This window comes from Thamnophis elegans, chromosome 1 (assembly GCF_009769535.1).
Source record: "Thamnophis elegans isolate rThaEle1 chromosome 1, rThaEle1.pri, whole genome shotgun sequence".
In the NCBI taxonomy this organism is placed as follows: Eukaryota; Metazoa; Chordata; class Lepidosauria; order Squamata; family Colubridae; genus Thamnophis; species Thamnophis elegans.
The window spans coordinates 159,482,604-159,707,577 of record NC_045541.1 but is presented as its reverse complement, the minus strand read 5'-3'; the positions used below and the strand labels follow the sequence as shown (position 1 = coordinate 159,707,577).

General features: G+C 41.4%; 3 protein-coding genes across 7 annotated transcripts; 1 reads left to right on the top strand and 2 right to left on the bottom strand.

Annotated features, from left to right (window-relative positions):
• The first annotated feature begins 959 nt into the window (after window positions 1-959).
• ATL1 (atlastin GTPase 1) lies at window positions 960-46,575 on the top strand. 2 transcript variants are annotated; one of them, XM_032237910.1, is made up of 15 exons: window positions 960-1,506; window positions 17,176-17,423; window positions 18,517-18,651; window positions 22,922-23,026; window positions 24,728-24,778; window positions 25,959-26,015; window positions 28,928-29,020; window positions 32,285-32,423; window positions 36,763-36,890; window positions 37,672-37,728; window positions 38,930-39,001; window positions 41,287-41,718; window positions 44,484-44,498; window positions 45,478-45,611; window positions 45,961-46,575. In XM_032237910.1, exons 1-14 carry the CDS (start codon window positions 1,473-1,475, stop codon window positions 45,589-45,591), a joined length of 1,680 nt encoding a protein of 559 aa, XP_032093801.1. In that variant the 5' UTR covers window positions 960-1,472; the 3' UTR covers window positions 45,592-45,611; window positions 45,961-46,575. The 2 variants fall into 2 exon arrangements, with proteins under 2 accessions (XP_032093801.1, XP_032093791.1); XM_032237900.1 differs by having other exon boundaries at window positions 45,478-46,575.
• Window positions 46,576-47,384: 809 nt separating this feature from the next.
• SAV1 (salvador family WW domain containing protein 1) lies at window positions 47,385-65,047 on the bottom strand. 2 transcript variants are annotated; one of them, XM_032236786.1, is made up of 5 exons: window positions 64,614-65,047; window positions 59,667-60,110; window positions 50,422-50,692; window positions 48,413-48,556; window positions 47,385-48,158 (listed from the first exon to the last, which is right to left on the bottom strand). In XM_032236786.1, exons 1-5 carry the CDS (start codon window positions 64,705-64,707, stop codon window positions 47,957-47,959), a joined length of 1,155 nt encoding a protein of 384 aa, XP_032092677.1. In that variant the 5' UTR covers window positions 64,708-65,047; the 3' UTR covers window positions 47,385-47,956. The 2 variants fall into 2 exon arrangements, with proteins under 2 accessions (XP_032092677.1, XP_032092687.1); XM_032236796.1 differs by having other exon boundaries at window positions 64,649-65,047.
• A 6,807-nt stretch (window positions 65,048-71,854) lies between these two features.
• On the bottom strand, window positions 71,855-201,892 carry NIN (ninein). Of its 3 annotated transcripts, XM_032236754.1 has the most exons (27): window positions 201,727-201,892; window positions 175,862-176,068; window positions 161,397-161,478; window positions 146,881-147,050; window positions 131,128-131,167; window positions 128,638-128,825; window positions 127,573-127,722; window positions 126,322-126,489; window positions 122,193-122,329; window positions 120,548-120,688; window positions 116,498-116,672; window positions 115,017-115,127; window positions 112,853-112,942; window positions 111,065-111,197; window positions 109,935-110,056; window positions 105,300-105,811; window positions 99,650-101,695; window positions 98,070-98,139; window positions 95,522-95,737; window positions 95,132-95,245; window positions 94,816-94,938; window positions 94,400-94,513; window positions 92,532-92,678; window positions 90,014-90,190; window positions 83,162-83,362; window positions 74,633-74,746; window positions 71,855-73,185 (listed from the first exon to the last, which is right to left on the bottom strand). In XM_032236754.1, the coding sequence occupies exons 2-27, from the start codon at window positions 176,045-176,047 to the stop codon at window positions 72,979-72,981; spliced, it is 5,934 nt and encodes a 1,977-aa protein (XP_032092645.1). In that variant the 5' UTR covers window positions 176,048-176,068; window positions 201,727-201,892; the 3' UTR covers window positions 71,855-72,978. The 3 variants fall into 3 exon arrangements, with proteins under 3 accessions (XP_032092645.1, XP_032092663.1, XP_032092654.1); XM_032236772.1 differs by lacking the exon at window positions 71,855-73,185 and having other exon boundaries at window positions 74,746-74,829; XM_032236763.1 differs by lacking the exons at window positions 71,855-73,185; window positions 74,633-74,746 and adding an exon at window positions 80,354-80,869.
• Between the last annotated feature and the right edge of the window lie 23,082 nt (window positions 201,893-224,974).

The window sequence follows — 224,974 nt, the reverse complement described above, 5'->3', positions numbered from 1 at the left end:
TGCCAGCTTAGTATCATCTTCAAACTTGGTAAGTTCCCCTTCTATTCCCTCATCTATGAAGTTAGACTTTATGCAGATATTGAAGAGTACTGGGACTAAGATGGAACGTTGTGGTACCCCACTGATTACTTCCCTCCATGTAGACTTAGTCCAGGGATCAGCAACCTGTGACTCTGGAGCCGCATGTGGCTCTTTCATCCCTCTGCTGCAGCTCCCTGTTACCGGTTGGCTCCACAATTGATAGGGCTTTCAGTTAGGACAAGTAGAAGAAAAAGGATGCCACGCTAGGAGGAGACTCTATGATGGGGGAACCGGACTTCTGGTCAGCTCCAGAATTGAAGGGGGTGGCACCTTCCATTTAGGACCTTTGTGGCTCTTTGAGTATTTAAGGTTGACCGTCCCTGACTTAGACCCATTAAGGACTACTCAATGATTCCTTTATTTGGAGCTTTTCTTTCAATGGGGACCCTTGAGGTCTTAGCCTGAAGGAACCTTCCTTCCTCCAGGATTTGGAATATGGGTGCATCCTAGTTGTAATTCTTTTCTCATCTCTGCCTGTACAGATCCTAACTCTGCCTATAATTTATATCTGCAAAGCCAGGAATACTGTCCTGGGAGCAAAGCTTCTTAGAGTACAATCCAGCCACTGAAATAAACGCGCAACATTCTCAGCTGCTGACAGTCAGGCTTATTCTTCTATTTTCGCCAGCTCTGCCTGCCCTCTGCGCTGCTTTGTATCCTAACAGTTGTAAACTATTAGGGTGGGGACCTGCGCCTTGGTGATCTCTCGAGTGCTGTCTTCGCACACGGATGGTGCTAGGCACGTAAAAACAATGCAGCCTCCGTCCGTACCCTATTCCAAAGTACAAAATACGGGTGATCAGCCGGGCCAAACAAGCACGTGAGTTTCGCACGTGGCTCCAGACTCTTTCCCTCTGCCAGTCCTTAGAGCCCCGGGTCCAAAATAACAGGCGACGCGTCTCGGGCGACGCTTTCCATCTCAGGGTGTGCCCAAATTCCGCCGCACCGGTGGGCAGGCGCATACTGGTGCCGCGCCCCGCGATGCGCGCGTCTTCGTCCGCAGGTGCTCCGCAGCGCTATCAAGTCGTGCGGATGGTGCGCGCCGGGCTGGTTAAGAAGGGAGTGCGGTGTTTTCTGAGCCCCGGCCGGACGCGTGTGCGTGGGGAACCAAGCTCCGGCACGCCGTCGTAGGCTCTCTCTTTCTCTCTCTCTTTCTTTCTCTCTCTCTCTCCCTCTGCGGATCCGCGTTTGCGCCGGACGCGTCTCGGATACTCCCTGCACCCTCCCGCAGGAGATGCTGAGCTGAGAGACGCCTTTCTTAGCCAGGCAGCGGCGGCGGCGGCGGGTGGCGGCGCTTTCCTTCTTCATCTTAGCAGCAGCGGCAGCCACCGCCGCCGCCTAGAGCCCGACGGATCCGAGAGGCAGCAGGTAGCCAGCCGGGCGGAAGTACCATGGCCAAGAACCGCAAGGAGAGGAACAGCTGGGGTAGGTGATCGGGACGAGCCCCGGGAGTGGGAGGGCTGGCCTGGCTCGGCATCTGGGCTACTTCCATCCGTCGCTGGTCGAGGGCCTGGGAGCTGCTGGGCGCAGGGCAGAGTCGGCCTTCCCCGCCTCCGCCCGTTGCATGCTCCACCACGCCTTATCGCCGCGCCGGGACCCTGCCCGGGCTAGGCGAGAGGTGGCGAAGGGTCTCAGACGGCCCCGGCCATCGTCCCCCCCCCCCCCCCCGGCCACGGGCTGGACTGGGCTGGGCTGGGACAGAGGAGATTGCTGCGTCTCCGGACCTAACGGATTTCGCTCCTGGCTTTATTTTGCTCCGTGATTACCCTCCGTTTTTTCCTTTGCTCCTTGGGCTTGCCCCTCTCCGGGAGTGGGGGTGGGGGTGGGTGGGCGAAGAGAAGCGGAAGGGAGACAATGGGGCGAATGGTGAAATACAGCTCCCGCTCCGTTTCATTGCCACGATCGTCGTCCGCCCTCTTTCCAAACCGTTAGAAGGGGGCGGATAGGGTGGGGTTTGCTTCGCTTTGGTTTTGATGGGTCTGTTCCACCATGGGAGGGTCTCTGAGCCTACGTTCAAAGCTGCCTTCCTCGGTATGGAGGCAGCAACCTCTTTTGGGGATCTTGGGAAGGGTAGTCCCAGCACATCTGGAGGCACCGGTTTGGGAAAGGGGCATCTAGCCTTCTTGTTTACAAATGGGCACAAAATAAAGCAAGTATGGCTGTTATTTATATTATGCCAGTTGCCTTACTGGATTCGGAACCCTTCCGCCAAACAGGAAACTGGAAAGCAAAACCTTACACTTAATTCGGATCAGGAAGCCAGTTTTCCACATCAGGAAGAATTTTTCTTTAGACTGCAGTTTTATATGCTGTGGGGAGAAAGAAGAAAACGAGTAGTTTAATTTATTGGAAATCGGCAAGGTGTGGCGTGCACACATGTTTAATAAATGTGAGTGAAAACCTAAGCATTTTAGTTAATTTGAATCCTGCCTCTCTTTGGAATTGCTAAAATGGCTAAGAAGATACAGGTAATTTTTAAAAGCTTGTGTTTTTAAAAAAATATGTAGGTGATATCCAATGGATAAAGGATAATTCAGAAGGTAGGGATGAAAGAGGATAGAAACATAGACTTTAAAGTTTGGATGGATGAAAAAGAAAAGGATTCTTAATGTCAGGAAAAATGCACATAAATAGGATGGGCAACAGTAGAATATGTGAAAATATTACCAGTGAACTGAGATTGGAATCACTTCCTAAGTGAGTCAGCAATGTGGCATGGTGGCAAAAAAGACTAACATAATTTTGAGTCCCATTATTAGAATTTCCCAGTCATACCAAGTCAAGGTTTCCTTTTTTTATTAGATCCAGTTATTATCTGGTGAACTGTGGCTGGTTCTGACACCCAATTTTATAGGTTAATAAAAATTCCTAGTGAATTTTTATGGGGAAATGTTAAAGGACCTGACAGTGTATAACATGAAGGCCAGAGACGAGAGACTCAGCCACTCCCTACCCGGACGATGCAGGAGTGTTTTTCATTTTTAATATGACTTACTACCATATATTTTATAATGATTGCTTTTATAATTGTTTTATTGATTGTTGCACACTGCCCAGAGTTGCTTCATTGTGAGATGGGCGGCCATATAAATGTGATTAATAAGTAAAATAAATGAAGACATGATCATTCTCTTCATTCTCTTTACCCAGAAAGCAGAAACTTTTAGATTTAAGTTACAGGTATATATATATGCCTAAGATGCAATACAGCACAGGTTCTAATCCCAGTAAGGGTATGGCTAGCTGATGAGAGCTAAATAGCTTGAAATAGATCTATACTAGTCTCCCTTTATTTATTTATCAGCACAAATACAACACACACACACACACACACTCATATACATACACACACACATATATACACATACATATACACATACATACATACATACATACATACATACATACATACATACATACATCTGTTGCACATTAAGGCTGTGTTTGCAAGATACAATAAATTACACAGTACTTACCTGTTCTAATCTATTGTTTTGTGCAAATCCAACCCATATGTTTAGTTAAGGGTTCTATGTTTTGTAGAAATCTGAAAAAATCTGTTATGTAATAAATCACGGGCTAGCCTCATGTAAATCCAGCCTAAAAGAAATATATTTCTCTTTAAATTGTTTATAACATTGACTATCAAAGTCTTTCATAGGTATACAGTAAAATGATAAAACCAAAATTAATACCAGAGATATAAAATGAGCAAGTTTTAACATATGTTTGTTTCATTTGGCTTAGCAGAAGAAAAAGCTAGTACCCTCACTCTGGGAAACCAAAAAGAATTCTGGATCCCCTCCAGGTGTTATTTCAAATGATATATCTTCTACTTCTGGGGCAGCAAAGCCCCATTCACAACAGAGTGATCCACTATCTCTGGCATAGTGATCCCTTGATCATTAGAATTCTGTTTGGGTTAAGGCACCAAGGTAAAAACCAGGAGTCCCACCTTAGGCATGAAAGCTGGTTGGGTGACTTTAGGCCAATCATTGCTCAGTGGCCTCGAGAAGGGTGGCAAATAAATTTGATAAATAAATTCTAGTCCCGCCTTAGGCATGAAAGCTGGCTGGGTGACTTTAGGCCAGTCATTCTCTCTCAGCCCAATGGAGAAAACAGAAGGAGAAAGGTATTAGGTATGTCCATCGTCTTGAGCTGTTTTTATAAAATAATAAAGGCAGGATATAAAATGCATGCATACATACATACATACATACATACCGTACATACATACATGGTTAATCCAATGTGTTACTTCAGGCATTATGGACTTTCTCATTAATCTGAATTAGATTTTGGTATCATTGATAGCTCCCAGCCCCAATTTTTTTTCATGATATCTTCCAGGGAATTTCATAGGAAAAGCACTGGAGAAAAATAAAGTCATAAGAGATTCCATATATTTGTCTCTATTTCAAGGAGCATCTGTCTAAGATGAAATTGACCAGAAGTACAGAATGGAATAGAACAAAACAGAATTCTTTATTGACCAAGTGTGATTGGACACACAAGGAATTTATCTTTGGTGCCTATGCTCTTAGTGTACATTAGGAAAATAAAATACTTTCGTCAAGAATAAAAAGATACAACTCTTAGTGACAGTCAAGGGTTTAAGATAACAGGGTTACAATCACAACCATTCTCTGAGATGGTTGTGAACATCACTACTAAAAGGTCAAGAAAAGCAAACCTGATTCGGGCTCCTCTTTTAGACTGACCAAAACGGGTTTAGTCCAACCTGAAGCCAGTTTGAAAATATTCAAGATAATCTGCCTCTCAACTGCTTCCTCTAAATGAGAAGCCGCTCTCTCGCTCTCAACTGCCATGGAAAGTTAGAGACAGCAAGCCTATAATTTCACCTCTCAGAGGGGACTCCAATAATTATCTCCTTTAAGAAAGGAGGCATCTTGCAGTTTTAATGTTAACAAAAGCAGATCTGATAATCTTGTAATTTAAAGATACAAACCAGGTTGGAAAGAAGAGAGATTGTTGGGTAAATGCCATTCAACCGCAGAATCAGTTATTTGCTTTGGTTCTTGCTAAAAATCAGGAGGGGTAGGTTAGGTGGTCATTTGCTGGAAATATTCTGATTTTAGATTTCCTACTTGTGGTATTTTTATTTACAGTCTATAAACTAGTTAGATATAATGCATACAAATGCAGCTGAAACAGCCTTAAATTAAAACTATCTAGAATCAAAAATAAAATAGTAGCATCAACAGAGAAGAAAAGGAAGTTACATTAACCCCACGGCTAAGAGTATAAAGCATTAATCTGAGCTGTACGAGCCTTCACCTCTGACCCCCCCTCCATTACAGATGTAATTTATTTATTATTACCTTGAATCTGCAGCAGTATTTTAATTAGCAATCTGAACACATTTAATATTTTAAAATAGGTCTCCTGTGCCTCCCAGGGTCATCTTGTAACCTGCCAAGGAAGCTTTAGCTATGGAGTGTTTAACAGTGGCTCAACAGTTTAACAGGAGGAATTATTATCATTATTAATTAACTTCATAATGGCCACCCACTCCAACAGAAACTGCATGCATCTACACCTTATATTTGTTGATTTCCTAATAGAGCAGGCATTGAGTTATCTATCACTGTATATGTAAGCAGATGTATATTTCAGATATATATAATATATTTTTCGGAGTATAAGATGCACCTTTCCCCCACTAAAAGAGTGTGGAAATGTTGGTGCGTCTTATACACCAAATAGGGCTATTTTTGGCTTCCTGAAGACCCGCCTGTGCATCCCAGTTTTGTGAAAAACAGGCTGTTTTTCACCAAAGTGGGGACGTTTTTGCCTTCCCCCACCCCTCAGAAGCATTCTGCAGGCTTCAGCAGGGCTGGGGGAAGGTCAAAATGCCCATGTTTTGGTGAAATACAGGCGAAAAATGGGCCATTTTTGCCTTCCCCCAGCCCCCAGAAGCACTCTGCAGGCTTCAGCAAGGCTGGGGGAAGGGGAAAATGCCACTGTTTTGGTGGAAAACAGGGACATTTTTGCCTTCCCCGAGCCCCACTGAAGCCTGCAGAGTGCTCCTGGGGGCTGGGGAGGACAAAAACATTTTTTCCTGACTTACCTCTTTGAAATCTTGGTGTGTCTTATACACCGGTGCATCTTATAGTCCGAAAAATACGGTATATATCTATGCTATGTTGCTCATCAAAATGAATGGTCGTCTTCTGGGCTTCTTGTTTTCATCTCCCAGTGTAAACTAAAGCTCTGATATCTAAGTACTAAACTAGGCCAACCCTTGTTGGCTTTCTAGGTCAGCCTGAGGTTGCTGAGCCATTGATTGAGATACAAGCATCACCATGTGTTTGGTACTCATATAACATTTCTTAATAAACGAATAAATAAAAGTCTTGGCTAGCCGGTGTTTGTCTGGTACCTTTAAATCATAACTGACAACATTTTTGCTCCCATGATCATATGTCTTTGAGTTCATCTCATTCCCAACCCATGAGTGAGATCATCTTCAGCCATCCTTAGTGTTAGTGAGACTAGTCTTTTCCCCTTTAAGCCCAGATGGCATCAGAGTGGTATTTATTACTCATTCCAAAATATACTGCTGTTCTTCCAGTCGCTGTTTAACCTAATTTTGCTGCTGTCCTCCTAAAAAGCCAGATATTGTTGTGCTGATAGTCTATTAGAAATGCATAATATCACATGACAGTCCTGGAAATGCTTTAATTCTTTTGGCCTTCCTAATTTAGAAAAAAGCAGAACGATGGAGATAAGTCTGTCCTTCCTTGCCCTGTGCCTCCCAATCCATCGACACACACATGCATGCACGCACACATGCACACACACACACACAAATGTATAAAGAAAATAGGAAAGGGACCCTAAATGACTCAGCTGTCTTTGTGGTTTTGAATTGAATAGAGTACTTTATTTGCCCAAGTATGATTAGACACACAAGGAATTAGTGTCTGATGCAGAACCTCCAGTATGCCTGCAAAGCAACAGAATCATCATCATCATCATCATCATCATCATCATCATCAACATCAACATCATCAACATCATCATCCCAATAAAAAGGGGGGAGTAAAGAATATAATAATGATAAATATTATAGCTACAGCTACATGGGTAAAGAATCCACTGGAATTGGGTGTCTAAAAAATCAGATAGATAATTTTTTAAAATTAGTGATTGGCAGTGTACAGTCTGATTCGCCCCATTTCTGCTGCAGCAGCACTGTGTTTCGGAAATGATTTTTTCCTTCCATTGCCTGGTGATGTTTGCCTATTTATTTATTAAACAAACATATAACTGCCCGTCTACCAAAGGCACTCCTGTTCAGAAGGGAGAGAATAGCAAAGCCAAAGGACTTAACCAATTGCTTCATTTAAGAAACACTGGAGACACATCATCAGAACAGATCTGTTGGCCAACACGTCAGGACAGAAACAATAGAAATAGGATTAGGATTGGTGATAGGGACAGCAAATTTCATGCCAATATAGACTTCTGCTAGCTCAAGTATAATGACATGGTATTTGGAAAGACCTTTAGAGTTAAGATATGTTACTGGGGTCTTCCATCAATATTGTCCAGATGTTGTGGGACTACAACTCCCAAGATGACTAGCCAATATGATCTTATTAAATCAGGAAATGTCTCATATAGATACTGGATATTGATTAATATGACGAATCGGATGCAAAATGTGGGAGTCTCTATGTGTCCGTCCATCCACCCACCCATCCCCCTATCTATCCCCCTTCCCATTTTCATAAGTTTTAAATTTTTGTATAATATTTTTTGTACATCAAGAACATTCCCCCAATGGTAACATCTATAAAACAGTGGAATAGTCTAAAGTTGTAGGTTCTCCATGCACGTGCATTAAGAAGAATCTAGATGGACATCGCTTGAGGAAGATTTAAATTGATTTTCCTGCACATTGCAGAGAGTTGGTCTGAATGATCCTTGTGGTCCTTTCCAGCTTTACAATTCTACAATTCTGTGATCCAATTCAAAAGATTGATATATGTAATTCATTGTGATCAGAATTTGCACTACATTACTGTGCAGAATGCAGCCGTTCATGAAACCTTTTTGTAAGAGAGAGGAATAGGCGGCAAATGTGGATAGGCAGCAGGTTATGTAGACAGTCAAATGCAGTCTTGAAGCTTTAAAGCATAATGGTGTCTTTAAGGAGTTGAGAGGATGAATCAGTCTTGGCATTGTATATAGAGAAAGAATCATAGGGCTGGAAGGCACCTTGGAGGTCTTCTGATCCAATCTCCTGCCCAAGGCAGGATTTCTTATACCATCCTGAACAAATGATTGTCCAAGAATTAGGGAGGTGACCTCTAGGGAAATGGGCAAGAAGTATTATATAAATGAAGAGGACTAAAACATTCCTTAAACCTTTGGAGTAAGGTAATATACCACCCAGCTCTATATTTCAACTCTTGGTGATCCAAGTGATGTTGTGGCCAGTGGCCACCATTTTATGGTGCCTAGAGGCTGTGGGAGCCTGGATGGGAGACAACAGGCTTTGACTGAACCCTGGTAAGACCGAATGGTTTTGGGTTCACAGAGCTCTGGGATCTGGGACTTTGTCATCTTTGATCTTCTCCCCAGAAAGACCTGGTCCACAACTTGGGGATTCTCCTGGACTCGCAACTCCTGTTCGAGGAACAGGTGGCAGTCTTGGCTAGGCAAGCCTTTGCATAAGTTCATGTTGTGTGCAGTTGCCGCCTTTCCTCGACCAGCATTCCCTGCACTCAGTCATTCAGTCCCTAGTCACTTCACGAGTGTGGACTACTGTAAAGCACTCAACATGGGGGCTACTCTGACGAGCATTTGGAAGCTACAGCTGGTGCAGAATGTGGTGGTGTGGATAGTTTTGAGGGCCTCAAGAATGGCCCCTCTGACACCATTGCTCCACGAGCTGTACTGGTTACTAATCCGCTTCCATGAGCAATTCAAGGTATTGGTGATCACCTTTAAAGCCATTCACGGCATGGGTCCAGGTTACTTGAGGGACCCTCTCACCCTTCTGGGATTGTGTTCTGACCGAGGCTTCCCAATTAATTTGCTGTGAATTCTGCTCATTCACAGCCGGCAAAGTCTTTCAAAGGAGGATTTATGGTCACAGACTTTATCTGGTTTGGAGAACTGATAGGCTGATATCTGCAGAATTTGGCAAGGAGTCTCAGAGAGTCACGTCCACCTGTGGCCTTATTCCCAAGTCAACCCCTGTTCTTTAGCTATTCCATACATCTGGCAATTCTGTGCATGTGCACACTGGGAACAGGCTCCAGCTGTTCATTTGCCTCATTGATGTCTGACGCTGAAGGCAGTCGATAACTGACATACAGCTCTGCCCCCCTCTCTGCCTCGAACCAGAGCCCTCATCAGACTCCAGGACTGGCCCATGTTCCTCCCCAACCTCCTCACTGTCCAAATCTACTGCCAGCTCCACTGGGCGCTGGCGGACCACAACAGATTGGCCTATACCACTCATATGGGCAGGAGGGCGATGCTGGAGGTCCCATTAGTCCGAGTATTCTGGCTGGCGGGGTCCAGAAGAAGGGCCTTCTCTGCTGTTGGCAATGCAGATGGTTGATTGGGTAATAACAGATCCCACGATTTGTTTTTAACTTTTTATGTTTCAGATTTTAGGTACTGTAACTGTAAGCCGCCCAGTTACCCTTTGGTAAGATGGGTGGCCAATCAATCAATTATCCTGATTCACAGGGATAGAAGAGGAAGAGAATATAGAAACAATCAGGATTGCAAGATTCTCTTCCTGTGGAGTCTATTTCTTGATCTGCTACTTAGTGCTACATCATAGATGGAGATAGGATTTCCTGCATGGTTTTATCTGAGAAACTCATAGTGCAACAGTGTCAGTGGTGGGTTTCAATTTTTTTTAGAACTTCTTCTGTAGGTGTGGCCTGCTTTGTGGGAGTGGCTTGCTGCCATGTGATCAGGTGGGAGTGGCTTGCCAGCCATGTGACTGGGTGGGAGTGGCTTGCCAGCCATGTAACTGGGTGGGTGTGGCCAACTTGTAAAATGTGGTGAAACTCACTTAACAAAACACTTGCTTAGCAACAAAATGTTGGCTCAAAAACTCTGGCATTTGAAGCATGCAAGTCTTAAAGCTGTCAAGTTACAAGATCCTTGCACCCCTAACCCTAAAAAACCCCAGGGGTGTTCAAACTTGACAGCTTTAAGACTTGTGGACTTCAACTCCCAGAATTCCTCCTCTCGCTCTTCATCTTGATGATGTGCAGACGGGCGGGGGAAGGGAGCTGGAACCGGTTCTAAACGGCACTGTAGATTTGTGGAACCTCTTCTATAGAAGAGGTTAGAACTGGCAGGAATCTACCCCTGAACAATGTGTATGCTTACCCGGGTAAATATATATTTTTGTGGGTATGTGGGAAATGTTTAGTTAATTTAAAGTAACATGATTGAAACTTTACCCTCATGGTGAACTCTTTATGTAATCATAATGGCATAGTTACTAAGAACTCTTAGTAGTTAGCTGAACTCTGCCAGCTGAAATATGTGAATAATAAATAGCAGCAGTTGCTTGCTTGACAGCCTTGTTGTTTTAAGGCAGTATTTCTCAACCTTGGCAACTTTTAAGATTTGTGCATTTCAAGTCCCAGAATTCCCCAGGCAGCCAGGAATTGAAGTCCACATCTCTTAGAGTTGCTGAGGTTGAGAAATACCCAGTGTTGGAATATATATTTATAGCTCTAGGTTGAGCTGTGGAGTCCTTGGTGCTCTCTGAGCCTGACTGTTTTCTTGCAGGCGTTTCATTATCAAACTGGGCAACATCATCACTGCTCGATCAGTTCTAGCACTGATGATGTTACCTCATGTGGTAATGAAATGTCTGCAAGAAAACAGCCAAACCCAGAGAGCACCAAGGACTCTACCAAGGAAATGGCTAAGAAGGTTCTGTTTCCACGGTTCTACTCCATGTCTTGGGACAACAAGCAGATCTTCAAAGATTTTTGCAATGTCTTTAGGGTGGGAGCCACATCTATCCCTGGGAGGACATCACCCCAAAGGAAGGTAGCACCACAGTTCATCCTCATTTAGCTACTACGATGTGGGCTGTCAACTCAGCAATTGCTAAGTGAAAGCACAACTGTGTTTGTGATTTTACTTCAGTCTGCCTTTGCTTTACAGATCTACGAAGGACATATTGTACATTTAAGGATTGGTTGTAAACCCCAAAGGTATTTTTCTCAAGAGACAACTGGACTTTCTGGTTTTTATTTGAAGATGTTTCGCTTCTCGTCCAAGAAGCTTCATCTTCTTCATCATGGTTTGGTTTGGGACAACCATGACCTGGTTAACTGAGAATCTCCATAGACGATTGGTTGTAAAGTTACTTTTTCATCACCATCGTAACTGTGAACAGTTGCTAAATGAGGTAATCACTAAACAAGGACTACCTTTAGAGAGGCTATGTTTCCTAAGTCCTGATAGTTCAGATTGATTAATTGAAGGGTTTAGGTTTAGGTTTTATTGGACTTATATGCCTCGCTTCTCCCAAAGAACTCAGGAACTCAGTACAACATAAAAACACATATGACAAAAGTAAAAAAAAGATTAAATAGAAAATCCCATAACCTTCAATTGACAATTTAAATCAAATTTAGGATTAAATTAAAATTGACAATTTAAAATTAATAATTTATTTTATTCTATTCAGGCCAGGCCGGCTTGCTGGAAAAGCCAACTTTTTAGGGCGCGCAGGAAGGACCTGAGGTTGGGGATTATGCAAAGCTCCGGGGGCAGCTCATTCCAAAGGGAAGGTGCTCCGACAGAGAAGGCTCTCCCCCTGGGGGTCTCCAGCCGACATTGCCTGGCCGACAGCACCCTGAGGAGGCCAACTCTGTGGGATTGTACTGGACGGTGGGAGGCTACCGGTGGCAGTAGGTGGTCTCACAAGTACCCTGGGCCTAAAGCATGGAGCGCTTTAAAGATCATAATTAACACCTTGTTAATGGGACCTGCAGTGTACCCACTCTACCAATGTGTATTGAATGGGCAGAAACAATCAGAGTTAGGGGTCCTTTAGATAAACTGGTCATAAAGCCTTGGGGGGCCTTTATAAGTGCAGCACTAACCCCACTACATAATTAATATTTTATAAACTGCAGTGGCGCAGTAGTTAGAATGCAGTAGCGCAGGCTACTTCTGCTGCCTGCCGGCTGCCTGCAATTTGACAGATCAAATTTCACCACGCTCAAGTTTGACTCAGACTTCCATCCTTTTGAGGTGGGTAAAATGAGGACCTAGATTGTTGGGGAAGATATGCTCACTCTGTAAACCATTTAGAGAGGACTGTAAAGCACTGTTAAGCGGTATATAAGTCTAAGTGCTATTGCTATAAGTAATAGTCGGCAACTAGAATCAGCAGCTGTGACATAATTTTGGTGTTCAGCTTTAGCATGCTGATGATAGGATGAAGATTAGATTTGCAAAAATCATGTGCTCTGTTGTTTAATATTAGGAAATGGTTTCTTTTTTTACAAACAAAAAATGAAAGTAAAGTATTTGGGGAATGGGAACTCATCATGCCTCTTTCCCCATCCTGCCCCCTTGGATGTTTTTTACATCGCATACTAGCAGCTGTAGTACTAAGGAAGAAATGCTTCTCTTTCTAGCCAGGCATCCAGTGTTAATTCCTTTGAAACAGTTGTCAGGATTAACAGAATTCTTCCCATAGTTCTTATTCCTCCTTCTGCTTCCCCTCCCTTAAACATGCAGCTGGGAAGGGAGAAGGATCTGCTTGCTTTGCACATAAACAGAAGAGAGAGAGAGAGAGCGAGGGGAAAAAATAGAAGTTAAATTGCACAAATTCTGCATAGCTGAAAAAAAATTGCAAGTGTGCTATGATATTCTTTAGGTAACAATGCAGTATAATATTTAAATTTGTAAGAGGTGCCTTGGTGGACAGCATGAATACAGATAACTCTCAACGTACTACCACAATTGCACCCCAAATTTCTGTTGCTGAACGAGATCTTTGTTAAATGAATTTTGCCCCATTTTACGAACTTGCTTGCCACAATTGTTAAGTGAATCACTGCAGAGATTAAGTTGGTAACAAGGTTATTAAGTGAATCGGGCTTCCCCATTGACTTTGCTTGTCAAAAAGTCACAAAAGCTGGTCATATGACCCGGAGACACTGCAAGCGTCATAAATATGAGTCAGCTACCAAGCGTCTGAATTTTGATCATGTGACCGTGGAGATGCAATCATACGTGTGAAAAAAAGGTGATAAATCATTTTCAGTACCATTATAACTTTCAAATGGTCACTAAACCAGCTGTTGTAAGTCAAGGACTACCTGTAAAAAGCTCTTCACTCCAGTGCCTTGTTTCCAACCATAGGAATCCATTTTCTTCAGAGAAAGGCGGTTTATTAGTATAGGACTTCCAGGTGATGGTATTATTAGCTATATTGGTTGGAGATTCCATTTTCAATCAGTGTTTTTCTCTTAAGCAATTCTGAAATGTAAGCTAGTTAATATGCCCACTGTTATGTAGTGTGTGTGTTTGTCTAAGATCCTGTGGGATCTCCAGATCCACACAGACAAACAGGTACTGGCCAATAAACCAGTTATTGTGGTAGTAGACCAGAACAAGGAGACAATGGTGATGATAGATGTAGTAGTGCCAAGTGACAGCAATATCAGGAAGAGGGTGTATGAGAAGCTAGAGAAGTACCAGGGCTTGAAGAAGGAAGTAGAAAGAATGTGAAAAATAAAGTCTAAAGTGAACCCAGTGGTGGTAGGAGCACTCAGGGCTGTGACTCCTAAGTTGGGAGAGTGATTCCAACAGATCCCAGGAATAAGATCAGAAGACTCTGTCCAGAAGACTGCAGTGTTAAGAACAGCTAAGATACTGTTAGCCATAAATCTCAGCTAGATCCTGCCTTGCCCAAAGGAAATCCAGGCCAGAAACATAGATTAATATCTCTTTACTTATGTTATGCCTAAGCAAGGACAGGCGGCTCATAGAAAAGAGGTGAGGAGCAACGTGGAATCACTTTATATACAGTTCAGACATCTTGAGTTTGGAATGAGCGTTTTCATAGGTTAGCATCATTCAACTCATCTGTGATATAGCACTCATACTCAGTAACTTTATATATGCCATATAATATTTCATAGCATCCCATAATATTCTTAGCTCAATCTGGTTAATGCTCATCATGTTTAGTGGTGTGGTTTCTACATTATAACGAGGTACAATGTGTTTGCAAGTTTCTAAGAGTTCAGTCCTTGTCTTTAGCAGAGTTGACTTAATTCTTATCAGACTCCACATTCCTCATGGAGAATTTTCTTTGTTACTTCGAAGAACTAGAAATATTAATCAAAGACACTCCTAATTCCTGAAAACATTACTCAAACAACCCCCCCCCCCTTCTGCTCCCATCAATACTGCATAGAACCCTAAAACTCCCAGGCCTCTGGTAAGAAGATCCAAGATTGAGGAAGACACAGATCACCCCGAGAAATGAGATGGAAATTATTTTATATTGACTGCTATATATTTGTGCCTTTGAATCAACATTGACTCCTGGTGATTGTCTGATGGACACTTCCCTGTAGTTATTTTCTTGGCAAGGTTTTTCAGAAGTGGTTTGATTCCGTCCTAGGGCTGAGATGGTGTGGCTGGTCCAAGGTTGCCCAACTGGCTTCATGCCTATGGCAGGACAAGAACTCATAGCCCGAGGATACCTACCTACCTACCTACCTACCTACCTACCTACCTACCTACCTACCTACCTATCTATCTACCTACACACAAACACACACACACACACACACACACACACACATTTAATTATTGTATGGCATTGTTACATTGGCCAGCAGACCACAATGCTATTGCAGAGTAGTAGTTGTGGCTGCCAAGGTACCAGAACCTGCCAAGGTTCTGTTGTAGGAAACACTGTCACGCTTCCCAAGATGTGCCACAGGTGGGTGAGTTGACTTCATATCAGAAGAAAAATGAGGAGCTCTTCCTATTGTGTCATCCAATGCCCCTCCCTCCCTGGAGCCGCCTTGCAAATAGACACTGCAGCTGGGAAGGTTCAGTTGACAGAAATTTGACTGCCTGCATGGAGTGCCAACTTCTCTTCCCACGCTAGAGGTACCTATTTATCTACTTGCATAGAACATACTCTTGATCTGTTATTTGGCTGAGGCGAGTGACAGGAGTTTACCCTGACAGGCTTGAACCGCCAGAGCAGAGACCATCTCCAGCGTCATTAAGCCACTGAGCCACTATGTCTCTTTGGAACTTGGGAAGATAACTATTCAGTGTTTAGGCAGTTTTTTATTACATAGTAATCATGTATTAATATAGCTGCATGTAAGAGCCTTGTCCCTACATTATCCTAGTGCAGAGCTTTTTAAAATCCTTTTTTCTACTGTATTTGCCTGGGATATATTATTTCAATGTAAACAGCCAGACTGTGTTTGCCAATTTTCCTTGTCTGGTAACATTTGATAGTCTCTTGTTTGGTTGGCATGATTCCCCAGCCAGAACAACGATGCTTCTTTATTTTATTTATCTGACCTGCCAATTTATAGGCAGACTTCCTGAGCAAACCTTGAGGATATGGTGTTATATGATGAATTTTGTTTGCCTTCTGAAACAAATGTGGGGCAGTGGATTTTGTAGGAGAGAATCCAGAGGTGGAAGAGAGTTGCTGCCTCTTCATTTAGCTGCCAGATTTCCCTAGCAGCCATTGGTCTCAGGCCATTTAAATGTCTTCTTTCCTGCATCTGAAACAAGAAAAAAAATCAGATCCCAAGGCCTCTTTTAGTGATGCAGAATGCAATGTCTATTGTAGTGGCAAAAGCTGGGTAGAGAATGAAGGTGAAATCTTGGATCCCCAACTTCTGAGCATCCTTCAACCTCGGAAGAGCCGAGGTGGCGCAGTGGGTAGAGTGCAGTACTGCAGGCCACTTCAGCTGACTGCTATCTGCAGTTCAGTGGTTCAAATCTCACCGGCTCAGGGTTGACTCAGCCTTCCATCCTTCCGAGGTGGGTAAAATGAGGACCCAGATTGTGGGGGCGATATGCTGACTCTGTAAACCGCTTAGAGAGGGCTGAAAGCCCTATGAAGCAGTATATAAGTCTAACTGCTATTGCTATTGCTTCTAACTTTTAAATCACTCTGATGTCTTTGTGTTTAAGCACAGAATATGACTAATGTAACAGAAAACTAGCAAGAGATATTATTAGACAGTAATATGATCTGTAAGTAAAATTCAGCTGCTAGTCTATTCCTGTAATTGTCAGAGGGAATTTTCTCTCTCCCTTGAGGCAGCCAATTGTTAGGAAGGCTTTAAACCTGTCTGGAGGATAGTAGCTAAGCATCTTTTCCTTCCCTCTGCTATATCCTTTCTACCTGCTGGCCCCCAATGCTCCTGTGACCTGATATGTAAGAAGCAGTGGTGGGATTCAGCCAGTTTGCACCTCTTCAGGAAAACCGGTTGTTAACTTTCTGTGCAGTTTGGTGAACTGGTGGTTGGAAGAAATCATTAGGGCGGAGAACCAGTTGTTAAATAATTTGAATCCCACCACTGGTAAGAACCCATGTTTGGTAAGTCAATGTACAATTGTCAGGCTTGGAAGCCATCTTTGTATTGGGCCTCAAGCCTGCCACATATTCAAACATATTCTACTGTGGGAAATTGGGAAGGGAGATTGTATGGAGCATGGGAGATATGTAGCCATAATAACATTCCTTCTCAGAGAATCAAGGTCATTTTGTCCCTACACCTGGACTGACATGGATGGGAGGAATCTTTCTTCACGGCAGTGGCTGATTGGAGCATGTGATGGACATGTGGGTGCTGGGTCAGGGTCTTGAACTTTCAAATGGGTGTGGAAAACCTGGAAGCTTTCAGAATCACATGGCTTCTTTAATACATTTGAATTTTGAGGAACATCTAGCCTCGGATTCTTATTTGATAGAGGATGCTATTTGGAACCCTGACACAGTGTTAGCTTAAGCCTCTATATAACCTCATTGGGATGTTGATCAGACAATGGTTGTCTTAAACACAGGTGGATTTTCGGAAAAAAGCTATGAGTGGAGCTCAGAAGAGGAAGACTCTGGTGGGAAGGCCCACCCCGTACAAGTGCTTATTGTGAAGGATGATCACTCCTTTGAGCTGGACGAAGCTGCTCTCAACCGCATCTTGCTCTCCAAAGCCGTCTGTGATCGGGAGGTGGTGGCTGTGTCCGTGGCTGGGGCTTTTCGGAAGGGAAAATCATTCTTGATGGACTTCATGCTGAGATACATGCACAACATGGTAGGTTTGCACTGGCTGCTGTAGAGTGTGTGGCCTCCTCCTTCATGCATAGGAACTTAGTACACGAGCAAGCCTGCAAATTGCAATATAGAGTATGTCTGACTTGCTTTTGATGCAATTAAGAAGATGTAATTAAGTAAAGTGCCCTTGAATACTAGATTTGATACTTGAGAGATGAATAATGAGAATGTCACAAGGGACAAGATGTGTTGTTGCGGGTAGGAAGTGGGATTCGTCTGCCAGAATCCATCCAAACTGGTAGCAAAACTTCATGTTGGGATTCCACATGTTGTGCAACTCAGGATGCAGCATAGCTGTGCATGGCTATTTGTAGGTTTGTGCAAAAGTAATTGGTACATTAAGATTGGGAGAACAATAACCTGCCTAAGTGTAGCCTGTGACTTAGTTTTGTAGCTTTGCATCTGTGATTTCATAACCGAGAATTTCTTCAACCATTTTACATACAAGTAGAGATAATCCTCTGTAAACTGATGAATCATTTCCTGACATGACCAGCCTGGTGGGGAAATCTGAAAATTCCAATTAAACTTTTTTATTGCCTATTCGAAATATAAAATTTAAGTTCTTCTGTAGTAAAATGCTTCATCCAAATTGAAATGGGTCTCATCTTACTTCTCATTCAAATGGACAATCACTGAAAATGCCCAGCTACTAGGTCAGTGATGGCAAACCTTTTAGACACAGAATGTTCAAACTATGCACATGCCCAAACTGAAAGGTTTGTGCGCATGCGTATGCGCAGCAGAGACCCAGAGAGGCGGGGCATCCCAATACTGGCAGCGCAGCAAGAGGTAAGATCTTTTTCTTTCATGAGCGTCTGTTTCATTGTTTGCAGGGAAACAGAAACTCACGAAAGAAACGCCACGGAGGCTTGGCCTGGGCCTACGATGCACCTGCCAGCAGAGAGGGTTCTGCGTGCCACCTCTGTTCACATGTGTCATAGGTTATTTGGTAATTGTTTGGTTGCTAGCTGTTTGGGGACCACTAATACTAGAAATAAGCTATTGGGCTAAAGAAACACGATTTTTCCATGGCTCTAAGGATAATAACTTGCTTGCCCCTTACTTTGCAGGAGTTGGTTGATTGGATTGGGGATTTTAATGAACCACTCACGGGATTTTCTTGGAGAGGTGGATCTGAACGGGAGACAACTGGCATCCAGATTTGGAGTGAAATCTTCCTTGTGGACAAACCAGATGGGAACAAGGTTGGCGATTTATTGCGGATACTCATAACCACTGCCTGGTATCAAACCAGCTGTGATATATTGAATATGTTATAACGCTGGCTACAGGTAGTCCTCAACTTACAACCACAATTGAGCCCAGAATTTATGTTGCTAAGTGAGAAATTTCTTAAGTGAGTTTTGCCCCATTTTATGACTTTTCTTGTCACATTTCTTAAGTGAATTACTGGAGTTGTTAAATTACTGACATGGTTGTTAAGTGAATCTGGCTTCCGCATTGACTTTGCTTGTCAGAAGGTCGCCAAAGATGATCACATCACCCTGGGACAGTGTAATCGTCATAAATTTGAATCTGTTGTCAAGCATTTGAATATAAATCATGCGACCATGGGATGCTGCAACGGTCCTAAATGTAAAAAATGGTCATGTCACTTTTTTCAGTGCCGTTGTAACTTAGAACTGTCACTAAACTAACTGTTGTAAGTTGAGGACTATCTGTATATAGGTAAGACTTAAGTCATAGGCAGGCAAAGCACAGTGGGTCATTTCATTGAACACACTAAATTAGAGCTAAATTTTGTTATGGCTTAACATAATGTGTGAACCCAACCATTGGTTTCCTTTTTCCTAAACTTGTTTACTATCTAACTTTACAAATACAAGTTTTCAGAAAATCAACCTTATTGACATTATTGGTATCAGTTTACAACCACTTCTTTTTTTTTAATTAAATGTTTTTTAATTTTAGTTCGTTTACAACCACTTCTATTCTCCACTCTGCTTTATCTTCTTCTATATATATAAAAATGGCTGTGTATGTATGTTCCAGCATAACTCTGGAATGCCTCAAGCAATTTCAATCAATCTTGGTATGCAAATGACTTACTCTCTGGAAACAAATACTGTGGGGGTAAGACACCCATAACACATCTCGTGGTGTGTGTTCTATTACAATATATCCTGTTGTGCCTTCAAATGGCTTCTACTGTACTGCCGTAAAATGGCTTCTACTGTACAGTGCAGTGGAGTTGCTATAGTAACAGCTTCACAGTACTCCACAAGGGGGCTCCCTCTGGTAAATCCAACATTAGAAATTATGTTTGGTCCAGACATTTTCTCCATATAAATAAATACCCGGACAAGGTCAGGTTATCAGCCCGATGAACAAATAAATTCTTGAATGAACCGGAGGATATGTAGAGTTGGAGTGGAAAGGAAGAGAAGAATTGAGGATCCAGATCCTGGAAATACATGCAAAGGTGATGGACAACATGTGAAAAAGTAAATATCAACAAAACAGAACCTTATCATGAGCAGAGCTGGAGTAGGGATGGGAAACAACCTAATGACAAGGCTATAAACGTTAGTGCCAAGAATTGAAAGTAATATGTGGCTTTAATTCAGATCATCATCATAAAGCCCTGTGGGTGGAAAATGTGGGAGGTCCAGAACAACGTCTCTGAACAAAAGGGAGGGGTATCCATAGAGTATTGTAGTAGGAAAATACCACCAGCAGCTGAATGGATAAATGTGCAGCCTCCCTGGCAGGAACTGCTGGATCTGACAGAAGTTCAATAACTAAAAATGAAACTTGCTCAGGGTTGCCTTTATAAGGGATGGAAGGTAGAGTGCATCATCTAATAGAAATCCTTGGCCATTGACACTGGAACCAACTCTCAGTCCAGGAGGAAGAAGGCAGAAAAGCTTAAGGGGCAGGAGGGCACAAATTAACATTCTAAGAACAGCTGGCCTGCAGTTCCATAACAGATATCAGCCTTTTGCCACACAAAACAGGAACATCTTAACTATACTGGTCACAAACTCAAAAATATGTTCAACTTCTGGCTAAATTTGCCTTCTCTGATAAGTTGCATCCACAATGGAAACTCGTCTTTGGTGCATTTAGAAGACATTATGTCCTATAAACCTGCAGTATTAGTTAGACATTTTTTTCCTTTGTAAAGTTACAAACCTTACTTGGCCAGGAGGCCATTTTGTAATGCCTTCATAAGCTCACCTTTTGAAGGTTGGCAACTCTTTTATTAACTGAGCCATGGTGGTGCAGCGGTTAGAATGCAGTATTGCAGGCTAATTCTGCCGACTGCCAGCAGTTCGATTCTGAGGGGCTCAAGATTCAACCTTCCACCTTTCCGAGGTCAGTAAAATGAGGAGCCTGTTTGTTGGGGGCAAGATGCTGACTTAGTAAACCGCTTAGAGAAGGCTGTAAAGCACTGTGAAGTGGTATATAAATCTAAGTGCTATTGTTATTTTTTTCCCCCACTGCCCAGACACTGTTGAAATAGCAAGCCTCTCCTTCCTTCTTCACTGGATCCCATTGATAATGGGAGGAGTATTGCCTCTGATTAGCCTGAATGGATAACTTGATCTGGGGAGCCACTAGACGTTTTTCTAGCTTTATAGGTAGCATCAAACAGGGGCATCCGTAAAAGGTAGTCAGCAAAGTGGTGGGTGTGACTGGATAGATGAAGCTCCACCTCTTTTATGTGCATGGCAGGTATGCACAGCATATTAAAAAGGGGTGGAGCTTTGATTGGCGAGATATTTGCCTTTGCGACCAATCCTGCAGACTTCTTCTAGTCTCTCAAGGCTGATTGATTGTACATTTATTTTATTCACACAGTTGTTAACTCTTTTTTTAATCAAAAATACCCAGAACGTAATAGTGCAAAGCAAATCCTTAAAAAAGTAGAAGACTGGAAAGAGTTAAAAGGAAAAAAGAGAACCATAACAACAATGACAACACATTAAATGATATCATAGCATGAAGTGAGCCGAAGGCTGGGAGAATCAGGAGGTGATTAATTGACACAGAAAACTAACAAGCCCTGGGGTGGTGCCAGATGTAATAAACCAGGAGGGAATTCTATTATTTAGGCTCCTGTATGAAAAAAATATATTCTCCCTTGAGTTGTCACGTGGCAAATCTGGCAAGTGCAGCACCTTTTAGAAAGCCTTTTGTCTTGACTTCAATTTCTAGGCGTGCTCAGAAGGGAGATAATCTATCAGCTATCCAATCCTATGCTACATACATCTTTGTGTCAGTGGAACAACTGGCCTCCAGAAGTTGTGAATGCTCCAACACTGGAAGTTTTTAAGAAGAGATTGGATAACCACTTGTCTGAACTGTGTAGGGTTTCCTGCATAAGCAGGGGGTTGGACTACAAGACCTCCAAGGTCCCTTCCAACTCTGTTATTCGGTTATTCTGCATATCTTTGCAAAAGGGGATACCAAAAGTTTTGGCCTGGAGGCTCCTTTAAAATTTTGGATACGTTTGAGGAGTTCACAAAATGACCACTAAAGGTGATCTGCTTGTTCACAAAATTACTGCCCATCGTTGTGATGGCCAATCACAAAACATCCATGAACCAGGTGGTGAATTAACCTTCCAACTCACACATGCTTTCTATTATTCAGGTGGGATTTTGTGGGACTCCAGACCATGCTTGCAAATAAGTAAGATGCTGAAGGCTAATTTGCTTATTTATTGGATTTCTGTGTTGCCCATCTCACTAATGCAGTGACTCTGGGAAGCTTATAATACAATAAAAGTTAAAAAGTGGAAAATGCTTTGTTCTGTAGTAGATCAGTTTTCTATTTATTTTTTTAAACAATAAAAAGAACTTTATTAAAAAGTCAGATGGACCGGGAAACTAGAAGTCATCCAAAAGGCATATTTTGCATACCATATTACTTATCCCTACATTAACAATATTGTCAACTTAGCTTAGTAGTGTATTAGTAATCAGCACAGCATCTTTGGAAGAAATGCAATTAATTCATAGTAAAATGCCTTCTGAGCACCTCAGCCTATATTCCTGGGTGATATAGATCAGGGGGAGTCAACCTTTTTATACCTACTGCCCACTTTTGTATCTCTGTTAATAGTAAAATTTTCTAACCGCCCACCGGTTCCACAGTAACAGTGATTTATAAAGTAGGGAAGTAACTTTATAAAATTTATAAAGCAGAGTTACAGCAAACCCCTACCGCCCAGCATGAAAGCTGGAATGCCCACTAGTGGGCGGTAGGGACCAGGTTGACTACCAATGATATAGACTATCTCTAGCCTTCCAAATAAGAGATCCATAGAAAAACAATAGCATCTTCATTTGTTGCAGACAAAAATCTATTGAGAACATTCCTCAAGTGAGTCAGATTTGAAGTTTTCCAGTGCCATAGCACACCTGAAGCCAAAGGCTTTTATTTTTTTAAGCAAATGAAGTGCCAAGGGCCTCATCTTGTATTCTCCTCTCTCTCATGTTTTTACAGGTTGCTGTACTGCTAATGGATACTCAGGGTACCTTCGACAGCCAGTCAACACTGCGGGATTCAGCCACCGTCTTTGCTCTGAGCACCATGATCAGCTCCATCCAGGTAACAGACAATGGCAGTGGAAATGCCTCTGCAGTGTCAAATGCAGTGACTAATGCAGTGACTTATGATCATTTCTCATGCTTAACAACCATTGGGGGTTATGGGGATGCCCATAGCCGTCTGATCAAAATTCAGACGCTTGGCAAGTGACTCATATTTAAAACAGTTGTAGTGTCCTGGGGTCATCACCTTTTGCGATCTTCTGACAAGCAAAGTCAATGGGGAAACCAGTTTCACTTAACAAGTGGGTTACTAACTTAACAATTACAGTGATTCACTTAACAATTGTGGCAAGAACGGTTGTAAAACGGGGCAAAATTCACTTAACAAATGTCTCGCTTAGCAACATAAATTTTGGGCTCAATTGTGGCCCTAAGTCGAGGACGACCTGTAGTATCAGTGATGGATATTGACTCTATAAAGGCCATATAAGAGAGCCAGTTTGGTGTAGGGCAGTGGTTCCCAAACTTGGCAACTTTAAGACTTGTGGACTTCAACTCCCAGAATTCTCTAGCCAGCTCTTAAAGTTGCCAAGTTTGGGAACCACTGGTGTAGAGGTTAGAAACCAGGAGAGTGTGAGTTGTAGTCGTGCCTTCGTCACAAAGCTAGTTGGATGACCTTGTGCCAGTCACTCTCTCTCAGCCCTTGGAAAGAGGCAATGCCAAAACCATTTCTGAAATTTTGCAGAGAAAAACTGCAGGCGCTTGTCCAGGCAGTAGCACATCAACATAAGGCTTTCTCTGTTCTTCTACGTGATCCCAGGGTAGGTGAGGTTTCAAGGGAGAAACGTTAAGGCTGCAGTGCTCTTTCTAGATTATATGCCTTTTACTGTCTTACTAAGGTTGAAACTATTCATTATTTTAAAAAATAGAATAGAATAACAGAGTTGAAAGGGACCTTGAAGGTCTTCTAGTCCAAGCCCCTGCTCAGACAGGAGACTCTACACCATTCCAGACAAATGGTTGTCCAGTCTCTTCTTAAAAACTTCCAGTGTTGGAGCATTCACAACTTCTGGAGGCAAGTTGTTCCACTGGTTAATTGTTGTAACTGTCAGGAAATCTCTCCTTAGTTCTAGGTTGCTTCTCTCTTTGATTAGTTTCACCTATTGCTTCTTGTCCTACCCTCAGTTGCTTTGGAGAATAGCTTGACTCCCTCTTCTTTACGGCAGCCTCTGAGATATCGGAACTCTGCTCTATCATGTCACCCCATATCCTTCTTTTCATCGAACTAGACATTAAAGACCTGCTTTTCGCAAAATCCAGTGATAATTCAGTGCAGGAGCCAGAGCATGTAGTGTTTTAGTATCTGAATGGAGACACAGGGATGTGTGACTGCAAAATGGTGATGGTGGAACTGCTAAATTGCGATAAGTTCATAGGAGTGAGCCAAACTATATGATAGATGGGGTGAGAACAAAACAGTTACATTGTCATTGGTTTCTGGTTTGGACTGATAAGATCTAATTCAGTGTTTCCTAACCTTTGCTCCTTACAATATGTGGACTTCAACTGCCGGAATTCCCAGCCAGCATGTCTTAAATGTCTTAAAGTTGTTAAGGTTGGCAGACATTACTCCAAATAGAGACCTCTTTAGGAGTACACATAGGTAGCAGGAAATAAATTGCATACACACAGAGCATGCAAAGAAGATAAGAATTTTCACAGCCATTTTTACACAGTTCTGGCTTTGTTTTGTATTCAGGTGTACAATTTGTCACAGAATGTACAAGAAGATGATCTTCAGCACTTGCAGGTAACTCTATGCTGCTCACCCATCTCCTGCTCTGTCCCTAAGAGTTGGACAGTTCTATTTGCTATAGTTTGCTATAATTTTGTACAGAAGTACTGTTTGTTCTTATGGTACAAAGATATACAATTGTGACTCAGCATTATTACTATTTATTCAGCTAGTATTTAATTAGTTTTGATGATTTCATGTGTTTATTTACTACCATTAGTCTTGTTATTGCTAACAATATCTTTGTGACCAGGCCTGGGAATAGTAATATCCCAAGGATAGATACAGATTAACAGAGTTGGAAAGGACCTTGTAGGTCATCTAGTCCAACCCCCTGCCCAAGCAGACCCTACACTGTTTCTGACAGACGGCAGTCCAGTCTCTTCTTGAAAGCTTCCAGTAGTGAAGCTTCCACAACTTCTGAAGGCAACTTCTGTTCCATTGGTTGATTGCTCTCACTGTCAGAAAATTTCTCCTTATTTCCAGGTTGAATCTCTCCTTGTTCAGTTTCCACCCCCTATTCCTTGCCTGGCCTTCAGGTGCTTTGGATAAAGGTTTTAACAATATTTACACATCAGACAGGTTTCTTGTACTTTTAAAGCAGAGTTCGGCCAAATGTTTGACGTATTTAATTTTGTATGCAATCTTCAGCGTTGCCTTTATTGCTGTAAAAGGATAACACAGAAGTCCCAACTTCAGCTTTGTGGTATCTTCATTTTAAAATAATACATTAAAAGGATTCAACCATATTGTAATCTATACACCTTCAGTTTCATACTTAAAAGCGCTGTTTTCAATGTTATGGATGTCCAGATAAAGACGATAGCTTTTGTGGCACCTTAAAGGTAACAAATCATTTAACTGTAAAAGTTTACAGACTGGAGTTCATTGACACACTCACATTTGATGTGTCTGATCGAGAGAAGTGTCATCAGCAAAAGCTGATGCCATACTAAATTGACTAAAGTGAGTTAAGGTGCCCGCTCCCCTTGGTGCTCTTTGTGGTTTTACTGATTTAACTTATTCTTTAGGGGACAAAAGAGTACAAGCACTCTGAATTAAAAGCAATAGAAGCAGTGTAACGTTCAGTTCCAATTTAAAAATAAAGCATTGTGGTTAGTGCAATATAAGAAAAACTATTTGTTAACATGCAACTCTTGTTTAAAATCCCCTCCGGGCTTCCTCCTTGTTTCAGCTCTTCACAGAATATGGGAGGCTAGCCATGGAAGAAACATTCCTGAAGCCCTTTCAGGTAAGAAGCTAATCGGGAGATTTCCTGTGCAACCTGCAGAAGTTATGTTTTATTACTGAATGGATAATCCTGAGGTTGCACTTAAACAGAAATGGAAACCTCAATACTCTGAAGAGATAACTCAGTTCTTCAAAATGACCACTTGCCTTATGGTACGGCTATATCAATAAGTTGCTATTTAGTGCTGCAGCATTATGCACCAATATTATTCTGGTGTTTTGGATTTCTCAGTTCCCATCCAGCACAGGCATGTTCTACTCTCCCATTTTCTATACAATTCTGAGCTTTGTGGGTCTAGATACACCTCAGCATCTGGGATGTGGAAGGAGCAATTTCACACAACTAATTCAACTCGCTGCTTAGTGCAGAAATCTAGATTAAAGTATTCCTGGCAGATGGCTATCCAACCTCTGCTTGAATACATCCAGTAAGCTCACCCTTTTCTGGATAATTGATTCCACTGTAGAACTACGTTAAACCTGCCATGCCATAACTTAAGATCATGATTCCATGCCCTGTCCTCTGCAATGACAGACAACAGATCTTCTTGGTGACAACCAGTGGCAACTGCAAAATCTTGATGCTGCTTGAAGGTGAAGACCACATTGTGAAGTGGCATCGTAAGCTCTGTCTGTTTTGGGTGGGTGAGCAACATCATGACACACACTGAAAAGGCCAGGGCTTGCAACATAGTTTAAATCAGCCTGTCCCTCTTGCCGCTCTGTAAGTCGCTCCCTGTGACATCCAGAGCACTGGAGGCAGATTCCTTGCGTGTCTATTCCTTGTGTGTCTGTCACACTTGGGCAATAAAGCATCCTGTCCTGTCCCATCCCATCCCATCTTATCCTATCCTATCCTTCCAGTCCATAAAAAGCACAGTCCTATCCCCCTCATTCATATTTTCTCAAGGTTCAACATAAACAATTTTCAGTCTCTATCAAAGGACTTCATTTCATCCCTGATTATCTTTGTTGCTTTGACTTAAATTTTTAAAGTGAGAGGCGCTAATAAGGTAATCAATCAATCAATCAATCAATCAGTCAATCAACCAACTAATCATTCAAAATGTTTAAACTGACCAATAGCTGCAGCTTTCTGGGAGCTTTAAAAAAAACACAAAGACATAAAAATACAATTGGAGTTAAAACGTACCCAAACAAAATGCCATAAAATACAAAATAAAGATACTATATAACCGTGATGGCAAACCTATGGCACGGGCGCCACAGGTGGCACACGGAGCCATTTTTAAGCATGTGCACGCTGGCCAGCTGACTTTGACCTTCTTTTGAGGCTGCTTTTCACCTTCTGGAGCCTTCAGAGAAGCCCCCTGAAGGCTCTGGAGGTCAAAAATCGGCCCTAAAGGACAAACCGGAAGTCACCATTCCCGAATTTCCGGGTTCCCTGTAGGTCCATTTTTCACTCTCGGGAAGCTTCAGGGAAGCTACTGAGGCCGTCGGGGGGGGGGGGGAGGCTGTTTTCGTCTTCCCCAGGCACCTAGAAAGCATCTGGAGCCTGGGGAGGACAAAAAGACCACGCCAAAAGCGGGGGCGGGGGGTGGTGATGGTCGGGTGTGCATGCGCGCAGGGGGAGGGGGTCACACACATAGCATTATGGGTGTGGCAGGCCCATGCATGACCCCCCTGTGCTCCATCCACTTTTGGCACGGGAGCCAAAAAAGGTTCGCCATCACTGCTGTATAACCTAGGTAGCAGCAAATTGGTCTTCAAGATCTTTAAACAATATTAATTAATATACAAGTGGAATATGGTTCAAATATAATTCAGTATTTAAGGTGGGATCTGATTAATGCAGAATATGCTGGAATTATGAATTTCCATGATTTCAACACCATAGTTCTGTTGCTTCTGATGTTTCAACTATTAATTTGTTTAAAAGAACCATAAGTTCAAGTCTGACCTTAGCCATGAAAGCCAACTGGGTGACTTTCATCTCACAAAGCTGTGGGGAAAATAGGAGGAGCAAGATAGGTTGGATATTTTCACCGCCTTGAGTTATTTACAAAAATAATAAAGGTGGGATTGTTGTTGTTAGTTGCAAAGTCACATCTGACCCATCATGACCCCATGGACAACGTTTCTCCAGGCCTTCCTCTACCATTCTCTGGAGTCCATTTAAGCTCACGCTTACTGCTTCCGTGACTCCATCCAGCCACCTGATTCTCTATTGTCACCTTCTCTTTTTGCCCTCAATCTTTCCCAGCATTTGATTCTTCTCCAGTGAGTCCTCCTTTCCCATCAGGTGGCCAAAGTACTTGAGTTTCATCTTCAGGATCTGGCCTTCTAAGGAGCAGTTAGGGTTGATCTCTAGGACTCACCGGTTTGATCGCCTTGCAGTCCAAGGGATTCACAGGAGTCTTCTCCAGCACCATAGTTCAAAGGCCTCAATTCTTTGGCACTCAGCCTTCCTTATGGTTCAACTTTCACAGGCATACATTGCAACTGGAATAAACATAGCCTTGACTATACACAGTTTTGTTGGCAGGGTGATGTTTCTGCTTTTTAGTGTGCTATCTAGTTTTGCCTAGATGTGATAGGTGGGATATAAATAAAATAAACAATAATAAATTTTCCTTTGAGAAGTGGCATCAAAGAGGCCAAATTTTTGTTTCTATAAAATCCCATATTGGTTGCTTTCAGTAATGAAATTTGAGTGTATATCCAGTTTCCTGGATAGAAAGTTAATAAATAAGCCCAGTAAATGTTTATAATTTTCAGGAAACAACTTGCTACAAATCAGCTAATTTCTTTAAAATGAAGCAGTTTATTTATACCTCACATTAAACAGATAAAAACAGTTGTTCTATACCAAACAAGGCATTTACATGAATTAAATGTTTTTGTAGCTTCTCATTGTATTTATTTTGCTCTTGGTTTTTATCACATTTATAGTCTCTTATTTTCCTTGTTCGTGACTGGAGCTTTCCCTATGAATTTGCTTACGGGGCTGAAGGTGGAGCCAAATTTTTGGAAAAACGTCTCAAGGTTGGTGTGAACAAGTTGAATGTGTTCTTATTTTATTTTCCAGCTTAATGGATACCTGTTAATCAGCTCAGACAATAATAAAATAATCCTCACAGATTAAGGTTATCAAATTAATCTAAATTTAGTTAAGATTAAATCAATTTAGAGTCGTTCTTGCAGAGGGGAAAATCAATCCCAATTTTAAGGTACTGTTGTTAAATTTACGGCAGAGGGCAGCAGAGAGGAAAAGCCTCTAGTTGCAAAGTCACGTCCGACCCATCGTGACCCCATGGACAACGTTTCTCCAGGCCTTCCTCTGGAGTCCATTTAAGCTCACGCTTACTGCTTCCGTGACTCCATCCAGCCACCTGATTCTCTATTGTCACCTTCTTTTTTTGCCCTCAATCTTTCCCAGCATTTGACTCTCCTCCAGTGAGTCCTCCTTTCCCATCAGGTGGCCAATGTGCATCACACTCTGTGCATCACACTCTGTGTGATGTTTACACACACTCTGCATCACACTCTGTGTGATGTTTACAGCCCCTTAACATGCACTCAATTTTGGTGGCATGACTGGGGGCGGGGGGGAAGTGAATTCCTGCACTTCTGAGATGAAAAGGTATGATTTATTTTTTTTGCAAGCCTAAAATAGATTTTGTGCAATTAAAAGAAAAAATGCAGCTTCTCTCAATGGGAATAAAACTGGAAACTCCTAGCCCCATTCCCTCTGAAACAAGTTAACCCCTGATATAGCCTTTGCACGATCTCTTTGCAATTCCAGACTAATTTTCTCCAGACTACTATATAAGATGCACCTTTCTCCCCCCAACCAAAAGAGCATGGAAATGTTGGTGGGTTTTATACACCTAATACAGCCATTTTTGGCCTCCCGAAGCCCCGCCCCCACATCCCATTTTTGCAGAAATCAGGTGAAAAGCGGACAGGTTTTTTTGCAAAAATTGAGGCATTTTTGCCTTCCCCCAGTCCCCAGAAACAATCTGCAGGCTTCAGTTGAAGGCAAAAATACCCTAGTTTTTGCGAAAAATATCTTTGGGGGCGTCTTTGCTTTTCCTCAGCCCTGCTGAAGCCTGCAGAATGCTCCTGGGGGCCAGGGAGGACAAAACCTTTTTTTCTTACTTACCTCTTCAAAATCTTGGTGTGTCTTATACACCAGTGCGTCTTATAGTCCGAAAAATATGGTAGTTTTTATGTCTGTGGCTCACAGTGAGGAGCGTAGGACTAGACCATTTTCTTTAGCTAGACCACACAAGGATGATAATGATTTTGGCCTCTAAGAAGTCAAGAACTATGATGGCAAACCTATGGCATGTGTGCCTGAAGTGGCACATGGAACCATGTTGCCTGGCACGCGTGACGTTGCCCGTTCCTCTTCTGGGTTTCTGGCGCATTTGCACACGATGATCAGCTGGCCTTTGTGGGTGCGGCAGTGCTGGAATCTGGAAGAGCTGGTCTTCCATTTTCCGGAGTGAGCATGCATGCCGGCCAGCTGATCAGTGTGTGCGCATACGTGGCAGTAACCAGAAGACTTGTTGGTCAGCAAGAATTTCATTTCCCGACACACACATGCCCCCTGGGCAGCTCCTCTTCCTTGTTGTGGCCCAGACGAGCATTCGCCATCACTGGTCTAGAAGATACATCGATTGGTGTGTGATGATCTTGTCAGGTGGACAAGGTTGAATTGTTTTAAGGTTTGGGATGGTTAAAATATGATCAATTACATTAAAATATGAACAAGCTACATTAAGTCTTGTGAAAACCAAATGTACAGTATTTATTTTGCCTTTCTTAAAGCCAAAGAAATCTTAAAAAAACGGAAAATCATAGTCTTAAAAATTGAAATTTTGCTATCTAAGATTATGGCCCAGTCTGTAGAGGGCACCGTGGGCTTTGAGGATTGCCTCCAAGCTGTGAGATGGTTTCTGCTAAATCTTTTGTCCAAAAGGTGATGCATGAAATAAGAGATGGGTAACGAATCCACATTAATGAACCTGTTTTTCAAAACATACCGTGTATTTCGGAGTATAAGACGCACCAAGATTTTGAAGAGGCAAATTAAAAGAAAAAGGTTTTGCACTCTGCAGACCTCCCAAAACCAGCCTGTTTTTCACGAAAATGGGCCTGTTTTTTCTGAAAAAAGAAAGGGCATGCATAGCCTTTAGGAGGCTTATGGAGTGCTCCTGGGGGCTGGGGGGGAATATTGAGCAAAAAATGGCCAGTTTTTTGCTCATTCCTGCCCTCCCCAGCCCCCAGGAGCATTCTAGAAGCCTCCTAAGGCTATGCATGGCCATTTTTGTAAAGAGGCAGGGTTTCAGGAGGCAAAAATGCTGTATTCAGTGTATAAGATGCACCCAGATTTTCATCCTTTTTTGAGGGAAACAGGTGCATCTTATACTCCGAAAAATACATGCATTATATGCAACTGTGCAAAAGCACACTAAGTACTTTCTCCAGCTACATGGTGAGAAGGTGAGGATTTCTCCAGCTACATGGCGAGAAGGTGAGGATTTCAGCTGCCTTCCTCAACCAACGTGGAGGAATTTGGGCCTTAAGTGCTGCACATAGGATTTCAGCAGTGGCAGGAGGGATGAACCTAGAGGGAATTTGTCTTCTACTTGAAGATAAATAGAGGCTGGCATTGATTCAAGAAGGTTTTCCAGGGTACAGTTTACAGCAGTATTTTTCAAACTTTATGTGTGTATGTATTCTGGCTAAGGAATTCTGGGAACATCTTAAAGTTGCTCAGTTTGAAAAAGTTTGGCATACAGGCTACACTTTGAAAGGATCTGTCTATGCTATTTTTGTATACAGGTAGTCCTTGAGTTACAACAGTTCAAAGTTACAACATCACTGAAATAAGTGATTTATGACCTTTTTACACACTTACAACCATTGCAGCATCTCTGTGGTCACATGATCAAAATTCCTGTGCTGATTCATATTTATCACGGGTTGCAGCGTTCCGCGATCCTGTGATCATCTTTTGTATGTCACCTTCTGACAAGCAAAGTCAGTGGGGAAGCCAGATTCATTTAACCGCCATGTTACTAACGTAACAGCTGCACTGATTCAGTTAACAACTGTGGCAAGAAAAAACAGACATGGGACAACATTCACTTAACAACTTAGCAACAGAAATTTTGGGCTCAATTGGGGTCGTAAGTCGAGGACTACCTGTACCAAGATGCAACAATGGAATCCCCAGTTATGAATAACAGATTTGTACTTGTCCTCCTTAAAAAACAGTAAGTGTTGGCTTGTTCCCAGGTTTCTGGAAACCAGCATGAAGAGCTGCAAAATGTGCGGAAGCATATACACTCCTGTTTCACCAACATCTCCTGTTTCCTTTTACCTCATCCGGGCTTGAAAGTAGCTACAAATCCCAATTTTGATGGGAAACTCAGAGGTGAGTTCATTGGCATTAGTAAGAAACTGAGATGAGAGGAAGAGGAGGGAAGGAAGATAGAGAGAGGTAAGGAGAAGAAGATGGAAGGGAGAAGGAGAGAAGGAGAGAGAGTAGGAAGGGGAAGAGGAAGAGAGGAGTAGGGGAGAGGGAAGGGAAGAAGGAAGGGGAAGGAGAGAGGAAGGAAGAAAGTAGAGAAGGGAGGGAGGGAGAAAACAAAGGGAAAAGAAGGTGGTGTGAAAACAGGCGAGGGATGGTAAACAAAGCAATCCAAAAGATATGTTATTATTACCCTGTAAATGGAATGACATGTAAACGTGAATGTATACCTATAATTGTATACAGGGAACAAAACAAAAAAAAAACTTTTCAAAAAATAAAACACAACCAAGCAGCACAAAAACTGAGGTAGAATTCACAGCTACCAAGTTGGAGGTGTTGTATCAGAGACCAATTTGAGGCAGGGTTTGCAGAAGTGTGTGTGTGTTTGTGTGTCTATGGCTGTTTTAGGGATAACATTCATTTTCAACCAATCGGAATAGAGCAGGAGGGGACCTTGGAGGTCTTCTAGTCCAACCCCCTGCTCAAGCAGGAGATCCTATACCACTTCAGACAAATCACTGTCCAGTCTCTTCAAAACCTCCAGTGATGAAGCACCCACAGCTTCTGACAACAAGCTGTTCCTCTGGTTAATTATTCTCATTTCTCAGGAAATTTCTCCTTGTTTCAGGTTGCTTCTCTCCTTGATTAGTTTCCACCCATTGTTTCTTGTCCTACCTACAGTTTTTTTGCTTTGGTAAATAAGCTGAGCCCTCCCTCCTTTTTGTGGCAATCTCTCAAATACTGGAATACTGCTCTCATGTCACTCTTAAGTCAGTGGTGGGTTTCAAAAATTGCTCAAACCTCTGTGGGTGTGACCTCCTTTGTGGGAGTAGCTTGCTGCCCATGTGACCGGATGGGAGTGGCTTGCCGCCCATGTGACCGGATATGAAGATGCCGACGACACTTGTCAGAACCACCATAAATTACCTCACACACAGCACTGGCATGCATAAGAATATGATGTAAACTTGTTTTTTAAAAGGCATCTTTGGTTTGCGTTAAAACAACTTCAACACACACAATGTTCTGATTGCACCACAAACGCAGTAGTCATCCTTACCTTTCACAGAGGCACTGAGTTTTATAAATATGAGCATGATAGTGTAGAATAATCATATCCAAGGACCAGTGGTGGGTTTCAAAAAAATTTGGAACCTCTTCTGTAGGTGTGGCCTGCTTTCCGTGTCCGCTGGTGGAACCTCTTCTAACTGGTTCGGTAGATTTGACGAACTGGTTCTACCGAATAGGTGCGAACTGGTAGGAACCCACTTCTGCTCTTAGTCCTTCTCTAGACTAGGCAAACCCAAATCCTGCATATTTCTTCATATGTTTTAGTCTCCAGGCCTTTAATTATCTTTTTTCCAAAATTTCCAGCGGTTTTTTTTTTTTTTGCAATGTGGTGCCCAAAATTGGATGCAGTATTCCAGGTGTGGTCTTACTAAGGATTTATAAAGCAGTACTAATACTTTACGTGAATTTGATTGTATGCCTCTGTTTATACAACCAGGTATTGTATTAGCCATTTTGGCTGCTGTCGCACCCTACTGGCTCATATTTAAGTGACTGTCCACTAGGATTCCAAGGTCCCTCTCACAGTTGCTGTTTTGGAGTCAGATTTTGCCTAATCTGTACTTTCATTCCCAAAAGAGAATGAAACTGACCAGTTATGATTAGATGGACTTCATGTTCTGCAGAAAGAAGATAATGGTAGTCTCCAGATTTTTTTCTGCTTAATTAATTATACCCATGTACCTTTTTTCTTAGATGAGATTTATGCATTATTTGTTTATGTATTTATGTATTTAAATTTGCCACCCCTCTCATTAGCCAAAGAGACTCTGGGAGCCTTACAATGCCATAAAAGCATATTTTTAAAAACATTAAAGTTAACCCCAAATAAATACAGCTAGTCCTCGACTTACAATCACAAGTAAGCTCAAAATTTCTGTTGCTAAGCAAGAGTTTTGCCCCATTTTATGACCTTTCTTGCCACAGTTGCTAAGTGAATCACTGCAATTGTTAGTAACGCGGTTGTTAAGCAAATCTACCTTTCCCGTTGACATTGCAGCCATCATAAATACATGCCAGTTGCTAATTTTGCAATGGTCGTAAGTATGAAAAATGATCATATGTCAATTTTTTCAGTGACGTTGTAACTTCAAATGGTCACCAAACAAACAGTTGTAAGTTGAGGACTATCTGTAAAGGCTAAAAACCAAGAGGATGAAGCCATATGTGGGTGGGTTTTTATATCTCACTTGACCAACTATTCCCAGCATAGAGCGCTTCCATATCAGTACCCCATGTCAACCAGAAAAGCCAGGATTTAAGGCACTTCTGAAAGGACATAAAAGAGATGGATCATACCTCTGGTGGCAGGATGTTCCAGAGGTCACGGCAGAGAAGGCCAATGGGGTCTAATGGAGGCCTCTTCTGTAGGGGCAGGTGGGGCGAGCCCAGAGGTGGTATTCAGCTGGTTTGGACTGGTTCATCCGAACCGGTAGCAGAAATCACGGGTGCTCTGCCCACTGTCCCGGCTCTATGCTATCCTATTTAGGCATGTTTTTGAGTCTGGGCACCTGCGCGGAAAGTGCACGTGCGAGCAAAGCACGCAGAAGGCAGGGTGAATGTGCGGAAGGGGCGCGTGCACCTCTGGAGCGTGTGAGCACCCGGGTGGGTGTCTAACCGGTGATAACAAAATGTGAAACCCACCGCTAGGCGAGCCCATTCCATTGGGGTGAGACAATTCCTCAGATAATTTGTACTCTTCTGATTGCCTGATTGAGAGAATTTCTCTTTACCCATTCAGATACCTTCAACACGATTAGAGATTATTCCTTAAGGGAAAACTATGACCTCTACACAGAAGAGGAGAACAACTCAGCAGTATCATATAGGGACAAGGTTTACTTCGTGATTGAATTAGGTTTCTGATTGGGCCATTCTAACTGGCCTCTGGGCTCATGGGCATCAAGCCAGGTTTTGCAAAGGCAGTAAATTCTGTTGGCCTAAGAGACACATTTGTTGATAAATATTTTTCACGCTAAGGGTTGCAAAGGGGCCCGTCTAGTAATAAAGTGACATTATTGCGATAGAGATTTCAACGGCTTTTGGAGGAAAATAAGAGTCTGCCAAGTTGTTTGGAGAAATGCCATGTCTCAGGCTATGCCATGGAAATGTCCAGGGAAGGAGGGGACCTTTGAACTGGTATTTGTTGGTATTGTTCACTCCTAATTCCCAGTATAACATTAAGATGGGCAGGGATCTGATAGTTCTAACCCTCCAGGATTAATCTTCAAAGAATTGTGTGATCCTAACAGTCACGGCCATCTCCAGGTAAAAGTTTGGAGGATGTAATAGATAGTAGATCATGTCAGAAGGTCCACCAATAAAATACTAGTGAAGACAATCCAGACTAGGCAAAAGGAGCATGGTGGCTGGCTGGGCTCACCCATTGCATTAGCACTTAGACTTATATAGTGCTCCATAGTGCTTTACGGCACTCTCTGGGAGGTTTACAATGCCGGCATATTGTCTCCATCAATCTGGGTCCTCATTTTGCCAACGTCAGAAGGATGAAGGTCTAAGTAAATCTTGAGCTGGTCAGGATCGAGCTCCAGTCTATGGTCAGAGTTAGCTTGTAATACTGCATTCTAACCACTGCGCCAACAAGTTCGATATGATCTGCTTGGTTTTGGCTTTGCTTGTTGAATCAACTTAGCCATTTCGGTTTGTTAAACCATGGTTAATGGTTTATTTTGAGCCTGGCCATTGTAGCTCCTTTAGCATGCTGTAGTTTAATTCTAGCACAATGTATGAACCAAACCGTTCTTGCAAATACGTTAATGAGCAATTTGTCTTCTGATTGTCCAAACTTCTATTATTATGTTGACCATCTGACCCTGATAAAACTGACCATCTTTAGTCAAATGAAGTAGGCAATGTCTGCTATTGTCCTCCTGAGCTCTTCATCCCCAATTGGTACTGTGGAAAAGTTCATATAAATGACATTGTGTTGTATCTGCCTTGATATCTTATTCATGGATAATAATTAAAAATTTGTTGACAGAAAGTGTCCTAAGTTGGGAGAAAGTATTTTGGACACTTTGATATAGAATTCATTATTTTGGTTTAGATCCTCAATCATTGGTTCACTTTGGAGTCTCCTGAGTTCTTGGGATTTCTAGTATTTACATTACAAAAGGCACGCTCATCAACAGGGTTCATGTTCCCCTTACAGAAATTGATGATGATTTCATCAAAAACTTGAAAATCCTGATTCCATGGCTATTGAGCCCCAAGAGCCTGGATGTCAAGGAGATCAATGGAAATAACATCACCTGCCGAGGCCTTGTGGAATATTTCAAGGTGAGCTAAAAGTATAAAACAGAAGGCTTTCTGGCTTAGGAAACCTCCATTTTCTAGGGATCAGTGGCTAAGGTCCTCCGCCATCTCTATGACAGTGATGGCTAACCTTTTTGTCATCGCATGCCCAAACCCATAATGCAATGCATGCGCGACACCCCCATGCTCCGCCCCCTACACATGTGTACATGACCCCCTCCCATGCTTCTCCCCACCCCCCTGCACTCTGTTTTGGGCCTAGCAGGCCTCCCTGAAGCCTCCTGGGACCAGAAATGGGGCATGGGGCGTGCGGTGCACCCCCAAACCCATGTGCATGCATGCATATTTCCTTTCCGCCCACATGTACAGCAGAGACCTGAAAATCAGCTAGCCTGTGGTGCATGCATGGTGGAGCTGAGCTGGGGCTCTGTGGGAACAGATTTCTCCAGAAACAGTTTAGAGCTTAAGCTCCGTCAGATGTGCCTGAAGTAGAATTTTACCATCTCTAGTAGCATAGCTAGTAATTAGAACTGCTATGAGTTGCACTTAAATCATCTGTAGAAGTCACAGCTTTCCCATTCAATAGCTTAAAAAAACCAAGGACAGCACTTTAAAGTTATATTTGGAATCACCATTAACGGCATAACATCTATGACATAGCAGACGTTATATGATTAATATGGTTAATTAATATTGTGACTCTACTAGGAACTTAAAAACACTTTTGATATAATATTTTATGAGCAAATTTTAAATGAAGTTCCATATATCACTTGGAGGTTTTTTTAACTTGTTTTTCTCCCAGGCCTATATTAAGATCTACCAAGGAGAAGAGCTCCCTCATCCAAAATCAATGTTGCAGGTAATTACTGCATTCTGGGTGCTGGTGGGTGGGTTGGGAATGTATGTGTCTATCGGGAGGATAAAGCATTTCCCCCCTATCAATTCCTATCAATCACGAGAGACGACTTAGAGAGAGATGTCTCTTGAAGATGTGCAAGATGCTCAGATCTTACACTTCCCATTAGTTTGGGAAGGGCAGTACATTAATGGAATTGAATACAGTAATGGGAGAATATTATGGAGAGCATACTATTATGTGTAAATGGTGGTCATAGTGATATCTCTCTTTAGAAATATGCAAAAACACTCACAATTCAATCTAGTCTTGCTTTCAGAATAAACCGTAAACCAGTTTTCTTGATGCTTTGCTAATGTATAAGGGCGTATCCGCATGCTTTTTTCAAGAGGCAACTAGACTGTCTGGTTTTTGTTTGAAGATGTTTTACTCCTCATCCAAGAAGCTTCTTCAGTTCAGAGCTCAGAACTGAAGAAGCTTCTTGGATGAGAAGTGAAACACCTTCAAACAAAAACCAGAAAGTCCAGTTGCCTGTTGAAAAAAGCACCTTTGGGCCAACCATGACCTGGATGACTGAGAATCTCCATAGACATTTCCCTTATCTCAGTTTTTCTCCCCTTTCCATCAAAATTGCTAAACAGTAAGGAAAAAAGCAGTCTCTGCTTTTATCATCAGCGCCTTAACTGATTAACTGAGGACTAGAGGAGAGATTTTTGTGGAAAGTAGTTAATTAAAGCATCTAATAACCTCTTCCCAGGTTAAATGTGCATTCACTAGGAGAGAAAAGGGATTGTGGATGGAAAAAAAAGAGAACTGATTGGAGTCACCCTGAAAGAATTTTTACAAGTAGTAGAGAAACTGTTTGTGTACTATTTGGGTGCTTATTTATATAAGATTTAGATTTATAATCCCCTGCCTTTGCTCTAAGAGTTCAAGGCAATGTGCAAAGCATTTCTTCCAAAGCATTTCTTCCAAAAAGCACTTTCCCCCTTGTGCTGAGAATGATTCCTCCAGAACCATCCAGGAATTGACATGGTTTGCTTGATCCTGACTTTGGGCTTCCCTGACGCTTTAGGCGAAAAAGCCTCCTTGCTTGCAATTAATAAACTCACAGAATTTTCCAACTGTTATGGTCAATGGCCTCCTGTTTCCATAGCAACATTTTTTCCCCTCTTTGTCCCTGTTCCCCATTCTGCCTTCACAGGCCACTGCAGAAGCAAACAATCTGGCAGCGGTTGCCACTGCAAAAGATACTTACAACAAACGAATGGAAGAGGTAAGGCTTGGATTCTGTCCCATCATTTTTCTAAGGAGCCGTAGCTCTTTCACTCCATTTAAAAGCCTTGGGTAATTCGAGGTCTTCTGAAGAGCAGTGTAGTTCCAAAAATATGTGTTCTGGATCTCAGGGGAAGGTCTTTGAGTTTTTGTCAGCCCCCAGAATTCATTCGACATTGCTGCCTTAGGTCGCCCTGTCCCTAAAAGTCACCTGAAATCTTGTGAAATAGAATAGAATAGAATTCTTTATTGGTCAAGTGCGATTGGACACACAAGGAATTTGTCTTTGGTGCATATGCTCTCCGTGTACATAAAAGAAAAGACACATTTGTCACAAATCATAAGGTACAACACTTAATGATAGACACAGGGTACAAATAAGCAATCAAATCATACTAGGAAACAATCAATATAAATCGTAAGGATACAAGCAACAAAGTTACAGTCATGCAGTCATAAGTGGGAGGAGATGGGTGATAGGAACGATGAGAAGGCTAATAGTAATATTAATGCAGACTTAAATAGTTTGACAGTATTGAGGGAACTATTTGTTCAGCCAGAGTGATGGCGTTCAGGAAAAAACTGTTCTTGTGTCTAGTTGTTCTGGTGTGCAGTGCTCTAACGTTGTTTTGAGGGTAGAAGTTGAAACTATTTATGTCCAGGATGCGAGGGCTCTGTAAATATTTTCACGGCCCTCTTTTTGACTCGTGCAGTGTACAGGTCCTCAATGGAAGGCAGGTTGGTAGTAATTGTATTTTCTCCAGTTCTGATTATCCTCTGAAGTCTGTGCCTGTCTTGTTGGGTTGCAGAACCAAACCAGATAGTTATAGAGGTGCAGATGACAGACTCAATAATTCTTCTGTAGAATTGTATCAGCGGCTCTTTGGGCAGCGGCTCTTTGAGTTTCCTGAAGTTGGTGCAGAAAGAACATTCGTTGTTGTGTTTTTTTGATGATGTTTTTGATGTTAGGTGTCCATTTTAGGTCTTGAGATATGAAGGTCTCTACTGTTGATACTGTCTAGTATTGTGAGAGGTGGTAGTTTGGGAGGGTTTCTCCTAAAGTCTACCACCATTTCTAAGGTTTTGAGTGTGGTCAGTTCCAGATTGTTCCGGTTGCACCATGAGGCTAGTTGTTCAACCTCCCATCTGTATGCGGATTCATTGTTGTTTTAAATTAGACCATCACTAACTCCTGACTTGTATATATAAAATACATCATATAGAATTAATATGATTAAGAAAACACAATCAGATCTGTAACTACTTGTACTGAAATACTTTATCCCTCTAAAAATGTTGAACAGCCTGTTGCAACTCATTTCACTTTAGATAATCTGCTTTGGTCAGACCCTGTTTGAATCCATTTCCAAATCCTGCATTTTAAGAAGGTTTCAAAGATAGTAGAACAAGTCAGGCAAGGACGGTGAAGATGATCAGAGCAGTAGAAATGAAGTCTTATGAAGAAAGATTTAAAGAGCTAAAGATGTTAAATCACTACAGTATCGAAAATGAGAAATTCCATGAACTCAAGCATGGATGTCAAACAGATCAAGGCTTGTTCCAAGGGAAAGACGTACAATAATGATCTTTCCTTTAAATGTTAAGGGCAGTCCAACAGTAGAACTAGTTATCCAACATTTCCTATTACTTGATGGATTCAAGCAGAGCATAGATAAGACATTTATTGGGGATCTTTTAATTGCAATTCCTGTACTGAGCAGGAGAGTGATGGCCTAATTACCGTATTTTTCAGAGTATAAGATGCACTCCCCCCCCCCCAAGAGGCTGAAAATTTGAGTGTATCTTATACTCCGAGAAGCTTTTTTTCAACCCTAATGAGGTGCTAACAAGTGAAGCTATCTCTCGGGGTTCCCCTGCTTTTCTCATTGCTTCTCTCTCCAATTATCAGCTGTGCTCCAGAAGCTGTTTTTTATCCCCAACCAGGGATAAAAAGCACTTGTGCGCACGCTCAAAACCAGCAAACCTAGGTGCTGAAGCTGACCAGACTAAGGACGCTAGCCAGATGAATACTTGGTAGGCACATTCCCCCCCCCCATTTTCCTCAACAAAAACTAAGGTGCGCCTTATACTCCCAAAATATGGCACATGTGTATAAGCCAGCTTTCTTATCCTGATGAATTCAAATTCCCAACTGGAATGACTTTTTCATACTGTCTAGGACTTCTGGGAACTCAAATCTAACAAATCTTGTTGGATGCCTCATTTCTTTGGTCGGGTTTACCCTCTGGTGTTGTTTTTTTTTAATGCTTTACTTGCTTGTTTCAGGTGTGTGGAGGTGACAAACCTTTTCTTGCACCCAGTGATCTTCAGAATAAACACCTGGAGCTCAAGGAAGAGGCAGTCCGGCAATTCCGTAGTGTGAAAAAGATGGGAGGTGAAGAATTCAGCCGTCGGTACCTCCAGCAATTGGAGGCAGAAATTGACGAGCTCTATGTCCAGTATATCAAGCACAACGACAGCAAGAACATCTTCCACGCTGCTCGCACCCCAGCCACACTGTTTGTTGTCATCTTCATCACTTATGTCATTGCTGGTGTCACGGGCTTCATTGGATTGGACATCATAGCCAGTCTCTGCAATATGATCATGGGGCTAACTCTGATCACCCTTTGCACATGGGCATACATCAGATACTCCGGGGAGTACAGGGAGCTGGGGGCCGTCATAGACCAAGTGGCAGCAGCACTCTGGGACCAGGTAAGAGCTCACTAACCATTCTTGAGCCTTAATGCTAGCGTTCCTAACAAGCCTCTAGTCTCCCTAGCCTAGGTGCAGGGAAGAAAGGGGCCCAAAATGGACCATAGTGAAGGCTTAACAAGTTTGAAAACTCTGTAACAATGAAGAGCTTCTCTACAGAATCAGAGGATATAAGAGAGAAGAGACAGATGGTTTTCTGTGCAAAACAATATTTTATTTATTTATTAAACATGTATGCCATCCAACTCCCAATGACACTAGGCACTAGAACGGATATGCATGACTCCATCTTAAAGCTGACTACTACCTCCAAAATCTGTGCACCTTTGAACTAACATTTCAAATATTAATACTTGACTGAGCCTTTTCTGATCCAGAGTCTTTGGTTCCCTTACTTGGCTACAATAAATGGGAATGATGGAAACTGAAATCCTACATTCTGGGAGGACAGCAGTTTGGAGAAACCAATAAAGGAGAGTATTTGTAAATCAGGGTTGAAATGAGGTGTCTTTGGTGCTGAGTTTGTTTGTTTTCTTCAAATGTTTCATTACCAAACTAGGTATAAGCCGCGGTGGCGCAATGGATAGAGTGCAGTACTGCAGGCTACTTCTGCTGACTGCCGGCTGCCTGCAGTTTGGCAGTTCAAATCTCATCAGGCTCAAGGTTGACTCAGCCTTCCGTCCATCCGAAGCCAGTAAAATGAGGATTGATTGTTGAGGGCAATATGCTGACTCTGTAAACCACTTAGAGAGGGTTGTAGAGCACTGCAAAGTGGCATATGAATCTAAGTGCTTTTGCTATTGCTATAACATCATCAGTGCTAATAAGGAGTGGAGTTTGCTCTCAGTGACCCCAGCTTGGAGGTTTGCTGTGCAAAAAGAAGTGCTCTTTTACATCACAGGAAATAGTTGCATGAAGACTATGAAGGAGATTTAGAGGGCTGAAAATCACTAGTAGGCATCATAATGGTAATGAAAAGATCAAAGTCAAGTAATGTTTGCTCTCTTGACTTCTCCAGGTAAGATTTAGAAAGCCCTAAAGCAGTGATGGCCAACTTTTTTCACCTCGGGTGCCAAACATGCTATCGCGCATGTTTGCCTGCCCACCCCCATAATTTAATTGCCTCCCCATGCCGTGCCTCCTGCGTATGTGTGACACTCCCCCTGCACCATGCATGCGCGCATGGCTTTCTTGGAGCCTGGGGAGGGCCAAAATGGCTTACCCTGCCCCCTGGAGGCCTGTTTTCTGATTTCCAGTGGGCCCGGTAGGTCTGTTTTTTGCTCTTCCCAGGCTCCAGAGGCTTTCTAGGAGTCTGGGAAGGGCGAAAAACTGCCTAACATGCAAACTGAAAGATTGGGAATGGACTTTCGGGTTACCCGTTGGGCCATTTTCTCCCTCCAGAGGCTTCAGGAGGTTTCCCTGAAGTCTCTGGAGGGCGAAAAACAGCCCAATGCGCAAACTGGAAGTCCATTCCCGAACGTCTGGTTTGCACATTGGGGTGGTTTTTCGTCCTCGGAGGCTTCAGGGAAGGCCGAAAATCTAGTGGCCTGTGCACACATGTGGAGTTGACAGGGCAACGCCTTGCGTGCCCTCAGCAATGACTCCATGCGTGCCATGGGTTTGCCATGACGGCCCTAGAGCCATGTCTTGGTGACTTTAAGATGGGTGGACTTCAACTCTCAGAATTCCCCAGCCAGCTGTCTCAAAGTTGCCAGGGTTGCGAAACGCTGCCCTAGAGGCTGCTAGTCAATATGAAGAGAATGGATTTACGTTCTAGATATTAGAACACATAAGGCATCCATAAAAGGCTCTGGTTATCTTTTCAGTAACTAAAGTAAAATATTTAAAAGCAAATGCATCTCTGATCAGAAAATCCTTAACAAAAATCATGTCTACATATGGCATTAAAGCAGAGGCACATAGAAATCAGGATGCTTTGACGTTTTCTTCTTGTGAAGACCAGTGTTATAGTGCCTGTTTTTCAGCTGGCCCTTCTCCTGTAACCTGAATTGGTCAAGTTGCTTTCTGAGTAATTGCTATTGGTTTAAATATCACTCCCAATTTGATGGTGTTGAAAGGTGAATTATTATGGAACGTTAAAACAACAAATGTATAGTGCATGCATGTATTTGGATTGTGCTCAAATTCACTAGTCTTGCTAAAGAGAGCTGAATAAATAAGCAAGGGTGACAGATGTTGCCCAGTTGCTTGACAGCTATAGCAAAGAGTATTCTAGTCCAACAGGTTGAAAGTTTGTTTGGATTATGTTCTTGTGTTGAACTAGGCTTCCTGGGTTTTAGTCCTTGCATAAATATCTATGCATGATGCACTTTAGAAATCTTGTCTTCAGATCTTAGGTTTATCTCTTTATATGGTTTATATATTATTTTCCAGGCAAAAATCATGAAAACTATGTATTTAATAATCGGAACACTCTGGTTCAAGAGGCTCCCCCAAAAGAAATAAAAGAATAAACAACAAATATATAGAATTGATGTTAAAATAATTAAGTCAATACTTAGCTTAAATATAGAAAGGCTGTGTTGCTAATAAATAGCTTTTGACTAGAACTGGCAGCTGGAAAAATGAATGAGGCAACTTTATATGTTTAGTTAACAAGAAGAAGAGAAGGCAGAATAAACTGAATGCACCCTCTCCAGACTGCTTCAGGATACAGTGGAATTGGGAATATAAATGCAAGGACATCTTGTGTTCTTTCTCTCACCTTGTTTCTTTCTTTCTTTTTGCAACTGGCTTTTCTGCAGGGCAACACAAATGAGGTAAGCCAACTTATTGTTATGCAAAAGCAATTCCTTCTCTACCAGTATACATATATGAATGACTGTGCATGTGGGTTCATATTACTTCAAGGTATTTGTACTACCGATAGCTTTAAAATCTTTCCCATCATAGGCTGGAATTTGGAAGGCAGCTGCAGAATTTGACTGCTTGCCTCATTTTGGAATTCAGATCAGAGACCAAAAAAAGCCTGCTTAATATACTGCACAGCCCATTGGTACAAGCAGATTGTGCAGCAAAACAAGTAGAAGGGCCCTGTGTATCCATTAAACCTGCTGCTTTTTTTCCTGTAATGTTTGCTGGGAAAGGATCCAGGTCCCTGATGCTAGAGGAAGCGGGGTCAGCTCTCTAGAGCAGTGGTCCCCAACCCCCGGTCCGCGGACCGGTGCCGGGCCGTGGAGTACCTGGCACCGGGCCGCGCAGCAGCTGGGGGCCATGATCGCTGCAGCGGCCGGGGGCCATGATCGCTGCAGCGGCCGGGGGACATGATCGCTGCAGCGCAAAGGCTCCTGGGCCGTGCGCAAAAGCTCCTGGGCCGTGCGCAAAGGCTCCAGGGAAGAGAGCCCCGCGCAGGTACGCAATCAATGTGTCGTCGCGAACAACGCCCCCCCACCCCTGCGCGCGCTCAGCGGGCCACGGTAAAATTATCAAAGGCTGACTGGTCCGCGGCGATAAAAAGGTTGGGGACCACTGCTCTAGAGAATACCATCCCTGAAATAACTTAAAACATCAATTCCTCTGGCAAAAAAGCAGAGTTCTGCAGCCAGTGGAATACATGTAGTTGAACTGAGGAATTTGCAGTGTTTTCACATTTTACATAAATTCTATCAGTAATTGAAAAAATAAAGCAATAGCTTGAGATAAAGGATTGAATACATGCAGCATGCCTGTTTAGGAGTAGTCCGCCAGGAGAACAGCTGAAAACTTTCCCTCTCCTGTTTTTTATGTTTTGGTTTTCAGGCGTTGTACAAACTTTACAGCGCAGCTGCCACCCACAGACATTTGTACCATCATGCTTTCCCTACAGCCCAAAAGGTGGAGCCCAAGGAAGGGACAGAGAAGAAGAGTATGTAATCCAGAGGCTTTCCACAGAGGTGCAAGAAATACATCATTCAAACACGCTAATCACTTCTGCATCCATGTACCAATCTCTGGCACTCCTCAACATGGAAGATGGAGAAAAATGATAACTCATTCACTCATGCACCAATGGCTTAAGTGTGGCTGCTTTAATTTGGACAATGCCCTGCTTGAGAGTGGATGAATCAGCATGACTGTCATTTTCTTTTTAAAAAGGATGCTGTGACTTAATTTTGCTGCAGACTCAGTACTCTTTGGTTCTCTAGAAAATGCTGTTACTTTCAGATCTTTTTAAGAGCATAAAGCCAGAGCCAGAGATGCTAATTGTTTCTCCTTTCACACCAGATTTTTTTCCCCTCACAGCTGAGCCACGCCATCCCAAAGAAGCAAGAATGGGATGTAGCAGCAGTGCAGCTGACGATCATGCACACAACTGCTTGGGTGGGGCTTCTCTGAATCTGAGCCCTTTGAGTCATTAAGACCATTTAAGGCTTTCTGGGGGTGGGGGAGACTCTCTTTTAAGTCAAATTCAACTCCTGGTAACTTCATGGACACATCCATGCAGTTTGATGAAGAGAAGTATGCAAATTAAACCTTTATGTGCACTTAGAGGGTTTTGTGAGGCAAACCTGATGAATAAAAGTAATGGTCTGCCTGTAAACTGTACACTTATTTAAGTGGGGTTATCCTAACATTGCCCAATGTACACCTAAAGGTTTTGATATGCACACTTTTCTTAATACAGCTTATTCACTTGCCTTCTCTGAAGTTGCAGAAATTTCTTTTGCTATAATATGTTAAAGAGATGGAAAAGCCTTTTTTAACATGTCTTTGAAAATTCCACTGTATATATATATTTGTTTAGTGCATAAAGAGTGTTCCTAGTTTTATTATGTTATTGTTGATTAAAAGTTTGTTCCTAAGACAATTACCTATTTGTTGTTTTATTAATTTCTAAATATTCATGCAGAAACTTTCCTATCTCACACTAAATACAAGAATTTACACTGCATCTGTTTTACTTGCAATAGTTGTCATTCTGCTTTACTTAACAGCAGCCTCTGGAGGGGGGGGAATCTCCACAAATTCTTGAAACAACAATCAAAATTGAATTGTGTGTGGTTCAATTTTATCGGGTGAATTTAGGATTAATTCTAGTTAGATTTTTGCAGCTCAGTATGTTACACAAACACAAACTCAGACTATGAGGGAATCTTATGGAACATGGCATATATTAATCGAGAAAATGAATAAATTCAGTAATCTGGCTAACTATATTGCACAAACATACCCACAAGGCCTATGAACGGTGTTTTGTCCTACATTCCCACATCTAGAGGCATTTAAAGGTAAATTTCTTCAACATGGGTAATGAATGCAATCCAATTTGGGCTAATCGATCCCACAGCACACTTCTTGTTGACAAGGCAAAAAAATATGAAATTTAGAAACAATATATTACAAATTTAAAACAAAAACATTTATTTTACAAAAACATGTCATAGAGGAGTCATAAGCAACAATTCAGAATGAAAATAGATTAGTTGCTCTGGAGTTGTAAATGTAAAACTACTTTGCCACCAAATAAAGGTTTTATAAAACTGTTCACTGCTATCTAATTATGATAAAATTTACTGCATATGGCCAAGACAACTCATGTTTATAGTTACTTAAAAAAAGCTGGTCCACTCCTTACTTGCCTGGAATACTTTGAAAGCTACAAACTGCTTCCACCAGCCTACATATGGCATTTCCTCAAACATGCCCAGTAGCAAATCAGAACAATGTTGAACAAAATAAGGCAGTAATTTATTAAGTGCTTGGTTCAAACAAAACTTTCAATCTGCAAGGCAGCCACTGGAAAAACCCCTATGTGTTACCTTGTGTATGAAAGCTACAAACTTTACAGTTCATTTGCTGCAGCAGAAGTATATCTTGATCCTCCAGATACAGGACCACCTGTGAAATCACCAGCTGTGCAATGGGAATTAGGATTTCTTAAAAACATGTGCCTACTTTCAAGAAAAATGTGCAATGACATTTCCCATTTGAAAAAGGAAATTTTGCTCCTTCAAAGTAGAACCATTTGCTAGAAAAACATGAAAGACAAAATAATTACAAAGTTGTTTTTGCCTTTTTCATCAATAGTGGCTTTCAGAATAGGAAACTAACTTTTTATACAACAAACAGTTTGTATTCAAAAGCCATGATGCACAAAGAAGATAATTACAAAAGGTGCAAGATCCAGGGAGAAGCTGCCTTTTTAACCAAAGCACTCATTCACGATTTTTAAAGGGGAGCAAAAAGTCCCTAAGAGTTCTAATAACCTTCATCAGTGTCCATAGCAAAAAAAAGGAGCTTAGAAATTCTTGCTGTGCTGCTGCGCATACCACTGCTGCCTTTGCTTGCGATTCTCCAGTTCCATGAGGAGGGCATGACGATATGCTTCATACAACTTCACAATCCGCTCCAGTTCCTTCATGAAAAGCAACTTCAGCATTCCCTGATATGTATCCAGGTCAGCCAACTGGAAGAGTTCCCATTTTAGTATGTGATCATATCTGGGAGAAAATGCAGGAGTATATAAAACAAACATAAAGGAAAGGCTAATATCACAGTGTGTCAGAAACAATTTAATTTATAAGACTATACTGAAGTGTCCAGTCAACACATCCCACTACATCAAAATGGATTTAGGGAGAAGAAATATTTTTGATAATTTATACTTGGTATCTTTAAGGTTCCAACGTAAGACATTTGTTATAAAATATATTTATCATCAGGCATAGGAAAAAAAAGTTTAAGCAATACTCACTTCACAGGAGCCCTAGCATAGACTTGCAGCCAGTCTGGAATCTCTGCAGTGTGATATGGATTGGCAGGTACAAGGACAGGCTGACTTCTGTCAGCTGGCTGTGGTTGATATGTCACAGGAGGTGGTTGGTCATAACGGGGGACGCTGCAAAGGGACACACCAAAAACCAGACACCAAATATTTTTATCACAATCTAGCAACGTATGTGACCAAGAAAACATTAAATTGAGCAAGATGTGACTAGACAGATGTGCCTGAGGCTGAGACTTTTAAATTCTGAACCAGACTCTTCCAAAGACCAATCACAGGTCTTCTGGTTTAAGCAAGTGATTAGAAAATGGATAGTGGTTTCTTATTTGTATATAAAATAAACCACACTTTCAAATCAATCCTGACTCCTGGTGACTCAGTGACTCATATAGTTTAGGGCAACAATATGAAAGTGGTTTTCAATGGTGCATTCCAAATTGTTTTTAGAGCATTCAAGTTTGGTGTTGACTCTCTCACTCAAGTAGTAATGAAATCTGACTCTTCTTGGCTTTGGGGGTGGGGGAGGAATATCAGCCTATACTGGTTAAGTGCTGCCATTGAGTCATAATTTAAATTTACTATTAATTTCTATAAACTCATATTTACCCATCTGCCTATATACAAATTATTCAAATATATACAGTAGTCCAATATGTCTAACCAAGCGGATTTAAAACAATTGATGGCAGGCTCAAAAACCAAGAAAGACGCATGGTGATTCTTCCAACCTGAGTTCTTTATTGTTCTTCACTTATAGAATCTTGCCAAAGTGAAGAACTCTGCTATCTGCATCTATCATATACTCTTAAGAACTATTAATGGGGTGACTGGCTTCAGCCTCTTTCTCTCACACTGGATCTTTTTCTCTATCTGGATTGAGCTGCCACTTAGGAATGTACCCACTCCTTCCTGGAATTCAGCCTTCTATATTCCATCAGATGTGCAGAATTTCTGTAATATGCACAAGTACATATGAGAAGGAGAACTATTAATAATACTAATAATTTATTAAAATTTATGTGCAGCCCATCACCAGAAACTCTGGATAGTAGTTATTAATTTGTCTTGTTAAAGCTCCAATTACTAATAATATCAAAGTTAAAATGACATAAATCTAGGAGTATTAATGTAATAGGAATCATTTTCTACCACAGGATTTAAGCATTTTGACTTGTGCGCTGTTTTTAAAGACTTCATTTTGAGGCAATTATAAAATTAAACATTAAACATATGTAATTTCTGATCTTTCTCAGAAATTCGTGGGGATTTATACAATTTTCAGTATGACTAGATTTCAAGAAGGATGCTCAGCAAAGGTGTTCTCTGACCATGCAACACAGGCAATTTTTGAAGTCAGTGCTAGACCTGGAGCCCTGAATTCATTTCAGTTCAAGTTTTCTAATCTAGGTTTGGCACACCACAATTCTTTCCATTTTAGTATTTTCTGTTTGTAAAATAAGAGTATTGGCCTACTCCTTTTCTTTGTCAGAGTAAATAAATAGATATAAATATTTTAAAATATATTCTTCAGAGTTCAATAACTGTGTAGAACAGAGATAGAGGTAATTGTATATAATGCCAATTTCTACATAAGCGAGTTGGGGGGATTGATAATAGATACCTCTTATTAATAAATTGTTGGGTATTCAATATCTAGTAAATTAAAAAGTTTGGAAATATTCCATTTTTTGAGTGAAGGAGTTTTAAGCTTCAATTGTTTCCAAAAATGCTAGAAAACCATTTATATTCATGGGATATTTTCTGAAACTTTATACCAAGCAAGAATGTTTTGCTCAATCAACTTTAACATGTTTTGTGAACAAACATGCAAAAATCTAAAATTTCTGGTATTATTTACATAGTCTTTATAAATTAAAGTAAGAGAAAATACATATAAGCAATAAAGAAATTGATTAACTTGTAGCATAGTTATTTCTATCTATTCAAACATTCTATAGTGAAGATCACAAGTATATTACCTGGGAGCACAAGGATGTTTATACTGTGCTCTTTTATTGATGTGGTCAACATAATACACTCCAAATTCAGCCGATTCAACACGTTCCCATCCTGGAGGCAGCCCTTCTCGCTCAAGTGGATGGCTCCAATGTGTTGTGTTAGTATTGTGGTCTATGTAGTACTTTCTTCCTCTAAGAGTCCAATCTACTGACCAACCAGGAGGGAGAGGTAAATCTTCTGAACTGTGATTTGTTAAATTTCCTAATGAAGTTGCAGCAACCCTTCCAATGCCTGGAAAAACCAAGCCAAATGGGGTATTAATAAACCAAAAAACATTTAACAGTGTAATTTCTTTCCTCAGAAAAGCAGGTTGTGATCAGTTCCACAACGTATACCTTTGCATCCTGTTTACTCATGTAAATGTTCCTGTCTGAAGAATGTATTTGTGATCTTTTTGCTTTTAGAAATTCACATATACTCATCATTAACTATGAAAAGTATATTTTAGTCAGTTTAATTTTTGATGATTTTGTTGACAAATGTTGTAACAATACATTACAAATTGTTGTAACAATATATTCGTGATTTGCTACTGCCTTCTTCCAGGATGTTTTTGATTTCCCAGTCTAGCCTAAATCCCAAGTATTTCCCTAGTAGTCTCACAACTAGGTACTAACAAAGCCTAAATTTGTGTACTTTCTAAGCCCAATGTAAGCCAGGGGTTGACCATATGACAATTAATTGTGGATCAGAGTTTACTTTAGCACAAGCTTGCACTTGGAAGAAAAGCTTAACTCCCCTTCACCCATAAGAAGACTCAACAGCACTGAGGACAATGTAAAGGACATGGTCAAAAATATAAAAACTTCTAAACTAGATAAATGAGCAGCTAAAAAGGAGTTTTCAAATGTTCCATTTCAAATGTTTTCCAATAAGAAAAACAAAAACAAAAAGATACTTGAGGTCACAAATCATATAGAACTGATTATCTGGAAACAAAAGGGTTTTTATTGTGGAGTTAGTTTTCCAAGATGTCAGAAAACTTGGAACCAAAGTTTTCCGAGAAATTAAGAGAGACAAAATGAAAGTAGGGCTTCCTTTGGTTTTAGGCATGGAGTCTCAGAAAAGATGAAGCATACAAGGCTTCCTTAGCCAATATCTAAGGAAAGTTTAGTTATTGGCTTAACTAAACTTCCTGTAATTTAGTACATTCTATTCCAAACAGCATCAATTTTCTAAGTTGACAGGGAGAGGAGGTTCTTTGTTCTCATCTTCTCATCTTTGTTTGTCTTCTACCATTCTCATGTGAAAAAGAACAGAGATATAATGGAAGTCAAAGAAAATAATACCGGCTACCTGCAGAAATAATGTTCTGCACTATTGCTCTAAACAAGAGGACTAGTTGGCTCAGGTTTTCCAGAGGAAAACATTGATGGCTGAAAGAGACTGTTGCTGTAGAGCAGATCAAATCACTACTCTTATCAATGACAAGCCCTGCTAGGTAGACCAAACCAGGAAATCAATTCCACAGAAAGTCAAAACTTAGCTTAGAATAGAACCTTGCAAGAATGATTTTTACCTCCTTCACCTTCTTATAGTCCCATGAATCAGCACCTGCCTGACATGTTTCTGAACATTAAATATTACCTCAGGATTGCTTCAGCTCCTTTTTCCTAAGTAACATTTTTGCATATGTCTGTCAAGGTCATTGCCCTTACTTTCTACAGGTCGTGATCAAGCCACAAAAACCACGGGAATCCTTGTTAGCTTCTCCCCAGGTATTTGATTTTAAGGAGAATTTGACTTATTTTAAATGCTGGCAGGAATTATGAGAACCTCTTAGCTTCTTCGGCCAGTTTAGAAGGAAAAGAGAAGATGGGCAACACTTCAATCAAAGCCTTTGACCAATTTTAGGGAGGGGGATGAAAAAAAGCAAAAACAAAATTGCTGAAGATCCATCTTACATGTTTTAAAAGCTTTAATTATCCAAACCATTAGTACAGTAGTCATCATGAAGGGACAGGGCAACCATGTTGCAGACATTGGATGACACCACTGAGAGGCTAAAATGTATAATATTGTGATTATATGAATTGTTGCTTCCAGGAAATAGTTATCCACTCATTTGCACCTGGACAGCTCAATAATATTGCAACTCTATATCACTCCATCATGAGATGCTTCTTCTCCTCCTCTTTTACTACTTGAGGTGTCAAAGGAGATACAAAGTTCTGGTTCTTGCTCTTCTGGCAGCCTCAACCACTCTTAATTAATGTTGTTGTAGTGTAACTTTTATGTTGCCTCTCCATTTTCTTTCTGGGTCCACCTTGTGTTCTTTGACCTCTTAGGGTGGGGATAAATATGCTTTGTATGAGAGGTTTCTTTATGCTGATTGGTACTGCCTTTGAAGACACTGCCTGATGTTAATGCTTTTTGGGGATGTGTGGTCCATTAAGTCACTTAGTATGATTTTCCACTTTTTTAAGAGTCATGGTGGCTGTTTGCACAAATTCTTTTCTTCCTTGGTAGATAGAAGCTGTGAGACAGAAATATGAGCATCTGGTTTGACTTAGAACAATCTCATTCTCTTACATGAGATATTTCCAAGAGTGCTTCCAGACAAGACTTTTGGTATGCAAAAACTTCATTCAAGGAATGTTATGGTGAAGGAATTGCATCATCTTACAGTTGTAACCTATTCTATTACAAGAAGTTTCCTGTTTTTTCCTATCTTTTTCTCACCAGAAAATATCTTGTTCAGCGAAAAAATCCAAGATGCATTTTGACTGAAGTGTTAAAAGGGCATCCATTTGAGGACACTCTAAGAAATATGTAGAATCTATTGCTGTATGTTCTTGGGAGTACTAAAATGTCTCCTAAATTTGAAGAGTTTCATAATAAGGACTAGGGTAATTAGGTAAAAACTCCTCTCTACTATAATCACTCAGCAAGTGTGTGTTAGTTTGAAAACCCTCTTTTAGAACTTTTGCCTCTACAAAATATGAAAACACAATTTATGGTTATCTACTCAACATGGAATTATATTTTGGGTCATTCTAAGCCACAGAATGAACGCTTGAGGATATAATGAAGTCTGCCATTTCTTCTCATTTTAATATGTCTACTCTGTCCCCTTATTTCTACAGAATAGACAATCCATATTTTTAGTTTCTGTTCACTCATACATTAACTGCTTATTAGCCAATGGTAAAAGAAACAATCTACTTCCAATCTCTAAAAGATGCAAATTTTCCTCTTTTTTCTTCCAAACTCTGAGACCAGAATTCAAAGTAATTTCCTGCCGTTTCAATGAAACATCTTATTTTCTCTTATTTAAGAAGGAAACCATTAAGAAGGAAACCATGAGAGATCAGGAGCACTAGCTGTGGTTTGGCCTTCCTTTCCTCTGTTTTAATGTCACTGTTTTCAAACCTCAGAATTAAACAAAGGCAACCAGACAGCCCAGCAATTTTTCATTTTGTTTCCACTGTCAGGCCAGCCATACCACCGAATTCCCACAATAGAAACCCTAGTGACACCAAAGTTGCCCATGCTTTTTAAAGCTTATATTCTATGAAGCAACAAGGAAGGAAACCATCAGAGTCCAATAAAAAGTGATGGGAATAATTGGATTTTGAGATCTGACAATCTGAGTATGCTATATACCAAGCATATTTTCCCAAATAAACCAAAATACTACATTGGACTTGCCACAGTAGTCCTTTTTCTACCACAGCAATAGGTATCCTAAGTGGGTATTTCTCTCCCACTTTCAGCCCTTTGACGTAGGCCAGATCAGGAAACACATTCCACAGGAAGACCAGAACTATACTTTATTGAGAAAGGCTATAATAACAAAATCTTAAAGTTCAGTTTTGCTACTCCTCTTCTCCCTCTTATACTCTTAGTGAGTCAGAGAGAAATTGTGAGTCTCTTCTTATTACTATCTTTCCCATTTTACCCTTGTTTACTTTATGGTTTCTGAATATTTATTACAAATCCATCTCCCTAGCTCTCTATGCACTCACTTCAAAGCTAGAACTAGGAGAATTTCTGGTGTTGTTTCCTGTGGAATGAGGTAACTAATTTCCCAGCTTTGAAACAACTCAGAAAGAGATCAGAGAACAGTTTTAAAAAGATATAAAATTGTTCTGTAGTGGTTTAGAGTTTTTGGATTGACGCAATATAAAAATCTTGTAATTAAATGCTCTTCCCCATAGATGTTTCGTCTTTTTTTGTTAATAAATTCTGAGTGGGCTTGATGCCCTGTTTTTGATGTAGAAATTTTTTTTATGTCCTGTTTTCCTACAGGGAAGCCAGAACATTTTAAAATGAGACATACCAAACCCCTATCAAAACTAAGGTCAAAGGTTTCTTTTTATGCTTGGTCTTGATTAGGCTGCATCAAATGGGTCAGATGTTTTGGATTTAGAATCTATTCCAGTTTGTGAATAATAGTTTCTTCTGGTAGCTATATTAGGCACCAAGCGTCTGAGAATTGGGCACTGTCCAGGCTAATATTTGATGCGCTGAAGTATTTGAGCAGGTCTAGAACTGGATGAGGAAAAATACACAGTTTAGGAGCAAGGAATAAACATTTCTCATTGCCTATAGGGCTTGCACTGTGGTCCAGGGACTATACTCTGTAGAAAGAGAGGTGGTGGGATAGCTAAACATGGGCATAGCTTCTATTGTCAGCAAACCCCTCAGAGATTTGGAAGGAGATGAGGTTCTGGATCTCCCAGGCCCAGGAATTTATAGACCTCCTGAGCAAGAAAATCTGAGACTCAAAGGCTGCCTGTAGGTTCCCTTCCTCAACTGTTCACACTCTCTCTTATCTGAATGGATTTGAAGGGAAGCATCACAGTGATATCTAAGTGGCTTGCTTCTTGCTTACTACAACAGGAGCAGGGAGAGGGATCTGAGGAAGTGTGACTGCAGATGAGAATAGTATACTCTTGCAAAGGATGGTGAGGGGATTGGGCAACGATGGGACTCATGGCTGATGGCTTTGGAATTGCAGCTTTTATTGAAGTGAGACTGTGCACAGTTGCCCAATTGAAAGATGAACCTTTTGCTCACCCTCTGCTATTAGAAAAGGACTCTGATGCATTGGTACCTGTGAGTTTCCTAGCCCTGGGTTTTGCTCAGGAAAAAATGGAAAACAGAAAAGAAATCAAAATAAAGTGAAGAAAAAAATATATGACTGATAAAAGATAGCCAATATTGCACATATTCTCTGGAGTGTGGGAGGAACTGAGAAAGGAGCCATCTCTTTCCTTTAGGTCTCCAGCCTTCCCTCTGGAGTGAACAGGAATGTCTTGGTTTTCTTACAGGAAGATGAGATTATATATAACATAAGGGAAAACTACAAACAATTTGCCTTGTTGAGGCTCAGAAATTCTTCAAATAAAACCTTCTTTTGCAAAAAGGGGAAGTTAATTGACAATCTCATCCCTCTCTCTCTTCAAACTGCTCCAGACAATTTGCAATAAGATACGATGAGTACATAGTAACAAGTCAACATACCCAGTTGACTACAATGTAATATGTGTTGTACTTTAGACTATGGGCTTCCCAGGACTACGATTCTATAAGTGGTAGTCCAACATTTATTGCATCCCATAAGCACAAACCACATTAAAAAATCTGATGACATGTTTTGAAGGAAAAAAATATATTTCTGAGACAAATATTTTTTTACTATCTTTCCTCAGATTCAAAGTTTGGTATTTTTTACTTTTCAGTACACCATTTTAATAGCAGTTCCTAAATTGTTAAACTGTCTCCTTGGCACTAAAACCAGCTCTGTGCTTAATATTTTTTGATAAAAGTTGACCTTTTAATATACAAGCACAAATAAATCTTGCTAAGCGAGGGTAGGCAACAAGTTGCTTTTATGCAATCTGCCAGAACCTCAAGTTCACACTTCCAATAAAATCTTTTGTTTTTGGCAACAAAATGACCCTTTTTCAGAAACATATTTTCAATTCTTTCTTTTCCAAGGTTCAGATCATAATGGAAGTAAAAGGGCTCTGAGAGGCAAAACCAGACTGCTGAAATATACCCATTTGATGCAGAGAATAAATGATATACTTTTAATATTTGGGCAGTTAAAGTTGAGAGTAGAATTACCTTCCCAAAGTCTTCATTCTCATCTTTTAAACCTCTCTAAAACCTAAAAAGCATCAAGATGTTCACTCCCATTTTTTTCCTGTTGGTAGCATCATGGCCTTCTGTAGCCTGCCCTTGAAGAAAAACTTGACTTTTGGCCTCTCAAACGTTGCCTATCTCTGCTCTGGTGAAACAAGTCATCCAGTAGAATAGGCCTCAACATGGGGAAAGCTTGAAAATCCCTTTTCAGAGCTATGATTCTGTAACAATGTAATCTATGAAGTGAACAGAGCTTCATTTAAGTCCTATTAATATACAGATTCTGATTAAATAAACCACACACAACATACTGTACTATCCTCTTAGCTGTGGTCACCTGAACACATGACCACCACATTCACTCTCTTTGTTGGAAAAAAGTATGTGCAGTCCTACAATAAGAAATTATCTTAAAGGGGCGTTAGATGTTCCAATCAATGAGATAAGCATGAGTTTAAGGGTTCCTCTCCCATTAAAAATGCACATACATCCCATTTTTCTTGTTATGTCCATGGATTTAAACCCATAAGTATATTTTCCATGCCATGCCTACGGATATGAATCATTTTCCAATCAAAATTTCTTAAATTACAGAAAATAGGTTGTCAATACATTTGAATCTGGAAATGACTATAAGAATTGTCAAAGTATTTGGCCTCCATCAATCCATGATCAATAGATAAAATATAAATAAAGAAAATATAATACCAATGTTACTCTTCCAAGATCAAAGGATATAATACCCCAAGAAGTAGCATTCAATTCTAAGTTGACAGCAATTTATCTGCAGGTCACTTTTGCATTATATGATGTTGGGTTCATGAGTCCATAATGAAAATACTGAACAAGAATCACATGTATGAGAAGAGAATACTAATGCTCTCCAGAAAGCACATTGCCACCCATCTCAAATTTGCAAAAGTCCACCTGAATAATCCAGCAGATTACTGGAACAATGTTTTACAGAGAGATGGAAAAATTAATGAAAATATTTATTGATTAAAGTAATTAATGCCAATGCAGGTGCTACCTATTAGTCTAAACGTCCAATGAGAGGAAATACTTACAAAAATTGTATGCAATTTATATTTTAAAATGCTATTAGCAAAATATTAAATTAAAATATATCAGTTGTTTTCCCCAAATTAAAAATCTTTCATTTTATTAGTTTAATATATTGGTTCAATATTTTCAATAAGGAGATGAAACACCTATGGAACAGCTTGCCTCCAGAAGTTGTGAAAGTCTTTAAGAAGATGTTGGATAGCCATTTGTCTGGAACAGTATAGCGTTTCCTGCCTAGGCAAGGGGTTGGACTAGAAGACCTCCAAGGTCCCTTCCAACTCTGCTATTCTATTGTATTGATTCTGGAATATAACCAGAATCACTTTATAACCAAATTTAGATGATGCTCAGGCCATATTATAGGAATCAGAGCACAAAGTACTGCTAAGAATTATGAAAGTCAGTCATGAAGATAAAAATGAACAACTCAGTTTTAAGCTTCAAACATATAACATACTAAAAGGTTAAGAAAGAAATATGCCGTGGAGGCATTGGGATAAAAGAATCACTAGCATGTCTAGTAGAACAAATAAATTTTTTACATTAGTTCTTAGTTTAACAAATTTAAATCAGAATGATAAAGCCTATTTTTTAGTCAAGCAAATACCAACAAGCAAAACACAAACGAGCTTAAGAGAAAGATCTTTTCAGAGCTGGTTCCTTTTTTGGCTGAGATTCTATTGGCCTGAGATTCTATATGGCTCTTAAAAGGGGGGCTCTACATGGGGCTTCCCCTGAAGATGTCCGAAGACTACAGCTGGTCCAGAATGCAGTCGTGCGAGCGATAATGGGTGTACCGAGGTACACCCATGTTACACCTATCCTCTGCAAGCTGCACTGGCTTCCTATTGGTCTCCGGACCCGCTTCAAGGTGCTAGTCGTTACTTTTAAAGCCCTACACTGTATTGGACCTGGCTACCTGAGAGACCGCCTCCTGCCATTTACCTCCCAACGACCAATAAGATCACACAGGTTGGGCCTCCTCCGGGTGCCGTTGACCGGACAATGCCGGTGGGCGGCTCCCCGAGGGAGGGCCTTCTCTGTAACTGCACCGGCCTTGTGGAACAAGCTACCTGCTGAGATCCGGACCCTCACCACTCTCCCGGCCTTCCGTAAAGCGACCAAGACCTGGCTGTTCCGGCAGGCCTGGGGCTGTTGATTATTCCAGCCCCATTTGATGAAATGGATGTTGTGTTGATTTTAATTCTGTAATTTTAAATGTTTTAAATGTTTTTATTTGTTGTGAGCCGCCCAGAGTCCCTTGGGAGTGGGCGGCATACAAATTCCATTAAAGTAAAGTAAAGTAAAGTATGATGGCTCAGCAGTTAAAGACATTGAGCTTATCAGCTGGAAAGCTGATAGCCCGGGTTCGAGACCTGAGTGTTGTGCAATGGGGTGAGCTCCTGTTACTTGTTTCAGCTCCTGCATATCTAGCAATCTGAATGCATGCAAGTGTGAGTAGATAAATAGGTACCACCATGGTGGGAAGGTAACACTGTTCTGTGCGCTTTGGCATATAATCATGCTGGCCACATGACCATGGAAGTGTTTCCAGACAATGCTGGCTAAGAAAGGGAGATGAGCACTGCCCCCTAGAGTCAGACATGTCTAGAAAGGGTAAACCTTTACTTTTACCTTTGAAAAGGGTCCATGGGCTCATTAAATGATGCTAATTACACCAGCTCTTTGAGATCATCTCTTATCCATATTAGTGGAGGAAATGCCAAAGCCTTTCAATTCAGATCCTCTTAAATACTAATAGGGTATTGTTGTTGTCCACAGCTGTCACCCAAATTTTTGCTGTTTCCACAATAATTTGACTCTTAAGTCAATGGATCAAGGTAATGTTAATAAAAATACAAGCGGTGATTAAACATGGCCACAGTTCTTATGTGACCCAATGCAAGGCAGCTTCAGATGTTGGTATGTTCAATCATATCAATTCAATTCTACTAGTAAACGCCTAATATATATAGTTTAGATGTTTTTAAATAAGAGCCAAAAAAGAAAAATAGAATTATGTGTAAAAAAAACCATTGATACTTGCCTGAACTGTGTCTTCCCTGATTTTGTGACATCCTTTGGATGAGGTCAGTATTACGTTCATAGTATCTATATTCTTCTTGAACATGATCCTCCAGTTGATGTCGTCTTTGATCATTATAAAAGTGACCAAAATAGTAACGGGATCCAGCATCTCCATTTTCAGTAACCGAGTTGGCCTCTGTTAAAAAGGACTGTGAAGATAAGCCATATTCCCGAGGGACCTCAGCTAAACTCCTGGCAAGGTAGGAAGGGGCAGATAGCCTGTTGCTTTCCCGCTGTACTATTTCATGAGGAGGTCTCTGCACTGGAGTCCTTAGGAAGCTCTGATGTCTGGAAAGGGCGCCGTCCCCACCGGCGGAATAGGCAGAAGGCACTGGATCTGGAAGACAGATATCTGTTCGCCTTGGAATGGTTGGACCATGACGGATGAATGAAGGCATCAGATCTGTAGCAGAAAGTTATAGTAACAATAAATTCATAGAACGTAGGAAATTTACAAATGTTAATGAAGAGTGGATACGTTAAATGTTAAATCCTGTAAAACAAAAAGAAAGCCATGATGTCCTTTATATGAACATGAACCCCAAACTGCACAATTCCAACAACATTCTAGGAAGAAATCTCAAGGTATTTAAACTTTGTTTCAAGCTTGTAATGCTGGAATCAAAGTTTTTAGCAAAAATTTAATATTATTTTCTTTAAAGTAAGGTTATATATATATATATATATATATATATATATATATATATATATATATATATATATATATATATATATATATATATATGTATATATACACTACATTGCCAAAAATATTCGCTCACCTGCCTTTACTCGCATATGAACTTACTGTAAGTGACATCCCATTCTTAATCCATAGGGTTCAATATGAGATCGGTCCACCCTGTGCAGCTATAACAGCTTCAACTGTTCTGGGAAGGCTGTCCACAAGGTTCAGGAGTGTGTTTATGGGAATTTTTGACCATTCCTCCAGAAGCGCATTTGTGAGGTCACACACTGATGTTGGACGAGTTTACGTGGCCTACCATTTCATGGCTGAGTTGCTATCGTTCCCTTCCACGTTCTTATAATACAGTTGACTGTGGAATATTTAGGAGCAAGAAAATTTCACGATTGGATTTGTTGCACAGGTGGCATCCTATCACAGTTCCATGCTGGATTTCACTGAGCTCCTGAGAGCGACCCATTCTTTCACAAATGTTTGTAAAAACAGTCTGCATGCCTAGGTACTTGATTTTATATACCTGTGGCCATGGAAGTGATTGGAACACCTGATTCTGATTATTTGGATGGGTGAGCGAATACTTTTGGCAATATAGTGTATATCTTATATATCTTAGTCAATTTCACTTCTTCATGAATAAATAACATGGCCAGGTCAAAAGTATCCCACTGCAACTTTATGAATCTATCATAAACATGAATGCCAAATTATGTTCAGGACATTTGTGGGATGTTCTGAAATAGAACTTGTACTTTCTGATATTTCTGGAATCATGACCCATTAGATAGCTAGATTGTAGAGTTTTCCTGATGTATGTACATACATTGTTCAATATAACATGGTTGTTATATTGCATTATATAATGACTTGCTTTACATATCATCAGTAAGTAATTATAGGTACTTTTACAAGACAGGTAATCCCCCCCTCCGCAAACTAGTCAAATGTTGGCTTATCACAATATGTAAAACAAATGATAATCATCTATGTTTATTTCTGAAATTAAGGAATTACAAGCTTCATAAAAATTGCATTATTGAGATTTCTACTAAATTTAATTATTTACTATAATTTCAATGTATCATAATAATGTAGCATGAGCTAGGTATTTTGAAACAATGAGACTATTTTGGGTTTAATATAAATGCATTACTACTGTCTTATGAATATTACTGATATAGGTTTCTTACTCTATAGGGTGAACTTGCTTAACATAGTGCCCTTATGTTGGACTATAATTCTCCAAACATTCAGTTATGAGAATTTGTCAAAGAAAATGCATAGTAAAGTTAACAAGTTAACAACTTTTCAAGCTTCAGGAGAAAGGAGTCTTCAGCCTTCCGGATACTACTGTATAGCCTAGAAGCTAAAGATATTGGAAGACTAAGGTTCAACAACATTTGAAATCCAGCAGATTCTTCACTCCTGGCCGTGATTCTCTTAGATGAGCCCTCTTTAATTTCCCCTCTATCATAATAACTAACTCTATCTAGTGTTAGGTTTGCTCAACTAAGTTTTGAGCAAACAAGTTTTATTTACATTCTTCACACTTCTGTAACCTGATATGAAGCAGTGCAGAGAAGACCTTTTCCTACATGTGAACTCAAACTAAACCAAAATCAAATTTTCCTTTCTTAAAAATCAGGACTAAGCACCACAGCAACATAATAAATAGTTTAATAAAAGAACCTCAAAGGGTTATTTTAGAAAGCAGTAAGAAAACCTTTCTTTTTTATTCTCTAAGGCAAAATAAGTCAAATTATTTTAGCATCTATTGATTAACTTCATCTAAAATAAAAGTGAATAACCCTTTTTTAAACCCTTGGGCCATAATTAGTGTTTGTGAGTAGCAATTAAGGTCTGCAAAAAACAACAAAAAAACAACAAAAAACAACAACAACAGTAGTGGTGAGTTTCATTTTTACCCATACTATGCCATTTTAATCTTCAATTTGTCCCCTCAAAATGGTAGGAAATTATGCTATCAGTTTCAGATAATGATGGTCAGAAGGAAGTCTGAGTGCTGCAAAAATGGGATTTTATAAATACATACAGCCTACACTCACAGATTTCTATACAGTACTTGATGTAAACCTATTTCTAGCTTTATTAATATTAAATGTGACTCATTTTGCCTCTCCTTCTCATTTGTCAACAGGAAAACAGCCACTTTCTAAGTTATATCAACCAATATTATGCCACAAGGCTAAGGGCAGCATTGAGTAGTAATTAATGTGAAATTCTTGTAGTGTTATCTCTTTTGTTACATGTTCTTTAAACTCTGATCAGACAGACTTCTTGACTTTTATACCAAACTCAACCTTTACCACTTCCCGTAAAAGTTTGAGCCAAGATAGAACTTAACTTTCTAAGATAAAAGAAAGGGATCTAAGCAAGCTATTGGAATACAGTCAATTATTTATAGTTATAAAATAATTGTTGATTATCCCTACCACAGCCAGTATCATGTAGGCTTTCTGAAAATTGTAAACACATTTCCAATGAATAAGATTTATTTTTGAAATAAAAAACTTTGGCTAATTCGGATTAGCCAAACTACCTTTCAGGGCATTCAGGATTCAGAAAAAAATATACTGGTCCCTACCTAGGTTCTTTTGATCAAAGAACTTCAGTTCAATAAAAAGTTTTTATTTAACGGTTTACGCTGATAGATAAACTCCAAAGTCTGGCAGGTGTTTATTCCATTTCACTTACTGCAAACCATTGAAAGTTTATGGAAAAGAAATAAAAGCCATCCTTGTTTCCTGCTAATATCAGAATTGTATCATCTCTGGGCAAGAAAATTTAATTCAAACTGCACTTTTGTAACTTTTTATTTTATCAACTCAAGCAAGCTTCTGCAATTTAACTGTGCATTGTAAAAAAAAAAAAACTCATTTCAAATCAGTTCAGGCTATGTCCTGCTCAGCTTCCCTGGTGATACAGACCATAAATATGAGAACCCATGTGAGACTTAGGTATGATTAAGAAGATATGGAAGGTATAGCCTATAATCATCACCAGCATCTCTCCCCCAATTTATTCAAAAGAAAATTGTTCTCCCCCTGCAAATGAAATGAGATCACAGCCACAGCTGTTTTCTCTCCAAACCAGAAAGCTTTAGGTTAACCATGCATAATCCTTTAAAGATTATAATAAGGTGACAAGCTAAGGTCACATGGCCTACACTGGGCCTTTGAACAAGAGCAATTTCACTCCTTAAAGATGTGAACACAGACACCAACAACTACAGGTGATTTAAGACCAATTAGTTTCCTATCTGTGCCTTTAAAGTTCTGACAGGGGTGGACAGACTTCAGGCTTGGCAATTATACTTTATTTCCCCCTAGGGCCCCAAAACATATGAAATACTGGCTCATTAGACATATACTCAGAATTCAGAAAAAAAGGGTCTTACTGAGCATATTTCAGCCCTGGTATTTGCCAGTAGTACCAAGACTAAGTTCACAAAATATTCGACTTTAGGTTTCCCCTCCAAGGAATGGTTTTTTTAAAAAAAGAGCATCTTAATATATATATATATAGTTCCCTGATTGCTTATTTCTACCCTATGACTATCATTAAGTGCTGTATCTTATGATTCTTGACTAATGTATCTTGTCTTTTTATATGTACACCGAAGAGCATATGCACCAAAGACAAATTCCTTGTGTGTCCAACCACACTTGGCCAATAAAGAATTCTATTCTATTTCTAATTTTATTCTATTTTTATTCTATTCTATTTCCATTCTATTCTGGTCAAAAAGGAATACTTTGTATTTGTTGTTATAATTAGAGGAGTGAGAACCAGCACCCTCTACTGATCTAACGTTATCTAAAGCTTTTCCAAAAGATCTCAAGTCTTTTAATCTTTTTTTGCTTTTATTTGCGGGAGGAAAAAAAACGCTTTTTGAAGCAGCTGTCCCTATTTAAGAAATGTAGAATGGCTTAAGTAAAGCTTGCAAGAAGAACTCGGGATGTAAAGGTAACTTAAACGTTGGTCTCTTCCGCCACCATTGTGTAAAAAGTCAACCCCTCACCTTGGAAGAAGCATCCCGGCGATTTGAGATCCCCCCACACACCGCCCCCTCCCCCTCGGCCCATTCTTCCCCTCAGGTTTTTTTGGGGGGGGGGTGTCTTTCCCCCTTCTTTTCCCTTCCTCGTTTCTCCCCTTTTCCCCCGACCAGGTCTCAAAACTCACTGCGGAGCAACGGGCTGGTCTCCTTGATCACGTACTTGCCCTGCACCTCGCCCGGTTTGGAGAGGTCGGAGCGCGTTTTCTTCCGGGACAGCATCCCCTTCCCCTACGCCGCCGCCTTCACAGCCGCCGGAGGAGCCACCAACGCCGCCGTCCCTGGGCGACTCTTTCTCGGTCAGGATCCATCGCCGCCCTTCGCCTTTCCTCCCCCCCCCTCACCCCTCAGACCGGCCAAGCGCGCGCACCACGTCTCCCTATCCCGAGCGCGAGGAGGAGGAGGCGGGGGGGGGGAGAAGAAGAGTCGGATGGGTGGGACAGAATTCTAAGGAGGCGAGTGCGCGCGCGCCCGCTCCCGACCCGCGCTCCTCTTCCCTTCTCTTTCCTCGCAGGCTACTGACTAAACTTTCCGTTCCCGCCCACAGCCGGAGCTCTGAAGGAACCGCGGCTGCTCCCCGCGCAAGGAACAATGGGAAAGGCAGCGCTGGGAGCGTTGAAAGCTGAGGAGGGAGGGAGAGGGAGAGAGGGAGAAGAGCAGCTGGCAATTGTGGAGGGCGGGTCCGCTGAGTCAGTCTGGCGTACTAGTGGTTCAGGCACCGGGCTAGAGATCGTAAGTTCTTAGCCTTGCCTTCGGCATGAAGCCAGGCGGCCAGTCACTCACTCTCAGCCCTAGGAAAGAGACAATGGCAAACCACTCGCAGGGGGAAAAAACCCCAGAACAAAACCAAACCTGGCGGTTGGGAGTGCGCCACCTCATGGCCTGGAGGGAAAGGGCTTTATATACTCCCTCGTGTTAAACTTTGGAGTTCCCTGGCAGTTGGAAGCAGCTGTTGCTGAAAGGGACTTCCCTCAGGTGGGACAGTTTGCACAAACTGCAGTGGGAAAACGGTCCCAGTCCCTTTAGCCTTTCCTAAAGCTTTCCCTAAAGTTTTCCTAAAATTTGTCTTTGTGTTCCAAGCCTGGGGTGACGAATGTGCCAAGGGTTTCGTTTGCTGGCTATATTGCCAACTGGGCAAGTATCTTGCTCTTGTGTAAGTGAGAAGTTTTTTTAGTGTTTTTGTTGGTTTCACTTTTTACGGTTTAAAAAAAGTTTTTAATATTTCTGATACTTATTTTTTGAATTGTAAACCACTCAGAATCGTTGACTGAGACGGGCGTCAGCAGAAATGGAATAAATAAATATCTTTGTAGTTTTAATCTGTGACATTGGAGGACAACATTATAGCCGAGAGAGTGGGACACGCTCTGTACTGAGACCAACAGGAAGACCCAGGGTTGTAGGTTAGACTGTTAAGATTTGGGTTTTTTGAAATGAGATTTTGACACTGCTGGTGGGCAAAAACATAAACGAAAATGATACAGATGTGCTCGTGTAATTTACTAAGCTTTGAGGGAGTCCACTTGTGGGAGTCTTTGCTACTTCTGAATTCTTGGGGTGGGAAAAAGAGGCATGTTGAGGAATATTGCTGCTCCTACCCTGTAGTAAATGTGTTCAAATAAAGTCTGTATAACCATGATTTACTGAATAAACCATAATTGATTAGGTTCACAAGTCAAGCCATAAACAATGATTTACTAACCACAGTGCCTGGGTGCACACTATGCACTAAGCTGCAAGCAAGCAAACAAACATATGACAATATCCAGTGTGAATTTGCTCAAGTAACTCTGACAACTTATGCAGGCATATTTGTGAGCAGGTTATGCATTTGCTTTACTATCTAGTTGTGTTTGTCCATATACTTCCCCCAATAAACTCAAATAACTCAGTTGGCTGGGTTCTCACACCTACTAAGACAAATCAATATTTTGCATTACACGCTAAACGTCTAGTTTGTAATTTATTTGCTATATTCGTGTAACACATTCAAGCAGGTGTGGCATATGGGTTTTAATGCCTTGGCAAGACTGCTGGTCTATTGCCATGAGCCAGGATATAGAATGAGTAAAAGGAGCGAAGTGACCAATTTTTATCTTGAAGGTGAGCAATCACAAGGGCTGATGAGCTGTTGCAATGAGATTTGAGACTGGAATCCCATTGATTGCCTGGCATATAAATGTTGAGGACCAGAGGTCTGGGAGAGACACCCACCTTCTCAGTTGCTCGGGGGCAGGGGGGGTGGGCGAGAATGGTGGATATATTGCTGGCCTGAATAAAAATTGGAGAGAGAAGACAAGAAAAAGTCACTGCATTAGTGGTTGGAGAGAAAAGTTGGAAAGAGAAATTACGTGTGCACAGCAGTTGTTGGAGAAGAGTGGCTTTCCTGAAAAAAGGGAAATGAAAACAGAGAGGGACAGAAGCTCCAGGCAAGATGAGAAGGAGGAACCCAATTGAGTGTAGCCAGTAGCTTCATCCAATACCCAAAAGGAGAAGGATTGGTTGTTGGTGGCAAAGTCCTGGTCTCTGGGAAAGGACTGGGCAGAAGATCCTGAGAGAGGTTTTTCCCTCAGTGGAGGAGCCAGCATTCAGCTGAGCATTTTCATGCGGTCAAGTTGTGCTGCACATTGGACAGTAAAATTCCAGCTACATTCTCCCCCCTCTCCCATTATTAAGCCCTCAAATTGGGGAGGGAGTTGGAATGAAGATGAGAGGAAAACAAGGCTGTTAGCAGGAGAAAGAGAGAGTCACTGGGTGGGAGACTTAGGAAGAAACCTGATACTGGGTAAACAGGATCTGTGTTATAAATACTTGTTGTACATAGCTTCACTGTAAATAGTAAAAAAGCATAAAAGCCTCTGATCTAATTTTTTGTGTCAATTGCCACCCTTGCCAAAACACAACATATCTTCAGTTATGCAGCAAGTCAATTGAAACACAGCAGCTTCATTCAAATATCCTGTTTCCTGGAAAATAAGACCTCTACGGATAATAAGCCCAATTGGGCTTTTGAGTGCATGCGCTAAAATAAGCCCTCCCCTGAAATACCGTATTTTTCAGCGTGTAAAACACTACGAAGTATAAGACACCTAGCTTTTGGGGAGCAAAAGCTGTTAAAATTAATGTGATTTCTGGAAGTATAGTTATTCTCTATTTAAAAGAATAGCACTTTTTAAAACAATAGCATTGGACCTCTTCAGATCAAGCATTTATTTTAAAAAGCTTCTTCATTTTGTTAAGCTGTCTAGAATAATAATAAAGTAGTCTTTAAAAAATAAGTCTAATAATTTGAACATTCTATAGGCATTTATAGTTGTTGACTTACCTCCTTGCAGCAAACAGCAAAAAAAATCTACCTCTGCCTCCCAGCAATTTGCCCCGTGGAGCAAACAGCAAGTTTCACTTTCTCCTGATCATCAGTTGTTTCAGGCTGCAGGGATTGCTATAGCCTCGTGATGGCAAACCTAGGGCATGCGTGCGCTGGCCAGCTGACTTTGGCCTTCTTTTGAGGCCATTTTTCGCCCTCCAGAGGCTTCCCTGAAGCCTCTGGAGCATGAAAAACTGGCCCTACAGGCAAATCGGAAATTCAGGAATGGACTTCCAGTTTGCTGGTAGGGCCAGTTTTAGCCTTCCGGAGCGTTCTGGAGCCCTCAGAAGGCTTCCCTGAAGGCTCCGGAGGGCAAAAAATGACACTATGAGCAAACCGGAAGTCACCTTCTTTTAGGGGGAGGGAGATGCATGTTATACTCTGAAAAATACGATAAGCCTGCCCGGAAAATTTTGCACACAGCAGCAGCCATGAGGTGACCAAGCTCACTGCCTCCTGCACCTCAACAATAATAAGACCTCCCCGAAAATAAGGCCTAGTGCCTATTTTGGGGGTCAAAAGAAAATAAGATCCTGTCTTATTTTCGGGGAAACACTATATGTTAAACTTGTTTTATCTTTATTTGTTTTGGGGAGGCTTACTTGATTGTTTGAACTCAGTTCATTTGCTAATATAGTATACACTGTAGTGTATGGTGTATTGTTCAAGCCCAGAAAAATGGATTAATACTTTGGTTAAATGTATTATGTGAACCCAGCTATAGCCATGGTTTAGCTGTCTCCCAACTAAGGTTAATGCTCTAATGTAGTGTTTCTCAACTTCAGCAGTTTTAAGATGTGTGGAAGTCAACTCCCAGTGTTTCCCAGCCAACAACATGTTAACACTGCCAAGTTTAAAAAACATAGCTATAATGTCTGCACTCCTCACATTTTTGATCCCATCTTGAAGCACAGGTCAGAAAAAAGGCAAGAGCTTCAAGGGTGGACGTGTTGATTCAGCAAAATCCCTGAAGAAAGAAATGGTGAGCTATTTCCATTTTGTCAAGAAAACTATACAGACACATCCATGAATTGATCAGGAGATGAGCTGAACTCCCAGGAGACTATACTTTGCAGTGCCAGATTGATACCAGAAATGCAGGGCCCAGCCTGTATGCATATCTGACTATGCAGATATACCCAAAGAAGAGGCCTTAACCAAGGCATCATGAAATATAAATTCTGTGAAGTGATGGCAGAAATAATGGGAGTAAAATAAAGCTGCTGCAAAATAGGAGATCAACAATATAAGAACAAAGTTTGATTTTGCGTATTTAAAATATTTAATACTGTCCATCCTCCAGTTATTTTTAGGGCAATGTACAATAGAAACAAAATACTTTTATCAAATACAAATCTGATAAATGGCAACATTAACCTCAATTAACAAATCTGAGAGGCAATAGAACCTATAGAAATCCTATGATGCTGGTTGAGACATCATAGCAAGATAATCTGGCAAATAGAATGCCTTACCCCATTGCCTCAAATAACATAGCATTGGCATCAGTCATTTTTTGGGAGGAGAGTTTTCAAGTCCACAGGATTATCCATCCTTCCTTCACGTCAGAGTCTACTTTCAATTTATCCTCACAACAATCACATTGTGAGGTAGGTTAGACTGAGATACTAAGTGAGTGCCCATAAATGGGAGTGATCGTGGTGGAGTAGGTTTCCATGCTTTCAGTTTAGCATTTTAACCAGTCTACCATACTAAGTTGCTTTAGAACAGGGCTCTCCAAAATTGGAAACTTTAAAATTTGTGGACTTCAACTCCCAGAAGTCTACAGATCTTAAAGTTGCCAAGTTTGGAGGCCCTTGCTTTAGATAAGAAGCTTTGGAGTGATAAATTTCCATATTAAAAAAGAAAATAAGTGAAAAAAGAGCTTAGTTTAGTTGAGTCAGGTTTTCTTTAGTCCCATGCAAAACAAAAATAATGGCTGTGTTTGGATTTACCATTTTTATCACCTAATTTTCTGTGCACGTGCAACCCTTTGGGAACTATTGTTCAAAGTTCAGAGAAGTGAGAGACATCATGACTCAACCTGATGCTCTCAAAATACATTGGAAGTGCAACCCCCAGCATTCTCAGATACCATGCTAAGAATCTAAAGGATCTTAAAACATCTGGATTGCATCCAGTTAGGGAAAGTTGCCTAAGGGCAGGAATCAGGCTCCTGAACTGCTTTTTTCTAGCCCCTTCTGTATACCCATCTCTAATCACAATTTCTGGAAATTGCTGGCATGGTTTTCAATTATTTTGAGATGGGAAAGAATCGGAAGGTATAGTGCAAGCCCTGAACTGAGTGTAAGATAGTTAAATATTATTTAAAATAATAATTACAACATTCTCTATCCTATTCCCCACAGCAATAACCTCTCCCAGGAAATTCTGGTCCCATCCATAAAAAACCTGTCCATTCTAGCTAGTACTAAATAAGAATTACAAAGATTGATTAGTTCTTTCCTCACGTGTTCTTTACAAAAACCAAGTGCATCAAAATTGTTTGGATAGAGACCCCTGACCTTTTTCTGATGACCATTATTTCGTACAGTATAAGGAATTAGGTTTCCCTCTACAGAGGTGGAATCAGCATACTTTGCATGTAGAAGGAGCTAGGGTAAGGCACAATTGTCTAATTAAATGTTCTGTGGATATTTTGGTCTACGGCATACTTTAGCCTTAGCCTCACTGGTTGCAGTCAGGTTATAATTGGTAGTGTGGTAAAAACAAGTCACACATTCAGTGTAGCTGTAGCACGGAGAAAGCAACTACCAGTATTCTTTTTCCATTGCTGAAAGACAATGATTGGGTGATTAAGAATCCACATGTATAAATATAAACTCTGACTACAATGAATCACAGTAAATCCAGAATGTCAAATATGAAATTGATGTTTAAAATAAAGTCATGAAATTTAAAACAAACCAGCCAAATAATTAGGCAGTCCAAAATTCATTGCTAATCACTTCTGGTTTCAAACAGAAGCACTCTCTTTAAGAATGCAATTTTTTTTCTTCAAATGTACATATGAGAAATTTGGGTTCCTGAAAATATTAGTAAAAATACAAGCAGCATTTAGATTTAGTATCTGAAGGTCAGCTACTTCTCAGCCATGATGTTTATAATGCTTAATAATCATATGAAGCTTTGCTGTTGTATATACAGACTATTGGAATTTAAGATTCTTAAGAGGAATGTTCTGCATGCAAAGAATGTTCTACTACGATCAACTAATAGCTTGTCCTGCAAATCAAGACATTTTTTCCTCTCCTCTGCAGACATTAACACAGCTGTGTGGATGCTGACAGTAGAAACCACTGGTGCCAGATAGCATCAGAATTTTTGAATTGTTTAATTCTTTGTTTTCTCATCAGTTTGCATACTATATAGCCCTATGTTGAGCTTAAATGGACTCCAGAGGATGGTAGAGGACAGGAAGGCCTGAAGGAACGTTGTCCATGGGGTCCCGATGTGTCGGACACGACTTTGCGACTAACAACTAACAAAAACAACAATATAGCTCTATGTCACAACTTTTCTATAGTCCTTGACTTAGCAACTACAAATAGGACCAGAATTTCCATTGTTAAGAAGGGCAGTTGTTGAGTGAGTTGTGCCTGGTTTTATAACTTTTTTTGCCATAGTTGTTAAGCAGATTATTGCAGTTGTTAAATGAGTTTGACTTTTCCAATTGATTTTGTTGGAAGCCAGCTGGGAAGATTGCAAAAGGCAATCACATGACCCTGGGATACTGCAACCATCATAAATACATGCTGGGTGCCAAGCACTCAAATTTTGATCATGTGACTGTTGGAATGTTGCAATGGTTATAAGTGCAAGAACTGATAGAATAGAATAGGAATAGAATAACAGAGTCGGAAGGGACCTTGCAGGTCTTCTAGTCTAACCCTGTTTAGGCAGGAAACTCTATACAATTTCAGACAAATGGTTATCCAATCTCTCCTTTAAAACTTCTAGTTTTTTCTCAGTGCCATTGTAACTTCGAACAGTTGTTAAAATGAATGGTTGTAAGCTAAGGATTACCTGTACAATTATCCCTTTTCTGCCTTACTCATTCAGACGGTTTTCTTGAGGGTGGGACCATTTGAGGGTGAAGAGATCTAGCTGTAGTTTCCCTTAAGAGTCAAGCTGCTTCTTCTGATGTTCCTTTGATTTTTCTTCTCCATTTCTGATGTCCAGCTACTTTCTTAACTTTTCTTTTCTAGTGTTTGTCAGTTGAAAGGGCAGAGAGTTCCTAATCTAACTATCCTAGAGACTGGCAAAAAGGCGATGTTTGTACTACCATTGTTCCTTTGAATGGATCTAGGAACACTGAGAGGATGTACACTTTTCTAAATTTCCTTCAAAGTGTGGTTATAGTACTACTGTCTCTAAAACTTCAGCAGAGGGTGGAAGTTTCGGGGTATGTCTGCCATTCACATTCTGCTTTAGCCATTCAGGACAATGGATAAAAGGCTCATGGAAAGTGAATCAGTAGTATGGTGGATGGATAAAATCTCTTAGGCCATGGTGCCTCCTCACACCATTCAAAACTAACATGCAAACCCCAAAAATATAAAGTAAGGCACTTGGGATTTATGATTGGTGTGTATCCACACACAAATTAATTTTGTGTTTTTGACAGTAGTAGTGAGATTTCTTTTGAGCAGAGCCCCAAAGTTGCAACTATCAAAATGCAGCATTAAAATAGATGAAATGTTCACCTTTCAATAAAGTGCATAATTCTGCATAAATAGGTAGTTATGTTTAGGGTCTTTCCCCACCCCTGAAGTGCTATCCACAGCTTTCGGGGACTATATCAGCATGAAATTTGCTATCCAATTGCTCATCCTTATCCAACCTGTATTGCCTTTGCTTCAAATCATTTTGGTCATCTGACTTTCCCCTAAAGTAATAGGTAATACAGTAAGTCTATCAGATTGTACATGTGTTGAGCTGTACCTAAAGTCAAAATAAGTAAGGAAATACTATTTTAACACTGGTACAGTTAAACATGACTTAAGAAGTTTTACACATAGGCTGGGGATGAGATGAAGGTAATGCCTTGCAATAAATGGTCAAGACATGCTTGCACTATAGTGAAATGCAAGTGTAGAAAGGCACTAAGATCCCAGCTGAGCTGATGATCCTACATTGGAGGTTAGATTTTTGATTATTCTGCTAAGATTATCTATTTTTTCTTCTAGCATATAGTTTTTCTTCTCCTCCATCTTCTGCCTCCGTTCTGTCATCTCCAGAGCTTTTAGCAGCTGAGCGTTTTCAACATAGAGATCCTTCACCATTTCATCAGCTTTTGTGTTTCTTACAAGCTGAAACATAGTTAAGAAAAGGTACATAGTTCCACATATGTAGAGGACAAAACAAAGAAAGAAATCATGCACTTTCTGGTTGTAGCTAAATTTAGTATTACTTTTTAAGCTGTCATTGTACAGCAGGGGTGTCAAACTCACAGCCTGTAGGCCAGATGCATCATGCGCTGGCCATGCTCACTACCAGTTCAACGAAGGGGGAAAAGTTGCGATACATCACGTGATGTGTCCTTGTGAGTTTGACACCCCTGCTCTAAAGGGTCTTAGTCATCCTTTTGTATATTGTCTAAATACATCTATCTACTAAATGTAGATAAATGGTAAATAATACCAAAAATATCTGAAAAGCACTTTGATACAATGGGAATACGTAGAAACTGAATTTACCAGTAATAAACAGTTGCATTAATTTAAATAGTTTAGTCTAGTGGTTAGGATCAGGCTAGAAACTGGAAGACCATGAGTTGTAATTCCATCTTAGCCATGAAAGCCATCTAGGTGACCGTGGGCCAGTCATTTTTAATCAGCCCAACTCACCTTACAGAATTGTTATTGTGAGGAAAATAGGAGAAGGAAAACATATCAAATAGGTTTGCCACCTTGAGTTGATGGCATATAAATAAAATACATACACAAAATTCATTATCATTATATTTTAACTTTCCTAGATCTGTGGGAAGTACCAAATTTAGTCAAAAATATTGCATGGATTATCTGTAAATAGCAATAATGCTTTAGCTACTATTTTCTCTCCATAATGCCATGTCTAACACAAGTGTTGATACAAGTGTGTGCCATCTAGAATAAATTGCCAACAGTTGATCATTCAGCACAATTAGAATGAAATAATTTGGGTCTCATCCACTATGAAGCCTATTTATATCTACATAGGATTGGGATGAGGTCTTTTGACATCAACTTCAAAAAGTCTCATTCTGCAGTTACACAATATAGTGAGCCATGGTTTGCATAACCCTTGTTTATTATCTAAACCACCACTGCCTCCTTTTTTCAAATCATTCTAAGATAAGGATGCATTACTTTGTCGAGCTCGAGGAGTAGATATGATCTTCTGATTAGAACATGTGGTGACTATACTCCAAAGTGTAGTAAATGGAGCCAGGACAAAACCAGACTTGATTTCATTTTGTTTAAAGGTATTTTTGCCTGATTCAAATTACTATTTATAACAATATTTGGAAGTTCTAGGGAAGAGAACTTTGAGGTTTCAGAATCTGTCCGGAACAACATGCATCTGTATGCTTGGCCATACATTGATTTACAAACCATAGTGCTAGCTGGTTTCAAACAACACATTGCCAAATCTTATGGTTTAGTGTGAACCCAGCCTTAGATTGTAATGTTATCTCAAACCCTGTGTAAGGAATCCTCAGGTATCAACTATGGATCATGGCCCATTCACTTAGAAACCACTTAGAATGCTCACCTGTTCTTTCAGCTGATTGACTTTATCTTGGAGAAGCTGTTTCACAAGCCTCAATTGTTGCTCAACATCCATCATGCGTTTCTCCATAGTCTGTAGTAGCTGCTCATATCCACCCTGTAATGGAGCATGTGTGCATGAAATCAAAATTACAGTACTCTGAAGATCTTGGTGATTGGCTGTTCTTTTTTCAACATAAGCTTTACAGGGGAGAAAAAAATTGAAAACAGAAGACTGAGAAATAGTTGGGTTATTTGTACAGATAAAAATGATATTCTGAAAGCAAAGCAAGCCATAAACTGCACCCAAAGACACAGACTTCTCTATTCTCTATGTGATTCTCTATTTCAAATTTGCTTAGTTGTTTATTAGATTTGATATAATCAAAAAACTCGTGGCAGCTGACAAGATCACTGTAGATTAAAATGTCCACAATATAATATTAATGGGGAAAACCCTATATAGAGAATATAAATACAATACATATAAAAATCTATTAAAAACAATGTTTAAAATGAAGGCAGATGGTAGCAATCACTGCAATCAGCTTTCCCCAGAACAGGAATGTTGCAATACAGTAGTTATCAAATATATTCAGATCCAAGAAATCTTTTTAAAGGAATGGGCACATTCCAGCCTCTTTCAAGATGGACATGATCCATGCACACAGGGAAATTGCACAAAACTGACTAGCTGGAGGGTTTCCCATCAAACTGAATGCATGAAGGCTTTACAAATATTCCTTTGTGCTACCATTTTTCCAGGATGTACCAATCACATGCTCTACTTTTCAATGTATAATGAAATGATCTGGGAGTGATGTTGAGAATCTGAAACTAAAAAAGCTTAAAAGCCCAATTGGATCAGCCCAAAGTCTACTTCATCAGCATCTCAGTGAATCAGTAGTACAGTGGGTGGATAATAGATGAAACCTCTTAAGCCATGGTGCTCCTCAAACTTGAAGGCAGTAGCTATTCTTGCTCCTAAATGGTATCCAGAGCTAAAGTCCCTAAGTCGAGCTTGACTCCAGTGATTTAAAGTTTTCTTGTCAGCAGTGTTTGAATGGTTTGCTGCTGCGTTTTTCCTGACTTCATGGTCAAGTCTATGGCCTTATACTTCCTGGTAGCCTCCTGTCCAAGTAGTATTAAATCTAACATTGCTTGGCTTTGCAGGAGCAACATAGTAAAATAGATACTGTCAAAACTACACTGCTTCTAGAGATATAGGGTGTGTGATAATTGTCAGTTCCTAGCAATTAAAAACTCACAAGGAATCAGATCCAGATATAATAAAAATATGATTGCAATATATTAAATTTGGACAAGAGTTAAGTTTCAAGGTTGCATTTTTGTAGTTATCGTTATTGTGCAAACCCATCCTGCTTGGTTAAGGTGGTGTTTTGTGAAATCAGAGTACAGTGTTCACTATTCATATCAAATGTGTTGTGGAAACATATCCAATGGTCATCTTAATTATATGGACACCATGCCCTTCAAAATCTTTGCAGAAACAGGGGGAGCTGAAGCAGCTGTAGTGTTGTTTTTAGATGGGCTGAACAATTTCCGCCTGTTTGATAGTAAATCCTTCAACTTTCTACTTAAAGCAACAGTCTTCTTTCATTGATTTATGGAGAGTTGTGTTGGTCTGAAGGGTCTCCAGTCTGTCATGTGAAATTGAACACTTTTCTAATAGCAACTTTGTTTGAAGTGAAAAGCTTTAGCAGAATTGGAAGGGAAGTTATTTCAAGTAGCAGTTTCGGATCTTGTGCTGCATTCACATAATACATTAGAACCAAACTAGCTAACCACATTTTAATTTAGCATAATATGTAAATCCAGCCACTGTGGTTAGTTTATACATTCAATAGGCCACAACTGAGTCTCAACTATGTTTTACTTAGCCATATTATGTGAACATAGCTCCTCTCTTGGCAGTAGGCATAGTCATGAGACCTCACAAAGGAATTAGCACTCCCAGAGGCCATTGCATCATTTGAAACAACCTTTTTCATCAAAAGTGCATTATTTGGTAAAAAAAAATCATTTAATTGATTCCAAACTAAGTTGTCAGACTCTTCCATTTTTCATCAAACAAAGCAGAAATAAAACAGAACATAAATTCTGGTGATGAGCTAGATCAGCAATTCTTTCCAGTGTAAACTTTTTAAAAAAAAGCTCACTTAAAACTATTTATATTTATCTAAAAACCTGTTGGATTAAGCACAAGTCTCCATTATAGCAGTCAGCTAGATCTCTGGAAGGAATCTCCAGAAAGAGTCTCAAAGCAACTGGCTCTCTGACTCATTATGCACCAGCAGTTGGTATTGTGAGAGGAAAATAATGGGGACCCCCTTCTAGCACAGTAAAGTTTGGGGAGCCTGAATTGGGTTCAATATTGACATAAATTGCCTGCTGCAAGTATAAATGAAAATTTGTAATCAGCATGTGCATCTGATGAAATGGTAGTTGACATGGACACCGTAGTTCCATATATGCCAAAATAAAGGTGGGGAGGTTATGGGAAAAGAGGAAGTGTATGCTTAAGTACATATACAAATAGCCATGTTGTAACATTGAGGTTAAAGGAATGGAGCACTGCCACTGTTGCTATAACAGTATGGACAGATTCCAAAGATCATGTAACTTGTGGTTTTAAGGTATAAAAGACAAAGCTGAATAATGGGAGGTCCCTTTTGACTGCTTGTCCGATTGAGCCTCATTGCAATGTGATGTAAGTGCCTACAGTAAAGGCTTTATGTTTGCTATGATTTAAATTCAAATAAATCTCTGAATCCTAAAGTGAGACTTTTGTGGTGTGCGGTCTGTTCAATTGTTACTAAGGGCAGCTATGCTCATAATGAAGTTTTCCCCCCTGATAGTTTTCAGATACCAGTATGTAGTGCCTATGATTCTAAAGGGGAATATAGACTTATTCTGCATTAAATTTTCCAATCCTTTTTTCTTCTTCAATTGTGTCCAATTCTCTGAGACTATCTTGACAAGTTCTCGCAGTTTTGCTGGCAAGGTTTTTCAGAAGTGGCTTGCCATTGCCTCCTTCCTAGGACTGAAAGGAAGTGACCAACCTAAGTAGTTTTGTGCCTAAGGTAGGACTACAACTCTATCTCCAGGTTTCTAGCCTTAACCACTACACCCAACTGCTCTCAATCCGCTTTTAAAACATTCAAATTAGCAGCTCCTGTTTTATAATAATGTTTATTTAATTGATAATTTTGATCATTTTGGTTAGTCTTTCTGCATCCTTTCCAGAAATATTATACATTTGGTGAGATGTGGCAGCTTTCCACCCATCATATTCCAAGTGAAATCACACCCCGGATTTTGTACAGACATTCTAAAAGTGTATGGATGTCATAACATAAGTTATTTTTTCAGATGCTTTATCCTAAAGTGTATTTATCCTTTGTATAAATAACAAGAGCCAATATTTTAATTCAACAATCTATACTCAACCCACAATTTCTTTTCCTTGCTATGTATTATGTAGTTGTCTATGTAGATAGGATTTCTGCCCAAATTATCTAAATTTTGTAATTAAATTTCAGTGTTTATTCATTATGAAGAAATCCATTTGCATTTTGCTATCAGTTTTTATTATTGTAACTGGGAATAATTTGTTGTCATGAATAAATTTGCCTATAACAAATTGATAGCTGTCTCATATGAATATCTCAGATTGTTAGGCTTTTCTAAGATTTTATTATTGTCATATCTTATTAGGATCCCATCCAATTCTGCCATGAATAAAGATTAACTATTACAGATCTTCATTTCATTCCCACTACGGGTATTGGATTTAAAATTACAGTCTTTTAGCCTAGCTGCTTTATTTTGTTACCCTTGAATTTATCCTCAAAGATACAGTTGCTTCAGCTGAATCAGAGTCCTTGGGTTGGTTCTTTATTTGAAGGTTTTATTAAGAACACAGTTATTTGAGAGACCACCTCTCCCCAATCACATCTATCTATCTCATCATGAATGGCAGGAAGGGCATGTTGCAGATTCCATCCAAGGTCATCTGATGGGACCCAAGAGGAGTATCTTTTCTGCTGTGGCGCCTATTCTTTGCAATATCATTTTCTCCAATGTCAGATTTACTTCATACTCTGGAAGGGCCTAAAATCATGGCTTTGTCATCTGGGATCTGGTAACATAGTTATAGAACCCACAAAGTAGTTGTCTTGCTAGGGAAACTGAGTGTACTTTTGTTGAAGATTGTTTCTAAACAGTTTAGATCGGTAAGTAGGTAGGTAGATAGATAGATAGATGATTCTGTGTTTCCCCGAAAATACGACAGGGTCTTATTTTCTTTTTATCTACAAAATATGGATTGGGCTTCATTATGGGGGGTTTATTGTTTTGGGGTTGCTCTCTTGTGAGTGGGCTCCCAAAGAGCCGGGCAGCCTCATGGGCGAATGGCTGTGTTGCGCTGTTGCAGCAGCGCAACACAACAGCCTTGAAGCGACCACACTCACGAGCAGCCACCCGGAAAACCCCCTTTGCAGCCGGGCAGAGCGCCACTCACCGACCCAGTAATATCCCAAAGGCGCTAAGCCGTGTGGTGCTCTGCCCAGCTGGAAAGAGGTTGCGCGAGCATTTGTTCTGCCTCCAGCTCGCGTGCCTCCCTGCCTCACCATGCCCAACTCTCCCTGCAGGGCTGGGCCAGGGTGCCGCCGCTGCCGTTATGGCCTCACTGCCGCCATGCTCCAAGCATAACCGGCTTCCAAACTCCGGAGATCCGCAGTGGGGCAGCGGCAGCCTTGGCAGTGGGGCGGTGGTGGCGCCCTGGCCCAGCCCTGCAGGGAGAGTTGGGCATAGTGAGGCACGTGAGCTAGAGGCAGAACTAGTGCTCACGCAACCTCTCTTTCCAGCCAGGCAGAGCGCCATGTGGCTTAGCACCTTTGGGATATTACTAGGTCGGTGAGTGGCGCTCTGCCCAGCTGCAAAGGGGCGTTGCTGGGTGGCTGCTTGTGATAGCAGCTGCCCGGAAACCCCCTGCTACAGCTGGGCACAGCGCCACCCACCAACCTAGCGGTATCCCAAGGCGTCAAGCAATGTGAGCGCCTTTGCCCCCTCCCCCCGGCTCCTGCAGCTTTGTGCCTTTGGGATATCGCTAGGTTGGTGAGTGGCGCTCTGCCTGGCTGGAGGTGGGGTTGTCCAAGGGGCTTATTATTGGGGGAGGGTGTATATTTTTGCCCACAGGAAAAATATGGCATGGTCTTATTAGGACATGTCATAATTTTGGGGAAACACGGTAGATAGATATAGATACTAGCATTGTTGATACTAATTGCAACCAGGGTTTCAGACTTGAGTATTCTACTCATAATTATAGATAGTATAGTTATGTTGTAGACTCATAACTATAGATAAAGCATAGGACTTTCTGCATATAGAATATGTGCTCTACCACTGAGCTTTGGTTTTGTCTTAAAGTGGGCTTTCGAGACTTGGCAGTTCTCTGATGTGTGATTTTGTCTCTCAGAAATTACTAAAATGAGTATTGCTAAGAATTCTGGGAACTAAAATAGGCACATCTGGAAGTTGCCAAGGGAAAAAAATATTGCCTTAATTGAACTTCCATGGCAAAATGACTCAGCCTATTAAATACTCCAGCTTCTTCAAGGAATGTATCCAAAAACTCTATTAATTAGTAAGACAAAAAGACAAGGAGATATTTTAAAAAAGCGTATTTTATTTATCCAGTTACAAGCCTCAAAGTTTTGCTCTTTCCTTGTTTAAAAAGTATTTATACATCTTGTACAAAATTTTGTATAAATAACCCAAAATTTCTTCTCCAAATCCAATATATAAAAATTTTAGTACCATTTGTTTAAAAAATACAGTATACAATTGGTGGGGGAAAATAAGTTTTTCTCTTTCCAAACTCCTCTGGTTATTTTTAAATAGCATAAATAATGAAATTGACATAACAAAATTAAAAACATTTAAAATAAAAAAGATGTGATTCTTTCTTTCCCCACTCCCCCTCATAAAAATAGATTCTGACACAAATAAATAAAGGATGGGGGGAAAATACAAGACCATTTTTTTTAAAGATGATTTTAAATTAACAACAAATGCAATTTGATCCCTGGGTTTCTCAGCTTATGCCAGTTAGTGTGAGTAAGGAATGCAGTGCGTTAGAAGCCAAGGGGTGTCAGAGATGACCAATCCGCCTGTACGTATCTGCATGCAATGATCGTTGCTCCGGAAGCAAAGCCTGGGGAAAGAAGGCAAGGAGGACACACTTGACCCGCAGGCCTTTGAAAACAGCACATCACACTTAAGCAGCACAAACACTCAGTGCGATTTAAGCATCATATCAAGACAGACAAACACAAGAACTGCAAAGGGCTGTGAGATTAACTTTGAGGACAGGACCTAAACTGTGATCAGAAGAGCCGTGGTGGCACAGTGGTTAAAATGCAGAATTGCAGGCTAATTCTGACGACTGCCAGCAGTTCGAGTCTCACTAGCTCAAGGTTAGCCTTTCATCCTTCCTAGGTTAGTAAAATGAGGACCCAGATTGTTGGGGGCAATATGCTGACTCTGTAAACCACTTAAAGAGGGCTGAAAAGCACCGTGAAGCGGTATATATGCCTAAGTGCTATTGCTATCAAAGAAATGGAGTCCAAAGCAGAAATGTAGTTTGAGAAAACATGTCAAACTTGACCCTCCACAATTCTTTTATGAATAAGATGGATGTCAGCCCTTCAAGTAAGACCAGACTAGGAAACTAGAAAAGTTATGAATTCTACTACTTTTATTATACAGTTGCCTTAGCAGCCTCTGGCAAGTCTGAAAGCACCTCCCCACTCCCTGCCTTTACCCATAAGATTTTTTTTTTGGAAGGGAGTTAAAGTGAATTGTTTTCTCAAATTACATTTCTGCTTTGAACTCAAGTTTCTTTTATCTGACTTGGTTGCCCGCTCTTCCTTTTGTTCCTCAAACTTATTCTCACTGCCCATTGCAAAAACAAGGAAATCACACATACCCACATAGGTCATGCATTGCAGACAGTAGTTCTTTAAAGACCAATAGCTCTTTAAAAAGAGCAAGCACCATACAGCCAATGACTCTTATTTTCTGACATTGGGGTGAGGTTCATTGCCAATTCTAAGCCTCAGGCTAATACATCTCTTCCTCTCTTTGCATGATCACCCCATTCCTTATTTGGGTCAGCTGTCATTTATTGTTACATCCAAATTAATCATGCTGATCATTTACACATGTTGTAGTTTGCCCACACTACAAAACAAGAAACCCGTTCAAATCTTGCTTTTCAGTTAAGATTTAGAGGAAAATGTTAACCAAGGATCTTATTCTAGATATCATAGTAGTCATAATGGTTTATCCAAGAGATGGAATCAGCCATAGAAAGGGAGGAAGAGGAGGAAGATGCAGCATAAATCTCAGATGAAATTCAACATTTCAGTGTCAGCTATATGTTAAGCACAAAGCCCTTATCCTATCTTCCAGCATTTCATACACAGAAGCTAGAATACGATAAGCTAGAATTATTGCTGTATCCTCCATTTCTATTATTACATTTTATCTATGATTACTTAATTTTAAGACACAGATTAGTAGTGATATGTCAGATTGCTAGCATTTTGATAACTAAATAGTGCAATAAGCAGAATACAAGAAAGCCTCCGGTCCATTTTCTAGAACTGGATGGAAGGGAGAAACCTGGGGCCATATAAATGTTACTAAAGAATAATTATCATGCATTTTGAGTAACTAGTAGGCTTGCTAGGGTCAGATTAGAATTGGAATCCAACGTCTGAATGGCTACAGATTGTCGGAATTTTTCATTATAAAAGATGTAATCATTTTGGTGCAGAGATACTTTGCAAAATGAAAAGTTACCTTATGCAGATTGCCCTCATGTTAAATGATTGCCATGAACATGAGAACTGAGAAATTGAACCAGCAGCTTAGATTTGCACTGAATTGTGCTGTACAGGTAATCCAATAAAAGATTTTGCTCTTCCAATTCCGTTAAAACTGGTATCTTACTTTGTGCACTTTTAGGAACTGCAAACTGGATCTTGTACAGAAGGGTTCAACTAAGATGGTCAGTCCTTCAAAGAATGTTGAAAAGAACTGGCTATATTTAGCTGGCAATAGATTAGACTCAAAGGAGATATATGGTAGTAGTCTTCAGATATTCATAGAAAGAAAGGAATGGGCATGATCTCTGTCACTGTGGTAGGACAAGAACCAATGAGATGAAACCATAGAGGTGTAAATTCAAACCTGGTACTAGGAGAATAGAATAAGCTGCATCATAAGTGGCATGTTTCCCTTCCTCAGAGGTCTCCTAACTGATATTATGATAGCCATTTGTCCAACGAGAGCATGCTTTGATGCAATATATGGAAAGATTATATCTGTTGCACTAGAAATTTGAAACTGGCATAAACAGAGAAAGGGACATAATGAAGAAAAAGTGAAGTGGTAGATGACTAATCTACATTCAGTGAAGAAGAAACAAACTGTAACATACCTGGGGCATGTTCGTTTCCAAGGGCCGATTCTCAAGCTCCTCCTGCAGGCGTTGACACCTCCTCTCTGCCTGAAGGAACTGGTGCTGGAGCTGCTGGTATTGTTCAGACGGGACAACAGGACATCCTTGCTGCTGGATCTCCTGCAGTTCTCGAGGGTGCTGGGGTGGGCTAAGCATCATGCTGGAGTTTGAGTGAAGCAGCTGCATCAGAGAAGATGGGTAGGAAAATATAAGAGAGATGCCTCGCAGTCTAGACCAAGAACCCTTTCTCATCATATGAGCATCAAGATCAGTCAGGAAGAATGCAAAGGTGGACTCTCAGGAACTGGTCTAATGTTCCCTTTAGTTGTGTGGGCAAATTTAAACCATACAAATTTAATCTACTTCACACTGTTGCAGCCCATGCATTAAGATCTTGGCAAAGGAGTCAATGAAGGAGAGGGAGAGAAAAGGAGTGGGGATGAGGGAGAGGAAAGGCTTCTCACCTGAGATCTAGGCCAAACAAAAAAAATCCTCAACCACCTTCTGCCATGCTCCAGACCAAAGAAGGAATGGAGTTGTGGGAAAGAAAATGCTTGCTGGTATGGAGAGATACCATATTGCTAACCGTGGGTTTGTGTCTCTCTTTCCCCTCTATTTAAATCTACCACTAGCACAACCCTTTGCAACACATTGTTCCATACTAGCCCTGTTCCCTCCCACCCACACACATTAGGTTGCTACTTTAAGGCACTTTATCCAATCAGGTGCCTTCCAGAAGTATTGAACTAGAGTTGCCATCAGTGCCAGACAGTATTGGTCAAGTTGACTGGGGATGATGGAGTTTCAGCTGAACGCATTTAGCGTTTTTGTTAGGGAAGTCTCTCTGAAGAGCCAGTTGGGGCAGATCATTCTGAAGAAGGCCTTCTATGTGATTGTTCAGCCTCAGTCTCAATACTGACTAGATGGCATAGAAACAGTCTTTAGGAGGCACCAATAGAGCTGGTGCGCACATCCATATATCCCTAAAGATTTATTTTAATATAAATAAAATGTATAACATTTTTATTAGTCCTTCTAACTTATTAAGCTTATTAAGCTGAGAAAATAAATTTATGTTGAAGACATTCACAGTAAATTGACAAGGGAACAAAAAACCCTTTCCAGTTCTGTGTTATGATCCCCAATTCTGACATTACCAAGGCTAAAAGCAGTTGACCCTAGGATGTAGCTTAAAAATAATTGATTGCCAAATGTTATTAAGAATTTAGCTCCCCATCCTCACTCCCCAGATTAGATTGCAATTGAATATATCTTTGCCTTAGAATGAATGGTATTAAACTCAGCAGGCCTACTGAAGAGAAAACTCTAGGATTACATTGATAACTCTAGTTGGGAGATTTTTCTCATTATAAAACTAACCATAAATTTGCTAATTACAAACTCAAAAGTAATCCTTTTATGTTGTGAGCTCTATAGGGAGCTGCAGTTGTAAGGCAATACAGCAATATAATGAAAATAGCTTTTAAAGTGGCAGTGAATTAAAATATTAATATTAATTAATATTAGAATTTTGAACAATGTGAGAAAGCTTTTGGTATGTTATTTATTTGCTAGCAGCTTTTGTCCTGAAATATCAGAACCAGCTTATGGTACAGTTTTATACAATTTTGTATAACTAATATGATGTTCTATGGTTCAGCTGCAACTTCCAGAATTCCCAGACAAAGTTCCCAGTCTGTATTCCAACACATTTGGAAATCACCAGGTTGGTTGCAGTTGCATTAGAACTATTACACAAAAATAATACAAATCAATATTTGTTGAAATTCAAATATGAAGCATCAGATAAGACATTTATACTGTGTTTAATCATGAAGGTTATGTGATGATTCAGTTGGGAAAAATCACCTACATTTACTTCTTACCTGAATTACATAAACAATCTTTTATGTGTCTTTTTGGTTATGGTAGAATGGAGGACTAATGAAGTGGAAAGGGCATGTGCAACTGTTCTCTTGCATGCACATCCAGTTCACATGCTCTAAACTTTGTGGAAAACCATACAAGCTATCAACCACCATAATCATCAGCAGCAGCACAACGTTCATGGGAAATTTAGCTGGAGCTCCAAATTTAATACAAATTGGAGAAAGATTTTGTAATCACAATTAACTTACAAAGAATGTTTTCCCTGAGCGTATGGCTCACTTGGGTTGTACAAAGTAAAGAAACATAGGAGAAATTATATAGTTTGGAGATCATAAAAGATCAGTAAACTGGCCATGCAAATGTCAATCTCACTATTCCACTAAGGGCATGCAATTGGGAAACCATGGAAGGAAAAACAATTCCAGTTATCTCATGAAATAAACAATCCATCCAACAATTAACAAAAAATGGGGAAAAAAGAAAATGGAATCTCAGAGCCACTTTTCATTTTTTTCCCTGAAATTTGGTTTTGTATTAAGCATCCTGCCTCATATTCTTGGAAAGTGCAGACTTTAAAGATAAGCCTTTTCTCATTCTTCCTGAAACTAGAGAAATTATTTGCCTATTTCCCCTATGATGCTTGAACAAGACCATTAATATTGCCATTAAAATGAAGAGTAGCTCCTTCAAATGAGGCAGGTTATTGCCTTGAGGCTCAGGACCAAGTATGTAACAAATGAAAGGAAAGATGAGATGGCAGGTACTAGGTAATGTCATTTCTTTTCTCTCCATGCAGTGGGATTACAGAAGAAAAGAGTTGGTTCTACCTTCACACGTTAAGTCAGGCAGAGCACTGCATTCGTCTCTGCTAGTTCCAGCCACCAAGGTCTAGGCATAGGTTAGCCAGAAAGGAAGAAGAAGAAAAACACAAGATGGAGAGACAATTATGGGAATCAAAGGGCAAAAAGGGCCAAATAAAACTTGCACGGAAAAAGAGTAATAAAACACAAAAAAAGAAGGACTTTTTCAGAGAAACAGAAGAGAGTTGCTGGTAGGACATATAAATGGAGACTCTCTTTTGAGACTATTCTCTTCAAGAGACTATAGGCTGGGCTAAGTGTGTCCTGCACATTTAATATGCACAGAACTCAGCTTCTTAAGAGATCTGGTTTGAGTTAAAAGTAAGAGCAGGTTTCAATATCTTATGGCTGATGGTTGAACATGTGAAGAGATGTCCAATTAACTGTCAGAAGCAAAGGGCGGATGGGAGCTGAATCAACATTTCACTCTTCTCGTGGTCAGAGCAGCAATGGATTGGATGGTCTTCCAAACCTTGGGTGACTGTTGGCCGTACATACAGTAACTTGTAGAATCAAAATAAATTGGGCAACATGTTTCTTTTCTGAATGCATTTGGATCGCAAAATGTTCCATTTTTGGAGACAAAATTTTGATTTAAGAACTGATTGAAAGCAATTGAATTTTGTGCTATTAAAATTGAGCAGTAAAATATCTGTTCCCAAAGGGACAATTTAGATCTTTTTTGTGATTAAAATTGAAAATGAAATACTTGAGCTCCGACTGCTAAGTTTAATGAAACTATTTTATGTTGAATCTAACTTTCAAAACACCATTTCTCTTCCCCCAGTGGCTCCCTTTTCCACAAAAATATTGATTCATTACATTTATATCCTTCCAAATTCAAGGTGACTTATTTTAAGGTCTTCTATAATTTTATTATTTCAATCACTCTGAGGAAGTAAGATTTAGAAGGTACATAAAAATAGCAGTCCCTGCGGATTTTACTCTGCTAGTCATTGCAGACTATAGGTGTGGTGCTTGTCTGTTTCAAGGCATTGAGCCAGCACTGTATGAAGACTGCAGTCATGTGGCCAGCATGATGTCATGGAGTGGTGTTAATTTCCCACTGAAGTGGTACCTATTTATCTACTCGCATTTGCGTGCTTTCAAACTGCTAGGTTGGCAGGATCTGGGGCAAGGACAGGAGCTTACCCTGTCGGGTGCACTCAGATCTTGAACCTGGGCTGCTGGCTTTCTAGACAACAAGCCTAGTGTCTTAAGTGCTGAGCCACCGCGCCACCCTTAGAGCATACAACTAGCTCAAAATCACTGAATGTTACCCACAAGCCAACAGGAATTGAAATCTGGTTTCAGCTCTGCTCACATCTCTTATGGCAAAATCTACATCGGTGAAAACTGCAAGGTCAGTCTTACTCAAGGCTGAGAAGGTTTTGTTCCTTTGCTGAGTGTCAATTCCTAAATCAAGATAGGTTCAGCTAACTCTTCTGCCATTTTGAAAATCTCTGTTGGACTAACCTAAAGATTTTAGTATCATTTTAGAAAAAAAAGTGGCATGATTTCATTTTAACTCTGCCAACCAAGATAACAAAACATACCTCCAGGTATAGTCAGCCTGTAACCAAATAGATCTTTTCTTATAGTCAGTATAGTCCAACAAAGGCTATCTAGCAAATTGTCTAGAACTTCATCATAATCCTTAGAGTTGCAAGGCTTATAGGGATAGGAATTAAATATTGTTTATAAAGCTTTCATCCTTCCAGTAGGAGATTACTGGCACATACAGGAATTGAGAATATAAGATCCCCAGCTTAAACAGGTCAAAAGCCTGCATGGTCTAGATTTTATAATCTTTCATATGTTGCTTTGGTGAAAAGAACCAGAAATGTATATTAATCTCCTTAATCTAAAGTATAATCATCATTTCGCCAACATTCCCGGATCTCCAGGAAATGAACAAAGGATATGGCAGCAGTATCCTTCTCTTGCTTCTGACCTTCTATAGCAGTGTTGGGAAACCTTTTCTGCACCAAGTGCCAAAATGAGCGTTTGTGTGCACACCAGAAACCAGAAGAGCAGCTGCCTGGAGCGCATATGCGTGCCAGGAAGATGATATTCCGGTTTCTGGTGCACGCATGCGCACTGGCCAGGTGGTTTTCGTGTACACATGGCATCATAAACCGGAAGACAAGGTGGCCAGTGCGCGCACATGCTGGAAACTGGAAGATCATCTATCTGGTGCGCGCATGTGCACCAGGCTGCTTTTTCAGTTTCTGGTGCTCCTACGTGCGTGAAGACTAGCTGGGCAGCCCACCGGAACCCGGACGATCAAAGGGCGATGGCTTGCATGCCCGGAGAGATGGTTCTGTGTGCCACTTCCGGCATGCATGCCATAAGTTCACCATCACGGTTCTATAGTAACCAGTATAGATTATTTTTGATCATAAAGATACGTTCTGTCATGGCTAGTAGCAGTTGCTTGATGGTCTATATCCCATTGTCTACGTAGTGATAAACAGCCATTTGGTTGGTTATGGCAGAGACTGCAGCTAATTAGCCAGCTATAAAAACAATTACTAGGAATAGTTGCTTGTGTTTTTGGAACACAGGAACTAGTTTGACTGAAGCTATCCATATGTCCCAAAGAAGTGTATTATAAAATTAAATGGAACTAACAAACTGTTTATAATTTGACAGATTTTGAAAGATGGAATAAAACTAAGTGATAAATTCAAAGTTTAAGATAATTGCAAAATGAAAGTGCATTTTCTAGGCCAGCCTCCCCCACACCTAAAACTGATCTTCTGTAGCTCCTTCTGTAGCTCTTCTTTAGCCATTCACATTCAGCTTCTCTTGCTCAATGCATAACTGGCTTTGGGATTCTGTTGCTTGATGGTTGGAATAGTAGATTCGAGCTGTCATATTTGGCAAGAGCAATAGGTAAATAAAATCAATGTCAGGCAAGCTGCAAAGCATCAGACATGCATTTAGGTCTGATTGGTAATATTCTTATTTATCTAAATTTAAATATTCTTTCTTTCTTCCTCCCCCCCCTCTCTCTCACACAAACACAGAACAGAGGTAAGAGGAGATACATTGGGACCTATTAATACATCTAAATGATTTACTGGACAACAGATCATAAAAGAATATAAATCCTTCTATTCCCTACCATCCAATCAGACCTGTAGAAGATTCTTGGATGAAAAGCAAAATGTTTTCAAGAAAAAACCAAGAAGGTCCAGTTGCCCTTTGAAAAGCATCTTTGGGGCAACCATGATCTGGATGATTGAGCATTTCCATGGACCAATCCATGGTCCATGGTCCCCAATCCCTCGGCTGCAGCCCACTACTAGGCCTTGAGCCTTTTGGAACCAGGAACCAGGACGCAGAAGTGGTGGGCGAGGATGTGCAACACATCCCCACTTGGGCAAATGGAGCTGTGCGAGACTTGCCCACAGAACCATCCCCTCTCCCCCCCACTCCTGCAAAAGGTTGAAGAACTCTGCCATAGACAAAGATCAGAAAAGATTCCCAAATCAAATTAAATTCCCACACTTAGTATTCATTTACGTAAGTGTATGTGATGTGGGACCTCCCTCTTCTCCCTACAATGTTGCCTCTAGTGATAGAGGGGAAACCTTGCAGATTGCACTATGAACCAAGGTCATCAACAACAGTAGTAGCAATTGTGATTTTACTTTTCTCACTGCAGATTCATTTGAATCCTTGCAGCAAAGGAGTTAAATTCATTACATCATTGTATTAATTGCTCTGTATCAGTCCCAGGTCCATGATAACTTATTAAAACAGGCCTAATACTCTTTATGAAATAGGAATAGATTTTATACAGGAATGAACAGTAATTCAATCTTGTGGGATCTATCCTTCTCATTTATTTAAGCTCACTAAGCAGAGCCTGGTGCAAAAAGATATAGCTGTAAAGACTCAAATGGTAAATCATTTTAAATATCAGAATCAAACAAAACTAAACGTCAGCAATTTTTGGTCAATCTAGTGCTGGTCGTTCAAATATCTAGAAAGAGACTTGATCGGCTACCTCTGAATCTTGGAATAAAGCGGGCTGCCTACATATTACTGCTTGACAATTATTCCAATTCACCTTTTCCCTAGAATGAGATAGTTCTGATTTGGCACCCTGGAATTCCCTCTGCCGCTGCTCGCTCTCCTGCCTCAGAAGCTGCTGCTCCTGCTTGATCAGCTCCAGTTCACCCCAACAAAGCTTCTTCTGCTGGTTCTGTATCCCTGATGAATGCACGGCTGCTTCCAGGAACCGACTCTGAAGCAAGAAACAAGCAGACAGCAAAGTCAAACTTATGATACAAGCTAGGAAGATGTGCAGAGGCTTGGATTCAAAGCCACTTCCTACCTTGGCTCATATGAGCAAGTCGCTCCCTCTTAACTTGGCTACATTCCCATAAAAAGAATAAGAAATAAAAAGGGCTGCCTTATAGGACTATTGGAAAGGCAAAACAAAAGTGAACTTCTGCAATTAAAGGTTAATATAAGTCATGAGCCTACAACAAGTAAGTTCATTTGGAACTTATGGTGAAGAATTTTGAACGGGATGGAAATAGTTTGAAAGTGTTCTATGCAATCAAACCCAGATGGGATGCACATAATTGATAAAAAGTGAATAAACATTTAAGAAGTATATGAAATCATTTTAACATTCAAGGTGAAGGGTATGGATTGGCAACTGCTTATATCCATGGAACAAAAGAAATGTGGAAATCAATTTCTCACACTGCTATCCATTGAAAAAAGATAATTATGACATGTATCTAATTTGAAAGAAGGCACACATGTTATAGTTTAATCTAGTTTAGAACTGAAGAGATCTGGATTGAGGCTGTCACTTGATCTGAAAGCTGCTTGGAATCCTTAGTAGGAGGAGCTAATCGCTTTGTCTCAGTCTAACCCAATGCTTTCTCAACCTTGATAACTTGAAGATAGAGTTCAACTCTATCTTCAACTTCAATTTCCAATCCTCTTTCTGTGCATTTCTGGGGAAGCCCATACATCTTCAAGTTGCCAAATTTAGAGAAACACAGGTATTTAACCTACCTCACCAAATTCTGGCTGGGGAATACAATACAATAGCAGAGTTGGGAGGGACCTTGGAGGTCTTCTAGTCCAACCCCCTGCCTAGGCAGGAAACCCTATACTGTTTCAGACAAATGGCTATCCAACATCTTCTTAAAGCCTTCCAGTGTTGTGGCATTCACAACTTCTGGAGGCAAGCTGTTCCACTGATTAATTGTTCTGTCAGGAAATTTCTCCTCAGTTCTAAGTTGCTTCTTTCCTTGATTAGTTTCCACCCATTGCTTCTTGTTCTACTCTCAGGTGCCTTGGAAAATAGTTTGACTCCCTCTTTGTGGCAACCACTGAGATATTGGAACACTGCTATCAAGTCTCCCCTAGTCCTTCTTTCTATTAAACTAGACATACCCAGTTCCTGCAACCATTCCTCATATGTTTTAGTCTCCAGTCCCCTAATCACCTTTGTTGCTCTTCTCTGCACTCTTTCTAGAGTCTCTACATCTTTTCTACATTGTGGTAACCAAAACTGAATGCAGTATTCCAAGTGTGGCCTTACCAAGGCATTATAAAGTGGTATTAACACTTCACGTGATCTTGATTCTATCCCTCTGTTTATGCAGCCTAGAACTGTGTTGGCTTTTTTGGCAGCTGCTGCACACTGCTGGCTCATATTTAAATGGTTGTCCACTAGGACTCCAAGATCCCTTTCACAGTTACTACTGTTGAGCAAGATACCATCTATACTGTACCTGTGTATTTCGCTTTTCTTGCCTAAATGTAGAACCTTACTCTTTTCACCATTGAATTTCATTTTATTAGATAGTGCCCAATGTTCAAGTTTGTCAAGATCCTTCTGTATCTTTAGCCTATCTTCTGGAGTGTTGGCTATTCCTGCCAGCTTGGTGTCATCTGCAAATTTGATGAATAAATGAGAGGAGATCTCCATTTGCCACCTGGGGCTCTGAAGAGAAAAGATGCGGTATACCCAAACTAAACAGATATTTTTCCAATTAGAAAGGACTATCTAATCCAGATTTTTCATTTACTCTAATGGTAAAGACAACTCTGAAAATATTTTGATTTCAATCCAGCTGTGTGAATAATTGAAGAATGAATTGGTTTAGAATATTTAATTAGTGTGAGGTATTCTGTTGAACAGCTATAAAGCATTTCATGCAGCTATTTTGGTCTCATGGTAACTGAACAAATATTAAAATTGTCGTCATTTTCCTAAATCTTGCAATGGGTTTAGAAAGAGTGGTACTATTGTGTGTGTATATCATTTTTCATTACAAACAATCTTGAAGCAGTTAGCAATACTTATAGAACAGAAAATAGAGAACAAAAATAATTCATCAAAAAGAAATATATTAATTAATCAACAGCAGGAAAAGTCAGCATAAAAAGGTGGGTTTTGAAAGGATGCTTAAAAGATGTGAATTTATTTAAACCTGTCAACCCCTGTTTTTAAAGATGTGGGAAGACTTCTGCTTCTCAATAGCAGCCCATTTCTCCCTTAAATAAATATCAGGATGACTCAGTAACTGTTGAAATCAGACCCTCCCATCTGTATGTACCTTCTCATTGGCTATTTGCAGTTGCTTATTCAATGACGTCACTTCTTGTTTTAGATTCTCTTTTTCCTGCTGGGTGACCCTCAGGTCTGATTTGAGCCTGGATACCTGAAGGCTAACATTTTGCACAATATCATCGAAATTCTGGATCTAAAAGGGCCAAAGAAAAAAGAAGTTGGGGGCATGAAATAGATTCTATTCCAGCAAAGATAAGCTTTTTCCACACACTTGTTCCCTGCTCAATCAAAAATTGTATATACAGAATACGTATTTCAGGTTGAGAAAACATTTTATAAGAGCAAAGACACTTTCTCTGTTCTTGAAGGTAAAGAAACATGGGTGGTTTCTTTCCTTTACAGCAACAGAGTGTATAAAAACAGTTCTTGTTCTTGAGACATTTTTCAAACAGCGAGGCAATTAAGATAATGCAGAATAAACTCTTTCAGTACAGATGGGAACTGAAAGAAAAGATAAATCAGAACCAGCCAGCATGACCTACAACATTTTTTTTTAAATTATGAAAGGAACATATAGTACTATGAAGGACATTTTATTGCTCAATAAAGTTCATCTTTAATTGGCAGTTAGAGAATCCATGGATAAGTGCATAGGCAAGAGTAGAGGAAAAAAGAGTACTTTTTAGTTTATTGTGGAAGCAAGAATAGAAGAATAGAATAGAATAAAACATGTTATATTCCACTATTATGTTATTGTTAAGAGATGTTATTTTCCACTATTAATATCAGTACTATTTTTAATATATTGTAAACAGTGATAACTATTGTTGATCTAGGACTATAATAAAGTTATATTCTATTCTATATTCTATATTCTATATTCTATATTCTATATTCTATATTCTATATTCTATATTCTATATTCTATATTCTATATTCTATATTCTATATTCTATTCTATGCTATTCCATTAAATTCCATTCCATTCCATTCTATGTAGAGATGTCCATGGATAAATGCATAGGCAAGAGCAGAGGAAAAAAGAGTACTTTTTAGTTTATTGTGGAAGCAAGAATAGAAGAATAGAATAGAATAAAACATGTTATATTCCACTATTATGTTATTGCTAAGGGATGTTATTTTCCACTATTAATATCAGTACTATTTTTAATATATTGTAAACAGTGATATCTATTGCTGATCTAGGACTATAATAAAGTTCTATTCTATTCTATTCTATATTCTATTCTATATTCTATTCTATTCTATTCCATTCTATTCCATTCCATTCCATTCTATATAGAGATGTCCATGGATAAATGCATAGGCAAGAGCAGAGGAAAAAAGAGTACTTTTTGGTGTATTGTGGAAGCAAGCCAGTGGTGGGTTGCAGGTGGTATGGCCCAGTACGGGCGTACTGAAGCCTGCCTGAAGCACCGGATACCGTTCCGGTAAGGTGCTCCGGAGGGCCCGCCCGCCCGCCCAAGCTCACCGGTCTTTTAAGTCTTCAGTGCTTCCGCGCATGGAGCATACACTGCCTGCGTGACGCTTCGCTGAGCAGCTGGAGCATTGCGGAGGCGCTAAGATGCATGGGCATGCTGCACGTGAGTGCATGCACACTGTGCATGTCCATGTACATGCCGCCAGGCCCGTTCCAAGCATACTGGTTGGAATGGGATCCGGAACCCACCACTGAAGTAAGCAAATGTAAGGGAACCAAAGGTGCAATGATATTATTGTTCTTCTCCACAAATATGTTGATCTAATGCTATGAGAAATCATTGTTGCAGCATAACTGCACAGAATCAAATGAATTGTTAAATTCTAAGCTAACTAGAAGCCATTTTCATCAACATGTGGGCAAATGTACAAACAGTCTAGATCCATAAGTGTTTTAACAGGACAATAACACACCTTGTCTTGTGATACTGCCATTTGTGCTTTCAGATGCTGATTCTGGTGCTCCAAAGATGAGTTCTCTTCTCTCAAGGAAGCAGTGAGGCTCTCTAGGAAAGCCACTTTAGTTGCCTGCAAAGATAGTAAAGCCCAAGCAGGACTGCTATTAGTATCTATAGTCAGCTACCAAGACTCTAGCAGTCTGCAAATGTATCAATGGTGTCCAACCTTCAACAGTTTTTCTTCTGGCTCAGCAGTCTCAATACCAAAGTAATTGGATCTAATTATGTTTGTGAACCCCTTGAGTTGCCGAACTATCAGTGCTCTGCAACATCTTAATGAAAAGACTAAAGCACAGACATCTACAAAAGGGAACCAAGAAAGGCCAAGTGGGAAATGGGCATCATGATGTAAATTCCATTCCTCACCCTCACCTTCTCCATGTACCGGTTCAGTTCTTCACTGAGGGCTTCTTTCTCTTTCAGTAGCTTCTCATTTTTCATGATGACACTAGAAATCTCATTCCCCAGCTCAGAGAGATCCAGGCAACTGGGTAGCTATGGAAAAATCTCTGTTTTAATTGTTGAGGTGAGTATGTTTAAACTGCATTCAAGAATTTCTCAATAATGTCTATGAAATGTGTGCAGCTAAATGGAGTATACAATTCAGGGATGACATTCATAAACTAACAGATTCCTAGAAACAGATATCCATTCCCTTTGGGAAGAAAGGCATTCTGCCCACCATTACCTGTTTTACATTCTCCAGTTCTTCTTTGAGGAAATGGTTCTCCTGCTCCAGACCATGAACCTGAATTCTGAGCTGAGCTAGCTCCATTTCCAAGGATGAGACCAATGATGAGGACTGGAAGTCAATTGAAGACATTTAAATTAAATTTGAAAGTAGAGGCAAATACCCTTTTCAGAAAGCCTCAAAAAATTGTTAATTTGCAGCTTAAGAATTGTTAAGGACGCTACACATTGAAATAGTAATAATAATGACAATGATGATAATGTTGGCAGGTATTATTATTCTCAAAATATTAAGAGGAAGGGGGTGGGAGGTCAATGATGACGCTCAAACTAAGATCTGAATCTGGCATCTCACTTTGGTTCTAATACTCACTGCAGCCTCTTGTACCTGAATTTTAGAGGTCTCCAATTCTTCTTTGAGCTGGGAATTCTCTCTTTCCCATTCTTCTGACATGTATTTCCTAGCCTCCTTTTCCTTTTGCCGAAATGTTTTCATAAGCTGTTGTTTAGAATCTTGTACATCTGCTCGATTTGGAGAGTTTCGATGGCCAAGTTCAGCATTTTCCAATTCTAATTGCTGATTCCTGGCTTTCAGTTCAGATACCTGATTAGGAAACAAGGATCCAACAAAAATCAATAGTAAGAAAAATTTCCTTGGACAAAGGAAATCATTCTTTTCAAGCCTCTTTCCTTTTGCAAAATAATTCCAATGGAGAAGGGAATGAAGGTTACTCTTTAGTCAACCATAATTGGTTTCAGGATATGAGGAGAGTTGGGCCATACTGTACTCTCTTGAAAAAGCCAGCATTGATTGTAAGTAGTTGAGATTACTGTTTATCACTTTAACACAAATCTAATATTCTCCCAATGAACAGAATTTTATTTTACCTTTCTTTGTCCTGGACCTCTAGGATTCATGCAGTAAAAAGCCGGCATATAAAAAGCTATGTGTGCTCCTGGAACCATGATGCTGAACCTGTGGCACACGGGAGCCATTTGTTGGGGCACATGAGGTGTTGCCCTGTCAGCTCTGGCACACATGTGTGCGCTGGCCAGTTAACTTCGGCCTTCTTTTAAGGGCATTTTTTGCCCTCTGGAGACTTCCCTGAAGGCTCCAGAGGGCCTCTGTGGGTGTGTGGGAGGCTGTTTTCGCTCTCCCAGGCTCCTAGAAAGCCTCTGGAGCCTGGGGAGGGAAAAAAAACGAGTCCCTCATGCACCAAAAGCGGTGGGGGGGAGGGTGGGTTGCGCACATAGCATTATGGATATGGGTATGCCCACCCACGACCCTGCTGAGGTGGCGCAGTGGTTAAATGCAGCACTGCAGGCTGACTGCTAGATCAGCAGTTCAGCGGTTCAAATCTCACCGGCTCAGGGTTGACTCAGCCTTCCATCCTTCCGAGGTGGGTAAAATGAGGACCCAGATTGTTGTTGGGGGCAATATGCTGACTCTGTAAACCGCTTAGAGAGGGCTGAAAGCCCTATGAAGCGGTATATAAAAATCTGCTATTGCTATTGCTATTGCTGCGCTCCCTCCACTTTTTTGGCACACGATCCAAAAAAAGAATAGCCATCACTCTCCTAGAACAACACATGATACACCTCTGCTCTGCAAGTTGCATTAGTTACCAGTTTGCTTCTGGATCCAAATCAAAGTGGTGGTTTTAACCTTTCAAGTCCTTTATGGCATGGGACTGAGTTATCAGAGGGACTGCCTCTCCAGATTACATTAGCCTGTCCCAGTAGGTATAGCAAAGTAGGCAGGTTGTGAGTAACATCAGCCAAGGATCTTCATTTGATGGGCTCCAGAAGATGTGCCTTTTTCTGTCATGGCAACTGCCTTATGGAACATTCCCCACCCCCTGAAATTAGACTAGTTCCATCCCTGTTTTGATATTCCCCAAAGCCCTCAAGTCTTAGCCCAAGTCTGAGGCTCCCATGTAACCTGCTCAGATGGCTCCATTGTTGACGTGGCTAGTTTTTTCCTCCTCTTCCTGTGGTTTATATTTTCATGTTTATGATATTTATTAATAAGGCTTAAATTTATGTTACACATTTTTTTGTTTTTATTTACTATTCTTGCCGATTCTTGCTTTCTGCCCAGAGTCTCTTTGAGATGGACTACGATATAACATTGACCAGAAAAAAACTTTTTTTAAAGTGCACTTTGAAAAGAGAAGATTTAACTCATGAATCCTATCTTATGATGACCAAGCATAAAGCCGGGGAATAGCCAAGTTCCAATCTGCATATTAGATTGGAAGTAAAGTTCATATTTGATCATATTAGCACTTTGCAATCAGTGAATTTTATAGTCATTAATCCCCTTTCTCAATCACCTTTGATTCAAAATCTGTATTTTATCTCCTTCATAGACCAGTATAAAATTAATAATATAACAGTCACGCTAAAATAAAATTCATGACTGGGAGAAACATGGAAACAAGGTCAACCAATGAATAGGCACAACAACTAAGTCAGCCAATGGGAGCTTAAACTGACCTGAGTCTGTGCAGAGAAACAGAAACTTAAGCTGCTTTAAGAAGTAAGCAAGCAGTCTGTCTGGGCTTGTCTGCTGAAATGAAGCTAACTGCTTGTGTTTGCCTGTAACTCTCCTGCCTTGTGTTTACTTGGAAGAACCACCTGTTGGTATTGTACATTTATTCATCTATTCTTAGGTATATAAAGAAGCTAATGAACCCAGCTGAATCAGTTATCTGTGTGTGCTTTTTAGATTTGATTTTACTGCAACCAAATAGAAATATAAATGGAACATCATGATAGAATTTAGGTAAAAATAAATTAAAATATTAATGTAAAATTACAGATAAAGGGATGAAAACTGGGAAGGGACCTATAAAATTACAATCAGTTTTACAATTCATCTGAATTCAGGGTTTTTTGGCCAACAAAGATTGCCTAAATGTAGAAAATCCTACCTGCTTCTTCAAGCTTTCAGCTATCTTCTGCATGGCCATTTTCTCCTTCAGCACGGTCTCTGTTTTTTGCCTAAAAATGCACAGTACATAGAACCATCACATTCAACAGTATGGCAATTTTCTCTCAGGTAGGTCCATCTGGATACTTTGGGGCTGAATGGGAAGCTGTCTAAATATTTTGGAAGGTGAAAGGGGAAGGTTGCTGCTTATGTGGGTGAATATAAACTATCAAAGCATCTCACAACAGCTGAAAGATTGTTTTAAGTACAAGTAGTCCTCGACTTATGACCACAATTGAGCCCCACATTTATGTTGCTAAGCGAGAAATTTAAGTTGAGTTTTGCTCCAGTTTATTACTTTTCTTGTCACATTTGTGAAGTGAATCACTGGAGCTGTTAAGTTAGTAGCACAGTTGTTAAGAGAATCTGGCTTCCCCATTGACTTTGCTTGTGAGAAGGTTGCAAAAGGTGATCACATGACCCTGGGAGATTGCATCCATCATCAATATGAACCAGCTGCCAAGCATCCAAAGGTAATGGGGATGTTGTAATAATCATAAGTGTGAACAATGGTCATAAGTCACTTTTTTCAATGCCATTGTAACTTCAAAAGGTTGCTAAATGAACTGTTGTAAGTTGAGGACTACCTGTATTAGGTTATATATTGGAGATGATTCTTTCATTTAATAAGGCAATCTCATCCTTCCTGGCAGTATTTTCCTCTCTAAGATGCTCACATCTGGGATGCAAAAATATAGTCTTTAGGATACTCAAGATTCTTCGAACTATTTCAGCCTTAATTAGTTTGTTGAAATGCATATTATTTATGCTTGTGGCAAGTAGCATCCTCTAGTTAATCTTAGATGATTTTAAAGAGCCAAGCTTCTAAACTTTATTAGTAGCTGAGTGGGAGACCACTAGGAAATTCCAGATCTCTAGACCAGAGTGGGAAGTTGAAATGTTCTGTAGCAAACCACTGTCATATTATTGCCTGAAAGACCACCATTATCATGTCTATAAAGTCATCAACTTGTAGGAAATTCTGCTCTGATATTATTTTATGATGCAGGCCATCAACCTGCAAATATGTTTTTCTTACTATATTGTTAGCAAACAAAATAACTTTATAGTACAATGAAATTATGTTGAATCAAAATACATTAAATGTGGTAATGGTAATCAGAATTATGATCATTTAAAAACAAGGAATTAAGACAAGGAAGAAGAGAAGGAATGATACAACAGGTGTTATTGAAATGCGGATATATAAAAGAATTAAGCTAAGCAGTAGACAAAAAAATGATTGCCTCATGCAATTTGCACAGCTCCCAATACATAAGCCTGCCGTCTAAACAATTCAGCTGTCTAATACTCCATAAAAGTTATACGGTTATTTATTCTTCAAATCTCTATGAAGTGTTATTAATTCATGTTAGAAATCACACAGCCTTTGTCTTCTAGGCAAAATTAATCTATATGTTAATCCAAGTCATGCGAGGTGGACAATGAAGTATTAGGTAGTTAGTTCCAAAAAGCAGAGCCAAGTGGCAGGATTTAGACCATGGAAGGATTCCACATTACCTCAAAAACTCAATCTTCTGGAGCTGCTCATTGTAGGTGCTCTGCAAACCATGAAGAACAGCATTCAGACTCTCTTTCTCCTGAGTATGGGTGCCTTTCTGCTTCAGGAGCACTGCTATTTTCTCTTTGAGCTTCCTGTTCAGCTCATGGAGCCCTTTCCTGTCCATTTCGGCATCTTTGGTGACATTCTCACAACGGCCCAGCCGTCCCATCTTCTGGGATTGCCGAGTCAGCATGAGCTCATCTAATTTGCCAAGCTGGCTTTGCAAAATCAGCTTGGAAGTCTGCAGGTTGGCATTTTCCATCACCAACTGGTCCTGTTTCTTTTCTAGGCCTTTCACTTTCTGTAGCAGTTGCTCTTTCTCCTCCTTAAGTGTGAAGCAGTCTTGGTTGGTTTCATCTAGCCTGGACTGCAGGCTTATAAATATTGGCATGCATCCCTCCAATTTATTGTTACGTTCTAGCAATTTGATTATCTCTGTTTTTAGGGCTTGGTTTTCCAGTTTGAGTTCTTCTGGAAATTGGTAAAATTTAGGTCCTATTCTGGAGTCTGCGTCTTCCACCATATCCATATCCCAAAATTCCGACACTACACCATGGAGGGCTCCCTTGTCAGTTCTAACTTCTTCTTCATGCTCTGCTTCAAATAAAAGAGAATAGGCACTTATTTCCTCAACACTTAAATCAGTATCCAAAGCTTCAGCGAAGAGCATTTGGTTTTTTGTTGCACTGCCAGTAGGCAATTTTTCCCAATGCAAACTTCCCCCCTTCTCATCACTTCCACACGGCAACACATTAGGCTGGGGGATAGTTTTAAGGATCTCCTCAAGCTCCTTCTGAACCTGTGAAGCCATGTCTTGTCGAGCATGAGTTGCTTGATTGCATTCAGTTTCTAGCAGAACGATCCTCTCCAGAAGCTGATTCTGTCGCAGCTTAAGGGCTTCATTCTCTGCCAAAATTTCTTCATAGTCCTTCTGCAAGACATGTGAAGAAGTCTCCATGGTTTCTTCAACTGTTGTCCCTCCATTTGTCATGTTTGGAATTGCAATCCGGTCTAATTTTTTCATTCCATCTTCTGTTGCAACTTGGCTGCTATCATTGTCAGTCACACTTAGGAGCTGAGCATCTACAAATATTTCTGGAATTAATGGGATGAATCCAGGGTTTGGGGTTGATTCTCTTTCTGGTTCTTTCAAAGAGTCATCCATCAAAGAGGTAGTTCCTACACTATTTTCTTCTCCTGGATGTTGAACTATTTCTTCTTTTGAAAGAACATTTATCTCCTTTCCAGAGTCCCGGTGCTTGACGGATTCCAGAAAACTGCTTCTTTCTGCTTCTTCATCCTTGTTTAAAGAAACAAGATTGCTTTGCAATTTCGACTGACATTGCAATTCCTGCTGTAGACATTCTATTTTATTTCCAAGCACGGAGATCTTTGACTTCAATTCATTTTTTTCTTCTGTTGCTCTGCTGGGCATCTCTTGCTTCCAATACTCCAAAGTCTTAGAATTCTGTTCTTCTTGTTCGTGTGCAAATTCTGTTTCCAGTCTTCCGAGCTTTTTGCTAAGTTGCCTTTGTTCTTCCTCTGATGTTGGCATTTCTCCTCCTTTCCTTAGCTCCATCTCATGGCTGGATTGAATCTTCAGAAGTTTCTCACGCAATTCCTTTTCTTGCTTTTTCAGGTCCTGAACTTCTTGTTGAAGTTGCTTTTTCTCCAAGATCAACAAGTTCACATGCTCCTTGTAATTTGTCTCTAGAAGGCTCTTGTCTTGTTCCAGTAATGAAGAGATGGCTTTCTCTTTCTCCAGCTTTTCTTTCCATTTTGCTTGGTCCTCAATGCCTTCCTGGAGAATTTCATTTCTTTCAGATTTCCATTGGGATTTCTCATCTAATTGCAGCCTGGAGAGCTTAAGCAATTCTTGCTGATGCTGCTCCTCAACTTTATTTATGGTTTCCTCATACTTTCTTGCAAGTGTTTGTTGTTCAGCGGTGAACCATTCCTCTCTCTGAAACATTCTTCCATTATACTCATTTTCCATTTTTATCCTAAATGTGGTCAACACAATACATTACTGAAATCTCTACACATTCAGGGACAAAGGATTGTAAGACCACCTACTGTACTGGTTTTTAGTTGTCTTAGACTTGGAATGCAGTTTTAGCCACAAATTGCAACAATGGCCATCTGTAATTTTTAGCCTGGTATTTTTTATTTTTAATCCTAGTCTGATTAATTCCTGTTCCCTTCTTATTTTTCTTTTTCCTTTTAAAAATGCACTCATGTTGAATCAGGTTACAGGTTAAGAATAATGACCTAGCAAAATAACTATAGATTTTCCTAATACAGGATACTCTATTTAATATAATAAATTATAATCTAAGGGGTAAAATACATTTGAATGAACAGATTATCAGTTTAGAGTACAATGATCTCCTAAATAGCCTGAAAACAATCCAAAAAGAAAAAAAGATTTTTGTCTTCTTAGGTTTTTTTCATATTTATATATTACTGATGTTTAGAATTGCTGAAATGCATACTCAATTTGTGACTCACAAAAAGGGCCAGCCAGATTTATTGGACCAGTAAAACCAGAAGTAAGAGATGCTAGAAACAAAGGATGAGCATCCTGAAGCCCCAGATATGTATAAGACCAAGAGTCCCATCCAATTGCCAAAATTGTCTGTACGGTTTATTTCTTTATTCATTCTTTGCTGAGATTAATGGCCAACCTGCCTGAAAATAATTATGGGTGGCACACAAAAGAGCCACATTCAATACAATATAAAAATAATACAAAGCAATAAATTAGGGACTAAAATAACAAACAATGAGTAAAAATTCCCCAAGGAACATGCTCCTAATTAAGTGCTTGATTAGATCCAGGTTTTTAAGGCTTGTTGGAGGACAGCAGGATTGGAGCAATTCAATTTTTAGATAGGATCCAGAGCAGGGCTCCCCAAACTTGGCACTTTAAGACTTGTGGACTTCAACTCCCAGAATTCTCCAGCCAGCTGGAGAATTCTGGGAGTTGAAGTCCACAAGTCTTAAAGTTGCCAAGTTTGAAAACCTCTGATCCAGAGGGTAGGTGCCGCAACAGAGAAGGCATGCTGCCGAAGTCACATCACATGGAATGGGTTTTAAGGATGGACCCCTGGAGCACGGCTCCTTTGGCAGAGTTTACCAGTCAGGCAGAAGCAACAGGAGAAAGGTGGTTCTTCTGTCAGGTTCTATGCCATGAAGGGTTTCATAGATCATAGACAACCCCTTGAATTGTACCTGGAATTATGCCAAGGTGTGTTTATAACTGCCATGGATGTTGTATTCTGGCCCAGTTGCAGCTGCTAAGTATTCTTCAAAGGCAACTGCTTTGCAAGTGTCTATATATAAGATGACTATAAGGTGTTGCCCCAGTAGGTTAATTGTGGTCTCTGGCCACGAAAGTCTTCTTTGCTTGCTGTAAGCCAGGGGCATCAAACTTGCAGTGTCATGGTGGCATCGCATGATGTATCACTTTTTCTCCTTTTGCTAAACTGGGCGCTGGTGTGGCCAACGCATAACTCATCAAGCCCACGAGTTTGACAGCCCTGCTGTAAGCCATTTCATGCCCCTATAATGTCACTGGTCCTGACTTTCAGTCTATTGCACCAGAGGCCTCGAGTCTCCTATAGACTATGATCTTTAAGACCCTCCCAAGTCAAGAATCCCAAAATCAAGACTGCATGTATTGAAAGGCTTATTAACTACGTTCACAGTTAAGGTTCACTTGCCCCCATTCAGTTATCAATGCAGGCAACAAGACCAAAGGAAATACTGTAATCTTGAGAAAACAAGGCTAAACTCCCAAGTCAAAGGCCTGCTGACTTAGGACTTTCCTTTCATTCTGCAAAGAAAAGAAGGTGGATGCTGGGGATGTGATACAGATTTAGAGGCATCAAAGGCTTGACAAATATTGTCAAATATCATCATTTGGATCCATTCACCCTTGCTTGGGGATTTCTGCCATTTATATGGCAGAGCAAACAATCAGGGTATACAGTCCATGAGATACTCTATTTATACAGATCAAACTGAACAGAGGCACCAACATCTGATGATTAAACAAAGCAGTATTGTACCACTACCATAAGTCAAGACTTATTTTCTTAGTTGCTCTTACTACTACTACTACTACTACTACTACTACTAATAATAATAATAATAATAATAATAATATCAGCCTGTTTTAAAGCATTGAGAGCACATTCGGGGTATCTATAATACCTTCATGTGTAGCCAGTCTCAAAACCCAATTTATTACTTTTCCCCCTTTATTAAGAAGGTCTGTCTTCTGAGCTGATATCTAATCTTTGACAGTGACTAGAATATTGTACCAGTTGTAATAACTGTAAGTAATAATGTCCAAGCAAGGGATATTGATGTGAGTATGGTTCTCAGTTTCGGATAAAATATTAATGGAAAATTAGTAGTATTTAAAAGAAACTAGCGGTCCCTTTAAAATATTAATATATGCTGCACGTGATGGGAAACTACAGATCCTTTCACACGGATGGAAAATGTCATTCAATTGTTCACAACCAATTTTGTCAGTAGAAGTTGGAACAATAAAAGGTATCTCACTAAGATCGTGTTATTATCCCAGGGATGTATAGGTTTAGATTCAAAGCTCGTTTTTGGAGGTGGAAATGCCCCATTTAAAAACAAACAAAAAATTTTTATCGCTCAAGACAGGAAACACTTCAAAACTAAAGGTAAAGGTTCCCCTCACAAATATGTGCTAGTTGTTCCCAACGCTAGGGGGTGGTGCTCATCTATGTTTCAAAGCTGAAGAGCCACCGCTATCTGAAGAAGTCTCCATGGTCATGTGGCCGGCATGACTAAATCCCGAAGGCACACAGAACGCTGTTACCTTCCCACCAAAGGTGGTCCCTATTTTTCTACTTGCATTTTTTACATGCTTTTGAACTGCTAGCTTGACAGAAGCTGGGACAAGTAACGGGAGCTCACTCCATTACGCAGCGCTAGGGATTCGAACTGCTGAACTGCCGAACTTTCTGATGGACAAGCTCAGCCTCTTAGCCACTGAGCCACCACGTCCCTATACTTCAAAACTACGTGCAAAAATAGTGATTTGTTATAATGATATATTGAATAAACTGTTTAAAATATGCTTTATCACAATTCAATATATATGTAGATGTATATGTAATTCAATGCACCCCACAAAATATACAAAGCAACATATCAATATAACTAATGCAGATACAATTATATACTCTTGAAAGATAATTATACTGATTTTTTAAATGTTTTGATATTTTATTTGTGCACTGCCCAGAAACACTCTGTGAAGGAGATGGGCAGTTAACAAAATTTGATGAATAAAATAAATAAATAAAAATAATTTATCAGATATAAATACAATTACGGTTTTTCTTGCTTTCCCCTACTGGATTTTTCTAAATCCTAACTCAGAAATCTTCCAAAAGGTTCTGCATTTCACTCATTAGCAAGGATATGATTTGGCTCCCATTAGAGAACTTAAGCTACCCAATGCTTACCCCAGAACTGCAGTTGTCAAGAGTTCCTAAGATAAAATGGTAAATTCAAGGTAAATTCTATGCTGTTGTTAAAAAAAAAAAAGCTACTTACTTTTGTTCCTGGAGCTCTCGCTGATGCTCTCTTAGTAGCTCTTGTTGTAGCTGCTCCATCTCCAGCGCATGCTTCTCCATCACTCTTTGCAACTTCTCATGGAAGCCATTTTCTAGCTCCATTTTTTCTTCTTGGATGGCCTGTGCTAAAGTTCTCATTCTTTCTTCCAACCAGGCTTTAGACTGAATCAACTCTTCCTTCTCATGACTAAAGTTTTCTTCTGCTTCTTTCAGTCTGGTTTGGAGCTCCCGCTCGTGATCGATCTTCAGGCATTCTATCAAGCTGGCCTTCTCATCCATGCACATCTGGAAACTGTTCCCTTCAACATTCTGCTGGGAGTTGGCCTGCCTCAAGCTTGCCAGCTGTCCCTGAAGCTCGGAAACCTGGACTTGCAGACACCCAACTTGTTCTTCTAACAATTGTCTCTCCTGACAGTACTTCTCCTGGAGGTTCTCTTGCCCCTCCTCATAGTTGGCCTTAGTCTCCTCAAGCTGCTTTTCATAATGGCATACCTAAGTGAAGGGAAAGATTATGATTAGCATTTCTGCACAACTCAATGGAAGCACTGCACAAACAATTCCAGTTTGGTTCAATAGCAGATATAACCGAAAATGAACGTGGCCTCCACCACTCGTAACCGTTTAAAATCTGTTCAAAAGAGGGCAGATTTCCCCAACCTGGAAAAAGGCAGACTTTCCCAATCTGATACCCTCCAGGTGTGCAGGAAGCCTGTCAGGTCTGGAAGCCATCTTTTCCATTGGGCCTTCAGGCCTGCCACTTTTAATGCTGTGGGGAAATGGGAGGGGGGATTATATGGCGTATGGGAGATATATAGTCATAATAACACTCCTTTCTCAGAGAGTCAAGGACATCTTGCCCTGCACCTGGAGGGGTGTGACTGGGAGGCATCTCCAGTTGGTACAGTGTCTGATTGGGCCAAGTGACAGACATGGGCTTGGACTTTTATTTGGGTGGGGAAAACCTGGAAGCTTTCAGATTCAAGTTTTCCCAGATGTGCCAATATGAAATCTCCAATAAAGTGGAACTTTGATCCTTGGAGTATTATTTCATTGGGGGTGTTACTTGGAACCCTGACAGTATAGTTCTCAATATGTCCAGCCAGCATAACTTTTATAAAAGGTTCATAAATTTTCAATTGCTGCTTGGAAGCTGCTAATGCCAGCTATCATTAGAAGAATACTTGAAGATGCAGAAACCCAGGGAATCAGAGAAATCCTCAGCATGAACAGAATAAAACCTCTTTGTACGTTTGCCCAGCATTGACCTCTGCTAATGACCATGATGGACAATGAACTATTAGGATGATTCTATAGTCTTATAAAACTCATACAGTCCATCCAGTGGTGGATTCCGGATCCCGTTCCAACCGCTATGGTTAGAATGGGCCTGGCGTCATCCACATGGATGTGCGCAGCGCGCGCATGCATCTTACTACCTCCATGATGCCCCAGCTCCTCAGCAGAGCGTTGCACAGGCGCTGTACATGCTGTGCGTGTGCGCGGAAGCGCCAAAGACTTAAAAGACTGGTAAGGAGCTCGGGTGGGCGGGTGGGCGTACAGCCTGCAACCCACCACTGAGTCCATCTGAATGGATAGGTGCATGGCTAAATAACAGGATGTTAGAACAATTATGTGCCAGGTATAGGAGGGGGCTTTATAGAGAGTGTGGGTGGTATATAGCCATAATAACATTCTTTCTCAGAAAGTCAATGTCCTCTGGCTCTGCAGCTGCGATGGGGAGGCGGGGAGGCATTTGTTGTTTTGGAATTGAATTGAATTTTTTTTTTTGAATTTGAATTTACTTTATTTGTATGCCGCCCTTTTCCCTGAGGGGACTCAGGGCGGCTCACAATTCAAGGGAAGGGAACAAAACAAACAAAATTACAAAACAAAAGACCATACACAGCTAAAAAACACAACAATCATACCATTCGGAGTGGGGCTGCAAGTCTTTAGCCCCAGGCCTGTCGGAACAGCCAGGTTTTAAGGGCTATGCGAAAGGCCTGGAGGGTGGTAGAAGGTTCCTGATTGGATCATGTGATACATGTGGGTGCTGTGTAGGTGCTTGGACTTTTTTTTGGGTGGGGAAAACCTGGAAGCTTTCAGATTCAGGTTTTTCCAGATGTGCCAATATGGCATCTCTAATAAAATGGAACTTTGAGGAACTTCAGGCCTCGGAGTCTTCTTTTGTTGGGAGTGTTATTTGGAACCCTGACAAAGGAGCTCTGTAAGAAGAATGCAGTGGTTGCATGTACTATGCAAAGCATTTCCATTTTATACTGTAGCATACTATTTTGCTTGGTGCATTTCGCCTGTTTACTCCTCTCATTATTTTTCTTGAAAACTCTTTCAGGAATCAAGGAACTAAATGACAACTTTTTGTAACTATTGATTAGTAATTTAGCTAACCTCTTATTTTAGTTGGGAAAATCATACTGATTGGTGTGTATCTCTAATTAGCTGTGCTGGAACTGAAAAATCTATTAAGGAGATAACTGTATTCAAACTTTCATTCAATAAGCCTTCGTAATTGTTCTAACAGAGTTTCCTTTTGTGGTGATTGTGTCCATGAGGAACAAAGATGCCCGAGAGAGCAGGAAATAAGTACTCTATACTTTTGTCTCCCAAGAGCTACTTTATGAACAGCCTATCTTCAATAATAAGTTCTCTGCTGATGAATCTCCTAATAGCAATAGCAATAGTACTTAGACTTATATACTGCTTCATTGTGCTTTAAAGCCCTCTCTAAGTGGTTTACAGGATCAGCATGTTGCTCTCAACAATCTGGGTCCTCATTTTACTGACCTCGGAAGGATGGAAGGCTGAGCCAAGCTTGAGCTGGTGAGAATCGAACTGCTAGCAGTTGGCAGTATTAGTCTGTAAAACTGCATTTTAATCATTGTGCACCATGAGTCTTAAGTTTAATTTAGAGGTCTGCAAAGGATAGTCTTATCTGGTGATCCATGAAACCATCATCAGTTCTCTGAAGCTTCTGATCTTCATTACAAGCACAAACGTAATAATATCTCACCCCCACAACATTACATTAATTTGTCCTATAACCCATATACAAAACCATAAACATTTCAGTTCTAGTGTTAGCAAAAAGTCTATAAAGGATGCCCAATTTATACCAACATGTCTTATTTTAACTTTGGTCAAACAATCTTAATTTTGTCCTTTCTCTTTCCCATTTTGAAGATTTCTTCAAGACATAAACCTTCTTATCTAGGTCAATTTATTTGTTTGTCATTTGTACTTCCACTTTAGTTGTTTTCTAGTCCTTTTTTAAAATTTTCCACTACTTCTGCCATTTGTTTTCTATTCTGATATTTCTACATCAGGCAGAGATGAAACTTTCTTTCATCTCCTTATCTTGTATATCCTCCCACAATTTCTCTTTCACACCAGTAATTTCTTTCTTAATATCTTTAGACATAATCTAGTCATAGATGTATACATCGTTGCTGAGACTGAGGTGTCTATTTTTTTACTCCACTCTTCAAAAACCTGCTGAAGCATTTCAAATATCAAAGCATTTTCTATTATTTTTCATGTTTTAGTGCTGATGAAAGACACTTTTTCATTTCCCCCCCATTTTCTACTGGGAATTTTTAGTCCCCTCTAGTGTTCAGTTTCCAAAATCATAAAGTCTCATGTTGCTGTTTTGACTTAATGTAGACTAAACAAGTTGGTTCCCACAAATGTGCTGTTCATTTCTACAATTATTTCCAAAATCTTGTAGCCAAACTCCCAATTTTCTATTGTTCCAAATCTGTCTGGCCCTTTAATTATTTTACAACTTGCTTAAATCAGTTTTGAATTTAGCTGTTTGTATAAACTTCTAATTTTTTAAGTTCTTAAACTGATTATTTTTTTCTTTTATTCAAAAATGAAGGTAAACTCACCAGATTTCTTCTCAAACTTGCTATTTTGAAAATCTCTAGTGTCCTTATGATAGTTGAATAGGCAATTTCAGAAAATGGTTAGAAAATGAATTAACAAACCCAGTGTCGGAGTTGAGAGCATGAAATTTCCCTTTATCTCTTGGTGTTCAAACCACTGCCTTGTAGTTTCTTTATTAGTGGCAGCTATCCAGAGCACAAGTGAGCCATGGTGGCATAGTGGTTAGAATGCAGTACAGCAGGCTACTTCTGCTGACTGCCATCTGCCAGCAGTTTGGCAGTTTGAGTCTTACCAGCTAAAGGTTGACTCAGCCTTCCATTCTTCCGATGTCATAAAATGAGGACTCAGATTGTTGGGGGCAGTATGCTGACTCTGTGAACCACTTAGACATGGCTGTAAAGCACTGGGAAGCAGTATATAAGTCAAAGTGCTATTGCTAATGCTATACTCTATTTTCTCCTTATTTAAAGAAGTTATGTCTATTCATTAGTCCAGTCTTAGCTGCAGATATTTTCATTCATTTGGATACTCCTTAGCTCACCACTAATCAACCAGAAGCTCCAGAAAGCCAAAAATGTAATTGTCCAAAAGAAAACTTTAGATGATGAAAACAACAGATTTTAATTAAATAAAAACAGATCCTGGGAAAATATAATAACAATCTCTGATGCAAGCACTTCAGCCTTATGCTAAAGTGGGGACAACTTACTGTGTTTTCAAGCTCCAGCTGCAAGTTGTAGATATCCTGGTGCAGCTGATCCTTTAGTTGTTCAATAATTATTTCGGCTTCTATGCTCATGTTTAGACGGCTGCAGTCTTCAGGAGCAGGCTCTAAAATACAGGGTAGCAAAAAAGAAATGAAAGCCTTTTGGACAACTAGCCAATGATGGATCACATAGACGTAAATATTAAAACATTACTAAGTATTAGAAAACTGCCCTCAGCAGCACCAATCAAGGCACTTGACAGTCTTGTTAGCTTAATCTGCTTAATCCTTAGATCCAACAACTTTTGCGTATACTGCCCTGACCTCCCCAGACTCACACTCTTAGGGATTTGCTCACTTGCTTTAACTTTTACCTGAAGTGTTGGTACTGTTCTGACCTAGGCTTGCTGAGAAAGCATAAATTACAATCTTAGTCCCCCAAACCCTCTTTTATTTATGTGTATTATGGTCATTCACAGCCTGCAAGGCTTCACAAACAGTCTGTGAAGATTCTGACAGACGTCTGCTTGAGTTGCCACAGTCTTTCAGGAGAATGTTGATAAGCACCCACCTTATCTCCCTTGAAATGCTGCCAGAGACCTAATTGCCCATTAGTTTCGCAAGGCCAAACTTAGCACAGAGTCTAACAGAACTTCTCAGAGCTTCAACAGACCACATGAATGAATTACTTCATGCACTGGCTCAAGTCCCGTTTGCTCCTCTTTTATATCTTATGGGAGGGGCCAATCATCTCCAAGCCTTACTCCCGAGTTGACCCTGTTTTCTTAATTGTTCTTGCCTTCGGGCAGCTCTGCACATGCACACACTGGGAACAGGCTCCCACTGTTCTTCTGCCTCGCTGATGTCAGACTCTGGAGGCAGCACATAACTATCAGATGGCTTTGGCCCCCTCTCTGCCTCCAACACAGAGCCCTCATCAGAGCCTTCCCCAGACTCCAGGACTGGCCCATGTTCCTCCCCAACCTCCTCACTGTCCAACTCTGCTGCCACCGGCAGACCACAACAGGTACACTCTTGCAATATTGGCTACAGTGTCCTTGGAAAGACGATTTGATTGGCCCCAAAACAGTGCTAACTCCCTCATAATATATAGTAGGTAGGACATATTGTACCTTGACCACCTTGCATTCCGCCGTCGTTTAGTTCCTCATAGAGAGAGCTTTGCAGTGAAGGGCGAATAATTCTGCCTTGTATCTGATACTCTTCCAGCTGAGACTGAAGCTCATCTATGTGATCTTGAAGTTCCTGAAAACCAGATGCAATCTCATCAGGAGCAACCCAGCCAAACAATCAATTGGAACAGTAATATTCTTATGAACTGGGAGAACTGAACAGCAGCAAATCCACATGTATTTGCATAAGAGGCTGGAACTGAACCCTGGCTTGAACAGAACAGAACAGAATCTGGAAGTTTTCTAGTCCACCCCCCCTGCTCAAGCAGGAGAATCTATACCATCTCAGACCAGTGGCTGTCCAGTCTCTTCTTAAAACCCTCCAGTGATGGAGTGCCCATTATTTCGGGAGGCAAGCTGTTCCACGGGTTAATTGTCCTCACTGTTAGGAGGTTTCTCCTTAATTCCAGGTTGCTTCTCTCTTTCATTAATTTTCAACCATTGTTTCTTGTCCTGCCCTCTTGTACTTTGGAGAATAATTTGACCCCCCTCTTCTTTGTGGCAGTCTCTCAAATGCTGAAATATTGCTATGTCACCCTTAATTCTTCTTTTCTTTAGACTAGCTAGACCCAAAACCTGCAGCCGTTCTTTATATAGTCTCCGGGCCTTTGATCATCTTAGTTGCTCTGAAATAGAGCAATTTGGGAACTAAGCGTTAGAGCCATCTCTTTAACTACAGTGTATAGCTGTCTGGGTAGTGACATGTCTTAAGATCAACATAAAATGAGCAGCTTTGGAAAAACTCCTGGATAAGTTTCAGGTCAGGATGAAGAACCTTCTGTTCTTGAATGGCTAGTGACTTTAGAGGTATTTATGTATTTCTTTATATCTCACCTTTTTACAGAAGGCAAAATCTAAGTACATATTAAAATAACCATCAATATTAAAATGCAACCGTTAAAACACCAAATGAAAGAGAGACCTTTTATATATTGCTTAAATGATGAGAGGGTAGAGTAAATGCAACTCTGGAAAGAGGATATTTTAGAGCCTGGAATGTGGGGAATGGGAGGATTTATATTCCTTGCAGGCATCTGGGCATCTGCAAGGATTGTAAATCCTCCCATTCCTCACCATCCAGTCAGAACTGAAGAAGCTTCTTGGATGAGAAGTGAAATGTCTTCAAAGAAAAAGAAAAAAAGTCCAGTTGCCTATGGAAAAAAAGCACCTTTGGGACAACCATGACCTGGATGACTGAGAATCTCCATAGACAAGTTCTATGACATTATTTGAAGGGTCTAAGGATTGAACCAAACAGACTCTCTGGATGCTTGGTCCATGTCCATACGGTATTCCTGGTAACAGTATAGAAACAGTTCTCCATTGCCTTCTTTTAGGCTGTTGCTTCAATTCCTCTATCCTAAAACCTTGGGCACTCATGGGAGGCTGCCATTAAAATCCTAATTAGGTCTGACACTTTAGTTTTTGGCGGGGCTCAAGCAAGGCTGGCTATGTGTTGCCATTTGGGAAGTAGGTCAGTCCTCTTCTCTGTAGATGGTGGGGTGGGAGGAAGAAACGAAGCTCCGAGGCTTGCCTAGTCAGCTGGCCATTTCACATCTGGAACACGTGATGAGGCTTAATCTTGCTAATTTTGTAAATCTACTCACTTTGATAAAATGATCTCGTAGCTCTCTTTATGCATGCATCAAGAAAAGTGGTTCACTGGAGTCTCTAGGCCTAGGCCTTGGAAAAAACCTTACTGTCTTCCAGCTGAAATTTCATTCTTACCCTGCACTGCTGCTCGTATTTCTTCTTCATCTGACTCAGCCGCTCCTCCTGAAGGAAGAACTCCGCACTGCCAGGATCGAGGTCTCCAAACTAGAATCAAAGAACACATGGTCATCTTCTCCCTGCCTTTGACAGCCTGTTTGCCTCAATGGTACAGCAGTTAGGTGATGGTCCAGGGAATGAAACTTTATTATTGGATTTGAAAGGAAACTTGGTGCACTGAATAGAGGGAGGGCACCCATGTCAGAGTTTATAGCAGCAATCACATCCAGAAAGTACACACAGGTAACTGATTCAGCAGGATTCATTAACTTCTCTTTATATATATATAACACATGAAATATACAATACCAAAAGCAGGTTTTCCAATGTGGTAGCAAAAACAAGCAAAACACAGGTAGAGAACAGTTTCAGTTCAGAGCAGCATACTAGTTTAGAGTTCAGCACAGCCTCAGAGCTTTAGTACAGAACAGTTGAGCTCCTTGCTGTCTCCTTGCTGCTCACACAGCAAATACTGTTTCAGTTTCCAAGCAGCCCTCATTGGCTGACCCAGTTGTCACGTCTATTCATTGGCTGACCTTGTTACCATGTCTCTGCCAAGTCATGAACTTTCATACACACTGACAACCCAGCTAAGGGATACTGCTTTAGAAACTATGTCAGAGATCACATCTGGAGGTGTGCAAGGCAAGTGCTGCTACCAGGATATTTATACTGGTAGCATATAGACATATGTAGTATTTAATTGGTTATGCACTTATATGGCTGTCCATCTCAAACTCTGTGATTCTGGGTAGCATATTAAATACTACATATAGTGAATTATAAATAAATAAACAACACATATAGTCCTGACTTAATGACATTAACTAATTAAGTAATTGGGACTAGAATTTCCATTGCTAAGTAATACAGTCATAAAGCACAATGGCATGTGACTGCATCACTTAGTGACAGCAGTTGCGGTATTTCCACTTGCTGTCATTCAATGAATCCCACTACATTGTGAAGCGGGATGGTCATCTTTTGCAAGCTCCTGCTGGCTTCTCCATTGACTCTGCTTGTCAGAAGCCAGCACTGAAGGTTGCAAATGATGATCACATGACTCTGGGATGCTACAAGGTCATAACTGCAAGCTGGTTGCCAAGCATCCGGATTGCAGTCATGTGATCATAGGGATACTGCAGTTGCGACAGGTATGAGAATGGTTGTAAGTACCACTTCTTCAGCAATGTTAAGTTCAAGCAGTCGCCGGATGAAAAATTTACAACTCACCCACTGCGCCCCACAGTATGGTGTATTTATAGACTGCAGTAAATAATAAAATAAAATAATAAAATAATAAGAAGTTTACATGGTAATTTGTGGTTTCAAACATTACCCTCCACCTGATTACAAAAAAATACACCATGAAGCTCTAGAAAATCAAGACTTGAAGGACACCAGAAAAAGTGCCTCTCTAGGATGAACCACTCCATATTTAGGGTGATGGTAAGAATACGGTCCTTATTCTTGCAGTCATTTGCTAAAGGGGTTGAACTGGTTCTTTGAAGTGATTGAACTGCAAGTCTGAAAATATAGTTCCCAACATCTTTGCAGTTTCAGATGGCCGAGTGGACTTTTATTGTATCAGTCTTACTATTTAACTTTCAAAATCTCTGCATCATTTCCTTCAGGTTTGTTTGTGCCAGATTCATCCAGACCAGGGGTTGGCAACCTGTGGCTCTGGAGCTGCATGTGGCTCTTTCATCCCTCTGCTGCAGCTCCCTGTCACCGGTCGGCTCCACAATTGATAGGGCTTTTGATTAGGACAGGTAGAGGAAAAAGGACACTGCACTGGGTGGAGACTCTATGGTGGGGGTATTGGACTTCTGGTTGGCAGAGGAAAAAGTATGCCGCACTAGGAGGAGACTCTATGGTGGGGGTACTGGACTTCCAATCGGCTCCAGAATTGAATGGTGGGTTTCTGGTTAGGACCTTTGTGAGTCTTTCAGTGTTTAAGGTTGCCAATCCCTGATCCAGACCCAAAGTCCTTATTAATTGCATTTTAAAATCTTCATAAAGTCAAGGGACATTTGTAATATATTCTGGGGTTTTGCTTTCTTCTTGTCCTAAAAGCCAACCTCCTCCTGGAATGCTGAATCAATCACCAACCACTTCTTACCTTGTCTGCTAAGACGTTTTCCCAATTATTCTGCAATTTGCTCATCATGCTTTCATACTTCACCAACTTCTCCCCCATTTCCAGGAGCTCATGCTCTAAGCGACTGTTTTCCTAAAAAGAAATCCAAAGGGTCTCAAAAGTCTCCCGTTTGGTTCCCAAACAATACATAAAGTGATCGTGTTTTTCCTAGTTTCAATTTTCTTCACCCTGATATTATTCACAATGTCTGGATTTTTCATGCAGCCTGACTGAAAATGCTGGTAATTATAGTTCTAATAAATGAAAAGGGCACTAGATTGAGTGACTTAGATCAGAGTAGGCAATATTTAAAAGGCTGCTATGCAGGTCCAGAGGAGTTTGAAAATCTAAGGGAATGCACTGTATGTCTTCATTTCTTGCTCGGTCTCTGGAGGATCATTATAATATTTAAAGTGGAAACCCCTTGCCTTGTTCTAAAATCCAATTAAGTGCCTTAAAATTAACTTTCAGTTCATGCATTCAAATGAATCTGCAGATGCCGCATGGAATATCATGTTAGAAGAAGGTCTTCATCTTTCCCATCCCGCCTCTTTTCCTTCAAACCCCAGAAGAATTATTTTTTGCATAATTTAAAAAGCCGACATCAAGCTTTTTAATAAAATACATCCGTCCAAATGTCAGCCCATTGATTGGCACATTAAAAATGAGACGCATGTAATAAAAAACGTCCACATGGAGAGGCAGGCATTCATATTACACTGGGTATCCTTTTTAAGGAACTGGGTTATTTTAAGCTCTCAGATGCATGTACAGTGCTTAAATCAGGGGTGTCAAACTAGATTTCATTGAGGGCCACAGCAGGGTTGTGTTTGACTTCAGGGGAGGGGGCAGGGTGGGTATGGCCAGAGTGGGGGTGTTGGGAGTGCCTGTGGTGGCCCAACCTCTCTGCCAGTGAACACAGGCACCAGAGCCCCGTTTTCAGCTGCCCTGGCCTCCTGCAACCCTCTGCCAGAGAACAGAGGGTTACAGGAGGCTGGGGCAACTGCAAACGGAGCCAGTGAGCCCGTTGCAGCCATCAAATAAATCTGAGTGTGGCAAAGTTATTTAATATACATCAGGGGTGGGTTCTGCCCGGCTTTACTGCCAGTTTGCTTGTGCACAATTACAATTGTTCGGTGCATGTACAGAACTAAAAACACAAGATGGTGACAGCGGCGACCGGGGAACCGGTTCATGGGCGTGGCAGGCCTGGATCACTGCCAGTTCCAGTGACCCAGGCTGCCATACCACTACCAGTTCGGCTGAACCAGTAGGATATACATGAAGTAATAAGAATTACATTTAGATAATTTTTATTTTAATTGTTGTCATGGTCCTGCCTCTTTCTTTAGCTGGCCCGTGTTTACATGGGAATACTATGAAGTTCCCTAAAAGCATTCATAGGCCAAGCATGGTCTGTGGTATGAAATAAGTTGGCCCTCCTGTTTTAAGCCACGTGTTACCTTCAGTGTCAGAGCAAGGCGGTCCTGGAGATAATTCTCTTCGATTTTCATCTTCTCTACCTCCTGCTCCAATTCGGCATGTTGCTTGCTGGCCTGCTGCTGTATCCGCTCGCAATCTTTCTGGAACTCTGTTTTGAGAGCTGCAATACGATCTTTGTACTCCTCATCCAGCTTGCTATGCACACAGATTAAGAGAAACCAGGGTTTGAGTATTGGAAATCAGTGGTGGGCAGCAGCCTAACAAAATGTCATAGATTCTGTGGTAAAGGTTCCCTCGCACATATGTGCTAGTCGTTCCTGACTCTAGGAGGTAGTACTCAGCTCCGTTTTAAAGCCGAAGACCAAGAGCTGCCTGAAAATGTCTCTGTGGTCATGGGGCCAGCATGACTAAATGCTGAAAGCACACAGAACATTGTCACCTTCCCACCAAAGGTGCTTCCTATTTTTCTACTTGCATTTTTACATGCTTTCGAACTGCTAGGTTGGCAGAAGCTGGGACAACTAACAGGAGCTCACTCCATTACATGGCGCTAGGGATTCGAACCACCAAACTGCTGACCTTTCTGATCAACAAGCTCAGTGTCTTAGCCACTGAGCCACTGTGTCCCTTTAAAATTCAGTGGTATTTATCTGTAAAATGGTTGGGATCTTCTTGATAATGTAAATGGCCTCATAAAATAATCCCAGGGCATCCTCACCAGAGAGCCTTTAAAAACAAAGTTCTGATTCCCAAGAGAAATTACACATCTGGATTTTTAAATGTTTGAAACTATTATAGAATCCTGGATCACCTCAAGACACCATGTGGAAATTTGGATGAATTGAAAATTGTATACAGGTAGCGCTTGATCACAGCTGAGCCCAAAATTTACCATTTTTTTCGGAGCATAAGACACACTTTTCTCCACCCTAAAAGAGCGTGGAAATGTTGGTGCGTCCTATTCACCAAACAAGAGTCATTTTTGGCCTCTTGAAGCCCTGCTCCCGCATCCCATTTTTGCAAAAAATGGGCCATTTTTTGCAAAAACAGACTTTTTTGCCTTCCTTCAGCCCCCAGCAGCCTTCTGCAGGCTTCAGCAGGGCTGGGGCAAGGCAAAAATGTCCCCATTTTTCACAAAAAATGAGGCTTTGTTGCCTTCCCTCAGCCCCCAGCAGCCCTATGCAGATTTCAGTAGGGCTGAGGCATGGTATGTTGCTAAGTGAGACTTTGTTAAGTAAATTTTGCCTGATATTATGACCTTTCTTGCAACACGCTGCAGTCGTTAAGTGAGCAACATGGTTGTTAAGTGAATCTGACTTCCCCATTGTTTTTGCTTGTCAGAAGGTCACAAAAGGGAATCACACGACCCCCGGATGCTGCAATCATCATAAATATGAGTCAGTTGCCAAGCACCTGGATTTTTGATCACATGACCAAGAGGATGCCTCAACAGCCGTTAAATGTGAAAATGTCATAACTCACTTTTTACAATGCCATTGTAACTTTGAACAGTCACTAAATGTGTTCTACCATGTTTTCCCGAAAATACGACCTGTCCCAAAACTAATGCCTTGCCACATTTTTCGCATGGGCAAAAAACCCCTGAAAATAAAAGTGCCACCGCCGGCTGCCACCGCCACACTCAGAGCATAACTTCCAAACTCCACAACTCGGCTGCCAAGTCTTCCAGCATTGGAATGCTTTAGGAATGCTCTCTATGGTGGGCTGGCTGCTGGAAGACTTTCTGTCCGGAAGATTCTCTGTCCGGCAGCTGGCCCACCATAGAGAGCACTCCTAGAGCGGCTGATGCTGGAAGACTCGGCAGCCAAGTTTTGGAGTTTGGAAGTTATGCTCCGAGCGTGGTGGCGGCGGCGGCTGTGCCGCGGGAGAGCTGCGCAAGGGTTTGGTGAGGCTGGGGGCGGAACAGGTGCTCGCGCAACCCCCCTCTCCAGCTGGGCAGAGCTCCATGCACTGACCTAGGGGGTATCCTGAATGTGCCAAGCCGCGGGAGCTGGGGGGCGGGCAGAGCACCATGTGGCTTGGCGCCTTAGTGATACCCCTAGGTCAGTGAATGGCGCTCTGCCCAGCTGGAGAGGGGATTTGCCGGGTGGCTGCTGGTAAGCGTGGTCACCTCATGGCTGCTTCGCCCCTGAGACTGTGCCCGGATCTTCGGGAGTCCGCTCACAAGGGAGCAGCTGCCCAGCAACCCCAAAACAATAAGCCCTCCCTGATAATAAGCGCAAGGCCATATTTCGTGGGGCAAAAGAAAATAAGACCCTGTCGTATTTTGGGGGAAACACGGTAAGTTGAGGCCTACCCATATTCTATCATGGCTGCAAATTGTCATATTTCTCCGTTTCTGCCTGCTTCTTTGCAGCTGTGCTTTTCTTGAGATTTGCTTAGTCCCAATCCAGTTGCCATTTTGGAAAGCTATTAAAACCTGATCCTTTCAGAAGGCTGGTAAATTGTGAGGTCGATCTTTCTAATATATTTTCATTAAATGTCTTTATTGTACTTCGGTGTGTAAAACGGTTATGTATTGCCATTTATTATAATAATTTGTTTTTCATCCTTGTTAGTAAATATGGGAATGAAAGCAAGTCACTTGAAGACTTCATGCATATATTTTAAGATTTTTTTCAGATGAAAAATTACATCACTAATAATCAATGATTATTTAATTTTGATCCTGGGGGTATAAGAAGTGGTAGAAATGGATTTGGGGGTTGTATGCAGCACATGGTCTTCCTACCTTCCTTCAAGGGTGTTACGAATCTCAAGATGTCTCATCCTGCAGTTCTTAGTCAACCTCTCTACAAATACCTTATTTTTTAGACTATACGATGCATCGGAGTATAAGACACACCAAGATTTTGAAGAGGCAATTTTTTTAAAAAAGATTTTGCATTCTGCTGGCCTCCCAAACCCTCTGCATGTCCATTGTTTCGAAGTGGGTGGGGTTTAAGGAGGCCAAAAATGCTGTATTCAGTGTATAAGACGCACCCAGATTTTCACCCTCTTTTTTGATGGAAAATGGTGCGTCTTATATTCTGAAAAATACAGTAATGTCAAAAAGCTGAAGATGTATCTCCACAAACCTACTTCCCAGTCTGTTTCTAACATTCATGGCTTAGTTGAACCTATGGCCAGTGTTAGAAATGTAATCTAACAGTTGGGTTGGCAATATATAAACCATGGTAGTAATACTGTATGTAAATGCTGTAAATGTGATTGGTTGCTGTTTCCTCAAGCGGCCATAAGATGGAGTCACAATGACTGTTATTTACTGATTGTTAGATGCTGATTGTTGGATGATGGTTGTAGATGTGTTGTGTATTGATCAGCATGAATTACTGTGAGTTTTGCAACTGTTAGCGACTTTTGTGTACTGAACTGTTTATATGATAGAAAGAAGGACTAGGGGAGACATGATAGCAGTGTTCCAATATCTCAGGGGTTGCCACAAAGAAGAGGGAGTCAAACTATTTTCCAAGGCACCTGAGGGTAGAACAAGAAGCAATGGGTGGAAACTAATCAAGGAGAGAAGCAATTTAGAATTAAGGAGAATTTTCTTGACAGTTAGAACAATTAATCAGTGGAACAGCTTGCCTCCAGAAGTTGTGAATGCCCCAACACTGGAAGTCTTTAAGAAGATGTTGGATAGCCATTTGTCTGAAATGGTATAGGGTTTCCTGCCTAGGCAGGGGGTTGGACTAGAAGACCTCCAAGGTCCCTTCCAACTTTGCTATTGTATTGTATGATTCTGGACTGTGTTTGTTGGATCACCCCTTAACTGCGAATGTTGATGACTGACTGTCTTAACCATGTATGAATTGGACTCTGCATACCTCTATTTCTACAGAAGTACAACACTATCTGTTTTATAATTCAGTGTCTCCGTATGCTGGTTTATGTGGTCTTCTACACCACTCTCACTACGCTTCACTGCACACACTCGTTCTCCTAACGGGGAGCTTACCTAACAGCCAGCCTTGTCAATTGTTATTTCAAGATACCTAGCAGCCCTTTAAGTCACAGTGATTGTGAGTCCTGAAATAAAGGCAACATACCTTAGGTTGTATTCATTTTGGCGTTCAATGGCAGCATGATGGTCGTCCACTTCGGTGGCCATTAATGATGCTCTTTTCTCCACTTTCTCCAAATCCAGACGTAGTTTGTCCTTTTCCCTTAGAACCAGGTCAGCTCGTTCTCTAAAAAATAAAGCTCGGTTGTCAGGTAATGCTGGCTGAATTTCCCAGCAAGACAGAGAAGATAATAGTTTGACAATTTCCAAGCATACTTGTATGAGTATGTCTACCTGGATGCACAAATAGCATGTTGAAGTTTATAAATCATTATTCGACAACTAGTGGAATCTTTCAGGCTGTGAGGTTATACTAGAAAGCAAGGTCTAGAGAATCACTAGAATAGAATGGAATAGAATAGAATAAAAAAGTTGGAAGGGACCTTGGAGGTTTCTAGTCCCACCCCCTGCTTATGCAGAAAATTCTACACCACTTCAGACAAATAATTGTCCAATAGCTTCTTAAAAACTTCCAGTGTTGGAACATTCACAACTTCTGTAGGCAAGTTGTTCCACTGATTAATTGTTCTAACTGTCAGGAAAATTTCCCCTTAGTTCTAAGTTGCTTCTCTCCTTAATTAGTTTCCACCTATTGCTTTTGTCCTATCCTCAGGTGTTTTGGAGAATAGTTTGACTTCCTCTTCTTTGTGGCAATCCCTGAGGAGTCAAAGTAGGTTGGCAGTGATAGTGATGGGAGAAATGAATATGCATGAGTCTACATATGTTTATTTGCTGTGGTAACAGAATGGCTAAGAAACAAGAGCAGCAAGTTAAGAAAGTCTTGCTTCTGCTACAAATGGGTTACTATTTAAAAGAGTTCTCTTCCCTTGCCAAAAACCTCTCTGATTCTGAACAAAATGTTGCAGCCAGCAGGTTAGCCCAGTTCAGAGCTTTTGTAAAGATAAGAACTTGCCACCTGTGCCAATATATGTCTGTGAGTGTCAAGAAAGTGGAAAACATGAAGCTCCAAGACTACAGTCTGCTAATTATCTCCTGCCCCAATCATTTAAGGCAATGAAACACAGTTATGGATTTCAACAATCTTTAGGAATCAAACCCAGTTTAGAAAGTAAAGGGATGTTTCCTTATTATCTTCTTGCCTTGGTCAGCTTTGGCTTCTACAGAGTTTTCTAGGCCTTTCATCATTTGCTTTGTTGCAGTGCCAAACGAGTCAAGGTAACATAGTGGTTCAGTGCAGGCAAACTCTTCCCACAGCCTGGAGTTTGATCCTGATGGGATTCCAGGTTGACTCAGCCTTCTATCTGTCTGAGGTCAATAAAATGAGGACCCAGATTGTTGGGGGCAATATGTAAATAATACATCTTCATTGTGAACCATCCAGAGAATGCTGTAAAGCGCTAGGAGGCAGTATATAAGTCTAAATGCTATTGCTGTGCCTTGAATCTCTAGCTGAAGACTTCATCCAGTAGGAAATGGGCCTCTGCGCTTAGCATTCAAAGCCACAAGGCAATTCTGATCTAGCACTTGAAGAGATGTTCTGATTAAAGCTTTGTCAAAGTGAAGTCCTCCTTGGGAAATCTCCCCCCCCCACACCTTACATTTCAGGATTTTGTTAAAGCTGATTTACTATCTCCATCTCATTGTATACATATTTATGTTAAGATACTCACATCAAATGCCGAATCTCCATTTTGAAAGCAGCCAGTGCTGCTTGGTATATCCCATTCTTTGCTATGAGAAGCTCATTTTCCAGGGCGAAAGTCAGTTCAGCCAGGTTAATTTTTCCATCCAAACTGAAATCTAAGGCCTGAAAGAAAGTTAGGATGGATAAAACATGTCAACTTTGATAGAAGAGAATATTTGTAGCTCAGGGTTAAACTGTGGGATCCTTGGTGCTCTCTGAGCTTGGTGGTTTTCTTGCAGACATTTCATTACCATACAGTCTGATTATGTTACCTAGTTTGGTAAGGAAATGTGTGCAAGAAAATCACCAAGCTCAGAGAGTACCAAGTACCGCACATGTCAGTTTTAATTTTTCTCATTTAATTCTATCCATGTAGGAGATGTGGCCACGGGTGAGCTGCTACGGGTTCACCCTAAAGTTATGGTCGGTTTGGAGAACCTCCAAATCCCACCCTTGGCTTTCCCCTCCCACCCCGCCCCTCCCAGGAGTCCCCACGCATCCCATTTTGGATGTGAGGTAAGTTGTCTGTGTGGAGGCTCGGGGAAGGGGGAAACGGGCCTCCCAGAAGTTCCGGTAGGCCAGAAATGGGCCTGTTTCCAGCCACTGGAGGGCCTCCAGAGCCTGGGAGAAGCTGTTTTTGGCCTCCCAAAGACTCGGGGAAAGCCTCCGGAGCCTGGGCAAGGCAAAAACGCCCCCCCCCCCCCCAATCCATGGTGCAGGAGGCCAACTAGGTCATACCCATCCCGCAACTGGGCAGAGAACCTGTTGCTGAAATTTTTGAAGCCTGCCCCTGGATGTGGCTCAACTTTCTCCCCCAATCTGTCCCTGGAAAGAATGAGATGATACAAAATTCTTTCCCTTCTTTTTAGGTCTCCTTTGCATGCAACCCTCCACTCCCCCCCCCCCCCAAGCAGAACAAAACCCTCTTATGCCAGAGGGGAAAAATGTTTCAGCCTATTATCCCTTTTGTCTCTTCTGTTTTAGAAGAAGTCAGAATGGTAGCAAAGGATAAGAAGATGCAGGATGCCATTACAAGAGTTGTTGATTTGTGACATGAACTATATTTCGGAAGACATGAGTGGAAATATAGAGTACAAATAAATAGTAAGTGGGTTTTACTCAGGATCTCAGTGCAGCCTACATATCTCAGCAGTTCCAATAGAACTTTTACAATTTTTGAGGTGGACACCAAATGGATAAATTTTATGAAAAAAGCCCTGGTTAATTTGTTTTCATGGGCATCATCTGTTCTGCAGATCGGATGTTCCCTTTGCACAAACATGCAGAGCTCAGCAGCCAAATATATACTTAATGGATTCTGGGCACAGTTTCATCTTGTTGTGCCTTCATAGCACTATAGGCATAAAATGGCTGCTCTTGAAAATGGTAGACTTACCTCTGACTGGAATGGACAGATGAGGAAGATCCATACTTTCTGCTTGCCCCATTGCCACAACCTACCACTCACTGCTTTATTCTTGGACAAAGGCACCTCTCCCCATCATATGCGTTTTGTATCTCTACTTTAAAAGTACTATGTAAGTCATCTTAAGCCCTTCCAAGCAGATGGTCTTTAGCGCTCCATTCCCATATAGTAATAACTCTGATTGTCTACAGTAGTTGGCATACCCCCTCCACTCCAGCAGCTGATTGCTGCCCTATTCTGCCATTTTGCCCTGGCTCCAATCCTCTCTGCTGGTCAGGAGTTGACTTTTAAAAATTATTTTGCAGTTGATCACAGTGATGGCCCATCAAGTTGTCCTGTTGCTTCCCACCCTCTAACCAAATGATTTTCAAACTTGGCAACTTTAAAATGTGTGGCCCTCCACTCCCAGATTTTCTGGGTGTGGAAATTCACACATTTTAAAGTTGCCAAGTTTGAAAAAACATTGCTCTAGAACAGTGGTTCCCAACCTGTTTTTGGCCATGCCCCACCTAAGCATCTTTAAAATCCTGATGACATATAATTCTTACTTTACTTAAAAAGTGAACTCTACTCATGTGGAGGAAGCCTAAAAGGCCATTGAGTTGGTTTAAACAAGGTTCACATTTCCCTCATTAAAAATCAAATTGCCCCTCTGTGGGGCGTGGGTCCCACGATGGGAACCACTGCTCTAGAAAGTCATTGCTCCATTATAACCTTAGTACTTTTAAGTCGCTGCCCAGATCAAAACATTTCATTTTTGCTTTCCAACCCCTATTCAGAGTATTTGAGAGACCCCCTGCTGCCAATCACCTCCAATAGACCGATTAGATCCCACAGATTAGGCCTCCTCCGAATTCCATCCGCTGCCCAGTGCCGACTGGCGATCATCCGGAGAGCCTTCTCTGTGGCTGCTCCGGCCCTCTGGAACGAGCTCCCCGTGGAGATTCGAACCCTCACCACCCTCCAGGCCTTCCGCAAAGCCCTTAAAACCTGGCTGTTCCGACAGGCCTGGGGCTAATGAGCTTTTGTCCCCCCTCGAATGGTATGGTTGTTATGTGCTTTTAAATTCTGTATTGTTCTGTTCGTCTTTTTTATTCCTTATTTGTACCCCCCCCCCTTGACTTGGATTGTGAGCCGCCCTGAGTCCCCTTGGGGAAAAGGGCGGCATAGAAATATAATAAATTCAATTCAATTCAATTCAATTCAATATTTCTCTTTTTTCTTAAAACTGAATGCACATGATGGAATAAAGCTATAATGTTTCAAAAATATTATTTTTGCTTCTATGATGCTGACTTCCTTGCCATAAAGCTTATTTGGACGTACAGTTGCGTGTAGGAATGAAAAGACAATCCGTTCCTCTTGCTTTGATTACTGAAGCCTCAGAGCACTGATGGTACAATTTTTTGGGGGGGGGGGGGGGGAACGAAAACAGAAGAACCTTTGTTTGTGTCAAGGGAAGGGAAAGCCATCCATGTGCAAACATCTGTGAAAGCTGTCTCCTACCAAAGCAAAGGCATGGAGACTAATGGGGGAGGAATAATTTCTAAACAGTGCTTCTCAACCCCAGCCACTTTAAGATGTGTGGACTTCAACTCCCAGAATTCCCTAGACCAATGATGGCGAACCTTTTCAGTACCAAGTGCCCAAACCGGAATGTGCATGCATGTGTGTGCAAGTGCGCGTGCCGCAGTGCCAGAAACCCAAAGAGCAGCTGGCCGGTGCACATGTACACACTGGCCAGCTGGTCTTTGGGTTTCCAGCACACACATGCGTGCTGGCCAGTTGGTCTTTGCATGCACTGGAAACCTGAAGATCAGCTGGCCAGCGCACGCATGCCTGTTTTTGGAGTGTTTTTCGGGCATTTTTCAGGGTGTTTTTCAGGCTATTTTTCAGGCTGTTTTTGGCCTGGAAAATGTTCCAAAAATGACATAAAAATGCCCTGAAAAACAGCCCCAAATGGCCAGTTTTTTGGTTGTTAGGGGGGCTTTTTCTCACCATTTTCTGGTGCCCTCGAAGACCAGCTGTGCATGTGCACACTGGAAACCAGAAGAGCAGCTGGCAATGGCCCGTGTGCCCACAGAGAGGCCTCTGGGTGCCACCTCTGCAGGGGTGCCATAGGTTCGCCATCACGGCCCTAGACAGCAGGCCGGCTGAGGAATTCTGGACTTGGAAATCCACACATTTTAAAGTGGCCTAGGTTGAGGAACACTGCTCTAAAAAGAAAAGGCAGGCACAGGGGCTAACCAATGAGGGTTGTCTTCCCTGCACGGGTGGGAGGAACAAGAAAGAGGGGAATAACCAATCAAATCCTGTGGTGCTCACAGCCCTGATTGAACATCAATCCAACTGCATGCTGGGCTGAAATGTTTAAAAGAGGTTCAGAAACAGCTGGGAGTTGCATAGGAGATGAGCAGCTTAGACTGCAATGGGGAATTCCCCTTGCTCACAAAGGCCTGAATAAGCCACATTTTAACTGCACCACATCAGTTCACCGAGAAGCCCCGGGGTGTGTAATTGTTGGGGAAGATGAAAGCTTCCTGACAAAGAGCTCTGAGCATCCTCCCCAGATTGAAATGTGTGGCATCCCATTAGACTCCTTTGTAGATTTTGAATAGTACTTTGAATTTGCGGGTCAGATATATTTCTGAAACTGCATTAGTACCCGGGTAACCGAGGAATACATTACCTTCAGGATCTCCTGGCTATTCTCTATGCCTTGTTCTTGCCAAGTGTCAAGAATTTGTTCCACTGCAGCATAGCCCATCCCATCATCCAGGCTGGAAAAGACACGGAAGCTGATTGTACTTGTCATTGCTGAGGGAGGGGTGGTACGTCTCCCACTTTCATCAAAGGCCTGGAAGTGGGCGGGGGGGGGGGAGGAGGAGAAGAGAGAGAGAGAGAGAAAAAAACATGCTTTTTTCTAGCCTGTAAATTGTGCCCTCTGGGGGAAAACCAATCATGTCAGGACATTAATCTGGAATCTTTCTTCTTGATGGACTTGATTTCCAGAAGGCGGCAAGTGTTTTCATTTGAGCATCCTTCCTCACCCTCCATATTTGTAATGGTATAGCCCAATTGGTAATGGTATATCAGGGGTTTTCAATTCAATTGTATAGAATGTGAAGGATGTGTGTTTTTGTTTCATTTTTGTAGTTTTCTTATGTATGATGTACACTGAAGATGGCATTTAATTTTGTTGTACGAGCTGCAATGACAATAAAGTAAAGTAAACTATAGCCCAGAGAGACCTCACCTCTCAGTAACATTTAAGCTATAGATATGGATTTGCCTTTCTCGGAATAAATCCAAATAAGCAACCCCTGAGCATATTTAGATTTTCCACTTCTTGCGGCTTTCTACCCTTCATGCAAGTGGTGGGATTCAGTGAGTTCGCACCACTTCGGGAGGACCGGTTGTTACATTTCTGAGCAGTTTGGTGAACTGATTGTTGGAAGAAATCATTAGTGCAGAGAACCGGTTGTTAAATTATTTGAATCCCACCCACTGCCTCATGGACAGTTTAACTGATTCTGCTGTACATTACAGAAAGCTGGACTAGATTAGTGTTTTTCAAACTTGGCAACTATAAGACATGTGGACTTCAACTCCCAGAAATCCACAGTCAGCAGTTGAGGTCCCCACATTTTAAAGTTCTGTCTTTAATCGTTTAGCTAGAAGTGCTATTTTCAAAACAAAACACAGGAAAACTTGACCTAGATCACACGTGTCAAACCCGATCGCATCACGGGATGTCACATGACTTATTGCAACGTTTTTTGCCTTTGTGGAACCGGGGTGGGTGTGGCCTGCATGTGATGCATCTGGTCTGTGGGCCGCCAGTTTGACACCCCTGACCTAGATTGAATTAAACGTGGTTGGAGAGCAAAGCAGAACGTTTTAGTGATGTGCATGGAGGAAGCACATTGAAAGCACTTACCTGCATAGAAAGATGCCGTTTCAACTGCCTGTATGGAGTGGAAGCAGAAGGTGGGAGAGGCTTCCCAATTTTAAAGAGCCCGTAGAAAAAGTCTTCGATGCTCATTGTACCATTGTTGTGGTCCAGGTTGCGAAATACTTCCTCCAGCATCTAAGAGGAAGCAAATGTTTCAAATTAGTTAAAATGTACATGGGTGTGTGTGTGTGTTAAACATCCTAGTATAATTCAGAAAGTTCAGTGTAACTGAAATTCACTGATGCAGTCTGAAACCCAGAAAAATGAGACTAGGGAACAGCAGGTGGCAGCATCTGGCTAACTTCATCTGGGCTTAGGTAAGGTCGATCTTGGTTAATACTTACTATAGATGGGGAACATCCTGAGAATCCCAGGGCTGTAGGGCAGACTGGGGAGACCCAAGGCACCCCAGAAGACAATGACAAACTCATACTGTTGCTAAGGAAACAGCACACACGCATCCATGAAATCATTGAGAATCAAGTTGAACCCAAAAAGACTTTCCCTATTTTTAGGCTTACTGAACTCAGTCTTAAACTTGTTGTAAATGCTAAACATCTAGCTGAGGACAGGGCTATTGTTGCACAGATAGATCTGAATTTGTGCTATTTAAGGAATGGCTTTGTAACTTTGTTTTCATGAGAATTCATCTCCGAGATGGTATTCAGCCGGTCCTCTCTGGTTCGGGTGAACCGGTAGTGGCGATACCCCTGAACAGATCGAGGGCAGAATGGTCATTTTGTTATTCCCTACGGGGAATTTGTATTGAGCCCATTGGAGGCTTAATAGACTTGCTTTGTTTCACGTTCTGCAAAAATCAATGGAAACCAAGCCACTGGTGATTTGCTACTAAGTTTCAGCAAAGTGCTGGAGAACTATGGCATTTGTTTAGGGGGCTGCCTGCAGCCTATTAACTTCAGAATGTTTTCCACAAACCATGAAAATACATTTATGTTTAAATTTGCAAAGTTAAGAAAATAAGAATGACATTTCCCAGCAGTTATATTGACCTAGGGTAGGACAGGGTAGGGCAGAACCCTCATTAAGTACCTGAGTGTCAACATTCTGCAAACCAAACTGCTCACAAATGGAGACAAGCTTCTTTCTGTTCAAGTGACCATCTCGGGAAATTCCAAGATCCTTGCAAACCTCATGTAACTTCTCTTCTATCCAATCCTGAGAGGGGAAGATATGTGGAGATGTACTCAAGTCATCAGGATTCCAGAACCTCAACTGGCCTAAAAAAGAAAGCAACAAAGCTTGATTTGGGAGAAGGGAAAAACACACACCCTACATTTGAAACGGGAAAAAGAGGAAAGACCACAAATAAAATTAGTGAATCTTTCAAGAAGTGTAAACTCAATGTTCTCCCTGATGTTTTCTAGTTATACTAATATAAGGACTATTGCTCTTCCTTACTGCTTATTTTAAATAATTTAAACATCCTACATTGTTTATTATAGAGAGTCAGCACTATAATGTCTAATAAACCAATTGAACAATTAAAATAAAGATATAGTTTAAAGAAAACATTTTTGGTGTAGGTTAACCATAAGTTCTTCTAACTGTCCTTAAGTTAACTTCTAACTAGGGGTGGAATCCTACCAGTTTAACAACCAGTAATGTGGAAGGTGATTACAGAGGAATCACCCTCCACATTACTGCTGGGGAGGAAAACAGCTGAGGCATGGCAATCCACTCTGCAGCGCCAATCAGCTAGGCTTCAGAAAAGGGAAGATGGGTGAGTAGAGTGCAGGGGCAGGTGCTGCTCAAAGTCGGAGTGAACCGGTTCACTCCCGGCTGATAGTCGGAGCTACCGGTTCGCCCGAACCGGTCCAAAACAGTAGAATCCCACCCCTGCTTCTAACTTAACTGTCATGTCCTTCTAACTGTGGCATGAACAGCATCATACAGCTGTTTCATACAAAGTTTTTTCATTATGACGTTGCCTTAATCTCATTTCTAATTCAGGTAGAGATAGTTTAAAATTGCTTTCTGTTGTTCCAAGTTTCCTCTTCTTCTATTCCTCTTCTTCCAATACTGCTAGTTGCAGACCTAATCTATTCTATTAAAAATTTAGTTGATTACTGTATTTTTCGGAGTATTAGATGCAACTTTTTCCCTCAAAGAAGAGGCTGAAAATCTGGATGCGTCTGATACACTGAATACAGCATTTTTTGCCTCCTGAAACTCCATTCCTTTTACCAAAATGGCTGTGCATAGCTTTTAGGCGGCTTTCAGAGAGCTCCTGGGGGCTGGGGAGGGCAGAAACGAGAAAACAATGGCCCATTTCTTGCCCCCCCAGCCCCCAGCAGCACTAAAGGCTATCCATGCCCCTTTTTTTGACAAAAAACGGGTCCATTTTTGTGAAAAATGGGCCGTTTTTTGCTCGTTTTTGCCTCCCCAATCCCCAAGTGCTTGCTGAAAGCTTCCTAAAGGCTATGCACGACCATTTTGGTGAAGGGGCAGAGTTTCAGGAGGCAAAAATGCTGTATTCAGTGTATAAGACGCACCCAGATTTTCAGCCTCTTTTTTGAGGGAAAAAGGTGTGTCTAATACTCTGAAAAATACGGTAATCAACTAAATTTTTAATAGAACATTCTAGGTTAGGTCTGCAACAAGCAGTATTGGAAGAACAGGACTAGAATAGCACTCTAACAAGCCTCCTAAGGGCTATTCATGCCCTTTTTTAAAAAAGGAGGGGCAGTTTTTGCAAAAAATGGGCCGTTTTGGGGAGGTTTGTAGAATGCAAAACTTTTTTTTTTTTAATTTTCCTCTTCAAAACCTTGCTGCATCTTATACACCGGTGCGTCTTGTACTCCAAAAAACACATTATGTGCTGGGTTCTGCTCAGCTCCTATGGGCCACCGTGCACAATTCCATATCTTCCAAATAACATGCAGATCAGAACTAGTGATATGAACCTATTCTAATCTGCCTTCTGCTCAATATAGATACTTTGAAGACAGATAGTATCTGTGATGGAATATAGTGGGGAGGTGGATCTCCAGGAGGGAAGAGGTGCATTCCAGAGGAGTAATAGACAACTCAGTCTGGATGTTCTGTGTATGTGAGAGAGGGTGAAGACAGCCCCTCCTTAACAGTTCATAGTACATTGTAGATGCTGATATATTAGCATGCCCTATCTACAAGATTTTGTGTGAAACAATAAAGAACTAAGCTTGGAAGAATCTTCATGTATCATTTTTGGTTTTGGGCCTGACAGTATCATTAACATATTGTTCAAAAACACTTGACAATGTCTGAACCAAGAAAATTACTTTATTGTTGCATCTGTACTCCGTTACAATTAATTGTACAGTCTCTAAAATTATAAATAGAATGAAAGGCAGAATTATAAGATGTAAAATAAATGGGGTTGCAACAGCAATTTTGAAGCTCTGAAAAGTTAAACACTTTTTAAATGTGGAAAATAAATAAAAACGTCCTCTTCTCCCTGCTCCCAAATCAAACCATCCTTCTCCCAATCCATTTTCTATTCCATTTATTTGAAAGGAAACTGGTATCATCTTCTCTTACCTTCCGCTTCATATTCTTCACTGTCCTGTGATTGCCAATGCTAAGAAAGAAAATAAGATTTTATTTTAATGCAGTAAATATGTACACACAAAACAGGAATAAAGCAAGCCCATTAATCGGTTGGTCAATCTGGTGACACTTTAAAAATGTAACAGATAACTGGGATGAAAACCAAACAATATTTTCCTACTCCAGATGTAGATGCATTTAATAATGAGAGCACTTCAATTCATTTAGCTAAGGAAATTAGATTCTTCCCGATGAAAATGTTTGTTTCATGGTATTTTGAAAAAGCAATTCCACAATCAATTATACACTACCAATAATAGAAATACAGGTAGTCCTCAACTTACAATGGCACTGAAAAAAGTTATTTATATTTGGTTTTCACACAGCAGCATTCCCAGTCACATGATCAAAATTCAGGGGCTTGGCAATGGTACTTCCAATGGTTGCAGCATCCTGAAATCATGTGATTGCCATTTGCAACCTTCTCAGCTTCTATCAATGGGGAAACCTGGATTCACTTAATGACTGCAAGATTTACTTTATAACTTTGGCAGAAAAAAGGTGGTATAAATTCAGGTGCAAATCATTTAACAGCCACCTTGTTTAGCAATGGAAATTCTGGTCCCAACTACAGTAGTTGCATCCCTCTGCTACCCAATCTTTTATCTCTGAATGTTTCATGAAGATTTTTGACACAGACCTTTCTGATTCTCATCTCAAAAGATTACATCTCATTTTAACATTATTTGCAAAGCAGACTTCAAGTTACTTTCCCTCTCACCATTCCCAAGCTGCTGGTTATTTACGCAATAACAGTACATGAAATACAAAGAGCCAACGTCGCAATGCTACGAACGTGCGGTCTCGATGCTTCGAGACCGCAGCCGATACTTTTGCTGCTGGGTGGTCCAATCACACCTAAACCGTCCCGAAGAGACGCAAAACGTATGTCCCTTTGAAGTATATCTTTAATCAGAGAAAAGTGAAAACAAACGTTTTTGTGAATCTTATGTGTAATTTTATTAATCTTTCAAGCTAGAGCAGCTAAAAATTTTTTGCATTTACTATACATGGATGATTTGAAACTCTATGGAAAGTCAGAAATAGAAATCCAATCATTGACAAACACAGTCCAAGTATTCAGCACCAATATTTCAATGCAGTTTGGCATGGAAAAATGCGCCACGGTATCCATAAAAAGGGGCAAAATCACTGCATGTGAGGGAATTGAAATGCCCAATGGCCAACTAATTAAATGCAATGGAAATGAAGCCTACAAATACTTAGGCATTCTGCAGTTGGATAACATCAAGCATCGAGAAGTAAAAACTATTGTCAGGCGAGTGTACACCAACAGAGTTAGGAAAATTTTGAAATCTAAATTGAATGGTGGAAATACAATCAAGGCCATAAATACCTGGGCAATACCAGTTATAAGATACACAGCTGGTATAGTTAACTGGACACAAGCTGATTTGGACATTTTGGACCGAAAAAACCAGGAAACTAATGACAATGCACTACAGTTTACATCCACGTGGTGATACTGATAGACTGTACCTGCCCCGAAAATCAGGTGGCAGAGGATTATTACAAGTGAAGCAAACAGTTGAAGAAGAAAAACATGCACTGGCTGATTATTTAAAAGAAAGTCAAGAACATCTATTAATCGAAGTAAAGAACAAAAATCTACTGAAGGCCCAACAGACGAAACAAGAATACAGAAAAGATGTGATAAAATCAAGAATGGAGAGTTGGCAGAACAAAACACTGCATGGCCAATTTCTGGGGGGAAAAAAAAGATAAAGTGGACAGTGAACAAACTTGGTTATGGTTAACAACAGGTACATTAAAGAAAGAAACAGAGTCACTAATCCTGGCTGCGCAAGAACAAGCTATCCGCACAAATGCCATTAAGGCCAAAATCGAAAAATCCTCTGATGATGCCAAATGCAGACTTTGCAAAGAAGCTGATGAAACTGTTGATCACATACTCAGCTGCTGTAAAAAAATCGTGCAGACTGATTATAAATTGCGGCACAATTCAGTAGCACAAATGATCCATTGGAATTTGTGCAAAAATTATAATATTAAAACAGCAACAAACTGGTGGGAACATCAGCCTGAAAAAGTCACCGAAAATCAGATGGTCAAGATCTTGTGGGATTTCCGTATACAAACCGACAAAATACTGGCGCATAATACACCAGACATCACACTGGTTGAGAAAAATAAGGTCATAATCATAGACATCGCAATACCAGGTGATAGCAGGGTCGCCGAGAAAGAACATGAAAAAATCGCAAGATACCAGGACTTAAAAATCAAAATTCAATGACTATGGCACAAACCAGCAGTGATAATTCCAGTGGTAATTGGCACACTGGGTGCTATTCCAAAAGCACTGGAATTACATTTAAAACAGTTAAAAATTGACAAAATCACCATCAGTCAAATGCAAAAAGCCGCACTGCTTGGATCTGCATGCATATTACGAAAATACGTTACGACGTCCTAGGCCCCTGGGTGGGGCCCGACTAGTAACCAATGCCAAATCCAGCGAAACAACTGGTCGCTGTGATACAATTGTATAATAATAATGTTATTTATTATTAAAGTTAAAGTTTTGATTATTAGGGGGGAAATGTTATGATATAGGATATAGTCAAATAAAAGAGGGATAAGAATAATAACGTATATATAGATATGGATATAATATAATGAAACTGGATGTAAACTTTAAACAATGATTTGGAAAGGAGGATTACAAAACTTTGCTATTAAATATTATGGATGTTTAGTTAGAATAAGGATTTAGTGTTAGTGGAGGATTCTAGAAATAGTAACTGAAAGGCCAGTATGTGGTTATGCATTAAATTTTGGTATATTTTATGATGAAGGACGCTTAAACAATTATAGTCAAATGAAAATGGAGATATGATGATGGTGACATGTATAAATATTTGAGTTAAAATACTTAAGTTAATATGAATTATGTTTATTGACTGGGGAAGAGATGCACGAAAGTCTTTTTGTAACCAACTGATACACTTTCTATAGCATGTAAAGAAGGATGTTGTATTTGTTTTAAATAAAAAATAAAAAAATATTAAAAAAATACAAAGAGCTCAAAAAGGACCTGTTTAAAAAATAATCTTTCAGATAGGTAAAGATAAAGGTTCCCCTCGGATATTTATGCGAGACGTTCCCGACTCTAGGGGGCGGTGTTCATCTCCGTTTCATGTGGCTGGCATGACTAAACGTCGAAGGTGCACAGAATGCTGTTAACTTCCCACCAAAGGTCGTTCATATTTTTCTACTTGCATTTTTACATGCTTTCGAACTGCTAGGTTGGTAGAAGCTGGGACAAGTAACGGGAGCTTACTCCGTTATGTGGTGCTAGGGATTCGAACCACCGAACTGCTGACCTTTCTGATCAACAAGCTCAGCATCTTAGCCACTGAGACACCGCATTCCAGTCTCTGTCAGATAGGTGGACACAATTAATACATATGGATGTTTGCTAAATAGGGGGACTAGGTTGTTTGTTTTCAAGGAATTATGTGCCTCAGATTTGAGAGAGAAGAGATGGGCAACCTTGATATAAAAGAAAAAAATGGCAGGAGAAGAAAGGACGATCATGCTGGGCATATTCCCCACCATGCCATTTTTTTTTTACTGACACAGCAATAGCACTAGCACTGGCAATAGTACTTAAGACTTATATACCATTCATAGTGCTTTACATCACTCTCCGAGTGGAGAGGTTCTCACTTTACTGACCTCAGAAGGATGGAAGGCTGAGTCAACCTTGAGGCAGTCAGGATCGAACTCCTGGCAGTGGGCAAAGTTAGTCTGCAATACTCCATTCCAACCACTGCACCACCACAACATTTAGGACACGCAAGGAATTTTTCAACATTCCCATTTGGCAGAGGGGAAAGCCAAGGAGGCACATGCCCAGGGAGCAGCGTTCTTACATTTTCAAGAACAGCTACTACATTATACACTATATCCTTGCCCCTCCCCAATCAAAGCCCTAGGAATTCAAATATACAAAGAGCAAAACCAACGTAGCCCTGGCCAGGATTATACAATCTATTCAGAACCTGAGCATGAGCAGTAAAAGGATATTCCCCCCCCCCCCACAAAAGGATATAGAACAAACAAACAGGATTATTACAGAGTCCTAGATTATACAACTTCACATGGCATGGCTGGATTTAAAATGCAGGGTAAATTCAATTTAGCAGATCTTAGCAGAACAGACTCTGCATGCAACAGGCCCAATTCTGGCGAGAATTTGCCTTAATGTGTCTTCATGCATATGACACAATTTGTGTAATTTTGTGCCACTTTATGTCATTTATGTAGATTACATAACAATGGCATCGTGCCAGTAATGAACGAATGATGTAATATGAAAGTATTTCATATGTAATGTAAGTACATGTACAACCGGCAGCCTCTCTCTCCAATTAGCCTATTAAAATGTTTCATGGTCCTGTGGGGAAAAAGCACACCTTCCTGCGGATAGGTAAACATCACATCTCTTCCCCTGAGAAAAGCAGGCAAGAGAAGAAAGTCGTAGCACAACAAAAATAAAGGAAGGAGCTGAAAGAAAAATTCTGTACATGTGTGCGCTGATCTACAGTATAGAAATTTACCAGTGCTGTCCACAGAAGGTTAGGAAACCCCTCTCAGCTTCCTGCACACACAAGAAAGATCAGACAACCATGACTTGGATAATAGAGAATATCCATAGACATCAGACAACCAGATGTTCCTGTCACCATCTAGCAAACAAGCCATCTAAGGACAGGGCTGAATACCAAGGCAAGATCTCTGCATTATCAGGACTCTTGAGTCCTTCTCCTTCATTAAATCCATCAAAAAAGCATTAAGTGGTGTAGGAAGTTAGCACCCATCCCTCTCCTAGAAGAATAAAATATTCTAGGAAATATTAAAAAGACAGAATATTAAACCTCCCTGGATGAGAAATGGAGAAACATATTTTTTTAGGCAGGAAGCAGACTCAATCTTAAGAGCCCCCACCTTAGCCCACAGCAGATGTCAGCACTTAAGAGATAGAGAGATAGCTAGGTCTATTCATAAGCAAATGCCCAGGATCCAACAAAGGTAGGATTAGCTCTCTACCCATTTGACAACAAAACTCACCACATGGCACTTGGGGAGATTACATCATCCAATAAGATTCAACGAAGCTTGGGACTCAAGCCCATGGGGGTCTGACACCAATCAGAATACATTTCTTACACTGGAACAAGAAGCTCCAAGGTGGGGCACAAGAGAAGGTATAAATCTCTCTTTCTCTCCCACCCACATGCTTTTTCTTTGCCCATAAAACCCCCCACATGGTCATGTCCACCGTTAAACCATCTTTCCAAGCACTCTCCATGTTTCCAGAGTATTCCTTCCCACTTGGAACTGAACCCAGATAGACATTTCTTCCAACAGTGGCAAAAGTTTCCATTCATACAGGAAAGAAAACAGTGGCAAAAGTTCCCATTCATACAGGAAAGCGGTGGCTCAGTGGCTAAGACGCTGAGCTTGTCGATAAGAAAGGTCTGCAGTTCAGCAGTTTGAATCCCTAGCGGCACGTAATGGAGTGAGCTCCCGTTACTTCTCCCAGCTTCTGCCAACCTAGCAGTTCTAAAGCATGTAAAAATGCAAGTAGAAAAATAGGAACCACCTTTGGTGGGAAGGTAACAGCGCTCCGTTCGCCTTTGATGTTTAGTCATGACGACCACATGACCACGGAGACGTCTTTGGACAGTGCTGGCTCTTCGGCTTTGAAACGGAGATGAGCACCACCCCGTAGAGTCGGGATCAAATAGCACATATGTGCAAGGGGAACCTTTACCTTTACCCGCATTCATATATACAGCAGAAAAGAGGTCCATTTTTACATGAAAAAGTCATAGTGGGGAAAGGGATGAGACCAGTGCACTCTTTGACTCCCTTTTACTCAGATCCCCCTTTTACTCAGATTTTCCTGCAAGATTTAGACCCCCGTCTTGTTTTGCAAAGGGACAGGACCGAGGAGCAAGCAAAAGCATTTCTACTTTTCTAATATGCATGCTACTTCCAAACTACAACAGGAAGAGTGAACTCCGTAACTAATCCCTGCCAATCTAGAACTAGAACAAATGATTGCTTCAAGGATTTGGGAGCTTGTTTTTTTTCTTTGGGCTCAACATCTGTCATTCCATATGGAGAGCTTTGGGCTGTAAGAATCTGACAGTAGCGAAGACTCAGCCGATGTGACAAGTAAATGGTTGATTTATTTTTAAAACAGGCATCAAAACACAGTTGTAACCGAAGTGATATAATATCTCCCAATGCAATTCTAGGAGATCTGCCTCTGAAGCTGTTTATGAAGCAATTCACTGTTTATATCCACAGCTGCAAAAAAAAAAAAGGCCCGTATAGTCAACAGGATATTTAGGTTGCAGGGTTTTAAAGCAGCATCTCAGGTATATACAGTATATAAAAAATTAAAATTAGATTAACAGAGTTGGAAGGGATTTTGTGGGTCATCTGGTCAACCCCCCACCCAAGCAAGAGATCCTACATCATTTCTGACAAATGGCAGTCCAATCACCTCTTGAAAATCTCCAGTGATGAAGCTCCCACAACTTCCAAAGGCAACTTCTGTTCCATTGGTTGATACAAAGCAAAAGAAACAAGAAATTGAATCTATATGAACAACAGATCTGAGGGAAGAATGGCAAAGTGCCAGGAAAGGTACTAATGCCCTAAGGTAGGGATCTCCCCCAACTCCAGTCCATGGACCAATACCCATCTGTGGTCCATTAGGAACTGGTCCATGCAAGTGATTGAAGCTTCATCTGCACGTGTGTGGGATCTAGGTAGTGAATGAAACCACGCCACCCACCCACCCCCGGTCTGTGGAAAAAATGTTTTCCGTTGAACCTGTCCCTGGTACTCAAAAGCTTGGGGACTATTGCTTAAGGCAAAACTGAAATCATGTTTATCCTTACTACACTACGAGAAGAATAATGATCAGGTCCCCTGCCTTTAAAAAGCTCTGTATTACAGTTTCTGTTATTCATCATCTGAAAGGCTGAGAAGGAGTTGAGATTCCATCATTGCAACCCTCCCTGTTCACAGGTGTGTATGGATGAGAGAACGGTTGCAAGATCTTAAGTCTACAGTGGATAGAGAAATAAAGGGACTGAACTCCAACTCATCTGGGTGGCATGAGATTAGAAGAACATATCTTAGATCACTGTTTCTCAACTCTAGCCATCAGAAGGGCATGATGGGTGGGGAATGCTGGAAGTCCATACATTTTAAAGCTGCCAAGGTTGAGAAATACTGCGTTATATTATGTAATTACCTCCGGAATGGGACTGTTCTCCTCGTAACCTTCGCCACCCCTTGTTTGCTCCCAGGGTTTCTCCCCCAGTCATTCACCTTTACCATTTTGCCTCCACTATTGGACCCTAGCTGTTCGTCCTGGACAATGGGACCCAGCTTCTTCTGTCCCAGGCTCTTCGTCACAGGCCTTTGGGCAAAATACTGTTCACCCCAGGCCTTTTGGGCTCAAGAGACAGTTAGCTACCAGCCAATCGGAAGAAGGGAAGGGAGAATGAGAGAGGGAGGGAGGGAAGGAGAAAGAGGAAAAAGGCACAAAGAAATATTCCCCAACATTTTGGGGTGGGAGGATTGCAAAGGATTTTCTAGCTATTCCCCAACATTTCCGGGTGGGGGGGTGCAAAGGTCCCCAACATTTCGGGGTGGGGGGATTGCAAAGGTTTTTCTAGCTATTCCCCAACATTTCGGGGTGGGGGGGTGCAAAGGTCCCCAACATTTCGGGGTGGGAAGATTGCAAAGGATTTTCTAGCTAACATTCCCTCCCACCCCCAACATTTCGGGGTGGGGGCTGCAAAGGTCCCCAACCTTTCAGGGTGGGGGGAATGCAAAGGATTTCCTAGCTATTCCCCAACATTTCGGGGTGGGGGGGGTGCAAAGGTCCCCAATCTTTCAGGGTGGGGGGAATGCAAATGCAAATGATTTTCCAGCTCAGACCCGAGGCAACTGGAAACTCGACACAAAACACTTTCTCCCTCCCCCCTCTCTCTTTCTTCCTTCCCTTCCGCCGATTGGCTGGCAGCTAACCGTCTCCTGAGCCCAAAAGGCCAGGTGAACAGTATTTCTCCCAAAGGTCCATGCCTGGGATGGAAGAAGCTGGGTCCCATTGCCCAGGACGAACAGCTAGGGGCCTAACCGTGGAGGGGAAATGGTAGAGGTGAATGACTGGGGGAGAAACCCTGGGGGCGAACTAGAGGTGGCAAAGGGTACAAGGAGAACAGTCCTAGACCCCATTACCTCTGACCATTCTAGATATTAATGGGCTAGTCTTCTCAGTACTAATGTTTTGGAAAAAATCACAATAAGGTCTTTGCACATGCTTCACAAAGAATATTGTTTGGGTTAAATTGTAAGAAGGTATAATCTTTGGCTGTATGTACTGTAGTTCCTCCTTCTGTTCATCAATCTTTTTCTTCAATGCAAAGAGAAATTATTTCATTAATCCCCCGTTTTTCTACTTTGGCAAGCACTTTATTTTTATTTTGGGTTATTTTGGGTCAAATTGTAAGAAGATGTAATCTTTGGCTATATGTATGTACTGTAGTTCCTCCTTCTATTCATCAATCTTTTTCTCTTTCTTCAATGCAAACAGAAATTATTTATTTTATTAATCCCCTGTCTTTCTACTTTGGCAAGCACTTTATTTTTCCAAAACAAAAAAAAATGGAATGTAAAATACTAAAAACATATATTCAAATTAATAATAAATAGATTCTGAAATCACTGAATGGTTTAAAACCTAGTGAAAGAGGCACAATGAAAATGCTGTTCCCAGGCAGATAATTTTGAGACTATGAATACAAACCACCAGCTACAAACCCCTCTTCCCTGGTTCATAGGAAGGCTGTAAGAAAGAAAATAAAAAGTCTCCAATCCAAAATACATGGAGATATATTAGTTTTAAATTAAAAATACTTCCCTTGTTGAAATTATTTCTCCCCCACCCTTTTCATCTCAATAAATCTTGCTAAAGGGAACTTTACGAAACACACATGAAAAATAATCCATATGGGCAACTAACAAACTAGCCTGATTACTGTATATCTTTTAGAAATATTCTATTGAAAGAATATAGAGAATACAGATAATCCTCGACTTACGACAATTCCTTTAGTGACCCTTCAAAGTTACAACGGCACTGAAATAAGTTACTTATGTCTATGTTTCACGTATACGACCATTGAAACATCCCCATGGCCATGAGATCAAAATTCAAATGGCTGGCCACTGGTTCATATTTATGACGGTTGCAGTATTCCGGGGTCATGTGATTTCCCTTTTGCCACCTCCTGACCAGCAAAGTCAATGGGGAAGCCAGATTCACTTAACAACAGCTTGCCCCTGTTAAAGCACTACAGTGGATTCACTTTACAACATGGCAAGGAAAGTCGTAAAATGGGGCAAACTCACTGAACAAACGTTTCACTTAGCAACCTAAATGTTGGGCTCAATTGTGGTCATAAACCAGGGCTACCTGTACAATTCCCGAAGGAGTGCATTCATCGCCTGGAGCAATGCAAGAGGGAGGTTTTCCCCTGCATGTCAAAAATATTACCATATTTTTTGGACTATAAGACACACCCTTTCCCCCCAAAAAAGAGGGTGAAAATCTGGATGCGTCTCATACACTGAATACACCATTTCTGGCCACCCGAAATCCCACCTCCTTCACAAAAATGGACATGCAGAGGTTTGGGAGACCTGCAAAGTGCTCCTGGGGGTTGGGGTGGGGGGAGAACAAGTGAAAAACGGGCCGTTTTTTGCTCGTTTTTGCCTCCCAAGCCCCCAGGAGCCCTTTGCAGGCCTCTCAAACTCTCTGCATGCCCTGTTTTTCACAAAAAAAATGAAGCATGCAGAGAGTTTGGGAGGTCTGCAGAGTGCAAAAACGGTTTTTAAAAATTTACCTCTTCAAAATCTTGGTGCATCTAATACTCCAGTGCGTCTTATACTCCGAAAAATATGGTAGTTAGTTTTATATATGACTAAAATCAATTGACTCTCCATAGTTTTCGAACATTCTTAATTTTAAATGTAATTTAAAATGATAAATATAGTAAAATCATTTTTTAAAAATGGCTCTTGTGTCCTGTTGACTCCTGGCAACTGCCTGGACAAATCCCTGCAGTTCTCTTGGCAAGATTTTGGAAGTGGTTTGCCATCCCTCCTAGGGCCAAGAGGATGTCACTGGCCCAAGGTCACCCAGCTGGCTTCTTGCCTAAGGAGGGATTAGAGCTTTCACAGTCTCTAGTTTTCTACCCTGGTTCCTTAACCACTACAGCAAATTAGCTCTTAAAATCATCACATCCTATCACATCACATCACAGGAAAGTAAAACAACGGGATGGCATTAATTCACCCTGGGCAACATCAGCTGTCAAAAGCCCCCTATGGAGCTGGGCTGCCACGAGGAGATCTTTAAAATAAATTATTTTGCTGATCTTAACAATCGGAGAGGTTTGTAATGGGAGATGCAAAGCCTCAAACAGGCCCAAAGGTGTTTAGATATTTGCAACTTGCAGTGAACAGAACATTGCAAGAAGATGAAAAGAATGTGTGAAATTCCAGAAAAGTGTTGAGGATAATTGAAAAAGAAGAGGGAAGGAAAAAGCAGGAGAAATAAATTGGGGGGGGGGGCTTTTGGACAATGATGCTCTGGCCATCTTCCTATCAAATGGATTTCATCAAAGAGCACCCCCCTTTCCTATGATATTCCGAAAGTCCATATCCATAGTAGGACAATCCACACACCTGTCAACCTCAACTTAATTTTGATGACCAATCTACACAGAGGGCAAAACTCTGGCAAGTCTGCTCTTTTACAAGCATCTCCACTTCCCCCCTCCCAATTGTATTAAGGGCCCCCCATTGTATCTGGATGCTGCCACACCAGTCTCAGCTGGCAGATCTCTTTTGCACACACGCTTCCTCATTACCATACCCCATGCTCAACAAGAGCTTCATTGTGAAGGGAAGGCAAATGAGGTCAGAGGTCACTAAACCCAAAATGGCTGCCCCCAAAGGCAAGCCAACAGATTGCAGCTAAGACAAAAGGGGACACTCTCTATGGATTCTGTGGACCATAAACCTCCTCCTCCTCCAGCCATGCCAGGTACTCTCATACAGGCAGTTATTGTTCTGCAGCTGGATGAGGGTCACACACATTAGGGAGGAGGGGGACGTCCTTGCCCATGCGAGATTCCAGGAATATATTACTTTGATAGACCCAAGCCTTTGCTAGCCCAAAGAACAGATGGCTGAAAGTTTCACAATGACCAAACTCAAAACCTACAGAAGCATCTGTGGTTCAGAATTCCTTAATGCAATCTTTCCTCCCTTCTTTCAGGGTTCCCTCTTTCCACCCGACCATCTGCCGCCGCATGACAGCCTTTTCTTCTCCCCCGGAATATATCATTAATTAAAACAATCAAATGCACAGATACCATGCTGCTATTTCGTGATGTCCAGGCACTTAGGCTTTAGACTCTGTGACACAAATCTAAAAATCATGCCCACTTGATGTAAAAACGCATCAGCGTCTCTTGGTTGCACTGCACTTTAGCGAAATATAACCCTTGCTGATTCTGAAAATTCTTCAGACATACGGTTATTTTGCATTTTGATACATTGAGTGAGCCATTCTTGATGCACGCTGACCTTGAGTCACATTTTCCTTTCAGCGGGGTTGTTAATCCCTAGCTAAATGAAGCCATTGTTTATGGCTGTCTCCAAAGAGAGAAAGAAAAAGCAAAGTTATCCCATTCCCCATCTCAGCAAAACCAGGAGTTCTTTAAGATCTTGTAGTCAAAAGGTCTATGCTTAGCTACAGGGTCGAAATGCCTACACTTAACTCGGATTATTTATTTTGTAATAAACCTGTTATGGAGTTATATTCCAGATGCCCCAAGCAATCACAATAATGTGAAATGTGTGCAGCTTTTTAGAATGATAAAAAGACAAAGTGCCTTTAAATGAAGCTCAGCTCCTATTGCACTAAAAAAAAAAATAGCCCTGGGCTTCTCTATTGATCTTTCATCCAAGTATTAACCAGGCTGATCTTGCTTAATTTCTGAATCTAGACAAAGATATCCAGCTGTCTTGTACTCCTATTTTACAATCATAGGACACCAATCTCCCACCCAACGTCTTAAATCAAATAAAAAATGTACACATTCAGCAAGATTAACAATTTAACAGTTGCATTTCACCAATATACTACACCAAATTATCTTTAAGCAAGATTATTTTTGGGGTGATTTTGCATGTTGTGCATACTCAGCTCCTTTGGTTAGCATATGAGCCTGCGGAAAATATTGTGCCAACTCATACAATAGATCAGTCCAACAACCAATTAAACATGTTGTGCAAATTCATTCAAACAGTCTAATTGCTATGCCAAATCTTATAATTAGAGATTGTATATTTAGGTTGCTGGCTCCTACAGCAAACAAGCAGAGGCATGGTTTTGTGCACTGAATCGTCTTGTGAGCTTTCCTGATGACTTCTGTCTGACCACTGCAGTGCTAGGACAGCTGGACTTTATGGTAATTCTAAAAGACCTTGATTATGTTTCAGCAGCTGACAGCTGAGAGAGAGAGAGAGAGAGAGAGAGAGAGAGAGAGAAAGAAAGAAAGAAAGAAAGAAAGAAAGAAAGAAAGAAAGAAAGAGGGAGAGAGAGTGAAGGAGAGAGATCGAGAGATCTGCAAACATTTAGGGGAAAAATTCCTAATGATAAGAACAGTTTGACAATGGACTCAATTATCCAAGAAGATGATGAGTGTGTTCAAATGGAAACCAGGCACACATCTGTTAAGGATGCTTTAATTTGGATCGCTACACTGAGCAAGGGTTTCTCAATGCCCTAATGGCCCTTTCCAACTCCACAATGGATGGATGTGGTTGTAAAAAGACCATTCCGTCATTTATTTCTTTTTCTTACTCTTCTATTTGTTAGATTTATTATTGGCTTGATGTATAGCCTACTTTCTTCCAGAAACTCAAATCATATAGTGCATTCTGTCCTCCAGTTTTTCCCCCAGAATAATCTTTTCAAGTAGGTTGGCTGAGAAAGAGTGTCTAGTCCTAAATCATATAGTAACCTTCCATTACTATGAGGAGACCATGGATCTCCGCAAACCTAGTTCAACATCTTCACTGGGACATCAGACTTACTTATGATTCAACTGCAGCAACTTAGTACTTGGCTGAAACAATATTTATGGAATATTCTTTTGGCTCAACTTTGTCTTTCCTAAAGTTGCAAGAGGACTATGCTCAGTGGTTACAACTGTGGCCTTTGTCCAAAGATAATCTTTCCCATAGCTATCAAAGAGATCGCTAACTGTCCATGGTCCATGTGCAGTTCCATCAGTTCACTCTTGGCAGCTAATAAAGTTCTCTTTGAACGCACTAAGAATTCTCTTAGTTTGCTTCTGGGCCCTCTGGATGTTCTTTGCAAAGTAAGACTGGAACTGCATTCCATTTTGAGGGAAAGGATAAGCACAAACAAGGCAAGAAGAAATTCACCATAAGTTTAAAAATCACTAGTCATTGTCCTGGGCCATAGCTCCATTCATACTTGCCACCATTTTGTGAGTGCTCATCCTCCTTGAATTTTGGAGGTGCCTAGGAGCAGAACAAGACTTAAGATGGCAATTCCGGTACTAGTGACTGACCAGGACCAGGTTAGTTTTTTTTTCCTAACTGTTGATTGCCTGTTGAAGCATTTACCAGTTTACCTTTTTTCTCATCAGCCGAAGGTGACAGTAGAGGATGAGATGGTTCAATGGTGTCATTGATGCAATGAATATGAATTTGAGCAAACTCTGGGAGACAATGAAGAGGCTGGCATGCTATGGTTCAAGGAGTTGTGAAGAGTCAGACATGACTTAGTGAATGAACACATTTTCCTTATCAAGTCTACCCAGTTTGAACAAGCAAGCGGGTCACATTATAGCCATAATTCACTTATGATTCTTCTGTCTATGATGGCAAAGAGATAGTAGAAGATAAAGCCATCACAGGGAATATTCCGAGGTGTTCTATGACTGAATACACTCCAAAATGAATCTTGGGTACCATTATGAGTCTCTGCATCACCTTTTTCAGAAGAATGACTGCATCACCTTTATCAGAAGAATTGTATATATGTGCTTGTACACAAACATGGGTTAAAATATATGTGAGAATGTCTATCTACTTAGAGAGAGAGAGAGAGCTGCTAAGATCAGTAATGTAACTTCCAATTCAAACAAATACTTCCTTGATCTCTCTTCATTAATGGGCATCACATTCCCATTGTACATGAGCCTCAAGCAGGAATGGAAGTACAGCCCAAGGGATCAATTCTCCCCATACCACTTAAGAGTGGATCTCTCTTCATTAAAGGGCATCACATTCCCATTGTACATGAGCCTCAAGCAGGAATGGAAGTACAGCCCAAGGGATCAATTCTCCCCATACCACTTAGAGTGGACAACATCCTTGAGCAATCTGCATTTGCACTGAAGGCTTGGTTTTTCCCTCCAGCCATTCTTCCAATGTCCCTGACAAATGCTGGGTCATCATGAAAAATTTATAAATACCTGACCTGGGGCATTAACAAAAAAACAGTCCAGAGAAGAGCTAAGACCTTTCTCATCTGCCCCAACCTTTAAACTATTTGCTTTAGAATCTTGGCAATCTTTCAGTAAGATCTTGATATTTGCTAAGTTGGATGATTCTCTGGCATTTTAATACTAGAAAGAAATTGGACAGCAACTAGATTCCATTTGTAATGTATTTTCTACATGAACAATTCTATTTTTAAACTTTTCACACTGAATGCGTTTGATTTTCAGGCATTTGGACTATTTCTACCCACTTGACCTGTAAAAAGAAGCAGCTGCGATTCAAGGACGAACGTCTTGACACTAAGAACATTCAATCAGTGGAATAGGTTATTGTAGGAAATGTTTTATTTCCTTCACTAGAGCTTTTAAACAGGCTAGAAAGCCATTTATCAGCAATAACGTAGTGAGTCCTGCAATATGCAGCAAGCTGTACTTGAGGAACTCTTAGGTCACCTGCAAGTCTACGGCTATGTATCAAAGCAAACCTCCCACATTTGCAAAGTCCTAACACAATATTATTTTCTCAAGAGTATAACTGTGCCTCTCTTATGAAGTGGATCAGGATCCACGCAGACCTATGCCATCGTCGCCTGTGGGTTTTAAGATGCAACATAATTATGTTGTTTTAGTTCAACTTAAGTTTCTCTACATTTGTATTTTCTACTTCGTTCTTAATTCCTTTTTTTAAAAAAGTTTTTTTTCAATGTGCTTTTCCAGGGTGCCTATAAAGCCAGAAACTATAATGAGCTGCAGTATGAAGAGATGGACTTTAGGAACCAAAACTTTTGCCCCATTATCCACAGCACTTTTTCTCAACTTCAGAAACTTTGAATTTATGCATGCTGGCTAGTGAATTCTGGGAGCTGAAGTATCTTAAAATGTCATAATTCTTGGAAGAAACATTAAAACGCTTTCCACACATGCACACAGAAGGATTTTCAATCTCAGATCCAGACTCCCTTCTCCCCATCCACTTGGCTTGCTTTTAAATCCTTACCTCATCACAGTCATTGTTGGAGAGGCGGGAGGAGAGGGCATCCTTGTTCAAAGGTTCAATCACTGTCACCTCTGCAAATTCTTCCACGGATTGCTGGAACTCTGGTAAGGATCGCCTCCCATAGCGCTTTCCATCCTTGATGTATTTGGGCTGGGCTTCAGGTGAAGAATCTAGAGATGAGATGGCATCCATGATGTTAAGAACAGAATAGACTTGGCTGTAGCCTGTCTGCAACAGCAAATAGTGTTTCTCAATCTTGCCCCCTTGAAGATGTGAGGACTTCAACTCCCAGAATTCTGAGAGTTGAAGTTCATATGTCTTCAAGAGGTCAAGGTTGAGAAACGCTGGGTTAGATTTGTTCTAACCTAGGCTTCCCAAGAGCATGAAGCAAATTCCTGGTCCCAACAAAAACCCCTTTTATTAATTTACTGTGAATTCTGCTCATTCACTTCCAGAAAAGTCTTTCAAGGGAGGATTTATTTACAGTCACAGACCTTATCTGGATTGGAGAGATATCTGCCAAGCTGATATCTGCAAAACTTGGAAAGGAGAGTAGGAGAGTCACGAGCCAATTAAGCAAACTAATTGTCTCCTGCAAATTCCACTCCCCTTTCGCTTCTCTTTTATTTCCTCTGGGAGGGGCGATTCATCGTTCACCTGTGGCCTTAATCCCAAGTCAACCCGTTCTTTAGATGTTCCCTTCGTCTGGCAAGTGCGCATGTGCACACTGGGAACAGGCTCCTGCAGTTCATCTGCCTCACTGATGTCTGACTCTGAAGGCAGCTGATAACTGGCATATGGCTCTGGCGCCCTCTCTGCCTTCGACGCAGAGCCCTCATCAGAGCCACCCCCAGACTCCAGGACTGGCCCATGTTCCTCCCCAACCTCCTCACTCCTCACAGCTCTGCTGGCTGCTGGCTGGCCACAAGAAGATTGCCAGAAACTGCTCTGAATTGCCAATCAACTTGATGGAGTTGATTAAGAGCCAAGGTGGCGCAGTGGTTAAATGCAGCACTGCAGGCTACTGCTAGATCAGCAGGTCAGCGGTTCAAATCTCACCGGCTCAGGGTTGACTCAGCCTTCCATCCTTCCGAGGTGGGTAAAATGAAGACCCAGATTGTTGGGGGCAATATGCTGACTCTCTGTAAACCGCTTAGAGAGGCCTGAAAGGCCTATGAAGCGGTATATAAGTCTACTGCTATTGCTATTGCTATTGCTATGGCCCTATAAAATTTATTTATTGAATATAAATAGATAAATGCATGTCTTTTGTTCACCTGGCAGCTTACAATTGGGTTGAACTGCAACACCTCTCATCCATAGTCAGAATAGCCATTGGGAAAATACCACACTAGAGAAAGTTATTCCAAGGTAGCGATTTTGGTCCTATTTTCAAAAGGGTGTTCACAAGATTTAGCTTTCTACTGCATGGTTGTAGTTCCCGTATTGATTTTTTCGGCACCCACCCTGCGGATATCATTGTTTTATAGTGGAATGCCCTCCTACAGAATTACAAGTGGGGCAGAGCCTTGGCATGGTAAGTCGAATCTCTTCAAATGAAGAAGGATGATTTCTCCCTCTACTGTGCCATATTTTTTTTATTTGAGGGAACATATCATACAGAAGAGCACTGAAAAAGGGTTCCACCACAAAACCGCGTTCGACTAAAGCGCGCTCGACGAAACCGCGTACCTGACGTCATCACAGTGCGATGAAAAAAGCACACTGTGAACGCTAAAGCTAAAATTAACCCCTAAACCTAAACCTAACCCCCCTAAACCTAACCCTAAACCTAACCCTAACCCTAAACCTAACCCTAAACCTAACCCTTAACCTAACGCTAACCCTTACCCTAACCCTTAACCTAACCCTAACCCTAACCCTTAACCTAACCCTAACCCTTAACCTAACCCTAACCCTAACCCTTACCTTAACTTGAATCGGCTTGCTTTCAAAGCGCTTTTTAAAGCGCCCTTTTTTCTCCGCGGTCGCTGATGAAGTCAGCAACGTGGTTTAATCAGGAGCGCTTTAGTGGACCGCGGTTTTGTCGTGCCATGCTGAAAAAGAATATTGCTTTTGCTGCTGTAGTAAATCTCGCACAAAATTTAACTTCTGGAAAATCACAATCCCAGACATGTCTAATGAGTGCTTCATCACCTACACTATCAAATAAGCAGTAAAAATGCTAATGCAAATATTTATTCTCTTCTGGCCCTTCTTTTTTATGCATTCTTGCCACTAACTCATGAACTGTCACTTCTTCACAACAGCTGCATTGTAGGGGACTTTCTGAGGGAATCTTCCTTCCTCACAGCTTTACTTTATTGGATGTCTCCTTCTGTCATCTGCCAGTCAAAATGTATCACCTCCTCTCTCTTCAAAAGGGTCAGATGGTGAGTGTAGGGGAAACTCATTGATTCTAGGCATTTAAGTCTCTCATAATGAGAGATACCAGGAAATCATTTCACAATACACCGGTTTACAGTGTGAAATATATGTTCTGTAAAGATACTATTTTAGTGCTTATAGCTCATTCTGTGTTGCAAAAGGACCTGTCGATATTACAGAACAGCTGCTCTGAAATTCAAAATTGAAAAAAAAGGGATCTTGGGGGAAAAAGACATGGAAGAAAGGGAAAGAAGTAAAATAAACAAGAGTGAATGCAGAGCAATTTCAGGAAGATAATTTTTGCCGGGTTTGAAAAAAGTCAGTAGATAATCCCTCAACAACAAAAAAGAGAGGTGGAAGCTGCTTGGAAAAGAATGAACACAATCAGGCTAAAGAGTGTCATAGAATTGAACTGAACTATGAATTAGTACTATGTGAATACTGATTAAATATATGAGTGACTGTTATGAAAGAAATACACTGAAATAGCTTGGTTGTACACAATGGCTGAATGAATGAAGATCAAATCATCAAACAGGTATATGAAAGAAAAGTAATTGATCGAGGAAGGACAATTGAAAATTCAAGACTGAAAATTGTTGATGAGATTCTGATAAAGAAAATGAGAAGTTGAAAGAACAAAGTGATGTATGAATATGGGGAAAGCAAGCATGATTGGCAAGAATACTTAGGAATAGTATGGTAAATTATATAATGAATGCCATTGCTGTAAAATAGGTATAGTGGATTTCCTTTCCTTTTTTCTTATTTCATAAATTTAATTTCTTTGGCTTACTATTGTTTACCCCTTTTCTGTATTTCACATATCATTGCTGATTCTGAAGGAAGGATTATATATCTCAAGCAAAAGACAGAGGTACATGGTGTTACATTACGCTACACTACATTATACATTATAATAATAGACTAGATCTACGTACATATACATCTGAGTGAGATAAAAGGCAGTATTATACTCTCTTTGTCCATGTAGCAACCACATCTTTCATCAGTGCTGCTGATGGGACAGCATATTTATGTACTGTATGTGTATGCAACTCCCCTCCCTTTATTGATAACTCAAGGCAAAAGACACCTAATACTCCTCCCCTAAACAACAACATTGTGAGGGAAGCTGGGCTGAGGGAGATTGACTGGCCTAAAGTCATCCAGTTGGCTTTTGTGCCTAAGGTATGACTTGTTCTGACCTGTTCTGCTCTTGCTTCCCAAGAGCATGAAGCAAATTCCTTGTCCCAACAAAAACCCCTTTTATTAATTTACTGTGAATTCTGCCCATTCACTTCCAGAAAAGTCTTTCAAGGGAGGATTTACAGTCACAGACCTTATCTGGCTTGGAGAGCTGACAGGCCAATATCTGCAAAACTTCTGCAAACTCCACTCCCCTTTTGCTCCTCTTTATTTTCTCTGGGTGGGGCCATTCATTGTCCATCTGTGGCCTTAGTCCCAAGTCAACCCCTGTTCTTTAGCTGTTCCCTTGTCTGGCAACTCTGCACATTCACACACTGGGAACAGGCTCCAGCTGTTTGTCTGCCTCAATGATGTCTGACTCTGAAGGCAGCTGATAACTGGCATATGGCTCTGGCCTCATCTCTGCCTCCGACACAGAGCCCTCATCAGAGCCTTCCCCAGACTCCAGGACTGGCTCATGTTCCTCCCCAACTCCTCACTGTCTGAACCTGCTGCCACTGTCTGAACCTGGCTGCTGGCGGGCCACAACATGACTAGAACTCAGTACCTCAAGGTTACTAGGCTGGTGCCTTAACCACTAGAGAAAACCAACTCTCACTTCTTGCAAGTATGATACATCATTACTACTTTCATGAATCTGCTGCCTGAGGCAAGTCCCCCTCTTTATCAAATGGTGGGACTCATTTTAACCAACAGTTTCATCCGACATCAGACATTAAGATCTTATCCAGGAACCCCGGAAAGCTTCTGTCTTTTTGGCATTAAGCAAATACATTTTTATTTACTCAATCCTTTAATCTCCATCTGCTCTAAACCTTTTAGTCTTATTTTTAGCATTTAATTGAGATTTGCATAAATTCTAAATGGCACTGACAGCTCCGACCCATAAAAAAGGGGAGATAGTAAAGTTTTATTAAACATGACAACGCAAAGGGAAAACTGACGATGGTGTTAAGATGGCTGCAGTTTCAATTCCAGCGGTTGTATAAAATATCAAAATGTATGAGCTACTTCACCAAAAGAATGTATTTTAAAGTACACTGAATACACATCCATATTACACGTATACCAGTGATTTTATGCCATGTACTGTGGTTGTACTGATGATTAAGATGTGATTCAAAATTAGATGACGTTTCATTTTTAGAGAATCCCAAAGAAGGCTGTCGGGATTTAAAGCTAAGTAACAAGAAGCATGTTCAAGCACACTGAGGAACATACGAGGGGCTCATATCCAACCTCTTCATGTCATCTTGAATACCCTTTCTATATAGAGTCTGCTCAAGACCTTGTTAGTGGAAATGTATTCTTTAGCTTAGCTATGCAATGAATTATAAAATACACAGGAACAGAAATCCTTTGATAACTCTCTTCTCATTTCCCCTGGATTTCTACCCCATCCATACATATTGCAAACCCTGGGGAATGCAAGCGGGCGCTTGTGTTTGAAGAAGGCAATTTTAACAAGGTTTCCTGCAGCTGGGAGCCTGGGCATAAAAGCCATAGGAATGAAACACAGAGATAGGAAAAATCAGAAACGAGTCGAGCTGATTAATAAAGACCCAGAAGAACAAAAGCAAACCTTACCATTACCATTAAAGCTGGGCTGCTGGCAACTGCTTCCCTACCACTATCATCTCTGGCATGTTAGCAATGGCAAGTTCTCTCTGTGTCCCATTCCTTTTTTCCCCACCTTGCTTTAGAGAGAAACTTATTAGTATGGTAGAAGGGATTCAATAGATATGTAAGAGCACTACAGAATTAGATCTGCTTCAAAGCTTTCTAGGTTTTATTCAGTGAATATACAGTACACAAAAACTTACAAATGATGCCAACATGCCCTTAATAATTATCACACTTGGACACATTATCTAGATTAATGCTTCAAATTAAGTAAGATTTTTTAAAGCTACAAGTTGTTCAAAAAGTCATCAAGATCTCGTTCGGAATTACCGCTAAGCCACTGAACCAATATGTGGCTTCATACAAAGTTTGAAATCAGTCACAACATAAACCACATCAATAGACAGGTATCTTCCACATAATTCGTAAACTGCACAAAGTCACCTGGGTGGCAAACCCAATTTAATAATACAAATAATAATTATTTTTATAAATAAAATAATAAAAATAATATGTGTGACTGGTTTCAGTCTTTGGATGATGCTACAATATTGGTTCGATGGAATAGGTGAGCCCCACCTATTATGGCTCAGCTGGCATTTAAACCAAATTCTACACGGACGAGAGTTTCCTTGCTTTTGAGTTGGGTGGCCATATAGATGTCATTAATAAATACACTGATGCAGAGGTTCTCCAAGAAACTCTGAATTAATGCCCAGAATATGAAAGCCCAATGAAGAACACACAATAGGCTGAAAAACTTTTATTCTGCACAGAAAAAAGGACACAAGGAGATCTCTCCCAAATTTGTGTGTCTCTCACCTTTTTGCCCACAATTTTTATAATGGACAAGAAGCATTGAGTTACACTCCCATGTTAGTATCCAATAAGGGGTTGTTTTTGCCCACTTAGCAAGTTACAGTACATTAATCAGCCATTTTACACGGGGCTTTGTCAAGCAATTCAAGCAAATCTTTCCCATACATTCTATATGAAAATAATTTCTCAAAGCACAATTTCCCTTTCCTATATCTAGGTTCCTTTTTCCTTCTGCATCTATCTTGCCCCATTATATAGTTGGAGTTGTGCGTCTGCAAGCAGGAACATAGACCATAAAATATCAGAGTTGGAAGGAGCTTGGAAATCTTTTTTTTTTAATAAATATTTTTTTATTTCCATTTTCATAACACACACTCACATGTATACTATACATAGCCCATATCATATAGTATTAAATAATAATTACATCAGTTCCTTTTGTCAACAATGCCCCAGAAAAATAGAAACCCATTATAGCTCTTCTGCTCTCCATACACCTCTTTCTTCTACCACCCTCCAACTTTCTATCTTCCCTCCATCATCCTTTCCTACTCTACTTCCCTTCCTTTCTAATGCTCCTCTCTCTACAATCCACTCCTCCTTATCCTTCTCATCTTCCACCCTTACCCTCTCTACTATCCTTCTCTTCCCATATTTCTTCTCCCTTCTGTTTTCCACTCCCTCCTCTTCTAGTCCAACTCTCTTCTCAAGTAGGAGAGCCTATACCAGAGGTGGTATTCAGCAGGTTCTGACCAGTTCTAGAGAACCAGTTGCGGAAAATTTGAGTAATTCCGAGAACTGGTAAATACTACCTCTGACTGCCCCCACCCCCATTTATTCTCTGTCTCCTGAGTCCCAGCTGATCGGGAGGAAATGGGGATTTGAAGTAACCTTCCCCTGGAGTGGGGAGGGAATGGAGATTTTACAGTATCTTTCCCCTGCCACGCCCACCACTCCATGCCATGCCCACCAAGCCACGCCTATATAACCGGTAGTAATTTTTTTTTTAATTCCACCACTGCCCTATACATTTCAGACAGTTGGCTGTCCAGTCTCTTCTTAAAAGCCTCCAGTGATGGGTTACCCACAACTTCTGAAGGCAAGCTGTTCCACTGGTTAATTGTTCTCACGGTCAGGAAATTTCTCCTTAGTTCTAGATTGCATCTCTTCTTGATTAGTTTCCATCTAATGTTTCTTGTCTTGCCTTCAAGTGCTTTGGATAATAGACTGACTCCCTCTTCTTTGTGACAATCCCTCAAATACTGGAATACTATCACGTCTCCCCTGGTCCTTCTTTTCACCCTCGCACATATGTGCTAGTCGTTCTGACTCTGGGGGGGCAGTGCTCATCTCCGTTTCAAAGCCGAAGAACCAGCACTGTCCGAAGACGTCTTCGTGGTCATGTGGCCGGCATGACTAATATACAATGACTAGTAAAATAGGAATATTTCTAATACTGGGCTTGGTTTTTTCCAACCTTCTCTTTTCTAGGCCTTGTGTATAATGAAAGTGTTTATTTTAACCTTACATATAACTAGGATTACAATATAATAAAATTAATTATTTGGAGTAAGTCCTTGGGTATCACAGAAGAGTACTAGATGTTTTGAAAAGGTAAGAAGGGATACTGAAAGAGTGAAAGGAAGGAGAGGATTATTTTTCTAGGCCTCTCTTTCCTCTGACCAAGACTGAGAGGGAGGTTGGCACAAACAGGTAAGCCAAACACCCTCCCCTCCTTGTGGCTTTTGTTAAATATAGATTTTCTGTCTTAAAACTGAAATGAGGGACCCCAAAGATCATTCAATGGACAGGGGGGAAACCCTCCTTGATGTCAGAAGCCTTGGGCTCCTGCCAGCATTGCAGCTGGAATCTAGCTGAGATCAGAGGCAATTGTGGTGTGGGGCGAGGTGGGGGGCTTGTGGGCTCAAGTGCATGAAATCAGATCTTAGTTGGGGAATTTTTTGTGGGCTTCCACCCAGCTGATTGACTACACCCCTCAAGCAGCCATTGCTGGAGGCTATGCTTTGTTATGTATCAGCATCGATGCCAAGGCTTTTCCATCAGGACAGCCCCCACCCTCCGATATAACTATCTCCACATACTCAGCTTTGCGGGGGTGGGGGGTGGAGGCCGAGCAGCTGTGGGGAAAAAAAAAAGCTCTTGATTTCTGAGCTAGCCAGGGTCTGGCCATGAAATATTTATGCCCATCCCGCCGAGGATGATGAGCTTCACATTGCTTTTATTTCTCTTTTATCTTTTAAAAAAATCCCTCAGACAGCCGTGCCAGAGATTATAAAACAGTCATACGTTTAAAAGGTATTTATTATTCATAGCTTTGATTGGTTTGCTTGCCAGATTTTTCCCAGAGTGGCTTTTCGGGGATAATGCAGCTTTTCCAAACCTGGCACTCAGCCGCGCGGTGAGCCCAGGAGGACCAGCATGGCTTTTTTTCTACACTGGCTGGGAATCCTACCAGCTGTATTGTCAACACACCTGGAAGAGAGGCAGGATGGGTAAGGCTTCCTAAAACCAACAGAGATTCTCCTGGAAGCTGCTGAAATGTTTACTCTCCGTAGGCAATTAACAGGACAAACGGAAGTAAGAAAATGCAGGGAATCCTGAACTTATGACCACTATTGAACCCAAAATTTATGTTGCTGAGCAAGACAGTGTTAAGTGAGGTTGGCCCCATTTTATGACCTTGCCACAGTTGTTAAGTGAATCACTGCAGTTGTAAGTTAGTACCACGGTTGTAAATGAATCTGGCTTTGACTTTGCTGATCAGAAGGTCAGTAAAGGTGATTGCATGACCCCGGGACCCTGCAACCATCATACATGCCTGCCTCACGTGATCATGATCACATGATCAAAACTCAGGTGCTTAGCAACTGGCATGTTTGTGTGTCCCAGAGTCATGCGATCACCTTTTGCAACCTTCTGACAACAAAGTCAATGGGGAAGCCAGATGCTACAATGGTGTAAATGTGAAAAATTGTCATGTACTTTTCGTTGTAACTTCGGAGAGTCACTAAATGAATGGTTCTAAAATGAGAACTACTTGTACTTAGCTGATCTTAAGCAGAACTTAATTTTATGGGGTCTGTCCATTGTACTCTGGGCTGGGCTGGAGATAGGCAAGGCAACTGTGTTCCTTCCACATTATTTTTTGACTACAGTTCTGCTTCTCCCCTAGCTTTTCATGTAAGAATCAAATTCCAATCCATCAGCACTCAAATTTGGCAGCGGTGGTTAACAGGTGTTAAACAAGGCATAGACATATTTGGGTAATATTGAAAAAACTGAGCAGGGTTGAATGTGCTCAGCATCTGGATGAAAAACCACGGCTTTAGGCTAAATTGGGAAGTTTAAAAACCATAGCTGAAGATAACAGTGGAACAATAATTTTCTATGATTGCTAACAATATTACATAGACTTGTCCATGAATCCCCTGGAGCTGTCCTTGACTCAAAGGAGATTTTATGTTACTAAATAGATATGTAGCTCAGAACAAGCAGACATTGTATTTCAGAAGAGCAGTTGTATGTGGTGACATATTATTAATGCTAGCGATTTTCAGATCTTGCTGTGCGGTGCAGCTCATGGTTGAACTATGGGTCCTTGGTGCTCTCTGAGCTTGGTTGTTTCTTACAGATGTTCATTACCAAGCTAGGTAACTCATCAGTGCTAGAAGGGAATGGAATTGCCCAACACTGACAGGGCACGCTCAGAAAGATTGCTGAGAAGAAAGTTGACAAGAATCTGATCAACTAATGGTCATCACTGAATTGATGCTAGATAAGGGCCAACAGAATTCAAGGGAGTGGGGATGAACCTGGACTCTTGTGGCAAGCAAGGACTCTAGATTGATGACACATTAACTCCACGCTCCAGCTCTGTCGCCCTTCTCTAAAATAATATAATCAGGTTTTTACCACCTTGCATGAGGAAACTAGGACGTTAACCAGGTTTTTGATTAATAACACCACATTTGCCGACTTCTAGTGCAATGTTATTTTTGCCTTTTTGCACATGTGTCATTCCTTTATGTGTGTATGCGCACATATGTGTATATGTTTGTTTATATTCAGTTTTCTTCTCACCGACCCTTTGGGTAAGTAGTTATCATAGATGGCTTGTACTGTCATTCTCCTCTGTTGTTCTTCTAATAATGTCCTAACTGGATCTCTTCAAAGAATCCAAACTAATAGCAATAGCACTTAGACTATATACCACTTATAGTGCTTTACAGCTTCTCTAAACTGTTTACAGAGTCAGCATATGCCTCCAACAATCTGGGTTCTCATTTTACCCACTTCGGAAGGATGAGTCAACCTTGAACCTGCTGAGATTGCAGTCAGCTGGCAATCAGCAGAAGTAGCCTGCAGTACTGCACTCCTAACCAAGGCACCATCGTGGCTCTTATAACTTTCATAAACATTTAGTTGTTTCACAATTCTCACAGAACCCATGGCTTAATTATAGTTTTTTCCTTACAATCAGCAGCATTACTTTGCTTTAGAAGAATTTCACAGCTGCAACTAATAGCATTGCGGCTTGGAAATACACTGTGCTCAGCCCAGCCTAGAAGCATGACTGCCATCACTGAAGCATTGGGGTGGGGAAAGAGCCAGCATGCTGGGGCGTGGGGGGGGGATATCTGGGAGTTGAAGTCCACACATCCTAAGATTGCTGAAGTTTGGAAGTTTATTGACATTTGTATGTCGCCCACCTCCCTAGGGACTCTGGGAGGCTTCCAGACAACCAAAGGAATATATATAAATTAAAATAGAAATACAATTATTTAAAATTCCACAAATATATACTACTTAAAGTGGGGTTTGGATGCTAATCAACAGCTCCAGGCCTGCCGGAACAGCCAGGTCTTAGTGGCTTTACGGAAGGCTGGAAGAGTAGTGAGGGTCCGGATCTCAACGGGGAGATCATTCCATAGGGCCGGGGCAGCAACAGAGAAGGCCCTCCCCCGGGGGGTTTTGGCCAGCCGACATTGACCGGCCGATGGTACCAGGAGGAGGCCAATCTGTGTGATCTTATCGGTCTTTGGGAAGTAATGGCAGGAGGCGGTCTCTCAGGTAGCCAGGTCCTAAACCATGTAGGGCTGAGATTGAGAAACCTTGCTCTGGAGATACCACAGCTCAGATAATGTGGTTTAGCTCTTGCTACACAGGAGGGGCACCACCTCTGCCCTCTTGCTGCCATATCAAAACAAAGGAAGGAAAGCACATAAAGTAAGCCTTGGGAATTCTTTCCAACTCTTTTCCAAGCCATAAGAGGCATTTATACTTTCCTGTGTAACTAAACAATGTGACTATTTGCACATGGATGTTTTTTTGCTCTTCCCTCACATTGTTGATTTATATCTGTATGCATGTACAGTGTATACAGGAAAGATTGCATATTGCTCCACCCTGGGATGTGTGAATGGGGAAGAGGAAGGGGGGGATCTCCCTCTCCCCTAGGGATGCATTGGGACATTTTCTTTCCTTGCATTTTTTCCCTCTTCAGCTTCTGGCCAGATTCAACACTTTTTTAAACTCGGTCTTTTTCTGCTTGGCCAATTCCGTTTGCTTCAAAGAGTTATTCCCTTTGATGGACTGGCCCAAGACCCTTTTCATAATTTCCTTCCAAGATTTTGTTGGGTTGGAAAGAATAACAAACACCCACACCTCTGAAGCAGTACACATGCAGCCATTACAAAAGGCACCGCTTTGTCTGTAGTCGAGTGATGATCGATGGAAAGTTTTCAAAGGGCAAGAAAAAACACAGCACCCCGCAAAGAACAATAAAAACAAGAACAAGCCTGAGTCAGACCATAGGCAATAAAAAAACTAGAACAAGATGACCATCAAGATCAGTAACCTCTTGCGAGGCTATTTGGTTTCATGTTGTAATAAATCTAATAGTAAGTAAACAACCAATTCAGAGAGCACAAAGGATTCCACAGTTCAGTCTTTAAGCAATATATCTTCTCTATATTGAAGAATACTGTTTTTCACCCTAAAGGTATTTCCCAAAAGGTAGCTGGACTTTCTCGGTCATTTTCCTTGAAAACCCAAAGGTGTAACTGGACATTTTTTTTTCTTGAAGATGTTTCACTTCTCATTCAAGAGGCATTCTCAGTTCTGACTGAATGCTGGGGAATGGAATCAGAACTGAGAATACTTCTTGGATGAGAAGTGAAATGTCTTCGAGAAAAAAACAAAGTCAAGTTGCCTTTTGAAAAAGCACCTTTGGGACGACCCGTGACCTGGATGATTGAGAATCTCCATAGACATTTTCCTTGAAATGTTTCACTTCATTAGAACTGATGCTGCTTCTTGGATGAGAAGCAAAATGTTTTCAAGGAAAAAACCAAGAAAGTCCAGTTGCCTTTTGGAAAAGCACCTTTGGGACAACCATGAGCTGGATGATTGAGAATCTCCAGAGACAAGACTGTCTTTGTGTTACAGAATAGTTGCCTACAATATTTAACATCCTAATATGCACCACAAGGCTTCCATGTGAGCTGGAAGTCATTCCACATTGGCTTCTTGTAGATTTGCTGGTCAAGTCATGGACAAGCAAGGTTAGAAATTATGAAAAATCAAGACTTCCATGAGCAGAGTTTGAACATTATGCTACCAAGATGATGGTTCCTTTGAGAAAATGATTCTTATTAAAGTTTTAGCTTGAGTGTGTGTGTGCATGAGAGCGTATAGTCTATAGCCATGATGGCGAGCTTATGGCATGCGTGCCACAGGTGCATGGGGAGCCATATTTGCTGACATGAGAAATGTCAGCTCTGGCACGCATAGCCGGGGGATGCCATTTCACTCTCCCCAAGCTGCAAGAAACCTCCAGAGCCTGGGGGACGGTGAAAAACAGGCCCAACGGGCCAACTGGAAGTTCAGAAATGATCCATTTCTGGCTTCGGAAGGCCTCCGGGAGAGGCTGCTTTCATCCTCCCCATGGAGTCAGGAAAACCCTCAGAAGCCTGGGAAGGGCAAAAACGTCCAGTGCACATGCACAGGTGGGCATTGAATTGTGGGTGGGGCACTTGTAAGAGCGCAATAGCGCACGCACACAAGTTTTGGCCCGCCTTTAGAAAAAGGTTCACCTCATTGGTTATAGTCCACAGCCATGGGACAATTATTCCACCCCTCCCCCATCACTCATTTGAGGTTGCCTATCCAAAGGCCAGGATAGGAAACACAAATAACCAATTGATTAATTAAATGAATTAGAATTAAGAACTCTTACTTCTTTGATTAGACCACACATATTATAGCACTTTTAGAAACCTCAACTTAAAAACCAAAACCGAGAATCTCGAAGTGGCAGTCAAAAAATATAAGGAAGAAACCTTAGGGTTTTTTCAAGCCCCAGTTGCATCTTCTTTATTTGCCCTCTGGTAAATACTCAGCAACATGAATCCAGTCAATTTAAAAAATATTTTCTGTGCAAGCACAAACATATAGTTTTAGCCCTGAGGACTGGGCAGAAAGAATGTCCAACACACAATTCCTTCCTTGGCTAACTATTGTCAGGTTTAATCAACCTGAGTAGCTATTTTTGTAAGCAATTACTAACTGTGCTGAAACCCTTATTGTTATACTATATTTAAAACTTATTTCTGTAAAACAAAGTCAGCTTGGCTGTCCCTTCAGCTACTAAAGACATCAAAATATTTCCTTAGCTTTGCAATGTTTTATTTTAGAGCATATGTTAAGTGCAAAAAGTTTAACTGCATTACATTAAGCTAGCTCTCATTTTACACACTTAATCAGAAGCCATTTTCTCAAGAAAGAAGACTGTATCTTTAATTCTATAGTAGTAATGCCCAAGAGGCTAACCTCCATTAATTTCTATCAAGTGTCCTCTCTCTCTCTTCTTCCTTATTCTAAGCCAGTCTTCTCAATCTCAGCAACTTTAGGATGAGTGGACTTAAATTCCCAGAAATCCTCAGCCACGTAAGCAGTGTATACATCTAAGTGCTATTGCTTCTTTGGAGACCATCAGACCTTCAACTTGCAGTCCATACACCTCCAAATGGTCAAATTTGAGAAACACTGGATAGGGATTGGCCCATGAGTACCATGTTGTTGTGCAACTTCCTCCCAAAATAGTTAAAAAAATTAAATCAAAGTATGCTGTGAACACCTGAATTTGTTTGACACCAATATTTCTCATTTCTATTTGCCAACCAATCAAAACCTGTCACCTTTTGATGAGTTGACATGTCCCTCCTCCTGCTTGCAGCTACTTCTTCTAAATTGCATATAGTTAAGCAGAATATTTATATAGTGACGCCACCAGTTCCTACTTGGAGGAGAACTTAGTGTAGGAAATCAAAGCCACTTGGCCCAAATGCTTCTTCACACTTCATTTAAAATAGGGAAACTTTTCTAATGATTATGGTTGCCTAGTACTTTTCCTTCCTGGTGGTTTCCAGAACTCACATTTCCAAAACAGGTCTTACCTGGTTGTTGAAAGGACTCTTCATTTGTTAATGTGCTAGACAAGATGAGGATAGGTGCATCTTTAAACTGATCAAAGTGGACCTTTAAAAAAAAAGAAGAAGGAATATCAGTACATGTAGTGTAGTACAATGTGCCTTACCCCCTAGGTGGGTGCCAAATTTGGCTTATTCCATCATGCAAACAGTTTCTGGTGTCTTCTCCAAGTCGCAAAAATATTGGGAATTTCCCAGGGACCTCACCACCACCACACCACCACCACCACCACACTTCCAATCCACTCGCCCAATTTTCCCACTGGCTTTTCCAGCAACTCTACAACTCCGTTTTTTTGGGTACAATATTGCGCAGTCAAGGTTGAGTAACCTCTTCACTTTTTACTGCCCTATGATATTCACATAACAGCTGACTAGGAAGGCACCTGTGGTTTATTCTGATTTGAAGTGTCCTTCCCTGGGCTTTAGCTGGCAAAGTGTAGGGCTTCACCCTACATACCGGTAGTAACCTAATTAAGGGTTTTGTGCAAACATTGCTTGCCAATTCAATTGACTTTCTCTCTAAACTATCCTTTCTCTGTTTCTGGAGATAATATTTCAACCACTCTATCAGCCCTGAAGTTGAGTTCATACAACATTTTATCACCAAACCTGAATTAATAAACACAATAGCTGAGTTCATGCAGCATTCTCTGCTTCCTCTTTCCCCGTATCCCCTACAATCATATTGTGGCTTAAAGCAACAACCTGTTTCACATAACTTACTAAGACAATGGCTGACACAACACCAAGCCCCCTTTTAGCTTAGCATAAGTTAAGCTGTATGGAGACATTCTGTGAATGCCATTGTGCATGTACTTACATGCACGCAATGACACCTCAATAAATACTTCAGAACTGAACATGCAATCTAGCTACAGAGATCTTGGTGCATATCACAAAGAAGTAATTAAAAGCATCTTGGGAATCAGCTCAATTAAACTTCATAGCAGTGGCCCTCATTTATACATTAAGAGCTGCCATTCATCCTACCAATATTTCATTAAGTACTGGTGTACTTAAAAGAAAGCAGTTTGCAGAGAGGAAGATTTTCCTGATTAAAAAAAATACCTTGACATTTAAAATAAATGAGTTTGACTATAAGAGGAGGGAGCGTCAGATTATGCAGGGCTCTGTGCACAGCACACTATGCATTACAATTAATCGGGGGGGGGGGGGGGACTTGCAAGACCTAGTCATCTATACTCATCCACAGCACACTTGAACTAACTAAGAAGTGTAACACAACAGGACACTTGCCAACATTTTTAACATAAGTAATCAGGTACATGGGTTTAGATGCTATTTACTTACTCTCAAACGTAGGTGCTACCAAACTGCAAAAATTCAAATAGTCAAAGCTCTGGCAACTTTTCAGAATTCCAATTTACAATTAAACCATGGGTCACAGTTAGAGAAATGTTAAATATTTCAAAGGGCAGCGCATAAGTTTGAGCCCAGATGCTTTCAATGTTCACAAAATTTTGAACATGTTAATGTTCTAACTGTTACACACTTGGTCAATTAGGCTAATATTATTATCGCATCAATATTATTTCTGGCAATTTTACACAGCATCTGACCTAAAGGGTGCCCTCAGCTTCAAAGTTAGGGCTGTCCCCAGGAAGAATTAAAAAATAATCCACTAACTTCACCAACATAAAGTTGGGTACACCAGGTGGGTTGCTCCCGGTTCAGCCCAGATCGGAGGAACTGGTAATAGTGGTGGCAGGAAGCTCCACTCACACCGCTTCTGCGCATGCGCAGAAGCATTCCCGTGCATGCAAGTGCACCTGAACCGGTAGTAAAAACATTGGCAACCCATTACTGGGGTTACCCGTATCATGCTAAGCCAAAATGTAGTTTGGTTTTGGTTAGTATGTGCATGAACCCACTATTGTGGTTTGTAAAATAGTTTACAGCGTACTATTTAGGTGAACAGATTGTAACATATTGGACTGCAGTTAAAACAATTAAGGCCATGGCAATGAAGCTATTATTTAATCACAATTTATTGATAAATTCCCATTGCTTATTTTCTTTTGACCCCCGAAATAAGACTGGCTTATTTCAGAGAGGTGCTTATTATTTTTGAGGTGCAGGAGGGCGGCGAGTGTGGTCCACTCATGGTCCTGTGTGTTGTTAATATTTTCCGAGAGGGCTTATTTTTGGGGAGGGCTTATTTTAGCACATGTGCTCAAAAGCTGATTTTGGCTTCTTAATCAGGGAAGTTTATTTTCGGGGGCACCAATTGTGCTAAGACATTACTGTGACTTGTTTATTTAGATGTATGTTATAGACTCACCCAGTAATCTTTAGACCATGACTTCATTCTGTACTTATCTGACAAAAAACAGCTTTCTAAAGTCATTCTCATCTCATTTTAATTTTCAAAAAACAAAGTGGCAGAAAACAAACTATGATGAAAGCAAGAATTTGGTTACTGAACATTTTCTTTTGCTGAAATATATAATCCATAAAGAGCAATTTTCATTAATTGCAGGAAGCCAGGAATCAATGAAAACTGCATATGATGCCGCCATAAAAAAACAGGAGAATTAACATGATGATAAAGTTCAGTCTGGTCAATCACAGAGAAAGAACAATTGAAGTATATTATTTCCTTTATCAACAAAACATTCATGCCTTAAAGAGACAGTTGAAATACAACTACCTAAAATCTTAGAAGTAAGATTTTCTAAAACACTATTATTTCAATACTAGCTGATAACCCAGCATTGCCCGGTATTTATTTATAGGGGGGAAATGTCAGACCAAACATAATTCTAATGTTGGATTTTTCCCCTTACCAGAGGGAGCCGCCTTGTGGAGTACTGTGAAGCCCTTACCATGGCAACTCCACTGCGCTGTACAGTAGACTCCGTTTTACAGCAGTACAGTAGAAGCAATTTTAAGGCACAACAGGCTATATCTTAACAGAACACATAACCTGCGGGGTGTTAGGGTGTCTTACCCCCATAGTATTTTTCCAGGAGAGTAAGTCATCTGTGTACCAAGTTTGGTTGAAATTGCTCAAGGCGTTCCAAAGTGAGCGGGACAAAGTTATACACCCACACTCACACACACAAATACATGTAGCTTCGGGTTGCCTGACTAATTAACCCACTATAACAGTGGTCCCCAACCTTTTTATCGCCGCGGACCCAGTCAGCCTTTGATAATTTACCGTGGCCCGCTGAGCGCGCGCAGGGGTGGGGGGGCGTGTTCGCAACGACACATTGATTGTTTATATATCAAGTGCGTACCAGCGCGGGCTCTCTTCCTTGGAGCCTTTGCGCACGGGCCCAGGAGCTTTGCGCACGGCCCAGGAGCCTTTGTGCTGCAGCGATCATGTCCCCCCGGCCGCTGCGCGGCCGGTGCAGGGTACTCCACGGCCCGGGCACCGGTCCGCGGACCGGGGGTTGGGGACCACTGCACTATAACATAACCATCACCTGCATGAAAGAATAGCTCTGTCATATATCAAAAGCCTCTAAGAAACAGACTATAACAACCATACAGAATCACTGCGATATCACAAATAGTCCTCCAAAACACCTTAAATTATCCAAAGATCCAGTACTATAGCCCAGAAGCAAAAAGAAGAATCATCTAACATACACTATAACAATCATTATGTAGGACAGACAGCAGAAGACTAACACAGATATCCATAAACACCAGTGGTGGGTTGCCAATTTTTTTATTATCAGTTTGGGTGCACTCCCGCGCCACACAATGCTTCTGCACATGTGGGGAAGTGTCTGACCGGGTGGGGGGAGCTTCCCGCCGCCGCTACTAGTGATTCAGCCAATCGGGGGCAGAACTGGGAGCAACCCACTTCTGATGAACACCAACTTGGAGTCAGAAGACAGGATGAAAACTTCTTAATCTTACATCATGTGGGCAGAACTCAACCACATTTTCAACAGGGAAACTGTGAGCATCCTAGACCAAGCTACATTCAGAAATTCCTGAAAGCTTGACATTGAGACAAATCAGCCATCAATAGACACACAGAAATAAACCCACATTTATGCATCATTAAAAAGGAACAATAAAAAAGCTACTGGTAAGAAGGAAAAAAAGACCAGGCACATTCAGCAACTCACACCTAGCTAAGGAGTAACACTAGACAAACAATCAAGAAAGCAATACTACCAATAAAGAATATTTGTAGCTCAGAGTTGAAAGGAGGGGTCCTTGGTGCTCTCTGAGCTTGCTTGTTTTCTTGCAGATGTTTCATTACCCTAAAGCAAGGTTAACAGAATCTTTTCAGCACTGAGTGCTGAAAACAGGAGTGGGTGCGCATGCGCGTGCTGGAAACCGGAAGATCAGCCTCCCAGTGCGCATGCACGGCCAGGAATATGATCTTCTGGTTCCGGTGCATGCATGCACACTGGCCAGCTGGTCTTCGTGTGTGCATGTGTTGCCAGAAACCGGAAGACCAGGTGGGCGGTGCGCATGCGCGTGCCAGAAACCAGAAGATCTTCCCGGTGCGCTCATGCAGACAGGATGGCGCTGTTCCAGTTTCTGAAGCTCCTGTGCATTGAAGATCCAGCTGGTCAGTGCGCCAGAAGAGCAATGAGCAACAGCTTGCGTACCCAGAGAGATGGCTCTGCATGCCACTTCCGGCACACGTGCCATAGGTTCACCATCACAGCCCTAAAGCAATACTCTAATCAAGGAATTACCAGCAGAAAACAATGCTCCTATCACATTGGCAGGACATATTTCTGTATATATACAAGGAGCAAAGCCCCACTTTCTTAACACTGAGGATGTTACCTATTTGGGTAATTAAATGTCTACAAGCAAAGAACCAAACCCAGAGAGCATCAAGGACTCCACTATTTATTATGCAACTGGACTAAATTTTAAGTTATGTTTAAAAAAAAAGAAAAAAAGGAAAGGGTTGACAAGACGGAAGGGCATTCGTTGATGGGGTAGAAGAAATGAATATTTCCTCTGTTGGGTGTTGAAAATTCCTTCCTTGAAATTGCAGCTGCAAGCAGAACAGATGGCCAGGGTTTGGATCACGTAAGCAATTTTACCGTGACTGAAGCTCAAAGGGAAGATTAAGAAGAGTGAATTTAAACCAAGTTCAGAAGGGGTGTGGGGTGTGGAGAGGGAAACAATGTCACAATTTGACAGGGTGAGCTGAGTGGGAAATGGATCAAAGTTGCCCCGCGTAGGCTTTGTTGCTTCTAATCAGGACTCTAGCAATTGGATTCATTGTTATTTTTTAACACTGGGTTTCTGTATCGATTCTTTTCTGAATATCCTTCTGTTCCTGGAATGCCGCCTGGCCCACACGGATGGATCACAAGACAGGTAAAAAAACAAACAAGCCAAACCATTTTTGCAATCAATCAGACACAGGAACAGCAAGATGCTCTATTAAATACTACGCTCTGGACCTGTTATAGAATGTATCAAATGTACACCTGCACCATTGTTTTTTCTGAAGAATGCACATCCTCACTCTGCATATCAGTTGAAGTATCTTAACACCTTTGTGCCTTGAGGCATTTCACTTAAAAAAATCAGTTGGGGAAATCAGAGCTGAAGAAGCTTCTTGAATAAGAAGTGAAACACCTTCAAAGAAAAAACAGGAAGTCTAGTTGCCTTTTGAAAAAGCATCTTTGGGTCGTTTGGGGAAACATTGTACAGCTCACTATAGAAGGAAAAGAGAATTAGGTTATAAATGGGATTAGTATTAGACTGGAAAGGGCCTTTATGCTTTAAAAGAGTGCTTTTCAACCAAGGCCATAGGATATTTTAGAGGGCCACAGGTGAAGGACATGTCTTGGAGGGGCTCAGCATATGCTCAGGGGGGCCATGGAAAAAGCAAAAATCGGTCAAATGCCACCTCTGGCTGGTCCAAGAAATAGGGTGGGAATGGAGATTTTGCAGAATCCTTCCCTGCCAGGCCCACCAAAGCCACACCCATGGAACTGTAGTAAAAAAATTGAATTCACCACTGGTTGTGCCCCATTTTATACAGTAGACTTGTTCTTGCCACAGTTGTTAAGTGAATCACCTAGAAGGTTCATCAGTTAGTACCCCGGTTGTTAAGTGAAACTGACTTCCTCCTTGACTTTGCTTGTGAAGAGGTCCCAAAAGGTATCACATGACCCTGGGACACAGCAATGGTCATACTAATATGAATCAGTTTGCCAAGTGTGTGAATTTTGATCACATGATCCTGGGGGATGTTGTGAAGGTCAGAACTTTGAAAATGGTCATAGGTCTCATTTTAAGTGCTGTTTAACTTTGAAGGGTCACAAACAACTGTTGTAAGTCGAGGACTACCTGTATTGGTGAACAGAGGTTCTAAACAAAAGCTCTAAAATGGCCACAATCTTCCTCAATACAGAGGTTTCAAGTGACACAAATAACTATGCATCATGTTTTTTGCTAATTTGGTGCCTTCCAGTTCTCTTAATACTAAAATTTTGCTAGTCAACTTCACCAAAGACACATCAGATATGATCCCTGAGACGACTTGCCTGTTCAGTGCAAAAACATGGCCAGTTCCAGTCCACAACAGGTTAAAATTTCAAGCACTGTAGCGTGGAAAGCAACCTAGTCCAAAGAAACTTAAATACTACATTTTTAATGTTCCCTTCAAGTGTTTGTGATGTCAGTCCCTCTGGGTTTTCTGGAGTTAAAAAAAAAGCGCAGCTTCTACTTTTGAGAGGCTCATTTTTAAAATGTATGAATCAAATTTACAGAAGGTGGTGTTGAGCTTATAAAGTAGGGAAGGTAAAAAAAGAAAGGTACAAGTAGTGTTTCATGAGACCTGACTTTGAGTTGTAAACCTTTTGGAGTTGGCAGCATCAAAAATCAAATCAAATCAATCAATCAATCAATCAATCAATCTCTTCCTTCCCCAGGTATGTTGGGAGTAAAATGTCCAGGACTCCCACCAGGCATGACTAAATTCTAGAGTATTAGACCCACCACATTGGAGGAACTAAATTACAGAAAGTAACTAAAGTACCTTCTGTAACTAAATTACAGAAAGCTACTGCAGCATTTACACTGTTGTTGAACCCAATAGCTACGCTATTTGAGTAGAGCTGTCTGAATTGTTGCCTTCAGACAGACAAGGCAATACAGATGCCCTCCTTTAACACATTCCAATAGTTCTAGAATGGTGTTTCTCAACCTTGGTGATTTTAAGATGTGTGGACTTCAGCTCCAGGAATTCCCCTGCCATGGAAACCCATTATCTCACCCACATCATCCCTTGGGTGGAAGGAGACCAAAGCTTCGACTCTAGTTTTGCAACATGAGGGTCTTTAGGGGCAGAAACCAGGAGGCAGGGTATCTGCTTCTCCAAAACTGTAGCAAATGTTTTCACTTGGGTGTTTCTCCACATGCCAAAGGCACATGAGACGAACCAATCATCACTGGTTGCGAAGCAGACAGATCTGCGGCCTGTTTTTTCTTTTTTTTTTTTTTTTAAATATATTTTATTCATTTTCACATTCCATTTTACAATCACTTATATACAAGGTATTTGCTATAAGAAAAAAAAAAGGATAAAAAAAAAAAAACAAAATAAAAAAGAAAACACAACTCATCATTCACAACCCCACCTGACACTTCCATCCTCCATACACCCCATCTACCCCCTCCAACTTTCCTTTCCCTCTAACACTCCCCTCCTACTTCCCTTTCCCCTCAAACCTTCCTTCTCCCCTTACTCCCAACACGCCCTCCTTACATTCCCCTTACTCCTTCCTTACTCCTCCCTCTTCTTTCCCTCTACCTCCCTCCTTGGTGTATGCCTTTATTCAAGTGTTGTTTAATCTGATAAAAAGTAAAATAAACCAAGGAAAAAAATATAAAGAAAGAAAAGAGAAAAGAAAAAAGGAAAAAGAAAAAAACAACAACCGTATATAAGTGCATTGTTCTTATTGAGACTATGTTAACACCCACCCACCCACCCCCCATAAATCCCCATCCCTAATCCTCCCGACTTCCCAGGGCCCACACCTGGCACTGCCTTCTATCTAAAGTATCTTGTGTTCGTATGGATTAAAAATAAAAGTAATATATTAAAGGAAAGAAAAACAAGAAAAAAGAAAGAAAAGAAAAAGAAAAAAGAAAAAAGAAAAAGGAAAAAAAAAAAAAAAAAAAAAAAAAAAAAAAAAAAAAAAAGAAAAAAGAACTCTTTGTGTTAAGCTCAGCCCCCCATCTTTATCTATGCTTAAATAGTGTAAGTCATTCTATCTATATTTTATTCTCGTCTCTTGCTTCTTTGTTATTTACCCCAACCTCCTGTAGACTCTCCCGTTCCTCTTCCTTAACCTTGTATTCAGATAAATATTATACAAATTTGTATAGGCATCAATATACAGTCTAGCTCAAAAGTAATCCCTACCAGTAAAATTAAAGCAGCGTGGATCATTCCACATATTCAAATATTACTTTACAGAAGAATAATCAAACTTTCCCTTCTAATAGGATTTAAACAGCGTAAATAATCTTTCTTAACCTTATTTTCAAACAGTAATTCAAAATAATCTAACCAAACCTTCCCTTCTTAGTAAAATTTAAGCAGCGTGGATCAAGTATTACTTTACACAAAAATCAGTTTACATTCTATCTTAAGATGATCCCGACCGGCTTTCCCTTCTAATAGGATTTAAACAACGTAAATCATTCCGCATGCATTTTACCCTCATCCCTTGCTTGTCTGATATTTACCACTATCAAATTTATGCAGACATTAGTTTAAGATCTAGCTCAAAATAATTTCACCAAACTTTCCCTTCTAATAAGAATTAAATAGCATGGATCATTCCACATATTCAAATAATACTTTCAACAAGAATCAGTTAACCTTCTGTTTTAAAAAATAATCTCGTCCAGCTTTCCCTTCTAACAGAATTTAAACAACATAAATCATTTTGCATCCTTTTACATATATACATTCAATATCACCCCACCAATATACGTAAATCATTCCGCATGCATTTTACCCTCATCCCTTGCTCTCTGATATTACCACTATCAAATTTATGCAGACATTAATTTAAAATCTAACTCAAATAATTTCACCAAGCTTTCCCTTCTAATAAAAATTAAATAGCATGGATCATTCCACATATTCAAATAATACTTTCAACAAGAATCAGTTTACCTTCTGTTTTAAAGTAATCCCTTCTAACAGAATTTAAACAACATAAATCATTCCGCATTCATTTACATATATACAATCAGTATCACCCCACCAATAAGTTCCGCTTTTTCTACCGGAGAGAGGTCGCAAACCCCCATTCAGTCCACAACTTTGGCAAATATTTTAAAATGTCTAAATCCTCGATCTCCGCTTTTCTGCTTCTCCGAGGGAGGAAAGGCTACCCCCTCCATCTTGCAGCCATGTGGTCTGTTGCTTGCCTTCTCCTTCAGCTTGTCTCTCTTTTCCAAGTGAATCAGGAAGTCCCGCCTTCAAAGTCTTGTAATAGAAATCTCGAGCCTCCGAAACAGAGTTAAGACGAAGTCTTTGATTCTCAAATGTGACCGTAATGCCGGCTGGGGCCTCCCATCTATATTGAATCTGTTGATTTCTAAGCTCTTTTGTTAAAAATGCATAGTCTCTTCTTGCTCTCAACATCTGGAAAGGTATTTCTTTGAAGACAATCAAGTCCTGGTCATAAACTCGCAGAGTGTATTATGAAACTTTTGCATAATCGCGTTTCTGGATTCTTTTGTGGAAAAATATAATTATGTCCCTCGGGAGCTGTCGCTGTTCCGCTACCAACGAGTTCTGGCGATAGATTTTCCGAATCTGCCAATCAAAGTTAAGTCCCGGGCTTCCCACCGCATGGCTGAAGGCTTCAACAAAGGTCTGTTTCAGATTCTCTCGCTCCTTTTCGCGGAATCCTCTGACTCTTATTGCGAATGCCTTCTTATTAAAATTTATCATCACGAGCTGTTCTTGAGTGTCTCTAATTTTTGTTGTAATATTTGAATATTAGTAGTCAAATTAAAATTAGCCTCCTCCAAGCTTTCCAATTTATTCTCTATTTCAGCAGAATAATCTGACAAGGCAGACACGGCTGCAAACGTATTCGCCTTCATTTGGTCAATTTTAGACTTTAAATCATATAGCTCCAATACAAATTCCTTAATTCTTGTTTAAAATCATTAAGCATTTGAAAAAAAAATTCCTGTGTTAAAAATTCTCCAGTAGAGGGCGTAGGAGACAAGGGCTGCGATTCCAGTATAGATTCTTTAGATTCTTTAGGCAGATTTGTAGAGAGACGCTTCGATTTTGACCTGGGTGCCATTATAAATAAACAAATAAACAGCGCTTTCGCTCCCCTCTGTTTCCAAAAAAAAAAAAAATATTTTGTTAAGGAGCGGTCTGCAGGAAGGTAAAACCGGCTAAGTACATCCCCTATCAGTCACCAACGGAGAGAAATCGCCATTTTGAAGTCCGTTTAAACAAGGAAGCCTCTAAGACAAATGGTGCTGGTATTTAAGATAGTAATAAAAGCATAAATCTCACAGGAGTGGGACCCGCCCGTATTAATCCTAGCTTCAAACAACTTTGCTTTGTCCTGGGGGGGGGCTCGCCTGGGGGCTGCAAAAAAGGCAGCTGAGAAGAACTGGCTGGAGATAAAAGCTCCGCTCACGCTGGGTCTAATCTCTGTCCACAGCCAAAAAAAAAAGAGAAAGGCTGTGGATTACGAATAGACCCTAGCACACAGAGCTACTCCCTGCCCCTTTCTTAGCCAAAAAGGGGTGATATCTATGATCTTATTTAGATATACAGACCAGATCTCTGAGAGGAGCTCGGTTGAGCCCTCCTCGGCAACAGGCTCCGCCCCCCGCCCTGCGGCCTGTTTCTATTGCTACACTACCTGATTTAGGACAACAGTGTAAGAGGTAGAAACAAAACACACAGAAAATTCTCCCATCCACCTCTGTGACTTCCCCTCTGTGTTATTTGGATAAGCCTCGTGGCCCCAGAAGTCATGTAGGAAATTAGCACCTACCCCTCCCTCTCCTAGAAAAATGGAATATTTTAGGAGATATTAAAAAGGCAGAATATTATATTTCACTGGATGAGAAAAGGAGAAACATGTTTTTAAAGACAAAGCAGCTCCCTGCAACTTCCTCCCCCACCCACATTTGTCAATGGGCCATTAAGGCCTGAGCCAGTCTATTCTATATAACAAAGATCTACCCCCTTCAGGCAGAGCCATTTCATTGCCCTTCATTGCACCACCCACCAAATTTCAACCAAACTTAGCACATGGACAACCTACAAAGCTAGCTTTGACCTCTGACAGCAACCAATCAGGATACTCTTCCTGTGCCCCAGGAAGTTCAAAGCTCAGAGAAGGCATAAAACCCAGGGACTCTCAGCATCTCCCCTTTTCACCCAGGAGCTCCAAGGCATGTGATCCTATCCACCATTAAACCATCTTTCCAAACAGCCTCCATGTTTCCAGTCCCCCCACCCCCGCACTTGGAACTGAACCCAGATGGATATTTCTTCCAACAGTCAAAAGAGATGGATTTTATTATGTACCTAGCTTAGATTCAGCTTTTCTATTAGAGGGCATTCAGGATAGTAAAGCCAAAGAAAATTATAAAGGTGATAGTATTAGCAGGGTGTCCTATATACCGAGTGTTCAGCTCCCTCCCCCCCAGTGCTGGTTAGTGCTTCATTGAACTTCTGAGTGATGAGTGCAGGCAGCAAAAGGAAATAATCTTGGAGATTCCATTGGAGAAGGAGGGTAACTCAGAGCCAGTGCCCTTATTAACACAATAAAGACATTGCGAGCTGCTCATTATCCAACCCCCTCTTTTTTTGCACAGTGGAAATTCCCAGGTGCCCTTCGAGATACCCAGACTCTTCCCTCAGGGAGACTGGAGCCCTCCAATCCTTCTCCCTCCCTTCAGAAAGAAAGGATTTGCCCAGTTTGAGCCAGAAAGCTCTTCTCTTGCTTCTTCCCTGACATTCCCAAAGATTCACTTCTTGATGTCACAGACCAAAGCGAAACCGAGATTAATTCCAAAGGAAGAGACGGAAAAGGGCTTTTGAGTAGAGCAAGGGCGGGCTTTGTTTTCCTAAGGGAGATTGGTTTATGAATACAAAGGTGCAGGAACATTCGCACAAAGGACCAGTCATGTAATAAATTAGGGATCCCTAATGCAATGGCCATAAAATTATGCATTAAATGGAAGGAGCTGCCTTTCTTCTAAATGCCTATTACTAGAGGTGGAGAAAGAAAATGAGAAAATGTAGACAAAGAAACACAAGAAGGAAAGAATACAGTCAGGGAGATAAGAAATCTGTTATCTCTGCCTTCCCCCAACTTGGCATAACCCCCCACGGGTTGTAGAACATCTCCCGGAATTCCCGGTCAGTATGATTATACTAGCTAGGCGCAAGGGAACTGTAGTCCAGGGAGGATGCCAGGTTGGGAGAGGTTCTACTTAATGGGTTGTGCTTCAATATCATTGCATTCACAAATAATGTCAGGAGGTTTCAAGAGTGTTGAAATAAGACATTTCATGGGCAGCATGAAACTTCCTATTAGAGAAACTTTCGAACAGTGAGAACAATTACGGTAACTAGTAGAACAGGTTGCCTTCAGAAATTGTGGGTGCTTCATCACTGGAGGTTTTTAAGAAGAGACTGGACAACCATCTGTCAGAAATGATATTGGGTCTCCTGCTTGAGCAGGGGCTTGCACTAGAATAGGGGTCCCCTACCACCAGGCCATGGCTCACTACTACGCCATGGCTTATTTGGAATTGGGCTGCACGAGTGATTGGTTGGTGTGTGCACATGCACAGCTCATCTTATGTAAGCGGCAGGCGCTTGCGCATGTGCAAATCGAGCTGTGCGCATGTGCACCAGGCCACACTCTCATAAGGGTTGTGTCTGCGTGTATGTGTGCTGGCTCTCTGCTAATGTGGCCCTGTTTCCCTCTTCCCTCCCCTCCACCTGGGCTGCCAAGATGCAAAAGTTAGGGACTGCTAGACTAGAAGACCTCCAATGTAGTTGACTAACACAGGGGTCCCCAAAGACTGGTCCAAGGACCAGCAACAGTCCGCAACATGCTAGGAAGTGGTCCATGCAAACAAGTAAAGCCCAACCGCAGGATGCAGGCAGCACATGAAATCATTCCGGTCTGTGGAAAAACCTCTCTCCACGGAATTGGTCCCTGGTGGCAAAAAGTTTGGGTACCATCCTCAAAAGACTACTGTATTTTTCGGAGTATAAGACGCACCGGAGTAGAAGACGGACCAAGATTTTGAAGAGGCAAATTAAAAAAAAAAAGGGTTTGCACTCTGCAGACCTCCCAAAAACGGGCCCGTTTTTTGTCAAAAAAGGGCATGCATAGCCTTTAGGAGGCTTGTAGAGTGCTCCTTGGGGCTGGGGCAAAAACAAGAAAAAAAACGAGATTGTTTTTCACCCATTTTTGCCCTCCCCAGCCCCCAGGAGCACTCTACAAGCCTCCTAAAGGCTCTGTGTGGCCATTTTTGCAAAGTGGGCGGGGTTTTGGGAGGCCAAAAATGCTGTATTCAGTGTATAAGCCGCACCCAGATTTTCACCCTCTTTCTTGAGGGAAAAAGGTATGTCTTATACTCTGAAAAATACGGTACCAATAGAATCTCATCCTCAATAGAAATCAGCAAAGCACATTAGCATCATTTGCACATTACATTACAGTCAGGGATGTCCACAGGATAAGTTCAAAAAAGTCAAGATGGCCATCATGATGACAAAATCAAACTCCACCTGTTTTGTGTGCAGCACCCTGACTAGACCATACAGGTAGACCTGAACTTAACATCTGTTTAACAATTATTCAAAGTCACAAGGTTGTACCACCTCAGATATAATCACAATCTGGGAGCTTAGCAACCAGTTGTGGCATTCTGAGGCATCCTATAATTTGTAACCTTTCTTTGGTGCTTTCTGGCAAGAAATGTCCATTGGGGAAGCTGGATTAACTTAATGATCACTGCAAAAAAAGTTGTAAAATGGGGTTGGACTTGATTTACAACTGCAACAACTTATGACGGAAATTCCAATGCCAATTGTGGTTGTAAGTGAAAGACTACCTGTTTATTTATTGGGTTTAAATTTTGTGTGCTATGCGAATCCATCAAAGTAAAGTCAGGTGTGGTTTGTAAGCCATTATTTACTACTATCCTATATTAATTCAGTCAAAATGGTACATGTATGGTGATGTTATGATTTAACGTGGCATGCTATCTTTTTTATCTGTGAACCTTTCCTTCTATTATTTCTGTTTGTTCTTTCCTTCCATTCCAATCTCCACTTTGCCTCTGGATCGAAGAACAAACACCCTGCACTGATTCACCAGTCTAGGTTTTCCAAGGCTGAGAAAGACAGCTGTGCCCATCTAAAGAGTGAATGATCTTACCCGCCTAGGGAGACCGTCCTGCAGAAGGGTCTCCTGCAATGCTCCGGGAGCTACTTCTTCGAGATGCAACACGTGGCAAAGTTCAGTCAGTTCGTCCTGTCCCAGACAGCCAGTGCCGGTGACATCAAAGCTGTCAAAGAGCTCTTTGAGATGGGCTTCGTACTGGTCCTGCTCAGCTTCATCCATCCCATAGCCCACCAAGCTTCACTGTTGGGAGGGAGAAGGGAAGAAAAGAGAAGGAAGTCACAAAGAGAAATAGCAACATTCCTGTGTGAATCAGAGGTGGGTTCCAGCCGGCACTACTGCACGTTTGCTTGTGTACGTGCTACTGAAAAACAAGATACCAATAGCAGTTAGACTTATATACCGTTCATAGGGCTTTCAACCCTCTCTAAGCGGTTTACAGAGTCAGCATATTGCCCCCAACAACAATCTGGGTCCTCATTTAACCCACCTCGAAGGATGGAAGGCTGAGTCAACCCTGAGCCGGTGAGATTTGAACAGCCGAAATGCCGAACTAGCAGTCAGCGTGAAGTAGCCTGCAGTACAGCACTCTAACCACTGCGCCACCTTGCTCGGCGGCACCAAACAGTGCTGACTGGGGAACTGATTCGTGACAGGCCTGGGTCGCGTGCTGGCTCCAGCGACCCAGGCCACCAAACCACTACCGGAGGAACCTACCACTGGTGTGAATCCTAGAGAACAAGCAGTTGCAGTTCTCGACCACAACTGAAGATCAACCCCAGAGAATACATTTCAGGCACAATACTAATCAGACTTACATTCCCAACCATAAGTAAATTGTATTTAATGCAGTTCTAACCTCCGTTTCTTTGAGAAACCAGGCAAATTTTCCTAAGTAATGGACTCTTCCACAAGCAAATGTGACTTTAAATATTAAATCACAAGCTGACCAAGCTATGGCTTGCAAAACTAGCTTTAAGTAGTGATATAGATCTTGGTTTGGCTGTCTCTCCCGACTCTGGCTTAAACTAGGGCTATCTTTTCCAAACTATGTGTTAAATCAGATATTTTAACAAATTATAAATTGTTGTGGAAAACAACAACTTTATGCTATTCCACAATTTTTTGTGGTAATTTAATGTTTTAATAGACCCTATTACAATAGTATAACGTCTTATGACCCAGATGTGTGAACTCTTATTTAAAATAGAATTCTTATTGCTGAGTGTGATTGGACACACAAGGAATTTATCTTTGGTGCATATGCTCTCAGTGAACATAAAAGAATACATTCATCAAGAATCATAAGATACAACACTTAGTGATAGTCATAGATACTAAATAAGCAATCGGATCATACTAGGAAACTAAATAAACAATATAAATCATAAAGATACAAGCAACAACGTTATAGTCATAAGTGGGAGATAATAGGAAGGATGAGAATAATAATAGTAATACAGTCTTAGTAAATAGTTTGACAGTGTTGTGGGAATTAGTTGTTTAGCAGAGTGATGGCATGCGGGGGGGGGGGCTGTCCTTGTGTCTAATTGTTTTGGTGTGCAATGCTCTATAACGTCATTCTGAGGGTAGAAGTTGAAATAATTTACGTCCAGGATGTGAAGGGTCTGTAGATATTTTCTCAGCCCTCTTTTTGACTCGTGCAGTATACAGGTCCTCAATGGAAGGCAGGTTGGTAGCAATTGTTTTTTCTGCAGTTCTAATTAGCCGTTGAAGTCTGTGTTTGTTTTGTTTGGTTCCAGAGCCAAACCAGACAGTTATGGAGGTGCAGATGACAGACTCAATAATTCCTTTGTAGAACTGAATGAGTTCTGGCTGAATCAGACTCTGAATCAGACACTGACTTAACTAGGGCTATCTTTTCCAAACTATGTGTTAAATCAGATATTTAACAAATTATAAAATTGTTGTGGAAAACTGCAACTTTATGCTATTCTACATTTTTTCTGGTAATTTAAAGTGTCAATAGACTTATCGCAATAGCGTATCTTCTTATGATCCAGATGTGTGAACTCTTTATTTGCAGTAGAAATTTGTTTTCTTTTGCTTGCTCTCTTTCTTCAGATGTTGGAGTCCATGGAACGTAAACAAACTATCCCATCAACTTTACATTGAGGAGTGTATGGAAGCAATATATCTACAATACATGCATTTTCTTGGATTTAAAGTTTTAAACCAAATGTGCACATTTTTGGCCATCATTTAGAATATATACAATTACTGCCTGAATGAAGTCCTAGGATGTGGTGGTCTTAGCTAGATGGGTGTGGATTTAGCATGCTTTGTGAACTTAGTCATTGTAGCACTCAACCAATTACTTATCTTGCTTGATAACCCTGCCAAGTTTAATTTAGCAGTATTCCATAAATAAGCATCTTAGTGTGATACGTAAACCAAAAGACCCCTAAGTTAAAAGATATATTCATAACAGATATGAACCAAATATTTTAACCAATACCTGCTCACAAATTTAAAAAACAACGTAAGATCAAATTAGTACCCAGTGATAAACTGTTATGAAATTGCTACTATAGCCAATGGGTCACAGCTAAAATCATTCCGTGACCTATATCCATCCTGGACAAACCCCTTTATTGGATGATCAGCCTGCAAGTGATCTAACACCTACCTAAGTAATCCAGACTTTCAGATTAACTAAATTCATTTGTCCCACAGTGAACACATGTTCACATGCTTTCTCCTTGATTGTATATTCACAATCAAATGTGTAAGATGCCTCCTCCCCCATACATATGAACCACTTAAATACCCTTATAATATAAAATTAAAAATGGTTTGTTAAGAGCTTTGTAGAATCTCACAATCCACTTTTATAAATATAACAGGAAAATAATCCAGGTTACTCTCTTGGTTTACTATTTGCATATTGCTTTTAACTATTACAATATCACCTGATTTCTTTTGTAATGTCCAATGTAGCATCTTTATCCATGTAGTATCTTTATCTGTAGCCTGTCATTTGTAAATCCACTTTCAAGATGGTTTGTATTAACTGAGCATATCTCAAAGATGATAGTAAAAGTTAAGCTCTTTTGTCATATCACCCCTGACAGCCACAGTAGGAGCAGTTATATAAAGCACTTATAATTAAAAGCAGTACAAACATAGAATAAAACAACTGATGTAATTACGTAATTATATTAACAATTATAATACCATAAAATAAAGAGATTTAAACTAAAAGTTGCATGACAAGTTATATTAACTGCTCTATATTTAAAGTAACAAAACTATAGCTGTAATTCATAATATTATACAGCCACAGCATCAGTGCTATTACCAGATTTAATAAAGTAGCCAGTACTACAGAAACATGCTAAACATGATAATTCTTATGTCTTCAGGATGGGCATCTTTGACCAAAAGTTTTATAAAGGCTTGTATCATCACTAAAACACTAAGCTGGATCCGGATCACATTGTATATATTCTTCAGTCATCAGCACAAGTATATTTGGGCTGTATCCAACATGGATAGTTTTGAGAATGAAACGCAGCTTAGTAATTGTGAGCCAGGTCGATTTCTCATTTGTTTCATGGTCTCTTTCTCATATTTCTTGGCAATGTTTGAATTCTCTCTTTCCATCCACTGCATGCCAAGTATTATTTCAGACATTTCCAGCCAGACAGCAAAAGCAAACACCTAATCAAGATCATTAACTGTTGAACAACATTCGGAAGTTAATTGCCTTTCAGCTGGCTCTGCCTTTCTCCACTGCCATTCTTATCTAAATTGCAGAGAAGCCAACCTCTTCAGAGGTCAATTTTATAATTCAGTTCATCTCCTGCAAACTTTATCTTAACTGCCAACAGCAAAATGTGAAATGCCTCCATAATCACCCCCCCAACACCTCCCACATATTCTTTGGAGCAAAAGCATGCTTAAGAATGATTAAGAAATCTCTTATCTCCTCCAATTCTCATTTTTAAAACAAATTGCATTCTTTATAGCAGTCTCTGCCATAATTTAGAGTTCACTGGAAGGAGTGAATGGTCACTCTCATTATACCGGTCTGGGAGGACCATACTAGGAATATTACATCCAGTTCTGGTCACCACAATACAAAGATGTTGAGGCTCTGGAAAAAGCGCAGAGAAGAACACCAAAATGTTAATGAGGCTTAAAACATACAAAGCACGGTTACAGGAACTGGATATGCCTTGTCTAATGAAAAGAAGGACTAGAGGGGGCATAACACTATTCCAATATTTGAGCGGTCCTTCAAAGACGAGGGAGTCAAAACTATTTTCCAAAGCACCAAAAGGTAAGACAAGAAAAATAGTAGGAAACATTAAAAATGTGAATAAAAAAAGGACAAAAACACATAAAACTCTGACTTTGAGTTTTGTTGATTCTGCAGATTTATTGCAGTGGTGGTGTTTCACATTTTTTTAGAACCTCTTCTGTAGGTGTGGCCTGCTTTGTGGGAGTGACTTGCCAGCCATGTGACTGGGTGGGTGTGGCCAACTTGTAAAATGTGGTGAAACTCACTTAACAACACTCTTGCTTAACAACCAAAATGCTGGCTCAGAAACTCTGGCATTTGAAGCACGCAAGTCTTAAAGCTGTCAAGTTACAAGACCCTTGCACCCCTAACCCTTTAGGAAAAAAAATAGGTGTGGTCAAACTTGACAGCTTTAAGACTTGTGGACTTCAACTCTGAGAATTCCTCCTCCAGTCATGTTGACTCAGGAACTCTGGTATTGAAGTGTTCAAGTCTTAAAGCTGTCAAGTTACAAGGCCCCTAACCCTTTAGAAAAAAAAACCCCAGGGGTGTTCAAACTTGACAGCTTTAAGACTTTAAGGTTTAGATAGGACTCTTAGAGGAGGGGGGGCAATTGGTGAGTTAGCCAATCAGTGAGCGGCGGGTGGGGAAAGCGTGTTGCGGATGGGAGGGGGAAGGGAGCTGGAACCAGTTCTAAACGGCACAGTTCATTTGTGGAACCTCTTCTATAGAAGAGGTTAGAACTGGCAGGAAACCACCCCTGGTTATTGTTACAGAATGGTTATTACTTTATTCTATTGTGTTAAAAAGAGCTGGAAGTCAATGCTTTTTCTTTCTTTTTTCCCTTTTTCACTACACTTTCCCCTCTCCCCTTTTTTCCTCTCTTACTTTCCCCTTTACATTTATTTCTCTTTGTATTTTAAATTTTGAGGAACTAATAATAAAAAAACATACTAAGAAACAGAGTCTCGGGAATAAGGTTGGAGGGCCACTACTGGTCAGAAAGGACAATGGGGTGGGATACTCTAATCCCGTGATGGCAAACCTATCGCATGCATGCCAGAGGTGGCAAGCAGAGCTTGCGTGCCATCGCCAGCTGCTCTTCTGGTTTCTGGCGCACATATCGTCAGCTGGTCTTCATGAGCTCTGGAGCATTGGAAAATGTCCTAAAAACATCCAAAAAACAGCCTGAAAGAGCCCGAAAAACAGGCTGAAAATGGCCCAGAAAATGGGCATGCGCGTGCTGGCCAGCTGGTCTACGGGTTGCCGGTGCTCAGGCACGTGCTAAGACCAGCTGGTGCGCACATACATGTGTTGGAAACCAAAGACCAACTGGCTGGTGCACACGTCTTCGGGTTCCCGGGCTCTGGTGTGCACACATGCACACCGTTTCGGTTGGGCACTCAGTCCCAAAAAGGTCGCCATCACTGCCTTCACTGCTCTAATCTATCGGAGATCAGCTTGATGGCCCAGAATAAGAAGAGCTGCTCAGATAAGGCTGTATGTGAACCTGTGCCAATACACAGATGCATGCTTGGCTGTGTTACAGGCAGGGAACGCTAAGAAAGAGCCAATGGCACTCTGACTCCAGGTTTTCTAACTCTGCTTTGGGAAAGGCAAACAAAAGATTCTGGGGAAAGACAAAGAGGGTATTAGACAGCTTTATAAAAATTATGATAGGCGTAAGAGGGGATGGGCGCTTTCCCCTTTTTCATAATTACAGATCTCCAGACATGCAATCAATCGGCTGGCACCCCTTTCCAAGCAGATGCAAGCAGCAATGTTTTGCACAGATGCAGAATGGATGTGTAATGTATGTACGATATGCTTATTTAGAATGAACTGAATCATGCTCAATTTTCTAAATTTGCACAACACTCTGTGAGATAACACAGTCGGCTGGTTTGTGGCTCAGGGTGCCCTATAAACAATGCAGAGCCCACTGGAGTTGGCCAGCCTATTAATGTACATCATCATAATAATAAATCCGGCCAAAGTTTGATCTTCAAAATGACACTTGATGCAATAATGTGCAGCTAGCTTGGAAAGTGATCAGATTGGCCATTCCCATCTTGATGCCCTCCATTGTCCCCATTGGCATATGTGTTAGGAATAATGGAAATTAAACTCAACGTTTATACAGAAGGACACAATCTGTGAGAAAGCTGGCTTTCACACAATCCATGAAAGGAGAAGAGGTTACATGCCTATTAGGTGTAACAGCTAAGAAGTTGGACTATTAGCTACATACAGTACTCTGCTTATATAAGGCGGCCTTGTACAGGGTATACCAAAGAATACCGTATTTTTCAGAGTATAAGACACACTTTTTCCCTCAAAAAAGAGTGAAAATCTGGGTGCGGTCTTATACACTGAAACAACATTTTGGCCTCCCAAAACCCTGCCCCCTTCACCCAAATGGCCGTGCATAGCCTTTAGGCGGTTTCCAGAGTGGTCCTGGGGGCTGGAGAGGGTAGAAATGAGTGGAAGACGGGGTGTTCTTTTAGCTCATTTTGCCCCACCCCCCATAGAGCACTCTATAAGCCTCCTAAAGGCTATGCATGCCCCCCCCTTTTTTTTTTTTACAAAAACAGGACCATTTTCACATAAAACAGGCGTTTTGGGGTGGTGTGCAGAGTGCAAAAACTTTTTTTTAAAATTTGCCACTTCAAAATCTTGGTGTGTCTTATACTCCAGTGCTTCTTATACTCCGAAAAATACGGTACATGGTAAGATGAGCAGGAATAGAAACAGAGAGTGGTGGATCACCATATATTCAAGGCAGATATAATTAGTGCTAGGAACGAAGAATTGCCCCTGTAGGCTGCCTTGACAATCTGCTAATAGACTTCCTACAAGTATCTGTTTGCTATTATTTAGTTCAGGCAAGCCACCTCTGAATTGAGCTCAGCTGCTGATGGTTTCAAGACACAACCGGGATGTTATCTTAGCAACAGAACAGAAATAGTTTGTGATTGCCTTCTGATTTCCTACTCCACAAGGGGATTTGACACAGTCTAGTAACTAAGCTATACATCATGGCTTAGAGACCACAATATTGTGAAATGAAGAATACATAAAGGCCAAGTCTATGTAATGGAAGTATGATACAAAAGAAAGGGAGCAAGACACTTGATACAAGAAATCAGTGCACTATCTACATCGTGATTAGAGATAGACAGTACAAGGAAAGTTGTTTAATTATTCTCAGTGTTTACTGCGACAAATTAAAATGACTGGACCTTTCACAAAGGATAAATAACAATGTGAGGTCTCTAGATCAGTGATGGCTAACCTTTTTGTTGTTGCGTGTCAAAAGCATGCACACTTTGCATAAATGCATGTGCATGTGACCACCCCCCGTGCCCTGCCCCTGCATGCCTCTGAACCCTACCTGTGCTCTCCCTGTCCCCAGTGCATGCACGTGTGACCCCATCGTGCCCGCAAGAGAGGGTCGCCATCACGGCTCTAGATATGAAGATATAGGCTCTAGATATATGAGAATGTTTGTCCCCTACCAATGATGCTGCTGAAACAAGCCAGATGAATTTAAAAACTGGTTAGTGATGAAATCTTGGAAAACTATATTTCATGCTAACCACTCCTGGTAAAAACATTGCATCGATTACCCATAGAGAAATTACCCAAAATGTATGGACAACACCACTAATTCAAGAGAGAGTAGGCAATACAATATTGCCTACTCTTTGTCTCTGGGTATACATCTATATGTCTTGAACACTATTTGCCTCACCTGAACTGTGCACTAGATTGTTTATTTGTTTGTTTGTTTCTTTATTTAAAAGCTAGAAAAGTGCCCCATTCAGGCATCCTGTCAGAATGTCCATAACTAGAATCCATTTCCCTCCCTGGAAGGCAGTTTCAAGAGTACAGAGTTGCTCTCACTTTCTTCTCCTAGGCTTCTCTTCTTTCTCCATCCGTTTTATTTTACATGTGATTTTATTAAATATTCATAGTTACTGCATGGACAGAAAAGTACAAAGTTTCCATTTCGAGTCTCCATCAGAGCTATTTTTTCCCCCTTTTGCCTGGGAGCAAGGTCTTCTTATCCAGAAACAGAGCTAGGATATTTGCCGCTATTCGGATGTTTTAGACTACAATTCCAAGAATCCTTTATCCGAACAAACTATTTTGTGATTCTGGAAAATGGAAATCGAGAACCTTTGGAGAACACCAAGTGAGCCAAGATTACGTTCACCTTATCGGCACCTTACATTTTCCAGGACGGCCTCGTGGGCCGGATCCCACCACATTGCGGGCCGGATGTGGCCCACAGGCCTTGTGTTTGACACCCCTGCTCCACAGGAAGCAGGTTATCCAAAACAGAGCTGCTGGATGGCTATCAGTGGATGCAATAAGGATGGAGAGCTATTGACATTTTGCTACCCTTGTTGCCACAAGCTAATCCCTAATATGGGCTTTTACCAGTGGTGGATTCAAATAATTTAACAACCGGTTCTCTGCCCTAATGACCAGCTAGGTAGGCGTGGCTCGGTGGTCATGTGACTGTGTGGACGTGGCCAACTCAACATCACTCAAGTCGATGGGCGCTTTGCCTGAGCTGTTACAAAGTAATAAGGGTTAACCGGAGAGGCAGTTTCTGTAAGCAGAGCAATACAGATTAGACAAGAAACAACACCAGAATGTTTTCTTCCTGCCTTCGTTACAGGATTAGCCCTGGAAAGTGGGGGAAAACAAAAGGAGATTTCTTCCAACAACCGGTTCTCTAAACTGCTTAGAAAGTTAACAACCGGTTCTCCCGAATAGGTGCGTGCTGGCTGAATCCCACCACTGGCTTTTACCCTTGTCCAGTTGGAGTTACTCCAACTCCAAAACATCTGCCTAATATGCAAGAGGCCCAGGTTTGAATCCCAGAAGGGTATGGCTAGCTGATGAGAGCTAAACAGGTTGAAATAGCTATACTAAGCCTTTATTTATTTGTCGGTAAATTTAAATGTAACACAAAAATAGTTTGTCACGTAAGCAACTGCTTGCGAAGGCTCCTGGATTAGGGCTGAAAGGGGAAAGCAGAAGCAGAATGCTCCGTCCCATATTTGGGTAGACCAGGTTGCCCTGCAATGGTGGGATTCGATTTTTTTTGCTACCGATTCTGTGGGCGTGGCTTAGTGGGCATGGCAGGGGAAGGTTACTGCAAAATACCCATTTCCTCCTGATCAGCTGGGATTCGGGAGGCAGAGAATAGATGGGGGTGGAGCCAGTCAGAGGTGGCATTTACGGGTTCTCCGAACTACTCCAAATTTCTGCTACCGGTTCTCCAGAACCTGTCAGAATCTGCTGAATACCACTCTGTTACCCTGATAGTCTGGTCTCACCGAAAAACACTTCTTCATCCAACAGTAGCCCAGGTGTTTCTTCTGGCACTTCATCTCCCAGAGCCCCTCAGTAAATCAAGGTGCACCCTGGGATCAATGCACAGGAAGAGGCTGCACACAAGCCTCTTTGCTACACTTGAATATTCCACCTGTATTCAAGGCCATATGGTAATAACAAGCTCTTTGAATTCCCATTACTAAAGTAGTGTAGAATGCTCCTATTAGTTTCTTCAAGCACCCACGCAGTGCACTTGGGAATGTCTCTGTGTAAACAATCTCCTTCCTTAAACAGGAGCTCCAGCCATTCATCCAGCAAGTGATGTCTTCAGTTCCTCTAAAGAGCTTTAGCTGAGGTAAGCAGGGAGAAACCATCCCCTTGCATCTCATGGATTCCCTAGGTGTTTGAAGTAAGGCTTTGTCAAAGCAGGAAAAAGAAAAACAAATTTACAGGAACAGATAGACCCGAATCAAAGTAAATGCTTTGGGAGATAGTTCCCTCCTGGGCAGCTGTATACCACAAAATTCACAGATCTTTGTTCCAGGTCATTATTGTTGTTGGCTTAGTAAGTAATGTTATACATTTAGGCAAGAACAGCCAAATTCACAGGTATAGAATAGATGGTACCTCAATAGCAGTAATGGTGAGCGGGATCTTGGAGTCCTAGTGGACAATCAAATATAAGTCAACAGTGAGCTGCAGCTGCCAAAAAAAACCAACACAGTCCTAGGCTGCATTAACAGAGGGATAAAATCAAGATGATGTGAGGTCTTAATACCACTCTATAATGCCTTGATAAGACCATACTTGGAATATTGCATCCAGTTTTGGTCGTCAAAACTCTAGAAAGAGTACAGAGAAGAGCAACGAAGATGTTCAGGGGACTGAAGGCTAAAACATTTAGCCTCCAGTTTCTGGAATTGGGTATGTCTAGTTTAATGAAAAGAAGAACTAGGGATAACATGATAGCACGATTCCAATATCTCAGGGGCTGACATAAAAAAGAGGGAGTCAAGCTATTCTCCAAAGCACCTGAAGGCAGGACAAGAAACAATGGATGGAAACTAATCAAGGAGAGAAGCAACCTAGAACTAATGAGTCATTTCCTGACAGATAGAACAATTAATCAGTGGAACGACCTGCCTCCAGAAGTTGTGAATGCTCCAACACTGGAAGTTTTAAAGAAGTGACTGGAGAACCATTTGTCTGACATGGTACAGGGTTTCCTGCCTGAGCAGGGAGTTTGACTGGAAGACCTCTAAGGTCCCCTCTAACTCATTTATTAACAGAATAACAAAATAACAAAGTGCACTGTGCAAAGCCAGCTTACATAGTTTCATGAGCACTTTAGTCATGGGGAAATTACATTCAAAGGGTTTACTCATATTTAATCTTTTTAGGGCAAACTTGTAAGCAAGGAACTTAATCATTTATTGTTTTTGTTTATTAAACAGATGTATATAACTGCCAATTCACATGTAGGTGACACCAGGCAGTCTACAAAATTTAAAAATCCACCACATAATAAAACCCATTTCCCACCCTTTGAACCTCCCCCATGGCAGCAACAATACAATCAAATCAGCCACTTGGTCTGTCTCCATTCGTGGTCCCCAGGACTGCTGACAAAACCATGTTTCAGAAAAGCAACAGGGTGAAAACAACCATACTTCAGGAGCAATGATGTTCTATGAAAAAGGAGCCACCACCAAGGAGGCCCCTTTTTGTGGTCCCACCAGATGATCAACAGAATCCAAAGCATGCCCTGCCTTCCTGATGAGCTGAATGGATGTAACAGGGGAGATGTGGTCCTTCAAGTAACCTGATCCCAAACTATGTAAGGCTTGGTGTTTGACATAGCATAGAAGTTACCTGATAGAAGGAAGGGACCGATTCAGGCTTCATCAGATTTGTTCTCTTTTCTGACAATAAAAGTTATCCTTGCTTTAAATAAAGATTTACATCCTCCTCTCGTAATGTACATCCATTACTCAGATTTCTGATAAACTTTTTTAAAGTTTATACAGACAAAGAGCTCTGTGTCAGGGTTCCAAATAGCATCCAAAAATAAATTAGAGTCCAAGGCAAAGTATTGCTCAAAGTTCCAATTTATTATGAGAGCCATGTTGGCATATCTGGGAAAACCCGAATCTGAAAGCTTCCCAGTTTTCCCCACCCAGTTGAAAGTTCAAGATCTTGTCCCACACCTACAAGCCCATCACATGGTCCAATTTCCCACTGCCATGCTGGCAGTTCCACCCATCCAGGTCCAGTCAGGTGCAGAGGTGCAGAGACAAAGGATGACCTTGGATTTCTAGAAGAAATTTTGTTTTGGCTACATAGTACCTAACTCCGTACAATCCCATTTTCCCACAATAGAAAAGGCATAGTAGAATAATAGAAAGTGTGGCAGGCCAAAGATCCAAAAGAAAATATGGCTGCAGGCTTGACCCGCTGTATGTTACACCAGAAATCAGGGACTTTAGAACCCAACAGAGCAGATATGGGCAATACCCCCACCAAAAGAGATTTTCTTTTTTTAGTAAATAAAGTTGAGAGCAATAATCATCTTATGCAAGGCCACCTGAGATCATTGAAGAACAGCCATTTACATCCAATAAATAAGCAGCAAGGAAGGGAAAGCATTTTAAAGGGAACTAAGGGCACTTCAGAATGACTGAGGCAAGATCAAACTCCCAGATTAAGAAAGCAGTCTGAATTCTGATAGTTGGAAAGCCGGCCTCAAGTTTTCAGTGTACACCGAACAACAGCATAAAGCCGTGCGAGTGTCCTGGTGACATGCAAAGATTGGTCTGTCTCCTAGCAACGGCTTATTCTTCCTTGGGGAGGTTGTCCAGGGAATTGCCAATTTATTCAGTGTTCTAGTTGCAGATCATAGCACAACTCCCTCCCACACACAACAAAAACCAGGCATTCATTTTTTGATAGTAACACACCTGCACTTCCCGTATGAAACTTAACTTTTAGCAAAGAGATCCACAGCTTATATGAAGCAGACTCTCATTTCTATATTATGTTCCAAGTTATTTATGCCTACAGCCATACCATGCCAGAGACAAAAATTTGAACACAATCTCTATTCTTACTCTTTATCCCACTCTTTTAGCCCTGTAAGCCAGAAGTCTACAGCAAACTGCACATCTTTTTTGACACTGGCATGTTCCTAATCTCACACAACATTTTGAAGGTATAGGTGTTTTTTTACATAAAAGCAATAAAATGGGAAGCTGGTATAGTGTGATACAAAATGCCATCTTCCTCTCTCATCTTATCTCTAAGAAACCTCCTGGGCCCTACAAAAAACTCAAAGATATTCCAAGGGGGGCGGGGGGCAAACTGGTTACAACTTGCTTGGAAGTGTGCCCATCAGAGGTGGGTTCCTACCAGTTTGGCCCGGTACGGCCAAAGCAGTAGTGGTATGGCAGCCTGGGTTGCTGTAACCGGCAGCGACCCAGGCCTGCCACGCTCCCCGAGCTGGTTCACCGGTTGCTGCTGCCATCTTGTTTTGGAGTTCTGTGCATGCGCAGAACAATTTTAATTGAACTGCACATGCACGCACGAGCGAACTGGCAGTAAAGCAGGCCAGAACCCATCCCTGGTGCCCATGAAAAAAAAAGGAAACTTGTACGTAGAGATATGTAGATGGATACAACATCACCAATGTTTCTTATGATAATGGATGTTGGTTTGTGACCAGTCATGGCCCATATGAGGAGACTCACAAGGGGCACTCAGAATTCATAATACTTTATTATAAGTCCAGAAAGTTTAAAAACCCATTTGGAAAACAATGCTCCTAAAAATAAGAAAAACAGTTCAGATTATAAATCACTATTTTTCAAACTTCGCAATTTTAAGATATGGGGACTTCAACTCCCAGAATTCCCCAGCCAGCCATACATCTTAAAAGTGGCCAGGTTTGAGAAGCACTGTTGTAGATATTGCTCCTCCTCTCTATGGGTTCAGGATTGTTCATTGTCTTTTGCAACTCAACATTAACAACCCAAGTTTGGGGATGGGGAGGTTTATGCAAAGAGGGTACATGCAAGAGTCAGTGGTGAAGGTGTTGGCCTAGAAACCAGGAGATATTGTGAGTTCTAGTTCTGCCTTAGGCACGAAAGCCAACTGGGTGACTTTGGAATACTCTTTTTCAGCCCAATCTACATTAGAAGGGGGGGGGGAGAAATTAGCATTATGTATGTTTCAGTGGTGGGTTCCTCTTCCCATCGCTACTGGTATGCTGCGCACGCATGTGCACTCCACCACCCCTGCGACACCCAGCTGCTCGTTGGAGGTCACGCAGGCACCGCACGCTGTGCACGTGTGCGCAATTGACCGGTTGCTTTAAAACTGGTATGGAATGTGGGCGTGGGTGGGCCAAATGAGCCACCATACCGATACGGTGGCTGCAGCTCCCAACTACTAGCGGTACAGCCATACCAGCTGTACCAGCCAGAACCCACCACTGGTATGTTTGCTTCTTGAATTACTTTAAAAAAAATAAAAGCAGGATAAAAATTTAAAATATGTAGGATCCCTAACATTAGGGAGGTTACCGAAACAATCTCCCATGTAAGTGTAAACTGCAGACCTTACAAATTCTATTATATGAGGAAATAACCAAAGGGAAGGTTGCTTCCTTCCACCTCCCAGGAGCCTTTGTCAGTATTTATAGGCAGACTTGTATCTTTCCTCCAGATGGCCCAGTGGCTGAGAACATGGCTGGAGTGTTTGGACAGGGTCAACCTTCCAGAAATGTACAAATAGATATAGTGTGATCAGGTGCCAGGCAAAGCTGGTCCAGAGGACAACTGCAGGGACAGCAATGGCAAACTCCTTTGCCCAGGTTTTCTCCTGGGCACAAAATTTGCTCAAGAGACCTTCCCAATAGTTTATGATCAGGGGTCTCAGACTTGTGGACTTCAACTCCCAGAATTCCTCAGCCAGCATGGTTGGCTGAGTAATTCTGGGAGTTGAAGTTCACAAGTCTTAAAGTTCTGAGTTTGGAGACGCCTGGTTTACATCAACAGATTCCCCTTCCCCATCCTTGCTGGTGTGTACCAAAGGACCGTGGGTAGCCAGAAGAACTGAGGCGGAGACGGGAATAAAGGCTAACAAATTTTATTCCCTAACAAATACAGGCTAACTTTCAGAACCGGCTCTTAGACAGGAATGCGCGCTGCTCGTTTGGACAGCTCCCTTTTTATACAGGAGCTGTCAAACGATCAGCCAATCGGGTGTCGAGCGCTTCCCGCTTAAACTCTTTATTTTAGCGCATGCTCAGAACGTGACACTTGCCACCAAAGTAAGCCTCGCAGACTCCATTCAGTCCTCCATTCTTGCATAACTTGGGATGACCAAGCTCAAAATCCAAATAAAGCGAAACAAAAGCTCACAAGCACCTCAGAACATAGGAGAACTTGGAACAAAGTGCTCAGCTAGATAAGCTTGCCAAACAAGTTCCTTGTATCAGCTGTCCTGAAAATGCCTCTTACCCTTAAATCAGGCATTGGCATGGGTCTTTGGAAGACTTAGGTGTTGCTTTCAAAGCCCTTGGGAACTATAATGAAACTATAATCTTTCTAATAGAACAGAAGGTGAAAAGAAGTAAAGACATAAGGCATTCAATTACGTATTGGTATATTTTACACACACACACACACACACACATGCCCATAGAAGCACGTATGTGTTTTGCCTTGACTTTGAATATCTGCCTGATGTGCAGCCTCCTGGCACCTTGGCCTAGAGAAATCATGTGCTCCTTGACTTGGGTTCCACGTAGATTTTAGTAAAAGACATCAGGTTTCCCGAAGAGAGAATAAGAAGTGATACACTTTTTTTTTTACAAAGGTATAAAGTACTCCCAACTCTAAAAGATCATTCCACAAAATATAGCAATAGGAATGGCATTGGCTAACCAGTCTCAAATCATTCAAAGTAGCACACAGTTGGGACTTGCAATGTTTGCAAACTGAGCAAATCTCTTGATCTGTTTCTCTCCCTGGGAAATCTTGCAGAGATTTTCCAGGAAAATATAGAAACAGCATGCAGTACATCAAACTTTATAGTGAAACAATTTCTGGCATTTGCAAAGTTCTAACTTTCAAATGATTCCAGATGGCAGAGAAATGTGGTGGTGGTGGTGGAATTCACTGCCAGCTACTGGAGGTTGCTGCTAGTCCCAGTGCAAAGCACTGGACTCAGATACTGTAAAGAACCTAGGTGAAAATACTTTGTATACACTAGTTTATTGTGAGTATATACACATTTGGGCATTCATTCATTAGCCAAGCTCACCCATTCAGCATAAAACTGGAGTCATGTTTAGCCATCAAATCATTCCTCTATTTTAAAATACCTTTTCTTTTCTCCTTCTCATTCCTGAGTTAAAGTGAAGCTAAAAATTATACACTCAGAATAGTCTTCCCTAACTCATTGTCCTTCAGATGGTTTGTCTACATTTCCATCAATAGAGGCTGGGTAATGATGGAAATAGTCACCAACTCATTTGAAGGATTAGGAAAGGCAGTTCTAAGTGTGGAAGATTTCTTTCCAGTCTTAATTAAGCAAGGAAGAGAAGACAAAAGAAATTATCAACTGTCAGGGCTGTGAGAAACACTTATTAAAGATCAAATCCACTGCAAACTTAAAGGTTCCAAGGAAAGCTCACAAACAGGTAAGTGATTGAGTTGAAAAGTTCCAGAAACTACTAACAATAATAGAATTGGCTTATTTTAAATCAACATTTACTTATAAGTCTGCAAAAGGGAGGAAGAGATGCAGAGAATCTGCTTCCATTCAAAGGAACAGAGGAACCTTGGCTACTGGTTCTCAAATGTGAGCGCATGGGTGCCACCTCCATGCACGTGCAGGACCTTCCGCACATGCGCAGAGCGTCAAAAATGGGACATAATGAAGTCTGGACGGGTGGGCGGAGCCTCCCCCCGCCACCGCTACCAGTTCGCTCGAAACAGATAGAACCGGCTGAATAGCATCACTGCATAAAAGCCTTCTAAATATTTGGAACACCTCAGGGACAGACAGCTAGACCAGCAACAGAACTGAGCAGAAGTGATGACTACACACACACCACACACACACACACACACACACACACACACATACACACACACACATATCAAAATATCCCCAAACTACTTAAATAGGATAAAGAAAATACATCCTCACCCAATCTGGGGATGATTATTTGAAAACAAATCAAACACTAAACAGTCTCCTAGTACCTAAGTAAGTAAGCAACCCGAGACCCTTTTTCTATATCTTCCTGTATTTATGATTAGTGACAATCGGCAGCAGATTCCTGCCATTTTGAGGTAGGAAACAACAGTGTAAATGCTAATTAAGCCTATTTTAGGATTACAACTAAGAATCTTAAGGCTTCTCTTAAAATCCCACCCTACAAGGCGAAGCCCCATCCGTCATCCCAGCACTTTGCAATATTATTCCAGCCCTAAAATCTTCACCTTCCCAGAAAGCTCCCCGCATCCAAGGCTGCATATGTTCCCAGCAGATGTGGAACGACATATAAATTCTCCCAACTGATTTTGCACCAGCTTCTGGTACGTTGCCAAGTTCTGTTGCTACTTTTATCCTTCAAAATATTTTTTCCCTATTTGGAGACTTTCCAGATGTGTGAAAGATTAGTTCTGTTTACAAAATATGCTCAATTCCCCACCTCAATTATTCTGGGCATTTAAATTTATTGTAGCTACCCAACTTAATTAGCCAGCAAACACCCTGTTTCCCTGAAAATAAGACCTCCTTGGATAATGTCCAGTCGGGCTTTTCAGCACATGCGTTAAAATAAGTCATTTTCCAAAAATAAGCCGTCTCCCTGAAAATATTGCCACACAGCAGCAGCCATCACTGCCTCCTGCACCTCAAAAATAATAAGACCTCCCCAAAAATAAGGCCAAGCGCTTATTTTGGTAGTCAAAAGAATAAGACCCTGTCTTATTTCCGGGAAGACATGGTATATGGATCTATTTTTATATAGATGAACCCATTCCATAAAACTAGAATTTTCAATAAGCTAGACTTTTTATGACATTTGAAGTCAAAATTGCCTCCTGGATCATTCTATTTATTAAATTTATATGTCCCAATGTCACTATCCAAAGGAACTTAATTGGTTGCTAGATCTGAGGATTCTTTGATAAACAATCCAACAGGGCAGCCATTTCGGGTTGCCACTGCATTGTAAGCCTGTAGCTTCAATTAAAAAAACCACCTATTTGGGGGACAGTAAACTGGAACTTTGTACATATTCACTCAATCAGGAGTGTGCATGTGCAAACACAATCATGTCTTGAAAATACTTCTCCCTCAAAGACATCAAAATCTTGTCTGCGAAAAGCTAGCAAATTGACTGGAAGGGCACTAAGCTGATTTCTCCAGGCTTAACCCTTCACTTCAGATTTGGATAAAGCAAGGGACAATATCTTGCATGAAATCCACCAAGCACCACCCTTGGGGGGGCCTCCAGAACCCCTGAATTGAAATTCAGTGTTACAATAAAGACATTTCAGCAGCATGACTTTTCATATTCCCTTTTAACACCCCATCTCCCATGCTAAGGATAATTAATTTTTTCCCCATTTTAGCTGCTTTGTCATCTTGGGGAGACGGTCAGACCCAGAAGTTGTTGAAAGTCAGTTCCTCCCATTTCAGTCCTTGAGGCACTTCCCAAAGTATCAGCAAAGATTAAGTCCTGGCTCTTTAAAACTGGGAAGGTTTGGCCTCCTACTCCCAGTCCCCCATTAAAAAAAAGTTACCCCAGATATCTCACCCATAGAATCACTTTGGTGCTGCTGAACTAGCTCTCCTGCGACTCTCCATCCATGAAACTGGGCTTGCTTTGCCAAGATTCGACTATTTTTAAATGAACCAATTTCTAGAGAGTTCTGATGATAAGCTGCTCTCCAAAACAAACCTAGTTACGGTAGCTCTTCCAAGACAGGAAAATCATTCTGTGGTTTCCCACTGCTCTCAGTTATTATGTTGCTGGCTGCAGGTGGGATTAATTGTCAGGAAGTCAGGCAATTCCCAACCATCAGGTATTCGATTTTCACCTGCAGAACTTTGTAAGGGTTGTTTCCAGCAGTTCAGACACTGGTTTGTGAAAGTGGGCAGAGCCACACGGCTCTTTCTGGTACAGGCAGCCTGTTGCTTCCTCTACCCCAGGAGTTCCTCTCCAAACTCATTGTGAAATTCAAATGTTTTTACTACTGGTTCAGTGGGCATAGCTTGGTGGGCATGGTAGGGGAAGGATACTGCAAAATCCCCATTCCCACCCCACTCTGGGGCCAGCCAGAGGTGGTATTTGCCGGTTCTCCAAACGACTCAAACTTTCTGCTACCAGTTCTCCACAACTCCACAATTTCATCCCTATCCAAATTCCATAAGTTGTAATGTTGCCAGGTTGCTGACTGAGGAATTCTGGGAGTTGAAGTCCATAAGTCATAAAGTTGCCAGGTTTGGAGGCCCCTGTTCTATCCCTATAATTTAGATTTGAAGTTCCATAACCTCCTGCTGCTCCAGCCATACATGTGGAAGGCACTGAGTAAGCAACAGATGGTCTATGGGCAGTCACCCGTGTTTCTATCAACCTTTCTAGTCATATGCTTGCATATTAGTAATTTGTGGCAGGCAGGTACAGTAGCAATTCAAATTCAAAAGCAAAATGATATTTCAGGATACCAGGCTGTACGATCGCTGTTACCTATCCTCAACTCCTTAAAGCAAACATGTCCCCTTAATCTCACAAAAATAAGCACTTAGCTTAACCAATGGCAGATGGATTTACATTAGCATCCTTTACCTTTCAAAGCATTTTTGGGTCTTTGAATCTGAAGTGTTGCACAGTCCTAATGGGCTGGATTAAAGAGAGAACAAAGACCACATCAGGGGGTTACCAGGAAGACACCATATATTCACCATAGGAAACTAGGCTTTTATCTTCTTGATTAGAAAGTCAGATTCTAACTGGGTTCATACATTAAAGTGAGCCAACATATGGCTGGTTTGCTTTAGCATGTTGCATAAGACTTGGCATTTGCATTTGAAACTATGGCCTATTGTATTATGTGAACCCAGCTGTAGGGTGAGTTCATGCAGTATACTACATTTAGGTTATTTAACTGGATAAAATATAAAATGCTAAGCACAAGAGAACATATTTTGGTGACCAAGAACCATTATTGAGGATTTATGGACCATAGAAGGCATAGATATAATTATGCATTTAGCAGAAATTGGGTAAGGGGTTCCCCTTTTGGGGGAATATAGCTGTTTTAATTGTTTTATGCCTATTTCAGGGTGTTCCTGAAAATGATGGAAAACTGTTAATTTTCAGCTGTAGTCTTTGTGTATGATAATTTATAAATGATGTATGCCATGGGCTTTGGCTTTACTTGTTTGGATTATCCAGCCACCAGTTTCTTCAATAAACTATGGCTAAGGAATCTGGCTTATGAATGAACCATTCCATACCTTTTAATACAGTACCCAAAGTAAAATGATCTGTAGTAAACCAGAAAAATACAACTAACTCTTCTCTCATTTCCTTACCAACATAGCGATTTTCTCCCTGTTTCATCACTTCAGATTCCTCTGTTTCTAAATGCAGCTTGAGCCTATTAATTTCTACCTGTTTTAGAAATCTACAATTGCTGCAATCCAAGCTTCTTTGACTCAGTTCTATATTATTCTGTGGTTTGGTCATCTGGAAACCTTCTATTTCAGTGGAAGTGACGAGTAATTGTGGTAGGTTTGCAACTTCTCAGATACAAGGAGGTGACCCATTCATAGGAGAAAAGTCAGGCAGAAGGGAAATGGAATGATCTTGCAATATCTAGGGTCGGGGAAGGAATGGTAGAACTTGTTCTGCTTTGAACTAAGTAGTTTCTCACCCTGTACTGATCTGGCTGCACACCAGGGGTGAAATGCTAGCGGTTCTGACCAGTTCATTTGAACCGGTAGCAAAAAATGCTAAGGTTCGCCCAAATCGGTAGTAAAAAAAAAGCTTTAAAAAGTGTGGAGGGGAATTGGTTCTGACGATCGTGCGGAACAGCTGGGAGCCCTGCAATCGTCGGAACCATTTTTTTCACTTTTTAAACCATTTTCTTCCTGCCAGTTGGGTGAATAGGTAGGACAAAAATGCTTTAGAAAGTGAAACAAAGAGGGTCCTACAATCGCCCGGCTCACAGCTGATCCATGCGATTGTTGAACGTCCCCCCCCCACACTCTTTATAAAGCATTTTTTCCTGCCTATTTGCCTGAACTGGCAGGGAAAAAATGGTTAAAAAGTGGAAAAAGTGGCCACACCCACCCGGTCACATGACCATGCCCACCAAGCCACACCCGCAGAACCGGTGGCAAAAAAACTTAGATTTCACCACTGCTGCACACAATATGTGCACCCAAGACTAACTCTACTAATCCTGACCTAAATATGGTTGACTAGCTTTAAATCTTATTACCAACATTTCAATCCTGAACTAATGGTGTACAAGTTGAGCAAACATGAGTCTTTTAGGCCACAAATTACAGTCTCTTACAGAAGCAATAACTGGGGTCTGTGTATCTCACTAAGGACACACTGTTATTTATTCAGTAAATCATGATGATACCAACCATACATCAGTGTGATGCATGAAACAATTCAATATGTGTCGTAAAGAAAAGTTGCTTCTAAATGTCCAAGTAGATCAGTGGTGGGTTCCAGATCCCGTTCCAACCGGTACGGTTGGAATGGGCCCGGCATTGCCCTATGGACGCGTGCAGTGCGCGCATGTGTGTAGCTGCAAACAACGCTTCCGCAAGCCTCCGTGAGGCTCTAGCTGCTCGGCAGAGCATCGCGCAGGTGATGTATGTGTTCCACCACAAATGCGCGAACGACAAAAATGCGCCGACAAAACCACGCCGACGAATGAGCGCTGAAGCGCGCCGACAACAGCGTGCCGACAGAAGCGCGCTGTAACCTACCTAACCTAACTACCCTAACCCACCTAAACCTTACCTTACCTTAAATCGCGCTGTTGTCGGCGCGCTTTTGACATCGCGGTTTTAGCGCTGCGGTTTTGTCGGCACGCTTTTGACGTTTGCGCTTTTGTCAGGTCACGGATATATGTACCATGCACATAAGCATCGAAAGCTTTAAAACACGGTAAGGAGCTCAGGCGGGCGAGTGGGCCCTCCAGACTATCATATTGGAACGGTATCCGGTGCTCTGGGCAGGCTCCGGTACGCCCGTACCGGGCATACCGCCTGCAACCCACCTCTGAAGTAGATAATTTTAAAAAATGAGCACAGGAGAATAATTCAGGCAAAATGCAATTTTGTTTCCTAACCATTTTCAACTTATCAGCTATTTACAATGTCTCTGGTCTCATAAATGGAACACAAATTGCCTGGAGAAGCTTCAGCAGAGCAACACAGGAAGAAAATCTCTAAGGGGAAGCTCAGAACACAAAGGAGCATGCAGCACCCACGGTGGCAGTCAATCATGTCACAAGCCACTTCAAGGGTCACCAGGAAAGTCAGTTTTACAGCTGATAACTGTCCTCATTTGCTGAGCAAGCTATCATTCGCACCACCCAGTGCCAGCCAGTCGAACATTTATCACTGCCATCCCCACATTCCCCCTCCACTAATTCAGGCCAGGCAATACTTCCAATAATTTGAAAACCCTTTTTTGCATTTGCAAAGAAGAGGTTGATTAACCAGGCTGTGTTCCAGGAAATCTCAGCCAAATAAAATTGCTTGGAAAGCCCTAGAAAATTTATGATTATAGCTCTGAAGCAGACTTGTGAAACACTGTGCATATGTAAATTTTTTATTTGTAATGGGGTTTTTTCCATAATAAACCTTTCCATTAATAAGGGGAAGGGGGAACCTACAGACCCACCAGTTTTCATTCTGTGAAATGTGAATGGAAATTAGAGAAAGGTAAGGTAAAGGTTCCCCTCGTACATCTGTGCTAGTTGTTCCTGACTCTAGGGGCGGTGCTCATCTCCATTTCAAGGCCGAAGAGCCAGCACTGTCCAAAACGTCTCCGTGGTCATGTGGCCGGCATGATTAAATTATGCAGGTGCACGGAATGCTGTTATCTTCCCAACAAAGGTGTTCCCTATTTTTCTACTTGCATTTTTACATGCTTTCGAACTGCTAGGTTGTCAGAAGCTGGGACAAGTAACGGGAGCTCACTCTGTTACGTGGTGCTAGGGATTCAAACTGCCAAACTGCTGACCTTTCTGATCGACAAGCTCAGCGTCTTAGACACCACGTCCCTATAGAGAAGGGTACTATGGAGCAATTAACTCAATCAACCCTTATGAGAAAAACCTCAAAATCAACACAACCCCCCCCCCACTCCTCTATTTTCAAAAGGTGATCTGGAGAGGGGGAGAAAGATGCAATGGGGGACCCTCCTTGTCCCACAAGCCTCTCATTTGTGTCCAGGAATAACAATTAAGTGATTATCAGAGTTTCCATATTGTAATTCTGAATAATCTTTTGTTCTTCAGCCTATCTGAGAGTTTGCTTCAAACACTGAGATTCTGAGAACTTGGAAACATTAGAGTTGCAATATGTTCCTTAGCAGGATTTGGCAAAACTGACATAAATGTTTAAAGCTGCAAGGAACAAGCTCATGTAGTCAATAAAGCACATTCACACAAACAAAGGATGCACTCAGGTCATACATCATATTAAAAGTGAATGAATTATTTGTTCCCTGCTATGCTCCCACAAACCTTAGCTTAATCTGAGGGCTTCATTTACACAAGATACTAAAACAATAACCCAAATGATCCATTTTCATTTTTATCCAATCTACGGTATTCTATTAGAAGAACTCAGTCACTGAAACACAAACTAGCCAGGCATATTTAGCCCAATATATTGTGTGAACTCAGCCCTTAGTTTCTTAACGTATGAACACCCCCCCCCCATTACTCTGAGTAACCCATGAATAGTTCACTAGTAAATGACTTGTAGGAATATATTACCTTATAAAACTTTTTCTCCTCTTTAGCTGTTTTGAAAAAGATGCTGCTCATGCATTTTCTTTACTCCAAATGTGAAAAAAATCGAAAGAAATCCGAGTATTGGGGATGAAGGGGGTAAGCGATACTACTAAGCCACGAGAGTAGCAATTCTATTCTTTCATAGTTGATTTGATCCTCCTCTTTTTTTCTTGAAGATAGAAACTTTGCTACCTTCTAAAGCTCGGAAGATCTACCTTTCTCCATCTGCCGAACTACAAACCCTTCCTCTGAAGTTACTTAAAGAGCAAACTGATCAGTTGGCAGTTCTAAAGCCCTCTTAGTTAGGCACCCGGCATTTTAAGTTGCCTGACTTTCTCACAGAGGCACAAACACAAAGAGGCATTCAACTTTTTCTAAGGAAGAGCAAATTTGAAGAATCTCACCCCCCCCCCAAATCTTTTGCTAAAGCTAAACAATCCCCTTCCTACTGTCTCCCCTCCCAACGACGTTACTTCTTTATAGCTACCAGAGATTACAGCTGCGGGCAATTGACAAACAATGAAACTGACTAGTTCTCCCCCCTCCCCTTTCTCCATTGTCCAAGTCAAAACGAAAACGGTGGGGGGGGGAGAGCGTTCACCTTCGGGTTTTTTTTTCTTCAGGAGACAGGTGGGCTTACGAGAGGAGGCTGAGCGCTGGAGGAAGAAAGACGCAGCACCTTAAAAGTGGGAAGAGGGCCAGGGATCCCCAGAAAGCCTCCGAGACGGCGTTAGGAAGACCGGGCTTCCTTTCCAGCGGGAGTTTTATTCTAAGTGCCGTGAGAACGAGGCACCGGGTCCTCCCAAGCTGCGTTCCGGACACCTCTCTTTTCCCTGCCCCGACCCCGAAATCTCACCTGCCTCAGGAACTACACGTCGCCCTTCCCGCTTCTGCTGCTGTCGCCGCTGCTTTCAGCAATCCCGCCAGGGCCCCACAGACGAGGCTTTTGTTGTAGTCCTCCGTCTCGGGGCTGGGGTCTTGAGCGGAGTGTTGGGGGGGAGGAAAGAGGACTGGAACGATATTAGCATCTCTAAGGGGCGGCCCCAGAGGGGGGCAGAGGTGAGCCGCCTCCGATTTTCCTCTCCTCCGTCTGGATTCCCTCCCTCGGGTAGTCAGCTCCCCCTCTTCCCTCTCCCCCCATCCACACGTGAACGCCGCCTTCACATCCACCTGACAAATCCGCGCCGGGCGCACAGTGGTTCCTTCGTTCGAGTCCCACCGGCCACCCCTCCGTTAGCCGGGAGAAGCTTCTCTCCGCCCCCGCCCCCCCCCCCCGCACCTCAAATCTCTCTCTCTCTCTCCCTCCCAGCCGCTCTGGCTGCTCCAGAGAACGGCCCACTTTCTCAGCCTGCGTCACCCCCGCAAAGTGAGTCGTCTACTACTAGACCGTTTGCTCGGCTCTCTCACCTCCCGTTATTGCTCCCGTTATTGCAGTTACTCTCCCTGGCGCGGTCGCTTCCCTCCAGTTTTGGTTAATTGCTCGCCTTTGGAAACGCACCCCACTTTTCTGACGTCCCCAACCCTTCGCCCAACTAGTTGACGTTTTCCTACCAGCTACTCGCGGGATATATTTGACTATATATGACTCTAACTTTGTTGCTTGTATCCTTACGATTTATATTGATATTGTTTCCTGATTGCTTATTTGTACCCTTTAACTATCATTAAGTGCTGTACCTTATGATTCTTCATGAATGTATCTTGTCTTTTTATGTACAATGAGAGCATATGCACCAAAGACAAATTCCTTGTGTGTCCAATCACACTTGGCCAATAAAGAATTCTATTCTACTACACCCACCCATCTTCCCCAGCCAGCACGCCACAGTGCTGGAAAAGGCTGATGGCTATAGTGCCCCTTCTCCTTGGGGATTGCATTTCCCTGGCGTCCTTCCTTCCCCCTTCCCGCAGCCACTTTGCATTCACACCATCTCGTCCCCCCTCGCCGATCCCCACAGCAAAGGGCGGTCTCTCTGCCTTCACACGACTCACATACCCGGAGTCTGCGGAGCGGGGCACGGGCTGTTACCCACTTTCCACCCAGATCTCTCCTCTCGCCTTCTTCCCTCGGGGCCCTCTTCGCTTTTTCCCTCCCACAGTACCCCCGAGTCCCCTGTAGGGGTCGCTTTGCAACTCGCCCTCGGCTAACGTTTCCCAGCTACCCGAGAGAGGCAACCGCGCGCAATTACGCGAAACGGAGCCGGCCTTACCAGCCTCAGGGCTCCGCGCTCCATCCGGCGGTCAAGGCGGCATCGCGTGCCCGTGCGCTGCCTCCTGGAGCTTCCCGGTGGACGGGGGGCTCTCCGGACGATCGAGACGGAAGTGGGCGACGGGGAAGGGAGAAAGCAGAAGCAGGCCGAGAACGGAACGAGGGGAGGGCGGGCTTGCGCACTGGGAACGCCCGGGAGGAGGAGAGCGGGGCCGGAGACCTCCCTTCGCAGGCGCAGCTTCGCGCGAGCAAGCAGGAGGAAGAATTGGGGCACGGGGGGAATGCCCCGATCACTCGGCAGTCAATGCTTCGTCCAGCTCCTGTTCTCCCCCTTTCCCATTCCATAGAGTCACTAAATGAAGGCTTGTCAGTCGGAGGACAAATTTCAGTTTTTTAAAAAAACAAGTGCAGGCAGTCCTCGACTTACAACAATTCGTTTAGGTACCGTTCAAAGTTATAACAGCACTGAAAAAAAGCGATTTGGGACCGTTTTTCACACTTAGGACAGTAGCATCCTCCCCGTCGTCACCTGATCAAAATTCAGATGCTTGGCAACTGACTCATTTATGACCATTGCAGTGTCCTGGGGTCAACACAATCCCTTTTTGCGACCTTCCGACAAGCAAAGTCAAAGGGGAAGCCAGATTTACTTAACCAGGTTACTAACTTAATTGCAGTGATTAACTTAACTGCAGCAAGAAAGGTTGTAAAACCGATCAAAACTCACTTAACAAATGTCTCGCTTAGCAGCAGAAAATTTGTGGTCATAAGTTGAGAACTATCTACTAGCCAGGATAACTTTTTCTGTGCTGCCCCCATATTTTTTTTTAATTCCCTCCCCAGGTGGGACTGGACTGGTGTCAGTGTTAGGTGAAGACTTTGGAGGGGAGGGGGGAAATTCAAGGATTTTGAATTGGCATTTGAATTATATTGTAGTTCTTCGTTTTGAATGACTGCCTGGCTGTTCCCTAGTTTATATGGAGCCTTTATTTTGAATCTGATTTAATTGTACTGTATACGTTTTTGTTTCGATTGCATTCTTAGTGGATTTTATTGTAGATCATTGAAAAGAGGCATTCAGCGAATAGGTGAAGCAACATAAATCTGGATAGAGCCCTTCCAGAGGGTTCAGAATGAGCATGAGGGCTGCCCTACTTAGTCTGAGAAAAATCCCTCTTAGTTCAGGGTATATAGTAGTCTCTCTCCCTCTCTCTCTCTCTCTCCCCCTATATATTTTATCGTTCTATTGATCTATCTCTACCTATCTACCTACCTCTGTCTGTGTTTGCCTATTTACCTATCTATCTGTCTATCATCTATCAACCATATTTTATGGAAATATAAGACGCACCTAGCTTTTGGGGAGGAAAACAAAGGGAAAATATTTGCCTCTGCCTCCCAGCAATTTGCCTCCTTGCAACAAACAGCAAACAATACAGACAATATACACTGTTTGTGTTACATTTCAGGCTATACTTGTACAGATGCTGTTAAAATTGATGTGGCTTTCTGGAAGTATAGTTATTCTCTGCTATTTAAAAGAAGATACAATAGCACTGGGCCTCTTCAGATCAAGCATTTATTTTAAAAATCTTCTTCATTTTGTTAAACTGTCTAGAACAATAATAAAGCAGTCTTTAAAAAATAACTCTACTAATTTGAACATTCTATAGGCATTTATAGTTGCTGGCTTACCTCCTTGCAGCAAACAGCCTGATTTGCACAAGAGAAAAAAATCTACCTCTATCTCTTAGCAATTTGCCTCATGGAGCAAACAGCAAGTTTCACTTTGAATTTCAGCTTGGCCTTCCCATCATCAGGTCTTTCAGGCTGCAGGTATTGTTATAGCCTATTGCAGCCTTCGCAAGCCCCATTTTCCTCTTTTGCGGCAAGGAGGTAAATTGCTGGGAGGCAGAGACCAAAGGGTTGGGGTTGGTGTGTGTGTGGGGCTACATTCAGTGTATAAGACGCACCCAAATTTTTACCCTCTTTTAGGAAAAGTGCGTCTTATAATCCGAAAAATACGGTATCTATCTATCTATCTATCTATCTATCTATCTATCTATCTATCTATCTATCTATCTATCTTTCTATCTATCTATCTATCTATCTATCTATCTATCTATCTATCTATCTATCTATGATAAGAGCACACCTCCTTCCAACGACCAGATGCTTTGTCTCTCCACTACTGACGTGAGGAAAGCTCTAAGCAGAGTCAACCCATGGAAAGCTGCGGGACCAGATAATATTCCTGGCAGAGTGCTCAGAGGATGTGCAGACCAACTGGCAAATGTTTTCACCAACATCTTCAACAACTCTCTGAGTACCACTGTGGTCCCAATGTGCTTCAAAACAACGACCATTATCCTGCCTCAGTGTCCTGCCTCAATGACTACCGTCCGGTTGCACTTACTCCCATCATCATGAAGTGCTTTGAGAGGCTCGTCATGAGGCACAAAAGACCCTGCTGCCCGTAACATTGGATCCACTGCAGTTTGCATACCACTTGAATTGCTCCACCCACGACGCCATCTCCACTACACTCCATCTAGCCCTCACTCACCTAGAAAACAAAGACTCATACGTACAAATGCTGTTCATAGACTTTAGTTCAGCATTCAACACTATCATTCCCCAACATCTGATGGGCAAGCTGACCCTGTTGGGCCTGAACACCTCCCTCTGTAACTGGATCCTGGACCTTTTGACTGGAAGACCTCAAACAGTCTGGATCGCAAACAACACTTCTAACACCATCATACTGAACACTGGAGCCCTCAGGACTGTGTGCTCAGTCCCCTGCTTTTCACCCTGCTGACGCACGACTCTGTAGCAATGCACAGTTTGAATCACATCATAAAGTTTGCTGATGACACGACCGTGGTGGGTCTTATCAGCAAGAATGACAAGACAGCATACAGAGAGGAGGTGGAGAAGTTAACGAACTGGTGTAAAGCCAACAACCTGTCTCTGAATGTAGACAGAACAAAAGAGATGGTTGTTGACTTCAGGAGAACACACAACCGCTCCCCACTGAAGATCAATGGCTCCTCTGTGGAGATCGTAGAGAGCACCAAATTCCTTGGTGTTCAACTGGCGGAGAATCTCACCTGGTCCCTCAACACCGGTTCCATAACATGGAAGGCCCAGCAGTGTCTTTACTTTCTTAGGAAACTGAGGAAGGCACAGCTTGCTTGCTTATTTATTTATTTATTTATTTATTATATTTATTTATTTATTTATTTATTTATTTATTTACTTATATACCGCTTCATAGGGCTTTCAGCCCTCTCTAAGCGGTTTACAGATTTTTAGCAAATTGAGTCAGCAAATTGCCCCCACAGTCTGGGTCCTCATTTCACCCACCTCGGAAGGATGGAAAGCTGAGTCAACCTTGAGCTGGTGAGATTTGAACCGCTGAACTGCAGAGAACGGTCAGCTGAAGTGGCCTGCAATACTGCACCCTAACCACTGCGCCACCTCGGCTCCTCACAACCTTCTACACATTCTCACAACCTTCTACAGGGGGACCATCGAGAGCACCCTGAGTAGCTGCATCACCACCTGATTTGGGAATTGCACCGTGTCGGATCGCAAGACCCTACAGCGAATAGTGAGGACGGCAGAGAAGATCATCGGGGTTGTTCTTCCCTCTGTCATGGACATATACACTACATGCTACATTCGTAAAGCCAGAAACATTGTGGCTGACCACACACATCCCTCATACACGCTCTTTACTCTCCTGCAATCTGGAATAAGGTACAGAAGCATTCGGGCCCACACAAACAGACTGTGTAACAGTTTCTTTCCACAAGCCATTAGACTTCTCAACACTCTCTAAGTTCTTAGATTTAGAACTATATGTAGTTTTGTGTGCTGCTCTTTTTCTTTTTATCTATGTTGTCTGATGTAGCACCCTGGTCCTGGGGAAACGTTTCATTTCACTGTGTACTGTACTGTATATTGTTGAAATGACAATAAAACCTACTTGATACTTGATATCTATCTACTGTATCCATCCAACTATCTATTTATCTATCTCATCTATCATCTATCTAGCATCTATCTATCTCTACTATCTATCTATCTATCTATCTATCTATCTATCTATCTATCTATCTATCTATCTATCATCTATCTATCTCTACATCCATATCTATCTATCCAGCCATCAAATTTCTATGCCAGACTATTAAATTTACTAACCAAATTCCTGCTAGGCAGCCCACAAACAAATCTCAGTCGAGATAGAGGCTGAGTGGCCTAGAGTTTAGACTGGCAAATGGTGGACATGAAATGGGAATGAGGGGTCCTCGCTGCTCTCTGAGCTTTGTGATTTTCCTGCAGATGTTTCATTACCCAAACTAGCACTGATGAGGTTACCTAGTTTGGGTAATGAAACATCTGCAGAGAGCAGCAAGGACTCATCTTTTCAACCCTAAGCTACAAATATTTCCCTTTGTTGATTAAATGGGAACGTAAGGGACAACTGTGACAAGGATGATTGAATACATGGAAGTATAGTGTGCTGTGATTTGTAAAACAGCAGGAAAATGCATGCAACAATGCTTCATTTGGACATTAACTCATTTCTAAGCTCATTGGATACTCTGGGTTTGCAGCATAGATAGGTCACAAAACCTACTGAGTCACAAAAAAATCACCAAGGTTAACACCAACCATCAACTAAAGCAGTGGTCCCCAACCTTTTATTGCCGCGGACCAGTCAGCCTTTGATAATTTTACCGTGGCCCGCTGAGCGCGCGCAGGGGAGGGGGCGTTGTTCACGACATATTGATTGTTTAATATCACGTGCGTACCAGCGCGGGGCTCTCTTCCCTGGAGCCTTTGCGCACGGCCCAGGAGCTTTTGCGCACGGCCCAGGAGCCTTTGCGCTGCAGCGATCATGGCCCCCGGCCGCTGCAGCGATCATGGCCCCCGGCCACTGCAGCGATCATGGCCCCCGGCCGCTGCGTGGCCCGGTGCCAGGTACTCCACGGCCCGGCACCGGTCCGCGGACCGGGGGTTGGGGACCACTGAACTAAACATCATTTCAGCAACATTCTAAGCATTGCATGTATGGGTAGAGGTATAAAAAAATTAAAATGATGATGGCAACTGCTGCTTTTTTCAGCTGCAGATGTGACTTTACATGATTTGTTTTTGTATTCCCCATGCCTCTACTTGGCATGTTGTAAGAAAAGGCCCTGAACTGTGTGATTAGAGGCATCCATTTTGTTGGGACATTGTGAATCCAGTTAATTTATTTTAATAAATTATTATTGATTAATAAATTCTTCTGATACAAAAGAGGGCTCCGTATGGTGGAATTAATACAGCTGCCATATTGTGTTTCATTTGCTATCTCATTCATTTCATTTATTCCATGCATGAAAGACTTCATTTCCCTGTCTTAAATTCATGACATTTTACATTCATTCTCCATTCTTGTTCGGCATCTTCTAGCAGCCCAGCAAGAGGAGAGGTGAGGTGTAAAGCAAACACAATATGGGTCAAAGCAGGTAAGCTGTATCTGACATTAAAAGAACTAAGGAAATAAGAAAAGCACCTGCTATTTCAGTAGATTGACATTCACGGCAAATGTCCAGCCTTTGATGAATATTATTCCTCATTTGTGAATATTTAGAAAAGGACTGTGATTTGTTTGAGATTTGCCAGTTATGGATGCTGAGATTCACCACCTTCCCAAATAGAAACAAACAAGTATGGCTATTGTGCAAAACCATTTTACAACACTGGATGAAAGACTTTCTTCATTCTTCAAAGCCTAGATCAAAGCTAAGGCAAGAATTGTGAATAATTTCCAATTTAGTGTGCATTCCCCATTCACCACATCTGAGTGAGCACCCACACCACTCAATACACCTGGCCAAAAATATACTGTAGCTTGCTATTGATTTCTTAAACATTAAAAAGGCAAAGGCAGGAAGAGAACAGGTGCCAATTTAAGGTAAAGGTTTCCCATACACATATGTGCTAGTCGTTCCCACTCTAGGGGGCGGTGCTCATCTCATTTCAAAGCCAAAGAGCCAGCGCTTTCCGAAGACATCTCGTGGTCATATGGCTGCATGACTAGTGCCGGAGGCACAAGGAACACTTATCTTCCCACACAAAGGTGGCCCCTATTTTTCTACCTGCATTTTACATGCTTTCAAACTGCTAGTTGGCAGAAGCTGGGACAAGTAATGGGAGCTCACTCCATTATGTAGAGCTACAGATTTGACCGCCGAACTGCCGACCTTTCTGATCGACAAGCTCAGCGTCTTTAGCCACTGAGTCACTGCATTCCTTTGTGACCAGTTTACTTATCTATAATTTAAATGTCTATATTAAAAGTACAGAACACTATAAAACCACCAGTAACAAGTCTGGTTAATGAGCAAGAATAGTCCCAAAGGGCATGGCATTTTATTGTTCAAACTTTTACACTTCTATGTACTAGGAATTGTGGAAAAAAGACAGAAAATAGGACACTAGAGGAGTCTTTATTCTGCATGGTGAATGGCATATTATGTATGCAATAGAATGATTCTGAGCCTGTGGTAAGAGCGTCCAATCCTTCCCTTCTCCCTTTTCTGCAATTTCAGATTACCGTAGCATAGTTAGTATAAGATACCTTATTTTTCAATGTGACTTTGATTTGCCTTTGGGTGGCTTCCTGTTTCCTTCCCTACCTTTAAAACTGTCCTAGAGGGAGGGGAAGAGGTGGGTTTTTTCCAGGCTTATTCCTTCAAGATGTCACAGCATTGTTGGATGTTCTGCAACCCAGAAGTTCGGCTGGAGCTCCCAACCACAAATTGTGCCTTCTGTACTGTCTGCTCTGTGACAGGCCTTAGTTGTTCACAAGAGAGTAAAAAAAAAAAATTGTACACCCCGGGCTCACATGAAGCTAATTAGTTTTGTCACCACGATAAAAAAAGATGTTGAGACTCTAGAAAGAGAACAAACAGCAACAAAGACGATTAGGGACTAGAGGCTAAAACATACAAAGAATAGTTTCAGGAATTGGGAATATCTAGTATAATGAAAATGGACACGGCTCGGCTCAGTGGCTAAGATGCTTTTACTTTTTACTAAGATGACTTTACTTTTCTCACATTGAATTTCATTTTGTTAGAAATAGCTACCTATACAGTAATTTCGGGGATGCGGGGGCTCAGTGGCTAAGACGCTGAGCTTGTCGAACAGAAAGGTCAGCAGTTTGGCAGTTCAAATCCATAGTGCGCATAACAGAGTAAGCTCCCATTACTTGTCCCCTTCTGCCAACCTAGCAGTTTGAAAACACTAAAAATGCAATAGAAAATAGGGACCACCTTGGTGTTCCGTGCGCCTTCAGCGTTTATTCATGCCGACCACAGACCACAGAAAGCGCCAGCTCTTTTGACTTAGAAACAGAGATGAGCATCGCCCCCTAGAGTCGGGAACGATTAGAATGCATGTGCGGGAACCTTCACCTTTTTAGTTTAATGAAAAGAAGGACTAAGGGTAACATGATAGCAGTGTTCCATTATCTAAGGAGCAACCACAAAGAAAGGGTTAAGCTATTCTCCAAAGACTTGAAGGCAGGACAGAAGTAATGGAGAGTTAACATTTGGAAAATAAAATTTGCAGGCCCCATGTTCAATCTCTGCTTCCTCACTTACTTCTCCTCTATGCCATTTAGCAAAGAGCAGGAAGAGGAAGGCAGAAGCCTCTCCTGGCCTCTTTCCTCTTTCCTCTTGCCATGTTCTCTGACCCACCCCAGATTATGTTCTGGAAAATATTGCTATTGGTGGAAATGTATTAAAAGTTCTTCAAAAGGAATAATCAGTAATGAAAAAATTGCATTTCCCCCCATCATTTTTAAATAGTAAATTAAGATTTACTTGAGCTAAGCTGAACTTGTGGTCAAAAAACCATGTAGGTTTTGCCAATACGATCTGCAGATCTCAGGTTTCCTGTTGGTCTACAAGCCAGTACTAACTATATTCAACCCTTGTGGCTTTTGCTAGATTGTCCAAGACAGATGTTAAGACTGCGTTGAAATCCTTGCTCCAATTTTGGATGTTTTCAGGACTGCTCTGAAAATTCTGAATCTAAAGTATGGGAAATGGGGAGAAAGATGCAACAAAATGGGGACTTGTTCCCTGGAGCAGTACTTCAGTTATTCTTAGAAGAGTATATGCAAAGTTAATCAATAACTGAATCAACAAGAACTCATGGAGATTATAAGGCTATCAGATTGCAAAAGTATAGGTGTCCATTAGATGGCAACAAATAGTTTTTTTAAAAATGTTTGTTGCCATCTAGTGATTTCCTAAAATTCTGTAAACTGGTAATCTTAGATAATTAAGATTTATTTACATTTCTGGTTTTTTTAAAAATGCTATTCCTAACATGAAGTCAAACCTAGTTCAGAGTTTGCAATGCTCTAATGGGATTGTTCTGTGCACAAGGCCATTTCATCTCCACACAGCTGCGGCTTCTGACATTTTTGATATGACACCAATTTCAAGAGCAGGATGTGTGCTTACAATGACCGCTGCTGATTCGCGGTGTTGTTTTTTTGAAAGTAAAGGGAAGATTCTGATTGGAGGTAGGTTGTATGACAGCAGTGCTTGTCAAAATGCCTAGATGAAGAGAGAATCCTGTAATTCCCATTTAAAGAAACAGAAGTCCTTTTCTCCCCCACTTCTCAAATTTTAAGACGTTTTAATGAAAGCTTTCAGCCTCCCATGAGATTCCAAAGGGATTAACAAGCTGTGATAGAAACGTTTGTGGGCTTCCTGCCATGGCAGTTTGCATTCTTTCATAAAGCAAATCTTTCTCACTGATGATCTCAGAGGAGTATAGAGCTGTTTGGATCCACACATTGTGTGGTTATCAGAGTGTTACTTTATATAAGCCAAACTCTAACATAGCCCATGAATATCTCCATCCTACCATTAGAGGCTTCTACATCAGTTTGAAAACAACCCCAGATTGCTATGTTCCCACACGGAGAGTGAACTGATTATTTCTGACTAAGATGCAGCGTATTGCTGCAAAGATAGAATATTTCTTAAAATGCAGCCTTTTCGTTTCTTCATTAGTGGGAACTCGTGTCTTGCCTCTTTTCCTAGCTTCTGTTCTTAAGGACCAGAGGTAGGTTCCGACCAGTTCCGACCGGTTCTATCCTTGGCGCTCCATCTTGATTTTCTTTCTGCACATGCGCAGAACAATCTTTATAGAAAAAAAAAATATTTTTTCCTTTTTAATGTTGTGCGCATACACAAAGCTTTTTAGTTGTAAATGCACACATGCACGCAAAATTTTTCGGGCACCGAATTGGTAGTAATGCCAGCAGGAACCCACCCCTATTAAGGACCTATAAGTGAAATGCTAATGTAACCTTTTTGAAGCTGCCCCCAAGCTGCTATATCTGGGCTGCAAAGATATAAATTACCACTAGATGGCTGTAAAGGATTTTCCTTTGCCACCTAGTGGTTTGGGTTTTTGAAATCCAGGTAGCCTAAACATAAAGGGGGGGGGGGAGAAGGTTGCCATTGCCACCTCTCTTTGCGCCAGCTTCCCCTTTCACCCATACTGTTAGGTTTAGTGGGATTTGTTTGTTTTTCTTGAAGTGAGATAATTTTCATACTGCAGACTTGGTCAGGTGGAGCACTGTCAGAGGAAAGAATGCCTTACTTATCATAGCAGGGAGCATCAGGCCAGGAGCTTCAGATTAATGGCACTCCATGAACCAGTGAGAAAAGGCTAAGGACCAGTTCTGCAGCACCATGGACAGAATTATTCACAACTTTGCAAGACGGTTCCAGAAGTTACACTCAGTATTCCTGATTCTGAGGTGGGTTGCTGCCGGCTCGGACTGGTTTCAGTAAACCAGTAGTTCCGACCACCGCTGGGCCTATATCTCACTCTCTGGCTCACTCGGCTCGCCCATAAGCCCAGCTGATTGCCGCATCTTACCCGCTCTACTCATCGAGAAGGTCTACTGGAAGCCACACGCATTACCATTTGCTTCACCAGTAGGTGTAAGCAAATAAAGGATTGCACTGGATTTGATTTCACTGCCCATCTATGGGCTTGGACCAGACACCTGTCTCCAAAATACCCAACAACATATCAAAAGAATAGAATAGAATAGAATAGAATAGAATAGAATAGATAGATAGAATAGAATAGAAGAGTGTGATTGAACACACAAGGAATTTGTCTTTGGTGCATATGCTCTCAGTGTACATAAGGAGAATAAAATACATTCATCAAGAATAAAAAGATACAACACTTAGTGACAGTCAAGGTTACTAATAAGCTATCAAATTGCATTAGGAAACAATAAAACATATAATTGAAAAATACAAGCAACATGGCTATAGTCATAAGTTGGAAGAGATAGATATTAGTGAGGAAGAGAGAATAACAGTAACACAGTCTTAGCAAATTATTTGACAGCGTTGTGGGAATTAGTTGCTAAGCAGAGTGATGGCATTGGGGGAAACTGTCCTTTGGTCTAATTTTCTGGTGTGCAGAGCCCTATAGCATTGTTTTGAGGGTGGAAGTTGAAACAATTTATGTCCAGGATGCGAGGGGTCTGTAGATATTTTCTCAACCCTCTTTTGACTCATGCAATTACAGGTCCTCAATGGAAGGCAGATTGGTAGCAAAAGCGGGGGGGGGGGGGAACTGTGATCGAACCATCATGGCCATCACCTTGACTCTTGTCCATGCCCTACAGAGACCTCTGTCTAGCAATATACAGAATTTGCACCTGCACTTCAGTAGGTTGTCCAGAAACCAAGGTATTTTTTGATACCTCGTCCTTCTTCCATGGTTGCAAACTGCATTCCTTACCTGTGTCTATTGAGTAAATATTATGTTTTGCACCTGAGTAAGGCACCGTGGCTTCAACTTGAACAGCTTAGCACAGTATGGTGCTATGATTCTTTCATCACAAATAAAGATTGTGATTTGTCTCAGAAGTAAACAGGTTGCATTCTTTTGCTACTCATCTTCAAGGTTGGGGAGGCTTTGCATGAATCTTCCAAATATCTTCATTTTTTTGACTGAAGTTTGGATCATTCTCATTGCTGGGGTGAGGTGGGATGGCTCATAATATGGAAATGGTCCCAGCATAGATTCTGTCCTAGTGGCAAGCCACAAATGCTAATAGCCTAGATGTCTTTTTTTTAAAAAAAAATCTTAAACCCATTGTTATATCACACCTCACATTATGTTCTGTGTTTTTGGAGCCAGCAGCTGTGTGTTTTGCTGAACACACTATGATCCCAAGAGGCACCTGATACTCTGTTCTCCAGCTCTAGGGGATGCTCATTAGGCTTACTACACATGGGCAGATGAGAAGAGAAAATGCACAGAGGCACATTTCCGTGGCTGTGCTGTTGGGAATGGAAAATAAAGACAGCAGAGCAACCTGCGGGAACCATATGCCAGAATGATGTGAAGCATAAATGAGGACCTAGGAAAGGGGCTGAACGAGGAGGTGAATACATTCATTCCATTGCTCCCCACCACTCTCTGCCCCCACCCGTGGCATCAGGAGCTGCTACCTTCTGCTGAATTGGGAAGAGCCCAACTAACCAGGAATGTCTCCTGTAGAGAAGAGTCTATTTAGAGAACAGTGTGGAATGTGAGACATTGACAATCACCAACAAGGCTAGGATGCTTAAAGTGGTAGTTCAACACTATGTTGTTGAACAGGTTCCATTCTCAGCACAGCTGGTCAAATGGGTAAAACGTGAATGCAGAATCCCAAATAAACAGATACTTAAATCCTCCTACTGGCCCCACTGTTTGAACATGATTTTCAACTGGTGAAGAGTGAAGCTGATTTAAGGTCATAATACTAGCAGCTACCTTGAACAGAGAGCACAACAGGATGAAGTCAGTCTTTGAGTGTGTGTGTGTGTGTGTGTGTGTCATTGTTGACTCCTGGCAACTATGTGGATAAGTGCAGTAGCTGCCAAAAAAGCCAACACAGTTCTAGGCTGCATAAACAGAGGGATAGAATCAAGATTATGTGAAGTGTTAATATCACTTTATAATGCCTTGGTAAGGCCACAATACTGCATTCAGTTTGGTCACCACGATGTAAAAAATGTGGAAACTCTAGCAAGAGTGCAGAGAAGAGCAACAAAGATGATTGGGGACTGGAAGCTAAAACATGAAAAATGGCTGCAGGAACTGGGTATGTCTAGTTTAATGAAAATAGGACTAGGGGAGACATGATAGCAGTGTTCCACTATCTCAGAGGTTGCCACAAAGAAGAGGGAATCAAACTATTCTCCAAAGCACCTGAGGGTAGAACAAGAAACAATGGGTGGAAGCTAATCAAGGAGAGAAGCAACTTAGAACTGAGGAGAAATTTCCTGACAGAACAATTAATCAGGGGAACAACTTGCTTCCAGAAGTTGTGAATGCCCCAACACTGGAAGTCTTTAAGAAGATGGTGGATAGCCATTTGTCAGATGTGTAGGGTTTCCTGCCTAGGCAGGGGGTTGGGCTAGAAGACCTCCAAGGTCCCTTCCAATTATTCTATCCTATCCTATTCTATCCTATTCTATCCTATTCTATCCTATCCTAAGTCTCTGTAGATTTCTTGGAAAGATTTCAGAAGTGGTTTGTCATTACCTTCTTCCTAAGGCTGAGAGAGTTCAGCTGTTCATAAGAGTTTAGGAAGCTAACCTCAGGACTATTTGGGGTGTCACTTTCTCTCAGCCTTAGAAAAAGAAGCCAAAGGCAAGCCAGTTCCAAAAAAACAAAAAAAAAGTGCAGGGACTAATCCAAGAGTTGCCAAGTGGCAACACTGACTTGAAGTCAGAAAAACAAATGTGTGAATTAATAAACAATAAAATCGCTGGAGGCATTTAAGGCACCGGAAACTGGAATAGCAGTTCCCAGCGCCACCTGTATGCTGGGAACCTGAGCTTCCGGTTTCTGGCATGCATGTGCACGGAAGACCAGCTGGCTGGCGCTCATGTATGTGCCGGAACATGGAAGAGCAATGGGTGATGGGCTGGCGTGCCTGAGAGATGGCTCTGCGTGCCATTTCAGCACGCGGTGCCATAGGTTCGCCATCACAGGTCTAGGGTCTCCTGCTTGGAGGTTGGACTAGAAGACCTCCAAGGTCCCTTTCAAACTCTGTTATTCTGTTAAATAAATAACTCTGCCCATGACTACATTAACTAGTAAAGAACTGGCTATCCTAGCTACACTTTAGCAGAACTTCTAGTTTTGAGAGATTTTTACTAATGACGGTTGTTAGAGCAAACTACTGAACAGAATATAACTTGCCCAAATCTGCTCATATGCCTAAAACTGATCTATGCACCCAGCCTATTCTAGCTAAGTAGAGAATTCATAGTTACATAAAGTATAACTTATTTTAATGTGAACACCATGTTCTTATTTTTGCCACCATTATCCAGTTCCCCTGACATACAAAGAAACTCAGGCTGGGAACATTCTATAACCAATGAGCCAAATTACGGGTATATCACTTGTCTTTTATTTTCCTGAATCCATGTCATTCTTTCCAGGATTTGAATCTATCCTCTTTTCACTGGCAGAGGTTCAGCTGTTTGTTACTGAATGTATAGCTAATTGTCCTTTATAATGCACAGGTTCCTTTCTTCCACAGCCTAAGGCTGCCCATGTCAGATGAAACTACTTCTGAAGATTTTCCTCTCCTTTGTAAACATGTGTCTACATATCCCTGCTGGAAAGCACAATCTAGTAGCAATAATGCTGAGCAAATATCTAGCATTAAAATTAATTGCCTATAAAATAAGCTACCCCATCTATAAAATTCTTTCTCTATTTGCATGTACCAATCAGTCTCACACAGAGAAACCCACAAGTACATGCCCACGTGTTCCCTGCCTGCTTTCAACAAAAACACCAAAAGAAGAGAAACTGCAAGATGGAAATGAAAGAAGAGGAAAGGCTGAAAGTACTGGAAGAGGAAGGAAAGAAAAAGAGGTAAAGGAGTGTCCTGAGGATTTTATTCTGCTGGTCGTTGTTGATTCTAGGGTTCCTCTGTTTCAAGGCCATTGAGCCAGGGTTATCTGAAGATGTTTCTGTGGTCATGTCACCAGCATGACATCATGAAGCACTATTAATTTCCCACTGAAGTGGTACCTATTTATCTACTTGCATATTTATGCATTGGTCAAACACAACCCTGATGCGGCCCTCAATGAAATCAAGTTTGATACCCCTGCTCTAGGGGAATGGGTTTGTATTTGAACTGAAATAACTTGGCCATTTAAAGCATCAAATGGAAGATGCTGAAAGAACACGTTCACCAAAGCGGAACCAAAACTGGAAAGAATTGAGAAATGTTTTGGTCACCATGATGTAGTTTTGGTCACCATGATGTAGAAAAGATGTAGAGATTTTAGAAAGAGTGCAGAGAAGACCAACAAAGATGATTAGGGGACTGGAGACTAAAACATATGAAGAATGGCTGCAGGAACTGGGTATGTCTAGTTTAATAGAAAGAAGGACTAGGGAGACATGATAGCAGTGTTCCAATATCTCAGGGGTTGCCACAAAGAAGAGGGAGTCAAACTATTCTCCAAAGCACCTGAGGGAGAACAAGAAGCAATGGGTGGAAACTAATCAAGGAGAGAACAACTTAGAACTGAGGAGAAATTTCCTGACAGAACAAGTAATCAGTGGAACAGCTTGCCTCCAGAAGTTGTGAATGCCCCAACACTGGAAGTGCATATCAGCATGGGTGCATCACGCAAACAAGCGAACTGGCAGTAGTGCCTGCCAGAACCCACCTCTGCGCAGGCCATGCCCGCCCCATCTCCGCGAATGGGAAAAGCATTGGAAAATGTCATGTATGACTCATGACGCCGGAAGTTTGACAATGCGTGATCTATGGGCGTCAATCTTATAATGCCCATGCTGGTTAGGGAATTCTGGGAGTTGAAGTCCATATATCTTAAAAGTTTTCTGAGACTGAGAAACATTGTCTTAGATAGAATTGAAGCAGAATAGAAGTCTGGAGATAACGGTAGTTATAAGTGATAAGTACATTTTACTATTTTGCCTAAAAAGAGCCCCACTCTTGTGTTGGGAGGTGTCCTCCGCCCTTGGCTGTTTCCAGGGAAGCCTCGTGGGTCAGATCTAAGTATCCTGCAGGCCAGATCTGGCCGAGGGCCCTGAGTTTGACACCCTGTCCTAGAAAGTGGCTGCAGCTCATGCTATTGTGTCAGCATGTGGGAACCATAGGGACTCTCCCAGCCCTAGTAACTTTGCTAATTCCTGGGCTAGTGACTGGAGTACTGCTGGGGAATGACTCCAATTAACATTTCAATTTCTCCCAGTGCCACTGATGCAGAGAGGCGCATGTGCCATATATATATGGTGTATTGTTCCTCTCTGCATCAGTGGCATAACCGTTTCTTCTTTGTTACTTAGACATCAGCTGCATCATTTTGGAAGGCATTTTACTTATTAAAAATTGGCAGTACAATTGTTCCTTATTTGAAATAAAGTCCTTTGAAAAAGAGGATTTTTTTCTCTGTTTTGTGCAGCTTGTATTAAAGTGATTTAATCCCTCTAGTGAGTAAAAACATGCACAGCTGGAGGAGTAATTAACTGCAGAATTAACTAGTAAACAAAGAGCTTGCAAAGCCAATGGCCCTAATCCATGAATTGGTCCTCATCTTCATTATTCAGTAGCATCCTTCCTGTTATGATCCCTACCTTCTTACCGAGCTTCGGTTATTTATTTACGTCTTACATTTTGTGACCCCATCACAATTCAGCTCTTGGCAGCTGATATAATAGGAAGCAAAGTCAAAGCATCTGTTACATGTTTAAAAACATAAAACAAAAATTCATAACTGGAAGAGCAAAACAAAAATATGGAAAACAAAAGAGAGGCGCTGAACAGGTTAATAGCTCTGATTTCAGTATCCTGAAACACAATTGAGCCCAAAATTTTTGTTGCTGTGAAACATTTGTTAAGGGAATTTTGCCTCATATTACAACTTTTTGTGCCACAGTTGTTAAGTGAATTCATAGATTTTTTTAGATAGTTTTTCAGGTCGTTTTTTTGGTGCGGAGACCAAAATGGTTTTTGTTTTCCTGTTATAAATTTCCTGTTATAAATTTAGGTGCATCTTATAGTCAGGTGTGTCTTATAATCTGAAAAATACGGTAAATAGTTTACTGATAGCTTGTTTATCTGGGGTATTGTTTACTTCTTGATTGATGGTCTAGTATTAATCTCTGATAATCTAGGTGTTGATTGCTAGTGAGGAGGTGTTTTCATCTCCACTCCTTTTGGGGGGCACATCCATTTAAAGAGTGATGAATACCATACTACAGCTGAGACAATGTAATCATTGTCTGAACCATTTGTCTGAAGAGGTGTAGGGTTTCCTAAGCAGGGGGGTGGACTAGAAGACCTCCAAGGTCCCTCCCAACTGTTACTCTGTTATTCTGTTAACTCATACTTCTATTCTATTCTATTCTATTCTATTCTATTCTATTCTATTTTATTCTATTCTAAATGTATACTAGAAATAAAATCACCTGCATTATCTCTGCTCCAGGGCCAAGGATTGAATATATTGGTGTAGATTTTTTTTTTTGCCACATCAGAGGTGAGCGACCTTCTTCCTGAGACCACAAATGATACTTGGCTTATTTTCAGAAGTTGTTGTTATTCAAATGCATCTCTACATATGTGTTGGGGATGAGGAGAATGTAAAAAAAAAAAATCAATAGCAGCCATGGCTATGCAACTGAATCCCTATTCTCTTTTTAAATGTGCAGCCCATCTAAAAGGGGAGATGTCTGATCTTGTGATTGAAGCTGCCATCTTGTCTTTTTCTGACCTTCCTCCACAAATGCCCCTCTTGCATTCAATTGTTTTCACTACCTCATAGTACCAATTGGTTTTTTCCTCTTTCCCTTTTCTGGGTGTGTCCAGAAAATATGTGTGAGAGACATATTGTAAAAAATAATAACACAGGATACAAATAAACAGATAGAAAGATTATAGATAGATGGATGGATGGAGAGATAGATAGATAATAGATAGACAATAGACAGATGATAGCTAGATAGCTAGGCAGGCAGGCAGGCAGGCAGGCAGACAGACAGACAGACAGACAGATAGATAGATAATAGGTAGGTAGATAGGATTGGATAGGAAGGAAGGTAGGAAGGTAGGTAAATGAATGGATGGATGGTTGGATGGATGGATGGATGGATGATAGGCAGAGGTGGGTTGCTCCTGCTTCGGCCTGTTTGTGGATTGGGGTGAAGGAACGCAGGAGCCATGGATGTGAGGACAAGATCTTATTATAACAGAAGATGACAGCGATTCGAAATAGGCAAGCTCGCGCCAGGGTATTTATAATAAGCATGTAGCAAGTTAGCACCAATCAGGGGCCGAGTACTGCACAGCAACCGCTGATGCAGTACCCTCGGCCAATCAGGACACACTGGCTGGTTAGCAACAGTCTATGCTGCGTCCCAGCCAATCAGGGCGCAGCATAGACTGTTGCTGGCCCTTTAGGATAGATCAGACTATTCTGGATATTCAACACCCCTTCCCCCAGTTCTGCGCATGTGCAGACGACCTCCGAGGTCCAGGCCTATTCGTGGAAGTGCTGGTGAGTCCTGCCTGGAGGGAAACAAACCCTGGAGAGTCCCGGCGGCCGAACTTCGCCCCATAGAGCGCACGGTGGTCGCGTCGGAAGGCTCTCGCGGCTGTTCAGGCGGCGGGAAAGAGCTGGCAGGGCAGCGCAGAGGTCAGGCGGGGGGACCTTGTAGCTGTAGAGGTGTTGCGAGCAGGGCAGGCTGCGCAGGCGGTGAGGGCGCGGAGGCCGCAGCGGTTTGAAACGGAGAGACAATGGCGTATATGGTCAGGACGGCCGGGAGTGGAACTCGGCCTGGGCTAGGCTCTCTGTGTCATCGTCCGAGTCCAGCCCGCACGGCCGTGAGGGAAGGGCTCTCCTCCATGGACTTCGGAAGCCAGCGGGGTTGTTGTGGTGCGGAAAACTCTTGCGGAAAACTCTACCGGCACGCAGGCAGCGAGGCGTTGAAGGCAGCGGCGGGTAGAGGCAGACAGCGTCGGGAGGTCCAGGTGAGCGTGGGGCGGCCCAGCCTTGCAAGCCAGGAGCTGAGTGAGAGGCTCAGACTGGTAGGCGCTTCCAGGATTGCAGACGTGCCCACGGCCTTCGGGGAAGACAAGACAGAGAGGCCGGTGGCGAGGGCAGTCGCTGGGCCCCGCAGAGGCAGACTGGGCCAACCAGGCGCTGGGGTGGAAGGAGAGGATGGGCAGGGACATGCCGCTGTCCTTCTCCCGAGGAGCCTGTCCCGTCGGCAGTGCCTTCTTTTCCCCCCTCTCTCCCTGGGCAGGCAGGCGGTGGCCAGGTGAGAAGCGGTTAGCTCCGGGCAGGCTGAGCGGGTAGGACCGGCTTTCGGAGGCTCCTGGGTAGGCAGGCAGCTTCGCAGGAAGGCGGGCAGCGGTCTCGGCTGCTCTTCGGGAGGCAGGCTTCGCAGGCAGGCAGGCAGGCAGACTCCATCCGAGGTTGCGCGGTCTGTGGCTCGTCCTTAAGTAGGCGTATACCGGAGGTATGTGGCTCGTCCTTAAGTTGGCGTAGACCGAAGCTCCGGTCTGTGGCTCGTCCTTAAGTTGGCGTATACCGGAGGTATGTGGCTCGTCCTTAAGTTGGCGTAGACCGAAGCTCCAACGGCGGTGGCTACTGCTGCTGCCGGCCTTAGGCGGCAGCTCCTTCGCAAGCTCTTTTTTGTTCCAGGCTCTGCGGGAATCGCGGATCCCATCCTCGTCGCCAGTTTTGTGGATTGGGGTGAAGGAACGCAGGAGCCATGGATGTGAGGAACAAGATCTTTATTATAACAGAAGATGACAGCGATTCGAAATAGGCAAGCTCGCGCCAGGATATTTATAATAAGCATGTAGCAAGTTAGCAAGTCAGGGGCCGAGTACTGCACAGCAACCGCTGATGCAGTACCTCGGCCAATCAGGACACACTGGCTGGTTAGCAACAGTCTATGCTGCGTCCCAGCCAATCAGGGCGCAGCATAGACTGTTGCTGGCCCTTTAGGATAGATCAGACTATTCTGGATATTCAACAGCCTGGTTCGGCAGAACCAGTGGTGGAATTCAGGCCTGGGGTTGCAGAACCAGCAGCAACTCAGGCCTGCCACCTTTGGGCCACTGCCATTTGGGTTTTAGTGACTGCGCATGTGTAATTCAGTGCAAATTGTTCTGTGTATGCGCAAAGAATTTACACTGAATAGCACACATACATGCAGCATGCCTTGCACGCATTGCTCGCAGGTTGCAAACCTGCAGTACCTGTAGTAAAACCAGCAGCAACCCACCCCTGATGATAGGTAGTTAGATAGATGATAGGTAGGTAGGTAGGTAGATAAATGAATGATAGATGATAGATTCTATAATCTATCAATGACAGATGATAGATGATAGATGGTAGGTAGTAGGTAGGTGGTTAGGTAGGTAGGTAGGTAGGTAGGTAGGTATGTAGATAGATAGATAGATAGATAGATAGATAGATAGATAGATAGATAGATAGATAGATAGATAGAATAAGCACATGACAGATGATAGATGATAGATGGTAGGTAGTAGGTAGGTGGTTAGGTAGGTAGGTAGGTAGGTAGGTAGGTAGGTAGGTAGGTAGATAGATAGATAGATAGATAGATAGATAGATAGATAGATAGATAGATAGATAGATAGATAGATAGATAGAATAAGCACATAAAAGAAAGAACTGAAAAAAGGCTACCTCCAAAGTGTTGCTCTGCATCACGACCCTTTGCGTCTATTTTTCTAACAAGAGTGGGACTTTTGAAGCCACCTTCGGTCTAAAAAGATATTTGTCGCACTCAAAGATTGTCAAATTATGATTAAGTCAACTCTAACAACTCTGTTATTGTGACTCATGAGAAGGGAGCTAACAGAATACTTTAGAAATTAATGGTTGCTACGGGATGACAGCTTGGTAAGCAATTACAATAAGTATTTACCTCAGGTCGGGCACAGGAAGTAGCCTCAGTATATATTTATGTCTTTTAAAAACAAAATTATATGCCATGTGTCACAATGTTCATCTCCAGGCTGTGTACATTTTATGCAGTTGACAATGCTTCCAACCATAGTAATGAGACTCTTTAATATTATGCCCAGGACAAATGGAATAGGGATATTATTGGATGTCAAGTACCAAAGTAATGAGGTTTTCAGCACTTGCTTGCCTTGTGGTGAAGCAGCAACATATTTTCTCTTCAGCAGAAGGCGGCTGATCTCCTAGAGCTGGGATCTGCACCTTTATTTTGCTAGCATGTATGCTAGCATGTAGTTTTGTATTTTGGCTTAGTCATATAAAATCATCACAAAAATATCTTCAGATGTCACATGCACATCATTTGAAAACACATGTGAAAACATATGAGAGAACATTTATTGCATGAAATGGGCAGTCATGTGAGTTTTGAAGGTATTTTCACTTGTGATTTATTATTTTACTTCATAATTTTTGAGAAATATTCTGAAGATCCATGAAGATGCAATCAAGTGATAATATGGGAGCAGTTTGCTGACCATTAACTATACAACTAAATTCTGGCTGGCATATGAAACTAAGTTATGAATGGAGAATGTGTGGCCCTTATGCACTCAGTAGCTCTAGTTGGCATATTCAAGAGTGAGATGTTCTGGTAACAGTTTGGTAACAGCTGAAAATACCCTAGATTTCTAAATTCAGGTCAATGCTATGAATATGTGCATAGGTTCATGTTAGTTAATTTAATGGTTGGTAATTGATTGATGTACATGAAGTTATTATAAATTGTCAGCGTCTACAAAGAAAGATTTTATCTCTGACAGTCCGTCCCCATCAGCATTCCAACACCCATCACTGCTATAATTGAGTTCATCCACCTTGTTACTGGTTGTCCTCTTCTTCTCTTTCCTCCTGCCTTTTCCAGTCTTTAGGGTCGTGAGCATGGGGTTGGACTAGAAGATCTCCAAGGTCCCTTCCAGCTCCATTCTGATTCTTCTCTAGAGAACTAGGTCTTCTCGTAATATGTCCTAGGTAGAATAATTTTAATTTATTTATTTGTACCTTGAGTAAGAACTCAAGACTTCTCTGGAGCAGGCATTTTATGGCCTGTGAATAATATCTGGCTCTCTGGCTTCCCTGTCTGGTCCATGGCATGGTGGTGGTAGAGGGCAGGCCGGGGTAACAGCAGTGGCCCCCTACACAGTTCCATTTTCTCATGTGGCCCTTTGGGAAAATTAATTGCCCACCCCTGCTTTGGAGTCTTCTCCAACACTAAAATCCAGAATGATGAATAACTTTCTTATTGGGCTTTTTCAAACTCCAATTTTGATTTCTCGTGAGGACAAGAAGATGTTCTCGGATTCCCAATTTTCTTAAGCGCATTGCACAACTTCATGTAATGAACACAATCAAAGGCCTTTCTGTAATCAGTGAAGCACATGCTAACTTTGTTTTTTTGTTTACTTTCTCATTGATCTAGCATTCTTCAACAATAATGTCTTATATTCCCCAGTTCTTTTCTAAAGCCAGTTTGCACATCTGGCATCTCTCTTTCCATGCAGACTTGTTGGATGATTCTAAACATTATTTGTTAGCATGTGAAATTAAGGAAATGTTCGTTTCAGGGGTGAAATCCAGCAGGTTCTGGAGAACTGATAGCGGACATTTTGAGTAAGCTCAGAGAACCGGCAAATACCACCTTTGACTGGCCCCCGAGTGGGGTGGAAATGGAGATTTTACAATATCCTTCCCCTGCCATGCCCACCAAGTCATGTCCACAGAACCGGTAGTAGAAACATTTAATTTCACCACTGGATCGTTTCCACATTCTGTCAAGTCTTTGTTTTTCATGTCCTGAGTAATAATAAGATATCTGACTGAAAGTGCCCTATCTCAGTCCATCTTAATTTGCTGATGCCAAGCATGCCAATTTGTAATTGTTTCATTTCATCTTTCACTCTGTTTTCAGCCTTCTCATTTTTATGCTGCTTATCTTCTGATAATTCTGTTTTTGCAACTACAGATTTTCTTTTCCCATATGACTAGACGTCCCAAAGGCTTTAATAGAGCCACATCCTAAACACCATTAGTACTCCAAAAGAACCTCAGCGCTTCCTTGATACCATGTTGAGCGTCATCCAACCTGAGGGCGCCCATCATCCTGTGGTACATCATCATCATTTAAGAATTTCTATTCATGTCGGTTTTTTGGTTAAAAATATGGGAAGGGTTTGCCACTGTCACCTCCTACGCAGCATGAATGGATTCCTTTGAGATTATCACTAAAGTGATAATCTGCCTCTGGCACCTTCCAATGGTCTATGTTGCTGCCACCCAATCTAGGTGTCTGCTTGCTTTAGCTGGGCAGCTGGAGTGACCTTCACAGCTTGGGTGACCCTGGTGGGCATATATGCTCTTGATATGTCCCCCCAATGTTCTTTGCTCATCCCTTCCAGCAACGCTCTCCTGCCATAGTGGGATTTGAGGGGGCAGGATTTAATACATACAGTAGCTAAAATTAGATCCAGATTCAGTATTAGCTAATAGAGGCATATTCTTCCTGATTACATCTTCCAGATCAGAACTTAGAGCTGACTTTAAGAAAAAGGCTCCATGAGTCGACAAACCCGAACATGATAATTGCATGCTGGAACAGGTTTAAATGCTTATAGAGTCACCTGCAATATGCTCAGTATTGCTACATTGCCTCTTGCTGCAAATGGCATAATTCTACTTGCAATTCACAACATACAAATCCATCCCTGTCTGCAATCTCTCAGTAACTCATTTAATCTCCTTGATGAATGTAGCAACACGCAGAAAAGTAAACGTATAACATTGCTAGGATGCTCTGTTGAAATGACAGGTATGATTGCTGTGCTGATTAAGAATATATTTCATTTGCATCCCATTTCAGTTCCAACCTACAAAGGGGTTTAAAACCACTGCTTTTCAACCTTGGCAATTTAAGATGGGTGGACGTTAGCTTCCAGAATTCCCTGGCCAGCAATAAGGTGGGAGGATTCCCCAAGAATTCTGGGGTTGAAATCCATACATCTTAAATGTTCCCAACATTTAAAAAAAAAACATTGATTTACACAAAGATAAAAATTGAAACAACATGATGAAAAGGCAGTCGAA

What these genes read in the sequence shown, in the direction of transcription:
- ATL1 (XM_032237910.1), top strand. Translation starts at nt 1,473, where the DNA reads ATGGCCAAGAACCGCAAGGAGAGGAACAGCTGGG. An exon ending in ATGATCTTCAGCACTTGCAG is followed by an intron (nt 24,779 to 25,958) that starts GTAACTCTATGC and finishes TCCTTGTTTCAG; the next exon opens with CTCTTCACAGAATATGGGAG. An exon ending in ATCCAAAATCAATGTTGCAG is followed by an intron (nt 37,729 to 38,929) that starts GTAATTACTGCA and finishes CTGCCTTCACAG; the next exon opens with GCCACTGCAGAAGCAAACAA.
- SAV1 (XM_032236786.1), bottom strand. Translation starts at nt 64,707, where the DNA reads ATGCTGTCCCGGAAGAAAACGCGCTCCGACCTCTCCAAACCGGGCGAG. An exon ending in GACCAGCCCGTTGCTCCGCA is followed by an intron (nt 60,111 to 64,613) that starts GTGAGTTTTGAG and finishes TTTCTGCTACAG; the next exon opens with ATCTGATGCCTTCATTCATC. An exon ending in TCAGGGAAGACACAGTTCAG is followed by an intron (nt 50,693 to 59,666) that starts GCAAGTATCAAT and finishes TGGTTTTTCCAG; the next exon opens with GCATTGGAAGGGTTGCTGCA.
- NIN (XM_032236754.1), bottom strand. Translation starts at nt 176,047, where the DNA reads ATGGATGAAGCTGAGCAGGACCAGTACGAAGCCCATCTCAAAGAGCTC. An exon ending in TGAAGAATATGAAGCGGAAG is followed by an intron (nt 128,826 to 131,127) that starts GTAAGAGAAGAT and finishes TTTCTTTTTTAG; the next exon opens with GCCAGTTGAGGTTCTGGAAT. An exon ending in TCAATCAGCTGAAAGAACAG is followed by an intron (nt 73,186 to 74,632) that starts GTGAGCATTCTA and finishes ACTATGTTTCAG; the next exon opens with CTTGTAAGAAACACAAAAGC.